This window comes from Microcebus murinus, chromosome 18 (assembly GCF_040939455.1).
Source record: "Microcebus murinus isolate Inina chromosome 18, M.murinus_Inina_mat1.0, whole genome shotgun sequence".
NCBI lineage: Eukaryota > Metazoa > Chordata > Mammalia > Primates > Cheirogaleidae > Microcebus > Microcebus murinus.
In genome coordinates this window covers 28,879,823-29,131,418 of record NC_134121.1, presented here as the reverse complement: position 1 = coordinate 29,131,418, position 251,596 = coordinate 28,879,823, and the positions used below count along the sequence as shown (strand labels likewise).

The window sequence follows — 251,596 nt, the reverse complement described above, 5'->3', positions numbered from 1 at the left end:
TTCACACGCCTTGTTTAGTTTCTGAGCCGTTAGGTGGTGTCCTGTGGGTGAGATTCGACCACTCCCTGTATAATGAGTCAGTGGGTGCTGTGAAAAGGCTGTGCAGGATGCCGTCCCTGTCAGTAGGTGGCACTTGCTTGGAGGAACAGGCTATGCTGTTGTTTTTGTGTCCTGTTATCAGCTCTTATTCTGGGCGGAGCTGGGTTAGGTAAGCCTGCCCTCAGGCACCACCAATGCCCTTAGCAGGGGTCAAAGTTCTGTTCTCTGCTTCCAGGAAAAACTGTCAGGGCGGGGCTGGAATGGTCCGGCTCAGCCAGAAAGTCTGCTTGTGGGGGTGGGGCTGTCTGAGACCTGCAGTCTGGAGCGGGCCTCGCTTCTTTCCACCCTCCCTAACTCCGCAGCTACTCCTCGGCCTCTGCCAGCAGGCCAGACCACACGCCACCAGGCCTCCGGGGACTGTGATGCCGGCAGGGAGATTCCCTGCGCAGGAACGCCACCTGGGCTGGGTGCACGGCCTCCCTTTGGGGGGAGGGTTGCCCTCTACGACGCTGATCTGCCCCTGAAGGCACACACACCTCAGAAGGCTGTTCACAAATATCCCTTCTGTGCCCCGGGCAATGCTAGACCTCGGTGCATGGGATCTGGTCTGCAGGTCTGATCTCTGGGTCCCAGAGTTCAAACTGTATCCCCACCAGGGAGAGGAGTTCTGGTCCCAATTCACCCACAGGGAGCCCACGCTGTGTCTGTGTCTCTCAGCCTCTGAGTCGGCACCGTTCTCCTGGGGACACCGTGCCAGCAGCACCTGGGAGGGCTAGCGGGTAGGGAGCTCACAGTCTGAGTTCCCCTTAGTCAGCTGTAGGGTCCCAAAAGGGAAGGTCCCGTTCCTTGGAGGTGCCTCCAGCTGGTAGCTGTACTGTCTCTCTGGGCAGACGTGGGTAGGGTCGGTGGAGGGGAGGAGGAGGCAATATGGCGCCTGCCGCGCAGCTCGGGTCTGTGTGCATGGAGGTGCCCCGAGGGATTTGGGAGTCTGGTGCTGCGTCCGATACAGGCTCACCGCTAGCTGGCGGTGGCCGTCTCTGGGCTGGTGTCCGTAGGTCTCTCCACCCGCTGGGGAGCCCACCAGCAATCCCAAATGCAGGAGAGGGGAAAGGTGATTTATCCACCTACCCTTCCCGCTGGTCTCCAGGCTGCCTCGGTGGTCTCAGCTTCCAGTTTTCCTCCACAGCCTCCTCCCGTGGAGTCTCCTGGGGTCTCAGGTACCCCTCCTTCCGGCCCTCATCTGCTGTATGCTCGCTTTCTTGCTTCTTTTTTCTAATTTCTGCTAGAACCTGTCTTTTCTGCAGAGACACTCTTTCTGGCGGTGTTTCTCGTCCGCCATCTTGATCCTCCCCTCTCTGTTTATTTATTTTTTTTGAGGCAGAGTCTCTCTCTGTTGCCCAGGCTAGAGTGCCGTGGCATCCGCCTAGCTCACAGGAACCTCAAACTCCTGGGCTCAAGCAATCCTTCTGCCTCACTCTCCCAAGTAGCTGGGACTACAGCCATGTGCCACTATGCCTGGCTAATTTTTTCTATGTATTTTTAGCTTGTCAATTAATTGTGTTCTATTGTGAGTAGAGACAGGATTTTGCTCTTGCTCAGCCTGGTTTCAAACTCCTGACCTTGAGCCATCCTCCTGCCTGAGCCTCCCAGAGTGCTAGGATTACAGGTGTGAGCCACCGCACCCATCCAGCATTATTTAATATTAAATGATGCTAAATGCAGGGACTCAAACAGATTGTTGTACACCAATGTTCATAGTAGCACTGTTCACAATAGCCAAAAGGTGGAAACAACCAAAACGATAGCCCAAAGTGTCCATCAACAGGTAAATGCATAAACAAAATGTGCTATATGTATATAACAGAATACTAATCGGCCATAATAAGGAAGGAAATTTTGATATAAGCTACAACATGGATGAATTGTAAAAATATTATATTAAGTGAAATAAGCCAGACTCAAATGAACAAATATTATGATTCCATTTATATAAAATGGAATCTAAAATAGGAATCTAAAATTGCCTATATCTAAAATAGGCATATTCATAGAGACAGAAAGTAGATTAAGAACCAGATGGGTGCAGTGGCAAGTGCCTGTAATCTCAGCTGTGAAGAAGGGTGAGGTAGGAGGCTTGCTTGAGCCCAGGAATTCAAGACCACCCAGGGCAACACAGCAAGATCTTGTCTCTTAAAAAATTAATCTTAATTAATTAATTGGTTGATTTTGATTAATTAATTAATTTTAATTAATTAAAATAGAGTAAAAGTTACCAGGGTGGGGAGAGGGAGGAATGTATATTAAGTTTCTTTTTGGGATAATGAAAAAGTTCTGGAAATAAATAGTGTTGATACTTATACAACACTGTGAATGTAATTAACGCCACTGAATGATATACTGAAAAATGATTATAATGGTAAATTTATGTTATGTATGTTTTACCACAATTAATAAGTTGAATTCTGTAAAAAAAAATAAATCTACATTTACAATTAAATAAATTGCATGGAAAACAAAGTAATAAATACTCAAAACTCAACACTTCCTAATTGTTTTTCTACATTTTACCGTTGTATTTGCTCTTGAGGTTATTCACATGCGTGTGTCTGTACAGTGGAAGTACTATGTACTTGCACACTGTGGAGTGTCTCTGCCAGTTCCGCATTCAGTGATGTCAACTTGGTAGCTGGTTATTAGCTGTGCTGGAGGGTATTTATTATATAAAACAGAAATGTAAAATGCTACACATCAGGGTCCCTTCCTCCCCAACAAGCTGGTTGTTAAGCACACCACAGTCTCTGAGGCACAATTTCCTCAATAGTAAAAGGAAATAACAAAATCTACCTAACAGAATTTCTCTGAGGATAAAAAAAGCTCAGGTAAAAGGGCCCATCACCACACTTGCCACATGGTAAGTGTTTGGTTAGCATTTGTTCCCATTTACTGGAGATCCTGAGCTCTCTGAGGGCAGAATCTTACTTAATGTAGCTTTATAACCTCCAAGTCTCTTTCACTGGGGCTCAATAAATATTTGTTGAATAAGGGTATGAATGGATGGATATTTGTTTCTGGTACCAATGGAGAAAACATGATCTTGATAGCTGGCACCAGAATTACTTTTAGGAAAGGAAATAACTTAAAAGCTGCTGGGGCAGAAGGTGAGACCCAAGGGCATGACAGGAGTCTTATCACCAAAAAGAGATAGCTAAGCTGTTCTCAAAGAGAAAATGAGAAGAACTGGATCATTGTTTTTGTTTTTGATCTAGAAAAGGATGCCAGGAAGGAGAAGGGGGGGGGGGCGGCACTGGAGAGATAGAAGCCAGCCAAACAGAGAAGCTGGGTCACCAAGGGGTAAGCTGAGGGTTAGGTACCTGGAGATTGCACTTCCTGGGAACAGAGTGGCCAAAATGATTAATATGAATTGTATTTGTTTGCTGAAGGGTTTGAGATGCAACTCTTCATTATAACCCACAAACATTCAGCAAAGTTTTTAGTCTACTCAGGAGCCTTGGATTTGTGTTTGCTTGGAATGGGATGAATCAAAAAGAAGCCGGGCTATCCTATTTTGGGCCCAACTGCCAGTAAAGAGATAAAGGGACAGAGACAAGCCATAGTGTTACAGAGCAAAAAATGTGGCAGAAGTAGATGCGATCAGAAGGGACCACCATGATGACATAAATTCCTGGAAATTGGCAGAAACCTTGAGAAGCATTTTGGACATCCATGGTCTATATATTGGAGATCTGAATCAATTTTCTCCAGATTTTAAAGAGCTGGATCACCCTAGATACCAATAGGTTACATTCAATTATCTTGAATTTTTAGAACTATGTAATGTTCCATTGCTTGACCAGTGTTTATTAATAAATTTTGGCTTATTCCTATAGTTCAGAGTGTTAGACTTTGAGAGGATTCTTTGTCTCTTTGAACTCCAGCTTGAATTAGGAATGTTCTGGGTAAATTACCTTTTATCTCCATAAAAACTAAGGCCATTATAGTGTCAAATTACTCTGCTCTCTTATGAGATGGCTTTTGATGCCCATGAAAATCTGAGCTATCCAAAGCATAGAATAGGAAAAGGGAAAGATGGTAGTTTTACCATGGAGATGTCTGGCAAACACTCCAGTAACCAAGTGATGAAGTTTACATCACCACTGATGTCATGTGGGTATCATGTATTCTCAGATATGGTGTGACGACAAGGACACTTCATCTCTGCATTCTTTGAAAAAAAAAAACAACAAACCCCCATAACCCCAGACTAATCATGAGGAAAACATCAGATAAACCCAGATTCGGGAACATTCTACAGGATATCTAGCCAGTATTATTTAAAACTGTCAAAGTCATGAAAAACAAGCAAAGACCAAGAAACTGTCAGACTAGAGAAGACTGGGGAGACATGACAACTAAATGTAATATAGTACTCTGAACTGGATCCTGGCACAGAATGAGAATATTAATGGAAAAACTGGTGAAATCCAGATACAGTCTGGAGTTTAGTTAACAATATATCTAAACAGATATTGTCTATTTCTAGCTTTGAAATAGACAATATAAGATATTTACAATGGGGGAGGTTAAGTTTTTAATAAAGTATATAGGAACTTTATAATCTTTGCAACTTATCTGTAAAATCTAAAGTTATTTCAAAATAAAAAGTTTACTTTTAAAAAATCTGAGTTGCATGATCTTTGGTCTGACCCAGGTAGTCCATATATCCTTATTTTCTGAGCTTTTCTGTTTAAGGGAATGCAATTATATGGTTTATTTGTGCCACATGGCACGATATGTTTCCAGGAATCTTCATTGAGCATATTTCAAGGAATCCCCATTGGCAAAGAAACAATGAAACCTTTTTTCTAAGTGCTGTTAACCTACAAAAAAAGAGATCCATTGGGAACCTCATCCCAAGAAAAACATTCTCCCTTAAGCTCCTTCTGTGAGATCAAACCTGACTTCCTTTCTGGCCTGCACCATGGGATGAATTACCCATGGATGTTTCATTTGTACAACAGTCATATATTGAGGTGCAGTGAAAATCTGTGCAGAACTCTGTCCTCGGTAGTTATGTAGGAAAGGGAAAGAGATATAAGGAAGAGAAGCAAGCAGGTTCCATTTGGAAGGAGTTGATAGTTAGTGGAAAGTATGGTAACCATATATAAATCCATTACGATGGTACAAGTATGTGACACCTCTGTAAGTACAAAATCCACACACTTCGGGTTGAATCCAAAGGGCTGGAAAGAAGTGTAGCATAGAGGTTGAGAGGTGTTAGGCAGGAATGGTTTCTGAAAATAATTTGTAGGCCAAATTTGACAGATTCTTTTTTTTTGAGACAAAGTCTCGCTTTGTTGCTCAGGCTAGAGTGAGTGCCGTGGCGTTAGCCTAGCTCACAGCAACCTCAAACTCCTAGGATCAAGCAATCCTCCTGCCTCAGCCTCCTGAGTAGCTGGGACTACAGGCATGCGCCACCATGCCCGGCGAATTTTTTCTATATATATTAGTTGGCCAATTAATTTCTTTCTATTTATAGTAGAGACGGGGTCTCGCTCTTGCTCAGGCTGGTTTCGAACTCCTGACCTCAAGCAATCCGCCCGCCTCGGCCTCCCAGAATGCTAGGATTACAGGTGTGAGCAACCACGCCCAGCCCAAATTTGACAGATTGGCAAGGATAAATGAGCATTTCTCTTGGTCGAAAGAATACCATGGGCCAAGTCATGGAGGTGACATGGTAGGAAGGAAGAATTGTGCTGATGAAAGGGATCACATTAGATCACATTAACTTCACTGAAGTGGAGAAAGCAGATTAAAGAGATGGGATCGTTAAGGAAGGCAGCCGCCTAAACCAAGGACTGCATCATCTACAGGTAGGGAAGTGAGGCACTTGGGTTAGAGCAGAGATATGGGCTAGGGAAGAGGAGAGGGAAGACAAAAGGAAGGGAGAGGGAGAACTCACAGAGGGCATGGCAGTGTGAGGTGTTTTGGGGTAGAGTTTCTGCATCTACTAGGTTCAAGGAAAGCAATTCCTCACCCAGGAAAGGCCAGGCTTCGTGTTTATGTCATTAACCTGTGGACCTTGAATGAAGTAGAGAATTCATTCATTGAGTACCCAGTGCCAGCCAATAGGCCAGACCCTGGGGATATAAAAGTGAGTAAAACAGGCCCAGTCTCTGTCCTTGGGGAGCTTACTGTCTAATGGGGGAGAAAGACATCAGTAAGTAAACCCAGTAATCTGTAATTATAGTGATAAGTTGTGACATCAGATGTAATGAGAGCTATAAAGACAGTAGTTGCTGACCAAGAAATCTTCAGATTGCTCTAGTTTCCCAGGTTCCCCTGAGGCTGGAAGGGGGATATTCTTAATAGGGATCAAGATGATGATGCATCCTGGAAGAAATTTCACATACATAAAAGGCAAAAACTATTTAGGTAGGTACATTTGTTTCATGGGATATTTTATCAGCTTTTAAAAATAAAATTTAGGCCGGGCGCGGTGGCTCATGCCTGTAATCCTAGCTCTCTGGGAGGCCGAGGCGGGCGGATCGCTCGAGGTCGGGAGTTCGAAACCAGCCTGAGCAAGAGCGAGACCCCGTCTCTACTATAAATAGAAAGAAACTAATTGGCCAACTAATATATATAGAAAAAATTAGCCGGGCATGGTGGCTCATGCCTGTAGTCCCAGCTACTTGGGAGGCTGAGGCAGGAGGATTGCTTGAGCCCAGGAGTTTGAGGTTGCTGTGAGCTAGGCTGACGCCACGGCACTCACTCTAGCCTAGGCAACAAAGCAAGACTCTGTCTCAAAAAAATAAATAAATAAATAAATAAATAAATAAATAAATAAATAAATAAATAAATAAAATTTAAGGGGCCGGGCGTGGTGGCTCACGCCTGTAATCCTAGCTCTCTGGGAGGCCGAGGCGGGCGGATTGCTCGAGGTCAGGAGTTCGAAACCAGCCTGAGCAAGAGCGAGACCCTGTCTCTATTATAAATAGGAAGAAATTAATTGGCCAACTAACATATATATAAAAAAAAAAATTAGCCGGGCATGGTGGTGCATGCCTGTAGTCCCAGCTACTTGGGAGGCTGAGGCAGAAGGATTGCTTGAGCCAGGAGATTGAGGTTGCTGTGAGCTAGGCTGACGCCATGGCACTCACTCTAGCCTAGGCAACAAAGCGAGACTCTGTCTCAAAACAAAACAAAACAAAAATAAAATAAAATTTATTTTGGTAAAGTTTATGTAAATTAACCCATATTAAGTATAAAGTTCAGTGAGTTTTGACAAATACATTCTTATAATTTGTATAATCACAATTAAGATACAGAATATTTTCATCACACCCCAAAAGTTCCCTTTTTTCACCTCTAGAAATTCCATTTAGTTTTTATATATTTTTCTTCTTTCCTCATTATGTTCATGTTTTCTTTTCTTTTTTTTTTTTTGAGACAGAGTCTCACTTTGTTGCTCAGGCTGGAGTGAGTGCTGTGGTGTCAGCCTAGCTCACAGCAACCTCAAACTCCTGGGCTCAAGTGATCCTACTGCCTCAGCCTCCCGCATATTTTCTTTTAAATACCCAACTATAGTTAGAATATAATAGCTGTTCTATCATATTTATCTGCTAATTCTATCATTGCTGTCATTTCTGGGTGGTTTCTGTTGACTGATTTTTCTCCTGGTTGGTTTTTTCCCTGCTTCTTTGCATACATAGTAATTTTTGATTGGATGCTAGGATATTACATTGTTGAATGTCTACATTTTATAGTAGACCTCCCCTTAAAGGGAAGGTCTTAGGTCTTTGTTTTACCAGGGAGTTAATTTACTTTCAGATTAATTCGATATTTGTTATTCTTTTTAAGCTTTATTAAGCAGGTCTAGAGTATATTTTACTCGAGGGCTAGTTTAGACCTTTTAGTAAGGTTTGACTCTTCTGTGGTCTCTTCTGAACATCTTGGGTGGTCACTGAGGTATTTCTCCTCTAATTGGTCAGAATGAACATTTTCTAGCCCTGTATGAGCTCTGGCAATTGTTCAGTTACATCTCTTCAATTGTTCTTTGCTCAGACTCAGCCACATTAATATTCAGCAAAGACTCAAGACCCTGTGCATATTTTTGGAGCTCTTTGCATACCTTCTTCCTTTTTGGAATTCTGCATTGCAACTTCCAGCTGCCTCAGGTTCCATCAACTCCAATATCTGTATCCTCAACTCAGTGAGACTGCCATGTTCTGATTTTTATTATCTGGAATGTACCTCTAGGCAGAAAGAAAGCCAGGGCAATTCCAGAAAATCTAGTTTGTTTTCTTTCTCAGTTCTGTGCTGCCTGTTGTCCAATGTCTGAAAACAGTTGTTTTATGTGTTTTGTCTAGCTTCCTACTTATGTATGGCAGAAGGGTAAGTCTGGTCCCTTCACCATGGTCAGAAAAAAAGTTCTCTGTTTCACTGGAATTTGATTAGCATAGCTGGTCTTTGAGAAACTGATAAACCTGACAAAACGGTGTTTGTAAACCTAAAGTTCCTCAACTGGGGTGACTGTACTAAGAATAGTGTCAACCTGGGAGACCTTTTTTGGGCAGCCAACAGCCTTGTCCAGGTTATATCTCACATCCAAATTTCTTACACAAAGGTTGCTGCTGTTGAGTAAGTGAATTATTGAATGAACATAATTAAATTTAAGCATTGTCTTTCTAGGACTCAAAAGAAAGGCCTGACTGATTTGCTTTATTCTAAGAATTTACTAACTCCTTGGTCTATGAATCTGTTGGCCAAGAAGTTATCTAATCATATTCATCATGAGAAACAAGACTAATTTGTCAGAGAATGAATGTTCATCATATGTGTGGTGAAAGCTTGCTGATATTCTCAGTAAGGAAAAATAACTCACAAAGTAGTAACCTGTAACCACTTCATACTTTCTTTTCGAAAGCATAGTGTAAGTATAGATTTTTGAGCATGATTCTGGATCTAGATTGCCTGGGTTCAAATCCTACTTCTATCATTAACTAGTTATATAACTTTGGGCAAGTTATTTAAACTTGTTGAACCTCAATTTTCTTGCTCTGTAAAGTGGAGATAATAATAATATATGACAGATATCCGGAAAGTATCCAGCCATTGTTAATATAATGAGAATGATTATATAGCTGGCTACTTTCTGAACAGCCCTTGTATACCTCATAGGACTGTTGTGAGGATTAAATAATAATATACGTAAAATGCCCTAAACCAGTGTCTGACACATGTGAGAGTTTAATAAGTACTAGGAATTATTAAGTTATTTAGGAGTATGTGCCTTGATTATATATCTCTTATAAAATAAATTATTTTTTTTCCAGGGACAGGGTCTTGCTTTGTCACTCAGGCTGGAGTGCAGTGGCCCAATCATAGCTAATTGTAACCTCAAACTCCTGGGCTCAAGTGATGCTCCTACTCCAGCCTCCTGAGTAGCTGGACTACAGGTGTACCCCACCACGCTCAGCTAATATTTTTATGTTTTGTAGAAATGAGAATCTCACTATGTTGCCCAGGCTTGTCTCATAAAATGAATTCTTTATATGTCTTTGGTATGGCTAATTACTTATTTTTAGATGATAACACTTCTAATGTAGGATTTCTGAATAATAAGCTTTGAAAGAATAAAATTGCATACATGATGGTTATGAATAAATTTACTAAATGGCCATCATTTGCCTTTTAAAGGTACTAAGTCTCTAAAACCAGAGTTTTAGTAGTGATTATTCCTTATTTGTTTGGGGATTGTAGCTAAAAAAAAACTGCCTTCTATTTAAGTGTTCTTTTCATATTGGAAAGATGAGACGGGTGTTTCTCAGTAGCCACTATTTTTAGAATTTGTGCTCTGGGACCACAATTGATATTTCTTCAAGGGAGCTAATCCCAGTCTCTTTTGTTATGAGGCTGATGTACATTCTTCTTCTACAATTTCTCCATAAGCCAAAGGAAGCTTCAAGATGCCTTTATTGTGGTAGGTAATTCAAAGGCCACTGAAAAGCTGAGTTTCAGTTTTGCCAAATTTCCCCTCTCAAAGAGGATTTCTCCTAGAACTAGCTATTTAAGGAAATTAAATGTGTCTTTTTGTAGACATTTGGGCAAAAGTAGAACTAAACAATTTTCCCTGAGCCCCCAAAGTTATAAAAATCAAGTCCAGATTTGTCCCTGGAATTAAAAATATAAAAATATTAATGCTCAGTACCTATTTCATGAACACTATATTTTAAAAAACCTTTTTATTTGGAAATAATTTTGAGCTGACAGTTTTACAAGTTGCAAAAATAAGAATAGTATAAAAAACACTTGCATACCTTTTACTCAGATTCACCTATTAACATTTTGCTCAATTTGCCTTATCATTTGCATTCTCTCTTCCCACCCCCATATAAATGACCTAGCTTCAGATGTAACGTAGTGTCACTTCTGCTGCACTCTGTCATTGAAGCAGTCAAAAAGTACTGCCTAGGCTCAAAGGGTAGGGAAATAATCTCCAGAAACATGTGTATATGTTTGTGTGTGTCTACAGAAATATGTATATATAGTCACCAAATATGTATGTGTGAAAAAATGTATACATTATTTATTTATTTATTTATTTGACAAAGTCTGCCCAGGCAGGATGGAGTGCAGTAGTACAATCATAACTCATTGTAGCCTCAAGCTCCTGGGCTCAAGCAATCCTCCTGCCTTAGCCTCCCTAGTAGCTGGGACAACAGGTACCACCATGTCCAGCTAATTTTTCTTGTTTTTTTATAGAGATGTGGGGTCTTGCTGTGTTGCCCAGGTTGGATCTCCAATTCCTGATCTCAAGTGATCTTCTTGCCTCAGCCTCCCAAGTAGCTGGGATTACAAGCACACACCACCATGCCCATTTACAGTTTGTTTTTCCTGGACTATTTACAAGTAAGTTGCACATATCTTGGTCCCTTTCCTCGAAATGAAATCAGTATATACTTACTACAATTAGGTGTTCAAATCAAAAGGTACTGTATGTGAGGAACCACACCTGAGGAGCCTCAGTCACACCTGGACCTGATCTGGATGATTAACTCCTAGATCCCAAGCCTGAACTTGATGCCAGGATGGGAGTTTTGGAGGAAGGGGTGAATATATCTTGCATCTAGAAGAATCTAAATTATTGTAACCAGAGGATAGACTGTATCACAACAATATTTCTGGAGATTATTCCCTCTGCCCTTGAACCTGGGCAGAACTTTGTGACTGCTTCAATGACTAGAATGCAGAAGTGACACTGTATTACAACTGAGGCTAGGACATAAAAGGAGATACAGATTACGCTCCCTCTACTGCACCCTGCCCTACCCACCTCTCTCTTGTAGGATGCTCACCTTTGGAACCTAACCACACTGTTGTGAGGAAAGAGGAATTTCAGTAGGTATAATTGACAGCTCCAGCTAAGATCTTAGGAGACAACTAGCAACAACTAGCAGACATGTGTGTCAGCAAGACTTCAGAAGATTCCAGACCCTAGCTTTCAAGCCATCGCAGCTGACACTAAATGGAACAGAGGGCTGGGCGCTGTGGCTCACGCCTGTAATCCTAGCTCTTGGGAGGCCGAGGAGGGCGGATTGCTCAAGGTCAGGAGTTCAAAACCAGCCTGAGCAAGAGCGAGACCCTGTCTCTACTATAAATAGAAAGAAATTAATTGGCCAACTGATATATATATAAAAAATTAGCCGGGCATGGTGGCTCATGCCTGTAGTCCCAGCTACTCGGGAGGCTGAGGCAGAAGGATCACTCGAGCCCAGGAGTTTGAGGTTGCTGTGAGCTAGGCTGACGCCACGGCACTCATTCTAGCCTGGACAACAAAGCGAGACTCTGTCTCAAAAAAAAAATAAAATAAAAAATAAATGGAACAGAGGATAGCTATTCCCACTAAGCCTTGCCCAAAATGCAGGTTCATAAGGAAAATAGATGTTGTCATTGTTTTACACTATTAAATTTTTGCAGTAATTTCTTTTTTTTTTTTTTTTTTTGAGACAGAGTCTCGATTTGTTGCCCAGGCTAGAGTGAGTGCCATGGCGTCAGCCTAGCTCACAGCAACCTCAAACTCCTGGGCTCAAGCAATCCTGTTGCCTCAGCCTCCCGAGTAGCTGGGACTACAGGCATGCACCACCATGCCCAGCGAATTTTTTCTATATATATTAGTTGGCCAATTAATTTCTTTCTATTTATAGTAGAGACAGGGTCTCGCTCTTGCTCAGGCTGGTTTCAAACTCCTGACCTCGAGCAATCCGCCCGCCTCGGCCTCCCAGAGTGCTAGGATTACAGGCGTGAGCCACCGCGCCCAGCCTAAATTTTTGCAGTAATTTCTTGTGCAACAATGACAACCCAGAATCACACACAGTAGCATAGATACACTCATTTGTTTAAACAAAGACATATGGGCTGTACTAGAATGTGATTCTGATTAGTGCTTTATTTCAGAAAAATAAGAATGAGATATCAATGAGAGATTGGAGTATTGAGGATAGAGAAAAATGCTGCTCTCCTACCAGACTTCTCCTATTGAGGAGACAACTGCTAGAATGGAAGATCTTTTTTTTTTTTTTTTTTTTGTTGAGACAGAGTCTCACTCTATTGCCCAGGCTAGAGTGAGTGCCGTGGCATCAGCCTCGCTCACAGCAACCTCAAACTCCTGGGCTCAAGCAATCCTCCTGCCTCAGCCTCCCGAGTAGCTGGGACTACAGGCATGCGCCATCATGCCCGGCTCATTTTTTCTATATATATCTTAGTTGGCCAATTAATTTCTTTCTATTTATAGTAGAGACGGGGTCTCGCTCTTGCTCAGGCTGGTTTCGAACTCCTGACCTTGAGCAATCCACCCGCCTCAGCCTCCCAGAGAGCTAGGATTACAGGCGTGAGCCACCACGCCCGGCTGAATGGAAGATCTTTATATTAGTGTTTGTACAGTGCAAGATTGGGATGTGGTTAATGAATGCGCACAATGACCTATTAACTAGAATTCCACTTTGCCCACTTTTGTTTTTATTCCATTTCCACAGAAACTGGAATATTTGGGATGATTTAGCACCCTTTTCCAGAAAGATTACCCATGAGGCTAGTATGTAGTCTGAGTACTAATTAGGGGAGAATTTGTCTCAGTGGGGGAAATTTGAACCCCTTCCTATGAATTTTCTGGGGACAATCTTTGTATCTACTGGCTACTCCCTTAGATTTTTTTGCATGAATTGGGTTGTTAATATTATCTACTAATGTACAAAAATGTTTGGGCCCTATCAATTTCTTTTAAGTGACATCTAGGCTGACGTTCATGCACAGGCAGATCTACTTTTAATCCTTAAATATCCTTAATTATCATACTCTGATCTAATTCATCCTTTTAGAAAAATTTTGAGAGTGCTTATTGTCCCCAAAACATCCTGTTAAGTATTGCCCCATTGATAGCTCAAAGAGATCACAGCAAAACAGAAATCTGACAAAAACCAACGAAGCTCTTAAAATCTACTTAAAAGCATTCCTGAACTGCTTATAATTCCTCACAAGTGTTAAAAGTGAGAAATATGGCTGGGCACGGTGGCTTACGCCTGTAATCCTAGCACTCTGGGAGACTGAGGTGGGTGGATTGCTCGAGCTCAGGAGTTTGAAACCAGCCTGAGCAAGAGCGAGACCCCGTCTCTACTATAAAAATAGAAAGAAATTAATTGGCCAACTAATATATATAGAAAAAATTAGCCGGGCATGGTGGTGCATGCCTGTAGTCCCAGCTACTCGGGAGGCTGAGGCAGAAGGATCGCTTGAGCCCAGGATAGGTTGCTGTGAGCTAGGCTGATGCCACAGCACTCATTCTAGCCTGGGCAACAAAGTGAGACTCTGTCTCAAAAAAAAAAAAGTGAGAAATATTACCTTGCTGATAATGGATTTTTGATTTTTCAGTTGTTTTAGGAGCCAGCTTTGATTTTGTTGGTACAAAAGACATTTCTGATGAGGGAGAGCTTCTTATCTTTCCAGTTCAGTTCTGCTTTATATCTCTGTGACTTTACTCACTCTTTTTTTTTCTTTGCATGCCCTCCCACCTTCTTTGCTTTCCCACCTCTATGGCTTTGCCTTCTCAGTCTTATTGCTAGTTCCCATCTCCCTGAACTTTTAGTGCTGGAAACCCCAGTTGCCTTGGGAATGGGTCATGCCCTTAGAGATCTAATCCAGTCTCATAACTTTATTTATTTATTTATTTTTGAGACAGAGTCTCACTTTGTTGCCCAGGCTAGAGTGAGTGCCGTGGCATCAGCCTAGCTCACAGCAACCTCAATTTCCTGGGCTCAAGCGATCCTACTGCCTTAGCCGCCTCCCCCCCCCCCCCCAGGAGCTGGGACTACAGGCATGTGCCACCATGCCCGGCTAAGTTTTTGTTTATATATTTTTTTAGTTGGTCAATTAATTTCTTTCTATTTTTAGTAGAGATGGGGTCTCGCTCAGGTTGGTTTCGAACTCCTGACCTTGAGTAATCCGCCCGCCTTGGCCTCCCAGAGTGCTAGGATTATAGGCGTCAGCCACCGAGACCGGCCTAAACTTCAGGCTTAAATATCTTTCTATTCAACAACTCCACTTGGATGTCTTAATAGGTATCTCAAATGTAACAGGTCCAAAGCTGAGCTTCTGATCTTGACCTATAAGCCTTCTCCTCCTATTGTCTTACTCACCTCATCTCACTGTAGTTATTTGGGCCACCAAGTTTGCAGTCATTCTTGAATATTTTCTACCCTAATCTATCAACAAATCCTGTTGGCTCTTCTCTCAAAATAATTTCTGGGGCCCAACCTCTTATCCCTTAACCTTCACTGCCTAGATTATTGCAGTAGCCTTCTAATTGGTCTCCCCATGTTTGTCCTTTTGTCCCTTCTCATTTCACTACAGTCCATTTTCAACACAGCTAAGATATTCTTTTAAAAATGGCTGGCACAGTGGCTCATGTTTGTTATCTTAGCACTTTGAGAGGCCAAGGCAGGCCTCCCCCTTGAGGGTGGGAGGATCCCTTTGGTCCAGGAGATACCACCCTAGGCAACATAGGAAGACCCTGTCTCTAAAAAATAATAAAAAATAAAAATGTATGACATTTTAAATCTCTCTTCTTGGCCAGGCGCAGTGTCTCACGCCTGTAATCCTAGCACTCTGGAAGGCCGAGGCAGGAGGATTGCTTGAGCTCAGGAGTTCGAGGTCAGCCTGAGCAAGAGCGAGACCCCGTCTGTACTGAAAATAGAAAGATATTAGCCAAACAGCTAAAAATAGAAAAAATTAGCCAGGCGCGGTGTCTCACGCCTGTAATCCTAGCACTCTGGGAGGCTGAGGCAGGAGGATCGCTTGAGCCCAGGAGTTGAAGGTTGCTGTGAGCTAGGCTGACGCCACAGCACTCTAGCCCGGGCAAGAGAGTGAAACTCTGTTTCAAAAAAGAAAAAAAACAAAAACCTCTCTTCTCCATTCAAAAACCTGCAACAGCATCCCATTTTCCAAAGAGAGAGAGCCAAAGTCTTTAAGGGGGATTTGCTCCCAACCACTTCCCTCATTGTTGTAGTCACATTAGCTTCTTTGCTGGTGCTTACGCTTGCCAGAAACGTTCTTGCCTCAGTGCCTAGGACAGTCTATCCACAAGGTTTGCTCCATTATCTTCTTTAGATGTTGGCTTAAATATCACTTTTGGTCCCCTCTGACCATTCTATTTTAAATTGCAACCTTCATGTCAGCACATCCTGTCTCCCTCCTCTGCAATTTTTCTCCACAGAACTTGTTAACAACTGACTTACTGTTATTATACTTATCTTTATTTTCCTACTAGAATGCAAATTCCGTGAGAGCAGTAATTTTTACTTCGCTCAATTCTGTATCTTCAGTGCCTAAAACAATGCCTGTCATATAGTAGGCATGCTGGATTTGTTGGAGTAAATGAACAGCTGATTTCTTAAGACTTACATCCCCCAGGCTTTCCTCTTTCTTCCCAGTCCTTCAGTTTGGACCAATACCTCTCCCTACTCTAGGTTCCCATAACATCTTATATTTATCTTTTTTTTAATATCTTCAAGTTTCTCGATTTATATTTATCTTAATCATATAGTATTTCCCAGATATTTTTTTAAAAAGTCATCTTTGTATTTCTTAGGATTTAGCACACAGAAAGTGATTTATAAATATTAAAATGGACTATCTGCAATATTTATACTACTTGTTAGAGCAGTGGGAGGATGTTAAATAGGCATGAGTGAGAGACTTGCCAACTTCCTCTTTTTTATATGACTTTCCTTCCTCTTTCTAAGAAGCCCAGATTTGATTCTCTTCCCCTTTCCCTCTACTAGCACACCAGTGACTAAACAGAGTTGCCAAAAAGCTTTTGACCAAATGCTATTTTATAGCTTTCAAATCCTTTAGGAAGAAAATATTGGGATTCTTAAAGATGTTAATTGTTGGATCAATACTACCAAACACAAAGTTTTACCTACACCTAGAGCCATGAATCATGCGCTACATTTCCTAACTCCTTTTAAGACGCTAATGATTAACCCCATACCCATTCCTACTGTAAATCCTACTGAGAGTTTCCAGATTATACCGCAATTACTGGCTATTAAATACCTATATGTAGGCAGGCATCTCTCTGCCTCAGAATTTTTTTTTTCTTTTTGATACAGAATCTTGCTTTGTTGCCTGGGCATGAAGGCAGTGGCATGATCATAGCTCACTGCAGCCTCAAACTCCTGGGCTCAAGTGATTCTTCTGCCTCAGCCTCCCAAGTAGCTGGGACCACATGCATATGCCACCATGCCTGGCTAATTTTTCTATTTTTTTTGTAGAGATGGGGCCTCGCTATGATGCTCAGACTGGTCTTCAACTCCTGACCTCAAGCAATCCTCCGGCCTCGGTCTCTAAAAGTCCTGGGATTATAGGTGTGAGCCACTTTGCCTGGTCTCTGCCTCAGAATTTTTGATTATCAGAATTTTTTGAGTATCAGAATAATAGTTATTGATCAAAAGAAGGCTTGGAGTGAAGAAAGGGGGAACAATTAGAAAAACAGCAGACTAAGAATTCAGTAAAATTTGGAAAGCAGAATAAAAACATTGTATTAATAGCCAAGTGAGAAAAATTGAGCTTCAATTAAAAATAAAAACAGGTTTGAGCTGGCAAGTGATTGTACATTCCAAGAAATAATGAGAGAATTTAAGAACTGGAAAAGTCTGAGTTTAAATCTATCATCTACAAGATGAAGAAATCAAAGTCAGGCCTGGCGCGGTGGCTCACGCCTGTAATCCTAGCACTCTGGGAGGCTGAGGCAGGCGGATTGCTCAAGGTCAGGAGTTTGAAACCAGCCTGAGCAAGAGTGAGACCCTGTCTCTACTATAAATAGAAACAAATTAATTGGCCAACTATGATATATATAGAAAAAATTAGCCGGGCATGGTGGCACATGCCTGTAGTCCCAGCTACTCGGGAGGCTGAGGCAGGAGGATTGCTTGAGCCCAGGAGTTTGAGGTTGCTGTGAGGTAGGCTGATGCCACGGCACTCACTCTAGCCTGGGCAACAAAGCAAGACTCTATCTCAAAAAAAAAAAAAAAAAAAAAAGAAATCAAAGTCAAAGATACACAGCTAGAGTTGGCATTTTTCAAATACCTAAGAAAGCATATTAGAAAGATAAACTGGACTTCTGACAAAGTTATTTATGGCCTAAAGATTGAAGTAAGGTATATCCTATGTGTTCAAAGTTGGATTCTGGATTATTCTGCGTTTTAATTGCTGAATAGAATTTGACTGATGTACCTATACTCAAGCTTGTAGTTTGTATTTTTCTGGAAAAGACTGGCCTAAGAGTACAATCCAGCTGCCACATAAGAAGTAATAAGGAGATCAGAAGAGGACTGAAAGGAAGCTACTTGGTTTTTCAGGAGCTAAGAAGAAAAAAGAAGCCAATGGTATACTCCCCATAAGACCCATCCCCTAACCTTTGTAAACTATTGATTTGAAGGAGACACAAATACAACTTCATTGCAGCTAGGGTGGAGAAGGGCAATCAATATAGGAATATTATATAAACATTTACTCACAGGTTCAGTAAATTGTTTGACAAGCATGAACTGTGGTAAAATGGAAAAAGAGAACTTCTAAGAAAGGCCTAAGTTAAGGTCCTTCCTTACTCTGAATGTTCTATTTCTTTCCCATTCTTAATTTTAACTTAGGTATCTTGTGAATCTTAAAGCTCTTACGGGATATGTCCTGTTGAAATTTTGCCAATTTTAGGCTCTATTTAAAGAATGATAAACAAAAAGGAGAAATAATTGTAGATTAGAGAATGATGTATTAATATCTTTAGCTATTCTCCCAATATTTTGTCCAGGTTTAAAATGAAAATGAACTTCATGTTGAAAAAAGCAGGGATTCATTTCTTTGTTGGCAGAATTTGTAATGGGTAAAGGGTAATGCAAAAACTCTCCTTTGGCCAGGTGCAGTGGCTCATGCCTCTAATCCCAGCGCTTTGGGAGACAGAGATGGGAGGACTGATTGAGGCCAGAAGTTCAAGACCAGAGGCAATATAGCAATATAGGCAATATAGAGTCCCTGCCTCTACAAAAAATAAAAAGTAATTAGCTGGACATGGTGGTGCTTACCTCTAGTCCCAGCTATTCTGGAGGCTCAGGCAAGAGGATCACTTGAGCCCAGGAGTCTGTCTGTACAAAGAAAAAAGGGGGGGGGGTTTAGTGTAAATAAAAATATAATAAATGTGACCACATCCTCGTATTGTCACTAAAAGGTAACAAGTCCATAATACTGGAAACTGAATTCTCTTATTGTATAGTCACACTTCATAGAGTGTCGGTTTGACATGGTGGCAATGAAGTCATACATAAATTAGGTGCTCTTCCATGACTCTTGATTGTATTGATCTCCTAATCTCTAGCTTATCTAAGCTTTTTTGGCAAGTACTATTAATAAAATGACTCTGTGCTATTCTTGTCATTTCTCTGGGAGTACCAATAGGAACACTATCATTTAGGTTGTCCAACTAGAAGTAGAAATTACATACCAATCTCCCATGTTTTAAATCTCCATATGGTCAACCCTTTCACAGGCATGTAATTATAGTTAAAGCAGTGGTTTACTAAGTACAACCAAATACTTAAAAGTGATGTGCTGGCCAACTCTTCAATGTATTATGTGACTTATAGTGAAATTGAACAAGCTAAATGATTAATAGAATTCCTTTCAGCAGGCTAAATAGAATTCAGATTTTCTACACTGTCAAACTTAAGTACTGTATCAATTTCAAGTTATAGAGGGATGTTTAACATTTGACTGCCTACTACAGTGTAATACAAACTAAAAGGTTTTTTATTTTTAATTTTTTTTATTTAAAAAAAATTTAAGACTAGTCAAGTGCAGTAGTGAGGAGGGGGGAAAGTAGTAGAACAAGGAGTTCAATCTGTACCTGACTGTGAACAATCACGTGAGATAACTCACTACCTTCGGACCAGCCAAAAGGCAGGTTTTAATTCCAGTTTAACATTTAAAATTCCCAGCAGACATAACTATCTGCTTCACTGCCTTCAATAATGTACCTAACTCAGACAAAAGAGAAATATTATTTCTTAGTTTGCTATCTCAATTTAAAAATTTTTTAGAAGTGTTTAATCCATAATAAATCTTGTGATGGAGTGAAAAATTCTATGGCCCTAGGGGAAGACAGGCGTGAAACTTAAGGAGGAAAATTTTAAAAGTTCCTGTGCGCTAAATCTTACATTATAAAGTTTATACAGTCATGCGCTGTATAATGACATTTCAGTCAATGAATGACCACCTACATAATGGTGGTCACAAAAGATTGTAACACTATTTTTACTGTACCTTTTCTATGTTTAGATATGCAAATAACATTGGTTCCAAGTGTCTGTGGTAGCAAGCTATACAGATCTGTAGCCTAGGAGCAACACACTATACCACATAGCCTAGGTGTGTAGTAGGTTATACCATCTAGGTTTGTGTAAGTACACTTTATGACGTTCACATGATAAAGTCACATAACAATGCATATCTCTGAATGCATCCCCATCTGTAAACGATGCATAATTGTATTCTAGTCTTTCCTAAGTATTTTATAATCATTTACTATCTCATGAGATAGATGAATCCCAACTCTAATCCCATCTTTCAAGTGGGGCAAGTGCCACAAAGAGATAAATTAATTTGTTCTGGAGTCCAGTGTAAATCAAGTGGGTAGATAAACATCCAGGTTTCTCCTTTGCGTAGCAAAACTATCTTTAGGTACTGATTGTTTAGGACAGTAACAATGCCTAGGGTATGTTGCCACTGAACTCTTGAGGGTTTCTTTCTCTCACAGCTGAGCCCTTAAGATTCACTTCCCATTAATTAGCATAATCTAACTCAGAACTGTACTCTGTAGGCTGAAGATGACTGAGTTGTTTTGTCTGAAGATGTATGTCTACACTGAACTAATGACCTGGAAATTAAAGGCTTTGAAATACATTCCCAACGCCCTGATTCATGGCCTTTTAGTAATGCAACTAATCTGAAGTCTTAAAATTAACCGCCTCACAGTGAACTGGAAAGGGCAGTGCTGTGACTATGTCACACTGCTGATCTGGTCTGCCAGGAAAGGTGAGTAGAGTATTACTTTTTTTCTCTAGCAGGGCATATTAGAATCTGCTGGTTTTAGAACTAAAATCCTTTTGCTGGCCCTAAATTACCTAACTAGCACTTTGAGTCTAATCTAATCCAAATGGTTTTCAATGTTGCTTCTTTATTTAGAAGCTTTGTAACTGTGACTTTCACATCAAAGACGAAAGTAAACTAAAAGGAGTTAAAAAGTGTGAACTAAAATAAAAGTTTTAACACCCCTCCCCCACGCCCGCCCACCCGCACAGACTGAATGGAACCCCTCATGGCCAAAAGAATATCCTAAAACTAAATTGCCTGACAGGAGGAAGGTCAGACATGCCTCATCATGCACCCCCCTTCTTGGGGACATCATTTGTAACCCATTAACAGGCCTAAGGGTATTCAAGACAAACCTGCAGGTCCTCAATTTACACATCAAATATATGTCCCGTGGCTTATCTCTAATTAAGAACTTTTTTTTGAGAAAGAGTCTCTCTTGTGTTGCCTGTGCTAGAGTGCAGTGGTGTCAGCCTGGCTCAAAGCAACCTCAAACTCCTGGGCTCAAGCAATCCTACTGCCTCAGCCTCCCAGGTAGCTGGGACTACAGGCATGCACCACCATGCCCAGCTAATTTTTTCGTATATATTTTTAGTTGTCCAATCCATTTCTTTCTATTTTTTTAGTAGAGACGGCAACTCGCTCAGGCTGGTTTCGAACTCATGACTTTGAGAGAGCTGAGCCCAAATTTGGCTCAGAGTAAATCTCTTTAAAATTAGAGTTTGGCTTTTTTTTCCCCTGTTAACAAAAGCATGGAATTGAATAATAATTCTATTGTACATATATGCCACATTTTGCTTATCCATTCAAGACACTCCTAGTTGTTTTCACCTTTTGACTATTGTGAATAATCCCGCTATAAATATGAGTGCACAAATAGCTGTTCACATCCCTGCTTTCAATTCCTTTGGGTATATACCCAGAGGCAGATCTGGGAAATTCTGACACATGCTACAACACAATGAACCTGGAAGACACTATGCTAAATGAAATACGCCAGTTATAAAAGAGAACTACTGTATAGTTCCAGTCATATGAAATACTTTAACAGTAGTCCAATTAATAGAAAGTAGAATAGTGGTTGCCATGGACCGATGGGATAGGGGAATGGAGAGTTCCTGATGGGGAGAGTTTCAGTTTTGCAAGAAGAAAAAAGTACTGGAGGTGGATGGTGGCAATGGCTGCACAATAATGTAAAAGCTCTTAATGCCACTAAAAATGATACTACAGTTAAAAACAAAAAAGCAAGGTACTTCATTCTAAGCTTTGCAACCCTCACATTTCTGGCAGAGAGCAACTCCGCGAGTGAAGAGGCAAGATAAGCCTGGTAGCGCGGTTTCCAGAGTCCGCAAGAGGCAGGCCCAGGGCGGAGGAGGTGGGCCACTGGCAGCTGGGACCGGGGCTGGTAAAGGACATCCAGCGGCAGTCCTTTCCCAGGGGGGACAGAATGATGCGTAAGCGAAGATATTCTCAACTTCATTCACTTTCCTTGGGGATCTCCCTGCCAGGAATAAGAATTCTTTCGTCACAAGAAAGTCCTGAGATTCTCCTTTCCTTTCACAATTCCCTCTTAGTCAAAAATTTCCTTAACCTGGGGAGTTTCCCGCCTGCTCACTTATGAACCGCACCCCTCAGACCCCCGTTCCCTAAGATTCCACTTGTCCTGCAAGATGAGTCTCGGCCGCTGCCACACTAACCGTCACTCGCTCTGCCCCACCCGCCAAGCACCAGGGTGTGTGGGCGTGAGGGGCCGGCCTCGAGCGCCCCGGAAGTCACCGCCCTCCCTTGCCGGCGGAGGCGCCCGGGCGGGCTTCGCGGCTCGGGATTGGCGGGAAGGTGGGGGTGACGCGTTACGTGCGGTGAGGCGGCCCCCCCTCCGCTCATGCGCGCGGTTAGCGTGGGGCGGGGCGGAGTGTGTGGCCCTTGGCGGCCATTACCCGGAACAATCCCTGGCCTCGGGTCAGGTGACCCTTGGCGGGGCTGGCGGGAGGAGGGCGCGGGGAGGGAAGAGGGCGTGAGGAGGGAAGGGAAAGGAGGAGAGAGGAGAAGGGCGGAGTAGAAGGGAGGGGAAGGGGGCGGGGTGGAAGCGGGTCACGTGATTCGGCATGGGGGCGGTGGCGGCGGCCGGGAGGAGCCGCCGGGGCAGAATCCGCACTTGTTAGTGTGGGGGGAGGTGGGGGCGGGGGACGCCGACACCGTCACCCAGGGACGCCGAGGAGAAGGCGGGAGGGGGGTGGGGGCGAGATCAGGCTCCGACCCCCGGCCGAGGGGATGAGGGGAGCATGGGCGCCAAGGAGTCACGGATCGGATTCCTCAGCTACGAGGAGGCGCTGAGGAGAGGTGAGGGGGGAGGGGTCTGGGCGAGCTGCCGGGGAGGCCCGCGACGGTCTGCCCGGAGGGTGGGTGACCGGGAAAGGAGAGGGGAGGTTGAGGGTGTGGGGCGCCTGAAGCGGAAGGGAAAGGCAGCCAGTGCTGGGGAATATTATGAGGGAGTGAGGTCAGGTGGGAAGCAGTGTTTGGGAATTGGGACCGTATGGAAGGGGGCGAAGCTTTCCCTGAGAGAGGGGCATCAGGCGCTGGCAGGGCAATGTCCGTGCTCTTTGGTGGCGTTGTTGTCCTGGATGTGTCCAGGGAAGTCCTCTTCTCCCCATTTTCTTGGGTGGCTCCAGGGCCTTCTAGTCCCCCTCATCCTTCACAGCCATTTTCTCATGTCACTCCTTCATAAAAACCTCCAACACCACCCTAACCTGGTTCCTAATAGCCTTAGCTGGAAGGGAGAGAGGAGGCGGCTACCAAGCGCTCTTCTTTTTGCTATACTGGAACGCCTTCCTAGGGGGGAGTCTCTGCCTTTTCCAAGGGCCTTTGCCAGTCTCTTGGGGGCTATGACCAACCACTCCTGCCACCCCTCACCCTTTGAGCGGCTGACTTTGATAAGAACGACCTGAAATTAAGTTGTGTTTGAGGTGAGGTGAGATGAGACTTGGCAACTGGCGTTGCCACAAGACCTTGTCTTAGGTTTCATCTCCTCAGTCGTTGACCAGAGCCTTTTACTGTATTTGATTCCCAGTTCATACCCCCTCCCACCCCATAAAATGGCATTCGGAAGTCCAGCATTCTGATATTGTGTTATAGCTCCCTTCAGAGACTGGCCTCGCTGCCAGTCCCGGCCTGCTGCTTATTGGCTGTGATGCACTGTATATTGTTAACAGCCCCAACCCCCTTCCACTTACTCTGATACCGCTGTCCATGAGCACTAAAGCACACGCTAACTGGAAGTGTCTATTGCACAGTTGATGGCCGGAATATTATGGCTGGGATTTGAGTGTGTGTGTGTATGTGTGTGTGTGCGTTTCATTTCGACATGTAATGGATGGATATTCTTCGTTAGAAGTGAAAAACGTTAAGATTAGGTGCTAGGCAGTATTAACAGGTTTTTAAGTCAGGAAACCAATCATGCTCCAGGTGGTTTTAGTAGCTAAGGATATAAAATGAAAATTAGGTTCAAAAATAGGCATTCAGAATGAGACTTTAGGAATGAACTCTTGTTCATATATAGGAAGAAGAGGGATAAGTTCAGTGGGCCATCCTTTGACAGCAAGATACAGGGTTTAGATGCATTGGTTGTGGACTTATCAGAATAATAACAACAAAAAAAAGCTTTTTATGTCTTTTTTCCTGTGGAACAGTATAATGATTGTTCTTGTGGACAATCTTATTTGAATTTTTTCCCCCTGCTTCAATATGAGAAATATTCCAAATTCTTGATGTGTTTCCAGCCCTAGTAGGGTAGTCATTTCCGGGATGCTGTTGAGCCTGACAGATCTGGTCTCAATTAGGCAATAGCTTACATGACATGAAAGAGGACATTAGTCAAACTGATTTACAGCTTAAAGGTTCAGAAGTGTTTCTTAAGTTTGAAGGGTGTGAAGCCAGTGATGTACCTGGCTTTAAGAAATTGTAAAATTAAACCTTTATTCACCTCTAACCTACTTAATCTCATTTCAAACTAAGATTGTATGTTTGTTAATACAAATTAACTCTGCATTTTAAACTGATCTGACTGAAGGTTTTTGATTAGTTAAGAAGTGTCTGCCTGTTGAATTCTAAAACATGTATTTGAAGAGGTAGCAAAATATTTGTTAAAACTTTACTTGTAACTATTGCTTGAAGGAATTCTTTATATCAGTTTTGCTGCAGAGGAAAATTAAAGCAAAAAAGAGAGAAGCAAGTTGATAAAATAGCATTTCTAAATGTAAACCAGGAACCTTTTTTTTAAAGAGGGTAACTCACTTAAACATGATACCGTTTGCTTTAATAAATGTCAGACTTTAATATAAAGTATCTTTCAGTAAGATTACAGAAAGTTTATAAAACTTTTGATAGAGCTAAAAAATGGTTTAAGAACCTTTTTTGGGCACTTGAATAATGTAAATAGGTACTGAAACCTGCATCCATTGGTTTCATCTGCTTGTTTATATTGTATAAGGTGAGTTGGGGAGAGTAGATAGGATTTGATGGACACTCATTAGTCCAATGTGTGTTATATGAATCATTGTACAAGCGAAAAACAAGCTTGATAAAGCTACTGAAATACTTGCCCCATTGGCTTTACTTAAAATTATTGAACACTAAATAATGCCTATCCGTAATTAGGTAGTATTTAAAAAAAACTCAGGTATATATTACCACATACAAACATGGAATTGCAGGCAGTTTATCTTGCAAAGTGGGGCTTTGGAAATGAAGTGTTATGTTATTGACAGATAACACTTACTGGACCTGAGTGGAAGGGCAGTCTAGTGACTTCACTTATATTTTAGAAGCTCTAGAAATTAGGAAGATTGGTTTTGTGTACAGGTTTTAGCTAGATTGCATGTCAGTTATATAAACCTTAATGGTTTTCTGAAAATGTACTTTAAACATTTTTATGAAGATATATTATAATGGTAGCTTTTAATTTTGCCTTCTGTATGTGATTTTAAATATCTTGATAGAACACAAGGGAAAACTTGATTTCTTGTTTATATTGCATGTATTTTCTAAGGAAGTATACTTGTATTTTGTGGATACTGAGACTTTTAGCAGTCCTGTCCTGTTCTCTTTTTTTTTAAAATTTTTTTGAGACAGAGTCTCACTCTGTTGCCTGGGCTAGAGTGCCCTGGCGTCATCCTAGCTCACAGTAACCTCAAACTCCTTGGGCTCAAGTGATCCTCCTGCCTCAGTTTCCCGAGTAGCTGGGACTACAGGTGCACACCACCTCGCCCCGCTTATTTTTTCTATTTTTATTTTTTTATTTATTTTTTTTTTTTTCAGCACTGAAGTCGATTCAGCAATTTTTCTATTTTTAGTTGTTCGGCTAATTTCTTTCTATTTATAGTAGAGATGGGGTCTTGCTCTTGCTCAGGCTGGTCTCAAACTCCTGACCTCAAGCGATCCTCCGGTCTCAGCCTCCCAAAGTGCTAGGATTACAGGCGTGAGCCACTGCCCCCGCCTGTCCTCATCTCTTTATTTCCCCTCCTTATTGCATCAGTTTATGGGTTGTATATTCTTTTTTTTTTTTTTTTTTTTTTTTTTAAGACTAGTTAAGTGCTCTAGTGAGGAGGGAGTTTATGGGTTGTATATTCATAAAAATGCATTCCAAATGCTTAGAACACAACATTCAAAAAATGTTGAATGAAAGATGAGTTGCAGTTTAGAGCATTTTAGAACTCCAAGAAACCCTAAATATGTTCTCTAGTTTTTTAATTCTTACTTCTCTGCTTCTTTCTCCTTTTTTCTTCTTTCTGGAAACTGAGGATTATAAGACCTTTTTTTTTTTTTTTTTTTTTTTTTTTTGCCAGAATTGGCTGAATTAAAATGGTTCTTAACTTTTAAATTGTGATAATAAAATATAGTGGGTGAATTTCTTTTAATCCCTTTCTTTAATTAGAATTTGGTGCTTATGTTAGACTAAGTAGCTGAGTGATGAACTATATATAGTGTGCTACAGAGTTATATTGTGGATTCATATTTTCCAGTGTCCCTTTGCTCATTCATTCAACAGATTTTTACTAAATGGATTAGGCACTGAGGAAATGGTAAATAAGACCCTCTCTCTAGAAGCATATAGCCTGGGTCAGTGTTACTGATCTACACTGAATTGTATAGAGATGGTCCCTGACTTATAATGGTTTGACTTATGATTTTTTTACTTTATCATGGTGCAGAAACTTTATACATTCAGTAGAAACTGTATTTCAGTACGGTATTCAATAAATGAGACATTCAACACCTTAGTGCAGGCATCCTCAAACTATGACCACATGCGGCCTGCCGAGTTTTTGCCGCTGCTGCCTGTCTTGCTGCTGCCTGTCCTGCTTAGCGGCCGACTTGTCCCAGGCCCACAGTGCGCATGTGTGGAATGTGCGCTGCACTCTCCAACACCCCTCCAACGGTCTGAGGGACAGTGAACTGGCCACCTGTTTAAAAAGTTTGAGGACCCCCAGCCTTAGTGCAGAATAGGCTTTGTGTTAGATGATTTTGTCCAACTGTATGCTAATGTAAATATTCCAAGCACAATTAAGGTAGGCTAAGTGTATTAAATCTTTTTTTTTGAGATAGCGTCTTGCTGTGTTACCTGGGCTGGAGTGCAGTGGCATCAGCATAGCTCACTGCAGCTTCAAACTCCTGGGCTCGAGCCTCCTGCCTCAGTCTCCCAAGTAGCTCAGACTGCAAGCATGTACCACTATGCCTGGCTAATTTTTCTATTTTTTTTTTTTTTTTTTTTTGTAGAGATGGGGTCTTACTCTTGCTCAGTCTGGTCCTGAACTCCTGGCCTCAAGTGATCCTCCTTCCTCAACCTCCCAAAGTGCTAGGATTACAGGCATCAGCCATCATGCCTAGCCTTTAAATACATTTTTGACTTATCAACTTAATCATGGGTTTCTTGGGAGATAACCCCATTGTTAAGTCGAGGAACAGCTGTTTGTATGTATTAAAGTGCATGCAAGACTACCCATAGGGGGTGAGAATAAAATATTAGAACTTTTGTTTATAGTAGTAATTTGTGTATGTTTAATGTCAGATACAATATGTTCAAAAGTAGTATATACATGTATATCATTTATAAATGATTAACATATGATATATTAGCATTTAATACACTTAGCCTACCTTAAATGTGCTTGGAATATTTACATTAGCATACAGTTGGACAAAATCATCTAACACAAAGCCTATTTTGCACTAAAGTGTTGCATATCTCATTTATTGAACACTGTACTGAAATACAGTTTCTACTGAATGCATAAAGCTACGGTACCATAGAAGGAAGTACTATAGGAATGCAGAGAGTGTGTGGGTATCTGCAATGGCCTGGGTGGTAGCCCTGCACTCTATTCATTTTATAGCAGGTACTCAATAATTGTGTGTTAAGGAATTTAATTTCCAAGTTACTTATAGGTTGTTTTGTTTGCTAGTGGAATAATTAAGCATGTAATAGTTGAAGATTCCAGTACTTTTAATTTTGCTTATCTACCAACCTTAAAATGCTCTAAAACAATGAATCTCCCACCAAGATTTTGTTCACCATTTTCTTACTATTAATATTAAAATTTCTGCCAGCATGGTGGCTCACGCCTGTAATCCTAGCACTCTGGGAGGACGAGGCAGGCGGATTGCTCGAGCTCAGGAGTTCGAAACCAGCCTGAGCAAGAGCGAAACCCCGTCTCCACTATAAATAGAAAGAAATTAATTGGCCAACTAATATACATAGAAAAATTTAGCTGGGCATGGTGGCGCATGCCTGTAGTCCCAGCTACTTGGGAGGCTGAAGCAGGAGGATCGCTTGAGCCCAGGAGTTTGAGGTTGCTGTGAGCTAGGCTGATGCCATGGCACTCACTCTATCGTGGGCAATAAAGCGAGCTCTGTCTCAAAAAAAAAAAAAAAATTAAAATTTCATTAGAATTATACTACCTATGATGTGATATTAACTGGTCTAGCATAATGTGTCATTCTATACATGAAAATTGAATTTCTGAGATGCACTATGTATTCACCTTTGTTAAAGCACTTATTTGCCTTCATATGAATTTGTTAAATTCACCAGTGAGCTCTCTAGTATTAGTGTGGAATTGTCAGTATTAGTGGTGATATCACAGGCTGGTTAGTAAAGCTCCCCATTTAGCAAACTGGACAGCTGTTGTTTGATTTTTCTTGTTCATTGTCTGTCTTTGTGCTTTACAGTGACAGCACTCAGAGTTGCCTTCCAGAAGGATGTGTATGTAACTTAGAGTTGACATTGTGATGCCCAACCAAATAGCCAGGTGTTTTCTCAGGAGGAGAAACGGAAGATTTTTGACACTTGATTAAATGCTAGGTCATAGGAAAAGTTAGGGAAGTGATTATTATTCTTGCTGCGGTTGTAGAAAATCTGTTTTTGGAGCACTAGAGTAATGCTGAGAGTTTGAATTAGAAGCTTTATGTTACACATTTGCAGTGGTGTGGGGATTTTTATTTATAAATTAAAAGTTGGTGGTTTGATAGTATTGCTGAGAAAACTAAGATGGGGCAGACAGTTCTTTTCATATTATATCCAGCAAGCATGGCTTCTTTTTTCAGAGTTTGTTTATGCTTCTGCTTTTGCCCATGGGGCCTCATGATATTTGTGTTTAAGTTGAACCTTCTCATCTCTTTTTTACATGCCATTAAGTCCTCTTATTTAATAATAGAGAGTTCTTGGAGGTTAAAGGTGGATAGATAGTTAATTACACAAAAACCTGATAAAACTAGCTTTTTGACTATTTACTTTTATAGTCAGAGACCTATTTATTCTAAGACCTATGTATTCAAAGATGACCAGTATTCAAGGACTTCCCTTAATACCTCTCTTTATTAGAGATTTAATATCGTTAACATAAGGCTCTTTATTATAGGGAATTCTCAAGCTTATAACTATCTTGTGAATAAGATTCAGGAAAACTGATATTTTGAAACCTTGTTATAACACGTTTCTTGGAGTCCTTGATATTGGACTGCATTAAAAGTAAAGCTATGTTAAAATGAAGTTTTATGGAGGAAGTTCTTCAGTGCCTCTTTCATTTCTATAACGAAGTTAGGTTGTTCCAGCATCTTACCCCTGTGAAAAAAGCCTTTTAACATTTGCTGTGGTGGTCTTTTGGTAATGACTCATGAAAGGGTCTGGAGAGATTCCATTACAAAAATGATCCTTCTTTGTATTATCATCAAGATAGGCCTCTACTAGTCATGGGAAACACTATGGTAAATGGCACCATTATTTCAACCCAATTACTAAAGCCAAAAATCTAGAGACATCCTGAGTTCCTCCCTTTCTCTCACTATCTGGCCTATCCTTTTATCTCCAGTTGAATCTGTCACCAGTCCTGTTAGTTTGGTACCCAGTCTAGTCTGTTAACTTTTGCTTATCTTCATTGCCTCCACTCTAGTCCTAGCTGCCATCATTGCTTGCTGAAAGATACCCTGTAGTAGTTTCCTAGATTCATACAGCAGAAACTCTTAAAATCCAAATCAGATCTTCCCATTCCTTTCTTTAAAGCCTATATTAATAATTAGGGAAAAAATGTAGTCCTTATAATGGTCTACAAGGCTCTAAAGCTTCCTACTTAAAACTGTAACCTCAATCATAGTAATTTCCCTCTTAGTTTCCATATACTAGCCACACTATCTTTCTTTTTGTTCTTAGAACACTGTTCTGGCTTACAGCACTTTGTATTGCCACTTTCTCTAATTTTGGAAAGGCTATTTACAAATTTTTACATGTCTGGCTCATTCTCATATCTCATGTCCCTAGTTCAGATGGCCTCAGGGAAGCCTTTCTTTATCACTTTATACAAAGTGGTATTCTTTTGTCACTATTGCAATATTCTGAATAGTTTCTTTGTAGCTTTTTACCATAATATGTAATTATAAGGTATATTGTCAGGAATGTTGCTGAATCCCCAATGCCAGGATTGGTGCAGTGCCAGCATGTTTTAAGTGCTCTGTAACTATTGGATGTCTGGGTGAATGTATAAATGTATAAATGATGGAGAGAAGATGTGGAGAACTTGGGGAGTAAAAAATGGAGTATGGACAGGGATTGAGTATACTAAGCATATCCATCTCAAAATTTCTTTTCCTGGCCAGGTGCAGTGGCTCACGCCTGTAATCCTAGCACTCTGGGAGGCCGAGGCGGGCGGATTGCTTGAGCTCAGGAGTTTGAGACCAGCCTGAGCAAGAGCGAGACCCCGTCTCTACTATAAGTAGAAAGAAATTAATTGGCCAACTAATATATATACAGAAAAAATTAACCGGGCATGGTGGTGCATGCCTGTAGTCCCAGCTACTCGGGAGGCTGAGGTAGCAGGATTGCTTGAGCCCAGGAGATTGAGGTTGCTGTGAGCTAGGCTGACGCCATAGCACTCACTCTAGCCTTGGCAACAAAGCAAGACTCTGTCCTCCTCCCCAAAAAATTTCCTTTCCTGTAACTGAAAATGTTTGTGCTAAAAGTTTTGAATAATAGTTAAAAATGTAAAAATGTAACAGTATTAAACTTAATGTGTAATTTTGTCTGTTTAGTTTAAATACTTTTTTTTTTTTTTTTTGAGACAGAGTCTCGATTTGTTGTCCAGGCTAGAGTGAGTGCCATGGCGTCAGCCTAGCTCACAGCAACCTCAAACTCCTGGGCTCAAGCGATCCTCCTGCCTCAGCCTCCCAAGTAGCTGGGACTACAGGCATGCGCCACCATGCCCGGCTAATTTTTTCTATATATATATTAGTTGGCCAATTAATTTCTTTCTATTTATAGTAGAGACGGGGTCTCACTCTTGCTCAGGCTGGTTTCGAACTCCTGAGCTCGAGCAATCCGCCCGCCTCGGCCTCCCAGAGAGCTAGGACTACAGGCGTGAGCCACCCGGCCCGGCCTAGTTTAAATACTTTCACCTAGTGTAAATCCTTGAGAGACTAATATGGGAGTATGTATTGTGCTTGTTAACACTTGGGAATGCCTTTTGGTTATGTATAAAATTTAATAATTTTGCTCACAAAATGATCACTTTTATCTGATGTTGTTCATGTACTTTTTCTCACTGAGAAGTATCGTCCTGCTGCCATGTATGAGGTTAGAGTCGGAAGTGTATTTGCTTAAAGTGTTGTAGAGAGTTACTTTGAAAGTTGAGAATAAAAGTTCAACATACAGAGCTCTCTCATTGGTTCTAAATAGTGATGATTTTAAATTAAATTATACTACTTTATACTACTAGCTTTTTTTGGCTTAAGATTCTTTTTCTCTTATATTCCATGACTAATGCTTTTTACCAATTTTTATTTTTATCATAGTGATATATGCACACAATTTAGGATAAAATGATAACGTAGGGCTTGTTAGGAAAACAATACTGCCCCCATTCCCCACCAGTTTTTCTCCAACCCATGAGCCAATGATTTTGACATTTAAATTTATTAATTTGGTCTTTACCTTTGTATTTCAAAATAATATGTTATCTATGTTATAGATATGTTAATATGTTATCTTTTTTTTTCCACTTAAGGCCTATTTATTGGCTTCCCTTTATTGAACATGAGGATTTAGCTTTTTATCCTATTGCTACCATCCTCCAAAACACACATGTTCTTCCTCTCCTCCTATTTCCTCATCCTTAGTATATATGTATTTCAATTTTGGTTAGATCAGTGTCAGTGTTTACACAAGTAGGCCTTTATAAATGCTGTTTATACCTAAGCCGTTTAATATACTAGGATTACTTTTCCTGTGTACTTGATTTCCCCCTAAATATTTCATTTATTGATTGATTGAGACAGTCTTGCTCTGTAACCTGGGGCTAGAGTGCTGTGGTGTCGGCCTAGCTCACAGCAACCTCAAACTCCTGGGCTCAAGTGATCCTCTTGCCTCAGCCTCCCAAGTAGCTGTGACTACAGGCATGCACCATCACACCAGGCTATTTTTTTCTATTTTTAGTTGCCCAGATAATTTTTTCTATTTTTAGTAGAGATGGGTTCTCACTCTTGCTCAGGCTTGTCTCCAACTTCTGACCTCATGCGATCCTCCTGCCTTGGCCTCCCAGAGTGCTAGGATTACAGGAGTGAACCAGTGTGCCTAGTCATAAACTCATTTTTAAGACCAAATTTTAAGTATTTTCTCTGTGAAGCAAAACCCTGACAAGTTTATTAGTCTTGAAATTAGGGCAGTGTATTATTTTTTATTTCCAGAAGCTAGTGTATAGTGGCTGGCATGAAGTACATGTTCATTGACAAATTGGCATGCATTTTTCCCCCTGAATTATGTGGCTTGCCAAATCTTTATCTGTCAAAACTAAGCCCAGAAGTTAAGTTCTCTTAGAGGCCTTCCCTGATACTGCTCCTGCTTTTTTTCCCCTGTTTTGCTGTAACAAACTTTCACTGTAGTGGTTATCCCACGGCATTACAGTTGATAGTTTAATTGGCTGTCTCTACTTTTTGGCAGTTCTGAAATGGTGAAAATAAGGATTTGGGACCTAGAAGGTATCTGGTAGGGGCTTGTTAAAATGTTGACTGAGTGAATAGGATAGTTTAATGCTGTGTAAATAAAGGAGAAGCCTGATAATACAACTAATAGTAATAATCTGGTAAACTACTTTTTACAGAGCAAATTATGTTTGTTTCATGACATTTATGCAAATATTCAAATGTTCCAGGAATATAAATATTTAAAATTTGAGTTGCAAATAATGCCTCCTGGCTCTAAACCACAATCCACCAAGCAGTTAGTAGTAAATACAAAGGAAAAAGGAAACACGGCCTTATATGCAAGGACTAGCAGATTTCTAATTTGTGTTATATTAGCACCTTTTTTTAAGTTTGGGTGCTCACTTTTTGAAGGTGGTGAGCCTTGGTTTGATTCATTCTGAGACATTTCTTTTAAACAGCAATGTACTTAGTAGAGTGAATAGGGAACACTGGAAAATCAATTCAAAATTCAGGCCGGGCGCGGTGGCTCACGCCTGTCATCCTAGCACTCTGGGAGGCTGAGGCAGGCGGATTGCTCGAGGTCAGGAGTTCGAAACCAGCCTGAGCAAGAGCGAGACCCCCATCTCTACTATAAATAGAAAGAAATTAATTGGCTAACTAATATATATAGAAAAAATTAGGTGGGCATGGTGGCGCATGCCTGTAGTCCTGGCTACTTGGGAGGCTGAAGCAGCAGGATCACTTGAGCCCAGGAGTTTGAGGTTGCTGTGAGCTAGGCTGACTCCACGGCACTCACTCTAGCCTGAGCAACAAAGTGAGACTCTGTCTAAAAAAAAAAAAAAAAAAAATTCAGTGCAACTTCATTTGATGCAATTCTGGTGACATAGTGAGACCCTGTCTCCAAGAAAGAAAGAAAGAAAGAAAGAAAAGAAAAAACATCCAATTTTTGGAACCTTTGAAACCATTTTTCCCTCCTATTATTTACATAATTTAATATGTATTCCTACTTAAAATGTTTAACCTTTTCTCTACAATGATCATTGTGTGGCGCCAATTAGTTCTTCTCATTTCATATTTCTGTGATTTTCTTTTCTGGAATGACTTTTCTGCTTTCATCTATTCTAATAATCTTATGTTGTACAATGTGTTGGAAAGGCAAGGTAAAGTTAAATTATGAAGAGTGTATTCTCATTTGAATCTGTCTGTCCTTCTGGACTAAGCCTAAATCTTAACTTCCTTCTCTGGAACTTTCCTGGACTATCTAGCACTTATTTATTTCTTTTGAATTCCTGTGACTCTTAAATTTGTATCCTTTGTATTTGAATATTTTTACATATGTATGGTATTGCTCTATGTGTGTTAATTTAATCTCCCAACTTGATTGAAAGCTTCTTGTGGCAGAAACTTTTTCTTAAACTACTTTTCACTGTTTTAAGCATACAAGTTTAACGTATGCTTGATGATTATGAGAACCATATGGTTATAGTCATTGTTGTTTTTATGATTATGATTGTTGCTTTTTAAAAATCAATAGTTACTTACTTTTCTTTCAGCGCACCTTTTTACATTTATTTCCATGTCTTATTCCAAATGTTAAATAACATATGGCTCATATCTTAAAATTTTAATTTGTGAGTTTATAGGCATATGACTGAATTTTATAATTATAGGTCTCAGAACTGTACTATATGGCACGTCTCTATGTGTTAGAATTTATTAGAGGATAGAAAATTGTAGATTGCACTGGAATTTAGAAGACATGCTCCTTTCATATTTGTGTCAGTATTTATTTATTTATTTATTTATTTATTTATTTATTTATTTATTTAGTTAGGGTCTTGCTCTGTTGTCCAGACTGGAGTATAGTGGCATAATAATGCCACCTCAAACTCTTGGGCTAAAGTGATCCTCCCACCTCAGCCTCCCCACTGTCTGGGACTACAGGCATGCGCCACCATGTCCAGCTAATTTTTTCTCAAATTTTTTATAGAAGTGGGGTCTTGCTATGTTTTCCAAGCTGGTCTTGAACTCCTGGCCTCAAGTGATCTTCCTGTTTCAGCCTCACACCTGGCCTATTTGTGTCAGTTTGAGGGTCTGAAAATGCACACACGATGTCTGTCAACTAGTGCCTGTTGTGATTCTGGCAAGGATAAGCTAAGCTGAAAAGGGTATACTTGCAGCTGTCCTGAGTATCCTGAGGATACTAGTATCCTGAGTCCCCTATATTTGTTTTTTTTTTTTGTTTTTTTTTTCTTTGAGACAGAGTTTCGCTTTGTTGCCCAGGCTAGAGTGAGTGCCATGGCGTCAGCCTAGCTCACAGCAACCTCAAATTCCTGGGCTAAAGTGATCCTTCTGTCTCATCCTCCCGAGTAGCTGGGACTACAGGCATGTGCCACCATGCCTGGCTAAGTTTTTCTATATATATTAGTTGGCCAATTAATTTCTTTCTATATTTATTAGAGATGGGGTCTTGCTCTTGCTCAGGCTGGTCTTGAACTCCTGACCTTGAGCATTTGCCTTGGCCTCCCAGAGTGCTAGGATTACGGGTGTGAGCCACCGTGTCCAGCCTCCTAATAGTTTTTTTAAAAACTCCTATTTCCTTAATTTATGCCAGAGCTAATTTGACATTTGCATTGCTTTACAACCCTTTCTAAAAGCTATATATTTGTCTAATAAATAAATATAAGCAGCTTTTTCTCATATATGAGAGAAAAAGCAAAAAATTGCACTAAATTATGATTTCTGTCTGTAATAGGAATATAGCTTCCTTATAATCAGTAATGTATTTTTGACTGTGTCTTAGGATCATTGTACTATTTTATATGAATTTTTGTCTGCTCTTCACAAACTCAGGCATGTATATTGTTTTGGCTTTGCCAACTTTATTATTGTGGTAAAATATATATAACATGAAATTTACTGTTTGAATTATTAACTTTTTTGTGAGACAGAATGTCACTCTGTTGCCCCTGCTAGAGTGCTGTGGCATTATCACAGCTCACTGCAACCTCAAACTCCTAGGCAGTTTTCTTGCTTTGGCCTCCCAGAGTGCTAGGATTATAGGCATGAGCCACCATGCCTGGCCATATTTGAATTATTTTTAAGCATATAATTAATGACATTAATTAAGTATATAATTAGTGACAATATTGTGCAACCATCACCACTATCCATTTTCAGAACTTGTTCCTCCTCCCTAATAGAAACTCTGTACTCATTAAATAGTAACTCTTTATTCCCCTTTTCCCCAGTCCCTAGTAACCTCTATTCTAGTTTCTGTCTCTAAATCATTTGCCTATTGTATGTATCTCATATAAATGGAATTATACCATATTTACCTTTTCACATCTTGGCTGGGTGTGGTGGCTCACGCCTATAATCCTGGCACTCTGAGAGGCCAAGGCGGGAGGATTGATTGAGGTTAGGAGTTCGAGACCAGCCTGAGCAAGAGTTAGACCCTGTCTCCGCTAAAAATAGAAAAATTAGCTCGGCATGGTGGCATGTGCCTGTAATTCCTGCTACTTGGGAGGCTGAGACAGGAGAATCACTTTCTCCACTAAAAATAGAAAAATTAGCCAGGCATAGTGGCACGCACCTGTAATCCCAGCTACTTGGGAGGCTGAGGCAGGAGAATTGCTTGAGCCTGGGAGTTTGAGGTTGCTGTGAGCTGGGCTGATGCCATGGCACTCTACTCAGGGCAACAGAGTGAGACTCTGTCCCCCCACCCCCAAAAAATTTACCCTTTCACATCTTAATTCACTTAAGATAATGTTTTCAGGCTTCATCCATGTTGCAGTATGTAGCAGAATTTTATTTCTTTTTATGGCTGAATAATTCATATATATAACATGCAATGTATATATCTATTATACATACATTCATCTCTTGATGGGACATGTGGACTGTTTCCACTTTTTGGCTTTTGTGAGTAATGTTGCTGTGAACATTGGTGTATAAGTATGTGCTTGAGTTTCTGCTTTTAGTTCTTTTTGGGTATATACTTCACAGTGGAATTGCTGGGTTGTATGTTAATTCTATGTTTAACTTTTTGAGGAACTGCTAAACTGGTTCCACAGCTACTGCACCATTTTACATTCCCACCAGCAATGCACAAGGGCTCCTTTTTGTTTCTCCATATCCTATACTATGCTTATCTTATGTTTTTTCTTTTAATTAATAACCATCCTAATGGGTATAAAGTGGTATCATTGTGGTTTTCATTTGTAATTCCCTAATGGCTAGTGATATTGAGCATCCCTTCATGTGCTATTGGTCATTTGTATATTCTTTCTGAAGAATTGTCCATTTAACTCCTTTGCTCATTTTTCAATTGGGATGTTTGCTTTTTTGTTAAGTTGTAGAGTTCTTTATATATTCTGGATATTAATCCCTTGTCAGATATATGATTTGCAAATATTTTCTCCCATTCTGTGGGTTGTCTTTCATAGTCTTGGTAAAAGTTTTAAATTTTGGTGAAGTCAGGTATATAATTTTGAATTTTATTTTGTATTATAATGTAATTTTGACTTTAAATGATGTTGTAGATTATGCAGAGGCTATAACTACAAAGCTCTGATTAATTGACTCCACAGCTACAGAAAACCAGAGTAGAAAGAACCCTACTCCCAAAATAAAGAGAAAATGATATTGTGTAAAAGCAATGCTGCTTGTAATGAAAGCAGGGAGAACCAAATTTATTAAATCTTAGCCAGAGTGGAAAATCAGGATATTTATTAGGGAACATCAGAAAAGGTTGGCCTTTATTATTGCAAACATGTACACAGTGGAAGACAGTGGGTAGTCTCTACCTTAAGATGAAAAATGCCTTGTGTCTTTATGAAGTTTGAAATTTAACCTGTTAACCCAATGGCTATAAGGGGCCTAGGCCTTATTTGTTACATGTGCTACTGGAATAGGGACCATTTGAAGGTTAAGAGGGTGCTTAATGCTGCAAATGACAGTTACATGTTTTAAAATCTTTTGCTTTTGTAGGCACCCTTTTAATGAAATTCTGTGTTTTTAACTTTTCTTAAAACTTTCTATCTGGGGGCAGGTTCTCAAAAGATAAACCTATGTTAACAGACATAAATATAGATTAATAGGTGAGTTTAAGGGGGTGGTAAATACTGACTGAAAGAGGTTTCTTTTAGATATGTAACCTTTCAAATATAGCCCTTTGCATATCAAAATTTTATTATGGCAATGTTCTTTGTGCATTTTTATTAGAGGTTTTCAGCCTTTCATCTAATAACTCTTCTAGAAATTTTTATCTCTTGGCAGTGGCTTTTTACAACTTAATATATTAGAGAAAACTTTTATTCTAGACTGAAGGCTGTTATGCCAATATTTTAGTACAATTTTTTTCAAACTTTGAACACTTTAATTGTGAGTGGCTTATTTGATGATTAATAGTTTAATACTGTGTTTAACATTAATGTTGGCTGGGTGTGGCAGCTCATGCCTATAATCGCAGCACTTTTGAAAGCCAAAATGAGAGGATTGCTTAAGGCCTGGAGTTTGAGACCAACCTGGATAACATAGTGAGACACCGGCTTTACAAAATATATATTTTTAAAAAATTAGCCAAGCCTGGTAGTGGGCAGCTATAGTCCCAGCTATTCCCAAGCCTGAGATGGGGAGATTGATTGAGCCCAGGAGTTTGGGGTTACAGTAAGCTATGAGCAGGCTGTTGCCCTACAGCCTGGGCTACAAAGTGACACTCTATCTCAAAGAAAAAAAGCAAACAAAAACAAAATTAATGTTTAATATTGAGCTATGTAGCTTAGTGCAGTTATAGTAAGGTACTCAAAAGAAATTTGATTTTTTTCATCTTTTACGAGTTGTTAATTTTCATAAAATAAAAAAAATCAGATTATAGTTAGCAAAAAATTGGGTGAGAGTGAAAATGCAATGCATATTCTGATTTACTATATGTTGATTACATACATTGGAAGATAAGGATTATCCTGTGTTTCCAAATTACTTTAGAAATTAAAGATTTTTTTTTTCTTTTACTTTTAACTTGAAGTCAATCAAGGAAATAAAGATTTTTTTGGAAAAATTAAAACAACAGGTCAAAAATTTTAGTTTTTTTAGTTTTCTCCTTTTTTTGGCTTATATTTCACATCTCAGCTCTGATTGACATATTAGAGTTATTTCTGCAGCTTTCTACTAAATTGCTTCATTTTTTGAGACAGAGTCTCACTCTCTTGCCTTGGCTAGAGTGCCATGGGTTCAGCCTCGCTCACAGCAACCTCAAACTCCTGGGCTCAGGCAATCCTTCTGCCTTAGCCTCCTGAGTAGCTAGGACTATAGGCATGTGCCACCATGCCTGGTTAATTTTTTTTTTCTATATATTTTTAGTTGGCCAATTAATTTCTTTCTGTTTTTAGTAGAGATGGAGTCTCGCTCTTGCTCAGTTTGGTCGAACTCCTGAGCTCAAACGATCCGCCCCTTTTGGCACTGAGCCAGCATGCCCAGCGTCTACTAGATTGCTTCTACCAAGGTTGATTAGATAAAGGCCTTATCTATAGTATCTACTTAGCTCTACTACATTTAAAACAGAAAAAGGAAAAAAATAGCATTCACTAAAGAGAGTTTAGTACATATTGTCTATGTACTTCTTGATTGTACGTGTGATGTTTACTTCTATAATGCAAATTCTAACATGCTATATGGTTTATGGTGTATTATAGATGTTCCTTTAAAGGATCAATGATAAAGATTAAAATTACTAAGATGGAGAATAAATATTGTGTATAGGCATTTCTTGGTTTGCATAGTGGTATGGGACTATAAAAAATGACCATGCAAGATGAGGCTATTCAAAGCAGTCAAAATTCATCAATGGGAAAATAACAATTGATCTGTGTGACCTTTAAAAATTTTTGTCAAAACATAAAAAGCTGGCCAGGCGTGGTGGCTCATGCCTGTAATCCTAGCAATCTGGGAGGCTGTGGCAGGCGGATCGTTTGAGCTCAGGAGTTCAGAGACCAGCATGAGCAAGAGTGAGAACGTCTCTACCAAAAATAGAAAGAAGTTAATTGGACAGCTAAAAATATACAGAAAAAATTAGCCAGGCATGGTCGTGCATACCTGTAGTCCCCGCTACTCGGGAGGCTGAGGCAGAAGGATTGCCTGAGCCCAGGAGTTTGAGGTTGCTGTGAGCTAGGCTGATGCCATGGTACTCTAGTCCGGGCAACAAAATGAGACTCTGTCTCAACAAAACAAAACAAAACAAAATTAAAAGCTCACATTTGATTATAAATGTATAGAGAAATTTAAAAAAATAATAAGATGAATATATTGGTAGTATGTTATAATTTAAAATACCACAATTAGAGTATTTTACTTCTTTGTAAAAAAATCTATCAAGAGTAGTTTGAACAGTGGTTGCCTTGTTGTATAACTTATTAATAAATAATATTTAGTGCTTTTTCTATGCTGAATGGCATATTCTTTTCTTGCTTTGGATCAGCTTCTATCATTTTTTCTTTCGTGCTTTCAGTGTTGTGAGATATCTCTGAGAGTTCTGTTAATGTAAAGCCTTTTTTTTTTTTTTTGCCAGTGTCACCTCTCCTGGATATCTTCATCCTTTTTATCACAATCACTTTTTCTCATTTATGTTGAGACATTTAAAAACTGTTAAAGTAGAAAAAATGAAATCTAATAAGAAGTCACATTTCCCTTTTAGAAGACTCTCTTTTGTGTATATTTTATTAGTTTCTTTTGCCTTCCTTTCCTCTTTTTAAAAATTTATGGTCCATTTTTTTTTTTTTTTTGAGACAGTCTCATTTCGTTCCCCGGGCTAGAGTGCCATGGTGTCAGCCTAGCTCACAGAAACCTCAAACTCCTGGGCTCAAGCAAGTCTGCTGCCTCAGCCTCCCGAGTAGCTGGGACTACAGGCATGCGCCACCATGCCCATCTAATTTTTTCTATGTATATTAGTTGGCCAATTAATTTTCTTTCTATTTATAGTAGAGTTGGGAGTCTCGCTCTTGCTCAGGCTGGTTTCGAACTCCTGACCTCAAGCAATCCGCCCACCTTGGCCTCCCAGAGTGCTAGGATTACAGGCGTGAGCCACCACGCCCGGCTGGTCCATGATTTGATCTGACAAAAGATTTCTTATGGTTATTGGAATAAATAAATAATTGAATTAAATAGTAATTAAATATTTATCAAGCACCTATGCCGTTCTAGGCTCTGAGCTGAGGGCTGGAGATAATCAAGACAAATAAGATACAGTATTACCCTTTTAAGTATATGGATAAAGAGCTTATTATCCATATATGAGAAGATATAGCAGGATTATGAAGGAGAAATTTTGGGGATGAAAGGAAAGAGGAGGTGCCATTTTAATGAAGACTTAAAAGAGAATTACATGTTGTTCAGGTGGTCTTGATAAGAAGTAGGGTAGTATTGACAGACAGGGAAGGAACATTGTAAACAAAGACAAAGGGGAACATCAACTACTAATCAACAGCACTTTTGTAAAATTTATTTTAAAAGTATAAAAGCAATATTACAATATTACTGAGATTAGAAAAGAAAGGGAGAAAATTTCACTAATGATCCCATCACCTAACATAGCTAATTATTTGCTTTTACTCTTTTCAGATTAATGTTTTATATTGTTTTCATCATAATGTACCTACAATTTTATATCTTTTTCTGAGATACCTATTTTTATCAGTGTTATATATGACTATATAGTCATGTGGTGCAAAATGATGTTTTTTTTTTTTTTTTTTTTTTTTTTTGAGACAGAGTCTCGCTTTGTTGCCCAGGCTAGAGTGAGTGCCATGGCGTCAGCCTAGCTCACAGCAACCTCAAACTCCTGGGCTCAAGGGATCCTCCTGCCTCAGCCTCCCAAGTAGCTGGGACTACAGGCATGTGCCACCATGCCCGGCTAATTTTTTGTATATATTAGTTGGCCAATTAATTTCTTTCTATTTATAGTAGAGACGGGGTCTCGCTCTTGCTCAGGCTGGTTTCGAACTCCTGACCTCGAGCAATCCGCCCGCCTCGGCCTCCCAGAGAGCTAGGATTACAGGCGTGAGCCACCGCGCCCGGCCCAAAATGATGTTTTGATCAACAGTGGACTGCATATATGACAGTGATCTCATGACACTATAGTGGAGCTAAAAAATTTCTTTTGCCTAGTGAAATTGTAGCTATTTATTGTATTATACTTGTTATCATTATTTTAGACTGTACTCCTTCTACTTATAAAAAAAAGTTAACCATAACAGTTTCAGACAGGTTCTTGAGGTATTTCAGAAGACATTTTTATCTTAGGAGGTAACAGCTCCATGTATATTATTGCCCCTGAAGACCTTCCTATGGGACAAGATGTGGAAGTAGAAGTCAGTGATATCAAGGATCCTGATGCCATATAGGCCTAGGCTCAGGCATGTTTTTGCGTCTTAGCTTTTAACAAAAAAGTTTAAAAAAAAAGCTTATAGAATAAGGATTTAAAGACATTTTTGTACAGCTGTACAACATGATTGTGATTTTTTTATTTCTGATTTTTTTAAAGAGATGGGTATTGCTGTATGGCCGAGGGTCAAACTCCTAGGCTCAAGCATCCTCCTGCCTCAACCCTCTGAGTAGCTGGGACTACAGGGATGTGCCGCTGTACCCATGTTTGTGTTTTAAGCTAAGTGTTATTACAAAAGAGACAAGTTAAGAAGTTTATGAAGTAAAAAGGTTACAGTAAGCTAAGGTTAATTTATTTTTGAAGAAAAATTTTTTATGAATTTAGTATAACAAGTGTATATTTTATAAAGACTACTATAGTACTCTATATACCTCCTAGGCCTTTATATTCATAGCTTACTGCAACCTTGAACACCTGGGCTCAAGTGATCCTCCTGGCTCAGCCTCCCAACTAACTGGGACTACAGGCCAGCAGCACCATGCCTGGCTAACTTTTTTTTTTTTTTTTTTTACTTTTTGTTGAGACAGGGTCTTGCTATGTTGCCTATGTTGGTCTCAGAACTCCTGATCTCAAGTGATCCACCAGCCTTCGGGCTCCCAAAGTGCTAGGATTACAGGCATGAGCCATGGCACTTAGCGATCTGTACCATTTTTTAATCTTTTATATCATATTTTTACTGTACCTTTTTGTACATTTAGATATGTTTAAATATACAAATACTTACCATTGTGGTAGAGTTGCCTACAGTATTTAGTACAGTAACATGGTGTACAGATTTGTAGCCCAGGAGCAATAGCTATACCAATATAGCCTGGGTGTATAGTAGGTTATACCATCTAGGTTTGTTTAAGCACACTTTATGATGTTCCCACACAGATGAAATCACATAACAATGCATTTCTCAGAATGTATCCACATTGTTATATGACACATGACTGCAGTTTAAAGTGTTAAATAGTTTGAACAATATTTGTTAAATGAAAATCTGTGCCCTGAACTTCCTTGGCATTTTTTCCTTCTCAAAGACCACTTTATATTCTTTTAGTTGATCTTTGTTATTTGGTATTGATTTTTCAGTTTTATCACTATCTGTTGACTTCCCGCTACTTAGCATGAGAATTTTTTTTTTTCTCCACAAAGTTACTGGTCTGAATTAGTATGAGAATTTAGCTTGCTTTCCCCTCCTTCCCCCTCAGCCACTTCCCCTTCCTCTCCTCCTGTTACTTCATCCTACCACAATAGTTATGAGGTAATTTTGGTTAGATAAATAAATGTTCAGTGTTTACCTTATTATGCTTATATACATAGGATTCACAGCTGAAGTAGCATAGTAAGCTTTGATTACTTTTCTAGCAACTTTTATTTACCTTGGAGCTAATAATTGTGGTTTTATTTTTGTTTGCCTAGTATTCTAAATACTTATCACTAATTCAACACTAAACTCTGTCACTTGCCCAAGTCTCTTCTTTTTTTTTTTTTTTTTTGAGACAGAGTCTCACTTTGTTGCCCAGGCTAGAGTGAGTGCCGTGGCGTCAGCCTGGCTCACAGCAACCTCAATCTCCTGGGCTCAGCGAGCCTACTGCCTCAGCCTCCCGAGTAGCTGGGACTACAGGCATGCGCCACCATGCCCGGCTAATTTTTTTTTTGGTATATATATATATTTTAGTTGGTCAATTAATTTCTTTCTATTTTTGGTAGAGACGGGGTCTCGCTCAGGTTGGTTTCGAACTCCTGACCTTGAGCGATCCGCCCGCCTCGGCCTCCCAAAGTGCTAGGATTACAGGCGTGAGCCACCGCGCCCGGCCTGCCCAAGTCTCTTCTTAAGACTATCAGATGTTGGCCAGGGGTGATAGCTTAAGCCTGTAATCCTAGCATTCTGGGAGGCCGAGGATCGCTTGAGGTCAGGAGTTTGAGACCAGCCTCATCAAGAGTGAGACCCTGTCTCTACTAAAAATAGAAATAAATTAGCCAGACAACTAAAAACAGAAAAAATTAACTGGGTGTCATGGTGGGTGCCTGTAGGCCCAGCTACTTGGGAGGCTGAGGCAGGAGGATTGCTTCAGCCCAGAAGTTTGAGGTTGCTGTGAGTATTCCAGCCTGGGCAACAGAGTAAGACTCTGTCTCAAAAAAAAAAAAAGATGTTGGCGGTTCCTTCTCTAGTATCTCATGTGGCCTTCTCATTGGCTTCAAACTGGACTGGTTACTCTTGGAACCCATCCCATAGTTATGCCCTGTGAATTCACTTATCTTTATCCTAGAGATTCTCTTGTACTAGTCCTCTTGTTATCTGTATCTCATGTGTTCTGATTTCTGAATTTTATTTCATTTTGGTGGATCACTTCCTCCAGGAACTTTTTGAGAAAGAGTTTATGTGAGGTAATTTATTTGAGATTTGTAAGTCTGAAAATATCTTAAATCTGTCCTCATACTTGACTGAAAGTTTGTCTGAGTTAAACTTTTAAGTCAGAAATCATTTTTTTATTTTTACCTGTCAGGGGAGGTACCATGATCACGAAGGTGGTTTTCTCAGGGTGAGGCTTATTCATTGCATTCTGGATGTGCTGACTTCTATGATTTCCCCAAATGTGGGAAACTGAACTGCATAATTTGTGGTACTAGGGGACTGTGTTCACGCTTTCCCCTGGGGAAAAAAAATTCATTTTCCTTCAGCATTTTAAAAATGTATTGTTTTATTTTTAGCCTCGCTTCCCATGTTGCTGTTGAGGTATTTAGTGCCATTCTAATTTTTGGACTGTTGTTATTTGTTTCTATTTATAGAAGTTTATAGAATCTTTATCCACAATGTTGTACAATTTTACAATAATGCCCTTTGGTATAACTCTGTTTTCACCTATTTGCTTATAAAAATGGGTTCCTTTAATCTGAAGGCCAGTGTTTTTTAGTTCTGGGAAATTTAATTATTTCCTGTCTTCTAAAATTCCTGTGTTTGTTGGGTCTCCTGGATGGATCTTCTAATTTTCTTACCTTTTTTCATCATTGTCATTTTACTACTTTTTGAGAGATTTCTTCAACCTTCTAATCTTCTAACTTTTCTAATTGATTTTATTTGTTTCTCTTTCATTTTTTAGGTTTTGTGTTTTTTTGTTTTGTTTTTTAAAGACAGGATCTTGCTCTGTTGCCCTGGCTAGAGTGCTGTGGTATCATCCTAGCTCACTGCAACCTCAAACTCCTGGGCTATAGTGATCCTCCTGCCTCAGCCTCTCAAGTAGCTGGGACTACAGGTGTGCTCCATGACACCCAGCTAATTTTTTCTTACTTTTTGCAGAGACAGGATTTTGGTATGTTGCCTAGGCTGATTTTGAACTCCTGGCCTCAATCAATCATCTCACTTTGTCTTTGCAGGCATGAGGCACCATACTGGTCTTGATTTTTTTTTTATATTACATAAATATTTTCTCTTTAAATACCTTTTACTTTAATTTTTTAAAAAAAAACAATGTCTCACTGTGTTGCCCAGGCTGACTCAAACTCCTGGCCTCAAGCAGTGCTCTTGCCTTAGTCTACCAAGTAGATGGGACTACAGGCATGTACCACCACTCCTAGTCTGATAATACCTTTTAGATTTTAACATTTAAAGAACTATATTACTGTTTTCTGAGATTATCTTGTTGTATGGTAATATTTATTTGTCCAAAGGATATTAAATGCTAGTATGTAGCACCACCCTTATGGTTTTATGGCCATTTTTTACAGTCTTTTGGGAAAGAGAAGTCTCCAGCTTTGGTGACAGCAAGACCCTATTTCTTAAAAAAGAAAAGAAAATGTGACATATATGCACCATCAAATACTACTCAGCTATAAGAAAGAATGAAATCAAATCTTTTAGGCCGGACATGATGGCTCACACCTGTAATCCTAGCACTTGGGAGGCTGAGGGAGGAGGATCACTTGAGGCCAGGAGTTCAAGAGCAGCCTGAGCAACATAGCAAGACCCCAACTCTACAAAAAAAATTTAAAAATTACCTGGGTGTGGTGGTGTGCATCACATTTTCTTTTCTATTTTAAGAAACAGAGTCTTGCTGTCACTAGGCTAGAGTACAGTGACACATTCTTAGCTGACTGCAACCTCAAACTCCTGGGCTCAAGTGATCTTCCTGCCCCAGCCTCTGGAGTAGCTGGGAATACAGGCGTGGGCGGCCATGCCCATCTAATTTTTTCTATTTTTAGTAGAGATGGGGTCTTACTGTTGCTCAGGCTGCTCTTGAATTCCTGGCCTCAAGCGATCTTCACTTTGGCCTCTGAAAATGCTGGGATTACAGGTGTGAGCCACCATGCTTGGCCTCATTTTTTCATTTTTAAGAGCTCTTACATTTTTTATTTATTGAAAGTATCATATGGCAAATTTGCATGTTGTTTAACTTTGCGTTTGATAAAATGTACTTAAGTATACACTTCAGTGAGTTTAAAAGTACATATACCCATGTAGCCCACCCTCCTATCAAGACACAAATTTTAAGTGTACAGTTCAGTGAGTTTTGATAGATACTTTATACTCATGTTATCACCAGAGTCAAGATACAGATTATTTCTGTCACTCCAGAAAGATCCTTGGTGCCTTTTTCCAGTTCATCATCCCCACCCACCAGGACCAACCACTGATCTGATTTCTGTCACTATAAATTTCATTTCTTCTTGTACTTAATATAAATGGAATCATATAGTATATATCCTTTAGTATCTGGCTTGTTTTATTCAACATGATGTTTGAGAGATGCGATATTCATCCATATTGTTGCTGAGTATTACACAGTTATTTATCCATTCTGTTGGACATTTGAGTTCCAGTTTTGGGCTATGAAGAATAAAACTGTTGCAAACATTCTTGTACAAGTATTTTTTTTTGTATATGACGCATATGCAGTCATGGGTCTCTTAAATACGAGGATACATTCTGAGAAATGTATCATTAGGCGATTTTGTTGTTCAGCAAACATCATAGTGTGCATACACAAACCTAGATGGTATGGTTTACTGCACATGTAGTCTATATGATATATCTTACTGCTCCTGTGCTAGGAACAGTTTGTTACTGTACTGAATACTGTGGGCAGTTATAACACAATGGTAAGTATTGTGTATCTAAACATAGATAAACACAGAAAAGGTACAGTAAAAATGTGATATAAAAGATAATAAATGATACACCTATATAGGGCACTTATTAGAATGGAGCTTGTAGGACTGGTGCTTGATATCATTCTTTTTAATTTTAGCCATTCTAATAGGTGGGAAGTAGTAACTCATTGTGGTTTAATCTCTATTTCCTTGATGACTAAGTGATATTGAACACCTTTACATGTGCATATTGACCATTTGTTTGTCTTTTAAGAGTCCTTTCTTGTTCTATGATCTTTGTTAAAGAGCATCTAGTTCTTTTTTTTTATTATTCTTAAAATTATATTTCTTTTTATTATTTATTTATTTCACAAAGACCAGATTATAAAGATGCATCTTTTTTAAAAAAAAAATCTTGGTAGTATCTCGTCTCTTTGAGAATATTAATAATCTATTTTTATTTTAATTAATTAATTAATTAATTAATTAATTAATTTTTTTGAGACAGCATCTCGCTTTGTAGCCCAGGCTAGAGTGAGTGCCCTGGCGTCAGCCTAGCTCACAGCAACCTCAAACTCCTGGGCTCAAGCGATCCTACTGCCTCAGCCTCCTGAGTAGCTGGGACTACAGGCATGTGCCACCATGCCCAGCTAATTTTTTCTCTCTATATATTAGTTGGCCAATTAATTTCTTTCTATTTATAGTATGGGGTCTCACTCTTGCTCAGACTGTTTTAAACTCCTGTCCTCAAGCAATCCACCCGCCTTGGCCTCCCAGAGTGCTAGGATTACAGGCGTGAGCCACTGCGCCCGACCCTATTTTTTATTTTTATTTTTTTGAGACAGAGTCTCACTTTGTTGCCCATGCTAGAGTGAGTGCCCTGGCATCAGCCTAGCTCACAGCAACCTCAATCTCCTGGGCTTAAGTGATCCTTCTGCGTCAGCCTCCCAGGTAGCTGGGACTACAGGCATGTGCTACCGTGCCCGGTTAAATTTTTTTGGTATATATATTTTTAGTTGGTCAATTAATTTCTTTCTATTTTTGGTAGAGAAGGGGTCTCGCTCTTGCTCAGGCTGGTTTTGAACTCCTGTCCTCAAGCAATCCTCCCGCCTCGGCCTCCCAGAGTGCTAGGATTAACAGGTGTGAGCCACCGTGCCCGGCCAGTAATCTATTTTTAAAAGTTCTTTTTCCCTCTTTATATGGGCTGTTTCCTCAAAAAATTTTTTTTCCTGTTTTTTGGTTCTTTCATATCAGACTTCTTTCTTTCTTTCTCCTCTCCTTTTCTCTCCTCTTCTCTTCTCTCCCTACAGGCATGGTGGCGCATGCCTGTAGTCCCAGCTACTGGGGAGGCTGAGGCAGTAGGATCGCTTGAGCCCAGGAGTTTGAGGTTGCTGTGAGCTAGGCTGACGCCACAGCACTCACTCTAGCCTAGGCAACAAAGTGAGACTCTGTCTCAAAAAAAAAAAAAAAAAAATCAATTTATAGAACTTTTTATAATACCTTGAATGTTAACCAATTATTTCACAGATTTGCTGCAGATATTTTCTCCTTTTAGTTTACTATCTTGTTGCTATCTTTCTTTTGCTATTTTTAATGTGTATAGGTAAAAAATTTGTATAGTCAAATCTGCCAACTGTTGTCTTTGTTTCACTTCTGAAGTTTCACATTTTTACTGTTATATATGTCTTAAAATAATTCTTATTTATGACTTCATATTTCTAGTATTCAACCTTTTTTTATTCACTGAAACTTAGAGTGTAGTAAAAAGTTACAATCCAAATTTAGATTTGCTTTTTTAGGTGCTAATTCAACATGAACCAGGGAATTATTTCCATTCTTAGTTTTAAAAAATATTTTAAAAAATTTATATATGTATAACTTCTATTCTGCGTCATAAACTCTGTTTTTATTCCTCCATGTAGTCTTTTTTTTTTTAACCAATCAAGACTCCATGATAACTGCATGTAGTCTTGCACTAGAAACTTGTGTATTTTCTCAGAAAAACTTGCATTGCATCATATGAAGTACAAACTTTCTTATTTTAAATTATTTGTTCCGCTTTGGTTCTTTAGGAAGTGTTTGTACACTTTTGCTTTTATGTAATAAAACTTGAGAATGTTGTCATCATAACATTGTATTTAGAACCATGTGTGACTATCAGGAAATTGCTGACAACTATGAAGTGCTTACTGTATGTAGTAAAGAAAATAAACTTTTAGGCTTATTTTATGTTTACTATTTTTAGATGGCCAGATATAATTCTTTGTTTAAATAATTTTTGTGTATATTGCTTTTATTTTGTTTTGAGACAGTGTTTTGTTCATTTGCCTGATGAACAGAGTGCAGTGAAGTGGTGCAATCATAGCTTACTGCAACCTCAAACTCCTGGGCTCAAGAGATCCTCCTGCCTCAGCCTTCCAAGTAGCCAGGCTTATAGGCGTGTATTACTATGCCTGGCTAATGTTTTTTAGTTTTTTAGAGATGGGATCTTGCTAGGCTGGCCAGGATGATCTCTTAACTCCAGTCCTCAAACGATCCTCCAGCCTTGGCCTCCTAAAGTGGTAGGATTACAGGTGTGAGCCACTCTGCCTGGCTCATTTTGTTCTTTGTTTTTACACTAGGATCTCAGTCTAAAATATATTTTCTCTTCAGCTTTTTTCCGGTTAATGACCTTACAACTAGTAAGTAGCCTTATTTTGTTTGAACCAGAGCCTTTTAGTGAAAAGACTTTACTAGAGAAGTTTCTTTAGATCTTTATAACAGGATTTTTTACTAAACATAGCAATAGATCTCCTCTCCCCTTTCACTTTTATGAAATGTAAAAAAATTTAAAGGTAATCTAATGTTTATATAACTGTTGTGTTCTATTAAAAATTTATAACTAAAATAAACAGGAAGTGGTATACTATCTAGTACTGTAGTACAATGTGAAATGCTTCATTATCTCTAAAGACTATATTTCTCTTAGAGCAGGCAGGAGGGAATTATCTTTTATGAAACAGGCTACAGTTGATTAGGTAGAATTTTTACCTCTAAATAACTTGAATGTTCTTATAAGTTTTTTTTTGTTTTCTGTTCCCAGTTAGATACCCAGTAATCCCTTGGTATCTGTGGGGGTTTGGTTCCAGGATCCCCCTGCAGAAACTATAATAAAATCCAAGAATGCTCAAGTCTCTTATATAAAATGGTTTATTTAGTATTTCATATAACCTATGCACATCTTCCTGTATACTTTTAATCATCTCTAGATTATTTATAATGCCTAATATAGTGTAAGTGCTGTGTAAACAATTGTTGCACTATATTGTTCAAGGAATAATGACAAGGAAAAAAAAGTCTGTATATATTCAGTAAAGATGTAGCCATCAATTTTTTTCTCTAATATTTTAGATTCTTGGTTGAATTCAGAGATGTGGAATTCATGGATATGGAAGGCCAACTGCATGTGAGAGTGTTTTAAAAAGTGGTGTTATCTATTTTAATAATAGTATTTTTCTGTTTCTGGGAGAAAAGCAGCACCAGAATTTTAAAACAATAGACTTAAGTGAAAAAATTATAGTATTTTTAGAATTATAGAAATAAAAAATCAATAGGAGATTGTCACTAAATCTAATAACTAAATTATATTTTTCCTAAAAGTACAGTGAAATAATCATCTTAGTTTTTTTTTTTTTTTTTTTGAGACAGAGTCTCCCTTTGTTGTCCAGGCTAGAGTGAGTGCCGTGGCGTCAGCGTAGCTCACAGCAACCTCAAACTCCTGGGCTCGAGCTATCCTTCTGCCTCAGCCTCCCGAGTAGCTGGGACTACAGGCATGCGCCACCATGCCCGGCTAATTTTTTTATATATATATCAGTTGGCCAATTAATTTCTTTCTATTTATAGTAGAGACGGGGTCTCGCTCTTGCTCAGGCTGGTTTTGAACTCCTGACCTTGAGCAATCCGCCCGCCTCGGCCTCCCAAGAGCTAGGATTACAATCATCTTAGTTTTTAAATAAATATCAAGAGTCCTAGAACTATTACAATTAAAAATGAATTAATTTCTCAGGTCATTTTGAAGCTGATACTTTGTAGAAGTCTGGATTCAAAGCCAAACTTTTTGGTACCTTTGTTCTAGTTTTTCTCCTATATATTTGTTCTATAGCATTATTTTTGGTATTTCAATAAAATTATGTATAAAATTTTATTTATAAAAATGTCTTCTCTGAACGAATTCTTTTAGTAATTACTTTGTTTCCTGACGACTTCATAACCATTATCATGAAGTCACAATACAGAGTAATGAAAAAAGTAATAAAATTTTTGTACTTAACTAGGACAAAAATTCCTTGGGGAAATATTGAGTGAATGATTACAGGGAAAGTAATTCTTTAGTTACAGATTAATTGCCTTGAAAGTTAAATTCAACTTTAAAACACATTTTTAAAGAAATAAACTCATTTATGAAATTGGATTAACTAAATAGAGTTTAGTTGGTACAGAAGACTGGAAAACAATATTTTCTTGATTTAAACAAAACTTATTATCACTTATTGAAATAACTTTATTTTCACTTTTCTTCATACTGTAAACTGGTAATGTTGTTGTCTGATCTTTTACCTAAAAATTTTTTTTTTTTTTTTTGGAGACAATCTTGCTCTTGGGGCTAGAGTGCTGGTGCATCAGCCTAGGTCACTGCAACCTTAAACTCCTGGGCTCAAGCGATCTTCCTCCCTCAGCCTCCTGAGTAGCTGGGTCTATAGGCGAGTGCCACCCCGCCAGACTAATTTACCTGAATTTTTAATAGTACACTAATGATTTTTTTCTATGCTTGTGAGTGAACTGTTAGTATGTTGCCATCTATGTCAGTAATTTATAGTCACTGTTTTTGAAAATTATGACTGAGAGTTTAATATAGAACAAATACATATCTTTAGTATTAGAAAATCTGAGAGCAGGGCTGGGTGTGGTGGCTCATGCCTGTGATCCTAGCTCTCTGGGAGGCCGAGGCTGGCGGATTGCTCGAGTTCAGGAGTTTGAAACCAGCCTGAGCAAGAGTGAGACGCCGTCTCTACTATAAATGGAAAGAAATTAATTGGCCAACTAAAAATATATACAAAAAATTAGCCGGGCATGGTGGCGCATGCCTGTAATCCCAGCTACTCGGGAGGCTGAGGCAGGAGGATTGCTTGAGCCCAGAAGTTTGAGGTTGCTCTGAGCTAGGCTGATGCCATAGCACTCTAGCCCAGGCAACAGAGTGAGACTCTGTCTCAAAAATAAATAAATAAATAAAAAGAAAAACAATCTGAGAGCAGGGAACTAGGAAAAAATGATATTTAAAATAGTCATGAAAATTAAGTGCTTATTAGTCATGAGACCTTTCTTTTAATTCAAACATTTGAAGCTATTAAGTTTTTAATAATTTTAATTAAGAAATGTTCAGATTAAAATACTTGTCATTGCCTGGATTGGTGGGCACCTTGTAGTCATAAACTATTGGTACAACATTCTCAAGAAAATACAAAGAAAGAACTTGGTTTAGCAGTGGAAATATGTGAATATCTTTGAAGAATTTAAAATTGTTCACACTTGTCTCTTATCCATTTAAATAATTCTTTCAGAATTGCTTTTGTTATAAAAAGGAATAATATGTGAAGGTTTGTTAGATGTTGTATGTTGTTATCATAAATAGCAATGAAAGTGACATTATTCCTGTCTTGTCTTAGATGTAGTAGTTGCCAAGATGTCAGTTTATTTTCCACAGTATTTTTCCCCAAATGACAGCAGCATTGAGAAATGAGATACTTGTGCTCTTTTTCATCATTTTGCCAAGAATAATGTTTAAAAACCCCAGTTATTTCCACTCTGTATAGAAAGCAAAACAAGTCAAAATTTCATTAATATTGTTTTCTTTTGACTAATAGATTTTTGTTTCTAAATTTCATGAATTTGTTGTTGCTGAAGGTGGGTTTTTTTGTAGAGCCTTTCAACAAAGCTGTCAAGGACACACAAACATGGGTGAATTCTCATAGAATTATAGGAAAAATTTCATTATTTCTTACTTAAAAGGCATAAAGAATTGTTTTTCAACTTGAATATTATGGGTTTAGCTAGTACCAGTAGTAGGATGTAGAAGATCTGACTTTTCTGTAATTATGTGATGAAGATGTAAATCTTTGTTATTTGTGGCTTTCTTTACAAACAAGTCTCTCTCTCTATATATATATATATATTTTTGAGACAGGGTCTCACACTGTTTCCCAGGGTAATCATGGCATCATCATAGCTCACTGCAACCTTAAAATCCTGGTGTCAGGTGGTTGGCTCTCCTGTCTCAGTCTTCCAGGTAGCTAAGACCAAAGGTGCACCTCACTGCACCTGGCTAATTTTTTTTAGTTTTTGTAGAGACAGAGGTCTTGCCCTTGCTCAAGTTGATCTTGAACTCCTGACCTCAAGTGATTGTCCCACCTTAGCCTCCCAAAGTGCTGGCATTATAGGTGTGAGCCACTGGGGCAAGCCAAAAATGCTTTTTAAAGAATAAAATGCTAGGCTAGGTTCAATATTTATTATTAATGTTATCTTATTAATAGGTTAAAGGCATTCAAAACAATGTGTTATTACATTTTGGTTAGGTTTGCAAAAGGAATTCGGCTATTAGATGTCTTTTGACTAAGGCATATATATATTTTTTCTCCCTGGGGAAAAGGAGGATACTTGGAAACATATTTTAATATAGTTCAACTGATGGTAGTGCTATGTTGCTGATAGCTTCTGAAATTTATGAACCAGAAGAATGATAAATTGTGTATTTGATTTGGGGAACTGCTGGAAGCAAGTAAATAAACTAGAAAACTTGTCATCAATATATGTTAAATAGTCATTTTGTTATGTTACGGAAAATTAAAAAAGCTAATGAATACTTAAAAGCATTTTCTCCAGGATATTTTTAAGACTCTCCCGCAGTGTTTATATACAACGTATTTCCTGTGACCATAAACTAAATGGTATCTTTTTTGATTTATGTTCTGTTCTTATGGACAGTTTGCAAAGACACATTATTCTCCAGAAATTATGTGAAATGCTTACTTTATTGTGGCATACTTGACATATTTCAGAATGAAAGCCATCATTCTTAGTTGAAGAAAACTTGTATAACTTCCATGTTTCTTTATTTGTGCTCTAAAGTTTATAAATTGTTACTGGTTCATTTGTTGACAAAGTAGCTTTGTTGTCCAACACATGGATTCCATTCTATATTACTTTTTCTTTCCATTTTTATGCTTGTTAGTAAGAACTAATAGGGGGACCAGGATTTTCTCCTAAACTACTTCAGTTTTTTATGTAATGCATCTAAGCTGTGGGGGAACAGAAGTATTGGCAGATGGGGCAACCTGATGCTTTTTGCAAAGATGGGGTGGTTCGTTTTGATTACAGACACTGGCAGTCTGTGAAGTGAAGATATGGAGCCATAATCCATTCTACAGGCTGCACTAATCATGTGTCTTGTAGAGCTGGAACAACTTTGTATGGACATAGTAGAAGAGATGACTGGATCCACTTTTAGTTGCCAGGCAAACACCCACACATGGCAATACTGTTAATACTGTATCTTAGAGCATTGAGGCCAACTGGTATGTGTGTATATGTATATATAGCCACAGTTTTCTACTTTGAATTATAGATGATCTGCTCAGGGATATAAACAAGGATAAAGTAGCAGGGAGCCTGATTTATACCTTTTTAATGATAGAAGTGGATATTTATTTTTCTTCATTGTTTGAACAGATATTCTTTGATGGGCTAGGGTAGATTCTTTTAGCATTTTTTAAAATTTGAATTACAGAGACTATATAAGCATTTGTGAATAACAGGGTAGGAAAAGCACAATTGTAGGCATGTAAATTGGTAGAGTCACTTGGAAGGAAGGTTAGCAACATTTATTAAACCCAAAAATGTGAATGACCCTAGAGCTTACTAGAGAAGCACTCCACAAATATATCCAAGGAGGCGAGGCAGGTGCATAATTTTTGTGAGAATTTTTTTTTTTTTTTTGAGACAGTCTCACTCTGCTGCCTGGGCTATAGTGCCATGGCATCAGCCTAGCTCACGGCAACCTCAAACTCCTGGGCTCGAGCAATCCTCCTGCCTCAGCCTCCCGAGTAGCTGGGACTACAAGCATGTGCCACCATGCCTGGCTAATTTTTTCTCTATATATTAGTTCTCTATATGATTAATTTCTTTCTATTTTTAGTAGAGACGGGGTCTCGCTCTTGCTCAGGCTGGTTTCGAACTCGTGACCTTGAGTGATCCTCCCGCCTTGGCCTCCCAGAGAGCTAGGATTATAGGCGTGAGCCACTGTGCCTGGCCAATCTTCTTGTGTATAGTTTTAATAATCTTTGGATATCTGTTATCTTACAAACATATTTTCATGTTTCTGTAATATAAGATCTTTATTACCATCTTTAATAATACTCTTAAATTATTTCCTTAAGATAAATTCCCAGGAATGGACCTTAAGATCAAAGGATATCAACATTTTTAACATTTCTTATATATTGCCGTATTACTAGACCAATGGATTATATCAGTGCATAGTGCTTCCTGTGATGATATAGTACACTAACTTTCATTACAACGTCAACATTAGAATTTTTTTTTTTTGTAATTTTTAATTTTTTATAAAGACGGTCTCACTGTGTTGCCCAAACTGGTTTTAAACCCCTGGCCTCTAGTGATCCTTCCACCTTGAGCCCCCAGAGTGCTGAGATTACAGGCATGACCCACTACATCCCTGGCAAGAATTTATTTTTAAAAGCACAGCATGGAGATTAAGAGTGTGAACATGAGGGCCTGACTCCTTGGGTGCAAACCCTGGTTTTGCCACTCATTAACTGTATGACCTTTGGCAAGTGATTTAACTTTTGTGCTTCAATTTCCTTATCTGTAAAATGGGAATAACAACCCTGTAGGATTTTTATTATGCAAGGATTAAATGAGTTAGTATTTCCAAATACCTAGAATAGTGCCTGGCATAGAGTGTTTGATAAAGTTAAAGAACAATTTGGAGGGGCATTGCAGCAATACTGTACTATATACAATTGGTATTCTAGCTGCCTCATTCAATTGATATTGTGATTATTTTTCCTCTAAAGTTTGTTAACTTTTTGTTTATTGAAGCAAAATCATGCTTCATAAATGAATAAGATACATAATTTTTTAGTATAAGGTATTCTGTCTGCTTTTAGTTAATAAGGAAAAAAGATATTTATCAAAGGTAAAAGATTCTGAGAAAGTCATTATTTGTTCTTCTGCCTTTGGGCATGTGAATGTCTAAATTATATCTAGTTAGCTCTTCTAGAATTAACATACTGTATTTCCCACCTGGTTTTCATCTAATAGTTTACTAAATTAACCGGATTGCAAATTGGATTTCAGACTAAGGAAGGACATGAGTGAGGAGATAACATTTAGTGATGACAAACATCAAGTGTGAGATAATAAAAAAACATTTTTATTGAGCTCTTACTGTGAGTCATATTCTTTTAGATTCTGGGGTTCAGTGATAAGCGTATGGCTTTTAACAGAGAATACATAGCACATTCATTTGATTATTAAAAAAATGATCTAATGTTATTTGAGAGGTGTTGGGGATACATGTAAATAAGGTCATTTCTTGTTTCCAAAGAGCAGAAGGCAGATACACAGTTAAATAAATACAGTATGAGCTGTGTTATTTTAAAGCATTGGAAGTTTGATATTGAGTAAGTGATTATAAGGAAAGTCATTCCATAGGCGGGGCACCTAACTTTAGATGGTGATGCATGAAAGCATTTAGAAGAGGCTTCCAAAAATTAAAGGAAGAAAATTAAGACACATCTTGAAGGGTGTTAGGCTGTTCAGAGTAATTGGGGCTCATAGGCAGAGGATACTGCAAGGACAATGGCTGTGAACATAATGTGGTCAGGGTATAGTAAGTAGATTGGAATAGCTGGAATGTCTGATGTGTGTCTCTACCTTCCAGTTCTACATTTAAAAATTTTATCTATTTATTGCATGTTAGAACCTTTTTAGATCTTTTTGGCCTAAGCCAGGGATTCTCAGTCTTTGTAAGTGATGTCCTGTAATCATAGAATAAGCTATATTTTCTTACCTGTCATTAGTGCTCCATGGTGTAATATCAAAAAGCTTGTGAAGCATTCTCATAATTAATATCCTGGTTTCATCTAGTTTCTCAAAATTAGATTTACAATAATCTTCTGTGACAATTACTTTTATTTTTTAGTCTAATTTTTATGTTTTTAAATTTTTTATTATTATTTTTGAGACAGAGTCTCATTCTTTGCCTGGGGTAGAGTGCAGTGGTGTCAGCCTAGCTCACAGCAACCTGAAACTCCTGGGCTCAAGCAAACCTTCTGCCTCAGCCTCCCGAATAGCTGGGACTATGCGCCATGCGCCATCATGCCCAGCTAATTTTTTCTATATATTTTTAGTTGGCCAATTTCTTTCTATTTTTAGTAGATACGAGGTCTCGCTCTTGCTCAGGCTGGCTTCGAACTCCTGACCTTGAGTGATCCTCCCGCCTCGGCCTCCCAGAGTGCTAGGATTACAGGCATGAGCCACTGCCCCCCGGCCTTTTAGTCTAATTTTTAGATATGAAAACTCCTACTTGGTCTTCTTGTTTTAGAGTGCTCTTTGTTTTTTTTTTTTTTTTTTTTTTGATTCAGAGTCTTGCTTTGTTGCCCAGGCTAGAGTGAGTGCCGTGGTGTCATCCTAGCTCACAGCAACCTCAAACTCCTGGGCTCAGGCAATCCTCCTGCCTCACCCTCCCAAGTAGCTGGGACTACAGGCATGTGCCACCATGCCCGGCTAATTTTTTCTATATATATATTAGTTGGCCAATTAATTTCTTTCTATTTATAGTAGAGACGGGTCTCACTCTTGCTCAGGCTGGTTTCGAACTCCTGATCTCGAACAATCCCCCCGCCTCAGCCTCCCAGAGTGCTAGGATTATAAGCGTGAGCTCCCACGCCTGGCCTGTTTGGTATTCTTGATGAACAGAGGAGCATTACCTTTATTAAACCTTGCTTTTTCTTACTGGTATTATGTTTCTTTGAATTTTGCATTATCTACATTTTTCTAGTACTACTTCTCAGTTGTGAACTTCTGACCTATGTCTTCTAGTTATTTCTAATTGTTTCCTATCCATTTTTATATGTTTCAAGTAGCCATTAATTGCTTTTATATACTCTATTTTTATTAGATATCCAGATCTAGTCTAGTAATTATTCTTTTCTACTAGATTAATGTATCTAGTACCTACCTTTGCATGTATTCAGTCTATCCATCCCAACTATAAATTAATCACTAGTTTGCTTTTTGTGATTTTTCTGTGTCATATTTGTAGAAATATCTTTTGTTTGTATCATGATATTTCTTATATATTCTTTTATTCCTAACTGTGCACATTTTACCATTTTTTTCTCTCTAATAGGTATTTTATGAACTTTGGAGGAATGAATGCCTATTTTCGGCTTTACCTTTGAAATGCTATATTTTTATATTTTAGTTTAGAGTCAAAATATTGTGAATACTTAAAGAGACTTCTGGAACTATCACTTTGGTAGACTCGCTCACTATTAAAGATTAGATTTATACAACTAAGTAATTTCATGAGGTTAGGGAAACACTGGATTAACTAAACTATTATAACACATTGTCATCTGAGAGTAAGCCTAGTTTTAAAGTGCTGAATAGATAGTGTTCAAAAGTTTATCAGGAGTTTAGGCTGGATGTGGTGGCTCATGCCTGTAATGGGAGGCTGCACTTTGGGAGGCTGAGGCAGGAGGATTGTTTGAGGCTTGAGTTGAGACCAGCCTGAGCAAGAGCAAGGTACTTGTCTCTACAGAAAATAGAAAAAATTAGATGCGTGTGGTGGTGTGTGCCTGTAGTCCCAGCTACTTGGGAGGCTGAGGCAAGAGGATCACTTGAGCCCAGGAGTTTGAGGTTCTAGTGAGCTATGATGACACCACTGCACTCTAGCCCAGGTGACAGAGTGAGACCCTGTCTCCAAAACAGAGTTTATCTGGAATTCAAAATTTATTTTTCCATAGAAATAATGTTAAAAAATGATGATTCGGTTCATAGGGTAATGGCTTACAGAAAATTAAGTCATAATTTAGCTTAAATACTATATAGTTACAACAAAAAAGTAGTGAAGCACTACTATGGAAATGCTATATGAAGGAGAATAACAATAAAATGGAAAAATCATTTAAAAATATATTTAAATGCTAATACTTGAAGATATGGAATATTCTTGCTAGGTCAGCCAACCCTTTTCAGAGATTAATTCAGCTACACCTTGAGAGTTTTTATTGATATTAACTACTTTTAATCACTTGGAGAGAGAAAGGTATGCATAGAGAATTGTCCATTTGTAAGGAACTAGGGAGTCATCAGTAAGTCAGATATTTCTATCTGTATGACTGTCCATATATATCTGGGATAGGTTTTTATTTGTTTTTATAAATGGATCCTTTATGGCTTCAGATAGAGTTTGTTGGGTTAGTTACTTCATGTCATGTGAAATCCAGCATGTTATTCTTTAGAAGTATTTATGCATCATTTCTTTAAATTGATGTAATTCTGTACTTTGTATTATGTGATCATTAGGGAATGTTATTTAGCCTTTTAGGAAGTGTCTACTTCAGTGCTTAGGATATTATGTAACACTTTCTCATTCATTCAACAAATTATGTGATTGGCACTGTGCTAGGTGCTGGAGATAGAGTTGTGAACAACAACAAAAGGCATGGTTCCTGCTCTCATGAAACTTGAAGTCTTGTGGAGAAATCAAATATTAATCCAATCCAACCAAATACATGTGAAATTACAACTGTGAAAAATGTGTTGAAGCATTTATGATAACAGTACCTGACCTAGTCTTACAGAAAAGAATCTTCAGAGAAGGTGGCATTCGAGCTGAGATCTGAAAAATAGTTGACTTTAAGGGGAGTTGGGGATGTGTGTGTGGAGGGTGAAAGTGTTCCTGGCTATGGGAGCAGCAGGGTCAAAGGCAGTATGTATGGCAGGAGGAATTGCAGGAACTGAAAACCACACTAAAAATTTTGGTCTTCATTCTAAGAGTAATATGAACACATTGAAGAATTTTAATGTATCAAGGAGTAACATCAATTTTGAGATTTTAAAAGACCTTGTTGTAATTTGGTGATAATATTTTGATCATGTCCAATTTACATTAATAACTGTGGTAAAAGTCATGAAATACAGTTGGATGTGGTGGCTCATGCCTATAATCCCAGCTCTTTGGGAGGATGCGATGAGAGGATGAAGCGGGAGGATCGCTTGAGGCCAGGAATTAAGAGACCAACCTGAGTAACATAGTGAGACCTTGTCTCTACAAAGAAAATTTAAAAAGTAGCTGGATGTGGTGGCATTTGCTTATAGTCCCAGCTACTTGGGAGACTGAGGTTGAGGTTGGAGGATTGCTTGAACCCAGAAGTTGGAGGCTACAGTGAGCTCTGATAGCACTACTGCACTCTAGCCTGGGCAACAGCGAAACCTCATGTCAATTAAAAACAAAGTCATGGAATATTATCTTGAGCTTTTATTAAGGTTTTGGAATAAGGAAACCAGATGTATTAATATCCTTAAAGCTGTATCATTGAGATCCCTTTTAAGTTAAGGAAATATAGTTTCATATAATCTTTATTTATTTATTTGGGATGATCAGAGCTCACTGCAGCCTTGAACTCTTAAGGAGGGCTTAAGCGTCCTCCTTCCTCAGCCTCCTGAGTAGGTGGGACTACAGGTGTGTGCTGCCAGGCCTATCTACATTTTTTTTTTTTTTTTTTTTTTTGAGACAGAGTCTTGCTTTATTGCCTAGGCTAGAATGAGTGCCGTGGCATCAGCCTAGCTCACAGCAACCTCAAACTCCTGGGCTCAAGCAATCCTTCTGCCTCAGCCTCCCAAGTGGCTGGGACTACAGGCATGCGCCACCATGCCCGGCTAATTTTTTCTATATATATTAGTTGGCCAATTAATTTCTTTCTATTTATAGTAGAGACGGGGTCTCACTCTTGCTCAGGCTGGTTTCAAACTCCTGACCTCGAGCAATCCGCCCGCCTTGGCCTCCCAGAGAGCTAGGATTACAGGCGTGAGCCACCGCGCCCGGCCTTTTTTTTTTTTTTGTAGACAGGGGTTTCCCTGTGTTGCCTAGGCTGGTTTCAAAGTGGCCTCAAACCATCCTCCTGCTTAGACCTCCCACAACACTGGGATTATAGGCATGAGCCACTATGCCCAGCCTAGTTTCATGTAATCTTAAATTCACTTTGTAGCACTCAAATTCAAGTAAATTCTGGATGCTTTGAAAGGCAAATATATACTTTTATTGTTAAATAATTTGCATTAAATTCCTAATTTAAACTAAGAAACTAGAAATTTTAATTTAATCTTGTTCTACAGTTTTATAATTATGGCTTTATGTTGTTCTTTTAAAATAGGAAAACAAAGAGTTACAAATTTGTACTCTCTTTTTTATTTATGTAGGTACCTTTTCCAGTACTCTTTATTTCTTTGTGTGGATTCAAGTTACTGTCTATCTGTTACTCTCAGGAGTCCCTTTAGTATTTCTTAATAGGCTAGCAGTGTATTCTCTTAGTTTTTATTTAGCTGGGACTGTTTTAATTTCTCTTGTTATTGAATGATAGTTTCACTGGTGATAGAATTCTTGGTTGACATTCTTTTTTTTAAAGGTCTGTTTCACTATTGGTGGGTAGTATATTTAACAGTTAAATACATTTAAATAATATATAAGTGACTATACAACTGCAGCATTGATAACTAGATAACCAACTAGAAAGCAAATAACAAGTAACTGAATATTTAAAATACAGACCATATTTAGATCATCCTTTGTTTTGATTACCTGCTTGGGGGGATTGACATTCTTTTCAGTACTTTGAATGTCATCCCAATGTTGTTTTGTATGTGATGGTATGTCGAATTGCTTTTCTCTTGCTGCTTTCAAGATTGAGCTTCTTACTTGTGCAGATTAATGTTTTCCATCAAATTTGGGAATTTGGGGCCATTATTTATTCAAATATTCTTTCTCTTCTCTACTGGTGGAGCTCCTAGTGTGCACACATTTTTATTTTTGAAGCCATCTCACAGTTCTCTGAGACTCTGTTCATTTTCTTCATTTATTTTTCTCATTGGACTGGATAATTTCAATTGACTGTCTTCAAGTTCTGTGATTCTTTTCTTCTGTGAGTTCAAATCTATGTTGAACTCCTTCAGAGAATTTTTTCATTTCAGTTATTGTACTTTCAACTCCAGAATTTCTAGTTGTTTTTTTTTTTTTTATAATTTCTATCTCTCTATTGATATTCTCTGTTTGGTGAGACAGTGTTCTCATATTTTAATTCTTTAGATATGATTTTCTTTTGTTCTTTGAACATATTTATAAATAGCTCAGTTAAAGTATTTACATAGTAAGTCAAATGTCTGGACTTTCTCAGGGACAATTTCTACTTACTGCCATTTTTCCTGTGTATGGGTCACATTTTCCTGTTTCTTTGCATGCATTGCAATTTTTTGTTGAGAACCAGACATTTTAAGTACTATAATGTGGTAACTCTGGAAATTGGATTTCCTCCTTCACAGAGTTTGTTATTGCTATTTGTTGTTATTCCTGCTATTATTTATTTGTTTAGTAACTTTCCTGGATTGATTTTATAAAGTGTGTATTTTTTGTTGTGTGGGCTTAGCTTTGTGGTCAGCTAATGATTGGACAGAGATTTTCTTGAATTTTTTTTCTTTAGCCAGTCAAATTTAGCAGTAGAGGGTTGAATTCCTTGAATTTCTTGAGCCAATAAATTCAGTGTTGGCTGAGGGGTTCTATATTGCTAATATATGCCTTTAAAACTTCTCTAGATAGTTTATAACTCTACGTTAGGCCTTCAATTCCTGATTGTGTGGAACTTCAAGGTCAGCCAGAGATGAGAAATACGGGAATTTGGGAGCATGTGCACAGCTCTAAATATGCAGCTGGCCTTCTGGATTCCTAGGAATATGTCAGAGCTTTTCAAAGCCTCTTGTGGATTTCCTATTTTCCAGTTTTTGCTTTTAAATTTTTTGGTCAACTTCTTGTTATCCCCAGCTGGTAGTGCTGTCTAAGGCAGCTGCAAAGTTATACAGTTGCCACTGATTTTTTTTTGACAAATGCTGTGGGGAAAGTGTTATTTACCGAGTGAGCTCTGTGCCAGGTCAAATACAGACAGACCCAGAGAATGGAACTTTTTAGTGAGTTACCAGATAAGTCAAATATTGACACTTTGGGGAAGCTCTAAACCCATTTTGCCTCATTCAGTGGCTGTTTGGCTGTTAGTTTTCGCAACTACGAGTCCCAAGATTGTTGGTTTTCTGTTTGCATAGCCAAAGAGAAGGTGATGGGAATAGAGTGTATTAAAGCACAACAAATCTTGCTGTTCTTATAGAGATGCAGCCATTTTTTCCTTCTCTTCCCTTTCCTACACCTTCCCATACCCCTTACCTTACCTGTTACCTTTCCTTCCTCTGAATGTGTTGCCTAGGCTGGTCTTGAACTCCTGGGCTCAAATAATCCTTGGTTGATTTCTAGAGTTCTGCAAAAACTGGGTTTTGATAGTTTTCGTTAGTATTCTTGTTGCTTATATAGAGGAATGGAATTTCACAGGTTTTTACTTTGCCATTCCAGCAGTCAGCCTCCTTACAGGTTTGTTTTTTTTTTCTCTTTTGGGAGGAAATATTTTTATATCATAAAATATAAAAGTCATAAATGTCAATGAGTTTTGACAAGATATAGAACATTTCTATCTTCCATGAAAGTTCACTTGTGCCTCTTGCCAGTAAATCTTCCCCATCCTCAGAGGCAGTTAAGACTGTTAAGACTTCTGTCAACCATTGATTAGTTCATCCCATTCTAGAATTTGTGGAATCACACAGAGTACCTACCCTTTTTTTAAAAAAATCAACTTTCTTTTACTTAGTATAATATCTGTGAGCTTCGTCCATATTGTTACATATATCAGTAGTTTTTTCCTTTTTTATTGCTGAATAAGAATATATCATAATTTTTTTTGATTTATTTGTTCATGGACATTTGGCACAAAGTCACAGTGGCACAAAACTTGCTGGATGCAGGCTGCCTCTTGCCTAAAATGTCTCATCTGCATTGCCCTTTATCCTCTACCGGAAGTGGCTTTGCAGTAGCTTTTTCGGTAGAGAGCCTGTCAAAGAGACTTTTGGTAGGTACATTCACTTCAGATTAGCTGCACCATGTACATTTACAAATTAATGTTGGTTATGATCTCTTTGCTGTATTAGACATTTTGCTTCTTGTCCTGGATTTGTAAATACTTAGCCTACTTTGAAAGTGAAAGGCATATTTCCCAGTTTTCATTTACCTCTGTAGTTATCCTCTGATTTCAGATGTTGTTAAATTTTCATCTGTGCTTTTGGGACCAAACTGTTAAAAAAGCAACTCCTATCCTTTAATAAAAATCTGAATGCATGCTATTGTCTTGGCTCTATGGAAGAGAAGAAAAAATAGAGATGAAGAATAGCCCTTTCCCTGCTCTCAAGAGACTTAAAATATGCTTGGAGAGATAAGACTTAATATTACCTTTGAAAAAAAGTTTTGATAATAAGTCAGTTTGTACTATGGGTATAGAACACTAGTATTGTGATTTATTGTGAAATGTTTTATACCCATATAATGAGTAATAATAAGGTACTGAACTTTGTTTTAGAAAAAAAACTTACTTTTACTAACCTGAATTAAAGTTTGTGTATTTCGCATATGCATATGATTTCTTAAATGGTAGTAAAAAGAATGTAGTAACAGCTAGAATTCAGGGAATGCCCATGGGAATGAAAACATTCATTCTGTGTCACTGTAGACAAAGGTTGATAACTGCTGATATAGACAAAAACAAAACAAAACAAAACCCAACTATAAGTGTTTAGAGATGACAGTGAGCATTGTGTTATTCTCTTATACTGAGTTTGTTTTGTACCGTCATTAAGTACATGATTTTATTTCCTTTCAAAGCAATGAGTTCTCATCTTCTCATATGACCTCATACAATCCATTTAAATAGGCTATGGGCTGGTCCAATGATAGTGGGTTGATTCAGAACTTATTAACATCAGTGTCACTAAAGTTGGTATACAGCCACCCACTGCTAAATTTGACTGACTTAAAAAAAAAAAAGGCTTTCTATCTAAATCAGAATGGAGGAGGTGGCCTATTTATCACTGGTACTGTAGAAATTGTATTAGTCTTCTGGGGCTGCAATAACAAAATACCAAAGACTGGGTGACTTATACAACAGAAATTTTACTTCCTGTTCGAAATAAGGTTTGGTTTCAGCAGGATTTGGTTTCTGGTGAGTGTTTTCTTCCTCACTTGCAGATGGCTACCTTCTCATTGTATCTTCCCATGGCCTTTCCTCTGTGCCCATGCTGGGAGAGAGAGTGCTTGAGCTCTCTGGTGTCTCTTCTTATATGAACACTAATCCTGTCTGGTTAGGGCCCCATTCTATGACCTCATTTAACCATAACTGCTTTCTTCAAATACAGCCACACTGTGGGTTAGGGCTCCATCATATGAATTTGAGGGACAGGGCATACATTCAGTTCATAACAGAAATGTATATACAATGTAAAATATTCGAGTTTTCCTATAGACTTGATCTTCATCAGTAGCACTGATGTACCTTAGCCAGTAGACCTGTTGACTATACCTTAGAACCAAGCAGACACCTACAAATCATCAAAGATCATTTTTTCTTGTCCTTTGACAGCTAATTATCCAATGAACCCCATTCAGTTAACTTTATTATTCCTTGAATCTATCTTACCTCCCTTTTTCATTTATGCCTTTATCTCTTGTCTGAACTAATACAATAGCCTTTCAGCTAATCTTTATACCTTCAATCTGGCCTCTTTTCAGTCTGTTTAATATATTGACAGTGGTGTGAATATAAATCTGATTGTTACTGTAAGGTTTTTTTGCGGCAGCGAAAAGAAAAGACAGAAAGAGTAGGGGCTAAACCACGTTGCTTTATTTTGCACTCCTGGATGAGGTTCTGGGGTCCCAAGAGAGGAGGCCCCAGAAGTTGCCCCCGTTTGAAGGGGGTGAGGCCTCTTATGCCATTTGGTTTGGGCAAGGGACTTTCGGCACAAAGAGCTGGGACCACCTTTGATGGTCATTGAGAAATATGAGGGGCTGGAGGTATTTGTGGAATCCAGGAGCCAAAACTCTATTATGGGGTGTGGTAGTTTTCAGCAGGGCAGTCGTCCATGTCGGGTCTGATCTTGTGAGCCTTTTCTTTTTTGATCTAAGGAAGGGAGGGGGCCCACCACCCTCCTTAGAGTTACTTCTTTGTTTAAAACTAGGAAAGGATTGTTAACATGTCTTAGAGTGTCCTCTCATAAACTTGCACCTGTACCTCTATCAGTTAGGATTATGTTTGATTGTATATTAAACAAAATAATTGCCCAGGCTTGGTGGCTCATGCCTGTAATCCTAGTCCTTTGGCAGGCTGAGCTGGGAGGATCTCTTGAGCCCAGGAGCTCAAGACCAGCCAGAACAACATGGTGAGGCCTTGTCTGTACAGAAAATTTAAAAATTAGCTGGGCATGGTGGAGTGCGCCTGTAGTCCTAGCTTCCTGGGAGGCTGAGACTGGAGGATCCCTTGAGCCCAGTAGTTTGAGGTTATAGTGAGCTATGATGATGCCACTGTGCTCTAGCCTGGCAACAGAGGGAGACCCTGTCTCTCAAAAAACAAACAAAAGAAACACCAAAAAACCAAAATAATAATTTAAGATATAGAGGTTTATTTTTCTCATACATAAATCTGGAGATAAGATGTGCAGGCGTTGTATGGCAGTTCCATGATCATCTAGGCTTTTGAAAAACAAATCTTTTCAATCTCACTATCCTTAGCATATGGTATATAACTCTGACAATCACTTGTAGTGTAAAATGGCTGCTGGAGAGGTAGTTATTACTTCTGAGTCCCAGGTGGGAAGAAGGGAAAAGGGCAAAAGGACATTTGCCATCTATCTGTCACCTTTTAAGGAGACTTCTTGGAGGTACCTCCTAGCAATTTCTGTTACATTTCACTGGCCATTTCTGGTTGCAAGGGAAACAAAAGTATAGACTTTTAGCTGGGACCATTATCACCTTGGATGAATTCCATCCAGGTTCTGTTTTGTCTGCCAGTTATCATTCTAACATCACTTCTTGCAGCTCTGCTTTTTGTACCCTTTACTCCATATATCATACTACTTGCAATTCTTTGTTTATCCATGCTACTTCATTCTCTTTTTTTTTGAGACAGAGTCTTACTCTGTTGCCCGGGTTAGAGTGCCATGGTGTCAGCCTAGCTCACAGCAACCTCAAACTTCTGGGCTCAAGTAATCCTTCTGCCTCAGCCTCCCAAGTAGCTGGGACTACAGGCATGCACCACCATGCCTGGCTAATTTTTTCTGTGTGTTTTTAGTTGTCCAACTATTTCTTTCTATTTACAGTAGAGACAGGGTCTTGCTGTTGCTCAGGCTGGTTTCGAACTCCTGACCTTGAGCCATCCTCCTGCCTTGGCCTCCCAGAGTGTTAGGATTGCGGGTGTGAGCTACCACGCCCAGCCTTTCATTCTTTTACATATGTTTTCCCTGTATGCAATACCCTTTTGCCCTTTTTTGCCCTACTCTTCAAGAATCACCACCTCTTGGAAACCATTCTTGATCCCCAGCTCAGATACAATTAATCACTCCCTATTTTGGGACTCCATTATATTTAATAATACCTTCACGTTAATATTTCCTACCTGGTATTGCAGTTATTTTTGTTGCCTATCTTTTCTACTACGTTTTGAAGTATTAAATGGAAGAACTATCTTGCTCATCTTGACTGTGCCTGACACATAGTAGAGATTTAAGAAATGCTTATTGAAAAAAATCAGCTAAAAGTACAATGTAAAAGTAGCTAGGAGGAATGTTACGCTTATAGGCCACACACTGTTAGGCACTACCTCTTGAAACTATAGATAATGAATATGTATGGTATATAGACTACAACATTGAACGATGGAATTAGAGAAAGTCCTGTAATTCAGACTTGAATGCTTTGGATTTACTTAAAACAAAGTTTAAACAGAATTAGTCTTGATAGCTCTCCTTTGAAAATGGATTTTTGTAAGTGGATTTTTTTTTTTTTTTTGGAGATTATGCTCTCCCCTCTCCTTTTTATAAAAACATATGACAAAACAATAACTCTAGCTCTGTTTTATCTTTTCTTTCCCCGTGATAGTGTGTCCATTCCTTTGTTAAGTCGTACTTCATTGTAAGAAGTTAAGTTGACTATGGGAAAAGGAGAAATATTTCATTTAACTCTCAGAAAGAATAGTCTAGATAGATTCAGATCAGGGAGTTACTCAAAGCTGGCCTAATTTTATCCTTTTTTGCCTTGTAGTACCTTTCCCTTCCCTCCCTTCCTTTTTCTTCCTTCCACCCTCCCTTCCTCCCTTGCTTCCTTTTCTCTTTTGGATAAATCTTAGATACTGAAGTTCTTTGTGAAGAAATAGGTCACAATCCCCTTTCCCCTGCTTTTTTTCCTAAGGCTAGGTTAGTCCCATTTTCTGAAATGGTGCCTTAGATGTAGATGGAACTTTGTCTTTCTTAATGAGGTAGCAAGTCATATGGCTTTGTTCTATCTCTTCTCCTCTCAAGAGATTTTGTGGCTATTCTAAGGTGTTAGTTTGGAAATTTAAATCTTTAGTTTAGCTTTAGGTTAGCTTTAGCTTTGCCTATACATAATCCTCTATAGTACTTTAGTGTTCCTGAAGGATAGTTGTACAGTTTGACTGCTTTAAAGCCAAGTTTTTGTTTATTTGTTTGTTTGTTTTTGAGATTGTCTTGCTCTGTTGCCCAGGCTAGAGTGGGCATTATAGCTCACTGCAACCTCACACTCCTGGACTCAAGCCATCCTGCTACCTCAGCCTCCCCAGTAGCTAGGACTACAGGCACATGCCTCCATGCCTGGCTAATTTTTTTTTTTTTTGTAGAGACAGGGACTGCTATGTTGCCCAGGCTGGTCTCAAACTCCTAGCCTCCTGCCTTAGCTTCCCTAAATATGTTGGGATTACAGGCATGAGCAACTATGCCAAGCTAACTTCTTTAGCTAATCCTTTTTTTGTGGTAGTATTGTTGTGTTAAGTATTTATGGAGCTAACCTGTCTTGCAGAGGTTAGTAAATATTTAAAAGGGGAGTATATAATCTAGAATTCTTTAGGTGTCTGTGGAAAAGAAAACCCAATACAAACATAATACTTAGTATTCATGTATGTGGTAGATTATATTTTCAAAAGATGGTCATGACAACATTTCCTACCCCACATGCTTCTTACAATGTGACTTTGACACTTCTCCATTATGAGGTATAATTTATGGTCTCTCCTTTTGAATCCAGGCAGGTTTGTGACTACAGGAAAAACTAACAATCCTATTATTTTAATTTTTAAAAATTAGGGATACCAATGTTAATTTCTCTCCTCTCTCCTCTCCTCTCCTCCCCTCTCCTCCCCTCCCCTCCCCTCCCCTCCCCTCCCCTCCCCTCCCCTCCCCTCCCCTCCCCTCCTCTCCCCTCCCCTCCTCTCCCCTCCTCCTCTCCTCGAGTGCAGTGGCATCACTGTAGCTCACTGCAGCCTCAAACTCCTAGGCTCAATCCATCTTCTTGCCTCAGCCTCCCAAGTAGCTGGGACTACAGGACTTGTGTCACCACGCCCAGCTAAGTTTTTTATTTTTTGTAGAGATGAGGTCTCCATATTGCCTAGGCTGGTCTTGATCTCCTGGCCTCAAGTGATCCTCCCACTTTGGCCTCTCAAAGTGTTACGATTACAGTCATGAGCCACAATGTCCAGGCTAAAACTTTATTAACTTTCTTTATTTTCCTCACATTCTCAATTTTGTTGCTCCTGTTTCTTGCATCATTTCCTTCTTTGGCCATATAGCTGATAGTTGTTTTTTGGTTAAAGAGATCTCAAACAAAAAACTATTGACCTTTCTTCCTTCTTTTCTGTTATCAGACAATGAAATAAAATGAGGAGTGGTGGGTTTGTATGAGGGGTGATATATTTCCCTTTAGACTTTCTTTTTGAAAATGTAAACATTTTCAGTGTGGAGTATTTTCTGTCTATATGAACACTAAACACTTAGTAGAACTTTTAAAGCAGATTTAGTTTTTCAGCAGCTCCTGGATTTGAATTATCAATTAAAAAATTTTAGACCATATTATACTTCTTTTACACTCTGACCAGATGATTCTAACTTTCTGAAAAAGTTAAAGTTAGCATATTTTTCACTTCTTAGAAATTCCTCCCACTTCTCTTCTCATACTTTCTCTCTTGCAATCCCCACACTCTATATCCTCTCAAACTGTACTCTAAGCATTCCTAACATTTTCTGACCTCTGTGCCATTGCTTATTCTTTTCCTATCACTTTATATGTCCTCTCTGTCTCCCTGTCTTGATCATTAATCTTCTAGCACAAGAACTGCCACTTTTTAATGAAAACTTCCTGGATTTCTTCCCTGTCATCTCTTCTCTACTCCCATAGCACTTGTTTATACCCCTTAGGCTGTTTATTACTTTCTACTTTGTTTTATTATTATGCTCGTTATACATTCATTTATTTAACATTTGAATCCCTGGGCCTCCCAAGATTCTGATAACAGTATTCCTTCAATATCTGTGGGGGATTGGTTCTAGGAGGCCCATGGAATACAAAATCCAGGGATGTTCAAGTCTCTTATAAAAGTGGCATAGTATTTACATATAACCTACGCACATCCTCTTATATACTTTAAATTATCTCTAGATTACTTATAATGCCTAGTATAATGTAAATGCTATATAAATAGTTGACTATATTATGTGTTAAAATTTGTATTTTTTTAAATTTTTTTCAAATATTTTCTATCTGAAATTGGTTGAATCTACAGTTGTGGAACCCATGGATAGGGAGAACCAGCTGTACTGGTTGGCGTGCAGCATGGACATCAGTATTCTTTAATTGCTCATTGGGTGATTTCACTTGCACAGCCAGTGTTAAGAACTACTAGAATAGTGGTGATCATTTCACAATGCATATATATCAAAACATCAAGTTATGTACCTTAAATATATACAATTCCGATTTATAAATTATACCTCAAAAAGGCTTAAAAAAAAAAAAGAGAGCCACTGGAATAAAGGTATAACAGTGCTTGGCTTGTAATATGCACTCAAATATTTCACAAAATACTCTCTTCATTTTTCATGTTATTTCATGTAGTTGTATGGACTACTCAGAATATGCTTAGATTATTTTTATAACCAGAAATTGCTAGATAAACAAAATTGAAATGTTTTTTCTGTTTTTGTTTGTATTTTAAGACAAACAAAAAATACACTCTAGGGAAGTCTTGGATTTTGTGAACTCTGAACTAGTTTGTGTTTGATTGTAGATTAAATAGAATAAGTCTAATAGCCCAATTCTGCTCTGTTGCCTGGGCTAGAGTGCCGTGGCATCAGCCTAGCTTATAGTAACCTCAAACTCCTGGGTTCAAGTGATCCTCATGCCTCAGTCTCCCAAGTAGCTGGGACTACAGGCTTGCCACCACCTACTATTTTTTTCTGTTGGGGGGGGATCTTGCTCTTGCTCAGGCTGGTCTTGAACTCCTGACCTCAAGCAATCCTCCCGCCTCTGGCTCCCAGAGTGCTAGGATTATAGGCATGAGCTACCACAACTAGCCATAAATGGAATAAGCCCAATTCTTAAATCTTCTGTTACAAAGTAGTCTTCATAAGATGTGTGTATAGTTATCCTCTTCCCTGCCCCCAAAATCCATGGTTTTCCTTTTTGTGGTTTCAGTTACCTTCCGTCAGTTGTGGTTCAAAAATATTAAATGGAAAATTCTGGAAATAAACAATCCCAAAGTTTTAAATTGTACGCTGTTTTGAGTAGTGTGATGAAATCTCACTCACACGGTCCCTTGAGTATCATCCTTTCCTTTTTTTAATTTACAAAATATTTTTAGATCATAGCTTACTGCAGCCTTGAACTCCTGAGCTCAAGGGAAGTGATCCTCCTACCTCAGCCAAGTAGCTAGGACTATAGGTTTTTTTTTTTTTTTTTTTTGGTAGAGATGGAGTCTTGGTATGTTGCCCAGCCGGGTCTCTTAACTCCTGTTCTCAGCTTCTTACGTTGGCCTCTCAAAGTGTTGGGATTATAGCTGTGCGCTACCCTACCCACCCTCAGACTTATTTACTTGTTTTTGAGATGGGCTTGCTCTGTTGCCCAGGCTACAGTGCAGTGGCATCATCATACTTCACTGCAACCACAAACTCCTTGGCTCAAGACATCCTCCTGCTTCAGCCTCCTAAGTAGCTGTACTACATGTGTGTGCTATCATACCTAGCTAATTTTTTTTTTAAATTATTTTTTGTAGAGATCATGTATGTGGCCTAGGCTGATTTTTTTTTTTTTTTGGAGACAGAGTCCCACTTTTGTTGCCCTGGCTAGAGTGAGTGTCGTGGCGTCAGCCTAGCTCACAGCAACCTCAAACTCCTGGGCTCAAGCGATCCTCCTGTCTCAGCCTCCCAAGTAGCTGGGACTACAGGCATGCACCACCATGCCCGGCTAATTTTTTGTATATATATTTTTAGTTGGTCAATTAATTTCTTTCTATTTTTAGTAGAGACGGGGTCTCGCTCAGGATGGTTTCGAACTCCCAACCTCGAGCAATCCGTCCGCCCGCCTCGGCCTCCCAGAGTGCTAGGATTACAGGCGTGAGCCACCGCACCCGGCCGAGGCTGATATTTTTTTAACTTCTCACCTCAGGCAGCCCTCCTTATTCAGTCTTCCAAAATGCTGGGATTATGGGCATGAGCCACTGTGGCCAACCTTGAAATTTATTTTTTGAAGGAGAAATACCCCTTAAAGCCATTCTCTCTGTGATCATATGTATCATTTGGTCTGCTGTCCTGTTCCCTTTTTTTTTAATTCTAAAGTCCTTCTAATCTGGTCTTATTGTCTAGACCTGCTACAAACTGTCAGCCTGGGATGTCACACCTTCATTATCCTGATAATTCCCTTCACCTCTCTCATGTCAGTGTTTCCTGTGTCTTTTTTTTCCCATTGGAATACCTCCTTACTTTGTTGTAGCACATTATCATATAGCTTGCTGGGAAAGGATACAAGAAATTGTTCTTTCTTTCTCATTGTTGTATTTTTATCATATCCCATTCTTGTTATTTGAATGTAATTTTCTTTTTCTTTTCTTTTTTTTTTTTTGAGACAGAGTCTCTGTTGCCTAGGCTAGAATGTTGTGGCATCAGCCCAGCACACAGCAACCTCAAACTCCTGGGCTCAAGCGACCCTTCTGCTTCAGCCTTCCAGGTAGCTGGTACTACAGGCATTCACTACCATGCCCGGCTTATTTTTTATATATATTTTTAGTTGGCCAATTAATTTCTTTCTATTTTTAGTATAGAAGGGAACTCGCTCTTGCTCAGGCTGGTTTCGAACTCCCGACCTTGAGCGATCCTCCTGCCTCAGCCTCTCAGAGTGCTAGGATTACAGGCGTGAGCTACTGCTCTGGCCTGTAATTTTCTTTTTCTCCTATTTAAAGAATATTTGTAGGTTTTAGGTTTTTTTTCCTGCTTTCTTCGGTATTTCTGTTCACTTTTCCCTTTTCACCATTTGTTTGTTTCAGTGCCTTTCTTTTTGGAATTTTCCTCCATATTTGGTGTTCCATGGCAAAATGTGTTTGTTTTTTAAAAAGTCTACTCTGTTGATATACAAAAAATAAGTTTTGACCAATGTACTTGTTTATGTAACCACTACCCCAATCAAATATAGATTTGATTGTATTTATTTGATTGTACAGATTTCCATCACCTATTCCTTCCCATTTCTTTGCACTCTTTGTTTTTTTTTTTGTTTGTTTGTTTTTTGAGACAGAGTCTCACTATGTTGCCTGGGCTAGAGTGCCATGGCGTCAGCCTAGCTCATAGCAACCTCAAACTCCTGGGCTCAAACAATCCTTCTGCCTCAGCCTCCCAAGTAGCTGGGACTACAGGCATGTGCCACTATACTTGGCTAATTTTTTATATATATATTTTTAGTTGGCCCATTAATTTCTTTCTATTTTTAGTGGAGATGGGGTCTCGCTCTTGCTCAGGTCGGTCTGGAACTCCTGAGCTCAAATGATCCACCCACCTCGGCCTCCAGAGTACTAAGATTACAGGCGTGAGCCACCACGCCCAGCCTGCATTCTTTGTTTCTTACACATTCTCCTCACTACAACACCTGTCATTACAGCTAGTTTGCCTGTTTTTAAGACTGATATAATGCTGCCAGACAGTTTTTGTATCTGATTTCTTTTGCTCAGCATAGTTTTTGAGATTCATTTATGTTGCACGAATCAGTAATTTCTTCATTTTTATTGAGTATTATTCCATTTTATCGATACACCACAATTTTTCACCTGTTCACAGACAAAAGGGTTGTTGTTTCCAGGTTTTTGGTTTCTTTTTTTTTGAGCTATTATTTAAAAGACTGGTACGTACATTCCAGTACAGCATTTCAGTTTCTCTCAGGTAAGTAACAAGGAGGGGAATTGCTGGGCCATAGGGTGAGTGTATGTTTAACTTATAAGAATTGCCAAACTACCCATCCATTTTTAAGAGTGATGCAGTAAAAGGTTAATTGGAAGGCTTGTGTGTTTGAATGTATCATGAGTGTATCGTTTCTTGCCTTGTGGATTTTCCTGTTGAATGATTAGTTGGGAACCCAGCCATTGCTATAGAGAGAAGAGGCCTCATTTATTCTGTTGAGATGTTGTATATGTAGGGCAAGGGAAGGGAGGATAATATAAATGCTTACTTAATCTTTACCCTTTTTCATATAGCTTCTCATTATCCCATCCATAGCTCTCAACTATCTGGTGTTCCCATGTATCAAGCCTTTCCCATGGCTTAGTTTATCTAGAGAATTTATTTCTGGTCTCTGTAAAATGTACATCCAAAAGGTTGGTGTGTAAGTGATGGGGGTGTGGGTAAATTGGTGCCTGGCTGTGCCTTTTGCTGCAAGGGACCAGAGCAGGGGTGGGGAACCTTTTCATATTGGAAGGCTGTATTAATTTAGCTGTAATCAAATAAATCCACATTCAGGAAACTTCAATTAGATATATTTTAAAAGGAACATTATTTTGTAAAAATCTAACTGCTATGTACTTAATAATTTCAAAAAATGAAAACTGTTAATTTTAAAGTCAACTAACCTTTTAATGACTTTTTTGTGTCTGCTTTTTGTTGGAAAACATTTGAATATTTGGTTGTAGCGTGGAGGTCCGAAGTTGCAATTGACCTCAAACTCCTGGGCTCTAGATGAGTATCAGTCATTTGTGACCTTAGGGTGTGCTATTTATTTATTTATTTTTAGCTTTTACAAAAATAAATGTTTCTTTCAAGTATAAAAAGTAATGTTAAGACATTATCCAAAAATGGTATTCAGTCCAACAAGTATAAAACAAGACTTCTGAAAAAAAGTTTACGTTTGGGTATAAAATATTTAAGAACATAACTTGATATTCACAGTGGGCATTGAAAAATAAGTTTTGCTAATGTAGCTTAGAAACAAAAATATATCTACAGTCCCAGTTAAATAAACAAGTCTTTAACTGAGGAACAATCTTCCCTCAAGATGGATAGTTAGCATTTCAAAATTAGGTCTGTATAAGAATTTCCTTTAAAATAATGGTAAACTTGGTTCAATAATGTAGAAGTTCAAATACTTTAAGGGCATCTTGGTTTGAGTTAGGTAGGAGAATGTAGATTTGCAGCAATAGTGGTTGAAAAGCAAGAAAGCAGTTTTTGGGCATGTTGCTGAAGGTGTGGATATTCTGCTGCATTTTTTCCGTATTTCAGTTGAATCTTTCTTAGCATCAAACAATGGCTTGCTTTATATATATATATATATATATATATATAGACAGAGTCTTGCTCTGTTGCCCTGGCTAGAGTGCTGTGGTGTCAGCCTAGCTCACAGCAACCTCAAACTCCTGGGCTCAAGCAATCCTACTGCCTCAGCCTCCCGAGTAGCTGGGAGTATAGGCATGTGCCACCATGCCTGGCTAATTTTTTCTATATATATTTTTAGGTAGTCAAATCAATTTCTTTCTATTTATAGTAGAGACGGGGTCTTGCTCTTGCTCATGCTGGTTTTCAACTCCTGACCCTGAGCAAGCCTCCCGCCTTGGCCTCCCAGAGAGCTAGGATTACAGGCATGAGCCCAAACAATGGCTTTAAAATGTCATCTTCTGAAAGCTCAGTCAGTTCCATCTGTAGTTCTTAAGGTTCCTTGGTGATACCAACTAGATGAGGCCAAAATACTAATTTGAGTGTGATGTTATGATTCTCAAGTCAGTGAACCTTTCATTGTATTCTCTAATTAATAGGTCTGTAACAACTGTGTATTCTTCAAATGATTCACATATATCATCCTGCTCATTAAGGACCTTGGCTACCTGGGGAAAGTGTACAGTCAAAATTTCCTTTTGAAGAAGTGTTTTGAAAAAATTTTTTGTTGAAATGCTTGGATTTTTTTGCCATTTATCATATGTAGACTTTTTTATCTTGCAAAGAAATAGTCAAGTCGTTTTGATTTGACATATCACACAGAAATGCTGCATTCCTATGAAATCTTTTAATAATTCACATTGCTAATTCTGTTCTTCATAAAATTTAACTGTTTGTTCTGGCGGAGAGAAAATTTTGGCTAACACCTGTCCCTGTGATAGCCGACACACTTTAGAATGATAAGGCAAATCCACACTGAATGCCTCATAGTTCATCTTTAGCATGTTAAGAAACTGACTATGCCTTGTTGCATTTGCACAAATATAGTTAACAATATTTATAACTTGTTGTAAAGTATCTCTTTAGCACAGAGATTTTGCTGATGCAAGATACAATGAAAAGAAATGAGAGCATCTGGATTTGTTAACTTTTTTTTGATCTGTGCAGTTAAAGCCTTCATGTTTTCCTGTCATGGAAAGTGCACCTTCTGTATATAAACTCACTAAATTTACGAAATGTAGTTCAATTTCAGAATGTCTGCCTTAAAAGTTGTTGAAGATATCTATTCCCTGTCTTTTGTTCACTAGAGTGCCCAAAGTGAGTAATTCTTTGTAGCAAAGAAAATCTTCTATTAGAACCCAAATCATTAGTATCAACTGATTCATCCAAAGAGATTGAATAATATATATTTTCCTTTTGAAGTATTTTGTGAAGTTCTCTGTTACATTGAAGGCTAATTCATGCTGCTGATCAGTTATGGTTCTCCTTAAAAGAGACAGTTGTTAGTAGTGCTTTGAAACGTTATCAGGGTCTGAGCATCTTATAACTTTGATAATGCATTCTTTCACAATTTCTACATCACTGAATGGGTTCCCTTTCCCCCCCAAGTATATAAGCCTCTTTGTAAGTTGCTACAGTGGCATTATTTCCAGGTCTTATTGCTGCTTGAAAGAATTATCTTTGCTTTTGCTTTTCATCTTTTAATTTCTGCAGTATAACCTTTCACGACTCTCCCTCTAATTTAAAATATTTGTGGTCCTTATGAGTGTTATAATGCTGATGAACACTGAATTTCTTTAATGTTGATGTCACAGTATCGTAAAACAGCAAATCATTTTATCTTTAGCAGAAACAAGGTAATATTGCAATTCCCAATCCTCCTTAAAAAATGTTTTCTTCCTTTAGTGTTTCTTGGTCTTCAACTTAATGGGCTGGTGAAATAGTTTAAAAAATACTGTTGAGCTGTGCAGCTATTCAAAAATTCCATTTCAAACAGAAACACAGTGCACTGTTGTCAAAAGCTGATAACAGATTGGTGTACTTGACTCCCATAACCTCTTGCCAACCAGCCTCTGGTGGTGCCAGTCAGGGGGGGAAGTTAGAACTAAATCATGTGTGTAGCAGCTGTCAATTTGGCCCTTATTGCTTGCTAGTGTGCTAATTGTGTTATTCAATCTGGGAGGATTATTACATTGAAACTTATTTTATTCTTTGGTATTTTAAGTACATTCATTTGAAAAATAAAAATATAAATGATGAACAAAAATGTATTAATAAAAATAAAAGGATTTGTTCTATAAAATTTGGATTCAGTCAAAAGTTTGCGCTTAAAGACCTTGAAATCCACGTCTCCTTAAGGCTGCAGGCTCACCACCCCTGGACCACAGTCTAACCATTCCTCATAGACTTGCAACCATTTTCTTTTTTGTTGTAGCCCCATCTTTTACCTCCTTGCCTTTTGAAGTAACTGGTACCATCGATTCCTCAGCCTTTTGGGGGTTATGGATAGGGTAAATTAGTTTGCTTATTTGCATTTCTCAACTGCTGCTGCTTAGGTTTCAACTTTCTTTGATTTGCTTAGGTCGGTGACCACTCTTCCAGATACTTAATGTTCCCCAGAAAAAATTTCGACTGTCTTTTAGGACCTCAGTTCTCTCATCTCCTATTCTCTTTGTCCTTGTGAATTTATATCCTTTTTTATTCTCACTAACTTTGTGAGGGAGGGAGGGAGAAAGAGGAGATTTTTTTAAAAGAGTTCAATTTTCCTTTTTTCCCCCCATGAAACCACCTTTTATTTCTAATGCTGAAATAAGTACATTAATATTATGCTTTCTTTTTTTTTTTTTTTTTTTTTTTTTTGAGACAGAGTCTCGCTTTGTTGCCCAGGCTAGAGTGAGTGCCGTGGCGTCAGCCTAGCTCACAGCAACCTCAAACTCCTGGGCTCAAGTGATCCTTCTGCCTCAGCCTCCCGGGTAGCTGGGACTACAGGCATGTGCCACCATGCCCGGCTAATTTTATATATATATATCAGTTGGCCAATTAATTTCTTTCTATTTATAGTAGAGACGGGGTCTCGCTCTTGCTCAGGCTGGTTTTGAACTCCTGACCTTGAGCAATCCGCCCGCCTCGGCCTCCCAAGAGCTAGGATTACAGGCGTGAGCCACAGCGCCCGGCCTATGCTTTCTTACTTTAAAAATTTACTAGGCTGACTTCTATTTTCTGTCTTTTTAAAATTTTTATTGTAAAAATTTTCAAAGTTTTACTGTACAATGAACATTTTTATGTATTCCTTATCTACAAATTAACCAAATGTTAGTCAATGTTAGTTTATTTTGACTAAAAATACTGTTTATTTTCAGTAAATATGCATCTGTGACATTTTAGTATCTGATATTCTATTTTGAGTATAAATCATAATTTATTTAATCTATACTCTGTTGGTGGACATTGCTTCTTATAAAAATGCTTTTAAAAGCTTATTTAGGCCGGGTGTGGTGGCTCACGCCTGTAATCCTAGCACTCTGGGAGGCCGAGGTAGGTGGATCGCTTAAGGTCAGGAGTTCGAAACCAGCCTAAGCAAGAGTGAGACCCCGTTTCTACTAAAAATAGAAAGAAATTAATTGGCCAACTAAAAATATATATAGAAAAAAATTAGCTGGGCATGGTGGCGCATGCCTGTAGTCTCAGCTACCCGGGAGGCTGAGGCAGAAGGATTGCTTGAGCCCAGGAGTTTGAGGTTGCCATGAGCTAGGTTGATGCCGTGGCACTCTAGCTTGGGTAACAGAGTAAGACTCTGTCTCAAAAAAAAAAGCTTATTTATATGTAAATTTCCCTCCATTATAAATGAATAATTTGTTATTCATTAGATTGCTATTTTTGAAAACATATAACCAATCAATCCTTTAAATAATCTGTAACCAACAGTATAGATTACCATATTCTAATGGTTGATTTTCTTGTCTGCTCCACTAGACCATGAGCAACCTAATTTGTTAGTAAAGCCATTAATGAAAATTAGGCATCTTGAAGAAATAGATATTTTAGTAGCTGAAGTTGTTTCCTTCCATTACAATAATTTTAATTTTCACATTCTAAAAAGAAAAAAATCAAATTATTGGAGATGTTGATGAGTCCAGTTTTTAGTGAATGAAGCACCTAATATTCACTCTTTTCTCTAGCTACTGTTGAGTAAGAGCTATGTAAGTTTTAGTTCTTACTGCTTTATCATTGCTGTACATGTTGTTGAACCATGAACCCTCCCTCCCTACCACAAACATTTATTGAATGATTAGCGATATACTAGGCACTCTTCAGTCTTTATCTTGCTAGTCCTTTCTGCCTTAACTTGATCAGTCCCTTCTTCCTGGCGTTTGGAGACTACACTCTTCTGTTTTTCCTTCTGACTAATCCTTATCAGTTTTCTTTCTCTTTATTTTCTTTATGTCTTTGCTCTTTAGGCACTGCAAACATTGGTTTCTTCTAGTTTTGTATGTCTCATTGTGCTTCTTACTCATGGTTTAATTATCTATATACTGACAACTCCTATTAAACCTCTCTTAAGCTTTACACTCATAATTATAAAAATCCAATGCATCTCCCCAAGGTCGCCCATATTTAATATGTTCTTAAAAGAGTATTATCTGTTTTTTCCTAACTTACTCTTTTTCTTACATTCCCTGACTACATGATAACACCATCCTTCACAGTTTCCCTGTATAGAAACCTGAACTTTATTTTAGATTGCTTTTACTCTCAGTTGAGCTTCAAGTTCTATTGACCTTTCCTTCTAGATATTCCCCAAATTTAGCTCCTTTTCTTGTGGTGGCAATCTACTTTTTGCTTCCAGGTTTGATCTGTTTTCTACATTATTGGTAGAGTGAGCTATATGAATTGTATCTGTGTCTTGTTTCCTGTCTGCCTGGAGTTTATATCTGAATTGTGTCTGACTGTATCCCTTCTTTAGAATAGTCTCTGTGACTTGATCTCACTGACTCTCTGGGTTTATCCTTTACTACTTCCTGCCTTGCTTATTTTGCTATAGTAACATACTATACATCTGTTTGTAACGAAGTGTAATCTCTGCCTGGCATACCCTTGTTCATTTTGCTTGGTTTGGCCTTTAAAATTTAATGTAATCCTCCTCTCCATCCAAAAGCCTTCTCTGTTTCCTCCAGCAGGGGTCAAAGGTACCATTTTTGTGCCTCCTTTGTGACTGTAGTGACCACATTCAAGAGTATTTATTTTTCTGTCCTTGTAGACAGAGATTGTTTTATATAGTAGAAAAAAGTATTCAATGCATAACATAAATTAATGACTCAGTAATTTTTTTGTTTTTGATAATGGATATCTAAAATTTTAGGTTGTTATCTATTTTGTAAACTTTTTTTTTGTAAATGATGACAAAATATAAGCTAAACTTGGGGACGATCCTCCACATAGATAGGTAAGTTTAAGGATTACACATAATGTAATTTTTGTCACAAAGAAAATGAATATATTGTTGCTGACATTAAATTTGAAACATTTACTGCTTCTTGCTACTGCCTAATATTTGTATACATATTTTAAAGTTTTGTCTTTTGAAAATAGGTAAAAAAATTTCATACTTATTTTCTAAATTAGATTTGAAAATATTAGAATTATGACCAAATATCACTGGGTTTGTTTTACTTACCTGAAAGAGAAGTAATGTTTGCCAGTTTTTCTTATGAACTGGGTTGAAAAAGATTTTGAGGGAGCTCTTTTCTCTTCTGATTTCTTACCCATCTTCTGTTTCTTAATTGCAGTTACAGATATAGAGCTGAAACGACTAAAGGATGCCTTCAAGAGGACATGTGGACTCTCATATTACATGGGCCAGCACTGCTTTATCAGGGAAGTGCTTGGGGATGGAGTGCCTTCAAAAGTTGCTGAGGTAATCTTTATGTTCTAGGTTTTCCTTTGAGATAGTTATCTACCAGGCTAAATTTTTGAGGGGCCTCCTGATATTAACAGGATTAATCTTTCATACAATTAATTTTCTTGCTGAGTAGGTTAACAGGTCTGTTTTTTAGATGTTAACGTGGCTGTGTTCTTAGAGGCCAAAGTACTGCACAGCTGCAATTGTTCTTTTGTACTTTTGAGCTTTAATCGCCACTGATTATAATCATGGGACCATTTGATTGATTGCGTTCTTCTTCTTACAAACATCATCTCTGACATAAAATGTTTATCTTGGAAGTATGTTTTGTAAATTTTGTGTTAAAGAAAACCTTTACATATAGTAAAACCTAATAATTTTTTTTTATTTCATCATATTATGGGGTACAAATATTGTTAAGGTTACATATATTGCCCTTGCCCCTGCCCCCCAGTCAGAACTTCTAGCGCATCCATCCTCCAGGTGGTACACATCACACTCATTACGTAAGTATACACCCATCCCCTCCTCCCCCTCTCACCCACCTGACACCCCCGATAAATGTTTCTTTTTTCTTTTCTTTCTTTTTTTTTTTTTTGACATTTTGGTTACATTTAATATCTTTGCCTTTCCCAGGGTTGCAGGGGTCCTCAAACGTTTTAAACAGGGGGCCAGTTCACTGTCCCTCAGACCATTGGAGGGCTGGACTATAGTTTAAAAAAAACTATGAACAAATTCTTGTCCACACTGCATGTATCTTATTTTGAAGTAAAAAAACAAACTGGCAAAAACACCCACATGTGGCCTGCAGGGCCGTAGTTTGAGGATGCCTGGGTTAGAGGTATGCCCTTCCACTTCACAATGCTCACCACATCCTTAAGATGTGGATCTACCCCCCCCACCAATCCCTGGTGAACACTACCACCATTTGAGCACCATAGTTTTAATCAGTCAGTACCAATTTGATGGCGAGTACATGTGGAGCCCATTTTCTTGATCTTGTGTGGCCTCACTTTGGATAATGGGCTTAAGCTTAATCCAGGATAGTATATGTGGTGCTAGCTCACTGTCGTTTCTTAGAATTGAGTAATATTCCTTTGTGAACATATACCAAATTTTAATTATCCACTCATGAATTGACGGGCACTTGGGTTGTTTCCATGCCCTTGCAGTAGTGAATTGTGCTGCCATAAACATTCAGGTGCAGATGTCTTTATAATAGAATGTCTTATGCTCTTTTGGGTAGATGCCTACCAGTGCAGTTGCTGGGTCAAATGGTATTTCTGTTTTTAGCTGTTTGAAGTATCTCCAAAATCTTTTCCACAAAGGTTGCACTAATTTGCAGTCCCACCATCAGTATAAGAGTGTTCCTGTCTCTCCACATCCTTGCCAGCATTTGTTGTTTTGGGATTTCTTGAAATAGGTCATTCTCACTGAGGTTAGATGGTATCTCATTGTGGTTTTGATTTGCATTTCTCTAATGATTAGAGATGTTGAGCATTTTTTTATATGTTTGCAGGCCATTATTCTGTCTTCTTTGGAGAAGTTTCTGTTCATTTCCATTGCCCATTTGTTGATGGAGTTGTTTGATTTTTTCTTGTTAATTCTTTTGAGTTCTAGATAGATTCTTGTTATTAGACCTTTATCAGAAGTATAGAGAGCAAATATTTTCTCTCATTCTGTGGGTTGTCTATTTGCTCTAATGATGGTTTCTTTGTCTGTGCAGAAGCTTTTTAATTTGATCAGATCCCATTTGTTTATTTTTGTAGTGATTGCCTTGGGGGTCTTCCTCAAGAATTCTTTGCCTAGCCAATGTCTGATAGGGTTTTCCCAACATATTCTTCTAGGATTCTTAAGGTTTCATGCCTTAAGTTTAAATCTGTTATCCATCTTTAGTGGATTTTTATAAGGGTGAGAGGTAGGGATCCTGATTCAATCTTCTGCATGCTATCCAGTTTTCCCAAAACCATTTATTGAAGAGAGATTCTTTTCCCCATTGTATATTTTTGTCTGCTTTATCAAAGATTAGGTTACTATATGCAGATGGTTTCATCTCTGGAATCTCATTTCTATTGCACACATTGATGCTTCTGTTCTTGTGCCAATACCAGGCTGATTTAGCTATTATCGCTTTATAGTACAGCTTGAAGTCAGGAAGACTGATGCCTCCCAGTTTGTTCTTTTTACTTAAGATTGCTTTGGCTATATGAGGTTTTTTCTGGTTCCATACAAAGTGAAGAATTATTTTTTCTAGATCTGTAAAGGATGATAGTGGCACTTTGATGGGGATTGCATTAATTCTGTAGATCACTTTAGAGTAAAACCTAATAATTTTATAAAATAAAATGATGTAAATGAAACACTAGCTTATTGGAACATATTTAAATTCTTATTTAGTTAAGTTCTAAAACCTTTAGGTAGAGTGCAAATGGGCTAAGTTGATACAAATGTTCTTTCTAAAAATAGTTTACTATTTTATAGTTATATATACAGTTTTGTACTATGTCATTCTAAATGTGAAATAAGAATGGAATTTATAAAACAATAAATGATAATAGGAATTTAAGGTTGGTATATTATATAGAACCATAATTCACCATTTTTAGTTAACAACAGTTTCTGTTCCTCACCTATGATGTGTGCTTTTGAAGCTTGTGATTTACATAGTATAGAGATTGCATTTTTGTCAGTTTTTTTGTTTTTGTTTCTTTTCTTTTTTTTTTTTTTTTTTTTGAGACAGAGTCTCACTTTGTTGCCCAGGCTAGAGTGAGTGCCGTGGCGTCAGCCTGGCTCACAGCAACCTCAATCTCCTGGGCTCAGCGATCCTACTGCCTCAGCCTCCCGAGTAGCTGGGACTACAGGCATGCGCCACCATGCCCGGCTAATTTTTTGTATATATATTTTTAGTTGGTCAATTAATTTATTTCTATTTTTGGTAGAGACGGGGTCTCGCTCAGGCTGGTTTCGAACTCCTGACCTTGAGCAATCCGCCCGCCTCGGCCTCCCAAAGTGCTAGGATTACAGGCGTGAGCCACCGCGCCCGGCCCTGTTTCTTTTTTTATTTTTATTTTTTGGTGAGGATATATGTTGCGTTACTTCTCTTACATGTATTCTTGTATATACTTTCTTATTTTGCTGTTGTTTCAGATTTATGACAGGGTCAGCATTTTTCCTAAGTCTCTTTATTAGGTTCTCTGTTTCAGTATAAAGTTATCTTCCTATTTTCTTTCACTCTTTTTTCTTAAGTGCTAGTATAATATAAAAACCTGGGATTTAGAATTTTCCATTTTAAGATATAACTAGCAATTGAATATGATAATGTAAGTTGCCAACTAGAGGAATGGACTTAAAGTAAGTCCATAGTAGTTAATATAAGATGCTTCCAAATTCAAATATATACTAACTTTAGCCTTTCTCTCCTCTTAGCTCCTTTCTTAAAGTTAAAACTATCAGGCCTAGTGTATTTATGGTGCTAGGAAAAAGTTAGGTCATAATATATGATCCATCTCTTTGGATCATATATAAAGGTCTACATATGCACATATATACTTATAAATAGATATTCAGATTTTCACTCATTTTTAATTAGTTTGTTTGTCTTTATTGAGTTGTAGAGTTCTTTACATATTCCAGATACAATTCCCTTATGAGGTATATGATTTGCAGATATTTTCTCCCATTTCTGTAGGTTGTATTTCCACTCTCTTGATAATGCCCTTTGAAACACAGAAGTTTTTGGTAGAGACAGGTTCTTGCTGTGTTGCCCAGGCTGGTCTTGGTCTCCTGACCTCAAGTGACCCTCCTGCTTGGGCCTTCCCAAAGTGCTATAATTAGAGATGTGAGCCACTGCACCAAACCAAAAGTTTTAAATTTTGATGAAGTCCAATTTATCTACTTTTATCACTTGTACTTTTAGTTTTATATCGAAGACACCATTGCTTAACCAAAGGTTACAAAGATTTACTTCTCTGTTCTCCTCTTAAGAGTTTTTTTTTTTTTTTTTTTTTTTTTGAGACAGAGTCTCGCTTTGTTGCCCGGGCTAGAGTGAGTGCCGTGGCGTCAGCCTAGCTCACAGCAACCTCAAACTCCTGGGCTCGAGCGATCCTTCTGCCTCAGCCTCCCTGGTAGCTGGGACTACAGGCATGTGCCACCATGCCCGGCTAATTTTTTTTATATATATATCAGTTGGCCAATTGATTTCTTTCTATTTATAGTAGAGACGGGGTCTCGCTCTTGCTCAGGCTGGTTTTGAACTCCTGACCTTGAGCAATCCGCCCGCCTCGGCCTCCCAAGAGCTAGGATTACAGGCGTGAGCCACAGCGCCCGGCCCTCTTAAGAGTTTTATAGTTTTAACTCTTACATTTAGGTTTTATCTATTTAGTGTTAATTTTTTTTTTTTTTTTTTTTTTTTGAGACAGAGTCTCTCTTTGTTGCCCTGGCTAGAGTGAGTGCCGTGGCGTCAGCCTAGCTCACAGCAACCTCAGACTGCTGGGCTCAAGCGATCCTTCTGCCTCAGCCTCCCGAGTAGCTGGGACTACAGGCATGCGCCACCATGCCCGGCTAATTTTTTATATACATATCAGTTGGCCAATTAATTTCTTTCTATTTATAGTAGAGACGGGGTCTCGCTCTTGCTCAGGCTGGTTTTGAACTCCTGACCTTGAGCGATCCGCCCGCCTCGGCCTCCCAGAGAGCTAGGATTACAGGCGTGAGCCACGGCGCCCGGCCTCCAATTCTGTTCTTCTGTTTCAAGATTGTTTTGCTATTTTGGGTCTCTTGCATTTCCATATGAATTTTATAATTAACTTGTCAATTTATATAAAAAATACAGCTGAGATTTTGAAGGGATTGCATTAAATTTGTAGATTAATTTGGGGAATAATACTATCTTAACAATATTGTTTTCTGATCTATGAAATTAAAATGTCACTTCATTTATTTAGATTTTTAGTTTCTTTCAATGATGTTTTATAGTTTTTAGTGTACAACAAATGCCCATGAACCAGACAAAATGTTGTATATCCATTCAGTAGAATATTATTTGTTAATAAAAAAGGAATGAGGTTTTCTAACATGTATTACAGTATGGATGAACCTTCAAAATATTGCTAAATCAAAGAAGCCAAACACAAAATACCACGTTATATAATTCCATTTATATGAAATGGCTAGAATAGCTAAATCAATGTAGACAGAAAATAGATTAGTGGGACTTTGGGAAATTTTTAGGTGATTTTTCTTCTTGCTTGCTTATATTACAGCTGCATCTTCCTCTCATGCTTGCTGTTGGAGAGGCAGTGCATGCATCCTGTCTCTCCTTAGAGGGATCTGTTTTCCTGGAATCTGAGGCTACTTGGTTTTATCCTATGACCTTAGCGCTCTGGTGGACTGGAGAAATGTTGTGATATGATGGTTTATGCAGCCTTTTCTCAGTTTTAAATTAGGAGTGACACTCTTTCGGATTTTACACATCTGTAGTGAAATGGAACTCCCTGAAACATCATTTTTATGTGAAACTTCATTTAACCCAAAACTGTTTCAAGAGTCTTCTCTGTCCTTTGGGCTGTTGGTTAGAATAAAGTAATTGTTTTATAAGAGGGATCTTAATTTTAAATTGTAGAAGTCAAAATGATAGTTTCAAGTTTCAGTTTCAATGTAGGTAACACTTTTTTGCATAAAGTGTAGTACAGTATTAAACACAAATAGAAATTTTGTAAAGGTTTTTAATGATGATGATGATCAACTTTTGCCCTATTATTTATTGAGATAGGCATATTTTAAGTGAGGATGGGTACCGTTAGTATGTGGATATTGATTAGTACATACACTCTATTGTGAAAGTTGTAAAGTATCATAAAGAACCAAGTATTATATTTCTATCTTTAATTAATACCTGTTATTTTTTCAGGAAAGGATATCTTTATAGTTTCTAATACAGTAATCACAAAGGATGAGTGAGCCCGATTAAACTGTTTTGGAACAGTTTCAGCATTCATACAGAATGAGTTTATGACACATTTCAGACATCTCTTCAAGACAAGCATGTCAGTATAAAGACTTTATAAGCTTTTGTGCATATTTGGGAAAAGGAGAGAATTTATGAGTATAATTCATACTTTGAGAATACAAATTTATTTGCTGAAGGGGAAATGGTATACTTTAAATAAAATGAAACTGTTGGTCTGGGCAGGAAGCTTGAATTGAGTTTTAGTGGGTAGACTTATAGAATAAAGGATCTGTATTCCATAGATATAGGGAGATCAAGTTAAATGATGAGATTTATAAATAAGGCAATTAGTTGCAAAGTTAAAGAAGGGTCACTATACATGACCTTTATGAATTCTTTCTTAAAATCTTACAGAGAGGCCGGGCACGGTGGCTCACGCCTGTAATCCTAGCACTCTGGGAGGCCGAGGCGGGCGGATTGCTCGAGGTCGGGAGTTCGAAACCAGCCTGAGCGAGACCCCGTCTCTACTAAAAATAGAAAGAAATTAATTGACCAACTAAAAATATATATACAAAAAATTAGCCGGGCATGGTGGTGGATGCCTGTAGTCCCAGCTACTTGGGAGGCTGAGGCAGGAGGATCGCTTGAGCCCAGGAGTTTGAGGTTGCTGTGAGCTAGGCTGACGCCACGGCACTCACTCTAGCCAGGGCAACAAAGTGAGGCTCTGTCTCAAAAAAAAAAAAAAAAAAAAATCTTACAGAGAGCTCGAGACTTAAGGTCTGGGTAAAGAGGGTCACCTATTCTTGGCGTGATTCTGAAATTAATGTTTTGAGGCACAATAGCATATTTTAATATCAATATCTCTATAAAAGCTGCAGTACTATGCAAGATGCCAATTATAGATGGAAAAAACTTTATTGTCCTCTATATAATCAATCAGTGTTTTTCTTTATAGAAAAAGAAATAACATATATTTTTCAAGAACAAGGAAAGATATTTTGGAGATTTTAGTGCAAAAGGATCATGAACTTATAAGGACAATAACTTTAGGATATATTAATTAAGGAAGCAGTATAAGTTTCTAAATTGTTTTCTAGAAGACAATAGCTTTATATTTTCAGAACGAGGGATTTATCTAGGATTGAACAGAACTCCCATTTTTTACTTTCTCTGAAGACTTGCAATCATAAATTCCAAGGCTATTTCTCTATTTTCCAGAGACTATTTTGGATGAGGAATAAGAATTCATGGCAGTATACAGTTTTTAAAACTTAAGCAAAGATTTTGTTAGACTTACTGTTTTGAGGATTGATTAGTGTGATTAATATTTTGATGCACTTCTGATCTTATAATAGTAGCCTTGTGTAAAATATTAAATGGACAGAATTTGAGGGGATTGAGAAAACAAGGTAAATAGAAAATAAGTGAAAAATTTGAAAGTAGACTTTTCCTGAACCAAGCTACTAACTCTTAATAATCCAGTGTTTATGTTTTCTCCCCACTGCTTCTACTCCCTCCAAATAAATTTCATAACAAAACATTTCCATGTGGTATTACTTTATAATTTTTTCCTTTTATTTTCAAATTCACTTAAAAGTGCTTTTCACTACTCAAAAAATCTGCTAGACAAGTATATTTACAGTAGCTACCTATTAACTATTTATTTTAACTGGAAACTCTTAAATCCCTATCCCAGGATTGATTTCAATTCTGGATGACTGGTGAGTATAGTAATACTACTCTACTTTTCTCCATAAAGCTGTCTCTGACAATTTTACCCAATATTGCTTTTCTCCCATCTTAAACTCTTACAGGCATTGAAGCCTGTCTCTGTAGTATGTAGCATACATTTTATTATAGATAATGACTCATTTATTAATTGTTCATGTAAATCTTATCTAAATTATGATTCTTGATGGACAGACTTTATGACTTTAGAAAAATATGCCACAGAGTGCTGTGCATACAGTATAAACTTAGTAAATATTTGATTTATTAATGCTTGCTTTTCAGTAAGTGTATTATTTTGCAAAATCCTCTTAAAAGAATGACCAAGACAGTGCCCACAAGACCATACTCCTGAAGTCAGTTAGCTTTACTAACTTTGCAATCTTTGAACACTTAACCTTTTTCTAAACTGAAAACTGGACATTTTAAGCAAAAGCCATCTTAGAGCCTGGAGTGTTTTCAGACATAGTGATCAACATGTGAAAATGAATGGCTGATTAGTAGGATATTATATTTTCCCATTACTGTGGTGAATTTATGCACAGAAGTAATGTTGTATTACATTAGGGGCTCTTTTGGATTAGAGTGCTATATTTACTAGATAGTCTAGCTTTAGGGGGACTATCACAGAAGAGTGATAGTTTTTTTTTTTTTTTTGATGTTAGTCGTTCTACATTATTGATGAAATTCCTTTATGTTAGACTTACTAGCTTTATAGGCTAACAACTTCCTTGACAACTCATGGATTGTTAGCTCTTGATGCTATTGATCATTGACTGTTGTAAAATAAAACAACATGTTTATATCAGCTAGAAAAAAGCAGCTAACATTTTCATTTGTTATGATAAATCCTGATCTTGACATTATAGCTGACAGGAAAACACCCAGCAGGGTACAGGTTTGAAATCTTTCTCTGTAACTAGAGTCTGTAAAATACTCATTACTCTTTACTTTGACTGCATCTCTTTTTGTTCAGTTTAACATTCATGCTAGTTCTTGAATTTCATCGTCTCTTGGTATTTCTTTTTGTGAGACAGGACAAAGATTCCAATGATTCTATAAGATTACAGTTATACAACAGAGTATATCATTATTTTTTTGTAAACATGTATGAGCTTTTAAAAAAATGTCTTGATGGTCCGTAACTGCCTAGAGTGATTTTTAACTTCATAAGCTATTGAAAGACAGATTTTATAGTACAAGAGCTGACATATCATTAAACATAATAGGACTATTGAACTTCCTTGCATAAAACATTACATCAAGAACATTAGGTAAATTATGAATGTTCTAAGTAGTATGCCAAATGTCAAAGAAGTTATTCACTTATCTTATAGGAAATAACTTATGTACAATCACTTATTTTGAGTCCCTGGTGTATTAACTGAACTACTGCCATGACTGATATAGTAGATGACAAAAATAATTGGGATCCTGTTCAAGTCAGTCTCAATAAGACACTTCTGACCTTAATTGGTATTATAAGGTTAAATAAGGTGGATTTAATTCACAACTGGCAGTTATAAACTCTACCGAAGTTTAGCTGATAAAATTTAGCTGAGTTTTACTATGGAAGTTGTGAAATTTATATAAAAAGAACTATAAATGTAGAGAAAGCAACTAATATTTGCTAAACTTTGAAGAATATAAAGGGAAGACATCTGGATTCTTATCCTTTTCCTTCTTGCCCCTCCATGCTTACAAGTGGTATAAATATATCTATATTTCATTGAGTACCTGTCTAATAAATTTTTTTATTTATAGTAGAAATGGAACTGTTTTTATGTTGTGCCTTATATGGTAATTACTATCTTTTAGGACTGTTATCTTTGAATGTATGAGTTATTATATTCAATATTTGATTAAAATGTGGAGAGAAGAGTTGTAAAATACAGTTGGACTTTCTGTATTTCCGTGTTTTTGTCATTAAGTGATAAACATGAGACTCCTTCCTTAATGCACTTCTAAATTTAATTCCTTGATGCTTTATTGTTTCTGAGCAGCTGATTGAAAATAGGAAGAGGAAAGAATTTCTTTTCAGAGTCATTTATGCTTATAGCTTTAGGGTAAGCTTTTTCCTGCCCAATTTTCTTTTAAGTTATAAGAGTATTCTGGAGCATTTTTCTGAGGATCTTAAGTGTTGTCCCAAAGATACCATTATGAAAAATGATGGCCTTTTAATAATTGTTAGTCATTACGTGGGTATCATTATATACTACCTATATTGTAGTTTTAAATATAGGTACATGCAATATAGATATATCACAATTTCATAATCACAGTTAAGAAATTCTTCAGTCAGATTTGGGATTTTTAGGAAGTAAATTACATTAAGAGACTTTTCTTCCTATGTTAATGCAAACTAGTATAGGATAGCAAATTATTATTATTTTTTTTGAGACAGAATCTCACCATGTTGCCTGGGCTAGAGTGCCGTGGTGTCAGCCTAGCTCACAGCAACCTCAAACGCCTGGGCTCAAGTGATCCTCCTGCCTGAGCCTCCCAAGTAGCTGGGACTACACGCATGCGCCACCATGCCCGGCTAATTTTTTTTTCTATATAATTTTAGTTGGCCAATTAATTTCTTTCTATTTTTAGTAGAGACGGAGTCTCACTCTTGCTAAGGCTGGTTTTGAACTCCTGACCTTGAGTGATCCTCCTGCCTTGGCCTCCCAGAGTGCTAGGATTATAGGCGTGAGCCATTGCGCCCGGCCAGATAGCAAAATTATTTATTGAAAATATTTATATCATGGCTAACAAAAAATTCTTAGTATAGTCTATCTTTTTTTTACAGTAGTTTTCTTTAGCGAGAGTCATTCATTTATTCCTGTCATCTAAACTAGATATTTGTTATAAAATATCTGTAATTTTTTATGAATGAATACAAGTTATTTGACATAAACTCAAAATAATGGCATATAATAAATGATATTTATATATTTCACATATACAGTGAAACTCATTGTGTTTTCTCCCATATTAGTTATTATTTCTGGACAAAATACATTAAACAATTAATCCATGGGAATATGTTTTAAAGAAATCTTGCTCTGTATTTTTAACTGCTAAAGCGAGATATTGTTGCCTCTTTTTTTTTTTTTTTTTTGAGACAGAGTCTCACTCTGTTGCCCAGGCTAGAGTGAGTGCCATGGCATTAGCCTAGCTCACAGCAACCCCAAACTCCTAGGCTCAAGCAATCCTCCTGCCTCAGCCTCCCGAATAGCTGGGACTACAGGCATATGCCACCATGCCCAGCTAATTTTTTTTTCTATATATATTAGTTGGCCAATTAATTTTCTTTCTATTTATAGTAGAGAAGGGGTCTGGCTCTTGCTCAGTCTGAATTCGAACTCCTGACCTCGAGCAATCCACCCGCCTTGGCCTCCCAGAATGCTAGGATTACAGGTGTGAGCCACCGTGCCCAGCCCTTTTGCCCCTTGAACAACACGGGTTTGAACTGTGCAGGTTCACTTAAATGCTGATTTTTTCCAGTAAATATATTGGGAAAGTTTTTGCATGTTTGCAATAATTTCAGAAGAACTACAGATGAACCACGTAGACTAGAATTATGAAAAATTAAGAAGAAGTTAGATATGTTATGAATTCATAAAATATAAGTATATACTAATCTGTTTTATCATTTACCACAAAATATACACAAATCTATTATAAAAAGTTAAAATTTATCAAAACGTACACACATACTTACTGTATATGGCACCATTTGCAGTTAAAAGAATTGTAAATAAACATAAAGATGCAGTAATAGATCATACTGCATAAAATTAACTACATTACTATAATAATTTTATAGCCACTTGTTGCTATTTTGGTGAGCTCAAGTGTTACGAGTATCTGCTTCAAATGCCTTGGGATACCAATCATCTCTGTGTGAGAAGTTCATCTTTTCAGTAAACTGCATATCACAGTAAAAAGTAATCTCTTATGATTCTCATGTAATTTTCACTGTGTTTAGTGCAGTGCTGTAAGCCTTGAATAAATCCATTGGACCTATGTGAAATGCCACTTGTCATGCTGGGAGTATTCCTAAGAAGCAGAGAAAAGTCATGACAGTGCAAGAAAAAGTTGAATTGCTTTATATATACCATAGATTGAGGTCTGCAGCTGCTGTTGCCTGCTGTTTCAGACAGATGATTCATCTTATAAACAGATGATGTAAACTGTGGTTGATAAATATGGTATAGTACTGTAAATGTATTTTCTCTTCCTTATGGTTTTCTTAATTACATTTTCTTTTCTCTAGATTACTTTATTCTACAAATACAGTATATAATATATACAACCTACAAAATATTTGTTAATAGGCTGTTTATGTTACTGGTAAAGATTCTGGGCCGGGCGCGGTGGCTCACGCCTGTAATCCTAGCTCTCTGGGAGGCCGAGGCGGGCGGCCTCAAAAAAAAAAAAAAAAGATTCTGGTCAATAGTAGCCTATTAGTTAAGTTTTGGGGGAGTCAAAAATTATAGGTAGATTTTTGACTCCATAGAGTTGTTTTTTTTTTTGAGACAGAGTCTCACTTTGTTGCCCAGGCTAGAGTGAGTGCCGTGGCGTCAGCCTAGCTCACAGCAACCTCAAACTCCTAGACTCAAGCAATCCTCCTGCCTTAGCCTCCCAAGTAGCCGGGACTACAGGCATGCGCCACCATGCCTGGCTAATTTTTTTTTTCTATATATATTAGTTGGCCAATTAATTTTCTTTCTATTTATAGTAGAGACCGGTTCTTGCTCAGGCTGGTTTCAAACTCCTGACCTCAAGCAATCTGCCCACCCTGGCCTCCCAGAGTGCTAGGATTACAGGCATGAGCTACCAGGCCTGGCCTCCATAGGGGGTTGATGCCCCTGACCTCCACATTATTCAAGGATCAACTGTAATTAAAGTCTTTTTAAAAAATTTAATTTGATTTAAAAAATTATTTGTATAAATTTAGGGGGTACAAGTACAGTTTTGGTACATATTACTTAGTGGTAAAAGTCTGGGCTTTTAGTATAACCATCACCTGAATAGTGTACACTGTGCCCATTAAATATGTAACTGAAGTATTTATTTATTTATTTAGAGACAGAGTCTCACTCTCTTGCCTGGGCTAGAGTGCTGAGGCGTCAGCCTAGCTCACTGCAACCTCAAACTCCTGGGCTCAAGTGATCCTCCGGCCTCAGTCTCCCAGAGTGCTAGGATTACGGGCGTGAGCCACCACGCCCGGCTCTTTATTCTTATTTTTCCTTAAAGATGATAATAAAATAATTTTCTCAGTGGGCAGTCTTTGTTTGGCATTCTTCATTTTAAAATAAAAATATATGTTCTGTTCACTGTAAATAGGGTAAGGCGTTTTCACAGTGAGGATTTTTTTTTTTTTTACTTCTTTGTAGAATTATATCAGATGGCTCAGTGATAAAAAGGAAGCTATGCTGATATATGCCACAACATGAATGAATCTCAGAATCATTATGCTAAATGAAAGAGGCCAGGCCAGAATAGCATAAATGCTTAAGATTCCATTCATACAAAATTCTAGAAAGTGCAAACTAATCTATCATAGAAGGAAGCTTGCCTGGAGACTGATGCTGGGGCTGGTGCAGGAAGAAAGGGGAGGGATAAGATTACAGAGGTACATGAGGAAACTATTGTGATAGAAATGCTTGTTTTCTTGATTGTGGTGATGGTTTCACTAGTATATACATATGACATAACTGATCAATTGTATACTTTAAATATGTGCAACTTATTGTACTTCAGTTATTCCACAAAAACTTGGTAAAGACATTAAATTATATATATTTTTTGGGTTTTTGAGGAAGAATACTTAACACTGTTTAGGAAAATGAGCCTGAAAGTTGACTGTTCATTTCCTTTTCAATCTTTGGTAGGATTTTTGTATTTTGGTTCTGACTTGATTATTTATTTTATGACCTTTTCCTAGTCTCTTAAGTTCTGAAGCAAAAGAACCTCTAAAACATTGATCAAATTTTTGTAGGAATTTAGGTAGCTGACTAGCTTGACTGAAATTAGGAGAGTTAGAAGTGTAATTAAATTGTGATGTTCTGTTGACTTGGAGACCTGCCCTGGAATTGAGAGGAGAAGGGTGGAGGGCTAGGTTAGGCTGGGAAAGTTGGGATAGTGAAAAGAAGGAATGCCCAATGATACATTTGGAAATCTGTCTTCTCCCTTGTGATTTGAAGTTAGAGGTTAAATTAAGCTTTTAGAAAACTGAAGTTAAAGCAAGGAGATTCTAGAGTGAGATCAATGAGAATAGAAGATCCAGGATAATTAGCTTCCAAGAAAAGTATGGATAGTGAAATAGAGTAAGGACAGACAGTGGGAGCCAGTTGTGAAGACCAAGAGGCCAATTTTAGGATCATGGATTAAGATGTAGAACAGTGAAGAAAAAGCTACCCAGGAAATCTTTATATGCAGAATTTAGGGATACTAACTTTAAGGAGAGCAATTTTGACTTGAAACCTAATAGTTGAACTTGAAGCCTTTAGGCATTTTCAGGCACTAGTGGTCTTAGGAGAATTCAGCTTCTTGCTTGGGATGGGAATACATCAGCGATTGAGGAGAGGGACAAAGAACTGGGCATGGGTGGCTCATGCCTGTAATTTCAGCATTATGGGAATCTCAGGCAGGAGCATTGCTTGATCCTGAGAGTTTGAGATCAGCCCGGGCAACTTGTGAGACCTCATCTCTACAAAAAAATAAACATAAAAAAATTATTTGGCCATGGTGGAACATGCCTGTAGTCCCAGCTACTTGGGAGGCTGGAGGATTGTTTAAGCCCAGGAGTTGGAGTTTGCAGTGAGCTATGACTGCACCCCTACACTCCAGCCTGGGTGACAGAGCAAGAGTCTGTCTCTTAAAAGAAAAGAGGGAAGGAAAAGATATTGACTTTGCAAGAAGCTAGTAAGTGGAAGGAGAGTTACAACCACGAACTTCAAAGAAATTAATTATTTTAAACCAGCGCCAAACTAATTGAGGAGACATGCCAGTAATTTACTTATTGATGTCTAGTGATACTGTAGTTTATGCTCTATCTTTTATAGTTGTGTATTTGAATAGATTTAAATAGACAAGGTATCTTCAGGGTAGAGACTGAATCTCAGGACTTATTCTCTGTGGTGGCAGCAGGAAGTTACCTAAGACAGTAAGAGTGGTTATCTGGTTTGTGGAATCAGTCCTAGAATTAGTTATTGGTCAGATAGTCTTGTTAGATACAAATAGGTAATTTTCAGAGCTATTCTGGATATTTTGTTTATACTAGGCTCCTTTGCTTTTTGGATTTGAGGAAGGGAAAAAAGTAATGAGTGTTCTGTTCTCTAAATTTAAGAAGAGTGTTAGTAACTAACTTTCTGACTCTTAATGTTCTGTAAACATTTTATGGTATGGGCTTATGTCTAGCCATATAATAGTCAACAGTTCTGTAAGATTTACACCTGACAAAGCCCTATAGAAAGAACCCTTAGGATAATTCTTATGTGAAATAAATAAAGATTGTAGGACAAATATAATAAAATATGCTAAGAAGATGGAGCAACTAACATGTTTTCTTCTCTGAAATATATTTGGCCTTTTCTTTTTTAAATTAAGCAGTTTATTTTTTGCTTTTATTATTATTTTTATTAATATACTATATATATTTATGGGGTACAGTGTGATATTTTGATACATGTATACAATGTATAATGATAAAATTAGGGCAATTGGCATATCCATTACCTCAAACATTATCATTCCTTTGTGTTGGAAACATTTAAAATCTGCTCTTCTAGCTATTTGAAAATATACAATAAATTGTTAATTATAGTCACCATAGTGCTAGAGAATGCTAGAACTTATTCCTCCCATCTAGGTGTACTTTTGTATACCGTAACCAAATTTTGGCTATCTCCCTCTTCTTCCTTCCCTTCCCCACCTCTGTTAACAACTCTCTACTTCTATGAAATCAATTTTTTTAGCTTCCACGTATGAGTGAGAACATGTGGTATTTATCTTTCATAAACAGCTTATTCTTGGCAGGATAGTGAACTATCTATCTATATAAAATTCATTTCTGTCTGTTAGGATATCTTGTGGAAATATTCAGTTTTATTTTCATAAAACTTGGTGAGTCTATTGCATGAATTTTTCTTTGGTGATTCTCTGATAGAATCTCAAAGAGATAAAGGTTCTATCTATCTTACAGAGTATTTCATTCTGAGGTCAAGAATTCTTTGTGACTGCTGTAAATATTAAGTCCCAGTAGAACGAGAAAACAAACCATGGTGTCAAATAAGAACCCTAAATCAAGTTATAAGGGCAGAGGGTCTGAGATGCAGTCTTTGATTTATGATTGATCTGTGTATTAGTAGGAAATGCATTACCCCCCAGGAAAAAACTCAAAGTAAGTAAAAATATTATGAGTTTTTCCTTCACGTAAAAAAATTCCTAAAGTAGACATTACAGATACTGAATCGCAGCTCCTCTTTGTCATTAGGGTCCCAGGCCCCCTTTGATTAGAGTCTTTCTGGAAGTCCACCCATTGACTTCCCAGTCACATCTCATTGGCTATCCCTAGTTGAAAGAGACTCTGGAAAATGTAGGTTTAAATGGGCACCTTAGGCCAGGCACGGTGGCTCACGCCTATAATCCTAGCATTCTGGGAGGCTGAGGCGGGAGGATCACTTGAGGTCAGGAGTTTGAAACCAGCCTGAGCAAGAGCAAGACCCCGTCTCTACTAAAAATAGAAAGAAATTAATTGGACAACTAAATATATATAGAAAAAATTAGCCAGGCATGATGTGGTGCATGCCTGTAGTCCCAGCCACTTGGGAGGCTGAGGCAGAAGGATTGCTTGAGCCTGGGAATGTGAGGTTGCTGTGAGCTAGCCTGATGCCAGAGCACTCTAACCCACGCAACAGAGTGAGACTTTGTCTCAAAAAAAATAATAAAAAAAATAATAAAATAAATGGGCACCTTAATATTTTTTGTTGGTGTTCTGTTACTAAGGAAGAAAGGAAAAAAGGATACTAGGGACATTGGGTAGACAGCTAACAGTTTGTGCAGCAAGCTACAACATACAAGTTGTATTATGATCCAGGTTGAGTGGCAACAGAAATTTATTTAAATGGATTGGATAATATCATGGAGGCATAGATGAAAATTTTACTTAAAAAATTGTCTTTTAAAATATATAATACATATTTTAATTACATTATTAAAATTGAATTACAGTGCTCTTTTGTTTTCATTTGCTCTGTGTTTCATATTTATAGCCCTGTGAACTATTATTTATTAGTTGATTTGTAGGAAATAGGTCATGTATGTTGATGACAACATTTAAAACTTATGGAAGTGTCTTTAGTGAAAAGTAAGTCGTCTTCCTTTTATCTCCTTTACCTGGAGTGTCTCCCCAGCAGTGACCAGTTACCTGTTTTGCAAATAAAGCTTTTAAAAATAATTTTTATCGAAGTGATATATGCACATAGTTAAAGTAAAATGAAAAAAAGCTAGTGAAAACAAGAGTTCCTGTCTCCACGTAACTTAATCTTATGGAAGTTCCAGAGGCTACCACTTTGTAGTAGTCGCTTCTTGTACATACTTCTAAATATTGTCCTTTACTGCTGTTTCCTAATGAATTTTAAGCTTTATGCTTTGTTTTCCAATTGTGGAAGATAAGTATTTAGCTTTCTGACATTCCTCCTTTTGATATCTTCCCAGTGCAATTAGGTCACAAGTTTTGGTTATATAAGTATTGTTCACAGTATTCTGACTATGTAAACATTCGCTGTAACATATTGAATTATGATATAGTTTTCTTTTTTATTCAGTATTTTGTTTTTCCTGGATTTAAAAATTGCCTTATTTTTAAGCATATAGTTAAAAAAAGAAAAAAAATAAAATAAAATAAAAATTGCCTTATTTTTTCCTATGCTTAGTTTTCATAATACCTGTAGCTAAATTGTCCCATACCTTCCAATAGCTTTATAGTCTGTGAGACAAAGGTTAATTTCTTACATTGCTTTTCTAAATGTATTTTTAGCTGAAGTATTTATCAGGCTGTCTTTTCTAAGCTCCAATATTCCATGAATTTTTATTTCTTTGGTCTTTTTTTGTCCCAACTCTTGAATAAAAATCTCTGATGCAAACATTTTGTTAATGAGTTTTCTTTATTGCTGTTGAAGTAGTATGGGACATAAAGATGAAATACAGGAGGTAAATTGAGGTGATTAAAAGGCACATCATTTGCATGTTTTTTTTTTTTTTTTTTTTTAAGAGACGGGGTCTCGCTATGTTGCCCAGGCTGGAGTGCAGTGGCTATTCACAGGCGCGATCCCACTACTGATCAGCACGGGAGTTTTGACCTGCTCCGTTTCCGGCCTGGGCCGGTTCACCCCTCCTTAGGCAACCTGGTGGTCCCCCGCTCCCGGGAGGTCACCATATTGATGCCGAACTTAGTGCGGACACCCGATCGGCATAGCGCACTACAGCCCAGAACTCCTGGGCTCAAGCGATCCTCCCATCTCAGCCTCCCGAGTAGCTGGGACTACAGGCGCGCGCCACCGCGTCCGGCTACATGTTTTAATTATCATTAAAAACAATGAGAAAAAAAAAAAAAAACAATGAGAATATACTAGATAGAAAATTTTATCTGTAGAAAGCATTTGATGTTAGGAATAGGAGAAATCAGGCTCAAGAATTGGTTTTTGTCTTGCCTCATGTGAAAGAAGCTGAGATATTAAATCAAGTCAGTAGCATCTCAAAAAATATGTTTTCTTTTTTAAGAATCTGGCTGGAGTTTAGCTTTTTTAATAGTTTATAATTTTAAACATCAGTTTATAGTTGGCACTGCTGATAGGATTTAATAGTAAGTAAAGTAGTTGGTTTAGTTATTTTGTGTATGGGTGGCAACTTTATTGGCATTCTAACTCTGAAGAAAAAAATTTTTAATTTCCAAATGGCAGAAGCTATAGAAATGTTTTGACATTTTATAAAAGACAATACTGGCATATAATCACATTAAGGTTCATTTTGAACTACTTTTCCCATTATGTTTTGTTGCAGATGCAGTTAGTTAAGAGGCTTTCAAAAAACTTAGATGAGGAATAAAAAGGCTTATAGGAGCAGTCTTCAGGAAAGTGTCTTTAACCAACTTTGCTATGTATACCAGGCCATTACTTTTAAAGAAATAGTGTTTTGAGCCGGTCATGGTGGCTCACGCCTATAATCCTAGCACTCTGGGAGGCCAAGGCAGGTGGATTGCTCGAGGTTAGGTGTTCAAAACCAGCCTGAGCGAGACCCTGTCTCTACTAAAAAAAAAATAGAAAGAAATTAATTGACCAACTAAAAATATATATATACAAAAAATTAGCTGGGCATGGTGGTGCATGTCTGTAGTCCCAGCTACTCGGGAGGCTGAGGCAGGAGGATTGCTTGAGCCCAGGAGTTTGAGGTTGCTGTGAGCTAGGCTGATGCCACAGCACTCACTCTAGTCTGGGCAACAGAGTGAGACTCTGTCTCAAAAAAAAAAAAAAAGTAGTGTTTTGTTTTTTTCTTAAAAGCTTCTTCCTACTAGCTTTTACTGGAATATATTTTACATGTCATACAAGTCAATGGCTTTGAGTGTGTTCACAGAGTTGGGTACCTATTATCACAATCACTTTCATCATCCTAACAAGAAACCTTATACCCTTTAATATATACCCCAATTTTTCTCCATCCCCTTCTCCCTCAGCTTTAGGCTAACTAATATACTAATCTACTTTCTGTCCATAGATTTCCCTATTCTGGACATTTCATATCAATGGAATCATATTTGGTTTTCTGGGGCTGGCTTTTACTTAGAGGAATCTTGAAAACTTTGTGTATTGTATCGTGTATCTGTCCTTTGTTCCTTTTTATTGGTGAATATTTCTTTGTATGGATAGTCCATATTTTGTTTATTCATTTGTCATTGACCATTTGGTTTATTTCCACTTATTGGCTACTGTAAATAATGTTGCAGTGAACATTTGTATACATTTATGTGGATATATATTTTCATTTCTCTTGAGATATATATGTTGGATGGAGTTTCTGGCTCATGTGTTAACTCTTCATTTAATCTTTTGAGGAACTGCAGATTATTTTCCAGAGTAGCTGGGCTATTTTATATTTTCCACCAATAGTATATGAGAGTTCCATTTTCTCTAAATCCTTGGAGTTTAACTATCTGTGTTGTCTATTATAGCCATCCTAGTGGATGTGAAGTAATAGTATCTCATTGTGGTTTTGATTTGCATTTTCCTGATCTCCAACTGTTCAGATATCCTGATTAAATAGATTAGTGGATCTGAAATGTATAGTAAAGGTTTATTAATTCCTATGATATACAAGTATATGGGAATTTGTGATTGACTTAATTGGCTCAGGGCATTTTAGGACACTGAGGAATTTTGAAGTTTTCTCTATTTCAACAATAAATATATATATTTTTTTATTTTAGTGTATTATGGGGGTACAAGTGTTAAGGTTACATATATTGCCCATGCTCCCCTCCCCCCTGGAGTAAGCGCTTCAAGCATGTCCATCCCCCAAACGTTGCACATCTTACTCACTGTGGTTGTATATAATCGTCCCTTCCAACCCCCTCCCACCCTCCCAACACCTGATAAATGTTACTCCTATATGTCCACTTAGGTGTTGATCCGTTAATACCAATTTGCTGGTGAGTACATGTGGTGTTTGTTTTTCCATTCTTGAGATATTTCACTTAGTAGAATGGGTTCCAGCTGTATCCAGGAATGTACAAGAAGTGCTATAACACCATTCAACAATAAATATTTTAAAAATTCAAAGTAATAATCATTAATCAAGTTAATATTGAGTTAATCTATATTTTATAAGGTGGTTCTATAAACACTCCAGGTCTGGAACCCAGGCATTACTACTTCCTTTTTTTTGAACCCTACGTCAGTTAATTTTCATCTTTTCCAATCTTGACCCTTTTTGAAATTATATCTACTTCTTAAAATCAATTTTTACAATATCCATTTATTTTGTATAAATAAATTTTTGTGAAGATTTACTAATGTAGAGAAACAAAGTGAAATGTATGTGGATTTAAAGTTACACATATAATGCTTTTTATTGGCTTTAGTATTAATACTTATTATTAAATTAATCCATCTAAGAACAATATTTTAAACAGTGAAATATGATTGAGGGAGCCAGGCACAGTGGAATGCACTTGTAGTCCCAGTTACTCAGGAGGTTGAGGTGGGAGAATCCCTTGAGTCCAGGACAACAAAGTGAGAACCCATGTCTTCAAGGGGAGGAAAAAAAAGATTTAGGCCTACAGAAGTACCTACTCTTCTCACTTTAAAGAAATAGGATGTTGGCCGGGCGCGGTGGCTCACGCCTGTAATCTGGGAGGCCGAGGCGGGCGGATTGCTCAAGGTCAGGAGTTCAAAACCAGCCTGAGCGAGACCCCATCTTTACCATAAAAATAGAAAGAAATTAATTGGCCAACTAATATATATAATATAAAAATCAGCCGGGCATGGTGGCTCGTGCCTGTAGTCCCAGCTACTCGGGAGGCTGAGGCAGGAGGATCACTTAAGCCCAGGAGTTTGAGGTTGCTGTGAGCTAGGCTGATGCCACGGCACTCACTCTAGCCTAGGCAAGAAAGCGAGACTCTGTCTCAAAAAAAAAAAAAAGAAATAGGATGTTGAGTGTTGAGATATATTAAACACATCTTATAAAACAGTGGACCTGTTTTGCATCTTCTACCTACCTAGTAGTCACAATTTACTTAATTTTTCTTAAGAAATTAAAAAAGTCTCATAAGAACGGTCTCATAAGAACTTATGCTTTGATACTATTTCTTTCTGTTCATTAAGTTTACTCAATGGTCATTGAGTGCCAACTATGAGCACTTTATTGAAAAGGGGTGACTAAAGTTGTGGCAAAGTTCAAACACAATTTATTTTTCAGCATGTGATTAAAGTAGTTAACACTGAGGTGTTAATGATTAATAGAGTTTGCCATCAGAAGGAGTGGTCACTGTTAAGAGGAGCTTGTCTTCCCAGATTTCCTATTAGTAGATTTAAGGAAGTGGCTTTTTTAAAAAAAATTTTGGTTGTATTTTTAATTGTAAAATTTTCATTTCTTCCTTTACATCTTCTATTTCTTCTATACTTAGACTTTCCATGCTTCCATTCATTTCAAGAGTGTTTGCCCTCATTTCTTTGGAAATTTTTATAATAGCTACTCTGAAATCTTTGTCTAAGTCCAATATCTGTTTCATCTAATTGTTGGTATTTATTGATTACCTTTTCCTAATTGAGTTGATAATTTCCTGGTTCTTTTATATGCTGAGGATTTGGGGATTATATTCTAGATGTTTGGAATATTATGAGATTCTGAGACTTGTTTAAATCCTATGGAGATATTAATATATTTGTCTTATCAGATCATTGATAATGATGATCTCATTCTCACGTCTTCTGTTGGTTGTAGTTTCAATGTCAGTTACGTGTTCAAAGCCTTTCCTGTGCTATTTGGATCTGTCCCACGTGTGCACCACCTAGTGGCCAATTTGGGACCTGTGCTGTGGTCGCTCCTGAATTTTAGTCAGACTTTGGTATGCTGTTTAGTGTTATATCTCATGCATGTGAAGCTAGGAAGCAAACCTAGGAGTTCAAAAAACAACTATCCTTATCTTTTTCTTCAGGAGTCATATTACTCTCCATGTCCCTGGTGCTCCCATTTTCAGCCTTCTGGTCAGAGGAGCTTTAGTTAGCCTGCAGTACCACACACTTCCTGTTACTGTGCCTATGTCCAGAGCGAAATCATAGGAGGTAGAGGACAGGAAAACGGAAGAAAGCAGGGGGACTTTTTCTCACCCTCTTGGGACCATAGCTACTCTGATTAGAAAGTGTGGCAGACTAAATAATGGCTCCCCAAAATATCTAGGTCCTAATTCCTGGAATGTACATGTGGCATTTGTCTGTGGAATTCTAGTAATCAATGTACGTGGTCCAAAATGCCAGTTTTGCTACTTACTACCCTATCTGAAAAGATTTTTAGTTATTTAATTAGGAAAACTCTTCCTTGGCTACTGAAAATAGGTTTATATGGCTTTTTAGGTCCTTGAGTAATCTCATTTCATTCAATGTTGTTTCTTTGTGATGTTGGTGAGAAAAAAAAAAGTCAATTACTGGCCATGGCCACTGTCGGTGTGGAGTTTGCAAGTTCTCCCCATGTCTACATGTGTTTTCTCTGGGTACTCTGGTTTCCTCCCACATCTCAAAGACGTGCAAGTTAGGTGAATTGGCATGTCTAAATTGTCCTTGTCTGAGTGAGTGAGTGTTTGTGTGTGATTGTGTGTGTGTATGTGCGTGTGTGTATATGTATTTGTGAGTGCACCATGTGATGGGATGGTGTCTTGTCTAGAGGTGGTTACTGCCTTGCGCCCTTAAACTGTTGGAATAGGCTCTGTCTACCTGTGACCCTGAACTGGGATAATTGGGCAAATAATTATCTTATTTGTTTTTATTAATTTCTTAAATGTACATATAGTTGACATTTATTTCATTGTTTAATATTAGAAGAGTTTTAATATTTCTTTTTTAAAGAGACGGAGTCTCATTATTTTGGTCATTCGGATCTCAAACTCCTAGCTTCAGGTGATCCTCCTGCCTCCATCTCCCAAAGTGCTGGGGTTACAGGTGTGAGGCATCATGCCTAGCCAGAGTTTTCGTCCTTATTTAGAAGTTTAGTGATATTTTTTTTTTTTTAAACAGGAAGTCTCCAAGTAAAAGTTTAGTGATATTTTTATGACCAGAAATATGCTGTAGGAACTTTACTCTTGTTTATGTAGATTAGCTCATGGTAAAATTGGTTGTTCCACATTGTTTCACTTTAAGTTGCAGTTTCCAAGAACCTATCCACCACGTTAAGTGAGGACTTAATGTATTCTTGGTAGTTTTAACTATTAGTTTGAGATTTTCAAGAAATTACTCTCTGAAAATTTATTGTGTGGGTGAATTGTTCTAATGCTGATACTGAAGCTATTTATATAGTCATCCCTTGGTATCTATGGGGATTGAGTCCAGGGCACCTGAGGCTACCAAAATCTGTGGATACTCAGGTCCCTTAAGTAAAATGTTTAGTGTTTGCATATAACCTACACACACAACCTCTATACTTTAAATCTCTAGATTACTTACAATACCTAATACAATGTAAGTGCTATGTGAATATATTTTTTAAATTGGTATTATTTTTTATTGTTGTATTTTTATTTTTATTTTTGAATATTTTTGATTTGTGCTTGGTTGCATCAGAGGATTTGGGAACCAGTGGACACAGAGGGCTGACTGTATCCTGTCCTCTTTTGTTTTGTAATGAATATTCCAGCTACTCTTGTGATTTTTTTTTTTTTAAGTTTCAGAATATTATGGGGGTACAAATGTTTTGGTAATGTGAATTGCTTTTGTACAATTTCAATCAAAGTATCCATCACCCAGTCGGGCGTGGTGGCTCATGCCTGTAATCCTAGCACTCTGGGAGGCTGAGGCGGGCGGATTGCTCGAGGTCAGGAGTTCGAAACCAGCCTGAGCAAGAGTGAGACCTCATCTCTACTATAAATAGAAAGAAATTAATTGGCCAACTAATATATAGAAGAAATTAGCTGGGCATGGTGGCACATGCCTGTTAGTCCCAGCTACTCAGGAGGCTGAGGCAGAAGGATTGCTTGAGCCCAGGAGTTAGAGGTTGCTGTGAGCTAGGCTGACGCCACGGCACTTATTCTAGCCTGGACAACAAAGCGAGACTCTGTCTCAAAAAACAAAACAAAAGAAAACAAAAAAGTATCCATCACCCATATAGTGTGCATTGTACCTATTAGGTGTGAATTTACCCATCCCCTCCTCCACCCTCCTGCCTGAACTAATGCCTTTGTTAACAACCTGGATGGAACTGGAGACCATCCTTTTAAGTGAAGTATCACAAGAATGGAAAAACAAAAACCATATATACTCACTGTTAAATTGAAACTTATAGATCGACACTCATGTGCACATATGGTAGTTCAATTCTACCCTTGTGATTTAATAAAATAAAATTCAGCTGTTAATGTAACATTTATCACTCTCTCACAAGTTGAGTTAAATTTTCATTTTTTCATTTCTCATAGAATTACCTAGTATTTACTTAATAGTAGAATGGTAGAATGTCTAGGTCAGTATAAACTATTGAAGGTTGTAAGTAATGGGACATGAGCTGGCATGAGTTTAGGAAGGTCTTGCCCTGAGTATGCCTGCCTGTTAGTTTGTTACGATAGTTATTAGTCAAACTAATAACCATAGTTCACTGGAGTCTGCTCATTCCTTGTCTAGGTGAGACAGGTTTTGACTGTGTAGGTAGTTCACAGAAGAATCTTGCTTACTACAACTTTTACGTTTAAGAAATAGAAACAAGGCCAGGTGCGGTGGCTCATGCCTGTAATCCTAGCACTTTGGGAGGCTCAGGTGGGAGGATTGCTTGAGGTCACAAGTTGGAGACCAGCCTGAGTAACATAGCAAGACCCTGTCTCTACAAAAAATGGGAAAATTAACCGGGCCTGGTGATGTGCGCCTATAGTGTCAGCTACTCAGGAACCTGAGGCAGGAGAATCGCTTCAGTCCAGGAGTTAGAGGTTGCAGTGAGCTATGGTAATGCAACTGCCCTCGTGTATTGGCAACAGTGTGAGACCCTGTTTCCAAAAAACAAGCAAGCAAGCAGAAGAAATAGGAACAATATACCACTAGACCAGATCTTTTTCCACCTCAAAGGACTTCTGAAAATCTAAGAAAATAATCTTTCTTTAAAACTGAGAGTTATTAATAAGATGAGGAAGATGTAAATTAAGGAAGCAAATTAAGGGAAGATGCATACATCTGTTTTTGATTACTTAAAGTTCTACAAAATGTTTGTGCCAAGAAAGACCAATTATGTTGTTTCTCTCTCTTCCTTACTGTTTCTTCCTTACCTACCCTATTTGATGCCTGACACATAGATGCACAATAAATATTTATTATGTGAGATATTACTTTTATTACTTATTTGGCTTTATGAACAGTTTGTTTCTTTTTTAATTGGAAAAGAGTTATGTTATTTCATTTGAAGTACGTTCAAATTCTAAAGTGGAATTTTTTTCCTTTTGTCATTGAGCCCTTATAAAAACTACCTATTAAAGTTAGTGGTAGGAAGAAAATATTATTTAGAGTAGATTTAATATGAATGTAAAAATTTCTACAAATTCGTTTTGTGGTATGTTTACTCAAATATACTAAAGCTTTCTTTACCTAAAATTTGTTTTTTAATTGAAATTTTGATTAAAATATATGTAGATTTACATGCAGTTATAAGAAAGAATACAGAGATGTCCCTTTTATACTTTGCCCAGCTTTCCCCAAAGGTAATATTTTGCAAATGTATAATGTCACAACCAGGATTTTAGCATTGATATTATCCACTGATCTCATTATGCGTTTTCCAGGTTTAGTTATACTCTTCTTTGTGTGTGTGTGTGTGTGTGTATTAAGTTCCATACAACTCTATTACTCTGTGGGTTTGTGTATCTACCTCTACAGTCAGGATATTTAACAGTCACCAAAGCTCCATAGTTTGATAACCTTTGTGTTTCCTGGTGTTATAGGTCCTCTGTTGATAAAAGTCACAGAATGGAATTGTGTGTAGTATGACTGCTATTCCTTCATCACTATTCTTCCAGCAAAGTTTCTTTGGTTTCTGGTTCTACTTGAGTTTGGGGCACTTACGGTTGGTTCCCTTTTGTTCCTGGGAATTGGAGTCTTTCTTTCAGGTGTCTTTGATGATCCTTTTGTTGGTCCAGTCAGCTCTGAAAAAGGATCAGTAGCTTAATTGTAATGATATTTTGAAAGCTATATTTTGAAAAGGTTTTTGGACTGTTAAATAGTCCCCATTACTGATTATCATTGTCCTTTGTTTTTTTCTTTTCTCATTAGGGTCAGTATTGTTTTTGTGATAATCACTGGGAACCATATTAAACCCTTATCAGCCTATTTATTTGAAGAATAATAAGATATTTATTTAATATCCTAGAACTCCAAAGAGATTCTCTGTGGACTGTTTAATTATCATTAGTTTGTTTCTCATTAAATCAATTGAGAACATCTCGCTATAATGGCCAAGGTTGTTTGTTTTATCCTCTTATGGATAATTTCAGCTGAACCCTAAACTGGCAATAACATAGTTATATATAGTAATAACAGGTTTTAAATGGTACAGGAGGTGCAAATAAAAGATGTTTGTTTATTTGAAAACAAACCTTTCCCTTAGAGTTACTGTATCACTGTGAGAGACTTTGGTTATTATTTATTAATATTATATGCTGGTTACTTATTAGCTTCTTTACAGATATGTCATTTAGTACTTTGAACAACCTCATGTAGATGTTTTTTTCATATTAATGGAGACATTAACTTTGAGCATTTGGTTAACATTGTGTTTGCTTGGTGAATTCATGATTTTTTTTTTTTGAGACAGGTCTTGCTCTGTTTTCCAGACTATATAGAGTTCAGTGACATCATCATAGCTCACTGCAACCTCTAAGTCCTGGGCTGAAGTAATCTTTCAGCCTCAGCCTCCTGAGTATCTAGGACTACTGGCACATGCCAGCATACCAGCTAATTTTTTAATTTTTTTTTTTTTTTTTTTGTAGAAACAGGGATCTTGCTATGTTGCTTAGGCTGGTCTAGCTCCTGGCCTCAAGTCATCCTTCTGCCTTGGCCTCCCAAAGTGCTAGGATTATGGCCTCTGCACCTGGCCAAATTCAGCTATTTGAATTGGGAAACTGGAACCTTCCCATGTAGAGATGTGAACAAGTCATTTTCCCCTGCTGTTCCTTAACCACAGTTAATATGCATACTGGTTAATCCCTTGCTGTTCTCTAGATGGAATTAGATTAGTGAACAGTAGGAGAGTATTTAATTCTTTAATCACTACCATACAGCATAAAATTATATTAGCTTAAGCAAAAAGGTCATAGCTTTGTTGGATAAAATTTCCAAACTTGCTCTTGTTCTTATATCCTCAGTATACACAGTATACTGAGCTTTTAAGAAAACTGCATTTTAAATGCATTAAATTTAATTTTATTGCCTTTAGCTTAGTGTCACAGCCTAAGATGAATTTGATTCTTAATTCTGTTACTTATTAACCATCCCTACGAGCCTTGTCATTTATAAAATTGATAAACATGCTTCCTTTGTCATAATCTATAGCACTGATAAAAAATGTTTAACTGTCAAGATCAATAACAAAGGCCAGTTGGCATTCTTTCAGAGGCTTCTTTCCAAGGAAGATACAGAATTTTTAATCAGTACTCTTGTGTTTCTGATTCTTCAACCAGATTTGTATGGCCCTAACTATAATTATTTAGTTCACCATTTACCAAATCATTTAAAATATAGTATTATGAAACCATGTCTAAGTAATACTTGCTTAAACAAAAGTCAGCATAGATTTACCTTAATTCTTTTTTTTTTTTTTTTTTGAGACAGAGTCTCGCTTTGTTGCCCAGGCTAGAGTGAGTGCCGTGGCGTCAGCCTAGCTCACAGCAACCTCAAACTCCTGGGCTCGAGTGATCCTTCTGCCTCAGCCTCCCGGATAGCTGGGACTACAGGCATGCGCCACCATGCCCGGCTAATTTTTTTTTTTATATATATATCAGTTGGCCAATTAATTTCTTTCTATTTATAGTAGAGACGGGGTCTCGCTCTTGCTCAGGCTGGTTTTGAACTCCTGACCTTGAGCAATCCGCCCGCCTCGGCCTCCCAAGAGCTAGGATTACAGGCGTGAGCCACAGCGCCCGGCCATTTACCTTAATTCTTATAAGTTAATTTGATTGTTTTACCATTTTAAATTTCTGGAACATGATCTTTGTCATACAGTGTAATTTAATTTTTTTGTAACTTTTAGCTAGCTTTCAGTTAGGTGTATGAGGGGTTGGTCTCCTTGTATGTGATTCCTTAGAGAAAAAAGACATATTTGTATAAAACATTCACTTTGATAATGGTTTGAACTGAGCTATTTGTCAAAGGAGGAGAAAATGATAAGAATTTATATATTTAATGATTAAAGATTGTTTTATCCATTTGGAGTTAAAGTTATTTACTGTATTATGGAAAAACCTAAAGGATTTATTATGTTGACCTTTTGCCAGTTGTGTAGACTATTTATTCTTCTAAAACTAAAGGTCCATCATACCATTAGAAGACATTCTGAATCATAAGAATAATCTAAGTCTAAAATTAATTTTTGCCAAGATCACTAGATTCAAAATCATTTGAAGTAAAAACAAAGAAGTGTTGTAAATTTGATCTAAAATTACCTAATTGAGGAACAAATTACTTATCTATTATAATTATCTTTAAATACATATTTTCCTAATATCATTTATATACATGTTGATACAAGTAGGCATAGTGGGTGCTGAAGACATAGCATTAAACAATGAGGTAAAAATCCCTGCTCTTCATGGAGCATCCATTTTTGTTGAGAATTGGAAGAGACAAATAATGTCTTAATCCATTTTTGCAGTTGTAACAAAACACCTGAGACTGGGTAATCGATAAATAATAAAAATTTATTTCTTACAGTCCTGGAGGCTGAGAAGTCCAGGATCAAGGTACTGACATTTTGTGTCTGGTAAGGGCCTTCCTATTTCCAAGATGGCATCTTGTTGCTGTGTCCTCACATGGTGGAAGCCTGCAGGGCAAGAGAGTGCTCCCTTCAACCTGCAGCAGTTTTGTAAGGGTGCTAGTCGCATCTGTGAGGGCAGAGCCCTCATGACTTAATCACCTATCAGCAGCCACACCTCTTAATAATGTTGCATGATTTAAGTTTCAACATGAATTCTGGAGGTGGCACCATACTTAGTTATTAGAGAAATGTGAATGAAAATCACAATGAGATACGTCATACCTACTATTGTTCCTAACATGGCTACAACAAAATAAACAAACAAACAAACAACGAGGATATGTAGAAATTGGAACCCTCATACATTGCTGGTGGGAATGTAAAAAGGTGCAGTTTTTCTGGAAAACAGCCTGGCAGTTTTTTAAAAAGTGAAACATAGAATTACTACGTGATCTGGTAATTCCATTCCAAAAGAATTGAAAACAAGGACTCAAAACAGACACCTACTGCGAATATTCATAGCAGTATTATTTATAATAGTCAAAAGATGGAAACAGGCCAGGTGCAGTGGCTCACACCTGTAATCCTAGCACTTTGAGAGACTAAGGTAGGAGGATCACTTGAGGTCTTGAGTTCGAGACCAGCCAGAGCAAGAATGAGACCCCGTCTCTACAAAAAAAAATAGAAAAATTAGCTGGGCAAAATTAGCTGTGCCTGTAGTCCTACCTACTCCAGGAGGCTGAGGCAGGAGGATCACTTGAGCCCAAGAGTTGGAGGCAGTCAGCTATGATGGTGGTACAAAGCATGGTTTATTTTGTGTATTCATATTTTGTTTTTTTGATTACTAAAGATAATGTTTAGGCATGTCGGTTGGTGGCATCAAATTATTTGGGAAAGTATATAGTTCTTTTTTAACTTCTCTGTCATTTTCTTTTTTAACTCTGTCAGTAAAGATAAATTATTATGCTTTTATAATAGGAATCCCCCTTCAAAATAGTAGCTTGAAACAACAGAAGGTTGTTTTTCACTGATAAAAATTCTGTTGGTGGATCTGGGTGACTCTCCAATGCAACTTTTTTGTGTGTTGGTTCAGCTTTACAGAATTGTCAATTTTTGTGGTGTGTGCATATCATAAAGAGCTTCTACAAATCACCAAAGTGGAGGAGGTCTTGCTGGAAGGTGTGCCATGTCTGCAATTAGGTACTTGGTCCAGACATGGTGTATGTCACCTTTATCCAAAACCCTTTGGCCTCTTAACTATAATGCAGGAGGTAGAATTTTGCTATATTATAAATCTTTTTCTTTAAAAAAGCAGACTGGGCTGGGTGCAATGACTTACATCTTTAATCCTAGGACTCTGGGAAGCAGAGGTGGGAGGATTGCTTGATTTCAGGAGTTCGAGACCGGCCTGAGCAAGAGCAAGAACCTGTCTCTACAGAAACACAGAAAAGGTGTGATGGTGCTTGTCTGTAGTCCCAGGTACTTGGGAGCCTCAGGCAGGAGGATCACTTGAGCCCAGGAGTTTGTGGTTGCAGTGAGCTCTGATCACACCACTGTACTCTAGCCAGGGTGATGGAGTGAGACTCTGTCTCAAAAAAAGAGAAAGAAAAAATGCAGACTGATTTCCCTCGCCTCTGAACTAATCATATTATTTACTGGGGTGACATCATTTTCTGAAAGGAAGCTAGTGAGATCATTACCACAAGCATTAATTTTATACATTAGTGTAACAGTAGGCCAAGTCTCTGTCTTGACATTCATGGTTAACAAATGTTTAAGAAAATGTTTTTCTTCCTTTAATTTTTTTTTTTTTTTTTTTTTTGAGACAGAGTCTCACTTTGTTGTCCAGGCTAGAGTGAGTGCCGTGGCGTCAGCCTAGCTCACAGCAACCTCAAACTCCTGGGCTCGAGTGATCCTTCTGCCTCAGCCTCCCGAGTAGCTGGGACTACAGGCATGTGCCACTATGCCCGGCTAATTTTTTATATATATATATCAGTTGGCCAATTAATTTCTTTCTGTTTATAGTAGAGACGGAGTCTCGCTCTTGCTCAGGCTGGTTTTGAACTCCTGACCTTGAGCAATCCGCCCGCCTCGGCCTCCCAAGAGCTAGGATTACAGGCGTGAGCCACAGCGCCGGGCCTCCTTTAATTTTTAATAGCTAAAAAAATTATTATAGGGATTTTAAGACAGAAATCTTGCAATAAGTTATATAAATAATAGTATGTATTAAGTGCTTTTTTAAAAATGGCATCAAAGTATCCCTGCTATCCTGTGCACATTCCCTCTCCTCAATCCTAAAAGCAAAGCTGATTAGTAATGAGCATGGCACTTAATATTTCCTAAATGTTAAATGACTATCAGTTATAATTTAACATTTTTATTTTATTTTATTTATGTTATTTTTTTCTTTTTTTTGGCATATTATGGGGGTACAAATTTTAAGGTTTCAATAAATGCCCTTCCCCCCCCCCAACAAGTCTGAGTTTCCAGCATGACCATCTCCCAGATGGTACACACTCACTCATTATGTATATATATACCCACCCCTTCCCCCCTGTTATGTTATTTTATTTTTTCAGAAACACAGTCTTGCTCTGTCACCCAGGTTGGAGTGCAGTGGCACAATTACAACTCACTGCAATGTTGAACCTGGGGCTCAAGTGATCCTCCCACCTTAGACTCCCAGGTAGCTAGGATTACAGGTGTGCACCACTGTGCCTGCCTAATTTTTAGAATATTTTTCTGATCCATTGATCTATGTGAAAAAAAAAAGTAAAAAAAAAAAATGAAATAAATAGAATATTTTGTGGAGATGGGGTCTCACTATGTTGCCCAGGCTGATCTCAAGATCCTGGCCTCAAGCGATTTTCCTGCCTCGGCCTCCCAAAGTGCTTGATTTTAAAATAGTTTATTAGATGTATTATGTGCATGTTGCTTTCTGGAACATTAATAAAAGGTGGAAAATATGTACATCTTAGAATTCAGGCAGTACAGTGATTTTCCTGTACTTCCATTCCTCATCTGTCTCATGAGCTAGGTAATTTTAGAAGATTATTATTGTTCTTGTATTTTGGGAGTCATAGGGAGTTACCAGTGTTCTCCAACCAAATTTATTACAAACAAAATCTTTTACGTTTACAAGTACTTGTAAAACTGAAAGTCATACCTTCCCCAAATTTCTTCATTAATTTTACCCTCACTACTTCACTCTCTTTGTATTAAAGTCAATGAAAGTGTCAAAATTGAAGATACTGCATTATCAAGTTATATTGGGGGGGGGGAGGGATGCCAGAGACACAGTGTTTATAAATTGAGTTTGTGATCACTTGAAATTTCTTAGTTTAATTTTCAAGAGATTTCACTAAAATGGTGTATATTTTTCTGGTGATGTCTTTCATGTAATTCTAGTGAAATTAATTAGAAATGAATGTATATAATTGTACTATAGATCTACAAATTTGTTAAGAGGTCAGTTTCAGGAACCTGTCTCTTCATTGATGTGTGACTTTGGACATGTTATTTAATCTTTTTGGGCTCTACTTTTCCCCAACCATAAAATGAAACCAATGACACTTTCCTCATGGAGTCATCTTAAGACTGGTAAAGCACTTAACAACAGTTACATGCCACATAATAAGCATTTAAATGTTACCTATTGTTTTATTATAAAAATAAGTACTAATGGGGTTAATGTTGGGTTTAAACATTAGAATGCTAAGATCATGTAATTTCTTGCTGACTGGCAATATAAATATTGAGATATGCTCCACATGACTTGGTGTAATATACTATTTAATGGTGTAATATATAACATTCATGTGTGGTATATAACAGTATAGTTCCAATTCTTTTCTCCTATCCTCTATGCTATTATTGTTGTGTTTTACTTTTACATATACGGTAAACACATTTCTCCTATTTTTACTTTAGACAACTAGTTGTCTTTTAGAGCAATTAAAAATAAAAATAATTTTATATTTACTTTAATCTATGCCACTTCCAATATTCTTATTTATTTATGAAGGTGCATATATCTCTATGGTATCATATTTCTTTCATCCTGTAGTACTTTCTTTTATCCTTTTTTGCTGGTAATGACTTCTCTGTTTTTGTTTCCCTGAAAAAGTCTACTTTTCTTTTCTTTTTGAAAGATATTTTCACCAGGTATAGGATTCTTCATTGAGTTAGTTTTTCTTTTAGTGGTTTATATATTTCACTCCATTGACTTCTGGCTTATGTAATTTTTTTTTTTTTTTTAAGACAGAGTCTTGCTCGGTTGCCTGGGTTAGAGTGCCTTGGCATCAGCCTAGATCACAGCAACTTCAAAATCCTGAGCTCAAGCAATCCTTCTTTCTCAGCCTCCTGAGTCCTGGGACTATAGGCATGCGCCACCATGCCTGGCTAATTTTTTCCATATATATTTTTAGTTGGCCAATTAATTTCTTTCTATTTTTAGTAGAGATGGGGTCTTGCTCTTGCTCAGGCTGGTTTTCAACTCCTGACCTTGAGCGATCCTCCTGTTTCGGCCTCCCAGAGTGCTAGGATTACAGGTGTGAGCCACCATGCCTGGCCAGCTTACGTAACTTTTGATGAGAAATCTGCTATAATTTTTTGTTTCTCGCAATATAATGTGTCTTTTTTCTTCTTGCTGCCTTAAAGATTTCCTTTTTATCTTCAGTTTTGAGTAATTTGTGATTTGTCTCATTGTTTTCTAGAGGTTAGAGGTGTGGTTTATCCTACCTTTTCTCTTAATTACTTCAATCTGTGGTTTTATGTCTTTTAGTTTTGGAAAATTCTCAACCAGATATTTCTTCTGTCCCATTCTCTTGCTTTTCTATGATATCAATTACATGTATGTTAAATCATTGTTACTGTCCCACAGCTCTTGGATTTTCTGTTCTGTCCCCCATCCCCATATTTTCCCCTTTGTGTTTCATGTTGGATAATCTCTTACATGATTCCGTTAAGTATACTCTTCAGCCATTCCACAGCATTCTTCAACTCTGTTACCATGTTTTTCTTTCTTTTTAAATTAAATTAAATTTATTTATTTTTATTTATTTTTTATTTCAGCATATTATCAGGGTACAAATGTTTAGGTTACATATATTGCCTTTGCCCCATCTGAGTCAGAACTTTAAATGTGTCTATCCCCCAGACAGTGTGCACTGTACCCATTAGGTGTGAATGTACCCATCTCCTCCCCCCCTCCATCTGCCCGACACCCAATAAATGTTATTACTATATGTGCACTTAAGTGTTGATCAGATAATACCAATTTGATGGTGAGTACATGTGGTGCTTGCTTTTCCATTTTTGTGATACTTTACTTAGCAGAATGGGCTCCAGCTCTATCCAGGATAATACAAGAGGTTCTATATTGCCATTGTTTTTTGTGGCTGAGTAGAACTCCATGGTATACATATACCACATTTTATTAATCCACTCGTGTTGATGAGCAGTTGGGTTGTTTCTATATTTTTGCAGTTTTGTAATTATGAATTGTGCTGCTATAAACATTCAAGTGCAGATGTTATTTTTATGGAATGTCTTTTGTTCTTTGGGGTAGATGCCCAGTAATGGGATTGATTGATCAAATGGTAGTTCTACTTGTAGCTCTTTGAGGTATCACCATATTACTTTTCACAGAGGTTGTACTAGTTTGCAGTCCCACCAGCAGTGTATGAGTGTTCCTATCTTTCCACATCCACGCCAACATTTATTGTTTTGTTTGGGGCTTTTTGATAAAGACCATTCTCACTGGAGATAAGTGATACCTCATTGTGGTTTTGATTTGCATTTCCCTGATGATTAGAGATGTTGAGCATTTTTTCATGTTGGCCATTAGTCTATCTTCTTTTTAAAAGTTTCTGTTCATGTCCTTTGCCCACTTTTTGATAGGGTTATTTGATTTTTTTCTTGCTGATTTTCCTGATTTCTGTATAGATTCTAGTTATCAGTCCTATTGGATGTGTAATGTGAATATTTTCTCCCACTCTGTAGGTTGTCTGTTTGCTCTCATGATAGTTTCCTTGGCTATGCAGAAACTTTTTAATTTGATCAGGTCCCATTTATTTATTTGTATTGTTGGTGTGATTGCCTTTGGGGTCTTCTTCATAAATTCTTTCCCCAGGTCAATGTCTATAATAGTTTTTCCAGCGTTTTCTTCTATAATTCTTACAGTTTCATGCCTTAGGTTTAAGTCTGTTAGCTACCATGAGTTAATTTTTGTGACAGGTGAAAGGTGTGGATCCTGTTTCAGTCTTCTTCATGTGGCTATCCAATTATCTCAGCACCATTTATTGAAAAATGATTCTATTCCTCAGTGTATGTTTTTGTCTTTGTCAAAGATTAGATGGCTGTATGAGGATGGTTACATATCTGGGTTCTCAGTTCTGTTCCATTGGTCTATGTCTCTGTTCTTGTGCCAGTATCATGCTATTTTAGTTACTTATAGCCTTATAGTACAGCTTGAACTTTGGTCTATGTCTCTGTTCTTGTGCCAGTAGCATGCTGTGTTAGTTACGTATAGCCTTATAGTACAGCTTGAACTCTGGTAAATTGATGCCTCCCAATTTGTTCTTTTTGTTTAAGATTACTTTTGCTATATGGAGTCTTCTCTTGTTCCATATGAAGCATAGAATTATTTTTTCTAGATCTGTGAAAAATGATGTTGATATTTTAATAGGGATTGCGTTGGATCTGTAGATCACTTTAGGTAGTATAGATATTTTAAGAATATTGATTCTGCTGACTCATGAGCATGGTATGGTTTTTCACCTATTTTCATCCTTGTAGTCTAAGATTACTTTTTTTTTTTTTAATTGAGTTGGGGTATCTTAGATTGGAAATCGAAATCGAAGCCTGTATTGCACTGAGGGTAAAACGACAAGACCAAAATAAAGCTCAACTACAGACTAGATTGACTTAAACACCACCCCCACCCCAATGCTATTTGGCTCAGTCTCTTTTGTCCTATACAAAACATCAGTCTTTCAATCACAAATCATAAGTCACACAAAGAAGCTAGGGGGAAAACCCAGCATACTGTCAAAGACAAGGAAAAACATGGGAGGAAGGAAATAGCAGAGAATGAAAATAGGTGGAAAACCATACCATGCTCATGAGTCACCAGAGTCAACATTCTTAAAATATCTATACTACCCTAAGTGATCTACAGATTAAACACAAACCCCAAAGGCAATCACATCAGCAATACAAATAAATAAATAGGACCTGATCAAATTAAAAAGTTTCTGCATAGCCAAGGAAACTATCACAAGAGCAAACAGATAACCTACAGAGTGGGAGAAAATATTCACATTACACATCCAATAGGATTGATAACTAGAATCTATACAGAAATCAGGAAAATCAGCAAGAAAAAAATCAAATAACCCTATCAAAAAGTGGGCAAAGGACATGAACAGAAACTTTTAAAAAGAAGATAGACTAATGGCCAACAAACATGAAAAAATGCTCAACATCTCTAATCATCAGGGAAATGCAAATCAAAACCACATTGAGATATCATTTAACTCCAGTGAGAATGGTCTTTATCAAAAAGCCCCAAACAAAACAATAAATGATGGCGTGGATGTGGAAAGATAGGAATACTCATACATTGCTGGTGGGACTGCAAACTAGTACAATCTCTGTGGAATAAATAACAAATCTCTTGCACCTTGATAAGGACTCCAGAGAGAAAGAATAAATAATCAGTTTTATAAGTCTGTAATATATAGATGCTCCTCAACTTACCATGTTGTGACAGCCCTATAAACCCATCACAAGTTGAAAATAGTATGAGTTGAAAATATATTTAATACACGTGTGTATTTTAGAGTAGATGAGTACATTGTTTGCAATAACAAGGTGGAAAAGAGGAAGAAGAGGGAGAAACTTAACATCTTTTTATTAAAATTTACCAGTGCCTTATCTGGAGATGGAGACAAGATTTGTTAAAGATGATAGCCACCTGAAATTCCTCAAGAAATGAAACATCTCCTGAGGTTGACTATCATTTTCTTCCAGGTGATTTACTGTTCTTTTGGTGGAACATCCAAAGGGCTGCACTTCAATAACTTAATAGTTGGACTCGTCCTCCTTACAAGAGGCAGAGATGAAGAGAAAGCAAAATGTAAGTACTTTTATTGTCTCAAAATGATAATACCATATCTGTATGCAAAATAATGTACTTAAATTCTGATGACAGGCAAAGGATTTGAGTTGACATTTTTCTAAAGAACATATACAAGTGACCAATAAGCACTTGAAAAAATACTCAACATAATTAATCAATAGAGAAATATAAATTAAAACTACATTGAAATACTACTTCACATCTACTAGGGTAGCTAAAATTAAAAAGTCAGATAATAACAAGTGTTAGGGAGGATGTGGAAAAATTGTAGTCCACATTATACATTGCTATAGGAGTGTAAAAAAGCACAGCCACTTTGGAAACCAGTTTGGCAGTTCTTCAAACTGTTTTGTTTGTTTATTTGTTTGTTTTTTTCCCATATTAGACTTCTAAGACAGGATCAAACTGTTGAACATTGAGTTACATGGCCCAACAGTTTCTTCTTCTAAGAAAGTTCAATACATATATTTACCAAAAACAAGCCATGTATGCAAATATTTATAGCAGTATTGTTCATAATAGTCACAAAATGGAAACAACTCTAATGTCCATCAGCTGAATGGATAAACAGAACATGATATATCCATACAATTGAATGTTATTCTACAATAAAAAGGAATAAAGTACTGATTCATGCTGCAACATGGATGAACCTGAAAATATTTTGCTGAGAGATAGATGCCAGTCACAATCGGCCACATATTATATGAAATTTCCAGATTAAGCAAATCCATAGTGCCAGAAAGTGTTAGATTAGTGGTTGCTTGGGGTTCAGAGAAGAGGGAAATGGAGAGTGACTGCTAATGGGTGTGGGATTTCTTTTTGGGTTGATGAAAATGTTCTGGAATTAGATATTGATGGTTTATCTATTTTTTTGAGATGAGGTCTTATCTGTCACCCAGGCTGGAGTGCAGTGGCACAGTCATACCTCACTATAGCCTCAAACTCCTAGGCTTAAGAGATCCTTCCACTTTAGCCTCCCAAGTAGCTAGGATTACAGGCACACACACCACCATGCCTGGCTTTTCCTTGTTTTTGTAATCTGTCTGAATGTTTGTGTCTTCTTCAAAATTCATATGTTGAAATCTTAACCCCCCAATGTTGAATCTATTAGGAGATGGTGCTTTGGGGAGATTAAGTAGGTCATGAATGTTAATCATAAGTGTCTCTTGGATAAGATTAAGTGCTCTTATATTATAAAAGAGGCCCTAGAAAGACCTTAGTCATTTCTGTCATTCAAGGATACGATGGAAAAATGGCTGTCCCTTGCCAGATGCTAAATTGGATGGCTCCTTGATAATGTACTTCCTTGCCTCTAGAGCTGTGAAAACTAAATTTCTGTTGTTTATAAGCCACTCTGTTTATGGTATTTTGTTATAGCAGCCTGAGCAGATTAAGATATCTCTCTCAGAATCCTCTCTTGCTTTTGAGTTTAGACTGTTCTTTTTTTTTTTTTTTTTTCGTCCAAGTACTGCACTCAAATTTTTTTTTTTTAAAGGCAGAGTCTCACTCTGTTACCTGGGCTAGGGTGCTGTGGCCTCAGCCTAGTTCACAGCAACCTTAAACTCCTGGGCTCAAGCAATCCTTTTGCCTCAGCCTCCCGAGCAGCTGGGACTACAGGCATGCGCCACCATGTCTGGCTAATTTTTTCCTCTCTCTATATATATTTTTAGTTGGCCAATTAATTTCTATTTTTAGTAGAGATGGGGTCTTGCTCTTGCTCAGGCTGGTTTCGAACTCCTGACCTTGAGCGATCCTCCTGCCTCGGCCTCCCAGAGTGCTAGGATTACAGGTGTGAGCCACTGCGCCCGCCCTAGGCTGTTCTTCTTAATCCTTGCTATGGTTTGAAGGTGTTACCCAAAGTTCATGTATTGGAAACTTAATTCCCAATCTAACAGTGTTGAGAGGTGGGACCTTTAAGAGAGGATGAAGTCTTGAGGGGTCTGCCCTCATGAATGGATTAATGCTGTTATGTCAGGAGGGGATTTGTTATTGAGGGAGTGGCATCCTTATTAAGAATGAGTTCACTAGCTCTCTGGGAGGCCGAGGCAGGACGATCGCTCAAGGTCAGGAGTTCGAAACTAGCCTGAGTGAGACCTGTCTCTACTAAAAATAGAAAGAAATTAATTGGTCAACTAAAAATATATAGAAAAAATTAGCTGGGCATGGTGATGCATACCTGTAGTCCCAGCTACTTGCGAGGCTGAGGCAGAAGGATTGCTTGAGCCCAGGAGTTTGAGGTTGCTGTGACCTAGGCTGACGCCACGACACTCTAGCCCGGGCAACAGAGTGAAACTCTGTCTCAAAAAAAAAAAAAAAGAATGAGTTCAACCCTCTTCCCTTTCTTTCTTGCATGTGCTTTTTTGCCCTTCTGCCTTCCACCATAGGATGATGGAAGAGCAAGAAGGGCCTTGCCAAATGCAGGCCTCTTGACATTGGGCTTCTCAGCTTTCAGAACTGTAAGAAATAAATCTCTCTTCCTTATAAATTACCCAGTCTGTGGTATTCTGTTATACCTGCACAAAACAGACTAAGAGAATCCTTTTCTTTAAAAAAATAAGTTTTATTGAGGTATAACTGACATATAATAAAATGCAGATATATAAAGTGTACTTTTTGATATGTTTTGCCATGTGTATATAACTACTAACATCACCATAATCAAGATAATGAACACATCCATAAATCAGTTTTATGTACTGGAATATAATTGTGATCCTGGTTTTTCCACATGAGCATCCCACCACCAGCACATGCACATACTGGCTCCAGTCAGCGGTAATTAAAAATACAAATATAATTAAAGTAATTAAAAATACAAGTGTGGTATGTGCCTGTAGTCCCAGCTACTTGAGAGAATGAGGTGGGAGAATCTTCTTGACGGCAGGAGTTCAAGGCCACTGTGCACTATGATCAGGCCTGTGAATAGCCACTGTAGACCAGCCTGGGCAACATAGTAAAAGCTTGTTTCTAGAAAAAATAAAAATATTGTCAGCTCTCCTTATCTATGACTTGCTTATCTACAGATTCAGCCAACTTTGGATTGAAAATATTTGAGGCAAAAAATAATGAAAAAACCAATACAACAATTAAAAATAATACAAATTCAAAATAGTACAGTATAGTAACTTTTTATGTAGTATTTACAGTGTATTAGGTATTATAAGTAATCTAGAGATGATTTAAAGTATACAGGAGGATGTATGTAGGTTATATGCATATACCATGCCACTTTATATAAGGGATTTGAGCATCCATGGATTTTGATATCCTCGAAGGTCCAGAGCCAGTCCCCTATGGATATTTGGGTATGACTGACTAGTAATAATGTTTTGGGTCACAAATACATTTTAAAAATTTCTTCATTTTTATTTATAGTTGTATTAATATCTTAGGGGTGCCATGACAAAGCACTGCAAACTAGGTGGCTTAAATAACAGATATATTCATTATCTCAGGGTTCTGAAGGCTAGAAGTTCAAAATCAGAGTGTCATCAGGGCCATGCTCATTCTGATAACTACAAAGGAGAATTTTGTCTTCTTTGGTGATGGTTGACAATCCTTGGCATTCCTTGGATTGCAACTTTATCATTGCAATCCCTGCCTCTCTTGTCATGTGGCTGGCTTGCTTTTGTGTCTGTCTTTTCCTCTTTTTATAAGGATAGCAGTCTTATTAGATTAGGTCCCACCTTAATGACCCCATCTTAACTTGATGACATCTACAAAGACCCTATTTCCAAATAAGTTCACATTCATTGGTACTTTAAAGTCAGGACTTCACAATATCTTTTGAGGGGGGGGATATAATTCAATCCATAACAATATTTCAAACATACTGATAATATGTACTTCCATATAGCTTTATTTCTTAACATTGTGCCATTTTTGTCCCTGATGTTGGTTTTTAAAAAAGATAAAATATTACAGCTAGGGTAAGGTTCTCTTTATAGCCCTTCAGGATCCTGTTCCTGTTCTTTCCTGCACAGAGGTTACTACTGTCATGAATTTGGTGATCTTTCATTCCTTTTCAGGTTTTTATACATTTATAACATGTTTATATATCCTTAAATATAACTTCATCTATTCTGTAGGTTTTATACTTTTAAATAGATGGTATACATTAGTCCCCCCTTATCTGCATAGATACATTCCAAGACCCCTCCCAGTATATACCTGAAACCACAGTAGTACCAAATTCTATATATACATACTTTGTTTTTTCTTATCCAGATATACCTATCATAAAGTTTAATTTATAAATTAAGCTAAGAGGGTAACAATAATAAGATAGAACAATTATAATGTACTATAATAAAAGTTATGTGAATCTGGTTACTTTTTCTCTCTCAATATATCTCATTGTACTGTACTAACACTTCTTGTGATCTGTCCATCTGATAACCAAAACAGCCACTAAGTGACTAGCAGGCCAGTAGCACATACAGTGTGGATATGCTGGACAATAGGATTATGCGTGTCCCAGACAGGATGGAGAGTGAGGCAAGAGATTTCATTATGTTACTTAAAACAGTGTGCAATTTAAAACCTATGAATTGTTTATTTCTTAAATTTTCTACTTCATTTTTTTGGACCTCTGTTAACCGTGGGTAACTGAAACCTCAGAAAGCAAAATATGGATAAGGAAGGGACTAGTACTATACAGATTACTTTGTAATTTGCTTTTTCCTAATATTATATTTTTTATATCTATCCATCTTGAAACACTTAATTCCTTTATTTTAACTTCTATGTAGTATTTTATTGTGTGTATATCTCAGTTTACCTATTACTGACAGACATTTATCTTTTTTTCTAATTTTTGCTCTTACAAACAATACTCCAGTGAACACCTTGTACCTTGTACACAGGTATCAGTTTTTCAAGCGTGGAATTGTAATTTTGTAGAAGTAGAGTTTCTGGCGTGCATCTTCACCTTCACTACAGTTTTTCAAATTACTCTCCACAGTAATTTATGCTCCTATTAATAGTATAGAAGAGGTTCTGTTTTTCCCAGTCCTTGCTAACACTTGGTATTGTTACACCTAAGCATTTTTGCAAATTTGGCATATTTGGAGAGATGTCATGTTTCTGTTTTAATTTGTGTTGCTAGATTATTTTGAGGAATAAATTAAATGAATTTATAAAGTGCTTGGCCCTAGTAATCAATTATTGGTACCTTTTTTTTCTCTCCCTATTTCTACCAAGATACATTTGATCTATGTGAAGATTAATCTATTCTATCTTTCTTTCTCTTAGACATTTTCAGTCTTTTTTCAAGTGAATCTGGGAGCTATGTTGTACGAGAAGAAATGGAAAGAATGCTCCACGTGGTGGATGGTAAAGTCCCAGATACACTCAGGAAGTGTTTCTCAGAGGTATATTTTACATTTCATGCCTTCTTATTAAAGTTGTATAATTAATAAGTTTAGCTATGATGAATACATGTTTATATGCAGAATATTCTTGGCATTTTTGTGTTTAATGATTGATATTTCTACTGTTTATGTGCTATATTCAAAGGTCCATAACTCTCATTACTGCTATATTTGTGAATCTGAAAATTCTTAATTCTATTGTAAACCAACTATTTATACTTAGAGTATAAGGAAACATATTCCTATGCTCTCAATCCCACACATAGCAATGTATACACATGCATACACACAATCCTGCAGGAACCTCATGTTGTAATGCCCTTGTTTTTTGTCATGGATATGTAGGGATATCATTCATTGGCCTTGAGCCATTCTGTGACCTATTTTATTAAGGCCTATTTTATCATTTATTTTACTTAGTTGATTTGCATAGTGAGATGTTTTGGTTAAAATTGTCTTTTTTTCTGTTTGCAAAAATAATATATTTTTAAATGTCTAATAATAGAAATAATAGAAAGTTAAACAATAGCAAATGTGTATCTTTAATAGAGAAAATTATTTTTCTTCTCAGAGGTCTGCTAATATGTGAAAAGTCCCTAGAGATGGTAGAGTAAAAACCTCTTTAGAAGTTTCTGATCCTTTCATGTAGCACTCAGTGCTGCACAATTTCTTACAGGTGGCTATTTGACCCACTTCTCTTTCACCAGTATAATAGTTCTTTACTGTTCTTAGTTTTATTCAGGGAGTTTAGTTCCATCTTCCTGACTATATAGGCATTGATTGTCTATATTTCATCAATATGGATATTCTAATATCTCTTTGGGCTGTCTTATCTTTAGCTTCTCATCAGTCTGGCTTTGAGTTTCTTCTGTGTTTATAGCACCTGGTGATATTTCTTTATTGCTTTTGAACTTAGCTGTGCAGTGTTCGGTGGTGGTTATGGTATCACATTTTATCCAGCATTTCTGTGTGTAGGGTACAAAAAGATGGGTTTCCTGCATTTTTGGTTCTGATATATTGACTAAAAAATGCTATGATAGTATTTCAGTACTTCAAGACAAACTGGGCCATGGCTTATTTGTTTGGTTTTTCCCTGTAATAAAATTTTGCCTGTCAGAAGAAAAGGTATCTTTGCAGATCTTATTAATTGGATTTTTCATAGAACTATAAAATATATTAATGAGGCCGGGCGCTGTGGCTCACGCCTGTAATCCTAGCTCTTGGGAGGCCGAGGCGGGCGGATTGCTCAAGGTCAGGAGTTCAAAACCAGCCTGAGCAAGAGCGAGACCCCGTCTCTACTATAAATAGAAAGAAATTAATTGGCCAACTGATATATATTTAAAAAATTAGCCGGGCATGGTGGCGCATGCCTGTAGTCCCAGCTACTCGGGAGGCTGAGGCAGAAGGATCACTCAAGCCCAGGAGTTTGAGGTTGCTGTGAGCTAGGCTGACGCCACGGCACTCACTCTAGCCTGGACAACAAAGTGAGACTCTGTCTCAAAAAAAAAAAAAAAAAAAAAAAAAATATATATATATATATATTAATGCTCTTTGCATTTTTTCAGGAAGAATATATAGATTTTTTCATTTTAATAAGATTTAGGCAAACACTCCCATTTCGTAGATGGGAATTACATGTGGTTGGTCACCTAATTCTCTAAAATTTAGGCACAACTGAAGGCGTATATATTCGTTGAGAATTAGTGCTATAGGGAAAAATAGAGTAGGTGAATAGGTGGTGATAGGAAAGAGGCAGCTGAGTGTTGTTATTTTACATAGGATGGTTAGAACTGTCAGATAAAGTGAAATTTGAGTAAAAAATTTATAGGAAGTGAGAGAGAAAACCATGAAGATAACTGAGGGAAGAACTTTTCATGAAGAGGATACAGCAAAGGCCCTGAGGTAAGAATATACTTGGCATGTCCAAGGAACAATAAAAAAGGTCAATTTAGGTGAAATGGAGTGGGCAGGGGAATAGTGAGAAATGAAGTTACTGAAATTATTGGGGAGTAGGAGGTAGATTGTATATGCCCCTATGGGACATTGGACTTTTACCCTGAGTGAGACGGAAACCACCAGAGGGTTTTGAGCAGAAGAATAACATAGTAGCATAGTATGAGATGCTTTCTTTCTTTCTTTCTTTCTTTTTTTTTTTTAGACTGAGTCTCACTTTGTTGCCCGGACTAGAGTGCTATGGCATCAGCCTAGCTCACAGCAACCTCAAAGTCCTGGGCTGAAGCAATCCTTCTACCTCAGCCTCCCGAGTAGCTGGGACTACAGGCATGCACCACCATGTCCGGCTAATTTTTTCTATATATTTTTAGTCGACCAATTAATTTCTTTCTATTTTTAGTAGAGATGGCGTCTTGGTCTTGCTCAGGCTGGTTTCGATTCCCTGACCTTGAGTGATCCATCCACCTCGGCCTCCCAGAGTGCTAGGATTATAGGCAAGAGCCACCGTGCCCGGCCGTGAGATGCTTTTTTGAAAAACATGATCATGTTAGATCTTATGAGTCCAGTTGAGGTATCTGAATAATCTAGGTAAGAGGGAATGGTCATTTAGATCATAGTGTAGCAATGAGTGATAAGTTTAGATTCTGCATTTATTTTAAAGGTGGACTTAACAGAATCTTTTCTTGTGTTGATTAGGGACTGTGATAGAAGGAGTAGAAGATGGATGACCAAAGTATTGGCCTGTTTTAGTAAAAGAATGTCATTGCTGTTAACTGAGATGGAAAAGGAGCTTTGGGGGTTGGATGCCAAGGGAGATTTAATTAAATTCAAGTATCCTATTAGACATTCAATTGGAGTTGCCAGCTATACTTTTTGATAGATAAGTCTATTGTTCAGGGGAAAGGATTTATTGGCTTATAGGTGAGTAGAAAGTTTATAGGAAGTGAGAGATAAAACCATGAAGATAACTTAGGGAAGAACTTTTCATGAAGAGAATACAGCAAAGATCATCTATGAATGAGTGTAGATAGAAAGTAGATTGGAAGAATGAGTCCTGTAATCCAGTGTTCAGAGTTTGGAGAGATAAAGAGGAATCAAAACTGGAGATTAAGGAATGGCCTGTGAGATAAGAAGATTAACCAAAGAGAATAGTGTCCTGCAGGCCAGGTGATGAAAATGTTTCAAGAAGGGAAGAGAGCTCAACTATGTCAAGTATACTGAAGTGAGTTGACCTTTGATCACTGAGATTTGGCAATATGGATGGTGGTCATTGGTGTGGATCCTATGGAATTAAAGAAATCACTGGAGGCCGGGCACGATGGTTCATACCTGTAATCTTAGCATTGTGGGAGGCCAAGGTGGGAGGATCACTTGAGCCCAGTAGTTCAAGACCAGCTGGAGCAAGAGCGAGACCTTGTCTCTACTAAAAATAGAAAAAATAAGCTGGGTGTGGTGGTATGTGCCTGTAGTCCCAGCTACTGGGGAGGCTCAGGCAGGAGGATCAGTTGAGCCCAGGAGTTTGAGGTTGCTGTGAGCTAGGCTGATGCCACGGCACTCTGGCCAGGCAACAGAGCGAGACTCTGTCTCAAAAAAATAAATAAATAAAATAAAATAAAAAATAACTGGAGTCAGGTTACTACAGGGGAATGAGTACATTCATAAGAGGAAATCAAGATGGGAAAGTAGAATGCTTAAAATTTCGATTATGAGAAGGGGAACAGTTATTGTAATAAAAAGATCATAAGACCGTGATAGTAAGTGCCTAGGTTGTTGTTGTTTATGACAAGATCTTTAGAAGAGAAAAGATCAAAGAAATGTGAAGCCAAGTTTTAGAAGGCTCATGTATATGGCTATTTGAATTATTAGACCTTTGGTATAAAAGCAATACTGTAAGTGGGCTAATGGTATCTGATTCATCTGTTTGATGTATTTAGCTGCTCTAATTTCTGAGTAATGTGCCTGATGATTGCATGCAGACCCTTCCTATCCAAGTATTTATATTAGAACAGGTTTATTCAGACCTTCTGTGACAATGCTTTGTGTTGTCTTTTGCATTAAAAATAAAACTATAAAGACAAGCATTTTAGATAAAAGATAGGCCCTAGATTTAAGTGATATGTATTTTAGCTTTTTTAATCCTGTGCTTTATTATTGGCCTTGAGTTACAAAGGAATCCACTTAGGAGTTGTATTAAGGTTTTTTCTTACTGGTTTTCTGTTGGATTGTTGATTCTTAAAGTGGAAATTAAGATTTTGTCAGTTTTAGGAGTCTAATAATTTTTATTTTTTACCTGTTAGCTCATTTTATTAAAGGGAAACTGAGGCACAAGGAAATATAACTACTAAATCAGGGTCACACAGATCATGACTGTTGATAACAGTCACCAGATTTCTGTCTGCAGCCACAGATCTTCCTTCTGAGGCATCCACTCCAGAAGCTGGAGATTCTGCTGTGTGTCCTTCATGATGGCACCATTACCATACGATGGCATTCCTTGGACAGTGAGATGTATGAGCCACTGGTGTCTCACTTAGACTCTGCCCAGTTTGGACAAATTTGATCAAACTTTAGTTGTGTTTCTTGTGGTAGATAACAGTCAAACCTTCCTTGTCAGCCCCAGGCTTGTGTTGTCCAAGGACAACAGGATTCTCATTTTACATGGTGTCAGGAAGAATGACATAGTACCTTGTGGTTAAGAATCTTTTCCTGATGACCAATTCATATGGTCCTGAAAGTTACAGAAATGAGGAAGGCATGGTCCCTACCCCAGGGAACATAAAGCTCACACCTGTAATCTCACCATTTGGGGAAGCTCAAGTGGGAGGATTGCTTGACCGACACTAGGAGTTCAAGACCAGCCTGGGCAACATACCAAACCCTGTTTCTAAATAATAACAACAATAATAATAATAATAGCCAGGTGTGCTAGCACACACAGGCCTATAGTCCCAGTTATTCGGGAGGCTGAGATGTGAGGATTGTGTGAGCCAAGGAGTTTGAGGCTGCAGTAAGCTATAATCAGACCATTTCACTCCAGCCTGGGTTATAGAGTCAGACCTTGTCTCTAGAACAATAATCACAATAAAAGTATCTCCTATAGAGGGTGCTTTGAAAATTAAATTAATATTTAAAGTATTTAGGGCAGTTCTAAGGACATTATAAATACTCAGTAGATAAAAGCTATATGTCAAAGTGGTAGAAGGGCCCATTATAAATTGGCATCTTTTTTCTTTCTTTGTGGCACATATGCAATTATAAAATTGAAATATCCTAGATTCACTGAAACCATTGAAATCACATTATTTCCCTGAATCTAAAATGCTGTCAATTATAAGAAGTACCTTTATGTATCACTCTGAGTAGAAAAAACTTTTTTCCTACTCTATTCTCACACCACAGATCACTTTCTGCGATCTCTAGATATCAAAATATGTGTGGGGCTTTCTCCCCACCAGCAGTCTATTCTCTGGTGGATTCTTTTGTGGGCATAAGCCAGGTTTCCTCTAATTTAATTCAGCTATGACACTGTCAACCTGGAGATAACATCAGATGCCACAGGCTGAGGGATTAGTCCCATGAGATTGCCCCCAGATGCCAATCTCAAATAATAGGCTGACACCTATACTTCTAACAAATAGACTATGAAATGGGCTTCCTGAGACCTCCTCCTTGAGTTCAGTTAATAGGATAGCTCTCAGAACTTGGGGAAATACTTAAGTTTATTGGTTTGTTATAAAGGCTATTCCAAAGGATACAGAGGAACAACCAGATGAAAGAGATGCATAGGGCAAAGTATATGGGAAGGTATGTGAAGCTTTCATGCCCTCTCCAGGCACACCACTCTTCAGGAACCTGCATGTGTTCAGCTAGCTGGAAGTTCCCTGAACAACTCGGTCCTTTCATTTATTTGTTTTTATTTATTTTTTTCTTTTGAAACAAGGTCTTGCTTAGTTGCCCAAGCTAGAGTGCAGTGGCATCATCATAGTTCACTGCAACCTCAAATTCCCAGGCTACTCCTGCCTCAGCCTCCCAAATAGCTGGGAGTACAGGCACATACCACCACACGTGGCTGATTTTTAAATTTTGTATTGAGATGGGGAGGGGTCTCACTATGTCTCTCAGGCTGGTCTCAAACTCCTGGTCTCAAGCAATCCTCCCACCTGGCCTCCTAGAGTACTAGGATTACAGTTGTGAGCCAGTGCTCCAGGCCCCTTTTGTGTTTTTATGGAAACCTCATTAGTAGTCATGATTTATTGAATCACTTATCATTGGTGATGAAGAACTTAACATTTAGTTCTCTTCCCTCCCTGGAGATTAGAGGTTGGGGATGGGACTGAAGTCCCAACTCTTTAATCATTCCTTGGTTTTTCAGGTGACCAGCCCCTATCATGAGGCTATCCTAAAGCCCCTAGCCATAGGCCAATTCATTAACATGCAAAGAGAAACTTACCACTTTGGAGATGGCAACAATTTAGGAGTTGTATGCCAGGAAACCGAAAGAAGACCAAATATATATTTCACAATGTCACAACCACTAAGAAAAAAATTGCCAATTATAATTGAAGGATGCTGTTGATTTTAAGACTTATCCCAATGTCAAGAGATGTTAACGTATAAAAATGTATGTCAACTCATGGAATTTATACTGTTAAGCCTCTTTCTAGACTAAACATGGGACAGAGAAAGAATATGGATTGGATCTATAATCTCTAAACATTTTGGCAGTGTCCCTGCAACAAGTCTCAATGCTATTGTTGAAGTGAAAATAAAAATGTAGAGATAAATCTTTAAGTTTAACATTTTATTTTTTTTTTATTTTTATTTTTTGAGACAGAGTCTTACTCTGTTGCCCAGGCTAGAGTGCCATGGCGTCAGCCTCGTTCACAGCAATCTCAAACTCTTGAGCTCAAGCAATCCTTCTGCCTCAGCCTCCTGAGTAGCTGGGACTACAGGCATGCACCACCATGCCCAGCTTATTTTTTGTATATATATATTTTAGTTGGCCAATTAATTTCTTTCTATTTATAGTAGAGACAGGGTCTTGCTCTTGCTCAGGCTGGTTTCAAACTCCTGACCTTGAGCGATCCTTCCACCTCGGCTTCCCAGAGTGCTAGGGTTACAGGCGGGAGCCACCACGCCTGGCCTAAGTTTAACATTTTATTTAGGAAGAAAGAATTGCAGTTCCAGGGCATACATGCAGACCAGGTATTCTTTGGTATGTCCAAAGAGAAGGTTGCAGGTTTTATAAAAAAGGGGAATGTTACCTGTGGTCCTAAGAGAAAGTTATTGATATTAGTAAAGCTAAGGCCAATAGCTTGGGGAGCAGGCAGGATCCAATTGGTGAGTAACATTGACCATGGTAGAGTGGTGGTAGAGTTGCAGCAAGTTATCTTACCAACTATAGATAAAACTGGTCTTAGGTTACAACAGGCGGTTTCAGTAGCCAGACTCGCAGAGAATTACGTTTCTAGAGCAATACTGTGTATCCTGAGTGCTTTTTCCCCCGGTCCCTCGACACTGGTTTAGTTGGTTGTGACAAGCATGACCTCATTGGAATGATCAACTTTCACACCATATTCTTCCATTCAGAAAAACGAGACTATCAGTGTTGTCTTGATTGTTTGGATTGCACCAGTGATGCTAAATGTTCTGAAACCACTAGGTGACATATTGCTGTACTTAATATGATGCTACTAAACAATGTAGAAACTGTTTCTATCATATCTTTATTAGGAGTAGAGCTGCTAGAATGTCATTCTTCATTGTATTTCCATGTGAATTCTCCCTTTTTCTCTTACAAATATTTGACCCTCACTAACCTAGGATCTCTTGTCTTCTAAGCAAAGGTATTGGCTTGGACAGTCATGTAAGGCTCTTTTTTAGCCTGGATATGTACTTTTTTCTCCAGAGATTTATCAAAACATATATGTGAAAAGAAAGCAAAGAAACAGAAATCAACTTCCTTCTCTTTGTACTCTACTTCACCTATGGATACATGTTTTCAGTGATGCCTTCTGGGATCCTGATTGTCCTTTCTAGGACTCCTGTATAGTTGTTTTTAATTTACAAATGAATTTAAAAGAGCTTTTAAATTCCATACAGATTTAATTAAAATATACTAATTGAAACAGGTTGAGGAAGTACTAATGAAGAGGGATATGGCAAGTAAAAAATTAGATTTATTAAATGTTGAAAGAAATGCAGTTTACTGATTTCAAGATATATCTTAACAAATAAAATGTGGCTTATTATTCATAATGGACTGCCTTAATCAATTGATGAAATAATTTGCAATTAACATATAGATTTTATGCAAATGGAAGACCTGAAGTGTAATTATTTTTGAAGATAGTTTGATTTCCAAGTATATATACCCTGTAGTGTTATTTAGATAATCCTTCCTTTATAGATAGTAGAAAGGTAAATGTCAACTAATTTCAAACTTCAGGTCATACAGCTTACAAATAAGATACTTAAAATTTGACTAAACTTTTTTTTTTTAATTTTAGGGTGAAAAGGTAAACTATGAAAAGTTTAGAAATTGGCTTCTTCTAAACAAAGATGCTTTTACTTTCTCTCGTTGGCTACTATCTGGAGGTGTGTATGTTACCCTCACGGATGATAGTGATACTCCCACTTTCTACCAAACTCTGGCTGGAGTCACACATTGTAAGTAATGGCATTTCATTGTTTTCTCTTTACCTTTTAATATAATTGCCCAGTAATATGGGGATATGCTTATAAAGGAGAAATTTTTTGTCAGTGTTTTCTTTCAAAGGATAATAAAAGGAAATGCTGGAGCATGGAAAACATAGCGCTCTATGAATTGTTATTAACCAAGCTATATTAGTTTCCTAGGATTGCTGTAACAAATTACCACAGTTCATAAACTGAAACGAGAAATTTGCTTTCAGTTTTAGCAGCTGAAATCAACGTGTTTACCGGGCCACGTTCCCTCTGCAGTACCTCGGAATTCTTTGCTTCTTCCACTTTTTGGTGACCCTAAGTATTCCTTGACTTGCGGCAGCATAATTCCTATTCTCTGCCTCTGTCTTCACATGGCTTTTTCCGTGTATTTCTGTGTTCTTTCCTTGTACAAGGACACCAGTCATTGGATTTAGAGCTCAGCCTAAATCTAACATGATTTCACCTCAAGATCCTTAATTCATTATATCCATAAAGACCCTATTTCTATATAAGGTCACATTCCCAGTTTCCAGGTGATCATGAATGGGAGACAGTTTTCAATCTGCTACACAGATGTGTTAATTTCTACTGTTCTTCTTTCCAGTAGTTACAGAAAACCACTTACACTCTGCTTTTCCTTAAGCTACTTCCTGTCTCTGAAATGTCTTTCCCTTTGCATCTATCTACCTATTAAATCCTAAGTCATCCTTGAAGACTTCAATCACATAACCCCTTTTTTTCATGAAAACTTTTCTTGCTTTCCTATCAGAAATCATCTCTCCTTCCTCTGAATTCTCATAATACCTTATTTATACTGCTCTTCAATGAACTTATCCCTTTCATCCTTATATTACAATTATTTATAGCACTCTGCTTATTTGTATCTGTCATCGCTCCTAAATCATAGAATCTTTTCAGGCAGAGAGTCTGTGTTGTTATTCTATCCTTTTCCCCCTAATGCTAAGCCTAAATACATATTTGTTGAATGAATAGAGGAATTTTGGTGTCAAGTGCTATTTGTATCTATTGCTTTATGTGACTTATATAACTTGACTACGAATTACACACCAGCTACTCTCTCCCATTTTCATTCTTTTGTTACCAGAAATTCTGACCAATAAATTCTGGCATGAATAGATAATGAGCTTGATTCTACTGCTTTTAAGTGCCTTTGTCTTTATTTTAGATACGAAAGTCTTTTAAAAAATTTTTTTTGCATAAAAAACTGCGGAAACCTTTTTATACTTGCTGTAAGCTCTATTTAACTTACCTTAGTATTTAAGTTGTCAGTCATAGATATTCTATTGAAATTTCACTTTCCTTTGTGATTGTATGCTGAATTATTTTTATATTAATATTGGCTAAGAGTGTGACTGCCTTCCTTAAGTGCTTTGTTGTATTAAAGAAAAAATTATTCTAAAAACACTTGTTAAACAGTAAGGATTAAGGCTACGCATCGTGGCTCATGCCTGTAATCCTAGCACTCTGGGAGGCCGAGGCAGGAGGACCTTGAGGCTAGAGTTCAAAACAGTAAGGATTCAAGACTATTGCAACAAGGGTATCACAATTGGAGAAAGATCAGGCTTAACTCAATATAATAGGGACAAGTGGGGATTTATAGCCAAGGATGAGGGTGAGGTGGTCATTAGTTAGAAAAATTACTAAGAGGAGACATTATGGGTAACAGATTCTTGCTACAGGATGCCCAGGGAATTGTACATGAGGAACTTGATCAGGATAGGGAGATGTCTTTAGCAGTTCGCTAAGACTGAGCTGGGCAGGCCAAAGACAGAAAGGGGGCTGAGATCAAGGCTTAGTAGAAAGAGAGCTCAGAGGAGCCTGACAAATTTGGTTAAGGAGCTAGTCTTTCTCAGTTGCTTAAAAAATTACTGTGCATAGCTGGGCATGGTGGCCACATGCCTGTAGTCCTAGCTACTTGGGAGGCCGAGGCAGTAGGATTGCTTGAGCCCAGGAGTTTGAGGTTGCTGTGAGCTAGGCTGATGCCACGGCACTCTAGCCTGGGCAACAGAATGAGACTGTCTCAAAAAATAAAATAAAAAAAAAATTACTGTGTAAGTGCTGCTTATTGCCTGTTTTTCAAAGCACTGTATTATTAAAGATTATGAACTTATTTAATCAGTCAAATAATTTTCAAAATGTTAAAAATTTGTTTTGGCTTTTTTTTTTTTTTTTTTTTTTAAGACAAAGTCTCACTCTTTCACCCCAGGTAGAGTGTACTGGTGTGTCATTGTAGTTCACTACAACCTCAAACTCCAGGGGCTCCAGTGATCCTCCTGCCTCAGCCTCCCGAAAAGCTGAGACTACAAGTGTGCACCATGACACCCAGCTAATTTTTCTGTTTTTAGTAGAGACAGGACAGGGTCTTGTTCTTGCTTGGACTGGTCTTCAACTCCTAAGCTCAAGCAATCCTCCGGCCTCAGCCTCCTAGAGTGCTAGGATTACAGGCATAAGCCACTGGGCCTGACTGTTAAAAATGTTATCCCATCAAATGGCTCCATTTTAATTTGAAAATGATCTTTTCTATTTAGCCTTTTATTAATTGGGAAGGTTTTTAGATTTTTAATAGTATCTAAGAGATAAAAATGGATTCGCCTTTAAAAAAATGTTTATCTTGAAATTTTATTTAGGTTCATTGTTTCATCTAAAATAATGACCCTCTAATTTCTAAGTTAGAGGGTTTTCTTTTTTTTTTTTTGAGACAGAGTCTTGCTTTGTTGCCCAGGCTAGAGTGAGTGCCGTGGCGTCAGCCTAGCTCACAGCAACCTCAAACTCCTGGGCTCAAGCAATCCTACTGCCTCAGCCTCCCGAGTAGCTGGGACTACAGGCATGCGCCACCATGCCTGGCTAATTTTTTTCTATATATATATTAGTTGGCCAATTAATTTCTTTCTATTTATGGTAGAGACGGGGTCTCGCTCTTGCTCGGGCTGGTTTCGAACTCCTGACCTCGAGCAATCTGCCCGCCTCGGCCTCCCAGAGTGCTAGGATTACAGGCGTGAGCACCTCGCCCAGCCTAGAGGGTTTTCTTTATAGTTTCATATACCTACTAACATCTCTGCAGCATTTAGCACTATTGACCATTCAGTTTTTATGAAACTCTTCTTCTCCTTTGGCTTTCCAAACTTTGGTGTTTCCTAATTTTCTTATTATTTCTTATGACTTTACTGCTTCTTTTTACCATCTGCTTTTTAAATGCAAGTTATTTCTAATGGGTCAGCCCTTAGCTCTATTTTATTCTTGGATAAGTTGCATGCTTTGCTTCATCATAGCCATTTCCATACTTCACCTATCCTTCATATCTTTGTAGGTGATACCTAACTGAACATTTCTGGGCTAGAGGTATCTCTCAAATTACATATTCATATTAACAAATACCTCCTGATTATATTTTCTATCACCTTAATCTCTTATCTAAAACCAAATTCATCTTTCCCTGCCTCAACCCACCTAAATATAAAAAAAGCAAACATGTTCTTCCTCCATGTGTTCTATCTTGGTTGATAGCATCTGTAATTCTGGTGTCTAATTTGAGATTATCTTTGACATTTCCTTATGAAGCTTCATATTAGATCCTATCAGTATGATCTTAACTCAGCCATATTTCTTGCATGTGTCTGTCTTTCTCTCCTCTTTATTTCTGTCATCATTACAATAGTTTATTTGTCTTAATGACTCTTAATGATGGGAAAGAATCAAGAACCATTTTCTATTTATACACACACAGAATGACAGATAGATAGACAGATAGCTAGACTGGGTCTTGCTTCGTGTCCAGGCTAGAGTGCAGTGGTGTCATCACAACTCACTATAACCTCAAACTCCTGGGCTCAAGAGATCCTCCTTTGTCAGCCTCCTGAGTTAGCTGAGACTACAGGCTCATGCCACCATGCCTGACTAATTTTTGTATTTTTTGTGGAGACAGGTTCTCACTATGTTGCCCCAGCTGGTCTCAAATTCCTGCCCTGAAGTGATCCTCCTGCCTTAGCCTCCCAAAGTGCTAGGATTATAGGCATATTTATTTATTTTTAGTTTACATTAAATTTCTTCTTAGTTGTGAGAATTAATGTGAAAAAAAAATTTCTTCTGATTGCTGGACTTTCCTGTTTTGAAACCTTTGAGGATTCTTAGTTGTCTACAGAACAAAGTTTAAACTCCTTAGCATGCTTTTAAATTCTCTTAGTTTCCTATTCCTGACTTAATTTTCCCTGCCCATTTTTCCTCACGTGTGTTCTCTACTTGAGCTATAGAGCATTGGTGAATGTTCCATGACTATGACTATACCATGAACTTTTTTAGCTATGCTGTATGCCATCCTCCTCATCTTCCTCTACTTAAGAATGCATCTCATCTTTCCACTTTTTTTTTTTGAGACAGAGTTTCACTCTGTTGCCCAGGCTAGAGTGCCATGGTGTCAGCCTAGCTCACAGCAACCTCAGACTCCTGGGCTCAAGCAATCCTTCTGCCTCAGCCTCCTGCCCTGCGTAGCTGAGTCTACAGGCATGCGCCACCATGCCCAGCTAATTTTTTCTATATTTTTAGTTGGCCAATTAATTTCTTTCTATTTTTAGTAGATACAGGGTCTCGCTCTTGCTCAGGGTGGTTTCAAACTCCTGACCTTGAGTGATTCTCCTGCCTCAGCCTCCCAGAGTGCTAGGATTACAGGCACGAGCCACTGTGCCCACCCTTCATCTTTCCACTTTTGACAATTGAGATACTTCCTTGTCATCAAAGCCTAACTCAAATGCTGTCTCTTCTGTCATGCCTCTCCATTTCTCTTTAATTTGAATTATTTTACTATTTACATTTCTGTAACACTTCACCTTCCAATTAAAGCAATTAACTTGCTTTTTGTCTTATCTTTGAGTTAGTTGGAAATGGCTTTGTTTCTCCTCAGAAGTTACAAGCCTCTTGAGAATAAGGCTGAGATCCTGTTCATCTTTGATTTTTTTCTTAGTTGTTGGAAAGTTTTTTAGCCAGTTAAAGTATACATTCTAAGTCCTGATTTAAATATTTGATTTCCTCAAGAGCATAAGGTATATGCTGTTTTAGGATTGGAAAACTAATGACATACTAAGGGAAAGGACCAAGATAAATAATCATGTTTGACTAAGGTTTAATGACTTCATAGTATGTGAATGTTCACATAAAGATAGACTGTGCTTTTGTGGGAAAATGAATTATGATATTTATAAATTTAAAGAACTGCTGAAGGTTGCAAGGTTGGTTGTTCTAAGGTCTTCTAAAACTTTTGGCTAGCTAAATGATATGAGATACAGAAAATTGATTAGCAATATGTTAAGGCATATAAATGATCTGTTTAAATACATAGGAATTATTGGTCTGAACTAATGATTTTATCTAGTCTTGTAATGTGCTCATTGATTTCCTTGTTATCGAATGAAATAAATTAGTAATGTGTGATGAAAACCTGGAGAAATATCATGCTTTCCAGTTTCTCAGTTACATATAACTGGCATCTTAGTTGAATTTTGTCACATTTTTGTTTCTTATAAGAGGAATAAAAATAAAATAAATAAAAAATAAGTTAACCTTAAGTCTACTACGTTATATCAGTAATTACCTCTTTACTGAGCATTATAATTATTTGGAGAGGTGTTACAAATGCAGGTTGTTACTAGCTCTATTGGCAAAGATTTTAATTCAGTGGGCCCTAGAACTCTATACTTTATAGATATCCAGGGTGATTTCAATGTAGATGGACCATGAGTGCCTAGTCCTGGTCCATTTATTTCGTATGTGTTTTATAATGAATATGCATTGTCTTTTACTAGTAGACACTTGACTTGTGAATTCAGTGGTTTTTACCCCTCTGTCTTCAGAGAGTAATTGTTTTGGCATCAAGCAGTTTTTCTAATAGAGGGCTGTAGATCAGTACAAAATTAATTTGCCCAGATCTGTAGGAAGAAGTTGTTTTTCTTGCCAGTTTGTTTGCTTTTATTTGTAGAAACAAAGAACCAACAATTCATTTGTTTAACAGACAACTGAATTGTTATTGGTGTCAGGCAAGCAGCCGCTTTCTGAGTGGACCTTACTGTGAAAGCATTATCACAAAGTCAGAATTACTGCTAAATTTCTTGTAGAAATTCTGATATGGGCAGGTTTACAATCTGATGACTATGATTCATATAACCTAAAAATACTCACTCTGCTTCTGGTTAAATAATTCACTATTGATATCTTTACAGGCTCTTCCATTCAACTAATATTTGGTACATTGAACTTTTCAAATAATGTGTCAGGAGTGTGGAAACTTGTGATAAAAAATAGGAAATGTTATTAACTGATTTATAAATAGACAGAAAATATTTATTTTAAAGCATCAGTGACTCCATTTAAATTTGTGTAATGAGCCAAGATATCTAGGAAACAAAAAGGAATTACAATTTTTAACTTGTAAATAACATTTATGTTAGTGTACAGATGCCTTTAATTACTTTTCACACACAATTATGAAGTGAAATTTGAAGTCATAGTAAGTTGAGCACACTGCCATATTTAGTTAAATTTTGTTTTATGTAAATCACAAATGAAACTGGGGGGCTATTTATGCTCAGTATAGAGTTAGAATAGTTATTTGATTTACATAAGATTTTAGATTTTGTCATGACAAGTATGTTTTTCAGAACTGCAAATTCCAAACTATTGTTACCTTACCTTTTATTTAAATTAAGAAACTGAATTAGTACTGTAGCCTAAAGTTCAAGTTTTTATGATTTGGTAGATCTTAACCAGTTTTTGATCAGGATTGTTGTGTTTTTTATCATAATTTGCCATTTAAAAACCTAAGATTAGATTTCATAAAATTTTTTTTATTTGCTGAGTATATGCAGGATTCTTAATGACAAGTTAATCTTTAAAACTATTTGTACTGGAAATAGTTAGGTATGATGTATGTGATGATGCTGAACCAAACATCTTGATGATGATGATGATGCTCGGAGTCAGAAAGCCTGCACAGAGAGCGTAAACATTCTATGTAATTAAAAGTTTGAAATAAATTAGTATAGGTGTTATTACATTCTTCCCTCACTCACTCCCTCCCTTCCTCCCTTCCCCTTTTGGCTTTTTCTTGTATAACCCTTCGTCTGTCCATTTCGTCCATAGCACACTAGTGTTGGAGTTTGGAGGGACAGACTATATACCCAGAATGTAATCAGCTTTAATTGGTTAGTTAAATCAACCTTTCACAATTTAGATCTGTGTGTCCCATCCTCCACTATAGTGCATGAATGGTCCTAGCTGCTCTGTGAGTCATCTTCTCTTCTGAGTCTGAGGGCTCATTGAAATTGTGACTGAATGGCCCGGTGCTAGATTGAACTGTCACCTTTAGCACTCTTTGTCATTAAAAAGTAAAATTCTTTCCTGTGTTTTAACCTTTTATCTTGGGTCCATGGTATAAATAACAGAAATATGTTATCCTTTTTCTTGTTTTTAAATTAAAACAGAACAGCTTATTGTTCTCTTTTCTGTCCTCTTACTATCTATCGTGCCGTTGGACTTTTAAATATCCTGTTTTGCCTTTACTTCTAATACCCTTCTTCTGCCACACTTCTTTTCCTTTCCCTGGTCAACCTTTAGATGCTCTTCCCATACCTCTTTAAATGTCAAAACCTCCAGGACCTACTCAGGTATATGCGCCCAGAAAATTCTGCATCTATTTCTTTTTTATTTTTTCCAGAATATTATGGGGTGCAAATGTTTTGGTTACATAAATTGCTTTTGTACCATTTGAGTCAAAGTTATAAGTATGCCCATCACCCAGATAGTGTGCATTATACCTGTTAGGTGGGAATTTACACACCCCTCTTTACCCCTCCTGCCTGCTTGATTTCCAATGCATGTTATTAAATATTTCCATATGTGCACATAATTGTTGATCGATTAGTACCAATTAATGGTAAATATATGTGGTCTTTGTTTTTGCATTCTTGTGATATTTTACTTGGAAGAATGGTTTCCAGTTACACCCAGGTTATGTATCTATTTCTTTAATCTTTTATGAGTAGCTTATAATTGCAGATAAAAGAGGTTCGTCACGCAGTAGTTGTGGTTGTGCTGAGCCATCTTCTTCAGACTCACTTAAGACTATCTTGCAGAGTCACTTTACCAATTCATTTTTGTCCCCCTTGAGGAACTTATAAATGATTGCTTTTCATTTCTCTTTAATAATTAATTTTGTTTGATCAGACAAGATTGTTGAATGATTATTTACCAACAATGACATAGGTAATAGAAGGCTTGAAATTGTTTTAAGTAGCATTGAGTTATTTTCCTTAATGTTGATCATAGTCTTCTGCAGAATTTAGCTATATTTGGAAGAAAACGTGTGTTTGTTCTTTTTTTTAAATATGTTTTCAAGTAAATTAAAAAAGAGTTTTTGGAGTTTCCCAAAAATGTATCATAATGTATTCAGCCTGCTAATAGTACCATTCTTTGAATGATAGAATCCAGATTCTGAAGTAATTAATGTTATATATTTGGTGATTTTAGGGCCTTCTACTTCATTTTGATCATTTCTCTTTTCATATCTAACTCAAGAAATTTATATTGTTTCTGTATTAGCAATTGTCTTAAATTAAAAATATATATATAATATTCTCTTACCATATTTTAGTTTATAATGTTAAGGCTTTCTTTCAATAGGGAAAAAAATACTTCAGTGATTCTTAAACTATAAACTGCCTAGTAAATCTGTGTGTCTCCTTCATTATCCTCTTATCTGTTAATAATGATGTAAGGCTTACAGCCATTTTAAATAGATCTCAGAAGGTCATTGCTTATGAGAGGAGATTGTTTTCTCAAAAATGTTAAATGTTACTATATGAAATTACTTGGATATCATGCCTAGCTTTTTTGATGAGGATTTACTTCAGGTGTTAAAGAGCTATTTTTGCATCTAGAGCTTTTGGTGAGGTGAGACTTGATTAATATGGCCCAAAGTGCAGGCCAAGAACTATTTAGAATGTTGGGAATATCGTATACTGCTGTTGTGACCCAGAAGAAATTATACCTCTAGGTGGGTGATGAATTTATTCTTATTTAGCCAATTCAGTGTAAGTTTTGGTATTGATTTACAAGTTGCAAATAGAGTTAACTATTGAAATTACTGCCTTTAACTTAAGTGAAATTAAAGGTAGTTGAATTCCCTCTTCCCAGCAATTCAGCTGCCAATTCATGTAAAATGTTCGGTAATAATAATATCTTGTAAATAATTTACTTTAGCTTGCCTTTGACAAATGTTTGATTAAGGAATTTACAGTCATGTCCAGAAAATGAACAGAAACATAAGCTTAAAACTCAGCATTAAAGCATGGTTTTCATTGATGACCATGACCAGCAATCTGGTCATTTTTTTCTTCTAAATATGTTCTTCTTCTCTTTACACATTTCTACTTGAGCAAAGAAATTGTATTTTTTAAGGAGATTGATAAACATAGGTTTCAAAGTTTAAAAAAATTGGTTTATATGATTTTTCTGTGTTCTACTTTACTGTATTATGTAAATACCAATTAATCAGAAGTACGTATTGAGCACCTATTGATTGTCAAAACCTAGAAGTATAAAAATAAGAATATAGTTTCTATTGTCAAGGCTACTGTCTTCCTCCTTTTGTTTCAGGGTCAGATTTTTTATATGCCGATCTACTACTTGGAAGAAAGTTTAGAACTTGAGAAAGCTAATGTTTCTCTGGAGTACCGGAAGAGGTTTCTTTTCTTTTTCTTTCATTCATTCTTTCTTTCTTTTTTTAAACATCCATAAATGGAATGGACAGACATCTTATTTAGGAATCTCAATTTATATATCAGACACCTTTGGTAATCTCCCTTTTGCAAAAAATTTTAAAATATTCTCTCCTTTTAAATAAACTCAGTTATCTGAATATTTAAAGTAGATATTTCAGTATCGAAAAATGAAAACAACATTCTTAAGTAGAAGTTCTATATATTTTAAAAATTAGTTCCTATTCCAAATTAATTGGACCGTTACAAACATTTACTCCTCAGGTTATAATCTAGTGTATTACTTGGTTTTAAAGGAAAAACTATATGACAGTGTTTATTCCTTATGAAAATTTTATCTTTATTGTTTTATAGCCTTTTTTGATGATCTTGTTGCACAATCTGAAATTTAGCCTTTTGATTTTAAACTATGAACTAAGATTTTGTATAATTTGAGAAATCATATGATGACAGTAAGTATCGGAAATAATCTTCCCAAACAACCCAGGTGACATTGAATTAAATAGAAATATTACTATATTATAATTATATGAAAACATGCAATTTTGTATTTTCTTTTCTTCTCTTGTAACCTACATTTTCAATGTTTTTCATGGAACAAAATGTATTACTAGTGTAATAAAAGCATCAAGTAATGCAAATTTAAAAATTAAACTAGTATTAGTAGAAACACAAATTTTTTGAAAAACTGGTCAAAATCAAAACTATAATGTTAATGGTTGTTTTAGGATAGTATCATTAGATGTGATACAAATTTCTTTTCTACATTTTCTACATATTCAGTTACAAAATTACTTTTATAAGTACAGATAATTCATAAAGAACTTATTAGTACAAGAATGCATATCAGAGACTTGGAAATGACTTATTTCCCACTACCCATGTTTTGTTTCTCCTCTTTTTGTAGTAGTAAAGTAGCATCTCAAATACTTAGTTTACATTTATTTTCTTAATTGAACAGATGAATGATATAGAGTAGGCATCCTCAAACTACAGCCCGCAGGCCACATGCAGCCTGCCGGGGGTTTTTGCCACTGCTGCCTGTCCTGCTTAGCAGCCGACTCTTCCCGGGCCCACAGTGCGCATGTGAGTGCTGTGGTATCTGCCTAGCTCACAGCAACCTCAAACTCCTGGGCTCGAGCGATCCTTCTGCCTCAGCCTCCCGAGTAGCTGGGACTACAGGCATGCGCCACCATGCCCGGCTAATTTTTTCTGTATATATTAGTTGGCCAATTAATTTCTTTCTATTTATAGTAGAGACGGGGTCTTGCTCTTGCTCAGGCTGGTTTTGAACTCCTGACCTTGAGCAATCTGCCCGCCTTTGGCCTCCCAGAATGCTAGGATTACAGGCGTGAGCCACTGCACAGGACCAACATTTTACCTTCTTAATTAAAAACATTTTTTATTAGCCGGGCATGGTGGCACATGCCTGTAGTCCCACCTACTCGGGAGGCTGAGGCAGAAGGATTGCTTGAGCACAGGAGTTTGAGGTTGCTGTGAGCTAGGCTGATGCAACGGCACTCACTCTAGCTTGGGCAACAAAGTGAGACTCTGTCTCACAATAAAAAAAATAACAAAACATTTTTTATTAATTTTTAATCTACAAAATACTTCTGATACCAGTTTACTGTAGAATTTTGTTTTTTTCTGCCCATAGATCCAGTCATATTAGCTCTCATCGTCAGAATTATATCTAAGTTTGAATAGTGATTTGGCTTAAGATGAATGAGGCTGATATAGAACTCAGTGTATAATAGTATTTGAGCTTTTGTTGTTTTGGAAGAAATATTTTTCAGTGTTTATTTTAACAATGTGTTCAATCTAAATGAGTGTATTTATGAAAATAAACTACTTTACAGATCACCCTCCAAGCATTTGTAAATGTATCTCTGGCAGTGCTTCTCTACTGGGGGCAATTTTGTCTCTCATGGGATATTAGGCAGTGTCTGAAGACACTTTTGGTTGTCACAACTTGGGGGCCTTTACTGGCATCTAATGGATAGAGTCCAAGTGCTGCCAGATATCCTACAATGAATACACTGGCAGCCTCCTGCAGAAAAGAATTATCTTATAAAAATGTCAGTAATGTCAAGGTTGAGAAACCATGGTCCATGATTGGAGAAAAGATGTTTGGTTTAGTGATTTCACTAAGGGCTAATAAAATAATAGGTACTAATTCTCTTGCTCCTTTTCCAAGGTTAAGGTGATATAAATAATTAACAATACAGAAGCCTAATAAAGATAATGAAGGTTGATTTTAGTTTTTTAACTAAAATCATGTTACCTTATAACCTTGTCACTTCATTGTTTAATTACTCTTAATCATGAATGAGTAATTAGATGCCAAACTTTTAAATGCCAAACTTGTAGAGTAACTTCATTATCACTCTTGGAATCCCTTTTCCAAGGTTTAGTAATCATTAAGAGGACTGCTTGTAGGGGTTGCCACGTCAAAAAGTTTCTAGGATAGCATTCTTCTTTGTAAAATGCAAACTACGCAAAATCAGTGTACTTGACTACAGCTACATATTGTCAAGACCATTTTTGTTTTCTGCTATGGCGATATGGTCCTTCCCGGGGGATCTTTCCTTCTATGCCAGAATAAGTTAGAACAGTGTCTTTCTGAAAATCTCAGTCTTTCCATGTACTGAAGTGTGATAATGTATACACAAGTCTGCATACCCAATACAGAATTTTTTTTTGAGACAAAGTCTCACTCAGTTGCCCCAGGTAGAGTGCCGTGCTGTCAGCCTAGCTCACAGCAACCTCAAACTCTTGGGCTCAAGCGATCCTACTGCCTAAGCCTCCCAAGTAGCTGGACTAGAGGCATTTGCCACCATGCCCGGCTAATTTTTTTGGTAGAGACAGGGTCTCGCTCTTGCTCAGGCTGGTCTCAAACTCCTGAGTTCAAACAATCTGCCTGCCTTGGCCTCCCAGAGTGCTAGGATTATAGGTGTGAGCCACCACGCCTGGCCCCCAATACAGAATTTTTTGTTCATTTTTATATTTTTGTTTTCAAAAGAATCACTCCTAGGCCCTTTAAGTAGAAACCTCTCTTTAGGTTTTAGACATATGAGTGTCAGGATAGGGTAAGATAGGAAGGAAAGATAGAAAAACATTAGCTTCAAGTCCTGGGAGCCCGTTGAAGGTCAAGCAAAACGAAGATAGTTTCTCTTAAACTTTTATGTTACGTGATGGAATATATTTTTCCATTTATTCAACACTTTTCATGACTACAGTATTTGTTGTACAAAGACAGTATAGATACACATAATGATATGGCTATATCTTAATTATCTTTTTTATTAAAACTGCACTGAAATAGAGTAAGATTGAATGCTTTGAAGGCCCTGGAAATATAGAGAATGTTGTTCTTGTCTTCCTAGGAAATGTAAAAGCTGTTAGAAGCCAAGGTTCATATTTGATACTAATTGTTATCTTTTATCATAGTTAGCATTATTTTGAATATGTATATGTGTATGTTTGTATATGTATATGTGTGTGTGTATAGCTCAACAAATAATTCTTATTCATTAAACTTATTTCTTGGCCGGGCGCTGTGGCTCACGCCTGTAATCCTAGCTCTCTGGGAGGCCGAGGCGGGCGGATTGCTCGAGGTCAGGAGTTCGAAACCAGCCTGAGCAAGAGCGAGACCCTGTCTCTAGTATAAATAGAAATTAATTGGCCAACTAATATATATACACAAAAAATTAGCCGGGCATGGTGGCGAATGCCTGTAGTGCCAGCTACTTGGGAGGCTGAGGCAAGAGGATTGCTTGAGCCAGGAGTTTGAGGTTGCTGTGAGCTAGACTGACGCCATGGCACTCACTCTAGCCTGGGCAATAAAGTGAGACTCTGTCTCAAAAAAAAAACAAAAAAAACCTTATTTCTTGAGTAATCAAAATATGCCAGGTATTATTCTAATTGTTAGACTATACCAGTGAACAAAACAGACCAAAATCCCTGTGATCTAGCATATGTTGAGGGAGCTAACCAATAATCAAATCAAATAAGTAAATTGTATTAGAGTTAGTAAGTATTATTGGAGCAGAGTGAAGCAGGGAAGAAGAATGATGGAGTATCGTTGAATGGGGTGTAGTTTGGATGGTCGGAGAATGTGACATTTGAGTAAAGTTCTGAAAGAGTTGTGAGAGGAAGCCATGCAGATATCTTGAGAAAGCGTGTTGAAAGGTTTTGAAGCAGAGAAGTAGCATGATTCTCTCTGCATTTTTCTTTTGAATTGATTTTTTATTACCAGTGAAACTAAACTCCCCTCCTCCCCCATGTTTTTGTGAATTGTCTGTCTTGTTCTTCTTAATCTGTTGTGGTCTTAATGCTTTCAAATTGTATACATTGTTTTAAAAAACTCTTTAATGGACACTTGACTGGCTGCTTCTCTTCTTGCTGCCCACCAGGCTCTTCTCAACTCAGCAATCAAGAGTCATTCTGGGAGAGGAGGGAGAAATGGGGGAGGGAGTGATTCTGTATATTAGATCATGTCAGTACTTTGCATTAGACCCTCCAATGATTAACCATTTCACTTAAGACCAAAATCCTTACAATGGTCTATGTAATCTGACCCCCATTTTCTCTGACTTTCTCTGGTACTACTCTCCTCTTCACTAACTCAACTTCAGCCACACTGATCTTCCTTTTCTTCCTTAAACTTTCCAGGCATGCTCTCTTCTTGAGGCCTCCATGCTCATTCCCTCTGTCTACAATGTTTTCTCTCCATGATTTGTCCCCTTGTTTCTTCAGGTCTTTGTTCATGTGTCATCCATCCTCACTGTGCAATCTTTGTAACCCCCTATTTAGGGCCATGGTATACTTCTTCATTTATTCAAAGTTTTAATATTACTTGTAAATTTTCTTTATAAAAGTATCATTTATTCCTTAAGTTTATTAGATTATTTTAGTCTTATTGCATTAATGAGAATGTCCATAATTATGTTAAATAATAATTGAAGGGATGTGGGTTCTGAGGGTTCTGCCTCATGTTAGGAAGTAGAAAGACATGAAAGACTTTCATTCGCACTATAATAACATAAAATCTCCACTGAACCAAATAATCATACTCATTTTTAAAGCCATTGAAGATGTATAGATGCAAGGACATGTTAAAATCAAAACTAAACTCCAGAGGGGTGAGGCCTTCCTAAGTGATAAAGGGATGTAGGATGCTTTCATATCTGAGGCCAGATGCTGAGACTGAAAGAAAGTAAGGCTAGCGGAGGAGTGAGCCTGCCATAGGACAGTTTTCACTGGGGTGAGGAGAAACCAGCCAAACTTTTGAGAAACTTCTGTGAGATATGAATCTGAAGGAACCCCAAATGCAAAGATAATCTTCTCCACCCAGTAATTCTATTATGTATAAATTTTAATAAGACTGAGAGCAGGCTGAAAAGTAAAAATCTCTCATAACAAGTAAAAGTAAAAAGAGTAAAAAGATCTCATAACACTATAAAGACCAGTGGCTGTCAGAGGTTATTGGGGAGAGAGGGAGGGAGGGAGGTATGGGCGGAACACAGAGGATTCTGTGTGATCCTACAATGGCAGATACATATCACTATATATTTGTCCAAACCTATAGAAGGTATACCACCAAGAGTGAACCCTAATGTAAACTGTGGACTTTGGGTGATAATGATGTGTCAGTGTAGGTGCATCAGTTACAACAAATGTACCACTCTGATAGGGAGTGTTGATAATGGAAGAAAATATATATTTGGAAGGGTGGAGGGTTATGGGAATTTTCTGTAACTTTTGCTTGATTTTGCTGTAAAATAATAAAGTCTATTAAAGGAAAAGAGATCTCAAGATCTTGCAGTTTCATGGTCTCATAATTTTGAAGTCTGGGGAATAACTGCAGGGAGAAAGCCAGAGCAATCAAAGGGCTCATGTTATTTGTTTCTTTTCTTTCAAGAATCACAGTCCTGTACTACCTGTTCTCTAATTTCTAGAAACAGTTTTTAAATTTATTTTGTACAGTTTTCTAGTCATTTGTGGCCGAAGAGCAAGTCTGGTGCTAGTTATTCTATTATGGCCAGAATTTGAAATTCCCAGATTTATATTTTATTAATAATAGGATCACTTTGGTTGCTTTGTTTAGTTGAGAATAAAATTCCTGTATATGCTTTCTAAATTTTATTCTAGTTCTATGATTTTTGATGTACTGTCTGATGAATGAGGAGAGAAAGATGTTCATGCTTTCATGATTTTACTATTACACATTGAATCCTACTTTAGCCTCCCTGTCATTTATTGACTTTTTCCTTATAACATCCTTTAACATATATGTTTTTCATTTATTCAGAAAGTATTGGATGTGTATAAGTCAGGCATTGACGGGGTGAATCAGACAAAGGTCCTGCTATTATGATATTTATAGTCTAGCCAGGAGAGAAGATGTACATAGAAATTTTAAATCCAAGATAAAGGCTGAAAATTAACAAAAAAAATGAGTACAAGTAAAAGTGATATGGGAAAACCAAAAGAAATGGCTTAGCTATACATATATTATTTCATACATTGGATTTAAGCAGCCTGCTTACTGGGAAATTGTAAAATTTTTTTCCTGATTTTAAAGCCTCTTGCTTTTTGTTCATTTTGGTTTAATTTTTTGCCACTTTAGATATAATAAATTTGTCTTTCAGAATTTTGGCTTTGATCATGATTTTTTTAGCAGTTTAATTGGGAGATTGAAATATATCCATTTTCTTTTCATTTATTTTCATTTTTTTATTTTCCTGTGTCCTTAAGTTCATTTTTTTATTTTTCTGTGTCCTTAAGTTCTATCATCCTACATAAAATATGTCCCTGAAAAATATATTATCAGGATGAATTAACTGCCTAGAAGAGAATTCTGAGGTTTTTATAATCTTGTTTGATTTTACTATTAGTGGAGGAATCAGACATCATTGATCTAGAGAAACGCTATTGGTTACTGAAGGCTCAATCCCGGACTGGACGATTTGATTTAGAGACATTTGGCCCATTGGTTTCACCACCTATTCGTCCATCTCTAAGTGAAGGTAGGAATCATTTCATTTTCTGCAAGTGTTCATTGGTAAGAATACCTGAGTCCATCACTTATTTATTTATTTATTTTTTTATTTCAGCATATTATGGGAGTACAGATTTTAAAGTTTCAATAAATGCCCTTCCCCCCCTCCCCCCACCATCACTTATTTTTAAGCAACACATTTGAACTATAGGAATATGTTCCTATAGCTGCTATTCCCAACCCCCTGGCTGGTGTGGCCTGTTAGGGACTGGGTTGCAAAGCTCCTCTACCTTCCTTCCTCCCTGAGCCCCCATCGTCTCCCCCAACCCAGTACCTGGTGCCAAAAAGGTTGGGGACCGCTGTCCTATAGGTTTGCAACTTTCTTGCATATAGTGGAGTGGAGTAGAAAAAAACTATTGGGAATTAAGATTGTAGTCTTAAACTTCATATTCTATCTGTGTAACCTTGCACTGGGCAACCTATCTGTGTAACCTTGCTTTGGTTGCCCAGGGTGTAGCTCTCTGCACCCGAATATCCTCCTATATAAAATGATTTTGATTAGTCATTGGTTATGAAATTGTGCTCTACTAAGGTCCATTAGCAGCTAGTGCAGGGAGTAATATGGTGGCCATGGGGTGGACAGAGTTCCATGTTTCCACACATGTCCCCACCGCTTCCTCAGCTAGGTGCCTCCACTTTTTTTCTTTCACATAAGAAGATTCCATTGCTGTATCCCTCCCCGTGATGCATAAAAATTAAGAAACTACTAGACTTGACCATCTCTGAGATCCCCTCTAGCTCTAAAATTATTGCTATGACTTTTTAATAAAAGATGAACACAAAGAATAATTGTGGGGACATTATAAAAATTATATTTGAAATCTGAATATTTGGGTTAATCTTTAAACTAAGGGCACTGAATTAGATTCTTAGAATATATAATCTGTATTCTTCAGATTCCTAGGGTACTTCAGAAGTATTTGTCAGGAGCAACAGCAAATAGGCTCTGAGTTTCCACCTACTTCAATAGTGCAGTTATGTTTTTACCTGTTTAGAACTGGAGATTGATATTTCATTTGAAAATAAAATCATTCCATTTCTATTTTTTAAAAAAAGTTTAAAAACCACAGGATTATATTTTATGTTCCCTTTCATTTCTGAAATTTAAAATATTCATGTATAAAAGATTCAGCAATAAAAAGATGCTATAGTAGAGAATTTCTCTTCTTGTAAAATGGTATATTTTCCTTTGCTTCATGAAAGAGCTTTTTGAGAACTCCTTAATGTATCTTTGAGTATTCATTTAATAAGTAGTTCAGTTTCTCTCTTCATTTTTCTTCTCAGTCTTTCTAAGTAGGGATAATTGCTGTAATTTCTAACTTTTTCTTTGGTTTTTAATTTTTATTTGTCAACTTAAAAAATGTAGGCATTTTTAGCTGTTAAAATTGATATAAATACAGACAGATATAATCAAATACTAAAGGATTGTAATGTATTTTCTGCTAGGATCATAAGTTTCAGTTATAATTATATCAAGAGAAAAAGAAGTACTTCCTAAGACATTAGGAACTACTGATAAACTTTTTTTTTTTTAATTCTGCCATTATGGGAAAGACTCATTCTTCCTTTCGTAAATGTGTCATTATTAACATTAGGAAGTTTCTTATGTGACTTATGGTGTCTTTTTCTATTTCACAGGTTTGTTTAATGCTTTTGATGAAAATCGTGACAATCACATAGATTTTAAGGAGATATCCTGTGGGTTATCAGCTTGTTGCAGGGGACCCCTGGCTGAAAGGCAAAAATGTAAGTGTTAAACATTGTCACAAAATTTACAGACTGTGTAAAGATAAAATCAGTTTTGTTTTTGTTTTTTTTTGAGACAGTGTCTTGCTTTGTTGCCCAGGCTAGAGTGAATGCTATGGCATCAGCCTAGCTCACAGCAACCTCAAACTCCTGGGCTCAAGCGATCCTCCTGCCTCAGCCTCCCAAGTAGCTGGGACTACAGGCATGCGCCACCATGCCTGGCCAGTTTTTTCTATATATATTAGTTGGCCAATTAATTTGTTTCTATTTATAGTAGAGATGGGGTCTCACTCTTGTTCAGGCTGGTTTCGAACTCCTGACCTCAAGCAATCCACCCGTCTTGGTCTCCCAGAGAGCTAGGATTACAGGTGTGAGCCACCACGCCCGGCCTAAAATCAGTTTTTGTGTAAAATTATTTGTGGATTAAATCTTGCATTTTCATAACTTTGGTTGGTAAATATTAATCTCATGTTGGGGTTTTACTGATGTCAGTCTAAGGAATCAGTCATCGATTCTTTTGTACTGTTGGAATAGTTTGGGATCTTTGCTATTAACAATGGGGTTGATTTTCCTGAACAATTTGTAATTCATGATAAATGAATCAAATCAGCCATGATATATTTGAAGATATCAAGCACTTAGGAAATATTTTCTGGTAGTCTATATAGAGAATTTTATGTTTTCCATAATTTGAAGTATAACTCATTTTCTGTCCCTTGCACACATTAATGTTTTATTGGCAAAATAAAATTTATGGTCAAAACACAACTTTATTAAATACTAAAATGGTGGTTTTTAACCTAGCTAAAATGTTGTTACAGCATAATTTGTAAGCATGAGTATATTGCATTATTAAATCTTAACCATGTTTGAGAACATGCTACAGTTAACATTTAATTGGAACCTAACTCAAATATATTTACTAAGGTCATTATCTCTGTGTCTTTCTAAACTATATCTTCACAAATGTTGCCTATTTGGGTGTGGTATTTGATATTTTTTTTTTTTTTTTTTTTTGGCATATTATAGGGGTACAGATTTTAAGGTTTCAATAAATGCCCATTCCCCCCCTCCCCCCAAAAGTCTGAGTCTCCATCATGACCATCCCCCAGATGGTGCACATCTCACTCACTATGTATGTATATACCCGCCCCCCTCCCCCCTCCCCCCTGCCCAATACCCTATTACTGTAGCACCTATGTGTCTACTTAGGTGCTACTCAGTTAATACCAGTTTGCTGGAGAATATATCTGGTGCTTGTTTTTCCATTCTTGGGATACTTCACTTAGTAGTATGGGTTCCAGCTCTAACCAGGAAAATATAAGGTGTGCTATATCACCATTGTTTCTTAGAGCTGAATAGTACTCCATGGTGTACATATACCACATTTTATTAATCCATTCTTTGATTGATGGGCACTTGGGCTGTTTCCACAGCCTTGCAATTATGAATTGTGCTGCTATAAACATTCGAGTGCAGGTGTCTTTTTTGTAGAGTGTCACTGGATCATTTGGGTAGATGCCCAGCAATGGGATTGCTGGATCAAATGGTAGATTCACTTGGATCGCTTTAAGGTATCTCCATATTGCTTTCCACAGAGGTTGAACTAGTGTGCAGTCCCACCAGCAGTGTAGGAGTGTTCCTCTCTCTCCGCAACCACGCCAGCATTTATTGTTTGGAGATTTTTTGATAAAGGCCATTCTCACTGGGGTTAAGTGATATCTCATTGTGGTTTTGATTTGCATTTCCCTGATGATTAGAGATGTTGAGCATTTCTTCATATGTTTGTTGGCCATTCTTCTGTCTTCTTTAGAAAAATTTCTGTTCAAGTCCTTTGCCCACTTTTTAATGGGGTTATTTGATTTTTTCTTCCTAATTTTCGTGAGTTCTAAGTATATTCTAGTTATCAGTCCCTTATCGGATGCATAGGATGCAAAAATTTTCTCCCATTCTGTAGGCTGTCTGTTTACTTTCATGACTATTTCTTTGGCTGTGCAGAAGCTTTGTAGTTTGATCATGTCCCATTTATTTATTTTTGTTGCTGCTGTGATTGCCTTTGGGGACTTCTTCATAAACTCTTTGCCCAGGCCGATGTCTAGGAGAGTGTTTCCAACTTTTTCCTCTAGAGTTCTAATAGTTTCATATCTTAGGTTTAAGTCTGTTATCCAGCGTGAGTTGGTTTTTGTGAGAGGTGAAAGGTGTGGGTCCTGTTTTAGCCTTCTACAGGTGGCTATCCAGTTTTCCCAGCACCATTTATTGAAGAGGGATTCTTTTCCCCAGCGTATGTTTTTGTCTGCTTTGTCAAAGATGAGATGGCTATATGAGGATGGTTTTATATCAGGATTCTCACATCTGTTCCACTGGTCAATATTCCTGTTTTTGTGCCAATACCATATTGTTTTAATTACTACAGCTTTGTAGTATAGTTTGATATCTGGCATATTAATGCCTCCCATTTTGTTTTTGTTGCCTAGAATTGCTCTTGATATTCGGGGTCTTCTTTGGTTCCATACGAAGCATAAAATTATTTTTTCTATATCTGTGAAGAATGCTGATGGGATTTTAATAGGTATTGCATTGAATCTGTAGATCAGTTTGGGTAGTATAGACATTTTGATGATATTGAGTCTGCCGATCCACGAGCATGGTATGGATTTCCATCTGTTTACATCCTCTGCTATTTCCTTCCTCAGTGTTTCATAGTTCTCCCTGTAGAGGTCTTTTACCTCTTTGGTTAAATATATTCCTAGGTACTTTAATTTCTTTGTTGCTATTGTGAAGGGAATTGAGTCTTTGATTTGGTTCTCAATTAGATTGTTGTTGGCGTATATGAATGCCTCTGATTTCTGTGTATTAATTTTGTATCCTGAGACTTTACTAAATTCATTGATCAGTTCCAGGAGTTTCTTGGTTGAATCCTTGGGGTTTTCTAGATACAATATCATATCATCAGCAAACAGTGAAAGTTTGATCTCTTCTGCCCCTATTTGGATACCTTTGATTCCATTTTCTTGTCTGATTGCTGTAGCCAAGACTTCCAGCACTATGTTGAACAGAAGTGGAGATAGTGGGCAGCCTTGTCTGGTTCCAGTTCTAAGTGGGAATGATTTCAATCTTTCCCCATTCAGTATGATGTTGGCTATGGGTCTGTCATATATGGCTTGTATCATTTTTAGGTATGTCCCTTCTATGCCTATTTTCTTAAGTGTTCGTATCATGAAAGGGTGTTGAATTTTGTCAAAAGCTTTTTCTGCATCTATTGAAAGGATCATGTGGTCTTTGTTTTTGCTTCTGTTTATGTGGTGAATTGCATTTATAGATTTACGTATGTTGAACCATCCCTGGGTATTTGATATTTTTAATTTTATTTAGTAGTATTGTACTATGATGCCCTTAATTGATTTAATACCATACTCATTCTATTAATAGGGGTGTTTGAAATAGATAATTTTTAATCTTAAAAAATCAGATTTCTTTTTAAATTTTCTGTTTATATACCATTATTCCAAACTGGCTTTTTGATAGATTATTTGTTTCCATTAAAATTTAATGTTAAATAAGGAGGCTAAAATCTCTACTTTTCAACTGAGATTATTTACTGCCTTTAAAACTTTTCTATTTTTTAAATTTCTTTTGTTGCTGATGAGCTAATTAATGGTAGCTAAACTAGAGTGATTCATTTGGAATTAAGTGGCAAAGAGCTGATCTTATAATTCTTAGCATGTTGTTTATGAACTTCATTGAAGAGTTGAAATTGTTCATGACAAAAATTTGAATGTACTATATAGTACTTTAGAGAGGTAAAATGGAAGCAGTCTACCTTTACATCAGCTCATCCCTACGATTTTCTATGTAGATGGGCTATTTTAAGCATACAATAAACAATTGCAGGCCAGGTGTGGTGGCTCATGCCTGTAATCCTAGCACTCTGGGAGGCTGAGGTGGGTGGATCGTTTGAGCTCAGGAGTTCGAAACCAGCTTGAGCAAGAGCGAGACCCCATCTCTACTAAAAATAGAAATTAATTAATTGGCTAACTAAAAATATATAGAAAAAATTAAGCAGGCATGGTGGCACATCCCTGTAGTCCCAGCTACTCAGGAGGCTGAAGCAGGAGGATCACCTGATCCCAGGAGTTTGAGGTGAGCTAGGCTGAGGCCACGGCACTCTAGCTGAGGCGACAAGAGTGAGGCTCTGTTTCCAAAAAGAAAAAGAAACAATTACAATAATCATTTTTGAATATTAGAAATTAACTTAAAGATTTCCATACTTCCTCAAAACCCTTAAGGTATTATAATATTTATTGTGTGGTGACTTAGCCCTTTCTTTCTGGTGTGTAAGGAATTTAGCTCTAGATTTGGCTGATAGATAGGGCTTCCTAACCTGGATAATGATGTAGACCAGTAAATTCATGATGTGTAGGAAGTCCTACAAGTTCCAAGGACTTATGACATAGTATAGTCTGCTCCAGATAAGAACTGCTCCAGAATATATATATTTGCTTGAGAAATTAAGTAATTATTCAAGGGAAAGTTCTAGTAAAATGTATTATGCTTCAGAATATAAAAATAATTTTTCCTCCATAAGTGTTTCTTTTCTTTAGTTTGCTTCAAGGTGTTTGATGTTGACCGTGATGGAGTTCTTTCCAGGGTTGAACTGAGAGACATGGTGGTTGCACTTCTAGAGGTCTGGAAGGACAACCGTACTGATGATATCCCTGTAAGTTCTTATTGTGTATGTTTTCTTGTGTATATACTTCCAACAGGAAAATGGAATGAATAATTAAAACAAAAAAGAAGAAAAGAATTTGTTATTGCTTTTAGTTGCTATAGTATACTACTCAGTATTTATAACTAAAGATGCAAAATTGGGAAGAGAGTGTGGCTTTAAAAAAACTTAAATTGAATTTATGAAAAGAAAGAATGAAACAAAATTATCTTAATTTTTAAAATGAATATGAGAATCTATTTATGGTAATTAAAAAATATTTGACCAACACAGTAAACGTTAGCCACTGAATAATAAAATAAAAATTGTATCCACTCTTTTCTAATTATTCCTTTGGATTGCTGTTTTTAAAGGAATTACATATGGATCTCTCTGACATTGTAGAAGGCATATTGAATGCACATGATACCACAAAGGTGAGTCAAGCTCTAGGACTAATTTATCTTTTTCTAAAATATCATGTACTCTGATTTGGCTGTATAAAATATCATGTATTCTGATTTGGGATATATAGCTTGTTATACATACTTGATTCTCTTCTGCATCATCCCTACCAAGTATTTATCTAGACCTGTGGCTCCAGATAAAAATACCTCCAGGTTATTGCTAAAGATAGCCCACATCACTTTTAAACAACTCTGTGAAGTATAATTCAGTATATGAAAATATTTATTATAAGCCTGTACTAGGCATTTTATAAGAATTAGATTGACACAACCCTTGATATCTATAGTTTATGATCTTTATTTCTTCTATTTTAATAAGTTATGGTAAAGCTAACCTTATATTGAGCAAAAGAAGCTGAACAAAAAAGAATACAGACTGTATGAAGTTCAAGAACAGAAGCAAAACTAACAAATAGTGATAGAAGTAATTTCAGGGATGGGTAAATTAACTGAGAAGGCTGTAAGGATATCGGAGATAATGGAAGTTTTTTTAAGTTTAATCTGGGTGGTGCATATATTCTTTAAAAAAACTTTTAAAAAATAGTTGTGATAAGTTTCGTTCCTGAGTCCTTTTAGTAGCAATCCACATAAGCATGTAAAAGCAAGAATAAACTTGCTTTATAAAGAATAAATCCTTGTATTATTTAGTTTGGTGACATTTGTTAGTAATGATATCACAATAGGTTTACTGTTATAGCTTGCATTACTTTGATGTTTCTGTGTCCCTGTGAAATTGAAAATAATTCACCTATGTGAGGCACATTTGAGTCTTTGAGTCTTTCTACTCAAACATTGACATGTACCAAGTAGCAGGTTGGTAGGATCTGGACCACAATGGTGTTATTAATTAGATGTTTAGAAAAAAAATAAATAGCATCAGGGTTTTTTTCTTTCTTTAATCATGATTCCAGAAGAAACCATCATATTCCTGTTAACGATTCTCAATAGAAACAAATAATAGAAATGACTTTTTCAGGGCTCGAGATTTATTTGGCAATTCACACAGTCTTCCCCCTTCTTTCACCTCTCTCTGCCAAAAACTAAGGTATCTACTTCTATTTCTATGTATAAGAACAGAAACTTGGAAAAGTTTCTGTTGGAAAATTTCTTATGTAGAAATATAATTTCTAATGACTTTTTTCTGACTTTTATAATTATATAGATACTTTCATATAAGATGGAGTTGTTACTATGTTTCCCCCAAAATAAGACAGGATCTTATATTTATTTTTCCTCAAGAAGACACCCTAGGGCTTATTTTCAGGGGATGTGGTATTTTCCCTTCAAAGCCTCAGCTTGCAGCATGCACAGGATGTCCGGGACCTGGCAGGGGAAGCCGTCCTTGTTGGTGGGGCTGCCCACACCTTTCCGGTCACTTCTGGGATAGTAGCTGTCACGATGGGGCAGATGAGAAGGGCTGCTCGCTCCGCGATGAAATGCATGGGTTGTGTAGATATGCTGCGTAGCCACGCCTATCACTAGGTCTTATTTTTGGGGTAGGGCTTATATTACGCAAATGCTTCGAAATCCTGCTAGGGCTTATTTTATGGGTAGGTCTTATTTTCCGGGAAACATGGTACTTTTGGCTCTATTGTGAACATTAAACAAGGTCATTTAGCTCCTTGTTTTCCTATAATATAACCATGATAATGAAACAGTAACAGTTTAAGATAGAACTTGGATTTTTCAACCAAACCTACGAACCATATTCACTGGTGACTACAGTGTACCAATATTACCCATTCTTTTTCTGATTACTAACTCTTCTCCATCTTATCTAATTTATTTGTTGATTTAAAAAATACTTACTAAGGCTGGGCAAGGTGGCTCATGCCTGTAATCCTAGCACGCCTGTAGGCTGAAGCAGGAGCATTGCTTAAGGCCAGGAGTTTGAGACCAGCCTGAGCAAGAGCAAGAATTCTATCTCTACAAAAAAATGGAAAAATTAGCCTGACATGGTGGAGCATGCCTGTAGTCCCAGCTAGTTGGGAGGCTGAAGTGGGAAGAACACTTGAGCTCAGGGCTTGAGGTTATAATAAGCTATGATGACACCACTCTACTCTAGCTTGGGTGACAGAGCAAGACCCTGTCTGGTGGGGGGGAGGATTTTTACTGAGACTCCAGTGTATCAAAATCTAAGTGTTGCCTTTGGGATGTTTGCATTCTCGAGGTAAAGATAAATAAGAGTTATATTATTAAGTCTGATCAGTGCTATGTTAGAAGGTAGGCTGGGGCCAGACTTGATGGCTCATGCCTGTAATCCTAGCACTGGGAGGCTGAGGCGGGTGGGTGGATTGTTTGAGCTCAGGAGTTGAGACCAGCCTGAGCAAGAGTGAGACCCCATCTCTACTAAAAAAATAGAAAGAAATTAGCTGGACAACTAAAAATATATAGAAAAAATTAGCCAGGCATGGTGGCACATGCCTGTAGTCCCAGCTACTTGAGAGGCTGAGGCAGTAGGATGGCTTGAGCCCTGGAGTTTGAGGTTGCGGTGAGCTAGGCTGATGCCACGGCACTCTAGCCCAGGCAAGACAGTGAGATTCTGTCTCAAAAAAAAAAAAATCGAACTGTGAGAATCAAGGTTTCTGCTAGGATGTGACACTTGAATAATTAATTAATTGTGATTAACAGAAGTAGAAGGTTATAAGGCGATTTCTAAAAGAGGGAACAACAAGTGGTAGGATAGAAGACATTATTGTGTAAAACAACCTGTGTGGTCTTGGAACTGCAAATATTTTGATGTAGCTAGCACAATAGGTTCATATTTAGAGGCTGTAAATCTAGATTGGGGCCACATCATGTAGACGCCTTGAGTACAAAGTTGAATTGTACCAAACTATGGAGAAACTTTGAAAGATTTAAGTAGAGCAGAGCAACATGATCGGTTGACACCATTTTGAAAGTCAAGGCCACCTTTAAATTGAGGATATTTACAAATAAGTCATATAGTCAATGAATTTGCTCGAGGAAAAACTCAGTTATACTTTGCTTAGCACTAGTCCAAAGTGTAATCAGTAAAACATCCGTTAAATTGAGAGAAAATAAAATCTATTTACAATTCTAGTTTTTAAGCATAATGCTATATATTTTATAGTGAGTATTAATTATTGCTCAAATGTTCATATAACAAATAGGCTTTTGACCATCATTGTCCATATAACAAATTTGTGTAGTAATATCTATTATTTTTTTCATCATTTTTCTTTCCTTTTGGATAATATTAACATACCTTTGATGTCTGTGTACTTTCACCGTGAAATTTATTTATTGAATATTTATGATTACTAGTTTGATTACATAAAGAATCAGGTTATCGGCCGGGCGTGGTGGCTCACGCCTGTAATCCTAGCACTTTGGGAGGCCGAAGCGGGCGGATTGCTCAAGGTCAGGAGTTCGAAACCAGCCTGAGCGAGACCCCGTCTCTACCAAAAAATAGAAATAAATTAATTGACCAACTAAAAATATATATACAAAAAATTAGCCGGGCATGGTGGCGCATGCCTGTAGTCCCAGCTACTTGGGAGGCTGAGGCAGTAGGATCGCTGAGCCCCGGAGATTGAGGTTGCTGTGAGCCAGGCTGACGCCACGGCACTCACTCTAGCCTGGGCAACAAAGTGAGACTCTGTCTCAAAAAAAAAAAAAAAAAAAAAAAAGAATCAGGTTATCTTAAAAATCATATTTTTTACCATCTTAAGCATTTTATATTTTGTTCTCTATTGTTATAGAAAGTCCTTATACTATGTAAATTATTATACACAAATTATATTTGTACTTTTAAAACTGCATTTATTTTATATTTAAATATTAATAGCTTGGATTTTCAAGCAACAAAGCAAAATAAATAGAAATATTACATTTTCATATTTTACTATAGTTTCCCTATCCTCAGTGTTAATTGCTGTAAAATTAAAGTGAATTTATACTATCTGTTAATTTTGTCATCATTGTAGAACCATTTACAATTAAATTATTACTTAAAAGGTAAAAAGTAGCATTTTGAAATGTAGCTTCTGTTCAGCATAACTTCTCCCTCTCTTGGCATTCTTCATTTTTCTGTCCTAGAATTTTAGGCCTTGATTGTTCATTGTAAAACTCCATAATGAATTGAAATTTATCAGAAGGTTCATTAAGTTATATAACACGTTTCTCTTTGCCACCTATGACTGAGGTATATGATGTGGCAGAGCTTGCAGATCTTTGGGTTTTGTTTTTTTTTTTAAGAATTAAATTCTGGTTATTCTCAATAGATAGTGGAGGAGAACATATACTATTCTGACTACTATCAAGCATAGGATAAATTTATATGTATTGTGTGTGTTTTATATTTTAAAAATTGAATAATAATAATACTGTATAAGCTATTCTGCAGGAATTTTTTTGTTTTTTTCCTAAATTTCACAAATGTTTATTAAGCATCTTTCATATGTTAACTATAAAACTTTATATAGGGTTTAATCTTACTCTTTTCAACCTCTGCATAGTATTCTATCATGAGTATGCTATGATTTATTCCTGTCTATTTCAAAACTATATTGTTATAGTAAAAAAGTCATTTTCAAAGGCTAGAGGAATACAAATGGTGTATGGTTATGGAAGTAATTGATAGTTCTGATAGAATTGTAGTATGAGCAACAGGCTTCTAAGTCAAAGATCCTTTTGGGCATACTCTATTACAGATCCAGGTGTTTTTAACTTCTTGTACAATAAGTCCTCACTTAATGTTGTCAATAGGTTCTTGGAAACCAATTTTACCATAGGCTAATTGATATAAACAATATTCCTATGGCATATTTCTGGTCCCCAAACTTCTAAATAAAGACCCAAAACATTCTGTGCCTGTCATGAGTCTAAAATAAAAGAAAAATAAAGACCCAAAACACTTTTAATATTAAACATTGAAATAAATGTGAGTTATACATACATTTAAGCAAAATTAATAAAAACAAGTAAGATGATTATCTGCCCAATTTTTGGTGAATCAGTGAGTGATGGCAGCGGACATAGTGGTGGTGATGTAAATCAAGGAATAAATGTTTGCAAGCTGAGAATTGTAAGGAGCACTCCTACTACCACACAGTTCAAAAACAATAACAAATATACCAGGCTTGCTAAGTGCTTTCTCACCACATCATTTAAATTGTCATGAATTTGTATGATTGTTGTATACTTTATGAGTTTTTATTTTACATTTATTTGTATTCATTCATTTTCCAACCTGCTTATTCAGATTCAAGGTCACAGGTGGCCAGAGCCTATCCTTGCAGCTCAGGGCACAAGGCAGGAACCAACCCTAGATAGGATGCCATCCAATTGCGGAATGCATGCACACACACTCACTAATACTGAGACATTTTATTTTATTTTATTTTTGAGACAATGTCTCACTCTTTGTCCAGGGTAAAGTGCCTTGGCGTCAGCCTAGCTCACAGCAACCTCAAATTCCTGGGCTCAAGCGATCCTCTGCCTCAGCCTCCCGAGTAGCTGGGACTACAGGCATGCACCACCATGCCTGGCTAATTTTTTCTATATATTTTTAGTTGGCCAATTAATTTCTTTCTATTTTTAGTAGAGACGGGGTCTCACTACTCTTGCTCAGGCTGATTTCGAACTCCTGACCTTGAGCAATCCTCCCGTCTCAGCCTCCCAGAGTGCTAGGATTACAGGTGCGAGCCACTGCGCCTGGCCAAGGGACAATTTTTACTTTTTCATTTTTTATTTTTTTTATATCACAACATTGTTAATTATGTGAATTTTTTACAGTACAAACAAAAAAATACATAAACATAATGTATGAATACAGCTAAATGCAGAATGGTGACTTCTCTTTAAGAGGCCATGATTTCTGTTTCTAGTAAAATGAAGAGACTGCATATAGATAAAAAGAGGTTAGTTGTTAGCTTCACAGTTTTGCCTGGAAATGATCTAAAAATGCATTTTCCCCTCCTTCTTACCATAAAGTATTAAAAGGAATTAAAGGAAATTTTCTTATTGGTTCCTATATATCATATAAAAGATGCTATTAATATATTCTATTTAAGCAGGGCCAATATATGTGAAATATCTAAATTAAATGTTGATACAAAAATGAAGCAATAATGAGATTCTGACTACAGGGGGCACAAATAAATGGGAATAATATATATTTAAAGGATCCAAAACAAAAACAATAAAAAAAGTTGTTATAAAAAAGCACTCTAAGGCCGGGCGCGGTGGCTCACGCCTGTAATCCTAGCACTCTGGGAGGCTGAGGCGGGCGGATTGCTCCAGGTCAGGAGTTCGAAACCAGCCTGAGCGAGTCCCCATCTCTACCATAAAAAATAGAAAGAAATTAATTGGCCAACTAATATATATAATATAAAAATCAGCCGGGCATGGTGGCTCGTGCCTGTAGTCCCAGCTACTCGGGAGGCTGAGGCAGGAGGATTGCTTGAGCCCAGGAGTTTGAGGTTGCTGTGAGCTAGGCTGACACCACGGCACTCATTCTAGCCTAGGCAAGAAAGCGAGACTCTGTCTCAAAAAAAAAAAAAAAAAAGCACTCTAGGTGCACTGTAAACGTACAGGGTTTTTTTTCCCCTGTGTGCATTTTTAAACAATGGAAGTGTCAAGAATTAGGGTCAGACTAAATTATATTAGTGCATATGCTGCATTGAATGGAACCTTTGTATTTTAATCACAGAGAAGCACAGTTTGCATCGTATTTTGGCAGTTTTTCCTCAGTGAAAACCTTCCAGAGTCCTTTTATTTTGGAATATCCCATGAGCAATCAAATTCCAGACCTTGATTGTATAACAGTAAACTGTTCTCTTGCATTAAATTGAAGATACCTGTTTAATTAAAATAAAGGAAAGGGAAATGTAGGCAAGGTACTTAAAGCTGTTACTTTCTAAGTACACAACACCCTAGACAAGTCAAGGCATCTTAATCTAAATCAAAAACAATAACAAAAAATTAATTTTTATCAGGCTGTTAAACCCATGATTATGGATAAAACTGGTGCAGATTGGTCAAATGGATCCAACAAAAACTGATGTCAAAGCTGGTATATTGGCAGTTAATATGTAACTGGCGATCAGTAGAGTTTAAAAGACCTTCTCTTTTCTTGTTCTTTCCCAAGGTTCTTGAAGAGTTCTGTTATTTTAAAATAGATCGTTAAGCTTCCCAGTTTGCTTTATTATCCTCAAACTGGTGATTTTTTTTCTCTAATTCTTTGTGCTTTGGTTCCAAACTCTTTTTTGGTTGCTCATGGTGCCAGTGGAGCTCAGTTCCGGAGTCCTTCAGTTTTTGAACTTTTTTATTGACCTTCATCTCAGACACCTGTTCCAACTTGATCTCCATCTTCTTTAACTTAGCTACCTGCTCCCTTCTTTCGTGTATTTGTGCGGGAGGGCTCTTAGTAAGCTACCCTTTATTCTTATTGTTATCAACTCCATTATAAGTCACAGCTGTCAGTTTTCTGCTTCTGTAGTTCTCATGGTATATATTATTCGTAACATTCTGCAAGTTTTGCATGTGTGTTCTTGCCAACATATTTCTCAGAACTGTGAAGTCACATAGTGTTCACCATTTTCAACTTCAGCAGCACCCTGGGATACTGCCTTCCTCTGACCTTTTGCCATTATCTTCACTGATAGTGTTACTGTTAATACCTACCACAGCAAGAGGTAAATAGTGTTTTTTCTTATTTTTCTTTTTTTTAAGATAGGGTCTCTCTGTGTCACCCCAGGCTAAAGTGCAGTGGGTATAGCTCACTGTAACATCCAACTCCTGGGCTCAAGCGATCCTCCTGCTTCAGCCTGGTACTAGAGGTGTGTGCCACCACACCTGGCTATTTTGTTTAATTTTTTGTAGAGACAGGGTCTGTTTTGCCCAGAATGGATTCATCTTTTTAACAAGCTTATTTTCTTCTTCATCGTTTGTTTCTGGAAATTCGCATCATTTAAGTTTATGTTCTTGCATTTCTTTCGTTATCTGTTTGTTTTTTTTTTGAGACAGAGTCTCACTTTGTTGTCCAGGCTAGAGTGAGTGCCGTGGCGTCAGCCTAGCTCACAGCAACCTCAAACTCCTGGGCTCAAGCGATCCTCCTGCCTCAGCCTCCCGAGTAGCTGGGACTACAGGCATGCGCCACCATGCCCGGCTAATTTTTTTTATATATATCAGTTGGCCAATTAATTTCTTTCTATTTATAGTAGAGACGGGGTCTCGCTCTTGCTCAGGCTGGTTTTGAACTCCTGACCTTGAGCAATCCGCCCGCCTCGGCCTCCCAAGAGCTAGGATTACAGGCGTGAGCCACAGCGCCCGGCCTCGTTATCTGTTTTATAAACTATTAACATTCTCTGGGTGTGAACAGTCTGCTTTGGTAATAAATGCGATGATCCTCATTTTTTCATGCAAGCACTTCATAAACTCAGTATCCAATGCTTGAAGTCCATATCTCGAAAGGAGCAATGCAACATAAATAACAGTGCACCCCGTTATCAGGCACCTGACATCTGTTCACTCAAGATTCTGCATTTACGTAGTGTTCAAATTTACTATCAATGTAGGTGATGACAGGCTGCCAAATCTTGCGGTATCTACTATTATGAGCAACATGTGAACACCACCTTCTTTGATTAAATTTTGAATGGTTCTACCTGCACCGTTTTTTATTCTATGGGAAGGACCCAGATACTCTAAAGAATACAAATCTGTGAGGAATAATGAGTTGATTAATGTTGTTTTTCCCAATCCAGATCCATATACTAGCATAAATGTGAATTCAAGCCATCTTTTCACTGATTTTCTGTATACTTGCTTTGGGAGATTGGCAAATCCCAGAAGGTTCTTCTGTTGCCATGGTGCTGCTGTTGATGCTCCTCTGTGTAGAAGCAGATCTTGCACTGTACTGGGTTGATTTAGACACTTGAATTAACCTAACATGTGTATCTTTGGGATGTGGGAGGAAACCAGAGTATGTGGAGAAAACCCACACAAAAACATGGGGAGAATGTGCAGACTTCACACAGACAGCAGTCCCGGCTGGGAATCAGTTTGTTTTTCTCATCAATATTATATCAAAACAACCTTAAACAAAACAACTTGCTGTACTGTATTTGGGGGGGGGGGGCGCCGCAGAGCCTCTTCAGACAATTTCATCGTTGTTACAGGTAAACAGGACAATTTAAAAAAGTGATTATGATAAGAAAGATTATGTGATTCAGTGTTAGTCATAATCTGGTAATTTGCTTACCCTCCTCTCCCTGCTTTCTACTTCTAGAACATGAACTTGTTTGAAAAAACAAAAATGGGGAATTTTCCTTTTTCTTCCTTTCCATTTAGCTTATTTCTCTACCTGGATTTGGAAGATTTTCTTAACTGTTAAATCCTTCACATATCTGTTGTTTGGTTATAAGACAGTTGAAGTGTATACTTCAACGATTCTGCAAGTCAATTTTTTTTCTATTTTCAAAACAATGTGAATATATTGTTCTTGTTAATATTGAAAATTGCCTGTAACACATTTGAGGCATAAAAGAAAGTGAGGGTAAATAATATTGCTAGAATATCTTTATTGTTTTAGTTGTCTAAAATTGATTAAGAAAATAGGTAGTATTTCTTACTGTGTTCGTGAAATTCACTAAATATTTATATCTTTATACCCTAGTTAAACTATATAGAGTCAGATTACCTTTATATAAAATTTCCTTATTAAATGCATTTGGGCAAACATACAGGAATGATCTTATACTTGTTTACCTTCTGCATTGTAGAGGAGTTAGGAAAGCAAAGAGGAAGATACTGCTTTTCTAATTTTAGCCAACATTTAGATTAGTATTAACATACTTAAATAGAAATTGTATCAAGAAAGCTGATAATTATAATCATGGTGATTTAAAATCTTACATATCATATGATATGTAAAGAGAATATAGAAATATCATTAAATAATAAAAGCTAAAAACATTGTTCATCTAGGATTGTTAGGTAATTATTGAACACATGAAGTAACAAACATTTGGTTATATTTTCACCTTACAAGAAAATATACATATATTTGCCTCTGTATGTAATTTTTGATATACATTGACATGACAAAAATGTTGTTTCACTCAATTTATAAAAGTAATGTTTTATTTTGAGGAAATATAGATATTCATTCTTGATATAAATTTGTTTTAAATTTCTTTAAATTTAAAGAAGGCTGTTAGTATTGCCAGATGTCTTAGGAGATAGTTAAAATGAAAAAGCATAATCCAGAGAGTCTGCTTTTTGGTTTCAAAATTAGTAAATGTGCCATTTTGCCTACCCAGGGCCTTTTGTGATTTTCTGTCCCTTAAAGCAAAATACTGTGTGATTTTCCAGGTGTTATTGGAGAAAGATTATCAGTGATAAGCTGCCTTATTATCATTGAGTGCTTGAAGAGAATTACAAATGGCATTTGTATTTAATATAAATTTTGCCACTTTTAAATTTATACTAGCTAGCCTTTCAGGTGAACAGCCACTTGTATATAGCTGCTACCGTAAATTATTGCTTTCAGAAAACAACTAATATAAGCTTAATAAACCAGATTTATTGAAATGCTGTAAAATACAAGTATGTTCTTAACATGAGATTTTTTTACTCTATTTCAGATGGGTCATCTTACTCTGGAAGACTATCAGATCTGGAGTGTGAAAAATGTCCTTGCCAATGAATTTTTGAATCTCCTTTTCCAGGTATGTTTAAGGTAAATGACAGGTATAGAGGGTGGTAGTACCAGTAGTTTTGCTTCCTTTTCATCATATAATAGCTAGAGTTGTTCTGTCTAACCTACAAAATAATATGTTATAAAAAGAACTACATCATCCTATATACCCCCAAAGGATGGTAAGACAGAGCATGAGTGCCTGGTGAAGCTTCTCAAAATCGTGACCCTGGGATATAGGAAAGTAGAATGTAGGTGATTATGTTTGTTTATCTCATACTCATTATAGAATAGAATGTAGACATAAACAATAATTTAAATAGCAAAATTCATCATAACTTGCTATTTTTCTTCACTGTAAGGCCCTTCCTATAAATAAGGCAGTGTGACTAGAAAGATGGATCATAAGGAGGTAACTGTAAATTTTTCAAAGTAAGTCTCTCCAGTTAGGAGATCATCTTAGCTGTAAGGCTGTTTCTTGAATTTTATTCTTTAGAAGCTCTGAGAAAGATTAAGGAGGAAGAAAGGCTAATAGGAGTGAACAGTAAGTCATAGAGCTTGCCAGATTTGAAATATTTTCCTAGTTAAACTAGTTCTCTTGCTCTGAGTTTTAAAGATATTTACATTTTACCATTTTTCATGGTTCTTCATAAGTATTTAAATTAATTTAATAGAATAATAGTGATTATTTTAGTTTCTTATTTTATTTTCCTTTCCTTGTAGAAGTACCCCTGTGAAGGTTAGAATGGTTTGGTATGTATATATTATATATCATATAATTAACCCTTGAGGCAGAAGTATATCATGCCAAACCATTGGTATATAGTTTATATCATACCAAGCCATTCATGATCTTCCATTGTAAAATAAAGAATAACTTGTCTGTGACACAGTTATGTTGGAATAAATGAAAATTGGTCTCTTCCTTAAAGCTAATGACTCATTTTTATTTATTTAAAATATATATAATGTGATAAGCCTGTAATATCCATTTAAATCAATTGTCTTACTATCAGTTATTTTCAGCAGGGATTCAAGTTAATAGCTTTATAAAATATATATGAAAATAATACAGATCATCACTATAAACAAAACTGACTTGCTTGGTAACATGAAAATTGGTCAACTGTTTTCATCACCTTTAAAATAGTATCTTCAGTAGTAGGCTCTGTAAGCGCTTTCACTATTGTTACTTTTAAAACTGCTTTATCTCATATTCAGTATATGAACATTTTGATCACTTAAGTTTGTGTCTGAGTCATCTTGTAGTTCTCACATACTATAGCATTTGACTTTTGGTATTGCCTTTCCTATTCTGTCATTCTTTTTTTTTTTTTTTTTTTTTGAGACAGAGTCTCGCTTTGTTGCCCAGGCTAGAATGAGTGCCATGGCATCAGCCTAGCTCACAGCAACCTCAAACTCCTGGGCTCAAGCGATCCTTCTGCCTCAGCCTCCCAAGTGGCTGGGACTACAGGCATGCGCCACCATGCCCGGCTAACTTTTTCTATATATATTATTTGGCCAATTAATTTCTTTCTATTTATAGTAGAGACGGGGTCTCACTCTTGCTCAGGCTGGTTTCGAACTCCTGACCTCGAGCAATCCGCCCGCCTCGGCCTCCCAGAGAGCTAGGATTACAGGCGTGAGCCACCGCGCCCGGCCCTATTCTGTCATTCTTATCAGGGGTTTGGAGTGGCACTATTTTTCTATGATGCTAACTTATACATAAATATATACTTGAGATTTGCTTATGTGTGTGTTTCCAACATTTTGTTATGAAAAGCTGAAAGATTTTTTCAGTGAATACTATAATCTACCTACCACCTAAATTTTATCATTACATTTTACTATACTTGCTTTATTACATATTCAAATATGCTTCCAAAATTATATTTTCAATTAATATATGAATATGCAGGCAGTTATGCTAAATTGTTTTATTTTCTATCTATATCTTAAAATTGATAGAGTTAGCTGGTAAATTTAGTGATAAAATATTAAGTTATACTCTTATTGTATTTGCCAAGATCTTACACTTGGCTGAGTGTCTGGAGTATTTAAAACCTAGTGTATATCAGTGTCAATAGAATTATTATGAAAATCATTCTTGAGGTAATATCTTTTTTTTCTTCACCTGGTTTGAACACACCTGATATAGTGAGGTACTATCTTTATTTCCACCCTTTTTTTTTTTTTGCTAAAACATATGCTAAACATAATCAGAGTCTTCTCTTTTGTACATTGTTTAAAAATATCAAATTCTAAAGAGTATGGTAAACTGAATAATGCTGCCCTCCTCCCTATATCTGTACTCTTAATTCCTGGAACCTTGTGAATATGTTATCTTACATGTCAAAGGGGACTTTGCAGGTGTATCAGGTTAAGAATTTAAAGATGTGGGCGGGCGTGGTGGCTCAAGCCTGTAATCCTAGCACTCTGGGAGGCCGAGGCAGGAGGATCACTTGAATCAAGAGTTTGAGACCAGCCTGAGCAAGAGCAAGACCCCATCTCTACTAAAAATAGAAAGAATTAGCCGGGCATGGTGGTATACACCTGTAGTCCCAGCTACTTGGGAAGCTGAGGGAGGAGGATCACTTGAGCCCAGGAGTTTGAGGTTGCTCTGAGGTAGGCTGATGCCATGATACTCTAGCCTGGACAACAGAATGAGACTCTGTCTCAAAAAAAGGATTCAGAGATGGGGAGAGTAGCCTGGATTATTCAGGTGGTCCGAGTGCAACTACATGCATCTTTAAAAGTGAAGAACTGAGGAGAGGGGTTGAGGGGGAAAGAGAGAGAGAAAGAGACTGTGTCATTTTTGTGGTAATTTGTTACAGCAGCAATAGAAATAGAAAACCAATACAGAGGGAATAATCAATCCATATTTATAGATTGAAAGACTCTATATTGTAAAGATGTTAATTCCTCTTGATTTATAGGTTTGGTGCTATCATATCCAAAAGGATTATTATTGTCATTGTTGTTTCTGGAAACTTATAAGATGATTCTAAATACATAGAGTGCAAAGGTCCAAGAATAGCCAAGATAATATTGAAGAACAAAGTGAGAGGGCTTTATATTACCAGGTATTAGGATTTATAAAACAACAGTAATTAAGACAATGTGATATTTGCATGAAATTAGACAAATAGATTAGTGGAACATTCTTGAGTCCTTAAGTAGACCTACACATATGTGGTCACTTGATTTATAATAAAAGACAGCAGTGCTGTATAGAAGGGAAAGGATGATCTTTTAATTAAAAGGTGCTGGGTCAATTGATAGTCAAATGGAGAAAAATATGTGTTAGTATTCCTACTTCATATCACACATAAATTAATTCCATGTAGGATACAGACCTAAATGTGAAGGTGGAAAAAAAACTTCTAATAAAAATGTAGAAGCATATTTTAATGATTTTGGGGTGGCAGAGAGTTCTTAAACAGGGCATATAAAGTACCATAAGGAAAAAGATTAACTTGGACTTCAATAAAATTTATAAAGAGATACCATTAAGATAAGCCACAAAGTGACAGAAAATATTTGCACTTCCTATATGCAATAAAAGATTTGTATTTAGGGCATATAAAGAATAAAAATCTGTAAGAAAAATACAGAATCCCAATATAAAAATGTGCAAAAACCTTAACAGGTACTATAAAAAAAGGGAATATCCAGGTACCTACTACATGTATGTAAAGAAACTAATCTCTTTAGTTATCATGAAAATATATATCAAAATCATACTTGGAATACTACTATTCAAAGTAACCACCAGATGGTTAGTTTTTAAGTGATATGAAATATTGTTAAGGATAACATATTGCTTGTGGGAATATAAATTGGTATAACCACTTTGGAAATTGTTTGGCAATATTTCTGAAAGTTAGACATATGTATACCCTGTGATCCAGCAAGTCACATATACCCCATGTATATACTCTACAGAAATGTGTACATCTGAGCACCAAAACACATATAAGTATAAATTTATAAGCAGTCTTTGTTATAGCCAAAACTAGAAAATAACCTGGATACCTGTCAATAGAGTTGGATAAATAAATTGTGGAACCTGCATCCTGTTGTATACTTTACAACAATGAAAATTTACTTTTATGAGAACATTATATTAAAATATATAGTATTAATGGACTGGGCATGGTGTCTCACTCCTGTAATTTCAGCACTTCGGGAGTCTGAGGTGGGAGGATTGCTTGAGGTCAGGAGTTTGAGACCAGCCTGAGCAAGAGTGAAACCCCATCTCTATAATAAAGAAAATAATTTGCCTGGTGTAGTGGGGTGCTCCTGTAGTCCCAGCTACTTAGGAGGCTGAGGCAGGAGCATCATTTGGCCCAGGAGTTTGAGTTTGCAGTGAGCTATGATGTCAACACTGCACTCCAGTTCAGGCAATAGAGCAAGACCCTATCTACAAAAAAAATATTAATAGTATTAATGAAATAGTATGAAAAGTACGTGGTTTTTTTTCTTTTTTCCTTCCACTCTCCCTTCCCTGTTCCTATTCCTTTCCCCCGCTTTTTTCCCATTCTCTACTTAGAGATTTGAAAATTAGCCTCCATTGGAGGGTTTGTTTAAAAAAAATAGGTGTGGCGCGGTGGCTCACACCTGTAAGTCCTAGCACTGTGGGAGGATTGCTTGAGTTCAGCAGTTGGAGGAGACCATCTTGAGGAAGAGTGAATCCCGTCCTCAAATCTCTACTAAAAGTAGAAAAATTAGACGGGTGTTGTGGCTCACTTGTAGTCCCAGCTACTCAGGAGGCTAAGGTAGGGGGATCACTTGAGCCCAGGAGTTTGAGGTTGCAGTGAGCCATGATGATGCCACTGCACTCTACCTGGGCTGACAGAGTGAGACTCTATCTCAAAAAAATAAAATAAAATAAATAAAAATAAAAACAAAAACGACACAATTAGAGTTAAAATTTGCTCGGATGAATCATTGGTAATCAGTCATCAGTTGAATGCAACTGCTAATTCAAATTCCTATCTAGAAAGTGGACCTCATGCAGAGAATGTGAAATATTTTGTAGTTAATAAAGTTTGATTTACTGTTTTTTACCCCCTTAGGTGTGTCATATAGTTCTGGGATTAAGACCAGCTACTCCAGAGGAAGAAGGACAAATTATTAGGTAAATGTATAGTTTCAGTCTGGGTATTTTTCATTATGTAGTTGAAATTTCAAACACCGAAAATATATTGGTTCTTACGCAACAGCATGTCCCGTGTTAATGTAATCATCACAGTAAAACTCTGTTTCTCAAAAATGGATACATAGTGATATATTTTTATTAATGTGCCTTCCTAGATAAGGGACAGGACTAATATAGAAGTCAAATTCTATTTAACAATAAAATTGCCCTGAATTGTAAATTTAATTTTTGAAAGATAAAAGATAGCATGAAATTTTAGTATAAGAAATTTCATGTTTATTGTAGTAAAATTAGAAAATAGTGCTAAGCAAAAATGTTCATAATCTCTGTATTTACAGATAATTGCTGTTGACATTTTTAATATTTACATACCCACTTAAATATATGCCTACAATCATGCATGTAAAATTTTTACAAAATGGGAATATTCTGAAATACTATTTTATTCCCTGCTTCTGTTTCCACTCCAGATCTTATAAAATAATGCAGATTATATAATAATACAAAACTATTCCTTCAAAAATTATTTGAATTTTGCAATGGATTCTTATATGTGACAATAAAAGCATGAGCAACCAAAGAAAAAATAAGTTAAATTTCATCAAAATTTAAAAAATTTGGGCCGGGCGTCGTGGCTCACTCCTATAATCCTAGTACTCCGGGAGGCGAGTTAGGAGGATCGCTCAAGGTCAGGAGTTTGAAACCAGCCTGAGCAAGAGCAAGACTCAGTCTCTACTATAAATAGAAACAAATTAATTGGCCAACTAAAAATATATAGAAAAAAAAATTAGCCGGGCATGGTGGCACACGCCTATAGTCCCAGCTACTTGGGAGGCTGAGACAGAAGGATTGCTCGAGCCCAGGAGTTTGAGGTTGCTGTGAGCTAGACTGATGCCATGGCACTCTAGCCTGGGCAACAGAGTGAGACTCTGTCTCAAAATAAATAAATAAAATAAAGAATATAACAAAAAACACACAACCCAACTAAAAAATAGGTAACTAAAAATGGACTCAAATATACATTTCTCCAAAGATGTTCAAATAATCATCAGGCACATGCAGAGATGCTCAACGTAGTCAGTAGTGAAATGCAAATTAAAACCACAATGGAATTCTACTTCTTGTCCATTAGGATTGTTATAATTTTAAAAACGGAAGGTTTTGGTGAGGATATGGAAAAATTGGAACCCTCATATATATTACTGGTGGAAAAGTAAGATGGTGCAGCCACTGTGTAAAACAGTTTGGTAGTTCCTCAACATAGAGTTACCATATAACCCAGGTGTATACCCAAGAGAATTGAAAACAGTCACTCAAACAAATACTTGAACACAATGTTTATAGTACCACTATTCACAGTATCCAAAGGTGGAAATAGTCTATACATCTATCAGTGGTTGAATGGATAAATAAGACATGGTATGCATACACCATGGAATATTATTCTGCCATAAAATGGAATGACTTACCATTTAATAATATATGCTGTAACATGGATTAACCTCAGAAATATGCTAAGGGAAAGAAGCCAGACATAAAAGGTCACATAGTAAATTATTCCATTTATATAAAACATCTAGAATAGGTAAATTGATAGATACAGAAAGCACATTGGTAGTTGTCAAGGGTGGGGAGAAATGGGTAATGAGGATGGGGAATAACTGCTTAATGGATGACTGTTTAATTGGGTTATATGAAAATGTTTTGTAACTTAATAAAAGGTTGTGGTTGCACAACATTTTTAATGTACTCAATGCCACTGAATTATATGCTTGTATGTATTAAAATCATTAATTTCATGTTATATGATTTTTGCCTCAAAAATATTTTTTTAAAAATCACAATGCCACATCACTTCATACCCACTAGAATGGTGGAAAACACTGACAACAAAAAGTATTGGCAGGAATGTGAGGAAACGAGAACTCTCCTACATTGCCGATGGGAATATTAAATGGTGTGGCCACTTTGGATATTGGTTTGCCAGTTCCAAATGTTCTTCACCTGTTGGATAGATAAAATGTGGTATATACATACAATAGAATACTGTTGAAGAATAAAGAACAAACAACTGGTATCTGCTAAATAGATTAACCTCAGAACCATTATATGAAATAAAAGAGGCCATATGTAAAAAGCCATGTGCTGTATCACCCCATTTACATGAATAATTCAGAAAAGGCAAATCTATAAGAGATAGAAAATAGATTAGTGGTTTGCTATCGCTGAGGGTAGTAATAGGAATTGACTAAAAATGGGCATAGGTGATGATCTTTTTGCACTAACCGAAATGTTCTAAGTGTTCCAAAACTGGATTGTGATGATGGTTGCACACACATGTAAATTTACCAAAATTGTTGTTTTACATTTAAAACAGGAAAATTTTATATTATGTAAACAATTCCTCAGTAAAGCTGTTTTTAAAAATATCAGTATAATGCTTGATAGTGTTTCATGACTCTTAATTAGCTTATCAATGAAAATAATATTTCACTAATGTAAATTGTGGCAGTCTCTCCTGAGAACATCTGTTTGTTTCATCTGATGATAATTTGTGGGTGTTGTCATATGTTTCCACACAACTTCATTCGATGTATTGAATTTCTTTTGTATGTGCAGAGGATGGTTAGAACGAGAGAGCAGGTATGGTCTGCAACCAGGACACAATTGGTTTATCATCTCCATGCAGTGGTGGCAACAGTGGAAAGAATATGTCAAATATGTGAGTTAGATTCCTGTTTATATTTTTCATGGGATTTGCAACTCCATTAGACTTTGTGTTTTTTTTTGTTTGTTTGTTTGTTTGTTTGTTTTTTTATATGACAATCACATAGGCATCCATTAGACTTTGTGTGATGATTGGCCAGTAATAAAATGCTCCAACTTAGATAAATATTTGAAAGAAAAGGAAATTAATATTTATATGATACTTGCTATGGACTAGGCTCTGTGCTTACACTTCCACATAAATTTCTCCCCTTGCAACAACTCTGGAGGAAGATAATATTTGGGGTGCCTGTGTATGTCATGCACCTCACCTCTCATTTAATTCTCACAGCATCCCTTTGAGGAAGGTAATATTATACCCATTTTACCTATGAGGAACCTGGTGCTGAGAGAAAAAGTAACCTGAATATCTTGATCAAGGTGGAAGACTTAGGATCAAACCTAAGGACTGACTTTAAAGTTTGTGTTCTCTCAACTACATCATTTACAGTCCTTTGTTAGTTCACCCTTTCCATCAAAAAGTTGAAGATCCTTGGGTAAGAAGTACAAATATCCTATACAACTAAGTTAATTTCAGAACTAACATTAGAACTTAGAATTTCTAAAAGGTAATCTTCCAGTGTTCCAAATAAAAAGTTAAAGAAGAAATTCTTATTATTGAATATTCTAGAACCTTATTTAAAACATTTTTTTAATAGAATTTTTCATAGAATTTTTTTTCACAATTAAAAACTGAAAAGAATAATGCCAGGAATCAAATGTCTGCATTCTTGGAGAGTGAGTTGATATATTGACTCATTGTTACTTGCCAAATGATCACCAATAAGAATTCTAATAATTCATATTTTTTCTATATTCCTTTCTGTCACTGCTTATTATTAGAATATTGGTAGACACTCTTTACATCTTCTACCTTACCATTCTTCCTCGTTCTTTTTACCTTTTGCAGAGTTTAGTGGTGTTTTCACATGCTGTTGTTAATGGGTGTATGGGTTATTTTAAATGTGGGGCTGTTATATTGGCCAGGCATGGTGGCTCACACCAGTAATCCCAGGACTACAAGGTGAGAGAGATCATCGCTTGAGATCAGGAGTTTAAGATCATCCTGGACAACAAAATAAGACCCTGTCTGTACAAAAATTTAAAAATTAGCTAGGTGTAGTGGCACATGCTTGCTACTTGGACACGGAAGTCTAACATCTGGATAAATATGGGTATGAGTCTGAGAATGTTTTCTCAGCATTCACCAAGAGGTAACTTATGAATGCAGTTAAGAATACTGTGAGTTTCCTTTAAAAAAAAAGAAAAATGAAAACCAAGTTACTCAAAATCCTATGCCACTGTGGTAATAATTGGGAAACATGGACTTTGGTATAAAAGGCAAATGACAAAGAACCTTGTAGATGATGATGAATGTAAGTAAAGAAACAAGAAAAGGTTGGGTGTGTGTGTGTGTGTGTAAAGCTTCAGTCTTTATTTTGAAACACTTTTTGGTCTTTATATTCTTAGTTTAGCCTTAGAATGAGTGGTTATTAATGTCTTAGTAAGTATAGACTCAAAGAATAACCTAGTTTTGTCTTGAATGTATTAGTTTTTGTTTTCTTTAGGAATGTGACAGGTGTTGCTCTTAGCAACATGTCCCTTATAAGCAAACAGTAGTGCACTGACAAGAACATGAACCTAGTGTGTTCTTATCTGCCATAATCCTTTTGTGCATTAAATAAATTTGAGGAGAATAGTAAGGGAGAGATATACAGAATCTACATATTCCTTTCCTCACTCCAGCATTATTGTTTAGTATGTGTCAGTCAAATATTGGTCAAAATTTACTTAAAAATGAAGGTTAATTTATTGTTATAAGAATAACAATAACCTGGGAAAAGATTTTTAGTTCGTATGGCGAGGAAGGAGGCAAAAAAACTATGGCAACTTATTAATAAGATAACAAAAACATGTAAGTGGAGTAATGGCAGTCCTTTCTGAATGTATGTATGTATTCTTGGCTGGGCGTGGTGGCTCACGCCTGTAATCCTAGCACTCTGGGAGGCCGAGGCGGGCGGATTGCTCGAGGTTGGGAGTTTGAAACCATCCTGAGCGAGACCCCGTCTCTACTAAAAATAGAAAGAAATTAATTGACCAACTAAAAAATACATATATACAAAAAATTAGCTGGGCATGGTGGCGCATGCCTGTAGTCCTAGCTACTTGGGAGGCTGAGGCAGGAGGATTGCTTGAGCCCAGGAGTTTGAGGTTGCTGTGAGCTAGGCTGACAGCACGGCACTCACTCTAGCCAGGGTAACAAAAGTGAGACTCTGTCTCAAAAAAAAAAAAAAAAAGAAAAGAAAAGAAAAGTATTCTTTACTAAATAAAAATAACTTCATTTTAAATGCAAATAACCTTCTTTAAAAGTGACAATTGGAGCCTTATTTTTCCCATCTGTAAAATAAAAATAATAATAATGACCTCCCTCATAGGTTGTTATCAGGATTAAATGAGTTTGATAGGTGTTAAGTGTTTTAAAACAGTGTCTGGGGCATAGTAAGTATTAGCTATTGTTATGAGAAACTGGTATAAGATAATCGTAGTAAGCTTAGACTCTCTGTGATAGAGTCCTGGCCCTGCCACTTGCTGTGTGACCTTGAGTTCTCTACCTCAGTTTTCACATATGAACAATGAGATTAATAATTATCTATTTCAATAAGACTGTTATGAGAATTAAATGAGCTAATATATGTGAAGCACTTAGCCTAGTTCCTATCAGTTAGGAACCCTATATAAGGTTGAAGATAGTAGTGGTGGTACTAGTGGCAGTAATTATAGCAGCAGCAGCAGCAGGAGTGATTAATTAATAATTTAAATTTCTCTACTGAGTATATGTGGCAACTTTGACAAATAACTAGTGTTAACATGTTGGATAATTTGATCTTTCTCTGAGCTTTATCTGCCTAAAACATTCCTTAGCTTTAGTGAGTGTTTTCTTTTCACAAAGTAACGTGTTTGCTCATGTGAATTACTAATTGTCAGTGAGGGCAGATCGTATGTTTTAGGTGGAGGCATACCTAAATGGAAAGATCAGAAACCAAGGGAGCAGGAAAAATAAGCTATTCTTTCTCAGAAGTGGTTTACCCCAGATTTGCTATGATTAACTTGAGCCTGAATATTTGATTGTTTCTCTGCTCATGGGATCTTACCAATCTTTTCCTTCCTTAATGTGCCAGGCCCTTTTCTTCTATATGGAATCTCATACTGTAAACATTTGAATAGGGAGGATGGTATAATATTTTCTCTTTATCATCATTTGCATTAATAGTATACATGTGTGTCTTTGTGAAAACTATGAGGGAGCAGCTATTATTATTTTACAGATTTTACTATTTAGTTATCATATAACTTTAGAACTAGAAAGTACTTTAAATCACCTTCCTCCCTAGATTTACAAATGGAACCTCTCAGGGAGGTCCTTTAGATTTTATAATTGCTCAAAGCTGTATTCATTTATTACCTGATAGAGTTCAGGTCTCCTGTTTCTTGCCTTGATAACATTTTCCGTTACTCCGTGTTACTTTCTATTTTTCCAAAACCAGCATTTCAGACTAATGAAATATATAAATTGATATAACTGTTACTTATTTAAGATCATTAATACTTGTAGCATACATTATGTATAAGGCATAAAATGAAGTAGTACTATCAGTAGAGAAAAAGGTGAATTCTGACCCATATTTTTAGAAAACAGAAACTATTCATCCAACTCAGAGGGAATCATAAAATTCTCAAAATAGAATTCCCATATTAAAGTAAGTGCTCCATAGCTTTTTTAAGAATTGTTGACTCAGAAAGTGAGGAAATTTCTCACCATGGTTGAAACTTTATCTAGGAACCTGTCTTCCTGAAAACACAGGCTTCTAGGATAATTTCAGATAGTTTCAGACCTAGAAGTCAATAAAAACTAAACAAGATCCTTTGATGTTTAGGAAAAAAAAAATTTCCTGGAGCAGCCAGAAATAACACAGTTGAAAAAAGCTGGTGATTCTAACATTGTATAATATAGAATGTTAGGAGTTTGGTTAGCATATAGGAGTTTGGTTAGCATATAGAAGGAAAGCAATAATAAGATTAGTTGAAAGAAAAGATGAAGGGGTGGAAGGAATAACAGGAAAAATAAGGGTGGCGGAAGGGAAAAAAGAAGGAACCTGAGGAGGGGTAACAGTTTCAGGCAGTGGGGGACACTGAGAGCACCAGATTCCTGTAATAGAAAAGAAAGCCAAAGACAGAAGACAGACCACCATTTGTTTGGAGCATTGAGAAAGAAGTGAAAAAAAGCCCATATTCTGCCAGTCTAAAGGGTGTTGTTATTTTATTCACTGTGCCATGTTAAAAGCATTTGGTACAGTCTGCAATCTCTGAAGGCAAAGATTGCAGCCTCTGAAAAGCTGTTATAATCATTCTGTTGACAAATTCCTATAACATTCAACCTAACAAATTTAATGACTGGTAATATTTTTATTATCTTATTTAATACTGAGCTCTTCAGAATAAGAAATATTATGGGAATGGTTTCATGGAAATTTTATTTAGAAACATAAGCTCATGCCTGTAATCCCAGCACTTTGGGAGACCAAGGTGGGAGGATCACTTCAGCCCAGGAGTTGGAGACCTGCCTGTACAACATAGCAAGATCCTGTCTCTACAAAGAAAATTTAAAAATTAGCCAGGTGTGGTGGTGTGCACCTGTAGTTACAGCTACTCGGGAGGCTAAGGTGAGAGGATTGCTTGCAGCCAGGCTTTTGAGGCATCAGTGAGCTATGATCATGCCACTGTACTCCAGCCTGGGTGACAGAGCAAGACCCTGTCTCATAAAACCAACCAAATAAAAGAACAAGGATAGTAAAATGCCTCCCCTCACAGTGTAAAACTCCAATGTGTAATTCATGGAAAAGCACTTAGGATGGTGTCTGGCCCAGAGAATAGAATAGAGAACTGAGTATAAACTTATAAAGAAGTTGGCCTGCCAACAATATGATAGTTATGCAAACAGTATTTAAGTTCAAGAACACATGTAACAAAAATAAAGTGATTATTCTGGACAAAAACAAATTGGCCTGGGGACAGACTTTAATTTTAATTTTCCTGAAAGGTGGCACTGTTAAATCCTTCTAAATCGCTATGCTGTCTATCTTGCTCCATCTTTATGGGGAAGAAGCAAATGACCCAAAAGCTAATTGGTTCTGTTGTTCTCTTGTCTATATAATTTTGACTTCTTTGGCAAATAGTCCATTTTAAAATATTGATGATCCAAAATCCATATTTAATGTAGATTCCCAGTTTTTATTTTATTTTATTTTTTTAATTTATCTATTTATCTATCTATCTATCTATCTATCTATCTATTTATTTATTTATTTATTTTTTGAGTCAGAGTCTCGCTTTGTTGCCCAGGCTAGAGTGAGTGCCGTGGCATCAGCTTAGCTCACAGCAACCTCAAACTCCTGGGCTCAAGCAATCCTCCTGCCTCAGCCTCCCGAGTAGCTGGGACTACAGGCATACGCCAGCATGCCCAGCTAATTTTTTCTATAGATATTAGTTGGCCAATTAATTTCTTTCTATTTATAGTAGAGACGGAGTCTCACTCTTTTTCAGGCTGGTTTTGAACTCCTGACCTTGAGCAATCCACCCACCTCGGCCTCCTAGAGTGCTAGGATTACAGGCGTGAGCCACCGCGCCCGGCCGATTCCCAGTTTTTAATCACTTGTTTGCTGTGGTCACCATTTTTCCCATATAGTGCCCATGTAATTATTGCTTAATATATGAAAATTCATATAGGTATATTTAAATAATCTCACCATTTTTACTTTAATATATTTTGAAAGGAAATGTTATGTCACTATCTTAAATAGAAAATCAGTGTCACCAGAAATAGAAAACACTAATATTTTAAAATTCCAGCTAAATAGTGTTGCCACTGGAAAACTCTGCTATTGAGTACTGTTCTCTCTTTGTTAGAAAGAGGCATTATCAAGTGTTAGATTAGCACATTCACACTAAACTGAAACCCTTTCCCTGAAGTAATCAGAGGATTGAAAGAGAATTGAATATGGAATAACTTTTTCCACTGTACTTTCCCCTGACTTTAACAAGGTTGATGATTATCAGAAGATGCTAACATTTGGGTCTATAACAGAATGTGAATATTTATACTTCTGAATTGTTTGGAGTTTTGATAATAAGGCTGTATTGCTATTTAAAAATTTAAATCCAATAAAGTTAATTGGTATGTGGAAAGAAACCAAGGTTTCATTCTAACTTTTCTTGACACTCTTTTAATTAAAGGCCTTGGAATTTCTTCAGAGCTTACTTCTAAAAGGACCATAGGTTGATAATATTCACTTGGTTTATAGATCAGAGAGGAAAACAGCTGATGCAGTGTTGATCAATGTCTTCTTGTATTGACTAAAATTAGAGATTCTATAATTGCTTTAAGAAAACAAAAGCATGAACTATGCTGTTTGTATACTCTGACTTGGAGTTTGTTTGTTAAATTTGATGTGTCAGTTAGTTTACAAGCAGTGCCTTTAAGACCCACCTTCATTGATCAGTTTTATCTACTATAATTCATGTCAGAGTTTCTTGACTGAGTTCTTCTACCCATGCTATTGTCTGTCTCCTCCTGTGGGATCTTGTTCTGCTGGTTAGTTCTTTTAGCCTTTCTCTTACCCTTTCAATCACAGATAATATTCTGATCTCTCTTTAAAATTCTCATAGTACCTTCCCTTTCTGCTTCTCAATTCTTCTCTCTCTTTTTTCACTCTTAAACTTAGTGGAAAATAGTTCTATTCTATTGGTTTCTGCCGCTGAGACTTTGCAATGGCCTGATTCTTTGTTTGCCTCTCTGACCATTCAGAATCGGTGTCCCTAACAAGATTCCTCCATTACCTATCTTGTAAATATTGCTCACTTCTCATTCTGTATATACCATTTTTTGTGTGTTTCAGGAAGTTTAATAGCCTCAAATCTTTATATCCAGGCTGTTTCTCTGTGCTGAGCCTCAAACGTTCAGATATCTAAAACCAGAATATCTCAAAATATGCTCATTCCCAAACCATACCCATTCATCCACATACCTTATTTTATAACAGTGTTAACTTCCATCCAGTCTTCTAAACCAGCACCTCATGTTCTTCCTTGGAATTATCCTTGTTCCTTTTTAATACACAGTTATTTGTCAAATTTTTTCACTTCGTACGTCTTTACCAAATCCATGCTTTTCTTTTCATCTCCTTATTTCTGGCTCTAGCTTGGTTTAGGACTTCATCATCTGTTACCTGATTTATTACTGGAGTCTTTCGACTTATGTCCCAGCTTTAATTTTGGCCTCTGGTCCTTTCTAAGACTACACTAAAATTATTTTTAAAGCAAAAATTGGATTGTGTTAATTCTCCTATTTAAAAGTTTCTCACAGAAAATTTATGATTTTAGTGAAAAATGTATACTGTGTTTAAAATATGATTTATAGATTTAACTACAACCAAAATGATAATTCACATTTTTGAATGCCATGTAATCTTCATAACAACTCAGTACAGTAGATACTAATATTTCTCTAATTTTTACCCATGAAGAAACTGAGGCTTAGAAGTTTAGTTACTGTGAAAGGTAACATAGCTGGTAGGTCATGGCCTTACCCATAACTATATACATACACCACTCATCTTTTACATATACATATTTTTTTTTAGTCACAAATAAAACACATCAAAATGTAAACTATAGTTATTGCTAAATGATGGAATCTGAGTACATATGATACTTATTTTCTTCATATTTTCTATATTTTTTACAGTGAGTGTTAATCTTTAATAAAAAGTATAAATATTTAATTTTTAATATTAAAAAGGCTTCCAACAAAATAAAGTCTGAATTACTTTATGTGGCACAGAGTCCTTCGAAGTTCATTCCCAGTCTACCTCACCAATTTTTTTTTTTACATACATACTTTCCCGCCTTAAAGAGATTAAAATTTAGTTATTAACAGATATTAAAATGTTTTAAAATGGTTATAGGCAAACACCAGGAGGATTAGAAACAATAGATCATCGAAAGATTCTTTTTTTTTTCTTTTGAGACAGAGTCTCACTCTGTTGCCTGAGCTAGAGTACCATGGCATCAGCCTAGCTCACAGCAACCTCAAACTTCTGGGCTCAAGCGATCCTCCTGCCTCAGCCTCCCGAGTACCTGGGACTACAGGCATGCACCACCATACCTGGCTAATTTTTTCTATATTTTTAGTTGGCCGATTAATTAATTTCTTTCTATTTTTAGTAGAGACAAGGTCTCGCTCTTGCTCAGGCTGATTTCAAACTCCTGACCTTGAGCGATCCGCCCGCCTCGGCCTCCCAGAGTGCTGGGATTACAGGTGTGAGCCACGGCACCCGGCCGATCATTGTGAGATTCATTTTTGAAGGCTACATAGTTGTCAGATTATTAAATTTTTCTTCTTATATTCTGACTTCATGATTTTAGGATGCTAACCCTGTTGTAATTGAGCCATCATCTATTATGAATGGAGGGAAACATTCGCTTGGAACACCTGTACATCCTATGGAGCAGGGTGAAGATAGAATTGGTGGCAGCCTCAGTTATGTGAATACCACAGAAGAGAAATTTTCAGACAACATTTCTTCTGCATCTGAAGCCTCAGAAACTGCTGGTAGCGGTAAGTATGCCTTACTCCCCATGAGGTTTAGTTATAGTTAGTTCTTAAGGGAGTCTAATTTGGCAGAGAGTATGGGGAATGGAGTATTGGATATCAGGCTTCTATTCACAGAAATAAATTTTGAATGAAATGATCAGTTATAAGATTCTTGAATATATTAATAGCTTTACTAAGAAAAACTTTTTTATATTCTACTTCATTAATCTCTCATTATGAAAATATTTTCACTATTTTTATTGATCAAGCCACATCTCTCCATATTACTGTTAAATTATTTAGTACTTAAGAAAATCGGACATTTCATACTAATAACCAGTATTTGGTTCACTTCCTCCCCTCCTATCAGAGGACATGTAATTCTCATGATGAATTATTATTAAATAGATATTCTGGGAGGGTGTCCAAATGTTCACTCAGTGATACTTTTAAAAGCTTTTAGTCTACTTAGTGCCATACTGTGAATTATCCAGAAAAGGATACATTGTATTTCCTATCTTCTACAGATTTATCAGAATCTAAAACTCTACTGACATGCCAACAGAATAATAGCATTAACCAGTACATGGCCATCGAGTTCATATCTTTTTTTTTTTTTTTTTTTTTTTGAGACAGAGTCTCACTTTGTTGCCCAGGCTAGAGTGAGTGCCGTGGCGTCAGCCTGGCTCACAGCATCCTCAATCTCCGGGGCTCAGCGATCCTACTGCCTTAGCCTCCCGAGTAGCTGGGACTACAGGCATGCACCACCATGACCGGCTAATTTTTTGTATATATATTTTTAGTTGGTCAATTAATTTATTTCTATTTTTGGTAGAGATGGGGTCTCGCTCAGGCTGGTTTTGAACTCCTGACCTTGAGCAATCCGCCCGCCTCAGCCTCCCAAAGTGCTAGGATTACAGGCGTGAGCCACCACGCCCGGCCGAGTTCATATCTTTAAGCCTGTTTATGTATAATAACTAAAAATAAGAGATTCCATCCTCCTTTTCTTCATAGGCTTTCTGTATTCTGCTGCACCAGGGGCAGATGTGTGCTTTGCTCGACAACATAACACTTCTGACAATAACAACCAGTGTTTGCTAGGAGCCAATGGGAATATTTTATTGCACCTTAATCCTCAGAAACCAGGGGCTATTGATAACCAGCCACTAGTAACTCAAGAACCAGTAAAGGTAAATAATTTCACATCTAAAATTAAAGTTCTTTTCTTTTAGGTTGCCAATAAATTTCCATTTAGAGGTTTTAGCACATAGCAAGACATTGTTAATTCATTTAATTACCCTGTTGTAGATGGAAGTCTGTTTGTATACTTCCTTCTTCCCCTCCCCTCTCCTCTTTTCTTCCTTTGCCTCCCTCCCTCCCTTCCTCCCTTCCTTCCTTCCTCCCTCCCTCCCTCCCTTCCTCCCTTCCTCCCTTCCTCCTTTTTCCCTTTCCTGTTCCCCTTTGCCTTCCTCCTTTCCCCTTTCTCCTTCCCCCTTTTCCCTTCCCCCTTTCCCCTTCCACCTTTCCCCTTCCACCTTTCCTCTTCTCCTTTCCCCCTCCCTTTTCTCCTGTTTTCCCTTCTTTTTCCCTTCCCTTCTTTCAAGAGATGGGGTCTCACTCTGTTGCCCAGGCTGGGAGTGCAGTGGCATGATCATAGCTCACTGTAGCCTCCAACTTCTGGGTTCAAGCAGTCCTCTCACCATAGCCTCCCAAGTAGCTGGGATTATAGGTGCAAACCACCACACCCAGGGCCCACCTGTAGAGTACATTTCTGTGAAAATATTTTATGATTTAGAATTAACAGAGAAGTAGTGTAGTGATCCTCGGAAATGTTATTATTCTTTCTTACGACAGCTACTGTGAAAATCTTGTTTCACATGTATTAGATGTGGAATTTTTTTTTCCAAAATATTATTTGTTGTTCGAAAGAAATCTGCAAAAACTAGTATTATTTCCAAACGCTCTGATGATTCTTCCAAATTCTTGAGTTCCCTAACTTAAATAGTTTATTTTGAAAATAAAAAATAAAAATCTCTCTTTAAAAGTTCAGTTTTTCTGGTAACATGAAACTCTGGGTAGTGACATATGAGTTTGTTCTCCTTTATCTAGGTTTTGTTAAAAGACAAAAGACTTTGTAATATGAAAAATCAGTATTTTCATTTCATTCTTTTTAAGGCTACATCATTAACACTGGAAGGAGGGCGATTAAAACGAACTCCACAGCTGATCCATGGACGAGATTATGAAATGGTCCCAGAACCTGTGTGGAGAGCGCTTTATCATTGGTATGGAGCAAACCTGGCCTTACCTAGACCAGTAAGTATAGCTAGTAGTGCCTTATATAAGGAGCAGTCATAGATGGGGTCTTCAGTTACTTTTTTGTGTGAATCTCACTTTCCCCAAATTAGTTCTTCCATTATGGTAGCAGAATAATCAGAACCTGTTCAAATTAGTTGAACAAATACTTTTAGGTTCCTTCACATTCATTCATCATTTATTGAGCACTGTAATAGGAACCAACCATACAATGATATACCTGTGGAAGTGGATGGCTAACATGGAATGAAAGGAATAGGGTTCAGTATTGTATATAGTTTGATGTTTTAGAGCCTGTCTGAATTCAGATTGCCATTGTTCCAGTTTCTAAATCTAAGTTTTCTCATCTGTAAAATGGGAATAAGTTTGCCTACCTCATTAGAGTTGTTTTGAGAATTAAATAATACAAGGGAAGGGGAAAGGAACTACGAAAAGAAAAAAGAAAGAGAATTAAATAATACATATGGTTAGAATCATCACTTACTATGAATCATCTGATTCATAGTAAGTGGTCAGTAAATGTTGACTGCTTGCTACTCTAATTGTTATCATTATATAATAATTAATAAATGAGTTTGTTCAGAGCCTCACAAAAGATCATGTTTTTTACATTGATGTCAGATAAATATTAGTTTAAACCGTAATTTTTCTGGGTTAAATGTCCATTTGCTGGCTCAATTGTATTTTTTCATCTCAAAATATGATAAATTTGCCTGATTTCAGGGAAAATTGCTTTGAAAACATTTAAAATATGATGTTCCCAGTTAGAGAACACTATATTCATGGGAAGGTTAAAAATGAATGCTTTCACCTTCATACTTACAGAAATAATGTTTTTTGAAACATAGCTTTATTTTATTTGCAGGTATGATACATGCTCAATAACAACTTAAGCTAGAAAAAATAAAAGTAAAAATCATGTTATATCCTGCCACCTAGAGATAACTACTACTAACATTTTGTTGTGCATCTTTCCAAGCATCCCTCTGTTTCTGTCTATATATATATTTGGATAAGTGTGGATAATTTTATGAAAATGAATCATACCTGATGTTTTGTGATCTGTTTTTACTAACATAGAAACAATAAATATCTTTGTATGCTAATAAATTTAGACTTATACCATCATTTTTTAATAATTACAGTGTTCCCTTATATACATTACATACATGCACACATGGATATGTACAGAAATCATTTATTAACCAATTACCTATTGGTGGACATTTTGTTTACCTTTAGCTTTTAGTTGTCTAAAGCAGTTTTCTGTAACCATTCTCTTTCCAAATGTGTGTGATGATCTCTTTAAGGTAGATTCCTGTAAATGGACTTGCTATATCAAAAGATGCACACATTTTACATTTTAATACATATTATTTATTCTCTTCTATAAAGATTATGCCTAAACTAGTTTTCATATGAAGGGATTATATTGTATTTCTTGTTTACTGGGTGATATTGAAGTTTTTAACAAGTTCATAGACAAAGATAATTAAAATGTAAATGTGTAAATGTATGTGAGTAACATGTGTGTGTGAGAATTTGTTAAACTATAATTTGCTCACAAAATCCCTTGTTATCTTGAAAAGCAAAATATACAAGGACTACTTCATTGTCAGTTAAGATTCTGCCAGAGGTGTATTTTTATGTTGTCTGACAACAGATGCTGAATTATTAATCATTTTGAAAAGCATACTTAAACTGAAATCATAAGAAATCATGGTTGGCTTTGCAGCTGTCAGTGCCTGTCTAGGCAAGGTGGACAGGTTTTATTTCCTCTAGTGATCTGAGAGGAGTGTGCCAGGAAGGACTCCTTTTACTGCTTACTATTTAAATAGGAGTTGAAAACCTCCCAAATGGACACTTTCAAATGCTATATTACAGCATATCACAACATGCAGAATACTTTTAAGAAAATAGTCCTAAAGGTTTGATTTGTAGTATTGTTTTTATTTGATTCTTTTTTTTTTTATTTGATTCTTTATTGCCCCTTTTGGATAATGAAAAATACTCTGTTGCATAAGATATTGGTTACCAGAGTAAAGGGAAATAACATAAAGCCTAATCACTTGAGACTGTTAAGATTCTATAGGATATTTTGTTTGAAAGAGTTTGAGTGTTAACCCTGCTATCCTTTTAGAATATATTAATAAAATTAATAATGTGCTACTCTTAAAGCTCGTGAAACAATATTTTAATAATAAATGTTTTCCTGTGTATATGAGCTTGTAAGCAGATTAGAGCTACTTAAAAATTCTATTCCAACAATGTTAAACCTCAGTTTTGTACATCAAATTTTTTTGTATAAATCATAGACAAAAAACATATGAACCAACTGGTTACTCAAGGAGAACATAGAACATTTTTATATGGAAACAGTTTTACTCTTACTAGTAATACAGTAAATAAAATTTTAAGTAATAATTATAATATTCTTTACATGCGTTAAAGAAATAGAAGTATTTTTTAATGATGCCCAATGATAAGGTTTTGTGAGAGTGGTACATTCATACATTACTGGGAATAGTGTAAATTGCTAAACTTTATGTGACAATATAACTATGTAGTTAATGACTTCAGTACTTCCATGATTTTTTACTTTTAACTCCAATTTTATGAATTTGTCCTTAAAACATCAGTCATTTATATATGTAAAATATGTAAAAGTGAAAAAAAGGAGTTATGGTGTGAGGGTAGCAGAATTGTCGATAATATTTAAGGTTTTTTTCCCCTTAATTTTGTTACTCTCTTTTAAATGAAAGGGGGAAAAATGCCCACAGGAGTTCTAATCTTTATAGACGGGTATGGTAGCAGGAGCTTGAATATTCAAACCCATATAACTAAAATGTATGAGTTTCAGTAATCTACTGAAATACAAGTAGTGAACTTGTCAAAGATTTCGTTTAAAGATAAATCTAAGAAATTAGATTAAAATGGCAAGTTTTGTTTCATCTTTCAGAGTGATCACTTTTTATCTTTTAAAACAACAGGTGATCAAGAATAGCAAGACAGACATTCCAGAACTGGAATTATTTCCTCGCTATCTTCTCTTCCTGAGACAGCAGCCTGCTACTCGGACACAGCAGTCTAACATCTGGGTGAATATGGGTATGATGAGCCTGAGAATGTTTCCTCAGCATTTACCGAGAGGTAACTTAAGAATGCAGCAAGAATACCATGCATTTCCTTTAAAAAAAAGAAAAAGAAAACCAATTTGCTCAGAGTCTGGTGCCACTGTGTTAATACACATTCCCATCTGCTTTCATGCAGAATCAGTAAATCATGTGTGGGGCTTAGATCTATGGTCATGCGCAAGACTGGATGGGGGATAGAGGCAAAATCCAGCAGTAAACTGAGAAGGGATATTTCCTTTTCTAGTTTGTAAACATGGAGATAATAAATAGAAATAGATTTTACATACTTTATTTCTTTGAGATTAGCCATTGTAAATTATTACTAGACTTAGTTGTAGTCTACCAGTCATTGACCTGTCTTTTCAAATCCACTCAAATTTATAAGAAGTAATTCATTTTATACTATCATCTTTTGTGTTTGCTTTTTAGAGGTCTTTTGTTTGTTTTGTATGGCAAACGTGATACATTTCTTATGGTAGATCTAAAGAGGCTTTATAAAAGACAGATAATACAGAGCAAAAGGGATATTTTTAAAAATGAAAGTAACATATTTTCTTTGAAAAAAACTCCAAACCTATCAAAATGACTTATAAGTTCCTATTTTAATGTATAACATGTAAAAAGTTCCTTTGATTTCTCTATGAGATTAAATTTATTGTTGGATAAAACTTGCTCTTTGCTTTTGCCTTGCAAGTATTTGAAATTGTTCTTCACCAGTAAAATAATAAGCATTCATTTACACAAAGTTTGAGACTTTGTGTTAACAATACTAGAATGTTATTTAGTTAATATAACTTAGAATGCAAGAACTACCTCTAAACCCAAAGCAACCCTATATAAGTACTAGCTCTCCTTTGAAATTGAACAGGGTTAATTTTATGTCTTCATTAAAGATTATATCCACATAATATATGAAGATTCTTTATTGTTTCGTAAGCATTATAGCAAAGCAGTAGCTTCTACCTAACCAAACTTTATCTTTGGGGAAAACGTTAAAATCAAAAAACAGTGAAATAGAATCTTTATGAAACATTCTTGGTTTAATTTTCCATTGAATAGAAGTATTATCCTTGCTTTCATGGCACCCACACAGCACATGTCTTTTTCAATTCTCTTTGAAAGATAACATGAGAGGCAAGATGTGTTGTTGCGCTTTTAGTAAGTATTCTTTGTAACTCTTGTGCTGATCCTAGATTTTTTGCTGCTTCTGTAAATTCCATTAGATTTGTTGGTGCTATTCAAAAGCACAAAATTATATATAAGTGGCTGCCTGCTTAATGAGCTATGCTATAAAAACTTGTAGAAATCAAATTTTTATATTGTGGCTTGGACAATAGAGATTGACTTGGACACTATACTTTTGCATATGCTTCTGAATCCTAGAACTGCGTTGTTCGGATGCTCCAAATTTGTTTTTAATTTGAAACTTTATTCTTTACTAATTAGTTATAAAATCAATCATTAATCATTTTGAAGTTTATAAAATATGCTTTCTTGCTGTAATCTTATGACTAATCCCCTGATGTATATTTGGAGAAATTTGCTCTTTTGTTTTTCTTTTAGGGATTATCCTTTGCTTGCCAATAGTAAAAGATTTGCTTTGCTATGTGTTTAAAAATTGATCACGGTTGGGTTTTGTTCTGCCATGATATAATGATCATCTTTCTCAAATATTCTACTTACTGCAGCTATTTACTAGGCTCTTTTATTCCTTATGAAATGACAGGTATTCAAGCCTTGCCACAGTTACAATAGCTTCAGTATAGCCTTTTCTACAAATATGGCTACAGAAGTCATTGTTTCTTACATAGTTTTTTAGCCTATCTTAGGTGAGTGAATTCTTTTTGAGAATTCTAAAAAAGCAGATGATGCCAATATTTTTCTCAACTTTGTTTAATAGGTGATGACTCACTAAAAGCACATTTAATGGGAGAAAAAAAGCTAAGTCATCATTAACTGGGTAAAAAACTACCTGGAATGTATGCTTATACTCTAAAGGAATTATACTGATATGTTAAGTTTATGTTTTTATTTTGGGTTGCGCAATAAAATACAGCCAGAGTGGACCATTTTAAGCCATAGCTTTTATTTATTTATTTATTAGTTTGTTTGTTTATTTATTTAGACAGAGTCTTGTTCTGTTGCCCAAGCTGGAGTGCCATGGCATCAGCCTAGCTCAAACTCCTATGTTCAAGCAATCCTTGCCTCAGCCTCCTGAGTAGCTGGGACTATTGGCATGTGCCACCATATCCAGCTAATTTTTTTCTAGTTTTTGTTGCCTGGCTAATTTTTTTTTTTCTATTTTTAGTAGAGACGGGGGTCTCGCTCTTGCTCTGGCTGGTCTTGAACTCCTGACCTCAAGCTATCCTCCCACCTTAGTCTCCCAGAGTGCTTGGATTATAGACATGAGCCACCTCACCCAGCCAAGCCACAGCTTTTGTCTGGATTTTGGGTTGAATAGTTAACAAGGGTTTAGCAAGTTTTTCTAGCAACTTACTTGATTTCCATAATCTCTTTGTCATTTCATCCCCCTCCTCTTTTGAAGTATGTAGTTAGATTCAATATATTCTTCTTTCACTGTTAACTCTTTTCCCGTGTATTGCCACTCATTTTGTTTCTGCCTTGAGCCCTGCAGGAATTTAAAGTAATGTCTGCTGTCATCTTATTAGGTGAGCAGACTGTGAATTTTTTTTTTCCTCTCCTACTTTTCAGTAGGACAATTATTTGTTTATTCATTTGGTCATGGGGGTACTTCTTAGCTTCATTTTAAAACTCTGGCCATCTAGAATCTATACCTGTTCAGGATTTTAAGTAAAATTTTCCTTTTTTTTAATTTATACATAATAAATATATGTACATTTTCTTACGTAATTGTACCAATGTGCCAGGTAATTGGGCTACTTAATGATTGAGAGTGATGGGATTAGTAATTGGAAGAAAGTTTATTTTAAGAAAGTGGATCAGGTGAATCCAATTATCTACCTGTGGAATTCAAATCCAGTCCCATGTTATCTCCCCTACTCTTACACTGAGTTTTATTTCATTTTGCTATTGAGTGTGACCCAACTGAGGACAACCTGATACCAATGCCAGTTCTTTGCTAGCATTTCCCACTCTTCTAGGGATCCAAATTTTGCCAATTATTTGGGCCTTAGGGCTCTTGTTATTCTTTTCAAAGTTAAAGCTTTGGATTCACTTTAAGACACTTGAATCGCTGGTCTTCATTTTAAAGCTTTATGGTATTCTTCATCTATAAAACTATTAGACCTATAATTCTCATTTCTTATCATTATTTCCTAAATTAGTACGGTCCCCATTGCTGCAAGGGGTACTTTTTTTTACATCTGCCTTTTTCTTTATTGTGATTACTATAATCATAGGAAATGTACCTTCTCCGAATGCACCTTTAAAGCGGGTATTAGCCTATACAGGCTGTTTTAGTCGAATGCAAACCATCAAGGAAATTCATGAATATCTATCTCAAAGGCTGCGCATTAAAGAGGAAGATATGCGCCTGTGGCTATATAACAGTGAGGTAAGAGGCATCTCAGACTCAAGAAGAGTCTAATTGAGTATTAAATCACATTTCATGAGTATGGAGTTTTTGTCTGTAGTAATTATGCTAAAAACCATGTGTCGGATCGCAATGAAAACTTTGTCTTTATTATGCGTACATGTAGATATTTCTCACTGGAGATCCATTTGGTCACCATGGACAATATCATCTTGGAAAGAATATTGTTATATTATAAAGTTAATGGCAAATATATTTTTTCTTTTCTTTAACTAAATGGACTATTTTAGATTTATTTTAAGGTAACTTACACATATGTTAAAAAATTTTAACAATGCAGAAATATACAGTGAAAATTCCTCCTTTGCATCTTCTGACTCCTATCTTGTACACTTCTCAGAGCCTATGCTGTTAATTGTGTATATGTTCTTGATATATTCAATATAGAAGATACTCTGAAATTGGATCATAAGTGTAGTCTAACCAGTTCTTTATTCTCAAGTGTGTTGTTTCTTAAATCCTCCTTTGGTCACCCTTGAGAGGCTGTATCATATAGTAGTTAAGAGCACAGCTCCTGGAGCCACATTACCAGGAATTAAATTCTGGCTTTGCCATTTTTATTTGTGTAACTAAAGGCAAGTCACTTAACTCTCTCAGTTTTCTCATAAGTGAAATGGGAAAATAATAGTATCTCTCTCAGATTTGTTGGAAGAATTAAAAGAATTTATTCTGTAAGCACTTTAGACAGGATGAACATAAACAAAAATGTATAATTCTGCTGTATGACTTTTGGTTTTACATCTTAGTTCCTAGTAAGTAATCAAGTTCCATTCAACACACTTATTGAATTCCATAACTAGGTAGGTACTAAAGAAAATTTCTTTTCTGCAAGCTTTTCAGAAAATTTAGGTCTCGGTGAACTTTGGCATGATGTATGACAGATCTTCTCCTGGTCCCCCAAAATTGTATATAATTTTGTTTTAGGGAGTAGAGAATGTATATGAAGTTCACATTGTCTTTCTCTAATTTTGCCAATTAAGTTGTAATAAATATTTGTAAACAACTATGATACACTAAATATCTGTACCAAGAGTTGTATAACTGCAAGGAAGTTTTTAATTGCCATTCATTTTTATTTCTGTATTTGTTTCAAGTTTACTAACCAAATTAACGAAAACATTTCTTCCTCCTTACATAGAATTACCTTACTCTGCTGGATGATGAGGATCATAGATTGGAATATTTGAAAATCCAGGATGAACAGCACCTGGTAATTGAAGGTACAAGATAGAAGCATGTATCTATGTTAGATTTTTAGGAGAATTACTCACTAATAATCCATTATATCATTTTTCCCATGGCAACTATTATTTGATCGTTATGTTTTTATGGTAAAGAAAACTCATTGAACTCCTATGTAATCCTACCTTAATATTTAGATTTTAAAAGAAACATTTTGTTTGCAGTCATTGGCTGAAAAGGAGTGGGAATGGTAGTTAGTAAAAACAAGCGAATTCACTTACAAGTTTACAGAGTTTCTTAAAATTTTCAAGCTACCTCTTTGAGTAAGAAGAACAGCTTTCTTGCATAGTAGCACAGGCTTTCATTAGTCATCAAAACTGGCTACTTACTGGCAGAGCTACTTGTATATTCACACATGGATTTACACACTGACACATGTCATTGAAAACTTAATGTGTCTTTTCCCATTAAGATTCATGGAAACATTGCTAGCTGCCTTTGTATTAAAATGCATAGATTACTCTGACAGTTGTTGCAATTTAAGAAAGAATTATATTTTTAATGTTTTAAGTTTAAGAAATTCCAGTATTTTTGAGCTTTAATTACTTCTGTAGATAGTGAGTATAATTCTGCTTCAAGTAGATAATTGAAGGAATAGCTCATTAATTCTAACCAATTGACTTTAAAGACCCCAATATAAAGCATAGGAGTGGTTCAGAGCTACTTATAGTCAAGTACTACATAAAGATGTTTCAGTCAACAACAGACTGCTTATATGGCAGTGGTCCCATAAGATTATACTATATTTTTACTGTACCTTTGCTATGTTTAGATACACAAATACTTTTACCATTATGTTACAGTTGCCTACAGCATTCAGTATAGTAACATGCTGTACAGGGTTGTAGCCTAGAAGCAATAGGCTATACCATATAGCCTCAATTTCTGTAAGGATACCCTATAATGTTTGTGCAGTGATGAAATCACCTAATGCTGCATATCTCAGAACGTGTCCTCGTCATTAAGCGACACATATAGTAAAATTAACTTGATTTTTTTTTGATGTTCTGATTTAGAAATAACTCTTTAAAAAAATGGAAGCAATTGAGTGGGCATGAATTGGTTGGATGAGAAATTAACACATTCTTATCTGTCTTTCCAGTTCGCAACAAAGATATGAGTTGGCCTGAGGAGATGTCTTTTATAGCAAATAGTAGTAAAATAGATAGACACAAGGGTAAGTCTCCAGTGTAGTGTTTTAAATGTTTGAGATGATTAAATCATTCAATCAGATTAAATCATTTGATCATTATATCCCTTGATCATTAAATTAAACCATTAAATCACTTAATTATCAGAGATGATTTTAAATGTATTCTTATTTTTTCTTCTCTCAACTATTAAAGTGGTGACACCTTTTGGTCTTCTAGTTCAAAATGAATTAGGGCCTCTCTTCTTCTTTTTTCCTGAAGCAGCATTTGATGCTGGTAAACCCAGCATCAAATTATTTTCTAAATTTCTTTCTAACCCTCCAATTAAATAATGTATATATTTTAAAGACTTACTGGAAGAAGAATTGTTTGAATTCTTTAGAAAATATCATAGCAATTAAAGAGAATAATTGGTGCTTCTGGGTTACAAATGATCATGGATCATCACGATTCCCAGACCCTCCATGAAAAACCTTCTCAACTTTAGCATTTGAAAGACCTGCTAGAGAAAGATTAGCACCTTTAGTTGACAAAAAGAGTTATAAAAATTGTTTAAGTGACTACAAGAACTGTCCTGTGACATATTACTACAGCTAGGCTTTGGTTCTCATTTTGTTTGTTCCAGTTCCCACAGAAAAGGGAGCCACAGGTCTGAGCAACCTGGGAAACACATGCTTCATGAACTCAAGCATCCAGTGTGTTAGTAACACACAACCACTGACACAGTATTTCATCTCAGGGAGACATCTTTATGAACTCAACAGGTAATCTTTCTTGAGCCATTGGCCTCTAACCCTTCTATGACTTTGGTATAAACCCAGTATCCCCTAAATCTTCTCTTTCTTCACCCTAGTTGAGAAAGATCATATCTTACTTGCCCTGTTTAGTATGAAATAAGGGCTACTTCTCTTGTTTCAAAAAGAAAAGAGATTTTGATGTAAGGTGCTAGGCATTTCCGTGCCCACATGCTTGTGATTTATGAGAATCTTTGGCAACAAATTTTCCTCTCAAACTTCTAGGACAAATCCCATTGGTATGAAGGGACATATGGCTAAATGCTATGGTGATTTAGTACAAGAACTTTGGAGTGGAACTCAGAAGAATGTTGCCCCATTAAAGCTTCGGGTAAGCAAGTTAAAATAATATGAAAGTATTTTATTCCTAAATAGTTGTGATTCTTTTTCTCTACTTGTTTTGTGTGTTTAGATTTTCAGTTTAGTAAATATTTTTGGATCCTTCACTAGGCATAAACCAGATGTTAAATACTTAAATATATGCAAAATACTACTATACATGTAGTGAGAAGGAAAAGACTGAAGGCACAGTCTAAATTTGGGATGTCATTCATTTTACTAATTTATCAAATATCTTGTATGATGAATAAACCTTTTTTTGGTAATGCATTACTATTAGTAGTATTCTAATTCAGAATCTGATTAATTATAACCAATACATTTTCAGTATTACTAAGATAATTACTTCTATCTGTAGAATATAAACAAGTAGCAGAACGAAAGAATATAACTCATGGATACAAGTTTTATATTAATATGTAGTAGGTTTTAGTGAAGTTAGGATTATTATCTTTATTTAAAAACAAGGCATAATCCTTTTAAGTTAAAAATTAATAAGCATAATATCTAAAAATTTGACTACTTGCCACTTGTCAGGCAAGTCTAATTACTTTTATGTGTATTGACTCATTCTTCATCTAAATAATCCTATAATGTAATCTCGATTTTATAGTTCAGGAAACTAAGGCTCAGAGTGATGAAATAGCTAGCCCAAGATTATAACTCTAGTAAGTCCTCATAGTTAAAGTCTATGCTATTCTGCCTCTAATAATAAATGTTAGGGTACAACAAGATCAGAAAATGTAACTCTGGAAGAAAACATTACATTATAAAAAATTATGTATATTATTTTATATACCTATAAAATATACATATTTTATATACATATAAAATGTGTAAGACATTGTAGAACAGGAAGCCTTTCAGTGTGAGCAAATGTTCTTTTAATATTTCTGTCTTAAGTAACATCTATGTGCTTAAAGAACTCAGTTTGCTTATGTGATACTGAACTGGGACACAGTACTGGCCAAAGGGCTTCTCTTTTTTTGTTTGTTTGAGACTAAGATCAGAAAGATTTCATGATTATCCAAATATATTTGCTGAAATAAAAGCAGGCTAAATACTATACTGTTTACTTTCTTATAATACCTCTGATTGAATTGTGGGGCATGTTCATTCCAAATTTTATGGGGTAGGAAATAATGACTGTGACTCTTCTCATATTTATAGTGGACCATAGCAAAATATGCTCCCAGGTTTAATGGGTTCCAGCAACAAGACTCCCAAGAACTCCTGGCATTTCTCTTGGATGGCCTTCATGAAGATCTCAACCGAGTCCATGAGAAACCATATGTGGAACTGAAGGACAGTGATGGCCGACCAGACTGGGAAGTAGCTGCAGAGGTTTGTCAGTTTTGAGTTTCTAATGTGAGCAATAGATAAATGTTCTGGCCACAAGTATATATAGCACAACTTAAATGCAAACTAAACTATTCTGTGATCAGGATTTTGCTGTGAAAACAAAGGAGTTTGTATTTCTATGCTTACTTCTTATGGAGTAATACCAAAACAAAAGCATGTTTAATGAAAATATAAAAAATGTTGCCATTTCACATTATAAACTTCATGGGACTGGATATAGGAATAATTATCTAATGGAATTTAAAGAATCCCTGTAATTGTTAAAGTAGTGTATACAGTGACCTATAGGCATGTTTTATTTGCTTTTTAATGGACAAAGAAGTTTAATATTCACTATTGTATATGGTAAGAACAAATGAAATATAGGATTTTCCTTCTGAATTTAATATTTTATAGGTTATGCAGAAAGGACCAATTTCTATTCAATAGCTAGTTTTCTATACTCAGGAGGCAGTACATTTTAAATTACATATCTGAATTATAAATTTATAGGCAGAAAGATTTTATATTTTAAGCAGAGATTAAGGATTATATTCTTTACATTTAAATACAATATATTTAACCTGTTTTATTGAATTTGTGTAGAAATGGTTATCTTTTGAATTTTGAGAAGAAAGTTCTATAATCTTTTTCATCACTAGGCCTGGGACAACCATCTGAGAAGAAATAGATCAATTGTGGTGGATTTGTTCCATGGGCAGCTAAGATCTCAAGTCAAATGCAAGACATGTGGGCATATAAGTGTCCGATTTGACCCTTTTAATTTTTTGTCTTTGCCACTACCAATGGACAGTTATATGCACTTAGAAATAACAGGTGGGTCACAAAGAAGACTATTTGATTCTATTTTCTTTACCTTATGTAAGCAGCCTAAATTTGTAATTGTAGTTATTTGTTCACAATGTATTCTCATAAAGATTGGTAGTCAGCATATTGTAATGTAGCAATCTAGTTATAGACATGATTTGAGGTTTGAAAGATTTGGACCATGGGCCCAGTTTTGTGGCCGTTGGTTGTTCTTTTAGTTTCAGATGTGCCAGAAACTCTCTTTAAAACCTTGCAAACACACTCACAATTCTATATGAGAGGAACATAAAATCTTGATTTCACTCAGTTATCCCTAAATACAGACTATTTTAACATTTATGTATAAAATAAAAATCATAGGCTGAAATGCTTGCCATTTGCAAGTCTGATATATCTGTACACAGAGTGTAAGACTTTCAATGAAACCTACATGTTACTGATGAAAAATCCTTTCTCTTTACTAGTAATTAAGTTAGATGGTACTACCCCTGTACGATATGGATTAAGACTGAATATGGATGAAAAATACACAGGTTTAAAAAAACAGCTGAGTGATCTCTGTGGACTCCATTCAGAACAAATCCTTCTTGCAGAAGTGCATGGTTCCAACATAAAGGTAATATTAACTACTTTTTCTAGGAAACCTTTGGTTCTATCCTTTAAAGATCACAGCTTTCTCAATTATTATCAATTTATTGTTATGTTAAATGACTGAGGGAGATATTAAAATATAATAAAAACTGAACAAAAAAACTTAGTAAGTTTTCCAACCCAGAAACTTATTAAAAGGATAAAGGACTGTACTATAGCCTGGATGACAGAGCAAGATCCTGTCTCCAAAAAAGAAAGAAAAAGGAATAATAATTATGTTATTATTTTTAAAGAGAAATATGTAAGGCTACCTATATCGAGTGATCTAGGTGTATCCTTATAGTATGGGTTTTCTCCAGAGAGACTGCTGCTGATTCACTTGCCATCTCTCTGTATTATTACTGTCGCTAGAATTCTTCCTAGGTTAAAGTATTTTGTATATTTATGAATATATGTACTTGCCCTTTCAATACCCTAAGAAAATAGAGAGTAAAGACAAATTAACACCCATCATGTATTCCTGCATACCAGTTAAGGAAACAAATAATCTAATAAATATGTTGTCTACTCTAAATTAAGCTACCTATCATTGTATTATTTACACTCATCTTTGGGGTTTCTGAACACACTTCCACCTCATTGACATTTTCTTAATATGACATGCAAAAGTGCAAGTTTGGGGCTTGGATGCTCGAAATTAAGAATGAAACTTAAGAAATTAGTCTTAGGCCGGGCGCGGTGGCTCACGCCTGTAATCCTAGCTCTCTGGGAGGCCGAGGCGGGCGGATTGCTCGAGGTCAGGAGTTCGAAACCAGCCTGAGCAAGAGCGAGACCCCGTCTCTACTATAAAATAGAAGGAAATTAATTGGCCAACTAATATATATACAAAAAAAAAAAAAATTAGCCGGGCATGGTGGCGAATGCCTGTAGTCCCAGCTACTTGGGAGGCTGAGGCAGGAGGATTGCTTGAGCCAGGAGTTTGAGGTTGCTGTGAGCTAGGCTGACGCCACCGCACTCACTCTAGCCTGGGCAACAAAGCGAGACTCTGTCTCAAAAAAAAAAAAAAAAAAAAAAAAAAGAAATTAGTCTTAAACAACATACTTCCTGTGGAAAGAGATAACAGTTTTCTCTGCACTGAGGTTAGTTTTCTGTTATTTTATCAAGCATTCATTCTTTACTAAGTTGAGAAAAATTATTGTCATCTTGTTTGTTTTACTGATGAAAACATCTAAGACATATTCTCTTCAAGTACATCAGACAGATAATTTTTCCATTTTATCTGAAACATCACCCCCTTCTCATCTTACTGGTTTTCTGTAGAACTTCCCTCAGGACAACCAAAAAGTACGACTTTCAGTGAGTGGATTTTTGTGTGCATTTGAAATTCCTGTTCCTGCATCTCCAATTTCAGCTTCTAGTCCAACACAGACAGGTAAGATAGAACCAGAGCTCCTTTCATAATCTGAAGCTTTAATTATTGGCCTAGGAGTTGTTATCTTTTTTATATTAGTTGCTCTGAGGCTATTAGAGAAAAAGAATTTTAGAACCTGAGGAAAACCTTAATGATCATTCCTCATTTTGTAGATGAGGACCCTAAAATTTAGAGAACCTACGTGAGTTAAGTTAGGTAGTTATTAGCTAATATACCACTAGAATGCAGATCTCTTTTAACTTCTATCTAATACTAATGTAGTATTGGATAGTATGAGAGAAACATACTACCAAAAAATATAAATAATAAATATAGGAATCTGTTTATCAAAGTTTGTGTGTGATTTAACATGGTCACTCAATGAGCCCTTTTGATCATTAGTATGCTTTATCTATTCTTCTTTATACTGTTTATATTAGGTTAATTTCCCTACTATAAAGGGCTTCATAAAAAATGAGGCTCCTCTCATTGGCATAGAGTAGATAGCACTGATGGTGAATTGATGGATGATTTAGTGTTGCTTTTTGTTTACAGCATCACTGTCCAATAGAATTCTGCAATGATGGAAACTTTTTATAATCTTTGCCATCCAGTACGTTATCCACTAGTCACATGGGTTGTTGAGCACTTTAAATGTGGCTAGTGAGCCTAAGGGAATGCATTTTTAATTTAAATTTAAAAAGCAATTATCTGACTAGAGGCTACTGTATTGGACAGAATATTTTTAGAGGAATAGAGAAATGCATTTTAGAGAAGAGGAAAAAAAAAGAAGTGATAGAACTATTTGTATGCCATAACATGGTGCTGATAAAGGTTTTTTTTAGATATTCTACTTAACAGTTTCCAGTAGTTACTCTTGTTTTGCCATTTAGTCATAATTGTGAGTTATGAAAATAAAATCTGAAATTAAAATGTTCCAATAAATCTAGAATTGTTATTTGAATTATGATTTTTCCCTGTTCTGTATTAAAAAAGATTGCACTGTCAATGGCCCAGGTCCTCAGGATACATGAGAAAAGAACAAAGATGAAGGTACTACAAGTTTATGATGCTGTATTTATCTTTGAATTCGTAGATTTCTCCTCTTCCCCATCTACAAATGGAGTATTCACCCTAACTTCTAATGGGGATGTGCCCCGACCAATATTCATCCCCAATGGAATGCCAAACACTGTTGTGCCATGTGGAACTGAGAAGAACTTCACAAATGGAATGGTGAATGGTCATATGCCATCTCTTCCTGACAACCCCTTTACAGGCTACATCATTGCAATCCACCGAAAAATGGTTAGTGAAATGTTAGGCAACTTACTGCTGGTCTTGCCAGTGTCATTTGTGAAATATAACCGTTTTCTGTCTTTGCAACATCTTCACTGAATGTATTTCCTTTCTTTTAAAGAGACAGGGTTGTACTCACCCTAATGCCCAAGCAGGAGTACAGTGGCCCAATCATAGCGCACTGTCACCTCCAATTCCTGGGCTCAAGCAATCTGCCTCAGCCTCTCAAGTAGCTGGAACTATAGACACGTGCCACCACCCCCAGCTGGTTTAATTTATTTGTACCAGAGTTTCACTACGTTGCCCAGGGTAGTCTCCAACTCCTGACCTCAAGCAGTCCTCCCACCTCAGCTTCCCAAAGTGCTAGCATTATAGATGTGAATCACATCACCCTACAACTTCAAGGTTGTAGTGTGCCTTGATGATTGTGCCTGTGAATAGCCACTGCACTCCACCAAATTGTGCATAATATCTCCCTTAATAGACTAATATAAAACTATTGCATTAAAATCTGACTCTTTGATAAAAAAACAAAGGAAGATTTAAAAACTATGATCAGTGGATAATTGTTAAAGAGGTACAGTAGCAACTGGGTAGAGTATAAAGGGCACTGAACTAGAAATTGAGCAACCTACATTTTAATTCTAATCCTGCCACTAGATAGCTGATTGAGCCTTTTGGACTTTGGTATCCTAATTTTATAAAGTTAAAGGAGCAGGCCTCCTAGATAATTTCTAAGATCCATTACTTACTCCTACTTCTGTTAAAAATTCACTCATTTTTTTTATTCCCATCTTATTTATTATATTTATTGGATAAAATGCACCATTCCCTACTTATATAAAGAATAGATGAAAGAAGCTTTGTAAGGATGCAGTCAGTGTAAAAAAATCAAGTACATTAATTACATAACATCAACAAGAGAAAATGAAATTGTAAAAAATGTACTGTATTTTTCCTAGGACTGCTATAACACATTACCAAAAAACTTGATGTGTTTAAACAACAGAAATTTATTCTTTCACAATCTGGAGGCCAGAAGTCTGAAATCTAGCATTCAGCAGGCTTTCAGCTCCCTCCAAAGGCTCTAGGGGAGAATGCCTCCTTACCTCTTCCAACTTCTGGTGGCTCCAGGCATTCCTTGACTTGTGACTGCATAACTTCAATCTCGTCTCATGGCCTTCTCCCTCTGCCTTTGTTTTATAGGACATTTGTCATTGAATTTAGGGCTCACTCAGATAATCCAGGAAGATCTCATCTTGACATCCTCATCTTAATTATATGCAAAAACCCTTTTGCCAAATAAGGTCACATTCACTGGTTCCACAGGTTACAACATGGACATCTTGAGGGGCTACAATTCAACCCACTACAGATATCATTTATCATAGTATTAAAAAAATTGAGCACCAAGAAAAAATTAAGTACCTAGGAATAAACTTTAGAAACAATATACGAGGTATCTATAGAGGACACAAAATATTGATAGAAATTAAAGACAACTTAAATATTGGAAGGAATAGACCACATTCATGGATCAGAACACTTAATATTTTAAAGCTATCAGTTCTCCACAAACTTATCTACAAAGTCATTGCACAATGCCAATAAAAACGATGCTGATGGTGTGGGTGGGGTGGTGTGTAACTTGATAAGCTGATTTTCACATGTGGATATACAAAGAATAAGCAAGACACTTGAAGAATAATAAGGAATGAGAAATTGAGCTACCAAATATCAAGATTTGTTTTATGAAGATAGGATACAATAACATGATATTGATGTGAGAAAAGACAAATAGACCAAGAATAGAATAGAGGCCAAGCTCAATGGCTAACACCTATAATCCTAGCATTCTGGGAGGCCAAGATGGGAGGATCCCTTGAGGTCAGGAGTTCAAGACCAGCCTGGGCAAGAGTGAGACCCCCATCTCTACCAAAAATAGAAAAACATAGTGTGGTGGTGCCTTGTAGTCCAGTCTAGGAGGCTGAGGCAGGAGGATCACTTGAATCCAGGAGTTTGAGGTTGCAGTGAGCTATTATGATGCCATTGCACTCTAGCCAGGATGACAGAGTGAGACTCTGTCTCCAAAAACAAAGAAAGAAAGAATAGAATAGAGAGCCTAGAAACAGTGTCACACATGTATGAACACCTGATTTATAACAAAGATGAGTAGTGTGAATGAGCAGTCTAGAGAACTACGGCATATATTTGTGACTTGGAATTGTTAAGCAAAGCTCTAACTGGTGCCATAAGCTAAAATAATTGGCTTATTCTGCATTTCTCCATCCCTTTTTTCCAGACATTATTAGATTATATATTAAGCACTCTGATGTACTTTTTGTCTTTCTAAGAAAACCGCTTTCTTCAGTTATCCTGTATATATAATGTTATATACAGTATTTAGTATATACTCAAGTATTATGTATAGGATTTTATTAGACCATAAATATATATTATCATCTCTAAATTTTTACTCTTTTTTTCTTTTTAGAGATAGAGTCTCTGTTGCCTAAGCTGCCATGCAGTGGTGTGATCATATCTGACTACAGCCTTGAACTCCTGGGCTCAAGTCATCTGCCCACCTCACTCAGCCTCCCAAATATTAATAGCTGGAACTACAGACCTACAGGCGAGGGCGACCACTATGAACTAATTTTTTTTTTTTGTAGAGATGAAGTCTTGCTATGTTGCCCAGGCTGGTCTCAATTCCTCCTGCCTCGGCCTCCCAAAGTGTTGGGATTACATTCGTGAGCCAACACATCTGGCCTCTTCATTTTTACCATATAGCCAGTTCCCTATTTCCAATTTCCTTCATGACCTAGCCAGTTGCTTTGGGGAATGCCTAAAATTGATTTTATTGCCTGTCCCAAGTCAATTCTCTTATCCCATTATTTCTGTGAAAGGCAGCACTATTCATCCATGCTAAAGGCTAAAACCTGAGAATATTCTTAGATTTTTTTCCTTCTTTTCTAAAACCTCATATTCAGTACATCATTATGCTCTTTTAAGTTCTTCTTTTAAATTACTACTTTTAGTCTTATTGTTGAGCTACTTTGAAAGTAATTTATTTTTCATGTATTCCCTCCTACAGAGTAGAAAAAGAAGGGTAATAAGGCATAAACAAAAAAGGCAAGAATATTTAGAGAGGTAAAGGGAGAAATAGGGAAACAGTGAACTGATACAACTAAATGATGAGTTAATTTAAAAAAAAAAAGGGGGATCAGAGAAGTAAAAAAAAAAGAATGAAAACTGCAAAGACTTTGGCAATGTCATCAAGTAAAGGAATGTGGTAAGAACTGAGCACAGTTAGAGCAAGTTGAGTTTTTTTCAGATGAAAGAAAAAGTTGTTAGGAAAGGACAAAAAGAAAATTCCTGGTGCAACAGAACTGGGAATAGAATTTTTCCCTTGAGGAACTGAGCAGATGTGGGACTAAAGGCACTGGGAGAAGTTACCTATGAGAAGATAAAATTTGTATGGGTTTAGCTAAGTTTAAAATGGTGTAAGTATTTGTACTGAACTATGTCCATGGGTCCTACTAAACACATGACAGAGGGTCTTAAAATCATGTATTTAAGCTTAAATGAATAATGGCAAAATAAAATCCTTGAGAATCTGAAATAGATCTTGTTACTTAGAAACTAGCTAACCCCTAATGAGTTTATAAATTATTGATTTAGCTTTTCTAACTACTCCATACTGACCAAACTTCTCAAAGAATTAAATGTCCAAGCTTTTTGAATGATCTTGAATTCCTGCCAATCATTCTATTATACTAAACTTTTATTAAGCAACCATTTCCTAGCTAATTCTGTATAATATCTTTATATTAAGGAATATGATAGAAATCTCTTTGACATACTTAAAGTGAATTTTTTAAAATTTTACCTTTTATCCTATCATGTATTTAGAAAACAAAAAGACTGAAGTTACGTAGCTGCTTTGAGGAAGGTGAATTAAGTTGTACGATTAAATAACTGAATTTCACAAATCTCCAAAAATTTGGAATTTGCTACTTTAACAGCCACTATCAACAGTTTATTCTTAGAAAATTGGGCCAGGTGTTGTGGCTCACATCTGTAATCTCAGCACTTTGGAAGGCCAAGGTGGGAGAAATCCTTAAGGCCAGGAGTTCCAGACCAGCTTAGGCAACATAGACCCCATCTGTACAAAAAAAAAAAATTTTTTTATTAGCCAAATGTGATGGTACATACCTGCTAATAAAGTAGTCCCTGCTACTCAGGAGGCTGAATGAAGTGGGAGGATTGCTTGAGTCCAGAAATTCAGGGCTGCAGTGAGCTACGATCTTGTCACTTCACACTCTAGCCTGGGTGACGGAGCATGACCCTGTCTCAAAAAAAGAAAAGAAAAATTACATTTTGAGGGGAGTTTTTTGTTTAATGGGTTTTTTGGTTGTTTGTTTTGTTTTCTTTTGTTTGAGACAGTGTCTTACTCTGTCACCCATGCTGGAGTGCGGTAGTGCCATCACAGCTCACTGCAACCTCAAACTCCTGGGCTCAAACAATTCTTCTGGCTGAGCCTCCCAAGTAGCTGAGACTACAGGCCCGTGCCACCACAGCACCTGACTAATTTTTCTATTTTTTTTTTAGAGACAGGGTCTTGCTATGTTGCCCTGGTTGGTTTTGAACTCCTGGCTTCAAGCAATCCTTTCACCTTAGCCTTCCAAAGTGCTAGGATTATAGGTGCAAGCCACTGTGCCTGGCCTTGACTGGCACATTTTCTAGAGAAAGAAAGAATTTTAGTTGTTTAAAAGCCTTGAGCTATGAAACTATTACTAGTTTTTACATATAATTCAGTATATGTGAGGAGTGTTTATCAGAGAAAATATATTAATTGCTGAAATTCAAATTTGATAGGTAGGCAACAACTCTGAAATTGACAAAAGCTCAACTTTTCAATAATTTCATTGTAAATAACCATTCTCTTCATACTAATAAATACTGTTCTATAAATAAGGAGAACAAAGTGATGGTGACAAATTTGAAAATGGTGGTAATGTCTGTTATTGGCAGCGTTAGAATAACAAAAGGAAGGAATCAGAGGCTTATCTTCTCAGTTCTCTCTTCTCTTGTCTGTACACATAGATGAGGACAGAACTGTATTTCCTGTCATCTCAGAAGAATCGTCCCAGCCTCTTTGGAATGCCATTGATTGTTCCATGTACTGTGCATACTCGGAAGAAAGACCTATATGATGCAGTTTGGATTCAAGTATCTCGATTAGCCAGCCCACTCCCTCCTCAGGAAGCTAGTAATCACGCTCAGGATTGGTGAGTTCAAGGGATCAGCCTAGACTTGTGGCTTCCAAACTCCAGAAGAATAATTTATATGAATTCTGTGTGATTTATAGGACCCATTCCATGTTGAGTTAATCACTCTTGAAAGAACTGTTCAGAGTGCATATTAACCATTTTGTTTGATATTTAGAATAGAAGAAACTATATAGCTTCCTTTTGTCTCCTAAACATTCTAGTGTCTAGTAATCTTTCCATTCTCTAATCTCTTACCTAAATCTGTCCTGCTAATTTAGCTTCAAGTAATATCCTTGTCTTCTGTTGCAAAAGTAGAGAGAATGAATTCACTGGGAAATTTGTATGATCTCAGTCCTCTAAAATACAGAATGAGAGTGTCAGTGCAAATGTGTATACATGAACTTTGAAAAAGTCTCATGCTATAACAAATCATTCACTTGGGTTGTTTTCATATTGTGTTAGCCTGTTTTGCATTGCTATAAAGGAATAGCTGAGGCTGAGTAGTTTATAAAGAAAAGAGGCTTATTTGACTCACGGTTCCGCAAACTGTACAGGGAGTGTGGTGCCAGCATCCATTTCTGGTGAGGGCTTCAGGGAGTTTCCAATCAAGGCAGAAGGTGAAAAAGGCGCAGGCATGTCACATGGCAAGAGAAGGAGCAAGAGAGGGCGGAGGTGATACCAGACTCTTTTAAACAACCAGCTCTTGTGTGAACTAATAAAGTGAGAACTCACTCATTATCACGAGGAGGGCACCAAGCCATTCACGAGGGATCTGTACTCAAACACCTCCCATCAGGCCCCAACTCCAACACTGGGAATCAAATTTCAACGTGAGATTTGGAGGGGCCAAACATCCAAGCCATATATATAATTCTGCCCCTCTAAGTCTCATTTCCTTCTCAAATTGCAAAATATAATCATCCTTTCCTAGTAGTCCCCAAAAGTCTTAACTCTTTCTAGCATCAACTCAAAAGTTCAAAGTCTCATTTGAGACTCGTGCCAAGTTCCTTTTTTTTCTTTTTTCTTTTCTTTGTTTGTTGTTATTTTGACTGGAAAGATAACAGACAAAGCCAAGTTCCTTCTAGCTATGAACCTATGAGATCAAGAACAAGTTATTTACTTACAGGATACCATGGTGGTACAGGCATTGGGTAAACATTCACATTCTAAAAGAGAGAAATTGGCTAACAGAAAGGGGCAGCAGGCCCCATGCAATCGCAAAACCCAGCAGGACAGATCATTAAATCCAGAGCGATCTCCCTTGACTCCACGTTCCGCATCCTGGGCATGCAGGTGTAAGCGGCGGGCTCCCAAGGCCATCGGCAGCCCCAGCCCCATGGCTTTGCTAGGCACAGCCCATGTGACTGCTCTCACAGGTTGGAATCTGGTGCCTGTGGCTTGTCCAGGCTGAGGGTGCCTGCTGTTGGTGGCTCCACCATTCTGTGGTCTGGAGAGCAGCAGCCCCCATCCAACTGCTCCACTAGGCAATGCCCCTGTGGAGGCTCCAACCTCACATTTTCCCCCAGTACTGCCCTAGTATAGTCTCTCTGCGGCAGCTCTGCCACTGTGGCAGGCTTCTGCCTAGGCACCCAACTGTTCCATACATCCTCTGAAATCTTAAGTGGAAGCTGCCAACCCTCCGTCACTCTTGCATTCTGCATGCCTGCAGACTTAACAGCACATGGAAGCTGCCCTCTGGAGTGGTGATCCAGATACTCCCACCAGGCCCCACCTCCAACACTAGGGATTAGATTTCAACATGAGTTTTGGAGGTATCAAACATCCAAACCATGTCACATACCATGTCATTTTAACATGGAATAATTTTATAAATCTAGGTAAGGATAATAAACATTTTCTGTTTTCTTTCCCCTCCTCCTACCACTGTTGTGTTGGATTAGTGAATGCATTTACTTTTCTTTTTTTTTTTTGAGACAGAGTCTCACGCTGTTGCCCAGGCTAGAGTGCTGTGGCATTAGCCCAGCTCACAGCAACCTCAAACTCCTGGACTCAAGCGATCCTCCTGCCTCAGCCTCCTGAGTAGCTGGGACTACAGGCATGCACCACCATGCCTGGCTAATTTATTCTATATATTTTAGTTGGCCAATTAATTTCTTTTTATTTTTAGTAGAGACAGGGTCTTGCTGTTGCTCAGGCTGGTTTTGAACTCCTGACCTTGAGTGATCCGCCGCCTCGGCCTCCCAGAGTGCTAGGCTTGAGCCACTGCGCCAGGCCATGCATTTACTTTTAATAATTGTAGGGATTGTGATGCCTTATTTTTATATTTCAGTTAAATTACTATCATGGTGCAAATGAAAGTTCTGCTTCTGTAATTACTGAGTGAAAAAGTTCTTTTTGCTTATTTGTTATGATGTGAAGTCTTTGATGATTAGCATTCGTGCTTAAGGTAAATAAATCTTAAAAACTGCAGATAATAGATATGCAATTTAGTTGATGAATGTTGTGTTTAGTAAAAATGACAGTTGAGCAAGAGTAAATTTGAAGTGAAAGTCTGATTTAGTTAAATGGCTTCTTCTGAATGAGGACTTTTCTTAGGACTTGCGGAGTATAAGGGAAAGAGGAGTCAAGGCTGTGTTTTCAGCCTGAACAATTATCTGTGAATGGTGGTACCATTTAATGAAAAGAGGAAAACTAGATGAAGAAGGAGCAAGTTTTGGCAAAAAGTGACAAGAATCAAGTTAAATTCAAGATATGTTATATATTCAAGTGGGAAATTCACTTGAGTGTTTTTTGCTGGAGATACAAATGATGTCCTCAACAAATAGTTCCTGAGACCAGATGATATAATTCAGAGAGTTGAAGTACAATTATCATTAACTCTTGACCACGCTTATTTCATCCATACCCTTACCAACCCCCACTAGAGTCTATATTTTCCTCATTTTAAAACATTGTGGTAAGATATACATAACATAAAAGTTACAATTTTAATCATTTTTAAGTGTAAAATTCAGTGGCATTAAGTATATTCACAATGGTGTACAACTGTCACAACTATCCATCTCCAGAACTTTCTAACCTTCCCAAACAGAAATTCAAACCCACTAAGCAATCCCTCTGCATTTCCCTCCCAGACACTAGTTCTCTAATCTATTTTGTCTCTGTGAACTTTCCTATTCTAGATACCTCATAAAAGTGAAATCATGTAACACTTGTCTTTTTGTGTCTGGCTTATTTCACTTAGCATAATGTATTCAAGGTGCATCCATTTTGTAGTATATACAGGAACTTCATTCCTTTTTATGGCTGAATAATATTCCATTGTATTATGTATATGCCACATTTTGTTTATCCATTCATCTGTTGATGGACGGACGCTTGGGTTGATTAGACATTTTGGCTATCGTGACCCACTAGATTCTTTTGATGGAAATCAGAGGCATTTTTTCATTTCATTCATAAATATTTCAGGGTGTATTTCCAAAAGATAAGCTCTTATTATCTTTTTAATGTCTGAAGGACCATTCTGTCTTTTCCAGTCATTTTCTTACTCAAGCTCTCTGAAGCATTAGAAACCATTGCTCTTGCTTTACTTAACTTCTGGTTAATTGCTCACTCCTGGTTTTCTTCTTACATTACTGGTTGTTCCTGAGAAGCCTCCTTTGTTGCTGCTTCTTTCTCTTTTCAACCTCTAACTGTTGGAATACATCAGGAATTAGATCTTGGGCATCTTTTCTATCTAATTCTCACTCTCTGAATTATATCATCTGGTCTCAGGGTTTTAAATGCCAACTATTTGTTGAGGACATCTATATTTATATCTCTAGCAAAAAACACTCAAGTGAATTTCCCACTTGAATATATAACAGACATCTTGAATTTAACTTGGTTCCTGTCATTTCTTGCCAAAACTTGATCCTCCAGTTTTCCTCTTTTCATTAAATGTCACCACCATTCACAGACAATTGTTAAGGCTGAAAACCCAGCCTTCACTCCTCTGTCCCTTATACTCCACATCTAATTCATTTGCAAGTCCTAGGAAAAGTCCTCATCTAGATTAATGTGGTGAATACATTGGGGTTCATTGTACAGTTACCTGTCTTTGTGTTTATGTCAATAAGTTTGGAAATGAGATTAAATGAACAAATTCCTGGATTAAGGATCTATACAGAAGAGTGATTATTTTGGAGTACAATAAGGTAAGGAAGAAAATGAGGATTGGGGGATAGGGATTGGAGGTTTCTGTTGAGTCAAAGAATTGTTAGAGTAGGGATATTTGAATAAGTGACCCAAAAACATAAGAACTGGTGGTTGCAAAGTAGGATACTTGGAATTGAGATTTTGGAGGTAGGAAAATTTGTATTGACAAAGTTTAGAATATGACAGTTGGAGAGACTGGATCATATGGTGTGGAGGAAATTATTGTTGGAAGACAGAATGCCAAGGTATTGTTAGGTTAATTACATTTATGTTGATGCACTAAGAATATTAACAGGAGAAATGGTGGAAGACAAATAGTGAACCAGGTGCTAAAATCTTTAGTGAATAAACAAGAGATACACCTTCCAAAGAGGAATAGTAGGAGGCATAATTCAATAGCACATGCTACAAAGAAGCTGGACTTTGTTCCAGAAAAGGAAGGAAGGAGAAATAATCTAGAAGTGGCAAAGAGGAGTAAGGAGGAAATTGACATTACCTCTAAGTTCTGGGATGTATGAGAATAAAGAGCACTAAAGAGTCTGTATGGGAAGGGGGATTTTCAAGAAAGCCCTGGCATCATTCAGTTAGAGCAAAAAGGTAAAGGATATTTGCAGAAGAGAGGTGTTGCACAGTTCCGTATGAGAGTGTCACTTGATTTTTTTTTTCTTGGTCCCTTTATCTTTCTTTTGATTCCTCACTTACTGTTGACCTGATTTAGACATGATACTAGACAGTTTAGCCTATCAGTAATCATTCACTGGACAAGTTATACAGAAAGAAAAGAACTCCTGTTCCAGACATGATACTCACTTTTGCCCTTACAGTGATGCTTTATCATGATTTCATTACCTTCAGCAGCCATGTAATAGTTGCTAGCAATCTCCAAATGAGCTGTGAAGGATACCACTTTTATGTTATATTCCTTTTATTGCTTCTCCCCTAGCTTTATTGAACTATAATTGACCAGTAGGAATTGTATATATTTAAGGTATACAACTTGATGTTTTGATATGTATAAATTGTTGCAGTGCTTCTTGATAGGGAAAGGATGAGTAAATTTTTTTAAAAGTTGGAGAACTCAAAGGGCTATCTTGAAACAATTGTTGGCAGTTAAGTTACTCTAAGAATAGCACATAACTTACAGCTTTGAGTAGCTAAGGCAGGGAGAAGGAGGTACCTGGCATGTACCACATCAGGGATTCTGATTAAAGAAGACTTCTGAATATACACAGCCTTCTGTGATGTGTCAGTGTTCTTGTAATGGAAAAGCCTAATTATTTCAGTTTAATGTGAATTAAATAGAATTAGGACTGAAGATAATTGGTGTTTGATTTCATGATTAGCTTATGTTATAAAAATTTCGTGGACCATGTGGACTTACTTAGAGACATTTGGTAGTCTAGTATGTCTTACCCTTCTGTGAGCAGGGATACAGCATAGAAGTCGAGAGTGTGGTTGGTATGGGACTGCAGCTAATGGATTAGGATAAACTGCATTGAGCTTTCAACATATTGCTATGGTAAATGCCTATTCCTAGGTTTATTTCAAAGGATGATGAAAAGGAGTTGGATAATAACACCAGAAATGCTTATTATGCTCTTTGGTTTATGTCCCCTTCTCTTTCAGTGATGACAGTATGGGCTATCAATATCCGTTCACTCTACGAGTTGTGCAGAAAGATGGGAACTCCTGTGCGTGGTGCCCATGGTATAGGTAAAGTAACCTTCTACAAAAGAACAATTTTAATAGCATTTCAGCTTCAGGAACTATGCCATTTTCATAAGGTTTCCAGTTTTGAGAAGTTATAATAAATAACAATAAGTTTAAAATAGACTTAGGAATTATTCATTCATCTCTTTCTTGTGAGGTCAATAGCTAAGTTTTGCTTTTGAGATTTAGCTGGTTTTAAAAGCTGTACAGTCCACACCAGATTCATACCGTATGACCAACGTTTATTATTCTATACCTTCTGCTCCTTAAATGTAAGTCAGCAATATACAGGAAAAAAAAATTAGCCAGGCATGGTGGCACATGCCTGTGGTCCCAGCTATTTGGGAGGCTAAAACAGAAGGATCACTTGAGCTCAAGAGTGTGAGGTTGCTGTGAGCTAGGCTGACACCACGACACTCTAGCCCGGGCAACAGAGTGAGACTCTGTGTCAAAAAAAAAAAAAAGAGTTGTGGAGATTGATCATTGCTAGTACACCAAAGAAAGTGCCTGACAATACCGAAGTCAATCTTTTGAGAACTATAATAGACTTAGCAAAATGAGTCTACATTAGGCATTGAATCCATGGCATTATCATGTTCTCCCCACCTCCCCTGGCAACTTTATACATTTTTATATACGTTTGTTTATTCATTCATTCATTCATTCATTCATTTATTTATTTATTTTTTTATTTTTTTTTTTGAGACAGAGTCTCCGCTTTGTTGTCCAGGCTAGAGTGAGTGCCGTGGCGTCAGCCTAGCTCACAGCAACCTCAAACTCCTGGGCTTGAGCGATCCTTCTGCCTCAGCCTCCCGAGTAGCTGGGACTACAGGCATGCGCCACCATGCCCGGCTAATTTTTTTTTTATATATATATCAGTTGGCCAATTAATTTCTTTCTATTTATAGTAGAGACAGGGTCTCGCTCTTGCTCAGGCTGGTTTTGAACTCCTGACCTCGAGCAATCCGCCCGCCTCGGCCTCCCAGAAAGCTAGGATTACAGGCGTGAGCCACCGCGCCCGGCCTTATTCATTTATTTTTATTTTATTTTATTTTTTCCTAAGACAGAGTCTCACTGTGTTACCCTGGGTAGAGTGCAGTGGCATCATTGTAGCCCATTGCTACCTCAAATTCCTGGGTTCAAGTGATCCTATTGCCTCAGCCTCCCAAGTAACTGAGACTACAGGCATGCATCACAATTCTGGGCTAATTTTTCTATTTTTAGCAGAGATGGGTTCTCGCTCTTGCTCAGGCTGGTCACAAACTCCTGAACTCAAGCGATCCTCCTGCCTCTGCCTCCCAGAGTGCTAGGATTACAGGTGTGAGCTGCTGTGCTGGGCCTTATATACATTTATTTAATGTGCCATTTTACAAACAAAGAGATAGGTATTGTTATACCAGATAAATTGTCTTACCTCAGAACATTAAATAACAGAATTTAGAATTTCTTGAGAGCTATATTATCTCAAATAGTCAATTCCCATTTCATTTATTTGCAATAAGGCTCACATCCCGTGTATTAACAAATGGTTATCAAGTGCTTTATAAAACCAAAGACTTGAGAAGTGATAAGTGTGATTTCCTGAAATAATAATAATTAGTAGTAAATATTCCTACATTTATCAGAGTCAGAAATTAGAAACCCATGACAAATTGTGAAGCCTAAGAGGAAAATAGAAAAGTAGGCAGGAGAATATTTCTGATTAAGAAAATTTATATTCCTTCATAGTTATTTCTACCTCTGTGGATCTTTTTCCCCGTTAGATTTTGCAGAGGCTGTAAAATTGATTGTGGGGAGGACAAAGCTTTCATTGGAAATGCCTATATTGCTGTGGATTGGGACCCCACAGCCCTTCACCTTCGCTATCAAACGTCACAGGAAAGGGTAAGTATTTAGGGACACCATAAGACGGTGTTTTTTGTATGGAAAATTTCCCCAGTTTAACTATATTATGCCATTTCTATCTTAAGCAATTCATATACAACCAGAATAACATTTATTGGCATTCTCTATGGCACCTAATACATTGATGTGATTGGGTTTTTTCATTTTTTCGGCTTCTAGAGTTAATTGTGTTGGGGCATTGTCTTAGGATATTTTGTGTTGCTATTACAGAATACCTAAGGCTGGGTAATTTATAAAGAAAAGAGATTTATTTAGCTCACAGTTCTTCAGGCTGGAAAGTTCAAGGGCATGGTCCTGGCTTCTGTGCTGCATCATAATATGGTAAAGGAGGTCAAAGAGGAAGCAGATACGTGTGAAGAGGGAGAGAACTAAACAGGAAGAACGTCACTTTAAACAACCCACTCTTATAAGAACTAAGTTCTCAGAGGGAGAACTACCTACCATAAGAACGGCACCAAGACATTAATAAGTGATGTGCCCCCATGACCCGAACAGCTCCCACTTGGCCCCACCTTTCCACACTGCCAGCTCAGAGATCTCATTTCAACATATCAGTTTTGATGAGGACAAACAAACCGTATCAAAACCATAACAGGCATTAAATTTCAAAAATATTAATAAGTAAATCTCAAAACAAAACTGGATGTAATTTTAAGGAGTTATATTTTCTGACCACGGCATACCAATAAACATCTCTCTGCTCAATTATTAAATAATATTGAAGTTGCATCATCTGATAACCACAATTACTTAGCTCAAATGTATCTCTGGGCTATAGCTCCAACCTTTAATTGGCATAATGATTAGAAAAAATAGAGAAAGGATGAAATGTTCATGATTGTATACCTACGTGTACATCTCAATGGCTATTCTTCACGCTTTGCGTTCTTCTGTTGCGACTCTCTGGCCAAAACTATTTTAAAATTTCAAAAATGTTCCTCCAGAAAAAATCTTAACTCCATGCTTAAAAATATTTGCCTCAGGCAGTTTTTAATCAACTAAATATTGTTGGACAATATTAAGAATCTGATGGAGAGATAAAAGCAATAGAATCAAAGGAATTTAAGTCACATGAGGAATTATAGTGGTTTTTGCACTTTTTATGACTCTTTATTGTTGGAATTTTTCTTCACTATTACTTGAAACATTCTCTTTGGATAAATTAGTAATTGTAACTGACTTTTCTGTCTTCTTATGCTATTGAGGAATGGGGAAACTACCAATCTAGACCTAGTTCCTTATTTGGATGCCTAAATATTCCCACACACACAGTGAGGCTACTGGCAGCTCTTTCTAGCCAAGGATGAGTGTAATTTGTGAATACTTGCCATATGAAAGATCACTGGGCTTTAACTAAAGAAAGTTGAAATGAAGCTGATGTTCTAGATTGTGCTCATTGTAGCAAGGTGATTCAGTAGCCTCAGTCATGCTTCCTTTGAAGAGGGAACATTTTAGCAATTGATAGAAAGATACCTAAATCTCTGTCAGCACAAAATATGACAAGTTATTATTCTGACAAGATACTCTTGTCAATGATGATAAATTATTTAGTTCTATAAATCTCTTCTCCGTTTTAACAAAGCCCAGTGTGCAATATGCAAAGCTCTGGAGGACATCCCGCTTACAGGAAGAAGGGCCTACATGACCTGTTAAATTTCACCCTACTTCCACTTTCAGTGATGCACTTAGGATTCCATGGATACAAGGAGCTATTGAGATATCCTGCCTTGCAGGGAAGTGTAGCCTTATGACTAATCTGAGCTCTTCCTACATGTGGTTTCTGCATGTGCTTAGAGAATCATGTAGACAAAGGAGATACTATGGTTCAAAATTGAGATTATTACCCATATACTTTAAATTTTTCATTCTGGTGATTTCCCTTCTAGGAATTTATCCTCGAGAAATAGGATACTCCGCCATTACTGTGTAATTTGTAGGAGAATATTCATTGTAACATTTTTTAGAATGTAAAATATTTTGAAATAACTTGTTTGTCTCACATTAGGAAAACATGATATGTTCATTGGATAAACTATAATGCAGTCATTGAAATTGATGTCTACTAGGAGTTTTTACTGACATTTATGGAAAGATACTTATGATATCATGTTAGACTTTTTAAAAAGCAAGATATAAAATTGCATATACTAGAAAAAGTCTCTTCAATGTTAAAAAAAATACTATCTAGGACAAGAGCAGAAGAAAATCTGCCAATATTTTGACATTGTTTGCCTTTGTATTAAGAATATAAAAAGTTTCCTTACCATTTTATATTTCTTTCCATTTTCCAAAATTTCCACATGAATATTGTATTTGATAATCCGAAAAAAAACAAATAGAAAGGCAATTGCCCTTCTTTGTATTTTCCCCTTGTTTGAACTTCACATTCCTTTTTTTTTTTTTTTTTTTTTTTTTGAGACAGAGTCTCGCTTGTTGCCCAGGCTAGAGTGAGTGCCGTGGCGTCAGCCTAGCTCACAGCAACCTCAAACTCCTGGGCTCAAGCAATCCTTCTGCCTCAGCCTCCCGAGTAGCTGGGACTACAGGCATGTGCCACCATGCCCGGCTAATTTTACATATATATATTAGTTGGCCAATTAATTTCTTTCTATTTATAGTAGAGACGGGGTCTTGCTCTTGCTCAGGCTGGTTTCGAACTCCTGACCTCGAGCAATCTGCCCGCCTCGGCCTCCCAGAGTGCTAGGATTACAGGCTTGAGCCACCGCGCCCGGCCCACATTCCTTAATAGAAAATTAAACTAGATAACTTCTCAGGTCTTTCTATTTATTTTTAAATAATCTCATAATATGTGAAAGCTATTAGTTCATTTCCTATGTTTTGTATTAAAGATGAGCTTTAAAGCAACTTAGAAAAAAAGAAGAGAGTGCCTATAAGTAATTTAAACTATTTGCACAAAAATAGAGAAACTGAGCATGTATCCCAAGAGGTAAAGGAATCTTTATCATTTAGGGAAATTATATTGATAAATAGAAATTATTGTCAGTTCACAAATATATTTTTTATCAGCCTTTTTTCCTCCTTATCTCCATCTAGTACTATAGCCTATGTTCCACATAAAATATAGTCAATAAGGCAGGCACAGTGGCTCACACCTGTAATCCTGGCACTTTGGGAGGCTGAGGCAGGATTGCTGGAGGCCAGGAGTTTGAAACCAGCTTGAACAACATAGCAAGACTTCATCTCTACAAAAAACAGAAAAATTATCTGAGAATGGTGGCATGTGCTTATTGTCCTAGCTACTAAGGAGGTTGGAGCAGGAGGAGCTCTTGAGCCCAGGAGTTTGAGGCTACAGTGAGCTATGATCATGCCATTGCACTCCAGCCTGGGTCACAGAGCAAGACCCTGTGTCCAAAAAAAAAAAATTATATATTTTTATATATATATATAAATAATTATATATATATTTGATTGATCAGTATATATTTGTCAGTGATATATATCATTGATAATTGATCAATGATATAATTGATACCATTGATAAATATATATTTATATATATATACATATATATATACACACATACATCAATGGTCTTTACTATCTCACTGTAATTTGTGATTGGCCATAAAGCATCCCTGGTGGAGATAATATTTAACTGACTATGAGAAAAGAAACACTGCTGTATTTGATACACTTCTTTTTCTACTCATTCCATCAAACATGATACAGCATGTTTCCTTTTGAAGCATGTCAGTTTTTTCCTTGGGTGTCCAGCTCAAGAGATGTTGAGAGTCAGTATCTTGATATTACAGAATTTGTGCTCAGAAAAGAAGTCACTGACCTAAGGTCAAGCCAGATTTCCTTTTCTTAAAAAAATTTTTTTTTTCCTCTAAGTTCCTCTTTTTAAATGAGTTCTTTAGACTATATGGTGGTACAGTACCAAAACCTTAAATGTATGATCAACACCAACCTTGTTAGTTTGGGACATTTGATAGCCTTGTGACTCAGCCATCTTCTCCTGTAGGGAAAGCATCTCACCAAAAAGCTGTTCTAAAGTGAATGTCCTGAGCTGTGCCAATTTGTTGTGATCTGGGCAGCACAGTGTTCCCACCATGAGTTTCAGGAAGGGAAACATGGGGGTAACTGCCTCAGGCAAAGAGGACCAGTTCACCTCTGGAAGGGAGGAGCAATAAATGGGGTGAACGACATATGTGTCTGGGCTCTGCCCTGGGACATGAATATCTGTTGTGTGAAGTCTCATGCCAACATACAGTCCTCATTGTGCACTCACCCACCTTCCACCATAATAGAGCCACACAGAAGGGTCCCAGCTCTGTGGTTCTTGATTGCTTGTCAGGTGGCAACTAGGAATGGGAGAACTTTTTCCTTTCCGTTGCATTCTAGGTCCTTCCTTCTCTCCCTCCTCCCCATCCTATACCACCCCCAGCACACATCTCTGTACCCCTTCCCTTCCTTTGCTCTCTCTCCTTTCTTAGATTTACCTCCTTGCTCCAAAGCCTAGTATGCCGGATAACAGGACCCCAAAGGTTTGGGTGGGTATTTCTCAACAAAAGCAACATGCTCTTTGGAGCTTGCTCTTTCTTTTGTTGCCATCTCAGATAAAAAGGGCCCATGAGGCAGGAGACAGATAATAATACACATGGTATCCTGATAACTGTGTGACGTGGTGGTGAAATGCAAATGAGTTGTATCCTGTAGAGTTCAATGCTCTGGTGTGTTGTCTTCTCATGATGAGCTTTTCTATGCCCTTTCTTTCTTTATCCAGCTCTGCATTTGTGTTTCAGAGATACTATTTCCCTTAGCCTCTGTAAAGTCTGCAACATACTAATAATGCTCTGTCTTCCTAGTTAAAAATAAATAGCATACTCTCAGCATCCCTGGCTTGAGAGCCAGCTCACGTGTAAACCATTTTAGGATTCCAAAATTGTGAAATAAACAGACAATTCCTTGTTTGTTTTGTTTTTGTCATTTTAAAGCATTCAGAATTTTTTCAGGAATAGCTACAGTCATGTATATAGAAATTTTATCCAGAATGTTACTGATGTGATATTTGCAAATAAATGTGTAGGTGCTATATTTGTTCAAAGACTCCATTTTGGGTTGTGTTTTCTTTTTCCTCGTGTAGTATAAGATAATGGTGAGTGACTGTGAGGATGATACATAGCTAGATAACCACTTTAAATGCCATCCCACAACCCCTATTCCTCTTGTCCCCTCTACCTGCAGGTCGTAGATGAGCACGAGAGTGTGGAACAGAGTCGGCGAGCACAAGCTGAGCCCATCAACCTGGACAGCTGTCTCCGTGCTTTCACCAGTGAGGAGGAGCTCGGGGAAAATGAGATGTACTACTGCTCCAAGTGTAAGACTCACTGCTTGGCAACCAAGAAACTGGATCTCTGGAGACTTCCGCCTATCCTGGTATGTGACAGCCCTGCCTCTCACAGGGCAGAAGTCTAGTGTAAAGGAAAGAACCCATGAACAAACAGGAGTTTTTGTTATTATTGAGAATAAGATCCTTCCTGCAGCAGTGTTTTAAAACACTTTTTCTATACAAAGGCTTTTATGTTGGGTGCAGAGATGAATTGTTCTATAAATATTTGGTAGTTCCTGTTCCTAAAGAGCTTGTAGTAGCCTAGAAGGATTAGGAAGTCGTGTAGATCAGTAACTGCCTGATGAATCTGAACTTCAGGAGAGGGTGAAGCACTCAAGGCTTTATGGACAAAGAAAGTTTTAGGCTAGCCCTTAGTAACTACAGAAGGGCAACTGGGCCGGGCGCTTCCAATGCCCACTGCACTCTGTCACATGGCCATGCACACTGGTGAGTTAAGTGTGTCTGCACAGGCACTCCAGTGCACTGGGGCTTATGTGTTCTTGTAGATTTGATTTACTGCTGCCTTTTCCCTTCATGGATTCAGAGGTTCTCCTGTTGCCTGTCAGGAGAGTTAGTAGTGACAGATCTTCCTATTCATTTAAGATCAGTGTAACTGTAAGATACTAGTGTATTTTACCCAGACATTGTATGTATTTTCTTATTTGTGTCTTTATCCTACTACTCTGTGAAAACTGAATGTAGGTTTTTGTTTCCTTAGAACAGAACAGCTTCCTAGGGAATGATCAGCCCAAGAAATTAATAACATTGATTAGCTAGTTCCATGGATAGGAACTGGGGGAAAGGAAGAAGAGGGAAGGGGTAGGCTTAGGGACAAGGTAGATGGCAAGGAGGGGGAAAAACTTTTTTTTAATTCGGGTATAATTAATGTACAATTAAATGCATAGATTTTAATGTCCAGTTTGATGAATTTTTTTTTAAGAACTTGGATATTTTATTTATTTATTTTTTATTAGAGACAGGTTCTCACTCTTGCTCAGGCTGGTCTCTAACTCCTGAGCTCAAATAATCCTCCTGCCTCAGCCTCCCAGAGTGCTAGGATTACAGGTGTGAGCCACCACGCCCAGCCCAATTTGATGAATTTTGATACTAGTATACTCATATAACCATGACATATAAAACATTATGAACTAGAGGACTTTATAAAAGCCATATTTTTATTGGCTGCACCTGGTAGTGTATACCTGTAATCTCACTACTTGGGATGCTGAGGCAGGAGGATCCCTGGAACCCAGGATTTTGAGGTTGCTGCCAGCTACGATCATGCCACTCCACACTAATCCAGACAACAGAGTGAAACCTACCCTGTCTTCAAAACAAAAATGTATTTTTGATGTCTTTAAAGCTTTAATAATGAAAAGTAAATGTTATATATTCCCAAACAATGGACATTTTTAATGTAAATTTTCTATCTTCAGAACCCTTAATGCAGATGTTTTCTACCTTCTCTTATCCAGATTATTCACCTTAAACGATTCCAATTTGTAAACGGTCGATGGATAAAGTCACAGAAAATTGTTAAATTTCCTCGGGAAAGTTTTGACCCTAGTGCTTTTTTGGTACCAAGAGACCCGGCTCTCTGCCAGCGTAAACCACTCACACCCCAGGGGGATGACCTCTCTGAGCCAAGGGTTCTGGCAGGAGAGGTGAAGAAAGTGGATTCTCAGAGCTCAGCTGGCGAAGAGGATGTGCTCCTGAGCAAGAGCCCGTCCTCACTCAGTGCAAACATCATCAGTAGCCCGAAAGGTGAGGAGGCTGGGGAAGCCTGGTAGAAGGGCTTTCCTGGGACCCCCATAGGCTGCATATTTCCATCTGTCTTCCGTTCTGTAGCTTCAGCATGGTAGGGTGGAAAGGACCTATCTGGAATTAGACTTATGTATATTTGAGCTATGTGACTTTTAACAAGAGATACAGCCTCCCTAAATCTATTTTCTCATCTGTAAAATGGAGATACCAAGTTTACAGAGTGTGAGGATTTGACATATTAAGAATGAAACACTTTCCATAATGCCTGGTATATATGGTGAACATGAATGGTAGTTGTCTTCTTTGTTCCCTTACAGCAGAGGCTCTCAAAGTCCAGTCTGGGAGTCCTTAGGGTCCTTAAGACCCTTTCAAGAGGTCTGGAGTGGAGGATCAAAACTATTTTCATAAAAATACTAAGACAATATGTACCTTTTCACTTTTATTCTCTCACACGAGTACAGTGGAGTCAAAGACAACATGACATGAAAGGTCATCACTTTAAATTCCTCAGTTTTAATTTCTAATGTGAGAAATATTGATAGCTATAATCCACTTAGAAGTTCCAGGGGTCCTCAATTTTTAAGGTTATAAAAGGGGGTGGCGTGGGTGGTCTATGTCAAATGTTTAGGACCCATTGCTTTGCAGGCTTTTATGAGAGGTCGAGATACTAGAGGGTTCCCAGTACCATGCCTAGCCATAGTAAATACTTAATAAATGGTGGCCATATTTTTTTTGTCTGATTTGACAAAGAAGAAGCATATTTATTTGCAAAATTCCTTAGTCTAATAATTATACTATTTTGAACTGAATCGGATATAAATCACCCCTGCCATTTTCTAAGCCCCTATGATATACTTTACATTTTCAGGACATGGTTGCCAATAGAGACTGGCCATTGAAGAAGACAGAAATGTAACTCATTGGCTACAAAACAGGAACTAAAGAGTAGCAAGTCAAGACTCCCCATCCTTACCTTTATGTGTACATTTATGAGGCTGGCTTCAAAGTTGGCCTTTGGTGGCTGGCTTAAAATGTGGCATTTGGATTTATGCATCTGTCCTTCTCCCTTTCACAGGTTCACCTTCTTCGACAAGGAAAAGTGGAACCAGCTGTCCCTCCAGCAAAAACAGCAGCCCGAACAGCAGCCCACGGACTTTGGGGAGGAGCAAAGGGAGGCTCCGGCTTCCTCAGATTGGCAGCAAAAATAAACTGTCAAATAGTAAGGAAAACTTGGATGCCAGCAAAGAGAATGGGGCTGGGCAGATATGTGAGCTGGCTGATGCCTGGAGCCGAGGGCATTTGCTGGGGGGCAGCCAACCCGAGCTGGTCACCCCTCAGGACCACGAGGTAGCTTTGGCCAATGGATTCCTCTATGAGCATGAGGCATGTGGCAATGGCTATAGCAATGGTCAGCTTGGAAACCACAGTGAAGAAGACAGTACTGATGACCAAAGAGAAGATACTCGTATTAAGCCTATTTATAATCTATATGCAATATCGGTAAGTAGTTTATTATATGGTTTCAGATGAGATTGAGCACGTTTATGGTGGTATGGCCGTAGACTATTGTGTGTTTTTCAAAGAGTGGTCTGCACTTTTCAATGGTTTTTTTCACTTGTTTATTAATCAACAAGAAATTCTTTCAGGTCCTGCTTATTTGCTAGGCATTGAGCTTGGTCATAGTGATAGACATAGTGATAGACAAAGTTAACATAGAAACCTTGGCCTTCTGGATAGATTACAAGGAACTCACAGTGTGATTGGGGCGGGGAGAGGTAGTCATGTAATTATTATAAATGAAGTCACAGGTTCAAGTCATTCATAATTGTGTGTTCCTAAGGAAGTTTTGCTTTCTAAAAAAGTAATCAAAACTATAAAATGGTTGTCTGTCCACACAAGATTTGGAGCTTATGATTTTGAATTTTGCTTTTTGTTTATTTGTTTTTAGAAAAAAATTAGAGAATTCCAAAACATTTTTTCTTAACCACTGCATAATCAGTATCAGTGTTCTCCTGCTCAGATCCTGGTGCTATACCCTGGCCACAATACAGTTAACTACTAACATAACTTCTACTCTCTTCTCTCATACAGTGCCATTCAGGAATTCTAGGTGGGGGCCATTACGTCACTTATGCCAAAAACCCAAACTGCAAGTGGTACTGTTACAATGACAGCAGCTGTAAGGTAAACATGCTTGATCTTTGAATAAAAGTGAGAAACAGAATGCCAACACATCTGGGGAACATTTGTTGAAATAATGGACTATCTCCTGAATAGGAAATAAATGTTTCTGTTAGGATGAGTATATAGATACTGTTTGTATTAAGGGAACAAAAGTGAGATATAGAGTGGGAAATGAAAACATAAATAGGGAGGAAAAAAGATATTAATGAGAAAAAGTTCTTATCTTTTGGATGATTAGAATTAGATGGAGTTTTAGATCATTCTTTTGATTTTGGTCAAAATATTTTCCTCAAAACAAATATTGAGGCCAGACGCAGTGGCTGTATCCTAGTACCCTGAGAGGCTGAGACGGGAGGATTGCCTGAGCTCAGGAGTTCAAGGGCAGCCTGAGCGAGAGCAAGACCCCATCTCTACTAAAAATAGAAAAATTAGACAGGCATCATGGCACGTGCCTGTAGTCCAGAGTTCCAGCTACTCAGAAGCCTGAGGCAGTCGGATCACTTGAGCCTAGGGGTTTGCAGTTTCCGGAAGCTAGGCTGACGCCACTCTTCTCTACCCAGAGCGACAGAGTGAGACTCTGTCTCAAAAAAAATAAATAAATAAATTGGAAATAATGGGGCTCTTTTAGGGGCAGGTGTGAGACAATCGAAGTAGTAAGCTTATTAGAATCAATTCGGTTTAGTAATTAGAGAGCATTGGTCTTCCCTTCCCTGGTAAGGATTAAGAGCTAGCATAGTGATGTTTTTTGTTAAAGGCTTTTCTTGCCCCTTCAGGAACTTCACCCTGATGAAATTGACACCGACTCTGCCTACATTCTTTTCTATGAGCAGCAGGGGATAGACTATGCACAATTTCTGCCAAAGATCGATGGCAAAAAGATGGCAGACACAAGCAGCATGGATGAAGACTTTGAGTCTGATTACAAAAAGTACTGTGTGTTACAGTAAAGCTACCACTCTCGCTGCTAGACAGCCTGGTGGTGAGGGAGGTGACTCCTTGTAGCTGACATTTGGCAAAAGCATCAGTGAAAGGCAAGCTAAATGTAGTTATTTTATCCTGTGACCCTGAAGCACAAAATAAAAATCCTAATTAAAATAGCAGTTAACTTTAAGAGTAGTAATAATTTTGTTTGGAAGTCTCATACAAGCTCTCCAGTAGAGAACTTTCAGGCAGATCCCACCACTGGCCTGTAAACAAAAGGGTTTGGCACCAGCCACCTGGGACCAAATAAGAATTAAACTGTGCTTGTCCAGCTATGAACAAACATGTAATGAGTATGGAGTTTACCAAGAATCATAACAAAATACTAAGGATTTCCTTGGAGTCAAAGTAAAAAACAAAAAAATTGTAGTGTTGTCCAGGGACGACATGATATGCTACCTCCTTTTTCCTGAAGTTTTATTCCATTATATTGACAAGATGGAGAAAGCAAGATCATGAAGATGTGCAAATGATTCTTACAGCATGGACACAGATTTTTTAATTTATTTTTTAAACCATTTCCCTACTCTTTATATGTCTTTCTTGCTTTTTGTTTTGTTGTGTTTGTGTCAGAGACACAACCAGTCATTGGTGGCAGAGGCATATAGTGGTCAGTCTGAAATGGAGAGTCTCTCAAGAGCTATGTGCCTTCTACCCAGGGCCTTGGTTGGCATACCCAGTAGGAAAAAAAGCATCCTGGGAAATCCAGCTAACATGGCCCTCCTGATAGAGGCATCTTACTTTTAGGATACTTTAAGTATCCTCTAAAATGTATACCCCCATACTGCTGAATGTGGCATGGTAGTTGCCAATAATTGCACCATCTTCATATGCACATGTTGCACAAAGAGCTTCTGGGAAGGTAATCAGCATGAAAGCTAGATAGTGTTTCATAATTAGTGGTTGTTTCTTTTCTGTGGTTCTTTTTTTTTTTCTTTGCACTTTAAAAAAGAGAGAAATAAACATACTTGTTTGTATTTGATGGCTCTAAGGGCTATAAAATAACTTGATTGGGATATTTTCCCTCATCATATTAAATTTGAAAACAAAACATATCCCAAACTTTAATAGTTTCTAAGTATTTTTAATGAAATTGATGGTTTTAGGAAGTAAAGTTTTGTTTGCATGTCCATCAATTTTTTTTTACTTTGATATTTGTCCTTTTTTAAAATTTTATAGTAGTCATGAAAAGTTATGTTTCTTTGCCTCGTTTTTTTCCTCCAATTATTCAAGACTGGAACAAAAGTATAAATGTTATTTATTTCAGGTAGCATTTTTTTCCCTATGTTTTTAAACATATGTTTTCAAGAAATGTTTCACCTTATCTTTGGTCTTTGTTTATTCATTTAGGCGCTACTAGTTGACTGTCATTAAATTGTCAGATTTCATTACCCTTTCTTCATCATAGATGGTAATTACCAATGTAATTAAGCATTTATGTTCTGATATCTGAGGCCAGTAACTATCTAGTTTTTCTCAGAGCAGTTTGGAAAGGTGTCTAAGATGGCTAAATTCTTTTCAGAAGAAGAATATAATTGCAAGTAGGAAGGAGTGGCCTAAATTGTATAATGTAATAAAGTCAGACAAAAGGCATACTTCATATAATAGTTTCAGGATTTTCAGTATATAAAATATGTCCACTCCTACCTAGACATGTCTCGTTAAAAAATGGAAGATTTTAAATAATTTCTTTACAGATGTTTTATTTAAGCAGGTAGCACAATCTACTAATGTTGTTTGATCTGTGTTTGTTATATTGGTTGTAATTAATTTTTTAATTCATAAACTAGCAGAAAATTTATTAAATTAACTATTAACTACATTCACCTTGTAAATTACTGTATAAAACTTGTCGACAATGCACTGACTTTAGAAAGATGTTAATGTACATACATAGAGTGTAAATAAAATAGTGTTGATGTACTGAAATATGAACTGTACAAAAAGTATTGGTAATTGTATATGGAGTGTACCTGTTTATCTGTAACTATTATCCAAACAAATTAAATACTGTGGATGCCTCTTTGTGCTGTTTTTCCTCATACAAGTAAACACAAAAAGTCAAATTCTTCAGCCTTTCTCTCTGTGATCTTGTTTTAATTCACCTATTTGAATAAAGGCTACCTGACTTAGAGAGGGGAGGCTTCATCTCTCAGGGAATGGAAATTGTATTGAGGGTAGAACAAGACACCTGCAGTGACTCACATCCCTCTTAGAAAATTATTCACAGGGTGGGAGGGAAGGAGAAGGGTAGCGAGCAGGCGGTGAACTCAGAATTGGTGGGGAAGGTCCTACAATAATTTTCATGGCAGATTGGGAGATAAGGTGAAGAGAAGAAAACTTCTCATTTGTATAATGCCTTAAAATGACCCTAGGTTTCTAGGGTGCACTGTGAAACAGAGATGTTCTTGCTTGTCTCTCTGGGAGATCTGCAAGGAGGCAGTTGGCAATGTTGAGAAGAGATGAAGATTTTACAGCTATAGGTCCTTCACCCACAGCCCCTGTTTGTTTACCTATAAAATTAGAATACCTAGCACTCAGGCTTGTAAGAAGTCAATGAACCACATAAATGCCTGGCACAGTTTCTTAGTAAGTGCTCAAAGAGTACGATATCCTATCCCCATGATATTCAATTGTGTCTTACAAAGAGGTTTTTTGTTTTTTGTTTTTTTTTTACCACCTTGCTATACTGACACTAACAGAGTTTAATACCGTGTTTCCCTGAAAGTAAGACAGGGTCTTATATTTATTTTTCCTCAAGAAGACGCCCTAGGGCTTATTTTCAGGGGATGTGTTATTTTTTTTAAGTACGGTACAACAATCTACATTTATTCAAATATAATTAAGTTGTCTTCTTCTGGAACATCATTATAACTCTCCAAACCCCGAATTCCATCCTGAATTTATTGCGACTCTATTTCCTTTAGAACCATTGGCCCCAATCTCTCATGTCAAACAATAGAGCTCTCATGGGGCGGATGAGAAGGGCTGCTCGTCTTCTTTACCGCTCTGCGATGAAATGCATGGGTTGTGCACATACACTGCGTAGCCACGCCCATCACTAGGTCTTATTTTCGGGGTAGGGTTTATATTGCACAAATGCTTAGAAATCCTGCTAAGACTTATTTTATGGGTAGGTCTTATTTTCGGGGAAACACAATAGCTCTCTGTTCACATTTTCCAGAAACAGGAATTTAGATTAAAAATCTATAAAATATCCACAGAAATATCACCAATAAAAAAAAAATCTATAAAATGAAACATGTTGCATCAGCGGAAGTGGCAGTGGCAGCTTGTTTAAGGGAAGGAACAAACAGAAAATGGATCCAAAACAAAAAATGAAGTGCAGTTCCTAAAGTGCCAGTCTGTGTTTTTATTAATATCTTTTTAAAAGGCAATCTTGGGGCCAGGCATGGTGGCTCATGCCTGTAATCCTATCACTCTGGGAGGCTGAAGCGGGAGGATCGTTTGAGCTCAGTTCGAGACCAGCCTGAGCAAAAACAAAACCCTGTCCCTACTAAAAAAAAAATAGAAATTAGCTGGACAATTAAAAAAAAAAGAAAAAAAATACATATATATATAAAATTAGCCGGGCATGGTGGCACATGCCTGTAGTCCCAGCTACCCGGAAGGCTGAGGCAGGAGGATCGCTTGAGCCCAGATTTTGAGGTCTTTGTGAGCTAGGCTGACGCCACAGCACTCTAGCCTGGGCAATAGAGTGAGACTCTGTCTCAAAAAAGAAAAAAAAAGCAATCTTGGAAGGACCAGCTTGTGGAGATGGGCAAGCAGTTTGTTTCTAGTTCCTGACTGGCCTTCTAAGATAGGTGTTCAGCCTCTCTGGCTGATGGCAAATCCACATGGAGTCTCTCCACCACTTGGTGGCATTGCTCACTGTGGATTCTTTCTTACCTGCAGACACCATCGAATTGGAGCAAGTAGATGATTTACCACATTTTCCCCAGCTATTCTGAAGGTTGAATGTAGAATTTTACTGGGATAAGCCAGAATCTGTAACTGTGGGAACAGAGACCCCAGTTTTTCTTAGTATTGAAATCACAAAAAGTCAGAAATGCACACACCTCTATGATGAGATACTCAACAAAAAGAGGACTTTGAGGCTTCCTGAGCAGTGGGAAGCAAGATAGTAGATATAAGATGTATAAGCAAGATAGAAAATATAAGTTTGTGATGCAGCGGTCATAAACTCGGGCCTATATCAGCTAGGTTGGGAATAGAATGTGAGAGTTTGTCCAACCACAGGTGAGACTGGGGAGTACTGGGGTCTATAGTGGGTTCTAGGCACGTGTCCATCTGAAGGCCCCATCTGATTGTTGCCATGCAGGAATGTAGGCCGATGTTAACCAAATCTTTTTTCCCCCCTAAAGAGAAGCCAGAAATCCAGATGTTAATACAAAATATCCAATTTAGAAATGGTCATTTTTAGAAACTTTAAACATTATACTGTCCAAATAAAAACTTATGTGCAAGCTAGGTATAAGCTACCAGTTCATGCCCTCTGGTAAGTATTAATAGAAAGGTCATGGACTTTGAGCCCATTATGTCAGAAGTCAGATTCTAGCACTGCTGTTCTAACAGCTGTGAACTAAAACAAGTTCCTCAGGCCAGGCGTGGTGGCTCATGCCTATAATCCTAGCACTCTGGGAGGCTGAGGCTGGAGGATCGCTCAAGGTCAGGAGTTCAAGACCAGTAAGAGCAAGACCCCATCTCTACTAAAAATAGAAACTTTTTGGACAAATAGATAGATATAATTAGCTGAGCATGGTGTCACATGCCTGTAGTCCCAGCTACTCGGGAGGCTGAGGCAGGAGGATCACTTAAGCCCAAGACTTTGAGGTTGCTGTGAGTTAGGCTGACACCACGGCACTCTAGCCCGGGCAACAGAGTGAGACTCTGTCTCAAAAAAATTAAACTAAATTAAACAAGTTCCTCAGATCCTCAGATTTCTCATGCCCAGTGAAAATACTTTATTTCCAAAGGTTATGAAAAAGCATAGATCATGTATGTAAATAGGCACAGAGCTTGGCATCTATTGGGTACTTAAAAGTATTTTTCCCTTAAAAGTAGTCTTAGGGAAACAGCACAGCTATAATACAACAATAATCTTATGCTCAGGTTTACCAGTCAAGAGGCATATAGCTAAAAGACATGTGAGTGAGCACCTACTATATACAGAGCTCTGTGCCAGGTTCTCTGCGGGCAGCGTTTCCCAACCTGGCAATGCATCACCATCATCAGAATCAACAACTTGTTCAATGTGCTGATTCCAGGGTCCCACTCACATTACACCTATATTCTGTGCCTACTTATACCCAGATTTATGAGCTCATCCTCTCTGGTGCAGTCCAAGAATCTGCATTTTAATAAGTTCCTCAGAGGGGGTTCTTTTGCAGCCAGTTTGCATTGGTCTGAAGATTGGTCATTTATGGAAACCACTGCTCCGGGGAATGAGTCATTTCCAGTCTAATTAGGGAACCATGATATGCATATGCACATGTGTCAGGAGGAGTGCTTAGTAATTAACCAAAAGCTCCCTAGACATAATTGTCTCTGATGAAGTGCTGACTGAGGACACCAGCTAGGCTGTTGATGAAGTCCTTAGGGAAAACTGGAGAAGGGGAGTGAAGAGCACCTTAAAGTGAGAGGAGGATTATATTGAAACAGGTGTGGAGAGCACTCTGGATGGATAACCGGATAACTGGGGAGCAGAAACAGGATTCAGGTGGTGCATTCCAGGAGCAATGCAGGCCTGTTTGTGCTGAGTTAAAAGTGCATGAGTAGCATAGCGGGAGATAAGAAGGCTGGAACCATGTTCTGAAGGCCTTTGAAGACCAGTTACAATAAAGGTGTTTTCACATTGTCAAGTATTTTGATATGGTTGCAAAACATTTTCATATAGTTTGCATAGGTACATATAAATCTATTTTAGACCATTTTATTATAAACATGTTTCATTTGCCGTCATTTTAACTTTCTCTTTTTCATACAATCCAATTTTGCTAGAATTTCTCTTGCTAATGAACTTTAGAGGAACTCATAGATGGATACTAAGATCCACGAAGACCAAAGTAAGTGGAGGAGAAAGAAACAAAGCGGTTGGGCAAGAGGGGGAGAAAAACTCAGAAGCACTTTGGAAAGGGAGAAGGCATGCCAGAGAGAGATGCCCTGCATAGCTGAGTGCGCCCAGGAAGAGAAAGGCGCCTCCAAGGTGCTTGGATGGGAGAGGTGGGGCTTCTCTGCTGAGCCCATGGGTTTCTTTCAGTGCTATCTTAAATTCAGCAGCATCCTCTATGCCCACTGAGATTACAGATCAGGCAGGAGAGGGGGACTCCCACGTTGTGGATCAGGAGGGAGCTTCGCAGGATGGAGCAGGAGATGCCTATGGTTGTCTTCAGGCTATAGAGCCCCAAGTTAGAGCAGCCATCTTAGCTGATGCCGTGGAAAGAAACAGACTAGCGGTGCTGTCCCCAGCGTTTGCTCCGCACCTTGCAGAACTGTATGACTTCGGCAGGTCGCTTGCCTCCTCCGTGCCCCCGGTCCCTGTGTGAATAATGAGGAGGTTGCATTAGGTCAGTGGTCTTCAGCTTTTATTTTGAAACGACGTTGGGACCAGACCCTTTCTCCCAACCCCATTTTACCTGAAGGACCCATAGCGAAAGCAGATGAGGCTGGGGCTGCTCCGGGTGAAGCGGAGGGGGGCGTTGTTGCCTAAGCAACATCTGTGGGCGACTGTCAGCTGAGGCACCTTTCACCCCTCAGCGTTCAGAACGCCGGTTGTAAGTGTCCCAGCAGCGCCCGCCCGAGGAGCTCCCAGCGAACTCTCCCCAGCAAGAGGACTTAGCAGCACTCCCGGGAAAACACTCTCATTGGGTCTGCCGGAAATCATGGTAGCAACAGGGCAGGCCTCTCCACGGCCATTTTGCTTCTTTCAGTATACCGGGCAGGCGAGCAAAGCCAGCCAACTAGGGTGAAGGCCAGTCAACCCCTCTACCTGTAGAGACGACAACATCTGTAGAGACAAGTGGTGCCTGGCCTCCGTCCCAAGGACTGGCATCCATAGGGAGCCAGCCCCAGGGCCTGTGGCCTCTTATTGTGCCAGCTGGAGAAAGGTACTGCTGCCACTCCTTGTTTGCAGAGCTCCCTTCGGCTTGGAGCCACTAATAAACATTCTCTCACTTTGAAAGAGATGGGGAAACAGAGAGGGCTGAGTTTATTACTCATTCATCAAATGCTTATCTACTATGTGGCTTGAAGGACAGTCTTGAACTTGGAACTGGAGGAAGAGCTGGAGAAGGCACTGGGGCATTAATGGACTCTACACTTGCCAGCCCCTGTGCCACACATGTTTCACTTTGGACCCTTTTGATAGATGAGGAAGCAGAGACTCTGAGGTTAAGTCACTTGCCCAGGGTGTCACACAGCTGGAACGTTTCTGAGCTGGATTCAAACCCAGGTTAATCCAGCTGCTCCCATACCGCCCACTTCCCCCGAACGGGGGTCTGCGACCCGCACTTAGCACCTCCTGGCGTGCTAGTGATCACCCTGAGCCTCAGTGGCCTCATTTTTGACAAGGGATGAGGGTCATGACTGTGACAACCCTACAGTGTTGTGACAAGCCCTGAGTAAGAACGTGAACGTGAACCCCTTTACAACCAGTAACACTTGTGCGAATGCAGAGCGTTGCTACGTAAGGAGGGGAAGTGGGTGTCCTGAAAGCAGCTCTTCCTCCTGTCCCTGGAAGATGAGAAACTCTCTGGCACAAACTGCCATGCAGTGACTTTTGACGGAGACTGACACCCTAGGTTTGTTCTCTTCACCTCTGGGGGCCCAGGGACCTAAAGAGCGGAACAGAGGGAGGAACATGGAGAGGGGAGACAGGGGTAAGCAGGGAGAAAGAAGCGACTCTGGGTTGGGTCAAGCAATATCTTTAGCTCCAAACTAGACTTTGGAGCGTCTGAAAAGCAGTATCTTATCAGCGATTTAACAGGGATGCGGTAGTTACAGAGGCCGACGGAAAAGACCAGGGTTGAATGAACTATTCTTGGCAAGGCAGCCACCAGCCGCCACAGCCATGAGAATCCTGAGCTGCTCCCTGGCCCCCTGCCATAGCCGGCTACCTGACTCCACTTACCCACCAAGGACAATGCCTTCTCTTTAAGCAGAGGCCTTTTCCTTCCTGGCCTTTCCTGGACAGGGAGAGAGAACAATTGAGCCTGACATGTGTCTCCAGGTGTTGGCGCCCCGGCAGCGCAGGCTCTAAACCAAACAACACATGTCCGGCCGGCCCCAGTGCAGGCCCATTGCAGCGCAGCTGCCTGCTGCTCCCGCATCCATTCAGTCCTCCCTGTGCTGAGTCCCAAAGAGACAGCCCGGCCCGTTGTCTTCGTTGTCTTCGCTCCTGGCGTTATGAGCCCACCTTGGTTTGTTCATCTCTGCTTTGAGGGCAATGGGAATGCTAGGCCTCAATCCAAAACTGATATGTGTCAAAAAAGGAGGAAAAGAGAAAACAATTGCACCTAATTTGGACCCTGGGGAAACAGCCAGTGTAAATGTGGAGGAAAATCCAAACTTGAATTGAAAAGAAATGTTGGCGTCTGGGGCCTGCTCACGGCCCAGACAACACCCTCTCTGGAGAGCGGCATCGGCACCAGGCCTGCAAAGGCTTGGGTGCAACACTCTGCCTGTGACCGTGTTTGCCCTGGTGGCTCGCGCTCACCCAGAGCACAGCCCGGCTGCGGCCCCGCTCCCGGACGCACACACCACCAAATCCCAAGCAGTAGTGTCTCAGGAATCTGCTTCTTTGCTGCTGTGTTGCTCTGGCCACAGCAGCCTCACGCTCAGTGAAAGGTCACTCACTGTCACGACTCAGGTTTCACTGGTGCTCACCCTCACCCCCCTGCAAAGTCCCGTCTCCCTCTACATATTTTTTTTTTCTTTGAGACAGAGTCTCACTCTTCCCCAGGCTAGAGTGAGTGCCGTGGCGTCAGCCTAGCTCACAGCAACCTCAAACTCCTGGGCTCAGGCAATCCTCCTGCCTCAGCCTCCCGAGTAGCTGGGACTACAGGCATGCGCCACCATGCCTGGCTAATTTTTATATATATATTAGTTGGCCAATTAATTTCTTTCTATTTTTAGTAGAGATGGGGTCTCGCTCTTGCTGAGGCTGGTCTCGAACTCCTGAGCTCAAACAATCCACCCACCTCGGCCTCCCAGAGTGCTAGGATTACAGGCATGAGCCACCTCTACATATTGATGGCAGCCTCCAGAGGGTAACTGGAAAGTGCTCTCACACTAGTCCTTTCAGCCGCCATTTGGTGTCCCCCCCGGCAGGACCGCCTGGTCGTCTGAGTACCCCTCACCCAACACCACCACCGCAATCTCCCCGAGGGATCACAGACTGGGCACCAGGGTCCGGAGTTGCTCACTGCCCCCTTACCCTCCACCAGAGCGTCACCAAACCAGACCTGCTTGTCCCCCACATGGCAGAGCTTTGGTGAAATCACTCTTCCGTTTTCATGCGCAACTTCCATCCTCTGTATGACCGCAGCGTCACTCCCAGAGGCTGAGTGAAAGGTGCCACGCTGAGCCCCGAGCCTCTCCCCCACAACATCTCTGAAGCTTCACCTGGATCCAGTTTGTCACTCCCAACCCTACTCACTTAAGAAAGGCGGCTCCCAGGCAGTAGACCCTGGCAAGTCTGTCCTGTCACGCTCCAGGCAGCCAAGTGGCTTAACCCCGTGGCTGGGTGCAGAGCGCAGAGCCACAGCCTACGCTGGAGTGGAGCCGCCACTGGACCCCTGGCTTCATGGAGGTTGTAGGCAGACCAGGCCCGCAGAATGGGGGTGAACGCCACCTGGGGCTCAGGGACTGGGAAGCAGATTCCCTGGGGACAGCGGAAGCGGAGGATCAGGCACCTAGTACACCCAGACCTCACATGTGGAAACAGCTGTTCAAACTGTAACAACACCGGGTTGATCGTGTCTGTCACTGAAGGAAAGTTGGCATAAATAGAGCTTGGAAAGCCAAGCTTATCTCCGGATTGCCCAATGGGCAAGATAAATATTTAGTCCCAGCCCCGGCATGGGGCCTGGTGGTTCATTCTTTGCTATCATTTTTCCTTTTATTCATTCATCCTACAAACATTTGCTGCCTGCCCCCCTCTGTGCGGCCAGCCTTGGCCCGGGCACTTCCGTACTCTGATGGCTGAGACGTGGTCCTCCAGTGCGTCCCCCAGGGAGCCTCGGAGGCAACTTTTAAGCTGGGTCTTGGCTAATGTGTAGACGTCACAACAGGAACCATGCTTGGGGGAAGGCGCCTGCACCCTGACCTCAGTGGGACGAGTTCCTTGAAGGGGGCGCCCAGCAGCGCGTCACAGTGTCCACCACATGCAGTAAACAAAACAGGCGAAAATCCCGGCCACCCCGGGGAGGCTATCACGGTGGGACGTTGCCTTCCAAAGCTTCCTGTCGACAATGGGTAAGAGAACCAGCGTGAAGGATCTCACGAAGGGCCTGGCATATCATAGTGGGCACGCAAATAACGACAGCTACAGGTTGTGAGGCAGGTGGGGGATGACAAGGTGAAAGAAATGGGAAGAATGGCATTTCATTTGCACAGGGGGCTCAGGTCCCTGCTGGTGTCTGGATCCCACCCTTCCTGCACCCCAGGCTATGATGTGAACAGGGCCCTCCAACTGTTGCCGCCCAACCAGGTTCGTTTGCCGGCTACCCAAGAGGAGGCCAATACGCCAAGTCAGCAGGGTTACAGCAGAGAATGAGTTTATTCCAAATAACGCTAAGATGGGAGAAATTTCTCAAATCCGCCTCCCTGAGAATTTGGGAGACAGGGTTTTTCAAAACACTTTGCCCTAGGCAATTGGGTCTGCTAATTGTCCAGGCCTGGTGTGGAGCCATAGGGGTGTAGAAATTGTCTTCTCTGCTGACCATATCTTGGGTAAGGGTCACAAGACCAGCTGAGTCAGTCCCTTGGTATGGCCACTAGAATAAGTGGGCCATCCACTGCACTGGAACTCGGGATGTGGAAGATAGCTCAGAAACTACCCTTAGGTTTCAAAAAGGTGATGTTATCTATGGAAAATCTAAGAATCTTTATGACCACTAGCTAAAGGTGTTGTCAACTATGGAAAATCTAAGAATCTTTACCACCACCAGCTTTATAGCTCCAGAGTGGCAATTAAAGGAATCAAATGGGGACATTGCCTAATTATTATCATTATTTTTAGCTAGACCCTTACCACAATTCTTGCCTTGCACCCTTTATCAATTTGTAAAGGCAGTTTTAATTCCCCCCTGGGCTTTTACCCAATCTCCTTCCTGAGGTATGAGCAAAATGAGAGGGGGAAGGGTAGACCATGCTCCGGCTTCTTCAGGCCCAGAAGGGATGGAGTTGGGATTCAACCCAAGATAAGGGAAGTGAAACATTTTGCAGTCATCTGCAAATATCCAAGGGTGCTGGGTTTCAGACCCAAGGTTTGCAGACGAGAACCTTAGTACCCTTATTTCCAGCCTTAGCACAGTACTTTGGCAAACAGGGGACTATAAGATAGATAATACCTAGCTTGAAGAGCCCCTGTAGAACCGATATGAAGTTCTGGGGAATCCAAGTGAAAAATCCCAAAAAATAATCAGGTGTGGGTTCACTAGTAGATCCCTGTTGTAGCCATACAGCTTGTTGGGATTTTTTCTATTTGGGTTTTCACTTTTCCTGAGGTACAGTAGGTAGTGTTTGACACCGCACAGACCCCCCATGTTTAGCCAACAGGAAACCCAGCGCTGCCTGATTATCTAAGACTGTTTAGGGTAGCGAGTAGAGGAACCTTTGTTGAGTCCTATAAAGCCTTTTGCAGTTTCTTCTGCGATCAGTCCTAGAGCCACAGAGATTTCTAATCCTGCCTCTGTTGGCACATACTCTGTCCATAGGAACTGGTATTTCTAGCAAGCTTTGCTACCAGGTGTCCTGGCATCTTCCTGGTACCCCTCTCTTAAGAGGTCCGTGGGAACTTTATCTGGAGACTTGTGGCCAGGAGAGAACTCAGGATTCAGTCCAAATTGTAGGGAAATACCAAAAACTCAACAACAGTGCAAAAGACTAGAATAACAGGTGGACTCTAGTTTTTTATTTCTGAGCCATATTTTTTTCTCTCTCCATTTCCCCATTTTTATTAAAGACAAATCATAGTGGCATCAGTTTACTTGCCAAAATGTTGCTCTTAGTGTACTTGGCCTGATCATTTGCATACAGTGAATTAAGAATAAATTTGTGAGCAAATTAGCAATTTAGGCTTTTCTTTCTTTTGAAACTGGCTTTGCTGGAATGTTCTCTCTTTTTTTTTTTTTTTTTTTGAGACAGAGTCTCACTTTGTTGCCTAGGCTAGAGTGAGTGCCGTGGCATCAGCCTAGCTCACAGCAACCTCAAACTCCTGGGCTCAAGTGATCCTCCTGCCTCAGCCTCCAGACTAGCTGGGACTACAGGCATACGCCACCATGCCCAGCTAATTATATATATATATTAGTTGGCCAATTAATTTCTTTCTATTTATAATAGAGATGGGTCTTGCTCTTGCTCAGGCTGGTTTCGAACTCCTGACCTTGAGCAATCCGCCTGTCTCAGCCTCCCAGAGTGCTAGGATTACAGGCGTGAGCCACCGCGCCCGGCCTGAAATGTTTTCATAAGGAATCTCATGTTAGACTTGAAATCCTCTCGGTCAAGCCAAGCATTTGTCCCTCTATTAGGTACCTCTATGAATTGGATACATTCCTGTTTTCTCCAGGTCCCCAAGTAACTTGGGGTGCCTAGACCTGTCAGACAGTGACATTCTTTACTCTGCACAGAGCAGAAAATGTTACTGATGAGGCACCTAGCCAGTTTTTCAAAGGGCTTTTTATAGGCCTTATGAAGTCAACCTTAATTCCTAACACAGTCTGGCACCTCTGTAAATATGATTTTACCAGTCAAAGCCTTGATAAAATAGCAGTGTTGTCCATTGTGTCCTGTTGTGGAAGAAAACAGATTCTTGTTGAACTTATGCAAATAACAATATTGCCATACATTAAGAATACTCACAAGTAGTTTTCAAATTCTGGAGAAACCAAGCAGAGAGAAAAATAAATGCTTCAATATTTGCTCACAAATATGTACTTTGCTGTAAGCTATAAATAGCTCAAAAGAAGGAAAAATGTTTTCTTGACTTCTGGAAAACAAAACACAAAAAGAATCAGGGCTGTTTCAAACAAAAGTCGTAAAATATTTAGTTCTGTCCCAGGTAATTAATTGGGCCCAGGTAATTAATTGTTCTGTTTGAGGTTGAGTTAACAATAATCATGGGCATATCAGCTTAGAAAACTTCTATTTTTTATTAGAAATAAAAGTGCTGGAAGTTTATTTTGTTTTAGTCCAAAGGTATATAATCTCCAAGTTATCAAAAACCTGTATTCAGGGGAAATTGTCAGTCCTTTCCATGACTTTCCTTTATGAAGCTAACTTTGGACTTAGTTTAAAAAACTAATTTCTGAGATGAATCAAAGTAAAATAATAATTATCTATGGATGACAAAAGTCTTAGACTAGCCATAGTTAAAGAGACAATTGACAAAGTTGGTTATTAACCATAATTATTACTGAAAGCATACACGAATACAATATTGGAACATATATTAATAACATTCTTATACAAATGTAATCCAAAGAAAGTGAAACACCATTTCATATTTGACAATGTTTCCTGTATGGTTTTAACATGCCAAATGAGCCTAATTCATCTCTCTTAGACTTCAGTGGCCCAAATATATAAAATCTAGTTTGAAGTCAAAAAGCTGGTTTTAGAATTTGGGTTTTGGACAGTTTGCCCAATATCAAAGGCTTGAAACATTGGTTCAAATAGAGTCACAAGCCACTATAAAATAATGGTCATTTATTTAACCAAGAGAGACAGTCAAACAAAAGATTATAAAGGAGATAAGGCAAATTACATGGGTGTAAACCTTAAACCTTTTAAAGTTTAGTTTTTCTAGTTAGTCAAGAAACCTAATAAAGACAATGGAGGGAATATCTTGATAAAGCATAAAATCTTTCCTGCTTTTAGGCCAATTACCGAAAAGATAAAGAAAAACCTTCTGTAGTGCGATTTCTTTTTTTGTAACTAAAAAGAGGAAACAGTTACAGAATCAAAATAAGTACATTATGTAATTTCATTGAGAGTAAATTAATATCTCAAGAAAACTTTGTTGTTTTAACTAAAAATTCTTTTTTTTCTTTTATTTTTTTGAGACAGAGTCTCACTCTGTTGCCTGACCTTGAGTGCCATGGCATCAGCCTAGCTCACTGAAACCTCAAACTCCTGGGCTCAAGTGATCTTCCTGCCTCAGCCTCATGAGTAGCTGAAACTACAGGCATGAGCCATCAAACCCTGCTAATTTTTTCTGTTTTTAATAGAGATGGGGTCTCGCTTTTACTCAGGCTGGTCTCCAAATCCTGAGCTCCTGCGATCCTCCTGCCTCAGCCTCCCAGAGTGCTAAGATTACAAGCGTGAGCCACCCCACCTGGCCAAAAAAATCTTTTAAATTATAATTAACTGGATCACATACAAAATGCCTTCATAAATTCCCTTTTATATACTTCATCCCAACTTGCATGGACCATCTACAAACATATCTAGAACTTTCTGTTGTGTCCTAACTATTCCTTTTCCTAAATAACCAGTCATTTTAGGACAAAAATTTCCATGCAAGATCCTTTCTCTACAATATTTTTCTCCTTTCTGATTAACCTTTCTTCCCCAAAATGTATTTCTCTCTTCATTGCTTTTGTACATCTTTTTCTCTTATTCACTAGTTACTTTCTCTTTTGTTTTTATTATTTTTATTTTTTTATTTTTTTGCTTTTTTACCTTGCATTTTTTTTTTATTTCGGCATATTATGGGGGTACAGATTTTAAGGTTTCAATAAATGCCCATTTCTCCCCCTCCCCCCTCTTTGTTTTTATTTTCTTCCCTAATTTGTATCTTAAATCAACCTTTAAATAACCTCTGAATTAGACAAAATTACATACATATTTAATAAGAATGCATTTTATGCTTCTTTTATAATTTTTCTTATTAAAAACCTGTCTTGTTTGTTGGTACATATTATATATAGAATCAGATGTATTGACTAGAATTCATATTTTTAGGAACTTTAAATTTCAGTAAATATTTAACCAGAAAGTCTTGAATTGTCTGTCATAAAACACGTGTTGTGAAACGAGATCACAGGTTACCATAAAATTCATTTGGCCAAACTGATAATTCAAAGATTTTAAAAAGTAAAATCTTACTCTTTTAGAGAGAAGACTCAGTTTCCCAAATGATCATAAGATCTACTATAGACAAAGTGAAATTAGTGAGGAGGGAAGCTGAATCTATTTCTTTTTCCCTCCCCCTCTCTTTTTTGTAGTTTATTCAAAAGGTGAATAAAAATCTTTGTTACTCTTACTCATATCATATGAAAATCTTGTTCAAAAGAGAAAACCAAATTTTTCCATTGTATTAGTGTATTAATGGTAAAGCTAATTGTAACAAAATCTTATAAACAAATCCATCTAACTTCAATCAATTTGACCATAAGTTAAGATTTTTACAAACCATTTATATAACCTTTATTTTTTACTTTATATACACTTAGCTTTTAACTTATTTAATTTAAAGCAGTTTCAAAATGAATAAATGAGACAAAATTATCTTTTTTGAACAAAACTATTAATATTTCTTGTCTTATAACCTTTTTATTTAAAAAATCTTATTTTTCATATAGAATTGTTTCTCTCCTATCTAGCAGGTTCAATTACATATATTAATCTTAATGTGAATACTTAGAAAGTTGAGGAAGTTAAAGTAACTTTGAACTGTTATCAGTCCACAATTTTTATCAGCACACATATTTAGTTGCTCTGTATCATAAAATAAGCTGTCAAGGTGTAACAACTTAAACTTATGTTTAACAATTAATGTTTTAGTATTTCATCTTATAAATGACTCAGACATTTTATGATCATCCTCTTCCACTTACCATAACATGACTTTAAGATTTTAAGTTACTGAAAAGAATTTTGAAACCACAACATAGGTTCCATCCCTAAGGTCTTTCCTGATCCTGTTAGGTCTCACATAGCATGTGGCATAAAAGATGGCTACAAAGGACAGAGCCTGTCTTGTGTCCTTAATTCATTTACCAGGTGTAGAGTTCAGGACAGAAAACAGGATGCCTGGAGGATCCAATCCCTCCCAAAACAGCCACAGGGCAAAGCTGGGGCAGGGAAGAAGTGGCCATTTGGGGCTGGATTGTGCCTTGTCTGAGCACTGAGAGCCTGTCCCCAGCCTCACCATGGCCACCTACCCAGACCCCAGAATCCAGAGGCTCAAAACTAAAAACACAAGCTCACAGTCTAATCCAGCAAGATTTAAAAATATTGTAAGAGCAGCAATTTTATGATCTTGAAACATCTAAACATCAATAACAGTTTTAAAACTAGTTTTATTTATCAAAGATTACCAAAGTCATGTGAACTAAAAAGCATTTGAGTTTTTTACTATATTCCTGATAGAATATTTAAGTGCTTACTGTCTTTAAGCCAATTAATTAATTAATTAATGTGACATATATAGACACACAAACATGCAGACATACAGACAGAAGCAGAATTTTTATTTGCTGGTTTTAAAGATTATATATATATATTTTATTCAGACTATTAATCTTCTAATTACCTGTTTTATTGCTCTAAGCAATTGTTACCTAGGCAACAATTTGCCTTCTAAAAAGATGACTCTTAGGTGAAACAAGGCAGAAAATGTGTATTTCAAAAGTGCAGGGCTAGGGCTGGGCGTAGTGGCTCACGCCTATAATCCTAGCACTCTGGGAGGCCGAGGCGGGAGGATTGTTTGAGGTCTGGAGTTCGAAACCAGCCTGAGCAAGAGGGAGACCCCGTCTCTACTAAAAATAGAAAAAAATTAGTTGGTCAACTAAAAATATATAGAAAAAACCAGCCGGGCATGGTGGCTCATGCCTGTAGTCCCAGCTACTCGGGAGGCTGAGGCAGGAGGATTGCTTGAGCCCAGGAATTTGAGGTTGCTGTGAGCTAGGCTGACACCATGGCACTCTAGCCCAGGCAAGAGAGTGAGACTCTGCCTCAAAAAAAAAAAAAGAAAGAAAGAAAAGAAAAAAAAAGAAGAGAAAAGAAAAAAAAAGGTGCAGGGCTAGGACTTTAAACCTAAATATTGTACCATCATTTTCTCATAGCAAGTAAAAAAGATTGTATGGAAAATTTTAGTTAAGATAAGGTAGCAGGAAAAGAACCCTAAACAAAGGTAAGACTTGTCACGTAAATTTAGAACAATGGTAAGAGTTTCTAGTGACTCAGTCCTCCCTCTCAGACACTCTCATAAACAGAAATTTCCTTTTTTAAAATGGATATAAAATTTTTTATAATAGGGTTTCAAGATATCCAATAAAGGGCCAGGAGCAATGGTTCACTCCTGCAATTTCAGCACTTTGGGAAGCTGATGCAGGGAGTCTGAGACCAATCCAAGCAACAAAGCAAGACCTCTGTGTCCACATAAAGCTACAAAAATCAGCTGGGCGTGGTGGCACATGCCTATAGTCCTAGCCACCTTTGAGGCTGAAGCAGAATAATCCGATTCAATATGATCCCAGACCCAGCACAGCCACTATTACAACTTTCAAATGAGTTAGTATCAAGAATTTGCTCTAACAGGCCAGGCGTGGTGGCTCATGCCAGTAATCCTAGCACTCTGGGAGGTCTAGGTTGGCAGATCACTTGAGCTCAGGAGTTCGAGACCAGCCTGAGCAAGGGCGAGAGACCCCCGTCTCTAATAAAAATAGAAAGAAATTAGCAGATCAACTAAAAATATACAGAAAAAATTAGCCGGGCATGGTGGTGCATGCCTCTAGTCCCAGCTACTTGGAAGGCTGAGGCAAAAGGATTACTTGAGCCCAGGAGTTTGAGGTTGTTGTGAGCTACACTGAGCTAGGCTGATGCCACGGCACTCTAGCCCAGGCAAGAGAGTGAGACTCTGTCTCGGTGGCTCAGCCTGTAATCCTAGCACTCTGGGAGGCCGAGGCAGGCGGATTGCTCAAGGTCAGGAGTTCGAAACCAGCCTGAGCAAGAGCGAGACCTCATCTCTACTATAAATAAAAAAGAAATTAATTGGCCAACTAATATACATAGAAAAAATTAGCCAGGCATGGTGGTGCATGCCTGTAGTCCCAGCTACTTGGGAGGCTGAGGCAGGAGGATCACTTGAGCCCAGGAGTTTGAGGTTGCTGTGAGCTAGGCTGACGCCACAGCACTCACTCTAGCCTGGGCAACAAAGTGAGACTCTGTCTCAAAAAAAAAAAAAAAAAGAATTTGCTCAAACTCGAAGAGCTCTCAACACAAATCTGTAGAGCTTCAGAACCCAAGACAGAATTTAACCAACAGCCCCAGTAAGGGGCGCAACACAGCGAGCGGGTACCTGCCTTGCCGTCTTGGGGCTCCTGGGGGGGCTTTCCGAGACCTCTGTCTGAACCTCCTCCTGACAAATTAGACTGCACAGGGTTTACTTGAGCAAAGAACAGTCCCCTCTTCAGGCAGCTGAAGTAGAACCAATTCGGAAAGACTCCAGCGCTGCTGTGTGGTTGGAGAAGGTGCATGGACAGACAGTTCTGATCTTTTCATAAATACAAATAATAGCAATTGTTTAGAATAAGAGACCTCTAAAAGCGGTATTTACATTGAGTTGTCTTTAATTAAAAGGATCCATTTTAGCCATTCATTTTTAATGAAGTATTTATTTCAAAGTGGATATCAAAGTAAAAAGGCCTTCCAAAACTTTCAAGAGTGTTCTTGATGGGCTCCCTCTCCTCTGGTCAGTTGGGGTAAGTCTTCCTGAGACAAGACTGTTCCTATAATTTAGGGACAGCTGGCCATGATGCAGGAAGGTACCAGAATGTCTCTAGAGAGGCCAAAGGATCTGGAGAAGGAAGAGGGTGCTGCACATACTTTGAATACCCACCAGGACGTCCTCAGCGTCTATAAACTGATTCTCTACTGTAAAAAATAGGTCCAAGCACCACGGGCCAACAATGTCCCACCAGTAGGGATGAAGCCAGAGAAGGGCCTGAGTCCAGGAGAACTGAGTGGCACGTCTCTTGAGTCCCTCCTCAGGTGAGAGGCTGCTGAGCCGAGGGCATGTGCCCCCCAGGGCCATCCGGGGGAGCCTCCAAATTGCTGCTGCCCAATCACGTTCATTTGCCTGCTGCCCAAGAGGAGGCCAATACGCCGAGTCAGCAGGGTTACAGCAGAGAATGAGTTTATTCCAAATAGCGCTAAGATGGGAGAAATTTCTCAAATCCGCCTCCCTGAGAATTTGGGAGACAAGGTTTTTCAAGACACTCTGGCCTAGGCAATTGGGTCTGCTAATTGTCCAGGCCTGGTGTGGAGCCATGGGGGTGTAGAAATTGTCTTCTTTGCTGACCATATATTGGGCAGGGGTCACAAGACCAGCTGAGTCAGTCCCTTGGTATGGCCACTGTAGTAAGTGGGTCATCCACTGCACTGGAACGCGGGATGTGGAAGATAGCTCACAAACTACCCCTAGGTTTCAAAAAGGTGATGTTATCTATGGAAAAACTAAGAATCTTTATGACCACCAGCTATGGGGCTCTGGAGTGGCTATTTTAGGAAGCAAACAGGGGGATAGTGACTAATTATTGTTATTTTAGATAGGCCCTTACCACAGTTCTTGCCTTGCACCTCTTTATCAATTTGTAAAGGTGGTTACACAACCCCGAGGCCCTGTGCCTCTTGAGTTTTTCTTTGGTTTGTAAAGAAAACCCTAGCATCAGTCCTCCCCTCACCCTACCTGGGCATAGCAGCAAGCACTGTCTGAGGGGTCCCTTCTGTAAGGGGTGGCTGGAATGGAGGGGTGTCGGGGAAACTGGGCTGCAGGAACGGAATTCTGGAGCCTCCAGCTAAGCCAGGCAGGAGTCAGGAGGAGACCAAAGGGGAAGGAATAAGGTTTCCCTGGCACTGGGTTCCCCCAAGGCATTGGGAAGCTGTGGACAGGAAATCGCTGGCAGGCGGGCGGCTCCAGTTCCCTCTCGGAGGCACACCCAGCTGCCCTCCCACAGGGAGCCCATGCCACAACCACCCAGGAGGGAAAACCCATTGCTCCGTCTATCATTGCTTCCTGGAAGGTGTGGTGTGGCCAGCCAGAGGAGGGGACATTGGCCATGAGGAGGATAGGAGGTTGCAGGCTCAGGCAGCCAGGAGCTCTTGGCCACCCTTCTCTCTTGGCCTCAGTTTCTCTGAGGTATATGAAACAGGCATAGGATCACCAGAACTAGCAAATAAAAATACAGGACAACCAGCTAAATTTCAGATAAACGACAAATAACGTTTTAGTATAAGTATGTCCCATGCAATTTGGGGGATATACTAAAAAATTATTTGTTATTTATTTATTTATTGAGGGGTGGTGGGAGGCGACAGAGTCTGACTCTGTTTCCTAGGCTGGAGTGCCATGGTGTCACCTTAGCTCACAGCAACCTGAAACTCCTGGGCTCAAGTGATCCTCCTGCTCCAGCCTCCCCAGTAGCTGAGACTACACGCGTGTGCCACCATGCCCAGCTAATTTCGTTCCATTTTTAGTAAAGACGGGGGTCTTGTTCTTACTGAGGCTGGTCTTGAACTCCTGACCTTGAGCGATCCTCCCGCCTTGGCCTCCCAGAGTGCTAGGATTATAGGCATGAGCCACCTCGCCTGGCCTGTTTGTTATTTATTTGAAATCCCAATTTATAATAATGAGGCATCCTGTATTTTATCCTGTATCTTGTCTAGATGGGTACAGGCCTTGTGCTGGGGAAAATCTAGTAGACAGGACAGGCTGCAGGAAAACCTATACCTGGACAGAGCCAGGGACAGAGAGGCAGGCAAGGTGGAGGGCACACTCGAGAGTCCTGTGGCTCCTTGGGGAGGGGGAGAGGAAAGTGAGATGGGAAACTGGTCCGCAGCCAGGCCAATCCCCACAGCAGGAGAGCAGGAAGAGCCCTGGGCCAGGGTGGCCTTGCTTTGGTATGTGTGCTCCGCTGGACTCCAGCCCTGACCTCCACCAAACAAGGCAGGGATGCAAGGACTGCAGAGCAGCCCTGGCCCCCAACGGGCCCTTTCTCTCCCTCTGTTGTTCTGGGCGACCTTAGGCAACTCTAGGCAAGTTCAGCCTGGGAGGTCTGCCTCAGTGGACTGCACTGTGTATGGTTGGGACAGAGTGCTGGGGGATGTCCCCAAGTGTCTGTGCAGAGAGGTGGGCCCACCGTGGTCTTCTGGTTTCTCCCTTGGACAGGAGAGAACTGCCACGCTGAATCAGTGTGTCACTCCCAGGGTCCCAGCCTCCACCCGGTGTTCCCCACTCCCCATTCCCCTACACCCCCCATTCAGTGGCCTCTCTGGTAAAAAGAATCAGTAATATCTACACATTATTGAATATGTATCTTCTTGGCTAGGCATCTTGTTTCATCTTTACAGCAACCTGTGATGTGAATGCTGTCATCACTCCCATTTTATAGGTGAGGAAACTGAGGCTCAGAAGGGTAAATTAAATGACCAAGGGCACCTAGCTAGTTAGCAGCAGAAGGGGGTTCAATCCCAGGTCTGTGTGACTCTGGGGTTCCTGCTCTAGTGTGTCTGCACCCTCTCCAGGCCCATATGTCGTATACCTGGTACTCGTGTACCTGAGTGTCTCCCCTGTGGTTGGGAGTCTTGGAGGAAGGGCCCAGACTAGCAGAGGAAATAACAGTGTTTGTTGGAAGATTAAATCTTATTGAAACACTAAATCTAGTTCCAAAATGTGCTTGTGTGCCTTCCTTGTCTCCTGCTCCTCCTCTGTCCCTCTTCCTGTCCTCCCAGGCCTTGTGGCAGCCAACTCTTGGAACAACCTGAGCAGCCTGCCACGTGTCCAGCTGAGACTCCAGCTCTGCGGAAGGAACCAGCTTGTGACTCGTCTGTCCTGCAGCTCTGCTCCAGAGGAAGCCCCTCCCTGGGCCTCGGGACATCGTCCTTCATCCCTAGAGGAAGTTATGCCTTTGTCCCTACTCAGATAAACAAACAGAACCCTTAGGACTGTGTGTAATGTGAGGTGCAGGAGCAGTTCCCCAACCACGGAGATAGGCCTGGCCTTCCTCTCAAGGTCGCCAGCAAGCACCCAGGACAGCCAGGCCCAGTTAGATGGAAGGACTACACTTAGCCCCTTTTGCAGATGGATAAATCGAGGCCAAGCGCAGGGAGCCATGCCCCTGCGCCAGCAGGGCCACCACCTCCCCTGCCTTTTCCCACCCAACACACACATGAGCCCAGGGCCTCAGAGTCACACGACACTGGTGGCACCATTCACAATGTGGTCCCTGAAAGGGCACCTCCGGAGTTTTGTGACACAGCAGCCTGTACGAATACAAGCACGTACACACACGCATGCACGCGCACACACACACGCATGCGCCCCCTGGTTCTGGGCCCCCTGTAGACCCTTCTGTTCTCCACCTTCTCCCTGTACATTGTCAGATCAGAGCCACAGGAAGCAGGGCCAGTGAGCGTGCAAACCGAGGGCCAAGATGGGGAAGTTTATTTTCCAAGATTCATCTAAACACATAGGGACTATTTTTAGTCCCTGGCGCCCACCCGGATACTAAATCTAAACAGGGGCCCAGAGAGACGGCCCACTGGGGACGGAGAGTGGCTGGTGGAGACAGGGTAGCACCGGGTGCTGCAGGCCCCGGGCCGCAGATGTCCCTGCCGAAGGAGAAAGCTGGCCGTGGGAGCCAAGGAGGTGCGGAGCAGTGACCCCAGGTTCTGACAGGTCCCCAACCCCTGCGCCTCAGCTCCCTCATCCACGCAGCCAGGCCGGAGAAACTGCAGCCCCTGAGAGGACCATAGCGAGGCCCATGCCCGGCACAGAGCAGGCAGCCAACAAACGTGCCTGCCTCACACTCTGTGCTGGGAACCGACGAGGAACGAGCCAGTGACCCTCAGAGAGGTCAGACTGTGGACAAAACTATCAGTCCTTGAGCCTCTGCCAGGCCTGGCCAGCCGCAGAGAAGTGCGTGTACGTGCGCACACCTAATGCGCCACCCAAGGGGCACCGGAAGTGAATGAAAGTAGGGCTGGGGGCGGGGCCAGGCTGGGCCGTTTTTTTTGTGTGTGTGAATAAGGGGGTCGTTGTAGCCCCCTGTTCTCTCTGAGAGGACTGTCTCAGGAGCCAGGCCAGGCTGGGCACAAGGAATTAAGAGCCATCCTGTCTAGGGTGGGGTCTGCTGGGAGGGGCGAGGCGGCAGGGAGGGAGTGAATGTACTCAAAAGAGGAAGCCCTTCCAGCGCACGCACGCGCACACACGCGAAGGAATGCCATCAGTCTCAGTCTCTGGGGTGTGGGGCCAATTCCAGGGGCAGGCTGCCCACTCTTGGGGGCGCTGACTCGGAGTGACTTTGCTAGAAGTTGTGTGCTGGCAGCACCTGCTCTGGCCAACAGGCCTCAGGGAGGACAGGTGGGACAAGGAGAGGTGGGCTGAGCCCTGCAGCGCTGGACAAGCTGTGCCTGTTCTGGCTCCTGCCGGCCAGGTTTATTATTATGGGGCCAAGGGACCAGGGGAGGGTCATGTCCTTCTGCCTAGGGGTGGAGAGGCCAGGACTTCCTGGTCCTGCCGCCACATAATTCAGTGAAGTTTGCCTTGAGGGCAGGAACAGGGTGGGGGGTGGTAGTTGGGGGCAGTTCTGACCTCAGAGTCCTGAGCCCTGGGGTGGGGGGAGGGGGAGCAGCTTAGATTCCCCCCCCACCTCACCCGCAGTCTGTGTGGGAAACAGGGAAACAGGTTCAGCGTCCACACACCCCCTGCTGACACAAGCTGCCTGCTGTTGCCATGGCAACAGCAGTACCAACACCCCTCCAGGCTGTGTGGTCACTGGGGGAGGGAGGAGGGTACTTATTTTTGGTCACAAAAGGGAAGAGGGAGGAGAAGGGTGGGTGGGAGGGGGAGCAGCCCTTTTCCCTCTCCCAGCTTAGCTGGTTGGTCCAAGGCACAGGCACAAGGTGACACAAGGCTTAGAGATTATGGCCTCCAACCAGCTCCCCTCCCAGACCAACAGGCAGGGAGGCCTTTAGAAGTGGGTGACAGAGCCCCTTACATGCACTCCAGGCTTGCACACCTTCTGAGGGGTGGGGGGAAGCTCACCACTTCCAGCCTGTTGGAGGGGTTGCCCTCACACCAAACCCAGCAACTGGCTCTGGCCCTGGCCTTGACCCCAGCCCTGGCCCTGTGGTCTCTGCCTGGCTCAGCAAAGCTGTTCTCATCCCCTTCCCTGCTTCTTAAGCTCACACTCCTCCAAAACAACAGCCCTGGCCTGGCCAGTGAGGTCAGAGGGCCTGGGGCCTCTCTGCGCTTGGTGCCCAAGGGCCTGACCTGGCTTGGGGGTTCCCTTCTTTCTTTCTCCCCCTGGGGGTCTGGACCCTCCCCTCCCCACCTGCCACCTCCTATTCTCACTCCATCCACCAGTCCCAGGAAGGATTAAAAACCTCAAGAGACACAAGCATTGTAGAGGTGGGACTGGCCAGGGACAAGGGCTTAGGCCCAAACCCTTGATTCACCCAACTCCTCCTCCTCTGACATCTCCTTGCTGACCTGTGATAGATCCTACTCCTGGACAGCTAAAATGGCCTCTGAGTCGTCCCCTTTGCTCTCTGCCCTCTCCTGACAGCACTCTCTCTGCTCAGACCAATGTTCCCCACTGCCTCCCTGAGTTTGCTTTCCCTCCCTCCCTCACTGTCTCCACTCCTTGCTGGCTTCTCTGCTGCTGTTCCTCCACCACGCAGACTTGCTGTCCCCAGATGGCTGCCTTCTTATCTTCCAGATGCCCCTTCCCCAACCACCCGTGTAAACTGCAGCTTCCCTCCCCCGACTTCCTTCTCACTAGCACTTACTGCCTTCTGATATATTAGACAATGTGTCAATTTTATTTATAGTCTGTCACTCCAGTGGACCATGAACTCCAGGAGGGCAGGCATTTCTGTCCAGTTTTATTGCCTGCCACAGCCCTGGTACCTAG

General features: G+C 37.9%; 1 protein-coding gene, 1 non-coding gene and 2 pseudogenes across 3 annotated transcripts; 2 read left to right on the top strand and 2 right to left on the bottom strand.

Annotated features, from left to right (window-relative positions):
- Window positions 1–22,944: 22,944 nt before the first annotated feature.
- On the top strand, window positions 22,945–228,458 carry USP32 (ubiquitin specific peptidase 32). Of its 2 annotated transcripts, none has more exons than XM_012777151.3 (34): window positions 22,945–23,073; window positions 82,438–82,565; window positions 119,959–120,064; window positions 125,324–125,442; window positions 133,905–134,064; window positions 150,764–150,895; window positions 152,566–152,673; window positions 157,275–157,390; window positions 157,753–157,815; window positions 168,459–168,542; window positions 173,590–173,651; window positions 176,292–176,394; window positions 184,920–185,112; window positions 186,103–186,278; window positions 187,264–187,404; window positions 190,395–190,512; window positions 193,919–194,073; window positions 195,251–195,332; window positions 196,457–196,531; window positions 197,131–197,269; window positions 197,525–197,630; window positions 198,809–198,982; window positions 199,642–199,816; window positions 200,272–200,423; window positions 201,719–201,830; window positions 202,906–203,117; window positions 208,215–208,399; window positions 214,169–214,255; window positions 216,016–216,136; window positions 221,363–221,554; window positions 222,983–223,271; window positions 224,347–224,771; window positions 225,363–225,455; window positions 226,229–228,458. In XM_012777151.3, exons 1-34 carry the CDS (start codon window positions 23,016–23,018, stop codon window positions 226,400–226,402), a joined length of 4,815 nt encoding a protein of 1,604 aa, XP_012632605.2. In that variant the 5' UTR covers window positions 22,945–23,015; the 3' UTR covers window positions 226,403–228,458. The 2 variants fall into 2 exon arrangements, with proteins under 2 accessions (XP_012632605.2, XP_012632516.2); XM_012777062.3 differs by having other exon boundaries at window positions 190,395–190,554.
- LOC142862198 (U1 spliceosomal RNA) lies at window positions 45,115–45,278 on the top strand. Its single transcript, XR_012913285.1, has one exon. It is a non-coding gene; the product is annotated as a U1 spliceosomal RNA (small nuclear RNA).
- LOC105878091 (septin-7 pseudogene) lies at window positions 164,824–165,726 on the bottom strand (annotated as a pseudogene).
- On the bottom strand, window positions 166,159–166,980 carry LOC142861019 (septin-7 pseudogene; annotated as a pseudogene).
- Window positions 228,459–251,596: the final 23,138 nt, after the last annotated feature.

Excerpts from the sequence above, each read along its gene's own strand:
- USP32 (XM_012777062.3), top strand. The coding sequence starts at position 23,016 with ATGGGCGCCAAGGAGTCACGGATCGGATTCCTCAGCTACGAGGAGGCG. Across the intron at positions 185,113-186,102 it reads CTCAGAAACTGCTGGTAGCG|GCTTTCTGTATTCTGCTGCA; the intron begins GTAAGTATGCCT and ends TTTTCTTCATAG. Across the intron at positions 195,333-196,456 it reads ACAGCACCTGGTAATTGAAG|TTCGCAACAAAGATATGAGT; the intron begins GTACAAGATAGA and ends CTGTCTTTCCAG.